Consider the following 250,581-nt stretch of genomic DNA (forward strand, 5'->3'; position numbering starts at 1 on the left):
GTCAGGTTCCAAATATCAATTGTAATAGGGGACTTTCTAGTCTGGAGCACAGACAGAGGTTTCTGTGGCCCGCAGCGAGACATTAGGATGGTGTGTTGTCTCTCTGATGCCAGGGTCAAGGATGTATTGGAAAGGGTGTAGAATATTCTGAAAGAGGAAAGTGACCAGCAGAAGGTTGTTCTACACATTGGCACCAATGATATAGGTAGGGAAAGGAATGAGGTTCTGCAGAGAGCATATAGGAAACTAAACAGGATGTTAAAAAGGAGGTCTTCAAGGGTGGTAATAGCTGGATTACTCCTAATGCCACATGCTAGTGAGAGTAAGAATAGGTGAATGAGGCAAATTAATGCATGTTTTTGTTTCCACATTTTTGCACCATTGGGATCTGTTCTTGGTACTAGTGACCAATATAAAAAGAATGGGTTGCACCTGAATTGGAAGGGGATTAATATCCTGGTAAGGAGACTTGCTAGTGCTATTTGGGAGGCTTTAAACTATTAGTGGATATTGGAACCTAAAGATATACAGAACCACCTCGATGATCCAAACGAGATGGGTGGGGTGTGTTTTGTTCGGATAACTGATTGTTTGCATAACCGATTGTCCAGATAACAGATAATGTTGTTACGTTCGGAAACCCAAGCTTGTTTTGTAGTGAGAAAAGATTTAAGTCTAAAGCTGTTACAGTAAGGTAAGGGGCGCAGGTTTCATCGTCAAAGCAGGCAAGGGCACACAAAGAACAATGATAAATTAAATTGCATTTACTATAAAGCAAGAGGCCTGACAGGCAAAGCAGAAGTACATAGGGCATGGCTGGGAACATGCGACTGGGAGTTCATAGCGATTACAGAGACATGGCTCAGGGGTGGACATGATTGGCAACTTAAAGTTCCAGAATATTGATGCCTTAGGAAGGTTAGGAAGGGGAGCAAGAAAGAAGGGGAGTGGCCTTTTTGGTTATTGTTGTACTTAGGGACGATATTCCTGGGAGAATGTCCAGTGAACTTATGTGGGTGGACCTGAGAAATAAGAAAGGCACAATCCCCTTATTGGGATTGTACTATAGGCCCTCAATGGTGTAGGATTGAGCAGAAATCCTCATTGTTATGGGGAAAATCACCAGCCTCGGAGTCAGAGTCGGGGTTCAATGACAGAGTTTATTGAACAGGAAAAACCGGAGCTCCGGGGAGAGAAAGACACCAACAGGACAGTAGTCAGCTATGAGTCTTCTCTCAACCTGGACACACATCAAGATGCTTTTATACATTTTGTAATATAATAGGTCAGTGGTGAGGTTACTGTCTCTGTAACATAGTTTGTTTATTGTAAACATTGCAGAATCATTGATACTTTCAGTGCAGTCATTGTCAGTTCCAGCGTAACCTTTGTTAATTTCAATGCGGTCGTTGTCAGTTTCAGCACAGACATTGTCAGTTTCAATGTCTGCGTGGAAATCCATTGCTGTAGTAATGGACACTAATCGCTCTTCCTGAGAAGAACGATTACTGCAGCCCTGACTATTAGCATTCTGTAGTGAGTCTGTATCAAGCTGTTAGCATTTCTATCAAAGCTGTTGGCTGGACCCAGTCACTTTGGTGGACAATGTACGTTACTCATGTGTATTCTCTCCCCCACCCACTTTAAACTAATCAACTAGGTTGTGAGTGCATTGTGCTGGCATTCTGATGGCCCCAGGCAGTGTCTGTGTTTGCTCTGCTGTAACTCTCCATATTGGGGTCCGGTGGCCATCTTGTATGTCAAGTGGCCAACTCATGGCTCAACGGCCATCTTGTGTGTCCATGTGCCTAGTGTCAGCCTGCCCTGTGACATCTCCCACTTCACTATCATCTAAATTACTGAACAATAGCCAGGACTTTTCTAAGATCTAAAATATTGGACAAAACTCGGGGCTCAGGCTGCAACAAACTCACACAGAGCCAGAATGGTTTCAGTGTAGAACTATTGCTCAGGCTGGAATTCCAAATTACACCTCCATTCTAAGAGAACCATCAACCCAACTTAACACTCAAGACTGAAACTATCTTTTACAGACGATAGGGCACCTACTACACATACTGGGCATTCAACTTCAATTGAAATACATTCAGACATCCTCTTAACCAATGGGACACCACTGACTTCAGGAGGAAACAGGAGAAACACCATGGGGAACACCATGGGGGCAGCATGGTGGCTCTGTAGTTAGCACTGCTGCCTCACAGCACCAGGGACCCAGGTTCGATTCCAGCCTCGGGTGACTGTCTGTGTGGCCTTTGTACATTCTCCCCATGTCTGTATGAGTTTCCTCCAGATGCTCTAGTTTCCTCCCACAGTCCAAAGATGTGCAGATTAGGTGAATTGGCCATGCTAAATTGTCCATAGTGTTCAGAGTTGTGTAGATTAGGCATATTAGTCAGGGGTAAAGGTAGAGTAATGGGGAATAGTTTGGGTGGGTTACTCTTTGGAGGGTCAAGTGTGGATTTGTTGTGCTGAAGGACCTGTTTCCACACTGTGGGGATTCTATGACAACATAGATTTGAGGTGAGATGATAGGTCGCACATTCTGTATAACTGCCAGCCTTCATCTGACCTGAGGGGAGAGCCTTTTCAACAGCTGCCCAAACAGCTTCCCCACAAGTTTAATAGAACATAGAACATTGCAGTGCAGTGAAGGCCCTTCAGCCCTCGATGTTGCACCGACTTGTGAAACCAACCTGAAGCGCATCTAACCTACACTATTCCATTTCATCCATGTGCCTATCCAATGACTGTTTCAATGCTCTTAATGTTGCAGGCAGGGCATTCAACACCCCTCCTACTCTCTGAGGAAAGAAACTACTTCTGATATCTGTCCTACATCTATCACCCTTCAATCAAAAGCTATGCACCCTCATGGTAGCCATCACCATCCGAGGTAAAAGGCTCTCACTATCCATCCAATCTAACCCTCTGATTATCCTATATCTTTCAATTAAGTCACCTCTCTACCTTCTTCTCTCTAACAAAATCAGCCTCAAGTCCCTCAGCCTTTCCTCATAAGACCTTCCATCCATATCAGGCAACATCCTAGTAAATCTCTTCTGCATCCTTATGCCTTCTGAATAACCCAATCAACCTCAGTGGTAACTTTCAGGGATCTGTATACAATGACACCAAGCTCTCTCTGCTCATCTACATTACCAAGAATGTTGCCATTAGCCCAGTACCCTGCATCCCTGTTACTCCTTCCAAAGTGAATCACCTCACACTTTTCTGCATTAAATTTCATTTGCCACTTCTCAGCTCAGCTCTGCAGCTTATCTATGTCCCTCTGTAAGCTACAATATTCTTCGTCACGATCCACAACTCCACCGACCTCAGTATCATCCGCAAAGTTATTAATCCACCCTTCTATACTCTCATCCAGGTTGTTCATTGAAATTACAAACAGCAGTGGCCCCAAAAGAGATCCTTGCAGGACACTAATAGTAACTGAACTCCAGGATGAAAATTTCCCATCAACTATCACCCTCTGTTTTCTTTCAGCTAGCCAATTTCTGATCCAAACCGCTAAATCACCCTCAATCCCGTGCCTCCATATTTTGTACTGTGGGTTTGTGAGGCACAACCTACCCTTCACAAAACCATGTTGACTATACCTAATCAACGTATTCCTTTCTAGACGATTATAAATCCTATCTCTTAAAACCTTTTCCAACACTTTACCCACAACCAAAGTAAGGCTCACTGGTCTATAATTCCCAGTCTATAATGACTCTACTCTGCTTCTTGAGCAAGGGAACAACATTTGCTATCCTTCAGTCTTCTGGCACTATTCCTGTCAACAATGACGACATAAAGATCAAAGCCAAAGACTAGGCAATCTCCTCCCTGGCTTCCCAGAGAATCCTAGGATAAATCCCATCTGGCCCAGGGGACTCATCTATTTTCACACTTTCCAGAATGGTTAACACTGCCTCCTCAATCCCATTTAGTCTTATAGTCTGTTTCTCAGTATTCTCCTCAACAACATTATCGTTTTCTGGTGTGAATACTGATGAAAAATATTCATTCAGTGTTTCCCCTATCTCCGCTGACTCCACACACAACTTCCCATTACTATTCTTGATTGGCCCTAATCTTACTGTACTCCATCTTTTATTCCTGATATACCTGAAGGCTCCTTGAACCTATCAGCCAATCTCTTCTCATGTCCCCTTCTGGCTCTTCTTAGCTCTCTCTGTTTAAGGCTTCTAGCCCTAACAAGCAGCTTCAGAACCAAGAACCACAGAGACCAAACAGAGAAGCTGGATCAGGAAGCCAAACCAAGGTCATAGAGTCACAGAGATGTACAGCACAGAAACAGAACCTGTGGTCCAATTCATCCATGCCAACCAGCTGTCCTAAATTAATCTAGTCTCATTTGCTAGCACCCGGCCCATATCCCTCCAAACCCTTCCTATTCATATACCCATCCAGATATCTCTTAAATGCTGTAATTGTACCAGCCTCCACCACTTCTTCTGGTATCTAATTCCATACACGTACCACCCTCTGTGTGAAAAAGTTGCCCATTGGTTACCTTTTAAATCATTTCCCTCGCACCCTAAACCTATGCCCTCTCGTTTTGGACTCCCCCTGCCCCAGGGAAAAGATCTTTTCTAGTTACCATTGAACTTAAGGACATCTGAGAGGGGGAAGCCAACCAAGCACTATACGAACAAAAGCTTCCAGACACTGGTCGAAACCAAGAAAACCGACAGCAAGAACATCAGTTACTGGGCAGAATTTAAAACTGTGCTTTCCCCAATGGGGAACTGAAACTTCCAAGACCCCAAAGTCCTGACCGAGCTAACAGGGAGAGGAAGATGGGTGGTGACAGGGCATGGGACCCCAAGGATAGGAACCTGATTAAAATTTCTTTAATTAAAACTGCCGTTTAGGTTCTAATAGTGTTTAATATGAGTTTAATTTAATAGAGTACTTAATTACTATCCACTATACTGTATATATTAATGTCACTGTTTAGTGTTTTTATTTCTATTTCTTGTATTATACTTATGTTTTTGTATTTAAATAAACACAGTGATTCCTTTGCCCTGAAACACCTGTCTCTTGCCTTTTTCATTTCTCATTCCCTAAATAAGTCCAGTGTCTAGAACCAGGGACCTGGGGTGATTCAAACCATCTAACAATCAATGAATTACTGAGTGCAAACCAGAACCCTACAATAGTCAGAGGGAAATTGAGAAGCAAATATGAAAGCAGATATCTGTCAGAATGATGTCAAAAATCACATGACACTGGGTTATAAAATTATCAAATAGACCTGTTGGACTATAATCCGATGGCGTGTGACTTCTAACTTTGTCCATCCCGCTCCAACACTGGAACCTCCGCATCATGTAATAATAATAGGATGGTTATGGTAGAGGATTTTAACTTTCCAAACATAGTCTGGGACTACCATTGTGTTAAGGGTTTAGATGGAGAGGAATTTGTTAAGTGTGTGCAAGAAAATGTTCTTTTTCAATATGTAGAGGTACCTACTCGAAAAGAAGCAAAACCTGAACCTCTGTTGAGAAATAAGGCAGGATATCTAGACTACTCAGACCCCTTGGCATCATGATAGCTCACAACCCCACCAAAGCACTAAAACAGCAGCTAATGAACTTATATAGACAACTATGTAGACAACAAACAAAACTAATGTCATTGACAAATACCTTGCAAGAACTGAAACAAACACTACATTGGACAAACAGGCAGAAAACTAGCCATCAGGAAACATGAACATCAACCAGCTCAAAAAGGTATGACCCACTCTCACTAGTATCTTTCCATACACATGAAGAAGGATACCACTTTGACTGGGACAACACATCCACCTAGGACAAACCAAACAGAGACATGCGCGAGAATTCCTAGAAGCATGGCATTCTAACCGGAACTCTATCAACAAACACATTGACTTGGATCCTATCTATCATTCTCTGAGAAAAACAACAGGACATGACATCACCACAAGAAATGACAGCACTAACCCAAGGAAACCTAAACACATAAATAAAAAGCGAGCCATACCACTGATAACGTTACCTAGCATGGTGACAAAACGTCTGAAACTAAACCTTTCAGCTCAGTGAGCAAATCTACATCCAGAATCTCAACCTGAGCTACATATCTTCTCAAAACCCACTAACAGGAAAGTCCTGATAGAATTTTATACATTTCTATGAGATCTCCCCTCATTTTTCTAAATAAATATAACTCTAACCAACTCAATCTATCCTCATACGCCAGTCTTGCTAGCCTAAGGATCAATTTGGTAAACCCTTGCTGCAATCCCTCTATAGCGAGAACATCCTTCCTCAGGTAAGGTGACCATGACGGTACACAATATTCCAGGTGTGGCCTCCCAATGCTCTGAATAAGAGCAGCAAGACATTTGTCCCTGTACTTGAATCCTTCTCTCTGAAGGCCAAAGTACCATTTGCCTTCTACATTGCTTGCTCTGTCTTCAGAGTTTGCTATAAAAGTGGATAATCTGACATTTATCCACATTATGCTGCATCTATCATACATTTGCCCTCTCATTCAGCATGTCCAACCCACACTGCAACATCCCACATCCTCCTCACAGCTCACCCTCCCAGCTATGTAAACTTTGAGACAGTATATTGAGTTCCTCATCTAAACCTTTAATATATATTGTGAATAGCTGGGGTCCTTGTACTGATCCCTGAAGTACCCAGCGAAAGTGAAGACTGCAGATGCTGGAGATCAGAATCTAGATTAGAGTGGTATGGAAAAGTACAGCAGGTCAGACAGCATCCGAGGAGCAGGAAAATTGACGTTTCGGGCAAAAGCCCTGATGAAGGGCTTTATGCCCGAAATATTGATCTTCCTGCTCTTCAGATGCTGCCTGACCTGCTGTGCTTTTCCAGCACTATTCTAATCTTGTCCCTGCAGTACCCACTAGTCACTGCCTGCCACTCGGAAAAAGACCTATTTATTCCTTTTCTCTGTCTCCCATATGGTAACCAACTTTCTATCCATCTCATTACATAATCCCTAGGCACACATGCCCTAACTTTACACATTAGTCTCTGATATGGAACTTTGACAAAAGTTTTCTGAAAATCCAAATAAACCTCAACCATTAACTCCTCCCAATTACCTGTACTAGTTACATCTGTGCTGTTGGACTTGAAAATCATACCTTTAAACCAGACTATTAATTATTAATCACTAAGGGTTATGACAGCAAGAATTGAAGTGGCGAATTGCATAAAATGTGCCAGGTTAAAAAACAACTTGCATATTGTAATCGTTCTGTTCGCCGAGCTGGAAGTTTTTGTTGCAAACGTTTCGTCCCCTGGCTAGGAGACATCATCAGTGCTGTGGAGCCTCCTGTGAAGCGCTTCTTTGATGTTTCTTCCGGCATTTATAGTGGTCTGTCCTTGCCGCTTCCGGGTGTCAGTTTCAGCTGTCCGCTGTAGTGATTGGTATATTGGGTCCAGGTCGATGTGTCTGTTGATGGAATTTGTGGATGAATGCCATGCCTCTAGGAATTCCCTGGCTGTTCTCTGTCTGGCTTGCCCTATGATAGTAGTGTTTTCCCAGTCAAATTCATGTTGCTTGTTGTCTGAGTGTGTGGCTACTAGGGATAGCTGGTCGTGTCGTTTCGTGGCTAGTTGGTGTTCATGTATGCAGATTGTTAGCTGTCTTCCTGTTTGTCCTATATAGTGTTTTGTGCAGTCCTTGCATGGTATTTTATAAACTACATTAGTTTTGCTCATGTTGGGTATTGGCTCCTTTGTTCTAGTAAGTTGTTGTCTGAGCGTGGCTGTTGGTTTGTGTGCCGTTATGAGTCCTAGGGGTCGCAGTAGTCTGGCTGTCAGTTCTGAAACGCTCCTGATGTATGGTAGTGTGGCTAGTCCTTTTGGTTGTGGCATGTCCTCGTTCCGTGGTCTATCTCTTAGGCATCTGTTGATAAAGTTGCGCGGGTATCCGTTTTTGGCGAATACCTTGTATAGGTGTTCCTCTTCCTCTTTTCGCAGTTCTGGTGTACTGCAGTGTGTTGTAGCTCTTTTGAATAGTGTCCTGATGCAGCTTTGTTTGTGTGTGTTGGGGTGGTTACTTTCATAGTTTAGGACTTGGTCTGTGTGTGTTGTTTTCCTGTGTACCCTTGTGGTGAATTCTCCGTTCGGTGTTCTCTGTACTATCACGTCTAGGAATGGGAGTTGGCTATCCTTTTCTACTTCTCTCGTGAATCGGATGCCTGTGAGTGTGGCGTTGAAGATCCGGTGTGTTTTTTCTATTTCCGTGTTTTTGATGATTACGAAAGTGTCATCGACATATCTGACCCAGAGTTTGGGTTGAATTTGTGGTAGGGCTGTTTGTTCTAATCTTTGCATAACTGCCTCTGCTATGAGTCCCGAGATTGGTGATCCCATGGGTGTTCCGTTGATTTGTTCGTATATCTGATTGTTGAATGTAAAGTGTGTAGTGAGGCATAAGTCCAGTAGTTTAAGTATGCCGTCTTTGTTGATAGGTTCCGCCTCCTGTTTTCTGTTATGTATGTCCAGTAGGTTGGCTATTGTTTCTCTGGCTAGGGTTTTGTCAATCGAAGTGAACAGTGCCGCAACAAAAACTTCCAGCTTGGCGAACAGAACCACTACAACAAGCACCCGAGCTACAAATCTTCGCACAAACTTTGAACAACTTGCATATTTTGGCTGACAGGTTACTGCAAGGCTATGATTGCGTGTGGGAACCTTTTTCTAATGTCATTAACACGGAACCACCTGGAAATCTTTCCAACTTATTTCATACAATGTAGATTGTCAAGAAAAGTATTACAAAATTGAGATTGAGCACATAGTCAAAGGGTCAGAATAGTATGAATATCAGGGACTTTAGCCCACTCATGGGACTTTTCACTATCGGTCTGGAATCACCATCACAAGACCTTTATGATGAGATAGAACTGTGGGTGCCATCATCACCCAAGTTCCCGATGGAGCAAAGGCAGTGTGAGACTGACTGGTTTATATATATCACGTAGTTTAAGTTAATATATTCACTTTTCAGGTCGCACTTGTCTCTAATATATACAAAGCAGCTTAAGCTAATAAATTGCTTTATATTAAAGTGCACATCTTTTTGTATTCATTTTGATCAGGCCTCGAAGACTCGATTAGTAACTCTTAGCCTAACAGTACACTTCATGCTATGAGCAGAATTTGAGCAAAATGCTTGAGAAGGAGAAGGATACTAAGACTGGAGAATCATTCCCTTAAGCCATATAATTAGTGCCATAGACCTAAACACTTAGAAACAGACCCATTCATCCGCACCAACCAGACATCCCAATTTGGCCAAGTCCCATTTGCCAGCACTTGGCCCATATCCCGCTAAACCCTTCCTATACACGTACCCATCCAGATATCTTTTAAATGGTGCAATTGGACCGGTCTCCACCACTTCCTCTGGCAGCTCATTTCACACACGCACACCCTCTGCATGAAAGAATTGCCCAATAGGTCCCTTTCAAATCTTTCCCCTCTCACCTTAAATTTATGATCTCCGGTTTTAAACTCCCCTCCCCTGTGAAAAAGACTTTGGGTCTTCACTCCGTCCAAGTCCCTCATGATTTTATAAACCTCAATAAGGTCACACCTCAGCCTCCGATGCTCCAGGGAAAATAATCCTAATCTATCCATCCTCTCCTTATAGCTCAAGTCCTCGCACCCCAGCAACATCCTTGTAAATCTTTTCTGAAACCTTTCAATTTTAGCGACACCTTTCCATTAGAAGGATGACCAGAATTCTATTGTCTTGCAATGATGGGTTAGGTGTGCTAGTGAACTGGTTGGCTGCGTTGGGGCCCCATGGCTTTGGAGGAAAATCCCACAGGCTACTGCATGTCTGAAGGAAATAGATTTCCCAAAACAAACCAACAATATCATTCAGCCAGTCAGCCTCTGTAGGTTGTCTCAGGAGGTATGAGAATTAATCATAGTATCCTTGTAACTATATGGAAAGCAGGTCATTCGACCCATCAAGTCCACATCCACTCTACCCCTGTAACCCTGCATTTCCCATGGCTAATCCACCTCACTTGCGCATCCCTGGATGCTATGCCCACTTTAGCATGGCCAATCTACTTAACTTGCACACCTTTGGACTGCAGGAGGAAACCAGAGCACCTGGCGGAAACCCATGCAGACACAGGGAGAGTGTGCAAACCTCATACAGACAGTTACCCAAGGTTGGAATTGAACCCAGGTCCTTAGCACTGTGAGGCAGCAGTGCTAACCACAGAGCTACCAGGCCAATCATTAAAGGAGGTGATTGGTACATTGATGGCTGCGCTGACCACAGCAGTGTGGAGGGACAGAGGGATCTTGGTGTTCAAGTACATAGAGCTCACAAAGTTGCCACCCAAATGGATAGGGCTGTTAAGAAAGCAGTTTTGGCTTTCATTAACAGGGGGATCGAGTTTAGGAGCCGTGAGGACTTGCTACAGCTCTACAAGTCCCTGGTGAGGCCACACTTGGAATATTGTGTCCAGTTCTGGCCACCCTACTATAGGATAGATACAGAGGCATTGGAGAGGATGCAAAGAAGGTTTACCAGGATGTTGCCTGGACTGGAGGGCTTGTCTGATGAAGAGAGGTTATGTAAGCTCGGACTTTTCTCTCTGGAGAGAAGGAGGAAGAGAGGTGGCCTGATCGAGGTGTACAGGATAATGAGAGAAAGGGATAGTGTCAATAGCCAGAGACTTTCCCCCAGGGCAGGATTGATTGGCATGAGGGGTCATTGTTTTAAGATATTAGGAGAAAGGTATGGAGGAGACGTCAGAGGAAGGTTCTTTACGCAGAGAGTTGTGAATGCATGGAATGTGTTGCCAGTGCTGGTGGTGGAAGCAGAGTCATTAGAGACATTTAAGTGACTGCTAGACATGCACATGGATAGCAGTGAGTTGAGGGATGTGTAGGTTAAGTTATTTTATTTTATATTAGGAATAATGCTCGGCACAACATCATGGGCCAAAGGGCATGTTCTGTGCTGAATGTTTCTATGTTCTAGGTTCCAGAAGGTTGTGCTGGCTGAGACAGCTCAGTGTGTTGGGGGGTGGGGGGAGTCCAGCAGAACTGCAGCTGACTGAGAGATACAGCGTGAGATAGAGATCTACAATGGACACTTTAATACTGGTGTTGAATGAATTCATTTAGCAAAACTGGTTCACGCTGTATCCAAGGGTGGTAGATAGTGAATTAGTTGTGTGAGACTATGGGGCTTAGTGACAACTTTTTGAATAATTGTAAATGAGCAAGGTATAGCAGATACAAATCGACTCTCTGACAGCGGTTACACTCAGGGAGGATTTGAACGGAAAAAGACAAGCAAATGTGACCAATAGTTCATATCAGAAACCAAACAATCAAAGTAATGTCATAACAGTGTAATACATCTGCTGGTTCTGGACTATAAATCATTGGATTTGAAACATTTTAAACATCTCACTCACTGCAAGAAAGAACATGTTTCACAAGTTGTCAGGGAGACAGAGAGAACAGGAAAGAGAGAGAGAGAGAGAGAGAAGCCATTTCCTTTGTTTGATTGTGGTAATAAATTTGTTCAGTCTCAACGTGAATTCTTTAATGTGTCTACAGTCTCTGAAATAACTGTCCACCTTTTGCGATCTGGTTCATTCATAATTTCCTTCATTGGTTGCAAAGCTGCTACTTCATATGGTTTGTGTGTTTTCGTCCCTGGAGCTTGAGATCAGAGGAGGCTTTAAGTTGATGTCCCTTGAAGGAACTATCAATGGTTGTGTTAAAAAAAAACCTACTATGGAGTGTTATGTGGAAGTAGTTTCTTAAGAACTTGGTAAAAAGTTACCTCTTGGACTTGATTGCAGTCATATGAAATCAGTTGAAGAAAGGCAATTAAGTTAAATGGCATAACTTATTTGTTCTTTCCTTAAAATGCTGTAGTGTGTGTGTTGTACTTAGTTCAAGGAAAGAGTCCTGGGCAAATAGTAAATTTCAAAATGTTTGTGACTGAATTATTGTGTTTGGAATTTCATTTTCTGGCCAGAATGAACTTCCAAATATTGTTGTAATATATGCGTGAATCTTTAATTCCCAATGATAAGATTTGCTCATCTTAATTGTTCATTAGTTGAGATTGAAGCTGATATTATTTACCCAACTGTTTGCGCTCTGTGTAGTAAGACAAAACCAATATGTAATGTCACCCAGGAGATGGAAAGGGTGGATGAAGGAGTAAGACACTAAGGTGCAGTTATTTAAGGTTAAGGAAACCCTCTGTGAAAATGACGTTCTATTCACTGTGTTCCTGGAGCACTTCATTGACTATGCCGACAACTCCCACCCTGCCCTTAAATTCACTTGGTCTATCTCGGACATCTCCCTCCCCTTCCTTGACCTCTCCATTTCCATCTCCAGCAACAGTTTACAAACTGACATTTACTACAAACCCACAGACTCCCATAACTATCTGGACTATACCTCCTCCCACCTCATATCCTGCAAAATCTCCATCCCATTTTCCCAATTCCTCTGTCTCCATCACATCTGCTTTCTCTGCCTCTGTCATCCAGACAGCTTTCCGCCACACCTTCCCCACTACACTGCTCTAAACCTCCCACCTCCAAACATAATAAACACAGGGGCCCCTTTGTCCTCACTTTCCACCCCACCATCTAACGTATCATCCTCAAACACGTTGGCTAACTCCAATTCGACCCCACCACCAAGAACATCTTCCCCTCCCTACTTCTCTCTGCTTTCTTCATCACTCCTTGGTTCACGCCATACTCCCCATCAACCCACCCACCCCACCTCCGCCCCCTCCGCCCCCCCCCCCATCTCCAGTATCTTCCCCTGCAATCGTAAAAGATGCATAACCTGCTGACACACTCCATCCCTCACCTCCATCCAGGGCCCCAAACAGTCTTTCCAGATTCGCCTGCCTCTCGTCCAACCAAATTTCCTGTAACTGGCTTTCTCTACATCTGGGAGGCCAAATTTAAACTTAGACAACGTTTCACCGAGCATCTCAGCCAGACTTGTAAGAGCCAGCCTGACCTCCCAGTCACCACCCATTTCAATTCCCCTTCCCATACCCTTTCTGACATGACCATCCTCTGCCTCCTCCATTGCCACAGCGAATCAGATCACAAATTGGAGGAACAGTGCCTTATTTTCTTCCTGGGCAGCCTACAGCCCGGGGGAACTCAACATTGAGTTCTCCAATTTCAAATAACCTTCCCATCCTTCCCCCTACTCCCTTTCCAGCTCCTCCCCCTTCTTTCCACCCCTCTGCTTGACCCCTCCTTCCAGCTGAAAATGTGTTGCTGGAAAAGCGCAGTAGGTCAGGCAGCATCCAAGGAACATGAAGGGCTTATGCCCGAAACGTCAGATTTCCTATTCCTTGGATGCTGCCTGACCTGCTGCGCTTTTCCAGCAACACATTTTCAGCTCTGATACTCCAGCATCTGCAGACCTCACTTTCTCCCCTCCTTCCAGCTACCAACCAGATCCATTCCTCCCACTGACCTACTGGTCATACCCACCACCTGTATTCACCTATCATTACCTCGCCACTCTGCCTCTCTCCTCACCTATAATTCTTCCCCCCACCGCCCCACCTCCCCTTTACCTGCAGTTCCCCCTACCCCCACCTGCATTCCTGAAGAAGGGTTACACCAGAAACATTAACTCCTCTACCTCCTGATGCTGCCTGGCTTGCTGTGTTCTGCTAGCCTCCTGCTTGTCATAAGTACTTCAACAGAGAGATGTTCTGAAGCATCGTAGATTGAAATCTTTAAAACCTCATTTCATTGGAAAGTTTTAAAACTGTTTTGTAAACTGCTAATAGAAAAGATGCTGTGGAAAAAATGTTTTCCAATATAGATATTGCGTTCTGGAAGACATCCAATTTGAACTCAGAATTTGGATTGAGAAAACTTTAAAGGAGATCTTTAAAGAAAAAATTAGAAGGTTTTTTTCAGGACAATAGACATTAGTTTGAGATTATCAAAGATTAGTTTCGACTATTTTTGCACTGGGTAGTACAACACAATGTCACCTGGTGGCTCGAGTCTTATCCCTTATAAGAACAGCAAAGTCAGACTTAATTCTTCTTGTTGACATTTTATGTCTTCTCATAGACCATTGTTTGACCATTGTGAAACCCTTGGGCTCGCCTCAGAATCACAGTGGATTTGTATTTTTCTTGTTTGTTGACCAGGTTTGAAGAACACTGTGAGGGAGCGAAAAGTCTGACTATGACAAAAGTTTTGAAACCAGTGAATCCTGAACTGAGTACAACCAAAGATAAAAGTGCCAACAAAAAACGCTGCAGAGAAGGAATTCAGAAACCTCCTCAGCAACTCAGCTACACACCAGCTTTGCATGAACTAGAGAAAACATCTGCTAAGAAAAACAAGGCTGCGGGTACAAATGGCATTTCAGTGAGACATTAAAGGGCAGAGGCAAAGAGCTCTTGCTGCAGCTACATGCCTGATCTGGAAGAAGGAGAGAATCTTGGTAGAGAATCCTGGGTGAGCTCCAAGGTACCACAGCCTGCCGACTCCTGTACTCAATGATCTGGCCAACGAAAACAAGCGTGCCAAACACATTTTTCACAACCCTGTCTATCTGTGACTGCAGCTACACCCTTAGGCCTCAAGGCCCTACCATTAACTAGAAAAGCCCTGTCCTGGTGTACTTTATCAAAATGCAACACCTTGAATTTATCTAAAGAAAACACCATCTACCAATCCTCGGCCCATTGGCCCATCTGATCAAGGTCTTGTTGTACTCTGAGATAATCTTCTTCACTGTCCACCACATCACCTATTTTGTTGTTATCTGTAAACATACTAACCATTCCTCCTATATTCACATACAAATCATGTATATAAATGATTAAAAGCAGTGGACTCAGCACTGATCCTTGTGGCACACCATTGGTCACAGACCTCCAGTCTGAAAATAAACCCTCTACTCCCACCTTGTCTCCTACTTTCCAGCCAATTTTCTGTCCCATTGGTTAGATCCCACTGAATTATTGCCCATTTGTGGCTTGCTAGGCTATTTGATAGAACTGTTATGACTCAAAGACATTCCTGGAGTCACATGTCAACCAAACCAGGTAAGGATGGCAGGTTTGTTTCCTTGAAGTGGGGTTTATAATCACAACCCAGTAGTAGCATTAGTCAGATCCCTATAAGATTTATAATTGACTTTTCATTTAATTAATTGGAGGAGTCTGGCCACATTATTACCCAGGTCAACACAATTAGTATGCTAGGGCCAGGCTGCTGTCATTAGTTTACTGTAGTTTCAATGCTGTACTAAATGTGTCTTCACCCTTTTGAGTATCAAAGCACCTTGCTCAAATTTCACTTCTGTTCAGTGATGTTAGTTTGTGAATTAATAATGCCTTTATTGGCTGAAAAGCAGTACCATTAGATCTAGAGAACGTTCAGTGAAATATAATTAGCTTTTCAATTGATTTGGTTAAACACTTATCAAAGTATTCAGTGCGGACATCCTGGTTAGAATTTTATACTTGACTGCCCAAAACCATTGCTCATTTCAATGGGAATCTTTATCGAGCGAATTCATGTACATTCATTGCCAGTTTTATGGACAAAGGGAGAGAATCAGACTGAACTTCCTTAGTCCCCTCACCCTCTATTATCGGCCTCCAATCCCACTAATTTCCCCAATACCATTTCTGTTTAATACTGATTTCTTTCAGTTCCTAACGGTTACCTAATCCTAACCCTAACCCTAACCCTAACCGTAACTTTGACCCTAACTCTATCTCTAACCTTAGCCATAGCCCTAGCGCTAACTCTAACACTAACGCTAACTCTAACACTAACCCTAATCCTAATTTTATCCCAATCCCTGAACCTAACTCTTATCCTGACATTAGACATAGCCCAAAGTCTAACCCTAGCCCAAACTCACTCTAACCAAAATCTAACCTCAACCCATACTCTAATTCAAACTATACTGCTTACCCAAACCTAACCCTAACCCTAGCCCTAACTCTGGTCCAAGCCATAACCTAACTTTCACACTAGCCACAACCCTAGCCCTTGGCCTAAACGTAGGCCCAGCCTTAACCCTGAACCCAAGCCTAGCCATAACCACAGCCCTAGCCCTAATCCACCCCAACCCTAATCCTAACCCTAGTTTGTAGCCCACACACTAACCCCAACTCTAACCCTAACATCACCATTAACCCAAGCCCTAACATTAATCCTACCACTAATACTAAGCCTATCCCTAACTCTAACCCAGCCTTAACCGGAGCCACAGCCATAGCTCTATGTGAAGCAGTGAAGCAACATAATAGCATGCAGCAATAGTGCAGGAGCCTGTTATCATTCAGCAGCAGTGCAGGACACATTGATGCACGGTAACAATGTTAGAATCCATGTTCACGCAGCAACAGCACATGAACCCATTCATGTGCAACAACAGTGCAAGGACCTGTTACTGTGCATCAGCAGAGCACGAACCCAATAAGATGTGGCTACAGCACCAGAATAACTTACCAAGCAACAGTAATACATGAATCTTTTACTAATGGTTACGCATTATTCAAATAACAATGTAGAAAACCCATGAATGTGCAGTAACAGTACTGGAGGATATGATTTTGTGGCCTAGGTGCAGGAACCCATTAATGTGCGGTACCAGTGCAAGAACCCATTAATGTGCACCAACACTGCTGGAACAATGCAGGAACATGTTACCTTGCAGTGACAATGCAGGAACAGATTAATGTGCAGCAACAGTGCAGGAATGTGTTACCATGCAGCAACAATGCAGGAACCCATTACTGTGCATTAAAAAGTGCAGTAACATTATTGTACAACAACAATGTAGGGACACATTACCAAACAGTAACAATGCAGGAAGTCATGAATGTGCAGCAACAGAACAGCAACCCATTAGCTTGCAGAAGAAGTTCAGGAACCCATTAATGTGCAGTAACGGTGCTGGAATATGTTACCAAGTACCAAGGTGCAAGAATACTTTACTGTGCAACTCCACTGCTGGAGCCCTTAATGTGCAGTAACAATGCAGAAAACCATCAGCATGTAGACATAGCCCAAAGTGCAGAAACCCATTACTGTGCAGCAACAGTGCAGGAATGTATTAGCATGTAGCAACAGGGCAGGAGCCCATTACTGTGCAGCAACAGTGCAGGAATGTATTAGCATGTAGCAACAGGGCAGGAGCCCATTACTGTGCAGCAACAGTGCAGGAATGTATTAGCATGTAGCAACAGTGCAGAAACCCATTACTGTGCAGCAACAGTGCAGGAATGTATTAGCATGTAGCAACAGGGCAGGAGCCCATTACTGTGCAGCAACAGTGCAGGAATGTATTAGCATGTAGCAACAGGGCAGGAGCCCATTACTGTGCAGCAACAGTGCAGGAATGTATTAGCATGTAGCAACAGGGCAGGAGCCCATTACTGTGCAGCAACAGTGCAGGAATGTATTAGCATGTAGCAACAGGGCAGGAGCCCATTACTGTGCAGCAACAGTGCAGGAATGTATTAGCATGTAGCAACAGGGCAGGAGCCCATTACTGTGCAGCAACAGTGCAGGAATGTATTAGCATGTAGCAACAGGGCAGGAGCCCATTACTGTGCAGCAACAGTGCAGGGACATACTGTGCAGCAGCAGTGCATGAACATATTACCATGCATTGACTGTGCAGAAACGCATTACCAAGCATTAGCATGCAGGAGCCATACATATGCAGTAATAGTGCTGGGGGATATTAATGTGTATCAACAGGGCAGAAATCCATTACCATATAGCAACAGTGCAAGAATCCATCACTGTGCAGGAGCATGTTATTGAGCAGCAACAATGCAGGAATACATTATTGGGTAGTAACAGAAAAGAAAGCCATTAATGTGTTGTAACAATACCGGATCCCATTGAATCACAGAACCATAAAATCATGGAATCATTTAGTACAGAAAATGTCCTTTGGCCAATCAGGTCTGCACCAACACATAAGAAACACCTGACCTTCAACCTAACCCCATTTATCAGCACTTGGTCCATAACCTTCAATGTTAGAGAACATTGAACATAGAACAGTACAGCACAGTATAGGCCATTCGGCCTACAACTTTGTGCTGAGCACTTATTTAAATCTAAGATCAACCTACACACTGCTCAATTTACTGCCATCCATATGCTTATCTAGCAGTCGCTTAAATGTCCCTAATGTCTCTGACTCTACTGCCACCACTGGCAGTGCATTCCACGCACCCACCACTCTCTGTGTACAGAACCTACCTCTAACATCTCCCCTAAACCTTCCGCCAATCTCCTTAAAATTATGGCCCCTCATGACAGTCATTTCTGCCTGGGGAAAAGTCTCTGGCTATCTATACTATCTATGCCTCTCAATACCATGTACACCTCTATCAAGCCATCACTCTTCCTTCTTCTCTCTGGTGTGAAAAGCCCAAGCTTACTCAACCTCTCTTCATAAGGCAAGCCCTCCAATCCAGGCAGCATCCTGGTAAATATCCTCTGCACTCTCTCTAAAGCATCTAAATCCTTCCTGTAATGAAGCAACCAGAACTGGACACAATATTCCAAGTGTAGTCTATCCAGGGTTTTATAGATCTGCAACAAAACCTCACAGCTCTTAAATTCAAGCTACATGTTAATGAAAGCCAAAACATCTTCTTATCAACCTTATCAACATGGGTGGCAACTCTGAGGGATCTATGGACGTGGACCCCAAGATCCTGCTGTTCCTCCTTGCCAAGAATCCTGTCTTTAACCCTCTATTCAGCATTCAAATTCGTCCTTCCAAAATGAATTATTTCGCATTTATCCAGATTGAACTCAATCTGCCACTTCTCAGCCCAGCTCTGCATCCTGTCAATGGTTTTTTGTAGCCTGCAACAGCCTTCGACATTATCTACAATGTCACCGACCTTTGTGTCATTGGCAAATGTACTAACCCACCCTTCCATTTCTTTATCCAAGTCATTTATAAAAACATTAAAGAACAGAGGCCCAAGAACAGATCCCTGCGGGATACCATGGGTCACAGACCTCCAGGCAGAATACTTTCCATCCACTACCACCCTCTCTCCTCTAAGTGCCAGCCAATCCTGTATCCAGACAGCCAATTTTCCCTGTATCCTATACCTCCTAACTTTCTGAATAGGCCTACTTGGGGAACCTTATCAAATGCCTTACTGAAATCCGTATACACCACATCCACTGCTCAACCTTTATCAATTTGTCTCATCACATCTTCAATAAGGCTTGTGAGGCATGACCTGCCCCTCATAAAGCCATGCTGGCCATCTTTAATCAAACTATGCTTTTCCAAATAGCCATGAGCCCTATTTCTCAGCATCCTTTCCATTACCTTGCCTACCACAAATGTAATTCTGACCGGTCTGTAATTCCCAGGGATTTCCCTATTCCTTTTCTTGATCAGAGGAAAACATTCGCTTCCCTCCAATCATCTGGTTCTAGTCACATGGAGAGTGAGGATGCCAAGATCTTCACCAGATGCAGAGCAATCTCATTCCTTGCTTCCTTGGATATATCTGGTCTGGCCCTGGGGACTTATCTTGATGTTTTATGATGTGCTAAGTGCTCATCCAGATACTTTTTAAAGGATGTGAGCCAGCCCACCACTACCATCCTCCCAGGCAGTGCGTTCCATCACCCTCTGGGTAAACATGTTTTTCCTTACATCCACCAAAAACCAACTGTCCTTCATCTTGAACCTATGCCCCCTCATGACTGACCCTTCAACTAAGGGGAGAAAGTGAGGTCTGCAGATGCTGGAGATCAGAGCTGAAAATGTGTTGCTGGAAAAGCACAGCAGGTCAGGCAGCATCCAAGGAACAGGAAATTCGATGTTTCGGGCATAAGCCCTTCATCAGGAATGGAGAGCAACACATTTTCAGCCCTTCAACTAAGGGGAACAGCTGCTCCTTAGCCAATCTGTCCATGCCCCTCAAAATCTTGTATAACTCAATCATATTGCCACTCAGTCTCCCCTGCTCTGATGAAAACAACATAACCTTATCCGGTGTCTCCTCATAACTTAATTTTTTCATCCCAGGCAGCATTCTGGTTAACCTCCTCTGCACCCCTTCCAGTGCAATGACATCCTTTTTGTAATGTGTTGACCAGAACTGCACACAGTACTCTAACTGTGGGGGGGTTTCACCGAAGTTCTAACAATTTCATCATGACTTCCCTGTTTTTGTAACCTATGCCTCAATTAATAAAGGAAATTGTCCCATATTCCCTTTTCACTGCCTTACTAACAAGCTCTTTCACCTTCAAAGCTCTATGGACAAACACCCCTTTATTCCACAGAACTCCCTCGTGTTATGAGTTCATTGAATACCTCTTTGTCAAATTCCTCCTTCCAAAGCGTATCACCTCACACTTTTCAGAATTAAACTCCATCTGTCACTTATCAGCCCATTTCATCATCCCATTTCTATCTTCTGGCAGCCCAAGATACTCAACATCACTGTTTACCACCTGACCAATCTTTGTGTCATCCACAACCTTACTCATCCACACAGACCTCAACACAGACATAAATACCTCTTACATAAATGAGGAATATAAAGAAATCCAGAACAGACCCATGCAGCACACCACTGGATTTGGGCTTCCAATCCCATGTAGGAACCCACTAATATACAGCAACAGTGCAGTAATGGTGCAGGAAACTGTTACTGTACACCAAGAGTTTGACATGTCAATAGTGCGAACTCCACAATACCAGTTCTTACAGCCACTCCACATATTTCTCTGAGAGGTCCAAGGAAGAGATCAAGTCAACAAGTTTGGAATGATTTCCGATGAGCTTAAACACTTCACCTGCAAAGAATGGAGCCAAAACGTAGGGCTACTGTGTAGAAAAGAAGAGGAGCAGCAAATGGTAGACAGGGCTAAGTGGTTCGATCTAAGCTCTGCAGGCCGACCACATGATGTTGTGAATGGCAGTGGATAAATAACAACCTGGAGGAGGAGACTCCACAAACATCCCTATCTGTAATGATAGAGGAACCCAGCACAAAGGACAAGGCTGAAGCAAAGGACAAAGCTAAAGCATTCTGAAACTATCTTTAGCCAGAAGTTCCAAATGGGTGATCCATCTCAGCCTCCTGCAAAGCTCTTCAGCAATCAAGGGTGCTAGCCTTTCGCCAGTTAATTTCCCTCCACAAGGAACAGCTAAGCCATTGGATACTATGAAAGCGAGGGACCTCCAAAAAAATCCCATGATTGTACTGAAGACTTGCACTCCAGAAGTAGCCAAACTATTCCAAGATAGCCACAACATTGGCATCTGTCCAGGAATATGGAAAATTGCTCAGGTACATCCTCTTTGTTTTATGTGCCTTCAGAATATGCATGTCACCTCACAATGGGTTTATTTGCTGCCAGCATCTTGTTTAAGTGTAGGGACCAACAGGGACAGCTTGATCTAGTGTGTTTGGAAAAAAACACCTTACTAGTCCAATGAGAAGAAGCTGTTATATTGAGGAAGAAGTAATTAATAGCATGTTATGTACAGGTCACATAGGTATAATAGACATTGTTATAGAGAATATGAGAAGGACCTAAGTGTTAGTTCTGTCTCTGTCAAGATCCTAAGCTGTTCTCTACATAAGTCCACACAACATTACCATCATGGGTGGTGCTGGAGATACGTCTCAGCATCACAGAAAGCAGGAAGTCCAGCCCAACCAGCCCGTCATACTACCCTTGATCATCAGCAAAGTGAGTAGCAACTACTATCAAGTGACAAACAAAACCTGGCTGTTCTGAGGAAGGATCACTGGACCCGAAATGTTAACTCTGATTTCTCTCTATCACAGATGCTGTCAGGTCTACTGGGCATTTCCAGCAAATGCAGTTTTTGTTTCTAATTTACAGCATCCGGAATTCTTACAGTTTTTAGTTACTATCAAGTGTTCACTAATAACTGTTCATTGGCAATCCTGATTTTATTATAGCATTAATCCATCTGTTGATGAATGCTTAATTATTTCCTGGTGATGTGATTTCACCCCCAGCAGGATATCTCTACTTGATATGGCAATGCTTATGTTATTTCTGCTAAGAAGCCTGTGAAACTAGACATCAATATTGAAAGTTTTAAAAGATCCAACAGATATCTACGATGGCTCAGTGCTGCCTCACAGCACCTGGTTTGATTCCAGCCTCGGATGACTGTCCATGTGGAGTTTGCGCATTCTCCCTTTGTCTGCATGGGTTTCCTTTGGGTGCTCCAGTTTCCTCCTACAATTCTAAGATGTGCAAGTTAGGTGTATTAGTCAGGGTGAATATAGAGTAATAGCATAAGGGAATGGGTCTGAGTGGATACTCTTCAGAGGGTGGGTGTGGACTTGGGTCAAATGGTCTGTTTCCACAGTTATGATCCTACGATATTTATAAGCTATTATGACAATTATTACATTCACAGTCACAGAAATGTCTGAGCTCATATTGAGCTATCACTTATGCAAGAAGAACATACTTGTAAAAGCAGGCCATCCTTCAAGTGATCCCAAATTAAGAATGAGTCTGAGACTCATACAATGACCCAGTGATGATATCACAAGCATGTCTGTTAATGGTGTACTCACCATAAGACATTACAAAACCTTACACTGCTGACTAAAGGGGGAATCTCAGCTGGGGAAGCAGAAATGTTTATCTACAAACAGTTTTCAGGGTCTTCACATCCAACAGTCAGGGGAAAGAGCAGTTTAATGACACTTTGAAAGCCTTCATGTTCGGCAATGCAACAGCACAATCTGTGCTACCCTGAAGCATGAGTCAAAACTAATTGCTCAACTCACTCTTTCTGAGTTTAATCATGTTACCATTTAGACATACGCAAAGTCAACCCTGAGGGTTGGCATTAAGAATTAACTCTACCCAATGACTGAAAATATTTTGAAACAAACAAAACATGTATTGAGTCATAGAATCCCTTCAGTGTGGAAACAGGCTATTCAGCCCATCAAGTCCATACCAACCAACTGAACAGCATCCCACCTAGCAAACCCAACCTATCCCTGAAACCTTGTATTTCCCATAGCTAATCCATCTGACCTGCACACTTTTGGACTGTGGGAGGAAACCTACACAGACATGGGGAGAACAAACTCCATACAGACCATTGCCTGAGAGTGGAATCGAACCCAGGTGCCTGGCACTGAGGTTGCAGTGCTAACCACTGTGTGCAAGAAAAGTTAAACTAAAAATCTTGGAAATATTCCCACTAGTCTGATTGATCAACATGCAATCATATTCCAGTGAATTATAAACAGATTGTAGTAAATTAAGAAAACACCAATAAGTCATTTTATGATCCTTAAGAAGTCATTATGACCTGAAATGCATAGTCTGAAGGAATGTTGAAGGACAATGAATATATATTTCATAGAATCCCTACAGTGTGGAAACAGGCCATTCAGCCCAACAAATCCACACCAACTTACTGAAGAGTAACCCACCCTGACATTTACCTCTGACTAATGCACCTAACCTACACATCCCTGAACATTATGGGCAACTTCTGATGGCCAGTTCACCCAATTGGCACATCTTTTGGATTGTAGGAAGAAACTAGAAGTCCCCGACAGAAATCTACACAGACCTGGGGTGAACATGTAAACTCCACACAGACAGTCACCTGAGGCTGGATTTGAACCCAGGTCCCTAGCATTATGCGGTAGCAGTGCTAACTGCTAAGCCACAGTACCAGCCAGCATATGGAGGGAGAAACTATAAAGTTATACAGAAAAAGCAACAGAGAGCGAATAATTAGTCAGTCTTTCCAAGAGTCAATGCAGTCAGACTTTACTCAATGGTCATTGTTTGAGTTGTATAATACTTTAGGATATAGAAAAAATAGAGACCATTATGTCTGTCATGTTGTGTTGGATCAATGAAAGACTGGCCATGCTTAGTCTCGCAACTTTGGTCCATAACTCTGTAACACAGTCAGCCTCAATTACTTATCCAACCCCTTTCAAATACTATTTATTAGATCAGCTCCCATCACTTGTTCAGTTCAAATATTCCAGATCCCAACTGCTCTCTTAATGAAAACTTTACCTCCCCTTCAGATAACCTATAGTTATTGACCAACTCATGACAAAGAATCATTTTTATTTTATGCATACTATTAAAGTTTTCCATTACTGTATCTTAAAATATCTATTCAGTCACCTCTTTAACTTTGTCTGTCCTGAGCAGAACAATCTTTATTTTCCCAATCATCCCTCTAACTGAAACTCCTCATTTTTGGCAACTTACCTAATATCACATTATCTGAAATCCTTTCTTTTTGAAGGCCTTTCTTTCTTTCCTCAGTGTGGTACCCACATTGTTCTGCAATTCTAGCATGACCTCTTTATGTTAATGTTCTATGTCTCTACTTATCAACTCAGGTGACATTTCTACCTTTCATATAAATGTAACAACCTGCCCTGTCATCTTTCAGGATTTGTGAATTTGAAGACACCAGGTTGCTGAGCACCATTGTGCCATTTCCAGTAAAATGTCTTCTCACATCAATCCACTCAAGCATTTGTTTAATTCATTTGTGGGATGTGGGCATTGCTGGGCTGGCCAGCATTTATAGTCCACATCTGGTTCCCCTTGAGAAGGTGGTGGTGAGCTGTCTTCTTGAATTGCTGCAGTCCACCTGCTGTGGATTGACCTGCAAAGCCATTAGTGAGGGAATTCCAGGATTTTGCCTCAGTGATTCTGAAGGAACGATGATATATTTCCAAGTCAGGATGGTGAGTGGCTTGGTGGAGAACTTGAAGATGTGGCTGTTTCCATATATCTGTTACCCTTGTCCTTTCAGCTGGAAGTGGTTATGTGTTTGGAGGATGCTGTCTGAGATCTTTGGTGAATTTCTGCAGTGCACCTTGTAGATGGCACTACTGAGCGTTGGTGGTGGAGGAAGTGGATGCTGGTGGATGTAGTGCCAATCAAGTGTACTGCTTTATCCTGGATTGTGTCAAGCTTCTTGTGTGTTGTTGGAGCTGCACTCATACTTTTCCACATTGAAGTCCATCTGCCATACTTTAAAAAGACTGTCCTGCCCATGTTCTGCTGAATTCTATCACTATCTGGATTACTTTCAAGGTCCATATCATCTACAGTTTTTATAAAATGCTGCTATCTATGTCTGAGTTAGGTCATTTCTTCAAATTGAAAAAAAAACAATGGAAGCTGACTCTTGGGGAACACCAACTATTTCCCAGTTTGAAAACCATCCATCATCCACCACTTGCAAATTCCTGTCACTAAGCTAATTCCATGTTTAACAGTAAATACCATGGGATGCCTGACAAAACCGCATTCTGGTCCACTATAAAATGTTCTTTCAGATCAATAGCGTTTAAAAAAATAATTGCCCAGCATTCCTTCCGTCCACATAGAATACAATGAAAACTGGCAGATGAGTTTCAATCACAGCTTTGAGTACATCTAGCTCATTGCTTGGATCATGTCCAACAGGTTAAAATCCTAAATATTGATGAATTCTAGTGACCAACACAAAAGACTATTGTTTCCATCTTAGCTTAACTTCAATCAGGGTAATCATTAATCCAAAGGACAGAGTCACCAAATCCTTGCCCACCTGGGTCATTCATAACTAAATCTGGCAAAACTATGAGAATCTTTGTTCTTTAAGACAATCCAATACATTTGAAGTGCTGCTCTAAATCATTAGAATGTCCAGTTCTGGGCACCTTGCTTTAAGATGGATGTTGAGGTCTTTAAGACGGTTTCAGAAGAGACATGTTAAGACATCAAGCTTGAATGACCTCTGTTAATGAGTAACCACAGAAACTGGGCACATTATTGGGAGACATGATTGCACTGGAGGGGGTGCAGAGGAGATTCACCAGGATATTGCCAGTTATAAAATTAGGCTGGGTTTGTTTTCCCTGGAGCAGATGAGGGTGAGGGGGAATCTGATTGAGGCACACAAAATTATGAGAGGTATAGATATGATGTGAAAATCCCTTCCCTATGGCATATGTATCTATGACCAGAGGGCATATGTTTAAGGTGAAGAGTAACAGTGGTTTAGATGGGATTTGGGGAAAAGGTTTTTACACCTAGCGGTTGGGAGAAATATGGAATGTGCTGCCTCAGAAGTTGGTGGAGGCAGGTACTTTCATTACATCTATGGAATATCTGGACAAGCACGTAAGATGTCAGGGTATTGTAGGCTACGAATCAAGCACAGGTAAATCGCATTAGTGTAGTCTCATAGAGTCAGAGAGATGTATAGCAGAGAAACAGACCCCTCAGTCCAACTTGTCCATGCTGACCAGATATTTTAAATTAATCCAGTCCCATCTGTCTGCATTTGGCCCATATTCCTTTAACCCTTTCTTAATTATATATCCTTCCAGATGCCTCTTACTTGTACCAGCCTCCACCATATCCTCTGGCAGTTCATTCTATGAATGCACCATCTTCTGTGTGAAAACGTTCGCCCTTATGTTCCTTTTAAATCTTTCCCCTCTCATCTTAACCCTAAGCACTCTAGTTTTAGACTCCCCTTCCCTAGTGAAAAGACCTTGACTATTCACCCTATCCGTGCCCCTCATGAATTTATACACGTCTATAAAGTCACCCCTCAGCCTCCAATGCTCTAGATAAAATAGCTCCAGCCTATTCAGCCTTCCCATATTGTTTGTACCTTCCAAACCTGGCAACATCCTTGCAAATCGTTTCTGAACTCATTCAAGCTTAATAACATCTTTCCTTTGGCAGGGAGACCAGAAATGAACACAATATTGGCCAATGTCCTGTACAGCCGCAACATGACCTCCCAACTCCTATACTCAATGCACTGGCCAGTAAAGGCAAGTGTACCAGATGCCTTCTTCACTACCCTATCTACCTGCAACTGCTCTTTCAAGTTTAGCTTGATGTTTGTTGATTGGCATAGACATGGTAGGCTGAAAGTTTCTATGCTGTACGACTCTATGACTTTAAAATAAAGAGGTGAAGTTATTAAATATAAATTAGAGCTATCAAGATTAAAACAGATTCTTATAGGATAAAAGAATACTCATGGGAAGAAAGCCTGAGTAAGTGTCCATAATATATCATTGGGGCCAGTTGTTTAAGTTCATGGTAGCTGGAGTGAGGAGATCAATGTTTAAAGTCAGAGACAACAGCTGTCATAGCTTCTATAGTGAGATAGATGGTATTGTGCAGATTAACTAACAGGACAAATAACTACAGATAAGTGAGAAGGTTCCATGCTCTTCACCTGTTCCATGATTTCAGATTATTCACAATGCCTGACTTTTCTTCTCCTGTATGCCTTTTTCTCTTTCTCCACCCTTCATCAAATCTCCCCTCCGAGTATGGTTTTTAAATGCATTTTCGGTGGTGTGCTTTTATTCTTTGTTCATTGAATGTATTATTTTTTTCCATTTTCACATTTGTTCATTGCTGGATAGGCCAGCATTTAATATCCATCTCTAATTGTCCTGGGAAAGGCAGTGGTAAGCTGCCTTCTTAAAAGCTGCAGTATTTCTTCAGAAGGATGTTCCAGAAACAATGAAAGAATTTTAATCTACTTTCAAATCGGGATGGTGTGTGACTTGGCAGGGCTGCAAGGTAGGTGATGGTTTTCCCAAGCAGCGTCTGCTATTGCCCTTCTAAATGGTAAAGGTTGCAGGTTTGGACCGTGCTGGTTAATGCAGATGGAACACAGTGCTGCCTCTATGTTTTAGTAGTGCAGGGAGAGAATGGTCAAGCTGTTGTTGTTGAGATGCCAGTCAAGTAAGCTGCTGTGTATTGGATTGTTTAACACAACAAGTGTTTTTGGAGCTGCGTTCATCCAGGCAAGTGAGAATATTTCATCACATTCCTGACCTGTGCCTTGCAGATGCTGAAAAAGTATTGGGAGACAGGAGGTGAGTTATCACAAAATTCCTAGCCTCTGACCTGCTCTTGTGACTGTTATATTTATGGTTAAAAATCACACAATACCAGGTTATAGTCCAACAGGTTTAATTGGAAGCACACTAGCTTTCGGAGCGACGCTCCTTCATCAGGTGATTGTGGAGGGCTCGATTGTAACATAGAATTTATAGCAAAAATTTACAGTGTGATGTAACTGAAGTTATACATTGAAAAATTGATTGTCTGTTAAGCCTTTCGTCTGTTAGAATACAGTGATAGAATATGGTTGCGTGGTTCAGTATCTGGTCAATGGTTATCACTATAATGCTGATTGTGTGCGATTTAGTGATGGCAATACCAGTGAGATTTAAGGCATGAAGGTTATTCTGTCTCTTTTAAAATTGGCACTTGTGTCATGAATTTTGCCACTTGGGTTTGATTTGATTTGTTTTTAATGCACAGGACATACTTGAACTACTTTCCATATTGTGAGGTAAATCATGGTGTTGTAGCTGTACTGGAACAGCTTGGCAAGAGGAAGGCAAATTTTGAAACACCATCTTCAGTGTATTGCCCACGTGTTGTCAGGGCCCACAGCCTTTGCAGTATCCTATGTCTTCACCTGTTCCTTGAGATCATGTGCAGTAATTCAAATTCACTGAAGACATATCCATGATGCTGTGGGAGGAGGCTGAAATAAATCATCCGCACAACACCTCTTGCTGAAGATGCTTGCAAATACTTCAGTCTTGACTTTTGCAATGAAATGCTAGTCTCCTCCATCATTGAGGAGGGGGATATTTTGGAACCTCCACCTTAAGGTTGCAGTTCAGTTCACCACCATTCAGAAGTGGATAAAGCAGGACAACAGAGTTTAGGTTTGATCCATTGGTTGTAGACTGGGGTAACCTCAACTAATTAGTGTTTCTGTTGTTTGGTATGCAAGTGGTCTTGTTGTTGTATCCTGGCTGATACATCATTTTTAGATAAATCTGATGCCGTGTCTGGTACCCCCTCCTGTAATCTTCATTACAGTGATTGATCTTCCACCTTGATGGTAGTGGTGAAATGGCCATGAGTTTAGGGATTACAATGAGGTTACAAAGTACAATTCTGCTGATGGCTCCAGTGCCTCATGGATGGCCAGTCATGAGTTACTAGGTCTGTTCGAAGTCTGCCTCATTCAACATGGTAGAGCATCAGGGCAGTTTCTCAATGTGCACACAGAAATTATCTCCACAAGGGCCTTGTAGTGGTCAAGGATCTGCAACAAGAGGGTTGGTGAGGCTGAGATCAAGAATATTGTTCCCTCTTGTTGGTTCGCTGGTTGCCAGTCTAGCAGCAATGTCTTTAGGACTCAATTGGCTCAGTCACTAGTGGTGCTGCTGAGCCACTCTTGTTGGTGGACATTGAAAACCCCCACCAGGAGCATATTCTGCACCTTGTCACTCTCAGTAATTCCTTCAAGTGTTGTTCAACATGGAGAAGTATTGAGTCATCAACAGAGGGTGTGTGCTAGTTGGCAGTATGATGAAAATTGCCTTGTCCATGTTTGATCTGATGCCACGGGACTTCAAGGGGTCCAGAGTTAATGCTGAGTACTCCTAGATCAAGTCCTTCCTTGACTATACGCCATGGTGCTGCCACCTTTGCTGGGTATATTGATCCAACAGGATTTACACAAGGATGGTGATGTCTGGGATATTGCCCTTACATCTTGCTATGTTGGGCTGCTGATTGACCATTATAGGAAAGAACAAGTCCAGATATTAGTAAGGAAGGTTTTTCAGGATCAGTGATTATTGCTGTTGATTTCGGTACCTAGGCCATGACAAGGTGTATGGTTTCATTCTTTTATTTGTAATGTTTTAGTGTAAAAGAGTGGCTTGCCATGCATTTTCAAAGGGCTAACACATATCCTATGCTATGTCTAAAGTCACATGTATGTCAGAACAGGCAAACTGCCTTCCCTAAAGAACATTAGTGAATTAGATAGATTTTTATGACAATCAGAGATGGTTACATGATCATCATTAAGCAAACTTATAATTTTTGATTTTATTGAATCCAAACTTCACCATCTGGTATGGTGGGATTCTAACCCATGTCCCCAAAACATTATTTTGAGGTTCTGTGAAAAGGGTTAGGATTAGGGTTAGACAATGACATTCCCACCACAATACTAACCCCCTCTGAACACTGACTGTTCTTAACCGGGTTTCTTCATATAGTTCAGAAGGCCAAAGCTGGTGTATGTTAACTTTGAGGAGGCAAAGGTTCCATTGAGCAAAGAAATCAATTGTACTGAGTCCCCTTAATGTTCTCCCTCCATTGTTTTCTGTTTTATTCCGAGACGAGAATTCTCACATCACCATTGTCTTTTGGCAAACATGTTTCCACCTCTGGATATGTTTTTTTTTCTGTATTCCATGTAGAGCTGGCTGCAGGGTGACCAGATAATTGCAGCAGTCTTTCAGCCTGTTTTTGAGTTTGGTTAGTGTCAGGTTCATTTTGTTTACAAAAATCTATAATGATGAATCTCCTCAGTTCAAGACACTCTCCTTTGTATCCTTCTCAGGGATCCTAGCTATCTTAAAAAGAGAATCAAGCTCAAAACAGTCCAATAGGGTGGGACCATGTTTAGACTTCTAGCAATTAAAACCTATTCTACAGGACTGGAATCCATGTAAACATCCAGACAGTTACATACAGCATTTCTAAGCCTCATTATACAATTTAAATAAGGTTCACATGTTGTATTCATAAAGACAAGCACAATTTGTCAAAGGTTTTGCTTTGCACTCATCAGGACATTTTGCAAGAGTGCAAATTCAAGGACAATACCAACATTTATCTTGTATGAGAGGACAGTGCTGATTGGTTGGCAATGGACTTTGATTGGTAGAGGTGTTTTCATGTGAATTGCATCAATTAATGCTGATTGACAGTTAACTGTCAGGCTTTGTTTGAACTTTAAACCAAGCAGATTGACTCAGATTGGTCAGGAAATGTCTTGATGTGGAGGTGTTGGCGTTGGACTGGGATGTTCAAAGTTACAGGTTATAGTCGCATTCGGAGCATAGCCCCTTCACCAGATGAAATGAGAGTGAAACACACATAACACAGAATTTATAGGCAGGGAGATCAAGGGAAGACAGATCAAAGATCATACAAATGGTGAGAGTGATGTGTTGTATAATAAGTCTCTGACCAAGGGTGTTAGATGGAGTGAGTCAAGTGTCAATAGCTGAATAACAACTAAGGGGATGCCCTACAATCTGATGAAATGAGACAGAGATAATTATATAAAAAAAATAAAAATAAGGTGGCGCCGGAGGCAAATCAAATGACTGGAATAGCATGGAACACAAACAGAAGCTGCTGGAAAAGCCCAGCAGGTCCAGCAACATCTGTGAAGAAAAATCAGAGGAACGGTCACCGGACCTGAAACGTCAACTCTGATGTCTTGACAGGTGCAAGATGAAATTCTTCACAGCCCCAGGGACCTGAGCTCGATCCCATCCCTCAGGCGACTGTCTGTGTAGAGTTTGCACATTCTCCCTGCATCTGCATGGGTTTCCTCTGGGTGCACTGGTTTCCTCACAGTCGAAAGATGTGCAGGTGGAGGTGGATTTGCCATGCTAAATTGCCCCGTAGTCTTCAGGGATATGCAGGTTAGGTGGGTTAGCCATGGGAAATGCAATGGAGATATGATAGGGAGACTGTGTCTGGATGTGATGGTCTTCAGACGGTTGGAGATTTCAGCTCTATTCAGAGGCAAATTATCACACACATAACTTTACCAGAAATTCAAGAGAACTATCAGATTCATACAGATCAGCAGAAGGTCACTATTCCCTCTACTTGCTCTTTATAAGAAAAGAATTTAATCCTCACCCTCCAATCTTCCAGCAATCACTATATTTTCAAATATCTATCCAATTCCCCTCTTAAAAATTTATATTGCATCTGCTCCCAACTTCAGTCAATGTGTTGTAGACCTTAACAGCACACTGCGTTACAAAATGGCGTGCTCCTCTTGTCCCTATTTTCATTACTGAGCCAGCAGTGGAAATGCAGGTGGTCCACTGTGGTTGCCGACAATGCCTGGTCCCATTTCTGGGATTGTTTTAATCATTGACCCACCAACATGCAGCATGACCAGATAATTGGCCAACAAATTGCAGTACAGACAGGTGTGAGGTGTTCTGTGTTCTTCAGAAAAATGAGGAGATCTCATTTGAATCAGAACATTGATGGGCCTCCGATTTCATAAAATTGATGGGAAAGTTTTCAGGTCTGGATTTCTGTGAATAGATTTGGGGAGAAACGACAGGGTTAAGACTTTTCAAGAGGAAGGGGAGGTTGGAGATTGCACCTGCAGATGAATTGACAATATCCATTGAAAGGGAATGCAATCTTTTTTTATATCAGTATTTTTACTGAGAAAAAGATTTTGAATTTTTTACAAAAATGTAAAGTTACTACAAAATAATATAACAAAGCTTGCAATATAACAACAATAACCATAAACAAACTATCACTCAACACCAAAAACAATCTAGAAGAAGAAAAACTCTACACAAACCACAAATTCAATAAATAACTAAATCAAAACAAAAAGACACTAAATTAAACTGAGTTGAACCAAGGCAAATTACATTAAATTACGTTAAGTTACAACACTTAGCGCAATCCCACCAAAGTTCCCCATCACTGGGAGCATTAGTTGGCATACCTGCATTCAGAATTCTTCCTCCCACAGGCCCTTGGGCTGCCAGACACAGCCCTCATGGCTACACAAAGGCTAACCAATATAGCCGATAAGTCCGGGTCGATGAGGTTCAAAAAGGGCTACCACGTCCTATAAAACAGTCCCGTTTTCCGGTGCACCATACCTGTAGGGAAGTCCAGGGAGATGTGCTCCATAACTAACCTACGCCACCCCACGAGTCCTGGGGTAATTTCCAACACCCAGCTCATCAGGATGTACTTCCTTGCACAAAATGAAAGAATACTAAACAATTTCTTCCCATGTGTGTCCAAAGAGGGGAGATTCGGCAAATCCAGGAGGAGGGACACCGGATCTACGTTGACCTCGGTTCCCAAGATCACTTCCAAAACACTCGCTATAGCACCCCAATATCTACGAAGCTTGTGGCATGACCACAAGCAGTGGGTAAGAGGGCCAACATCTGTTTTACATTTAGGACACACTGGAGATGCTCCTGTCTTAAATTTCGCAAGCTACTCCGGTGTCAAATAAACCCTGTGGAGTACCTTCAATTGCATAGCCTGCGTCCGATTGCAAATCAAAATCTTCCTTACATTCTCCCAAATATCCTCCCACTCCTCTGGTGAGATCTCCACCCCCAATTCCTCAGCCCAGATTCCACACAACCGCTCGATGTCCCGTGAGACACTACCTCTTTATAAATGTTAGAGGGTGCTGACCGAGAGAGTACCCGTGGACCGAAGCACTCTCCTCTCCGTATCCGACTTATAGGAACTAACTATCAACGTAGTCTTTTTCTGTATAAAGTTCCTAATCTGAAAGTAACGAAAGAGATCCCTCCTAGATAGCTCAGCTGCTCAAAAGACATCATGACCTTCCCGTCAAATAAGTTTCTCAAACAGGAAACTCCTCTGGTCTCCCAAAGCCTAAAGCCAGAATCCATTGATCCGGGCCCGGAGTTCTATCAATCCTCCTATGGGAATAAAAGACAGAAGTCTTTTGTAAATTGCCCTCACCTGGTCGCATCATTCTCCATGCTTTAACTGTATTAAGGACAATCGGATTTCTGCAATGGTCCATAAAGTCCTCATCTTGTCCATGAACAATAAATTAATGAGGAGACATTTTGCCTGGGAGGCCTTAATGACCAGCCAATTGACCGCGGGTCCTGCCAAGCCCAATCAGCCACGTAGGACAACAGGGAACTTAGTTGGCATTTCTTAATGTCTGGAAAATCCATACCCCCGCCCCCTGCGGAAGCTGCAACTTGGCGAGCTTCATAAGAGGCTGCCTGTGACACCAGCTAACAGAGCCAAGCCAACTGTTAAGCCTCTGTAGCACCTGCCTGGGAACATCAAAGGGAGCATTCACATGAGATATAATAAACGAGGAAGAACATTCATTCTGATCAGAGCTATTCTGCTCAACCAGAATATCGGAGGATCCCCCAGCGCTGAAGATCCTGTCTTACATTCTCCAGCAACTGCACAAAGTTAGCTTTATATAATTGATCGAAGGCCGAGGTGATAAAAATGCCTAAGTACAGGAAACCTCCCGGTGACCATCTGAAAGGGAATTGGATTCCACCCCCAAGATCGGGTGCTCTAATAATACCCCACACAGGCATGGCCTCCGATTTCATAAAACTGATTTTATATCCTGAGAAAAAAGCCAAATAATGTAATCACTTGTATTAAACGGGTACAGATACCGTTGGGTTAGTTAGAAAGAGAAGAACATCTTCCACGTGAAGGGGGATCTTATGCCTGCCTGATCCTACCTCCGGGGCAATTACACTGGGGTCCTTCCAGATGGCCTCTGCCAATGGCTCAGTCACCAATGTAAATAGCAACAGTGAAAGGGGGTAACCTTGTCATTTGCCTCTGCCAGTACTAAAATGATCACACCTTACACCATTAGTGAGAACCGTTGCTTGACAATAACTATATAACGCTGCCACGCACCTGGCAAAGACCCCTCTGAGGCCGAACCATTCCAGGACATAAAGAGGTACAGCCACTTCACCTGGTCAAACGCTCTCTCTGCATCCAGGGGGGCTACCAAGCCCAGAATCGAATCTTACTGGCATACCTGAACCATATTTAGCACTCTCCTAATATTAATAGAGGACCTTCGACCCCAAATAAAACCTGTCTGATCCTCCTTTACAATGACCGGTAAGACTCTTTCCAGCCTCAGCGCCAGCATTTTCAACAAAGTTTTAAAGTCCATGTTTTAATAACGATCTGGGCCGACATGAAGTGCAGGCCTCTGGGACTTTCCCTCTCTTGAGAATAAGAGGAATATTTGCTGCTCTCAGAGAGGATGGGAGGCAGTCCTGACTGTACCAATAATGGCTGAATGGAAGATTCTTCTGAATGAGTATAGCTACTCCTCAGCTTTTCGAATTAAAGGATGAAAAAAATCACCTGGCCGAACCCTCCCTGCTAGAACTTTAAGTGCTCCTTACCGGTTAGATGTGTTTCTTGAAGCAAGGCTATATTGGTCCTTTCCTTTCTAAGTCTTGAAAGTGTCTTTTTTCTCTTAATCAGCGAATGACTCCTGTTAATGTTCCAGGTGCATTTAAACCGACAGTTAGCTGTAGCGTTCCAAAGCAGCCCGTGATCCCCCGGGAGGAAGAACCCCATTTACAACATGCCAAGACAAAACAGGAAACAGTTCATGTAAACTTGAAAATGCAACTGCAAAACCTACCAAATCAAAACTTCTAACAACTACTTCTACCATTTCCTGATGAAGGGCTTTTACCCGAAATGTCGATTTTCCTTCTCCTCGGATGCTGCCTGACCTGCTGTGCTTTTCCTGCACCACTCTAATATAGACTCTGATTTCCAGCATCTGCAGTTCTCAGTTTTACCTACTTCCACAATTAACCAATATATAACATAACTCACAGAAGATTTTCCCCCTTGCCCACAGGAGGGCGTTGATACTACCCACTAACCCCTCCATGGCTCCTTCTAGCTGAAGACATGCCCCAAACCCAGACAAAACAAAGTATATAAAAGTCACACGCATCTTACAACAGGAAAATTAAAAGTGGGCTTTCAACCAATCCCATTGATACTTTGACCCTTGGCAGTCCTGGTTAAAATAAAATGAAATCTCACCCCCCCACCCCCCCACCCCGTACATAAAAAAAGAGAAACAAAAAGGGAATGAAAGAAAAACAAAGGGAGAGGAGAAAGAAGGGAGAGGAGAGAGAAGGAGAGGAAAAAGGAAAAAAGGGAGACCCCTACATATTAAAAAGACAAAACCAGGTAAACCAGGCAAACTACAGAAAAAAGCAAAGGAACACAATTGTCCCTATTATTTGAGCCAGCCAGTCAGTTTTAAGTTGTCCAGGAAGTCCTTTGCTTTTTCTGATGAGTCAAAATTAAACACAGACCCTCTGTGGCTGAAACATAATATTGCCGAATATCTTACAGAGTACTGAATATTCAAGTCCCTCAGCCTCCGTTTTACCTCATCAAAGGCCTCCCTCTTACGGATCTCAGCCGCAGAGAAATCTTGAAAGATCATAATTATTGATCCTTTATATATCAGAGCTTGAGGAGCCTTTCCCAGTCCTCTAACATCTTCCAGCACCATTTGCTTGTCTCAATAATGCTGGAGTTGCACTAGGACTAGGCTGGGGCACTGGTGCATTCCAGGCCTGCGCACTGTGATCTGGTGGGTCTGCTTGACCTGCACCTGGCCTGCTCCAACTTCCAGCTTCAAAAACTGCGGGAGCCATTGCTCCAAGGAAGTTAATCCTCTGGCCTCCCTCTTTCCGCTCCAGCAGCCCAATCAAGCAGACATTCTTCCGATGGCCTCGATTTTCAAGGCTTTCAACCTTTTCAACTATGGCCCATACCTGCCGATCCAGGGCCTAGACCCAGCCCTCCCCAGATTCTACCGCGGTGGGCCATCTGAGTCGCTGGATCTCCTGATCATGCTTCTGCAGTACGGCCAAGATCGGTTCCAGCCTGGGCCGGGTCTCCTCCATCGTTAAATCGATCTTCTTTCGAAGTTTCATGAACTCTGAGACCAGTTCTGTTCCACAGGAGTGTTTGTGAAGGCCGACGCTGCGGCCGCGGGCCTGTCTGGTACTGCAGTAGAGCGTCCTGCTTGTTGAAATCCTCGTGATCTTTTTCCCTTAGTCATTTTCATTTCTTTAAAAAAAGCACCAAAACTAACCAAAATAGCAGTTCTAGGGGTCTAAAACCAACGATTTACACCGTAATGGGTAGAAAGGGAGGGTGAATGCACCTCTTTGTTTGGCTTTCTGTGCACACCCTGGCAGGGCTGAGCTACTGGATCACTGCCATCTTGGATCTTCAGAAAGGGAATGCAATCTATTAATGTTCATTCAGATTGTAATCAGATAATGAAGCAAGCTATCCATCATAACACCATTCGATTTCAACATCAAACACTGTTCATAGTGTAAGAAATGGCTTAAGGGAAAAGGTTGGAGGGACCAGGTCTGGGACACAGTCTGAGGCTAGTCGTGACATGAAAACACGTTGGTCGTGTATGTCAGTGTTGGCTCTTCAGATGGGAACGAGATAAGATCAAGGCTCAGAGAGGGATACGTGCAGGTGAAAAATTTGATAATTTGATAAATGGCGGAGGAATCAGCACAGAAGCGCTTCACAGGAGGCTCCCAAGCACTGAAGATGTCACCTAGCAAGGGGACAAAACGTTTGCAACAAAAGCTCCCAGCTCGGCGAACAGAACCACAACAACGAGCACCCGAGCTACAAATCTTCTTACAAACTTTGAAATTTGAGGAGTGCTGCATTGGAGTAAAGTGTGTGTGTGACTGTTTGTGTATATGTGTCTGTGTGTATGTTTGCATGTGTGTTTTTGTGTGTATGTGTTTGTGTATGTGTGTGTGTGCCTGTGTGTGTGTGTGTGTGTGTGTCTGTGTGTTTGTGTGTGTGTGCCTGTGTGTGTGTGTCTGTGTGTTTGTGTGTGTATATATGTGTGTGTGCATGTGTCTGTGTGTATGTGTGTGTGCGTGTATGGGGCTGAGGGGGGTCAGGAGGTTTACCCTCAAAGATGGCAGCCACTCATCTTTTCTGCATTGGTGATGAGTCAAACTTTCTCCAATGTAGCTAGGAACTCCTTACCACTCATCCCATCCACAACTTCCAGTAACCCTCTCTACATGAGTCCTCATTGCGTCCAGCGTTATCCCAGAAATCCTGTGGGGCGGCACAATGGCTCAGTGGTTAGCACTGCTGCCTCACAGCACCAGGGATCCGGGTGACTGTGTGAAGTTTGCACGTTCTACCCGTGTCTGTGTGGGTTTCCTCCGGGTGCTCTGGTTTCCTCCCAGTGTCCAAGATGTGCAGGTCAGGTGAATTGGCCGTGCTAAATTGCCCATAGTGTTAGGTGTATTAGTCAGGGGTAAATACAGGGTAGGGGAATGGGTCTGGGTGGGTTAGGCTTCGGACGTTCAGTGTGGACTTGTTGGGCCGAAGGGCCTGTTTCTACACTGTAGATGATCTAATCCAAAATCCAGCTCAAATTCAGGGAGCGAGATATGGAATTGTAGGGTGTGTGGTGCTAATACTGAGTTTAAATACCAAAATTCCACAGCAAAACCCAATCATTCATCTTTCAAGTTCCCGACCCTCTGGCCGTCTCTCTGTAGCGAGATGCTGACATTGAGCCTTAATTACTCAAGTGCTACTGATGTCATTGAGAATGCTGCCACCATGTGGTGTGTTCTAGTTACTGCATGTGTTATGTTACCCATCACAAGATTCACCAAGTTGTCAAAGATCATAAACATGAACATTTAGGTTCCTTTGCAGTTCAATGTTTTCCAATCTCTCAACATTTAAGAAAAACTCCACACTTTCAATCTTCTTGCTAAAGTCAATGGCCTCATATATATGTGTGTGTGCAGGGTCATAATCTTATCAGACCATAGGGAGATGACTGGTGCTGATTTAACCTGAGGGTCACCACACCTCAGGCAATGGAGAGGTTGAGGAGAAGAGTCCTTCATAGTAACTTCAGCCAGTGTAGGAATTAAAAGCATGCTATTGGCATCACTCTGCTTCACAAACCAAACATCCAGCCAACTGAGCTAAACTAGAATCATAGAATCCCTAGAGTATAGAAACAAGCCCTTCAGCCCAACAAATCCACACCGACCCTCCAAACAGTTACCCACCCAGACCCATTCTCCTACCCTATTACTCTACATTTACCCTGACTAATGCACCTAACCTACACATCCCTGAACACTACAGACAATTTAGTATGGTCAATTCACCTAAACTGCACATCTTTAGACTGTGGAAGGAAACCAGAGCCCCTACAGTCGCAGGGAACCCGTGCAGTCGCAGGGAGAACATGCAAGCTCCACACAGACAGTCGCCCGAGGCTGGAATCAAATCCTGGTCCCAGGTGCTTTGAGGCAACAGTGCGAATCCCAATCAGCCATGTATTTGCGCATTCACTCAGTGCCGTGAATTACTCTCACAGCGCACATTTCAAACTCGTTCTGGGTCATCCGCAAACTTGGAAATAATTAGGGCTCGCGTCAAAGTGATTGATACAAATTATGAAAAGCTAGCCTGAGCCATATGGTATGTCACTGGTCACAGCCTGCCAAGGCCAGAGCTCCCATTTAGTCACCCTCTGTTTTCTGTCTATTAACTAGTCCTCAGTTCATATGATAGATTACCTCCTATCCCATGTGTCCAATTTTGTTTTCTGAACTCCTATGTGGGACCTAGTGAAACGTTTTCAGGAAATCAAATCCATCACATCCACTGGTTTCCCCTTTTATAAATGCTGCTAAAACTCTAAGAAGTTTGCCAGTCATAATTTCCTTACATAAATTCATGTTACCTCTACCCAATCAGATCATTATGCTTGAAGTGATCAGTTCTCACATCCTTTACGGCAAAGCCACTTATTTTCCCACCTGCTGTCACCAGGCCACCAGCTCATGAGTTCTCCCGTTTCGCTCTCGCAATTACAGTGAAGTTACCTTTGGGAGCCTCCAGTGTCCAGGCAACATGCTAGAATTGATAGTATTTTGAAAGATGATCACAAATGCAGCTTATCTTCATAGTCACCTCCTTCACCTCTTTGATGCAGATAGATTTGTTGTCTTTCAGTCTCATTAATTTCTCCAATATTACTTGTTTACTGACACTAATATTTTCAGTTCCTCATTCTCACTCGTTGACTATTTCTTTTGGCAGCTCTCTTGCGTATTCCTGTGTAAAAACAAACACAAAATACTTTGTTTCTCTGCCATTTCTTCATGCAGTTGTTTTTTTTTATTCATTCATGGGATGAGGGCATCACTAGCAAGGTCAGCATTTATTGCTGATCCCTAATTGCCAGGAGGGCAGTTTAGAATCAACCACATTGCTGTGACCAGGTAAGAATGGCAGTTTCCTTCCCTAAAGGACATTAACAAACCAGATGGGTTTACCCCAACAATCAAGCAATAGATTCATGGCCATCATTAGAGTCTTAATTCCAGATGTTTTTAAAATTGAATTCAATTTCCACTATCTGCTACGGTGGGATTCAAAGCCAGGTCCCCAGGACATTCAGGGGTCCCTGGATTAGCAACCCAGCAATCATACCATTAGACGATTACAATCCCCATGTGTACAGGTCATTCTTAGCATATGCCATTCAGTCAGCAACTTGATTCCTTAAACCTCAACTCTCTTCTCCTCTTCACAGTTCTGATGCTCATACAAGGGATGGCTACTTTACCCATCATGCCTTGTCGACGTTTGGCTGTTAGCCATATGCTTACAGCTTTTTTTTTCTGCACTGTAACATTTTTGAGGTTCTATATTTCCCAGTAACCCCAGAACATAATGAAAATGTAACATCAAACACACACACACACACATGAACAGGTAATACTTTTGAAATAAGGGGATTGTCTAAGACAGAGAGGAAAGTATAGGCATTACAACTCCAAATTTTTTGAATACTTGAGGTGTTAGATTTTTAAATTTACTGACTTATATTCTGCAGCAGTGGCAAAATTTTTAGATATTGAGTTCTCTATGAATGGCTATTGTCTCAACCAGACATCAACTTTAAGCTGAAGTCATATAAAGAACTCTGAAATAAGAAGGGGATGCTCACCTTGATGGGATTGTACTATGGACCCTTCAATTGTCAACAGGAAACTAAGGAAGATCTCAAATATGTGTAAAAATTATCGGGTTGTAATAATAGGGGATTTTAACTTTCCAAACATAGATTGCAATGGCTGTGGTGTTAAAGGCATGGATGTGGGTGAATTTGTTAAATGTGTTCAAGAAAATTTTCTTTATTAATATGTAGAGGTAGTTACTAAAGAAGGGGAAAAAAATCTTCATCTTTTCAAGGGAAATAAGGCAGGGCGAGTGACCAAAGTGCTAATGATGGAGCATTTCGGGACCAGTGATCATAATTCTGTTAGTTTTAAAATAGTTGTGGAAATGGATAGGCCTTGTATAAAAGTTGAAGTTCTTAATTACGGTAAGGCCAATTTTGATGACATGAGACAGGAACTTTCAAAAGTTGGTTGGAGTAGACTGTTCGCAGGTAAAGGGACAACTGGCAGGTGGGAGGCTTTAAAAAGTGAGATAATGAGAGTTCAGAGACAGTACGTTCCCATTAGAGTGAAGGGTAAGGTTGGTAGGATTAAGAACAATGGATGAATAAAGATATTGAGGCTCTGGTCAAGAAGAAGAAGAAGGCAGATATTGGTTATAGACAACTGGGATCAAGTGAATCTCTTGAAGAGTATTAGGAGTGTATGACATTCTTAAGAGTGTACTCAGGAAGGCAAAAAAGGTACATGAGATAGCCTTGGCAGAAAAGATTAAAGATAAGCCAAAGAAATTCTACAAGTGCCTTAAGAGCAAACGAGCAACTAGGGAGAGAATAGGGAGCCTCAAAAATCAGTAAGGTTGTCTATTTGTGGAACGACAGGAGATGGGAGGGATACTAAATGTTTTTTTTGTCATTATTTATTGTGGAGAAAGACTCAGGGCTCAGGAACTCAGGGAATTACAAATTGAGGCCTTAAAACCAGTCTACATTTCAGAACAGGAGGTGCTGGAGGTCTCAAAAAACATAAAGGTGGATAAAGGACAGTACGGTATCTCAGTGGTTAGCACTGCTGCCTCACAGCACCAGGGATCCAGGTTCAATTCCTGCCTCAAGTGACCATATATGTGGAGTTTGCACATTCTCCCTGTGTCTGCATGCTTTCCTCTGGGTGTAAAAAGTGAGGTCTGGAGATCAGAGCTGAAAATGTGTTGCTGGTTAAAGCACAGCAGGTCAGGCAGCATCCAAGGAACAGGAAATTTGACGTTTCGGGCCAGAGCCCTTCCTGATGAAGGGTTCTGGCCCGAAACGTCGAATTTCCTGTTCCTTGGATGCTGCCTGACCTGCTGTGCTTTAACCAGCAACACATTTTCCTCTGGGTGCTCTGGTTTCCTCCCACTGTCCAAAGATGTGCAGCTTAGGTGAATTTGTCATGCTAAATTGCCCATAATGTTAGGTGCATTAGTCAGGGGTTAGTATAGGGTAGGGGAATGGGTGGGTTACTCTTCAGAGGTTCGGTGTGAACTTGTTGGGCCAAATGGCCTGTTTCCACACTGTAGGGAATCTAATCATTTAAATCTCAGGGACCTGATTAAGTGTATCCTAGACATTGTGGAAAGCTAGGAAAGAAATTGTGGAGCCCCGACCAGAGATACTTGTATCATCTGCAGCTACAGGTTACGTCCTGGAAGACTGGAGGGTGGTTAATGTTGTGCCTTCATTTAGAAAAGGCCGCAGATGACACCTGGGAACTATAGACTGGTGAGTCTGACATCAGTAGTCGGTAGGTTGCTGGAAGGGTTCTGAGAGATTACATGCATCTGGAGAGATAAGGTCTGATTAAGGATATCAGCATGGCTTTGTACATTGGACAAACTTAATTGAGATTTTTGAGGATGAGACCAGAAAAATAGATAAGCGCAGAACAGTAGATGATGGTGTCCACGTGGAATTTAGTGAAGCCTTTGTCAAGGTTCCATATGTGTGACGATGCTGTCACTTTAAGAAGGTTATCTTGCCCTTGGTTTTTTTCGAAGAAAGATCATAAAAATTGAGGTGCCGAGAGGTCTGGTTCAACAATGGAAGAGGAGTGGCCAGTTATAGAGTCATAGAGCAGTACAGCATGGAAACAGACCCTTCGGTCCAACCGTCCATGCCGACCAGATATCCTAACCCAAACTAGTCCCACCTGCTAGCACCTGGCCCATATCCCTCCAAACCCTTCCTATTCATATACCCATCCAAATGCCTCTTAAATATTGCAATTGTACCAGCCTCCACCACATCCTCTGGCAGCTCATTCCATACACGAACCACCCTCTGCATGAAAAAGTTGCCTCTTAGGTCTCTTTTATATCTTTCCCCTCTCACCCTAAACCTATGCCCTCTAGTTCTGGACTCCCCGACCCTAGGGAAAAGACTTTGTCTATGTATCCTATCCATGCCCTTCATAACTTTGTAAACCTCTATAAGGTCACCCCTCAGCCTCCGATGCTCCAGGGAAACCAGCCCCAGCCTGTTCAGCCTCTCCCTGTAGCTCAGATCCTCCAACCCTGGCAACATTCTAGTAAATCTTTCCTGAACCTTTTCAAGTTTCACAACATCTTTCTGATAGGAAGGAGACCAGAATTGCACGCAATATTCTAACAGTGGCCTAACCAATGTCCTGTACAGCCACAACATGACCTCCCAACTCCTGTACTCAATACTCTGACCAACAAAGGAAAGCATACCAAACGCCTTCTTCACTATCCTATCTACCTGCGATTCCACTTTCAAGGAGCTAAGAACCTGCACTCCAAGGTCTCTTTGTTCAGCAACACTCCCTAGGACCATACCATAAAGAGTATATGTCCTGCTCAGGCTTACTTTCCCAAAATGCAACACCTCGCATTTATCTGAATTAAACTCCATCTGCCACTTCTCAGCCCATTGGCCCATTTGGTCCAGATCCTGTTGTTATCTGAGGTAACCCTCTTCACTGTTCACTATACCTCCAATTTTGATGTCATCTGCAAACTTACTAACTGTACCTCTTATGCTCGCATCCAAATCATTTATGCAAATGACAAAAAGTAGAGGGCCCAGCACCGATCCTTGTGGCATTCCACTGGTCACAGGCCTCCAGTCTGAAAAACAGCCCTCCAACACCACCCTCTGTCTTCTACCTTTGAGCCAGTTCTGTATCCAAATGGCTAGTTCTCCCTGTATTCCATGAGATCTAACCTTGCTAATCAGTCTCCCATGGGGAACCTTGTCGAACACCTTACTGAAGTCCATATAGATCACATCCACTGCTCTGCCCTCATCAATCTTCTTTGTTACTTCTTCAAAAAACACAATCATGTTTGTGAGACATGATTTCCCTCACAAAGCCATGTTGACTATCCCGAATCAGTCCTTGCCTTTCCAAATACATATTCATCCTGTCCCTCAGGATTCCCTCCAACAACTTGCCCACCACTGAGGTCAGGCCCACCGGTCTATAGCTCCCTGGCTTGTCTTTACCACCCTTCATAAACAGTGGCGCCATGTTTGCCAACCTCCAGTCTTCTGGCACCTCACCTGTGACTGTCGATGATACAAATATCTCAGCAAGAGGCCCAGCAATCACTTCTCTAACTTCCCACAGAGTTCTCGGGTTCTCCCAGTCAGGTTTTTTCTAGTTTGTTTTAGCTATAGCAGTCACAAAACGTGTGAGTCCAGCGGTGTTGCAAACTTTAATAAAAAATTCCTCTGACCTTCTTCTGGAATCTCTTTGGATTTTGTTCCTTCCTGCCTGTAGGATTCTGTGTTTGAACTTGCCTTTTTGCCAAGGGATGTGCTAACAGAATGTTAAATAGTTGGATGTTACAGAATGTTGGAACAGTTAAATAGTAGTAGTTACTGTATCTGGTTGGTTAAGTTTTCCAATAGTTCAGCTATTATAAATTTCACTTTTTTTTTGTTTGTGTTTCAACCGTAGCGTTTACATAAATTCTATTTTGGTTAAAGCCAAGTGGTGTGACCAGCTGCATCACTCTGGAATGACATGATGTCCACTCCAGTACTGTCTTTAAAATAAGAAAATGTAAGGGTCTAGGCTACCTTCTTTAAAATATTTTGAGTGGATCTGGCCTGGTCCATAGCACATGGTAGACTGCTTCGTGAAGTTAGATCACATGGGATTTTGGGACAGCTTGGCAACTGGATAAACAATTGGCTTGATGGTAGGAGAGAGGGGGTTATGGTACAAGGTTCCTTCTTGGACTGGAGGCCTCTGACCAATGGTGTTCCACAAGGATCGGTACTGGGTCCGCTGTTGTTTGTCACCTATATGAATAATTCGTATGAGAATTTTGGAGACGTGGTCAGTAAGTTTGCAGATAACAGGTGATAAAGTGAACAGTGAAGAAGGTTATCTAAGATTACAAAGGGATCGTGATTAGTTGGGGCAAGAGGCTGAAGCTCGGGAGATGGAGTTTAATTTTTGCCTTTTGGCAAGATGAACGAGGGCAGGAGTTACATTATTAAATGTAGGGGCCTTGTGAGTGTTGTTGAACATACAGACCTAGGTGTTGAGGTATATAATTCATTGGAAGTTGCATCACGGATAGACAGTGTGGTGAAGAGAGTGTTGGCATGCTGCCTTTCATTGCTCAGACCACTGAGTATAGGAGCTGGGATGCCATGTTGAGATTGTACAGACACTGGTGAGGGTGGAATGTGGTGGAGTCCCATACAATTGCAGCATTTATAGAATCATAGAATCATAGAGATGTACAACACAGAAACAGACCCTTCGTCCAACTCATCCATGCTGACCAGATATCCCAACCCAATCTAGTCCCACCTGCCAGCACCCGGCCCATATACTTCCAAACCCTTCCTATTCATATACCCATCCAAATGCCTTTTTAATGTTGCAATCATACTAGCCTCTACCACTTCCTTTGGCAGCTCATTCCATACACGTACCATCTTCTGCATGAAAACGTTCCTTCTTAGGTCTCTTTTATATCTTTCCCTTCTCACACTAAACCTATGCCCTCTAGTTCTAGACTCCCCCACACCTGGGAAGAGACTTTGCCTATTTATCCTATCCATGCCCCTCATGATTTTATAAACCTCTGTAAGGTCACCCCTCAGCCTCTGACGCTCCAGGGAAAACAGCCCCAGCCTGTTCAGGCTCTCCCTGTAGCTCAGATCCTCCATCCCTGGCAACATCCTTGTAAATCTTTTCTGAACCCTTTCAAATTTCACAACATCTTTCCGATAGGAAGGAGACCAGAACTGCATGCAATATTCCAACAGTGGCCTAATCAATGTCTTGTACAGCCACAACATGACTTCCCAACTCCTGTACTCAGTACTCTGACAAATAAAGGAAAGCATATCCTATCCACTTGTGATTCTATTTTCAAGGAGTTACGATCCTGCATTCCAAGGCCTCTTTGTTCAGCAACACTCCCTAGGACCTTATCATTAAGTGTATAAGTCCTGCTAAGATTTGCTTTCCCAAAATGCAGCACCTCGCATTTATCTGAATTAAACTCCATCTGCTACTTCTCAGCCCATTGGCCCAACTGATCAAGATCCCATTGTGATCTGAGGTAACCCTCTTCACTGTCCACTACACCTCCAATTTTGGTGTCATCTGCAAACCTACTAACTATACCTCTTATGTTCACATCCAAATCATTTATATAAATGACAAAATGTATAGGACCCAGCACCGATCCTTGTGGCACTCCACTGGTCACAGGCCTCCAGTCTGAAAAACAACCCTCTGTCTTCAACCTTTGGAGCCAGTTCTGTATCCAAATGGCTAGTTCTCCCTGTATTCCATAAGATCTAATCTTGCTAATCAGTCTCCCATGGGGAACCTTGTTGAATGCTTTACTGAAGTCCATATAGATCACATCCACTGCTCTGACCTCATCAATCCTCTTTATTAATTATTCAAAAAACACAATCAAGTTTGTGAGACATGATATCCCATGCACAAAGCCATGTTGACTATCCCTAATCAGTTCTTCCCTTTTCAAATACATGTACATCCTGTCTCTCAGGATTCCCTCCAACAATTTGCCCAACACTGACATTAGGCTCACTGGTCTATAGTTCTCTGGCTTGTCCTTACCACCCTTCTTAAACAGTGGCACCACGTTAGCCAGCCTCCAGTCTTCCAGCACCTCACCTGTGACTAACGATGATACAAATATCTCAGTAAGCAATCACTTCCCTCACTTCCCATAGAGTTCTAGGGTACACTTGATCAGGTCCTGGGGATTTACCGCCTTTTATGTGTTTCAAGACATCCAGCACTTCCTCCTCTGTAAAATGGACATTTTTCAAGATGACACTGTCTATTTTCCTATTTTCTATATCTTCCATGTCCTTTTCCACAGTAAATACTGATGCAAAGTACTCGTTTAGTCTTTCCCTCATCTCCTGTGGTTCCACACAAAGGACACCTTGTTGATCTTTGAAGGGCCTTATTCTCTCTCCAGTTACCCTTTTGTCCTATATATTTGTAAAAACCCTTTGGATTTGCCAAAGCTATCTCATGTCCCCTTTTTGCCCTCCTGATTTCCTTCTGAAGTTTACTCCTACTGCCTTTATACTCTTCTAAGGATTTACTCGATCTATCCTGTCTATACCTGACATATGCTTCTTTCTTTTTCTTAACCAAACCCTCAATTTCATTAGTCATCAGTTTTTGAAAGTTCTTGCCTAATACCGTCAAATTTAGGCTTCCTCCAATCTAGAACTTCAACTTTTATATCTGGTTTATCCTTTTTCATCACTATTCTAAAACGAATATAATTATGGTCGCTGGCCCCAAAGTGCTACCCCACTGACAACTCAGTCACCTGCCCTGCCTTATTTCCCAAGAGTAGGCCAAGGTTTGCACCTTCTCTAGTAGGTACATCCACATACTGAATCAGAAAATTTTCTTGTACACACTTGACAAATTCCTCTCCATCTAAACCCTTAACACTATGGCAAGTCCCAGTCTATGTTTAGAAAGTTAAAATCCCCTCCCATAATCACCCTATTATTCTTACAGGTAACTGAGATCTCCTCACATTTGTTTCTCAGTAAGGTGGCCATCCCTTACTTATTTCTCAGTTCAACCTAAGTAACTTCCCTGGATGTATTTCCGGGAATATCCTACTTTAGTACAGCTATAATGCTATCCCTTATCAAATGTGCACTTACTGCCTTTGCTGTTTGAATTCATGTGTCACTGGACATCGGAGTGTGTCTGGGAAAGTTAACAAACAATGAGATTCACAAATGATCTTGAAGAAATCTGTTTGGGAGAGGTCACAGCATAAAAATATTCACTTAACTGTTTCTAAGTGTGGCCTTGCATTAAGTCTGCAGTAATGAGTAGAGTGGATTCTTTCTTGATTATATGTTTTATTGAGATATGTCTCTTGAGTAAACTTAAAATATAAGCCATAAGTATTAAGTTAGTCTGGAGCAGTGTTTTGTAGAGGAACAAGACAGTGGTATTTTTTGGGTCTGTAGATTGAAAGAAGCAAAAATGGCCTTTAGTAGACGGATATGCTCTTCCTGTCGAATGTGGAAGTTTAGGGAGAATTTACGTGTTACTGAGGATTATATCTGCCATAAACACCATTGGTTGTGAATCCTATCAGATCGAGTGGGTCAGTTGGAGAGACAGTTAGAGGCAATGAGGAATTTACAAGAGCAAGGGGGTGTGATGGATGGCAGGTATAGGAAAGGGAAAAAGTTGCAGATACAGTCACAGGTGGGTTAACTCCAGGAAGGGTAAGAGAGGTAGGCAGGTAGTGCAGGAGTCTTCTGTGGATATCCCCATTTCAAACAAGTGTGCTGTTTTGGAAAATGCAGAGGGTGATGGATTCTCAGGGAATGTAGCACGAATAGCCAAGTTTCTGGTGTCGAGACTGGCTCTAATGCAATGAGGGGTATGTCGGCTTCCAAGAGATCAATTCTGATAGGGGACTCTCTAGTCCAAGGCACAGACAGACGTTTCTGTGGCCAGCAGTGAAAAATCAGAATGGTGAATTGCCTCCCTGGTGCCAGGATCAAGAATGTCTCAGAGAGGGTGCAGAATGTTCTCAAAGGGGAGAGGGGCCAGTAAGAGGTCATTGTACATATTGGAGCCAATGACATAGGAAGGGAAAAAGATGAGATTCTGAAGAGAGAATATAGCAAGTTAGGCCGGAATTTAAAAAGGAGATCCTCAAGAATAGTAATATCTGGATTACTCCCGGTGCTGCAAGCAAGTGAGGGCAGGAATAGGATAGAGCAGATGAATGCATGGCTGAGGAGCTGGTGTACGGGAGAAGGATTCACATTTTTGGATCATTGGAAGTTCTTCTGGGGTAGAAATGACCTGTACAAGAAGGATGGATTGTACCTGAATTGGCAGGGAGATTTGCTAGAGCTGCTCAGGAGGAAGATGGTGAGGAAAAAGATCAATCTGAGATTGGTACAGTTGAAAAAAGAAGTGAGTCAAACAGTCAGGACAGGCAGGGACAAAACAGAGAACAAGGTAGGACTGATAAATTAAACTGCATTTATTTCAATGCAAGAGGCCTAACAGGGAAGGCAGATGAATTCAGGGCATTGTTGGGAACATGGGACTGGGATATCATAGCAATTACAGAAACAGGGCTCAGGGATGGGCAGGACTGGCAGCTTAATGTTCCAGGAAACAAATTCTATAGGAAGGATAGAAAGGGAGGCAGAAGAGGAGGGGGGCATTTAAAAGGCATCTGGATGGGTATATGAATAGGAAGGGTTTTGAGGAATATGGGCCAAATGCTGGCAAATGTACTAGATTAGGTTAGGATATTTGGTCAGCATGGACAAGTTAGACCAAAAGGTCTTTTTCTGTGCTTTACATCTCTATGACTCTATGCCTATGACTCTCCTTATAGTGTTGTTAACTGTTCTGGTCGCCCTGCTAAAAGAAAGATATTATTAAATTGGAGAGGGTTCAGAAAAGATTTACAAGGATTTTACCAGGAATGGAAGGTTTGAGTTATAAGGAGAGGCTGAATAGGCTGGGATTTCTTACCCTGGAGCACAGGAGGTTGAGGGGTGACCTTATGGAGGCTTATAAAATCATGGGGGGCACAGATAGGGTGAATAGCAAAAGGTCTTTTCGCTGGGCTAGGGAGGGGAATTCAAAACTAGAGAGTATGTTTTTATGAGAGGAGAAAGATTTAAAAGGGACCTGAGAGATAACATTTCATGCTGAGTGTGATTCGCAGGTGGATGCAGTTACAGTTATAACCTTTAACAGACATTTGGACAGGTACTTGAATAGGAAAGGTTTAGGGGGATATGGGCCAAATGCAGGCAAATAGGACTAGTTCAGTTTAGGAAATCTGGTGAGCATGGATGATTTGCATCGAAGGCTCTATTTCGGTGCTGTGTGACCGGAAGGGAAAGATTTAAAAGGGAATTAAGGAACAATGTTTTTACTCAAAAGGTGTATGGAATGAGTTACCAGAGGGAGGGGTGGAGGCTGGTACAATTATAACATTTGAAAGGCATCTGGATGGGTATATGAATAGGAAGGGTTTAGACGGATATGGGTCAAATGCTAGCAAATGGGACTAGATTGATTTAGGATATCTGGTCGGCATGGATCCAAAGGGTCTGTTTCACTGCAAAACTCATCAGTTCACTGGATGATGTGCAGTCAGAACCTGCTGGAACTGCACCTGGACCTGGACCGCAAAAAATGGAGCAGAGGAACTTTAGCATGGTCCACTGTCGCATTAAGGCTACAAGCAGAGCAATAAGCTCCAAACTGTGTGGGGAACAACTTCTTACCAGAGCTCCAACACATGGCTATTGAGGGCACAATGATATATCATGGCTTACCCATTTTAACTAAATGCTATCTCAGCAGTTTCTATTGCTCATTGTGCAACATGAAAGGTACCAAAATCATCATTATACTTTTTTGCTGTAATTACATTTCTAGCAATATGCAACTGATCTCATATATTTCAGTGGTAAGGCAACTGCAGTGTTGCATAACATTTTGAAAAGAGGCCTAAGCCAATCTGCGACGGAGCAGAGTATTCAAGGAATGGTGAAGTTTCCTTGTGTCAACTTTGATAGCAGAGCTGTTACTGATGAAACCATTTCATTGTCAAAAGTTGAGGCAAAGACCTTGATTTGTGGTTTCATTAATATGTCTAGTCCTTTGATGTGAATTAGAACATAAATCCATTATTTTATTCAAATATACTTTGGGGACAATTGAGGGGTTTGAAATACAGAAACCAAACATAATTACTAGTCAATGCACACGCTGAATGATAATTAATCACATGTATAAATCATTATACTGTTTAATGAGAGTTGACATCCATCTGCAAGAGGTGAAATGTTTGGGAACTACGCTGAGATCTACTTTGGAGAGGAAAATCCAGCCAAGCGAAGCTGAGAGAGCAAGGGCAAGCAGTGGGCACACAAAAGGATCTTCCCTCATTATATAATTCTACAACTTTAATCTTTCCCCAGAACTCCAGGTAAGTATGAGTGAATATATCTCAATTAGGATTTGCTGGGTTAGATCATGACTGACCTATATCCTAACATCATCCATTCATTGTGCTCCTGTACTCTAAATACTCTGACCTAATGAAAATTGATCACTTTTTTTTGTGTCAATTGACCTCAATTCTGATTGACCGTATAAAGTTACAGATTTGTTTCATATTCTCTCATGGAATATAGGCCTCAATGGCTGAGCCAGCATTAATGCCCCATGAGAAGGTGGTGAGAATGGCTGCTTCAACCACTGCTGTCTTTGTGATATAGGAATACCCACAGCACTGTTAAGAAATTCTGGGATTTTGACCCAGCAACACTGAAGAAACGGTGAAATACTTCCAAGTCAGGACAGTGAGTGACTTGGAGGGGAAGTTGTAGCTGGTGAAGTTCCCCAACCTCTTGTCTTTTCAGGTGAAAGAGGTCATCAATTCAAAGGGTGCTGTTAAAGGAAGATTGGTGAGTTACTGCATTGCATCTTGTAGATGATAATGTTACTGGGCATTCAGTTGGAAATAGTGATGGGACGTCCATTAAGTGGGATGTTTGTCTGAATGGTGTCAAGTTTTCCAAGTGTTGGAACTGCACCCATCAGGCAAGTGGGGAATATTCCATCACAATCCTGACGTGTGCCTTATAAATGGTTGACAGGCTTTGAAGAGTTAAGAAATTAATTATTTGTTACAGAATTCCTAGCTTCTGACCCGTCTCTAAGTTCCAGAATGTATATGGATGCTCCAGTTCAGTTTCTGTTCAATGGTAACCTCCAAGATGTTGATAATGAGGAATTCAGCAACAGTAAAGCTCACGAACACCAAAGGATGATGGTTGAATTCTTTTGGAAATAGTCATTAACTAGCATTTGTCATGTGCAAATGTTACATTTCACTTCTCAGCCCACGCATGGATATTGCTCAGGTCATGCTACATTTGGGCATGGACTGTCTCAGTCTTGAGAATTGTGCAATTATCAGCAAACATCCCCCGTTCTGACCTTATGATGGAGGGAAGATTATTGCTGACACAGCTAAAGAGGGTTGGGCCTCAAACACTACCCTGAGGAAGTCCTGCAGAGATGACCTGGGGCTGTCTGACCTCCAACAACCACAACTGTCTTCCTATGTTCCAGGAATGACTCCAACCAGTCGAGAGTTTTCCATAATATCCATTGATTCCGGTTTTGCCAGGTTCCTTGATGCCTTGTCAAATATGCCCTTGATATCAAGGACTGTCACTTTCACCTTTCCTCTGGAATTCAGCTCTTTCATCCATGTTTAAGTCAAAGCTATGATGAGATCAGGAATGGAGTGGCCCTGCTAGAACCCAAACTGGGCATCACTAAGCGGGTGCTGCTTGATAGCACCATTGATGACACCTTCCATTCTTTTACTGAAGAGCAAGAGTAGACTAATGGATCAGTCAATGGCTGGATTTGTCCTGATTTTTGTGTACAGGACATACCTGGACAATGCGATTACGGCCTGTAGCCTTTGCAGTATCCAGTGTCTCCAACCATTTAACGACTGGCATTTGTGATGATGGGGACTAAATTTTACAGGACTACAGAGCTGGTTGTGAGATTGATTCTCTGTCAATCACTTGTCGCTACTGCTGATTAGTATGTAAGTAGTCCTACGTTGTAGCTTCACCACGTTGATACCCCATTTTCAGGAATGCCTGGTGCTGCTCCTGGCATGCCCTCCTGCACGCTCATTGAACCAGGGTTGATCCCATGGCCTGATGGTAATGGTAAAGTGGGGGATTTGCTGGGCCATGACATTACAGAATTGCTTTCATTCAAATTCTGACACTGAACGCCTTCAATGGATGAGGTTTGAGTTGCAAGATCTGTTTTAAACTGCATATGATGGAGGGCACCCTGTAAAGTGATGTTGCCTGAGTCCAATATCAGTCTAGTCCACAATTTCTATTCTAACTCTTGCATGTCAACTGAGTAACCTTTTAATCTTTGTACCTGAGGGAATACAACGTTGGCCCATAAAATCTGTCCCATACATTGACTTCATCAATTCTGGAATGGTTCTGGTGTCTTAGGCATTGCAGTTATTATGCCCTGAATTTTAGTGCCCAGAGTTTTGAATGGGATCCGACTCCAGCTGCCCATAGCTAAAAATTAACTTGCACTCAATTGTGATCTAGATCCTATGAGAGCAGAAGCTACAAAAATCAACCAGAGAGAATAAATGTGATTCATAGTATCTTTATTGATTCGCATTTAGCAAACACAGATAATGATTAACAAATGTACATCTTTTAAGTGCAAATCATCAAAGTTTCATTGTAAAAAGAGGAACAGATATTTTAGTTTAAATAAACATTTTCACCTACTCATATCCAACCTGAAATATTCCATTTTGTCAATAGTTCAATATCAAACTGTGTAGAAACCTTCTGAAGATGAGAAAGCATGACATTGTTAAGCCTGTTACACACAGAGACTTTGAAGTCTCACTGTAAGATGTAGACTTACAAATGCTTGAAGTATGAATCCAGCTGGTGTCTCAATCAAAGCACCATATGGAGGAGCTCCCTGCCCATGTGAAGAGCTCCTATCCAGTGCATAACGACATGTTTCAGCCTATTCCACCCTATTGCCCTTGCTCATATATTAAAAGTTTCAATGTACTGATGATGCTTTGGTACAAAACAATCAGCAACGTTTTTCTACCATATCTGGTTATAAGATAGTTAAGGAGGTCATAACACAACTGTTTGAAACAGTACTGGCCAACTGACTCTATCCTCTTCCCTTTTGTTTGTACCAACCTCCAGAGTTTTCTCAACATCTGCTTTCCTCACCCCTCTTCCCAAGTCTCCATAGTTCCAAGGAAGCCAGACAGTTCTGCCATCTCACCAGAGTACCTGCCCTTTCATTGCTGTCTCCAGAATGAAAAGACTAATTCAACTGCAAGTGACATCCCATTCTGCTCCATGATGTTGTAGAGACGTTCAACAATAGTTTACCTCATGTTAATTCTACAATTTAAATTTGTGTGCGTGTGCACATATAGTACATATGTATATCGATAGTTTGTCTAATTTTTGTGTAATAATATTTCCTTTGTTTGTTTAAACCTGTGGAATCTTCAGCCTTTATTCCATCAGGAAGCACCTGAGTTCTCAAACTTTGCACACTTAACCAAAAAATTCCTGTGAAGTAACCAAATTCTTACATAAATTTGACAGGCTTGCCCAGGATTGTAACATTATTTGGAGACTTAAGTAGGACTTAAAATTCACTGATAGACTTGAGTATTGGGAGTTGCTAAAGTTAAGACAAATAAGATTGTCATGGTAGCCTGCTTTACTCATTGAAAAACAGATTGGCTAAATTTACTGCTCAAGCTTACTCTCCCCAAAAAAATGATTTCACGCTAGCATTTATGCGACAATTAACTAATTTTTGAGAAGCACTGCTCGAAAAGCTGGAAATAGAATGGAAAGAGGGGACCAAAAAGGCTTACATAATTAAGGGAACGACACAGCATTTAAATTTGAAGATGTTTTATGTTGGTTAGTGACTAGTTGCAGATATAGCATTAAGAAAAGGATGAGCAGTATCTTGAGAGAAAGAAATTAGAGTTAAAACATACTGGAGCTTGAAGAAGAAAGGGAGAGGTATGAACTAGAAACATAAATAAAAAACCTTGAATTTGCAATCCTAAGGCAGAAGTGATGAAATAATAAGGAAAGAGAGAGCCTCAAAGGGAGAAGGAACTCAAAGCATGAACTGACTAAAGAGAAGCTCAGCTTATGAGGTGAAAGAGTGACAAATAGCTTAGATGAGGAAGACCTATTTAGATTCATAATTTAACCAAAAATTTTTAACTAGTGCCTACATTTACTAAAGAAGGTGCTAAGAAATATTTTACCTCCTCTTACAAGGCGACGACAACACTGAAGTGGCAAAGCATCCTATGAGATAAAGTTATGAATGTTTAATAGAGTCGCAGAGTCATACAGCACAGAAACAGACCCCTTGGTCCAACCAGTCCATGCCAAACATAATCCCAAACAAAACTAGTCCCACCTGCCTGCTCCTGGCCCATGTCCCTCCAAACCTTTTCTCAGATATTTCAGAAGTCCTCACATTATATGAAGTTTAAAAGGCAATACTTCACACTTATGAGTCTATTCCTTACGTCTGTGAATTAAAATATAGGACAATAAAGACACAAGTTGAATCCACTAGGGTAAAAGAAATATTATGGGATGAGTGTTTAATTCATTGCAATCAAGCAATCACTGGTTGGCAACCCATTCACTACCTCCAATGCTTTCATTCCCTTGCCCACTAATGCACAATGGCAGCAGTGTGGATCATCTGTGCTGCAGCAACTTACCAGCACTCAATGCATCTTCAAAACCTACGACCACCACCATCCAGGAAGAAATGGGCAAAGGATGCATGGGAACACCAACTGCAAGCTCCCAACACCATCCCCCTCCCTGAGTTACACATCATCCTGAATTGGAACGATATCTTTGGTCCTCTATTGTCATCATTGGATGACTTCCCATGAGCACTACAGATGTACATGCCTGTCATGTACTGCAGTGGTCCAAGAGGACTGCTCATTACTATCTTCTTAATACCAATTAGGGATAGGCAATAATTGCTGGCCTAGTCTGTAATGCCAACATGCAGGAACAAAGAGTTTTAAACAGTGAGAGAAATCAAGCGTATAGAAGAATTCTGGAACAGCAAGCATGTTCTATCAGGATGAGGGACAGTAATGTGAAGTCAAAGAGGCACAAGCTCTGGCAACTTGAGCAATATTTCCCAGGAACAGTGTGTCAGTAAGTTAGCTTATGAAATTCTCACGGGGAAGCTAGAGGAATAGGATAGATTGTGACTTTAACAAACAGACAGATGTTTGTTAGGTTTCGAAAAATGATTGTTTAGAATTTAAAAGTGACAAAGTATATCTTCGTTTCAGAAGACAAGGCATATAAAAGCAAATTGTTGCAAGTGAAATGATAAACCAATGGCAGTAATAGAAGCCTTTAAGGAGGCTTCAGAAGAGGTTGTATCACAATTGAAAATGGGTGTTATCACAGTGAGAATGGTTCAAGTGAAAAGCATTTCCTCAGAACCTACAAGAATGGGAAATACAAGAGCTTTCTTCCTTAAATATCACGAAAATGAGTCAGATTTTGGAAATAATGGGTAGTTTTAACAGTAGGAAATGGGATAAATGCGATTAAAGTACTTTAAAGTTTCTCTCACGCCCTCGAGACTGCTGTCGTTGCAATCTTTACAGCTACTGCTTCTCCAGCTAAGCTCACCGGCAGTTCTATTCTGATTCTATTAACCAAGTATTGTCTACTAAAGCCCAGCATTTTAATTAACAACTTAAGGCTGCTAACCTTTCAATCAATATGACCCCAGCCTTTTAAGTACACTAGACGTCAAACGCATTTAGGAAACCCCAAAGGTCAGTTTAAGGACAATATAGTAGATTTCATTATGGTGAGGAGGTGCCATGCTGGAGTGATTGATATAATTGAATAGCTTGCTAGGCCATTTCAGAGGGAAACCACATTGTTGTGGGTCTGGAGTCACATGTAGGCCAGACCAGGTGAGGATGGCAGATTTCCTTCCCTGAAGGACACCAGTGAATCAGATAGGTTTTCCAACAATTGACAATGATTTCATGGTCATCAGTAGATTTTGAATTCCAGACTATTTTTAATTGAATTCAAATTCCACCATCTGCCATGGCAGGATTCGAATTTGGATTCCTGGAATTTATCAGGGTCTCTGGATCAATGGGCTAGTGACAATACCACTAGGCCATTGCCGTCCCTTATCAGCTGATGGAGCAGTGCTCCAAAAGCTTGTGATGTCAAATAAACTCATTGGACTACAACTTAGTGTCATGTGACTTCAAGCTATATCATGATGAAGAAGGATGAAGTTTAAGAAAGTTCTCTGATTTCAATATACCTTTGTGTATTTGCTGGATAAAATTCATTACAGTGTGGAGCTGGGGATGCTGAAGGCTGTAGGTAGCGCAAGTACTTCTGTTGGCCAACTCCTCAGCAGAAAGCAAAATAGTACATCTTACAGAAAGTGCTCTAAAGAGCACTAAAGTACTTAGGGCAGAGAAACCATGAGGCAAACAAGTTGGAAGGCGAGACGATGGTGTTTAAAACTCCAATGACCTCCTTGAGGTGCACAATGGAAGTTTCGACCACAATGCCAAAACAAGACAATTCTTTCCATTATCTCACATTCTCATTACAGGAGCCCTCCTTCAAAAGATGGAGTGGATTAAAAAAGTACAATCCCAATCCTTGGCTTCATTAAAAATGTGACATCTTTATTAGGACAACAGAAATAACCTTCAAAGGTTCAGACTGGAGACAATTTTCTTCAATACACTGTTCAAAGAAATCTAGACCTGAATTATTTTTATGCTGTCTAAATTCCATTTTGGAAAAAAAAATGGATGTTCAGCTTCATTTTTATTTTAAAAAAAGAGAATCTCCAAATACATTGCAGAGGTAGAACATAATAGAGTAGGTTCCATTCAAAAATATTAAAATGCCTGCAATGCTGTACAAAGCTCTCGGCAAACATTACAATTGCCCATCTGGCGTTGTTATGCATGAGCAACTGGTGATTTTTCTTTAAAAAGAAGACCTGGAATGGATTCCTCCCACCAATAATGCTGGAGTAGCAGTTTTAAGTGAAAATTTGCATTAACACTTATAAAGTTCAACAATTTCTCAATGCTGAGAGCTCAGGTGAGATGCAACCATTATATGCCACCAGTGTAGGCTGCCTTGCAGTAGGAAACAACTTCAGAATTCCACCCTCATGCTAAAAATTGACTCTTGAAAGCAGATCCCCTACACCATGGGCCAAATCAAGACTAGGTAAACTGGGTCTAAATAATACAATGTGACACCGACAGACCCACAGTACAGTTTCCCAAGGCAATGATAAATAAATGCCAGGAAATTAGTAATTCAAATCTCTGGTGTGAATTTTCATGAGGCAGCTCAAATCTTGGTTCTGGAGGAGCAAGGATAATTCAAGATGGCCGCCATGGATGGAAGGACATGCCAGAGTGGAAAAAAGTAAGCTGGTGGATGTGGGAATATCACAAAAAGAATTGCTGTTGTTGACTCATATCTTTCTTCCCTGGAGCAATAAGACAGATTTCATAAATCAGAGGGAAAGGAACAAAATTATTTACAATGAGAGTCAACGTCCGTTGGTCTGGCAAAATAAAACATGGTGAAGGTTTTAGTTAAGTTTATGTGTTCCTTATCCAATTACAATCTACACAAGCTTTTAAAGTCAAGAAGTTTGAAGCAAGAATTATTTCTCTTGCATGTTTGACAAGACAGAGTTTGCATTTCTGGAATTAAATCTTGAAATATTAGCCAGTTAATCTTGTTTAACATTTGTAGTGGTGCCTGATGGTTGGCAGCCACGCCAGCGCAGAATAGAATCTCATGCATTAGTTATGATGATTTCAACAATGCTAGAGAATTTCCCGCACCAAGGGCAATGATTATTCCATCCGCATTCCTGCATAAACTAGAACAGGGTGTGACCATCCTCACTAAAATATCCAGTAGCCAAGGATACGCCACAACCAGTGATTAAAAGAGAATATAAACAAAAGTTGCCATTCATAAAACAATTATTCCAAAGCAGTGAGGTATTTAATTGCCCCAGCATCTAGCAGTCTCTTCAGAAATTGCTGTTCATGTGTGACATTGTGTTCAGAGTTCTGAAAAGTAAAGGAAAGTTATTTTAAAGCAAGGCCATAATACCCTTTCTTGAACAGGAATAAGTGACTAATCAACATACACCACACTTATCAAATCTCCTTCACCCCAATCACGTTGGGAAAGCATTTCTCGGCTGGTCCAGTGCACCACAAATGAAACTTTTTAAAGCCATCCTCAATCTATTTAAAAGTTCGCTCACGAGAATCACTGGCAGGCCAGCTTTTATTGCCTTCCCTAGTTACCATTGAGGAGATGGTGATAAGCTTCCTTCTTGAACTGCTGCAGCCCACATTACTGTTAGGGAGGGAATTCCAGGATTTCGACCCAGTGACAGTGAAGGAATAGCGAATGGAAATGGAGGATAGTGAGCAGCTTGGAGGGGAACGTGCATGGGTGTGGCATTCCCATGTATCTGCTGCCCTCGTCCTTCTGGATGGAAATGGTCATGGGTTTGGAAGCTGCTGCCCGAGGATCTTTGGTGAATATCTGCAGTCAATGCTTGTGGATGCAGCGGCAATCAAGCGGGCTGCTTTGTCCTGGATGGTGCCAAGCTTCTTGAATGTTAGTGAAGCTACATTCAACCAGGCGAACAGGGAGTATTCCATCACACTCTTCATTTGTGCCTTGTGGATGGTGGACAGACTTTGGAGAGTCAGGAGGGGAGTTACTTGCTGCAGTATTCCCAACCTCTGATTTTTGCTTGTGATCACTGTATTTATTTGGTGAGCCCAGTGGGCTTCTCATTAACAGTAACCCCAGGATATTGACAGTGGGGAATTCAGTGATGGTAACACCATTGAATGTCAAATGGTAGTGATTAGATTGCCTCTTATTAGAGATGGTCATTGCCAGGACCATCTGGAAATGGTCAGCTTCCCATTGCCACAGAAAGGGGTGACATTCAGGGACATTGTGCATTCTCCCAATGAAAGGGCAGACCCGTCCTAGTGCTACTGTCAGGTGTTTTGAATGCCTCAATAGGAAAGATCCAATTTTGTCTGTCAGTGTCCCCAAATAATTTCTGCTACGTTAAATCAAATCATGTACTAGGACCACCCCGGCAGTAAAGCACAGAGGAAAGCAGCAACCAGCACTGGGCATGGAGGTGTGAGCACAATGACACTGTTCAGTCCATTCTGTCGGTTTTCAAGAACAAATCAGTGTGTGTGTCTGTGTGTGTGTCTGTGTGTGTGTGTGTGTGTGTGTGTGTGTGTGTGTGTCTGTGTGTGTGTACATGCGCGGCAGGGTGTGGGGTGGGGGTAATGTAGTGACCAGAACTGTATGCAGTATTCCAAATGTGGCTGAGCCAAAGTGCTATACAATGTAACGTGACCTGCCAGCTCTTGTACTCAATACCCTGTCCGATGAAGGAAAGCATGCCATATGCCTTCTTGACAACTCTATCGACCTGCATTACCACCTTCAGGGTTCAATGGATCCGAACACCCAGATCTCTCTGTACATCAATGTTCCCCAGGACTTTTCCATTTACCATATACTTCGCTCTTGAATTGGATCTTCCAAAATGCATTGTTTCAGATTTGTCTGGATTGAACTCCACCTGCCATTTTTCTGCCCAACTCTCCAATCTTTCTATATTCTGACAGTCCCTTCACTATCTGCTATTCCACCAATCTTAGTGTCATTTGTAAACTTGCTAATCAGACCACCTGTACCTTCTTCCAGATCATTTATTTATATCACAAACAAGTGATCCCAACACGGATATTTATGGAACACCACTGGTCACAGTTTTCCATTTTGGGAAATTCTCTTCCACTACAACTCTGTCTCCTGCTGCCCAGCCAGTTCTCTATCCATCCAGCTAGTACACCCTGGAACCCATGAAACTTCACTTTCTCCATCATCCTACCATGGGGAACCTTATCAAACACCACACTGAAGTCCACATATATAACATCTATAGCACTTCCCTCGTCAATCAACTTTGTCACTTCCTCAAAATAATTCTATTAAGTTGGTAAGATATGACCTTTCCAGCACAAAACCATGCTGCCTATCACTGATAAGCCCATTTTCTTCCAAATGTAATTAGATCCTATCCCTCAGTATCTTCTTCAGCAGTTTCCCTACCACTGACATCAGACCCATCTGGATTATCTCTGCTACCCTTCTTAAACAAGGGGACAATATTAGCAATTCTCCAGTCATAGAGTCATAGAGATATATAGCAAGGAAACAGATCCTTCGGTCCAACCCGTACATGCCGACCAGATATCCCAACCCAATCTAGTCCTACCTGCCAGCACCCAGCCCATATCCCTCCAAACCCTTCCTATTCATATATCCAGCCAAATACCTCTTAAATGTTGCAATTGTACCAGCCTCCACCACATCCTCTGGCAGCTCATTCCATACACGTACCACCCTCTGCGTGAAAAAGTTGCCCCTGAGGTCTCTTTTATATCTTTCCCATCTCACCCTAAACCTATGCCCTCTAGTTCTGGACTCCCCCACCCCAGGGAAAAGACTTTGTCTATTTATCCTATCCATGCCCCTCATAATTTTGTAAACCTCTATAAGGTCACCCCATAGCCTCCGACACTCCAAGGAAACCAGCCCCAGCCTGTTCAGCCCTTCTCTATAGCTCAAAATCCTCTAATCTTGGCAACATCCTTGTAAATCTTTTCTGAACCCTTTTAAATTTCAGAACATTTTTCCGATAGGAAGGAGACCAGAAATGCATGCAATATTCCAACAGTGGCTTAACCAATGTCCTGTACAGCCACAACATGACCTCCCAACTCCTGTACTCAGTACTCTGACCAATAAAGGAAAGCATACTAAACGCCTTCTTCACTATCCTATCTACCTGTGACTCCACTTTCAAAGAGCTATGAACCTGCACTCCAAGGTCTCTTTGTTCAGCAACACTCCCTAGGACCTTACCATTAAGTGTATAAGTCCTGCTAAGATTTGCTCTCCCAAAATGCAGCACCTCATTTCTGTGTGTGTGCAGAAATAAATAAATTCCCAAAATAAATTATCTGAATTAAACTCCATCTGCCACTTCACAGCCCATTGGCCCATCTGGTCCACATCCTGTTGTAATCTGAGGTAACCCTCTTCGCTGTCCACTACACCTCCAATTTTGATGTCATCTGCAAACTTACTAACTGTACCTCTTATGCTTGCATCCAAGTCATAAACGTAAATGACAAAAATGTAGAGGGCCCAGCACCGATCCTTGTGGCACTCCACTGGTCACAGGCCTCTGGGTCCTCACCCGTGTTCAAGGATGCTGCAAAGATATCTGTTAAGGCCCCAGCTGTTTCCTCTCTCACTTTCCTCAGTATCCTGGGATAGATCCCATCCTGACCAGGGGACTTGCTCACCTTAATGCCTTTAGAATACTCAAAATCTCCTCCCTCCTTATGCTGACTTGACCTAGAGTGATCAAAGATCTATCCCTAACCTCAACATCCGTCATGTCCCTCTCCTCAGTGAATACTGATGTAAAGTACTCAATAAGAGTCTCATCCATTTTCCCTGACTCCAAACATAACTTCCCCTCCTTTGTCCTTGAGTGGGCCAACCCTTTCTCTAGTTTCCCTTTTGCTCTTTGTATATGAATAAAAGGATCTGAGATTTTCCTTAACCCTGTTTGCTGAAGATCTTTCATGACCTCTTTTAGCCCTCTTAATTCTTCATTTCAGATTGGTCCTACATTCCCGATATGCTTCCAAAGCTTCGTCTGTTTTCAGCCACCTAAACCTTATGTATGCTCCCTTTTATTCTCTTAGCTAGTCTCACAATTTCACCTGTCATTCATGGTTCCCTAATCTTGCCATTTCTATCCCTCATTTTCAGGGGGACATATCTGTCCTGCACTCTAATCAATATCTCTTTAAAAGCCTCCAACAAATCAAACAGCTGTTCCCAACCTACATTTCCCAGCTCCTGCTGAATTTTAGTATAGTTGGCCTTCCCCCAATTTAGCATTCTTCCTTTAGGACCGCTCTCATCTTTGCCCATGAGTATTCTAAAACTTACAGAATTGTGATCACAATTTCCAAAGTAATCCCCTACTGAAACGTCAACCACCTGGCCAGGCTCATTCCCCAACACCAGGTCCAGTAGGGCCCCTTCCCAAGTTGGACTATTTATATACTGCTCTAGAAAACCCTCCTGGATGCTCCTCACAAATTCTGCTCCATCTAAAACTCTAACACTAAGTGATCCCAGTCAATGTTAGGAAAATTAAAACCTCCTATCACCACCACCCTGTTGCTCCTACAAATTTCCATAGTCTGTCGACATATTTGTACCTCCATCTCACGCTTGCTGTTGGGAGGTCTGTACTAGAGACCCAACATTGTTACCTCACCCTTCCTATTTCTGAGCCCTGTCCACATTGCCTCATTGCTCGAGTCCTCCATCGTGCCCTCCTTCAGACAGCTGTGATATCCTCTCTGACCAGTAATGATACTCCTCCACCTCCTTTTACCTCCCTTTTTGACCCACCTGAAGCATCTACATCCTGGGATATTTAGGTGTCAATCATGCCCTTCCCCCAACCAAGTCTCAGTAATAGCAACATCTCTTTGAACAGGTGGCACTTCTGACAGTGCAGCATAACCCCAGTCCTGCACAAGCGGGACAGGATAGACTGTATGCTGAGGTCACTGGAGTAAAGTGTGAAGCCATTGACATACAGTAACAAGCTGGCCCCTTTACATTAAATGCTCAAGATGCTGAGTCAGCAAACCGCAATGGACCCCCCACCCATCCACCATCCTCCCTGCCCTGGCCCAAGCTAGGCATCCTCTTGTGAACTTCCTCACTGTTGCTGTTTAGTGAGGGCAAGGTTAATATTAAATAAATCTTAGCAAGAACTCACTGCAGTATCACCCTCAGAAATCTGACAGAAAGCTCCAGGCTATTTTCCAACTAGAGGTATGACAGGCGAGAGATAGCTCCTAGGCAGTCAGAAACCTCAGGGGAGAACTTAAATCCATCAGTACTTACAGCCATTTCTTTCATGGTAGTTTTGCCATAGTAATGAATAGGAGTGCTTTGTTTTGTTAGTGGATATCCAAAGCCAGCAATGTGCACCTCATCGCAATAGTTCAGGGCCACAGTGATGGCGAGAAGACCAGTGGTGGGGTGTACTGGTTTCTGTGGATATAGAAGGACACAATTCCATTATCAAGAGGATGATAGGGCAACCACTCTCCCAGCAGTATTCTCACTAGGTTCCAATTACCACAGGCACAAAAATTGCACTTTGCAATATATAGTTGCCATATTGAAAATGAGTCTTGGATCTGAGATAACTGATCTTGCTAAACTGACCGAAAGATTAGTGTGATACGGTGAATAATCCTTACTAATAAACAGCTAGATTTGCAGTCAGAATTCCGGAGTGCGGAGGTCTCTAAGCCCACGAAGAGTTATGATAGGCCAGGACCAGAGAAGTTTCCCTGACATGTGATGGAGCCGAAGAGCGCTGATCACAAATACAAGACAGCTGCCAACAAAACTGATGGTGAACTTGAGACAAATTTATTTACCCACAGGATGCAGGATGTGTTGCTGAGGGCAGTAACGTGCAGGCAATTCAGGGAAAAGGACAGGGATGTCTTGTTAAGCTGCATAAACTTGCCAATGATAGCATTTATTCATTGGAACATATTGTTTCTGCTCCTTGGCAACAATGTGCAAACGGTGGCAGATTTGAAATAGAGGCTGAAAGTCTCATCAAAGCCTTCACCTGCCTTTGCAGCTAGATTTCTGATCAATCCCAGTCTTTCCAAGATAGAGCCATAGATTTATTGTTTGATCTATCTTTACTACAGCAGCCTGATTGCGTAAACGAGGTTACAACCAATTAAAGAGGACAATTCTGAGCTTTATAACTATAAGCAGAGTAACGTGCTGATACTCAAGCCCCACTGCTCCACCCATTGCGCCATTACTATAAATGTGTTGGTTTATTTGTTAAAATAGTCACTTGTCTCTCTCCTGTACTCCTATCTACAATTTTAAAAAAAGCCATTAACCTAGCTTCTTTAATCAAAAAAGATCAAACCATGGCAGATGGTTTGTGTGCAGTGGGAACACCAGCATAGAGTAGCTGAAATGAATGGACTGCTTTCAAGGCTGAGAGTTCTATGTAATTCCATACAAACAATAATTTCTACAGTCACATCATCAGAGCTGGAGGTCTGTGGTTGTGCCACTATCTCTGGGCCAGAAGTCCCAGGTTCACGTCTCACACCAGGTCTTGTTGAGCAAAGAAAGAGCATTAACAGGTGGTAAGAGTCTTCTGGTCAGCCATCTTGCTAAGATAATGGCCAAACCATTGCAGTCCTTTGCCCATGTGTGGACTTGCAGAATTCCATCATCAAACCCTCGGAACATGGAAAGGAGAGGAGTCAGAGAGGCCAATACCTTGAGTGACCCTTAATCTGCTGAACAAAGAACTACTGCATTCTGGCTTCATGATAAATCTTGCGTCTTAGCCCTTACCTCACAAAACAACATGGACTCAGTCACCCAACATGATAGATACTCCACTAATATATCAGGTGATTATTTTCACTAAGGCCTGTGCAAACTGCTTTCAGCTGGATACAAAGGTGTTACCTTGAGGGGAAGCCAGTTTGCATCTAAAACTCAGGAATTAGTCAGATTGCCTTAAGTGGGCAGAAGAATATGGACCACACAGTGGAATGTAGCCCACTTACCACAGAAAAAATTCAAAAAATGCGAAGGCACTTCCTTTAAAAAATTGGTTCAGATAGTGGGGCAGGTGCATGTCCATTACAGTATCATTCAGCATGGAAACAGGCCCTTTGGCCCAACAAGCCCACACTGATCCTCCGAAGAGTAACTAACCCGGACCTATTCCCCAACCCTATATTTACCCCTGATTAATGGCCCTAACTGACACATCTCTGAACACTATGGGCAATTTAGCATGGCCAAATCACCTAACCTGCACAGCTTTGTAATTGTGGGAACAAACCGGAGCACCTGGAGGAAACCCACGCAGACATGGGGAGAATGTGTAAACTCCACACAGTTGCCTGAGGTTGGAATCGAACCTGGGTCCCTGGCGCTGTGAGGCAGCAGTGCCAAAACCTGAGCCACTGTGCTGCCCAAAAGTTTTGGTCACCGCATTAAAGGAAGGATGTGGAAGTTTTGGAAAGGGTGCAGAGGAGATTTACTAGGATGTTTCCTGGTATGGAGGGAAGGTCTTAGGAGGAAAGGCTGAGGGACTTTGAGGCTGTTTTCATTAGAGAGAAGAGAGTTGAGAGGTGACTTAATTGACACATAAGATAATCAGAGGATTCTATAGGGTGAGCAGTGAGAGCCTTTTTTTCTTGGATGGAGATGGCTAGCACGAGGGGACATAGCTTTAAATTGAGGAGTGATAGGTATAGGACAAATGTGAGAGGTAGTTCCTTTACTCAGAGAATAGTAGGGGTGTGGAACGCCCTGCCTGCAACAGTAGTAGACTCACCAACTTTAAGGGCACCAATAATAATCATTTGATATCCATATGGATGAAATTAGAATAATATAGGATATATACACTTCAGATTGGTTCCACAGTTCAGCACAACATGGAGGGCTGGTGGGCCTGTACTGCACTGAAATGTTCTATGTTAAAAATCTTACAACATTAAGAGATTCAAGGGCTGTTGACTGAAAACTTAGTAACCAGAAACAAAGCCAAAAGTGCACCTGAAGAGGGGGAGGAAAGCAAAGAGACATAGGAAATTCCAAAAATGACACAGAAGCACATAGAAGAAGCAGATTTCCACCCTACTGCCTCATTTCCAGGTGATGAAGGTGAAAAGGTCAATGTGCCTTGGTTCAACAATAACTAGTTGATCCACAGGGACTGTCTCTGTGCAAACTGTGTGTGTTAACCCAGGTCCTAGAAGCCAAAAGACATTTGAGTGTTTCATGAACAGCACTACAAACTCATCAAATGGGAATCAGTGAGCTTACCTGCTTAGACTTGGGAGGCAACTTCAGAGGGATGTTTAATAACTTGGTGGCAGCTTGATGGATGTAATAAGGATTAAGGATCCGGATATTCGAAGGATTTGCTTCCCAAATCAAGGGCGGAGACTTCCAGAATCCTTTCCGAAACTGGAACAAAAAGAAATAATGGAAGGTTTGGAGGGAGCAATAATCGTTTTCATGCAGAGTTTGAGGAGTTAACAAAGTGGAAGTCAGTGAGATATTGCAAGGTGCTTTTGAGTAGAGTCACAAGTGAAAAAATTTCCAAACCCCCAATCAGCATGGACAATCAGAGCTGTGTACTGAAACACAGCACCAAGATGTGGCCAGTCAGCCCTTCTAACCCATTCTACCATTAAGTTGGATCATGCCTAATCTATAATTTAACTCCATTTGCCTGCCTTGGATCCAAATTACAGGCAGTCAGAGTTATTGGGCAAGAACAAGCTGCTAACCCAACTCCTATGTCTGTGCTCTGTTTTGATTGCAAATTATTTTTATATTAGCTAGTTTTTTGACTTCTTCAATAACCACCTACTGTGGCACTCTCCACTTGTATTATTCTTCCAAAAATGGAAGAATTAACACTCATCCCTATTCCATTCTTCTCTCTCTTCCATGGTTTTGTGGAGGTTGGTTAACCAGCAGAAGATAGGATAAACCTTAAACACACAAAGTTGGTATGGAACTGAAACACAGTTTTCCCAAGTGTGGAATATGGGTCTGAAAGGGTTAATACCATTAACCTATTATAGTGCCATCAGCATCAGCCAGTAAGATGGTGGCATTGGGGCCTGTGGGCAGAACAGGTTGGGATTTTGAACGAGTGAGATCTAACATCTAGCTCTTTGCAAAGTCTCTGATATAATGTCCGTCATTTACAGTAGAACCTCAATTATCTGAATATCAATTATCCGAACTTCAGATGATCCAAACAAGATCACAAGGGCCCATAAAAATGGCATTAGGCAACTCAGTATTCAGTTATCAGTTAAATGGCATTATGGTGCGCATTGCTGGATAACAGAGAAATGTTCAATAACCGGCTTGTTCAAATTACTGCTTGTTTTGGTTATCGTGCAATTCTGGTCTCCTTCCTATTGGAAAGATGTTGTGAAACTTGAAAGGCTTCAGAAAAGATTTACAAGGATGTTGCCAGGGTTGGAGGATTTGAGCTACAGGGAGAGCCTGAACAGGCTGGGCTGTTTTCCCTGGAGTGTCGAAGGCTGAGGGGTGACCTTATAGAGGTTTACAAAATTATGAGGGGCAAGGATAGGATAAATAGACAAAGTCTTTTCCCTAGGGTGGGGGAGTCCAGAACTAGAGGGCATAGGTTTAGGGTGAGAGGGGAAAGATATGAAAGGGACCTAAGAGGCAACTTTTTCACTCAGTGTATGGAATGAGCTGCCAGAGGAAGTGTTACAATTGCAACATTTAAAAGTCATCTGGATGGGTATATGAGTAGGAATGGTTTGGAGGGATATGGGCCAGGTGCTGGTAGGTGGGACTAGATTGGGTTGGGATATCTGGTCGGCACGGACGAGTTGGACCAAAGGGTCTGTTTCCATGTTGTACATCTCTATGACTGTAATTATCGAACAAAATACTCCATGCCCATCTCGATCAGATAATTTAGGTTCTACTGTAGTGTACTGTTGCCAATATTATCTTATTAGTTACAAGGGACTCCTTTATATGCACCATGAAGTGTGTTACATTGATCACATTAAATCAAACAGGTCTGAGAGTTCTTAACAAAGGAAGATGGTAGCACCTTGATAATGGGCCAGCAGTTCAAAATGCAGTGGGCCGATATAATTGTGCACCATCTAATCCTCCAACTGTCCTCAAGCTAAGCTGGAACAATGACAGGAGAACAGGAGGAACAATGGCCCCTGTTAATTTTGTTGTTCATGCTCTGAACAAGCCCCAGGTGACTCTCCTGCAACGGAATGCAAAGAAGTCTAGGAATCTGACAGTTGTGTGAGGAATGCAAAGCAAACGGCAAATGGCTAACAGTGAAATTTTACAGAACTTCAATTCTTTTTTTGTTCGTGGGATATGGGCACTACTGCCAAGACATCCCTAAAAGCACTAGAAAAGCACCGAACTGCTGCAGTCCCATAATGCACCATGCTGTAAGAAGGGAATTCAAGGATTTAAGGAACAGCTCTGTCGTACACGGTTTGTAAAAGAAAACCTGAAGGTGGCTGTGTTATCATGCCTCTGCTCGTGTCTTAACCCTTACCTTGCAAAATAAACATGGCCTCAGTCACACATGATACATGTTCCATTAATACCTAATGCCACTGATGCCCCTAGTCTAAAGTATCAGTGGAGATTTCTTCTTCAGCTATTTGAGAATCATGATTTCCAACCTTGAGTGTTAAAAGCCAAGACAGCTAGTGAGTGGGATCATGGCAATGTCACTGGACCAGGATTCTGGTATATGCCCTGGACACATGGGTTCAAACCCCTATGCTGGATGGTGACAGCTGAATCCAATAAAAATCTGCCTTAAAACGTTCAGTAACCATGTAATAAAAACCCGCCTGGGGTGACGCAGTGGCTCAGTGGTTAGCACTGCTGCCTCACAGTGTCAGGGACCCAGGTTTGATTCCAGCCTCGGGTGATTGTCTATGTCTATGTGGGGTTTACATATTCTGCATGTTCTGCATGGGTTTCCTCCCACAGTCCAAAAACATGCAGACTAGGTGGATTGCCATGCTAAATTGCCCATTGTGTTCAGGGGTGTGTAATTTAGGTGCGTTAGTCAGGGGTAAATGTAGAGTAATAGGGTAAAGGAATGGGTCAGAGTGGGTTAGTCTTCGGAGGGTCAGTGTCGCACAAATGGTCTGTTTCCACATTATAGGAATTCTATGATTTGTGCCCTTTTCAGAAGGGTCTTTCATCAAGATACCATTTCCATTCTAATCACAAACCATTTGAATGACACAAGATCAGCGGAAATCCCACATTGACAACACTATCAGTTCCAATCTGCTCTAACAATAGACCACACTCAACTCTTTTCTCATCGTACACGATCTCCCTCAGCCACTGGGCATCCACCTGCTTGAAGGGTAAAAACACAAGCAGTGTGCTCGGGTTATTTTCGATATTTGGATCCTTGGCTGCTGACTCGGGATAAAAGAACCGCAGAGTGGTCTTGCTGCCGACATCCTTCTCGTAGCCTCGCACTGGAGCATCGTTTATTCTGTGGCAATAAACAAGGGGACACTTTAGGAGTCCACATCCTCCATGGCTGAACACCAGACTGCACTCTGTTATCAGAAGCACACATACATGGTCAGGTTTCTTCCCATAGCTCACCTTTAAAATACACTTAGCACCTCCCAGAAAGTCTGTCTCCATGCCAGTGTCCAGGGACCATCCGTAACTTCGCAAGAGTAATGCCCTCCCCTCCCACAGTCTGATGCTAAGCCTCCTCTTGTTCTGACTCTCAATGCTATCTGAAGCTTAAGAACCTGCTTATCATGCCTCCTTGCTGTTTAATCCTGCTTTTAGGGATCTAACACCATGTCTTACGTGTGTTAAGGTGTTGGCAATGCCAATATGAATTGGTAGCTAAATAGATGCAGGATGCATATTATTCTTCATCCAAGTGAGCTGCTGACTTTGACAGCACAAGTGCTAGCTCTGTTGGCATTCGCTCATCTCCTTTGGTTTCCAACGCAGCAACTTTGCTCTCCCCACACCCTCCAACCCAAGTTAAAACTGTATCCTTCTGTTTCAATACCTCAATTCCTTCATATCCCCCAAGCCCCATAACCCTTAACCCTGTGCACCCCTCTGGATCTGAAGCCAATATTAAATCACCTTTATTCCACCATTGGTTTACATTCTTCAACTACCTCTGGGCCTCAGCACTGGAATCCCTCTCTCTCTCTCATCCTTTAAGAACTTGAATATTGTGGAGCAAAGGCAGAATTTGCTGAAACCTTTCACCTTGCACTCAGCAGGATTATTTACAAGAATACCAACTCAAGGGGAAACCAACATTTCTACAGTTAGAGAGGGGAGTGCTGATTGGTTAGCAAGCAGACTTTGATTGGTAGAAGTTTTGCTATGGAGAATGCGTGAATTAATTGTCAATCGTCAATTGCCCCTGGCACTATGAGGCAGCAATGCTAGCCCCTGAGCCAGCAGCCACCCTTCCAGAAGACCTTGGAACATCTTACTTCATGAAAGATGTTATATAAATGCACGCTGTTATTGTTTGTTTTCAATTGAAGGAAAGACACTAGACTCCCTTCAGGGAAGGAACAGGAAGAAGGAATAGGACACTAAACAATTCAGGACTCATTCGCATCACAATTGGTGATCAACAAGTACTCACACAGAGTGAGAGAGAGAGAGAGAGAGAGAGCGAGAGAGAGCGAGGGTGGGGGGGGAACACATCCAGGAAAAGCAAACAATAATCACAGCCGCTGCACATCACTTACCGAATAACAATATCATACTCGTTGATGGTTTCTCCAAGTGAGCTGTTCCTCAGGGTGTACCCGTTGCCAACAATAACACACCTCTTACAAACCAAACTGGCAAAAGACAAGAGACCGTCAATGAACACGAGTCCAACAATGGCTGAACAAGTAAAAGCTTTGTGGAAGTTGATCAAACAAAGACAGCCATTCCACCCATCGTGTCATCGCGAATGCAAAAGAAAACTAATCCCAAAGTCCTGCTCGTTCCTTTTTGACCCTCTGCTTCAGTTTACCAACTTTGTCCTTTAAGAATTCAATGACTTAAATTTCAGCCATCTCCTGTGACATCAATAAAACAGCAAGACATGAAGCATCATCTGACTCTGACTCCGTTAATGTCTATTTGCTGCACCTGGCATTTACACCCAAGTCCGAGATCTCCTGCATCTCCTACTGCTCGGACTTGGATTGTCAGCTTCTTGCCGTCAGAGCTGAATACAGAGTCAGCTCCTGCTGAAACAGATCTTTGTTAATTGATACAGCAAACACTGGGCACGACTGACTCCAAGCACAAGGGGACTGCACTTCTGTGGGGAGACTGGGGAAGGGAAGACTGTTGTACTTGGAGCAGAAAAGACTAAGGGAGATTTTGAAGAGGTGTTAAGAGGCACAAAGCCTTTCGACAGAGAAAGTAAAGAGAAATGGCTTCCAATGACTGAAGAGTTAAGGGTCAGAAGGTATATATTTAAGGTAATTTAAAAAAAAACAAACAAGGATTTAATGATAGCTTTGAACTGTGAAGAATAAATAGAATATAGGATCAATAAAGTGGCTTCACAGAAATTTGGCTAAATTACTGAAGGAGGAAAAATATCACAGAGATACAAACTGTGAGAGAATGGAGACCTTTTGGTGCAGTGGTAGTGTCCCTGTCCGTAGGCCAGAAGGTGCAGGGTCGAGTCCAGCCTATCACAGAGGTGTGTCATCATGTCTGACTTGGTAATTTCTCTTTTAAAAACAAAGTGTGATTGGATGATTTGCTCTGTGAAAGAAATGGCACAGACTGACGGAGGTAATGGCTTCCTTCTGTGTTGCTCCATGAAATGTATACACAGTGAGACATAACAAACCACCCCCCATCAACTTCCGCACCCCACCCCCCAGTATGATGAAGTGCTTACCTGCTTATGTTTTCAGGCATATCATACTGTATTCTGGCCAATATCTTGTTAATAGATTGTTCTGGAAGGAAGGTGAAAGGTTCACAATGACACAACCATCTGCAGCAATTGGTTCACCTTTTTCCCCACTGTCTCCTCTCACCTGCACTAAGTTACACTGATTTCACTTTTAAACTATTTTGAAAACAGAACATTAAAGCAGATGTCGCAAATCTGTCCAATCCCCGCAGCTCAATTTGCAAGGTTTATGGGAAGCTGGTGCACAGGCCTTTTGGCCCATCAGTGATGGCCCCATATCAGTACTCTCTTTTGAACCCACATCTTGAACTCTTCCCCCACATAAACCCCAATAGTTACCCTCAAGTTTTGAGGCTAGGTGTTTAACAGACTTGGCTATAACAGACAAGAGAAAACTTACAAAATGACAGGAGACAACCCTCAGGAGGGACATGCACAGCTAACATCGCCAGGCTGAGAGGCTGACAGGGTGAGGGTTGGCGGTTCGGAGGGTTTTGGGCTGGGAGTGTGTGAGGGGACAAGGGAGAAGCTGTGGCAGAATCACAGCCCCTCCCTGGAAATGGTCTTCCAAAGGGGGGGGGAAATCCCTCCCACCTCCGCTCCTTCACTGTACTTGACCACTGCCAGCTTGCTGTCCTCTCCGTCTGCTACTGATCCTCTCCATCCCCCCCCAACTTACTCGCTTCGACCGCCAGCGAACTTTCCTGGCACCGACCTTCCACCCCTCCCGACCCCGGCTGCTGCTATTACAACTGTTTCCCTCCCACCCACTCCCTCCCCCAGTCCCACTGATTGCTCCAAGCCCCAGGCCATCTGGCTGGATCCCAAGCCACTGGTCAGTGCCTCAGTCCTGCAGCAGGCCCTCCGAGGTCTCACAGTGTGGCAAGCCCCTGTCTCTTACACACGGTGCGGTCTTTCAGACTGGCTGAAGATTTCCATCCCTTCATTCTGACGCCGGTGACCCTGTTAGGAAATGGTGTCCTGAATGCTCTGACACGAAGACCCTCATGTGGAGGGAGGGAGTCATGATAGCCAAGTGCGGAGATTTCTTTAACTCAGCGAGCTTGTCATCAGCAAAATGAAAGCTGGTCTCAGTAACAGTGCCATGAAACGACTATAAACTGTCATCAAATAAAACCCCTTTGCTTCACTAAAGTACTTCAGGAAAGGAAAGCCACCATCCCCACAGATCTGGCCTACACATAACTCCAGACCCATAGCAATGTAGTTGGCTCCTGACTGTCGCCTGAAATGGCCTCAGCAAAGCCACTCAGTCTAAGGGCAATTAAAAATACTCAGTAGTACCCACATCCTATCACAAAACAAAGGTCCATACAAACCACTGACATCATGCAAGCTGATAGTAGGAGGTGACCCATCTTCAGCAGGATCCAGGGTGACATTTCACTGATAGCAAGCTCAATCAGGGAGCTGGTAGCTCAGCAGTGCCACCATCAGAGGTGGCCATTGCTGCAATTGCAGTTATAGGGAGATGGCACATGGAGTGGAACCATAATGAGCCATGGAGTGGCTATAAAGGAGGGGGCTTGATTCCCACCACACAGGGCCCACAAAGAGACTCTCAGGTTTCACCTGGCAGGTGGACAGTGGACCCACCCAGCTTCCCCGCTCCATTTCAGACAAAATGCCCACTTGGAGGCGGCCATAACTTGGGATTTGAAGTGATTTAATTGGCCTCCCTCCCAGGACATGGCCCATAATCGAGCATTCCTACCACCAGCAAGATGGTACACAATAGAAAGACATTAGGGAAGACATCAGGAACTGCGCCATTTCACTAGCCTTCCCATATCTCAGCCCAACCCCGAGATTTACAAAAACCTTAAGCTGCACTGTATGAAGAGCTGGTGGAAGTGGATTCAATAACAGCTTCTGAGGGGAAAGGAAGACTTTCTCAAGGCTGTGAGCACACAACTGGGTAATGCAACTAAACTGGAAAGCTCTTCCAACAAGCCAAGTGAGGCATGATTTGCCAAACGGCCTCCTGTGTTGCTGCAACATTTCACGACAACAGAGAGGATCACTGATAAACTGAATTCACTGTCTGACTGATCATTATTGAACAATTGGCCATAACTTATCAGATAAAATGTCGCAAAATGGTTTCAAAAATCCCCACACACACTGGGCAGAGACAATGAGACATTTTGCTGAGAACAGTTTCTTTGTGGTTGGACAGAATCCAAACCATGAGTATGGTGGCCATGACTAGTAACCACAGCGTACCTGGTGCAGCAGGACAGTTTGATTATGTGTTACTTTAACAACAGGCCAATAACTCAAAGATACTGATAAATATTGTTCACTCCAGCATAACTCAGAAAAGACCTCAATCAAAGTCATGGTCTGAGGTATTAATAAACCTCAAGTAACTGCCAGATCCTGAGCTTAAGGCTGCCCAAGGAAACTACAACATAATTTCACCCTCCACCTAAAAATAATTGGACACCACACAGGAGGGATAGGAATTCCCCTAATCAACTTGTCGCTACATTATCTCAGACAGCTGCTGAATAAATAAAAGAACGTTTAAAAAAACGACAAAAAAAAAATAAAGTAAGCATGCAATGAATGGTAATCATAAAGCAGTGAAGGCTAAATTGCTTCAGTTCATGCTCCTCTCAAGGCTGGCCCACCAGCCTGGCCCGAAATCTGAAGATCAGTCACCAGGAAGGACCTTAAATGAGCCTGGGAGCAGGTCGTCACTTTCTATGTGTGAATAGAGTGAGCACTGCTTGTCAGCTGATTCCCACAGCCAGCAATAGTGTGGGTATTAAGCCCTCGAACATTTACAAACTGCTTCCAAGCATTCCTGCAGTTGTAGATAGGGAAGGAACTGGCTAAGGAAAGGTGGGGGAGGCCTTCACTATGGCCTCATTGTACACAATCATAGGGTTTGGTGAGATCTGGAAAGATAGAAGCTGACCCTCACTGCCTCATGAGGTCATGGCCATTCTGCAAAAGTGAAAGGGACAATGAGGCTCCACCCTCCTCTCCAAACTACCATCACCCTTACCTTCATCTACCCATCACATTTCCATCTAGCAGCCCCACTCCCCCTCTCATTTATTTCTCAGGCCCCTTGCCCCCCACCTCCCTGCTATTTCTGATGAAGAACTTATGCCCGAAAAGTCCACCCTCCTGCTCCTCAGATGCTACCTGACCAGCTGTGCTTTTCCAGCACCACACTTTTGGACTCTAACTCCAGCATCTGCAGTCCGTACTTGAAATATCAGTAGTTTGAAAGAAGCCTTCCAGCTCCTGCTCTCAACATTCAAAGGGATTTCTATCAATCCCTCCTTCTCCCTCGCTCTCCCCACTTATTTTGAAAATGAAGAAAACAAACAAAATAGAACAATCAAAAGGTGTCTCACCACTCCCTTTAACTCCATAAGGGAGTTCATTGACCGCAGGGTTTTTCTGAATCCACCATATATCATTTAAACTCAAGAATAACTGAGTGTTTCTGGTAAAACTGAAAGAGAAATGAAAGCAGCAAATTAAAACGGGCACATCAGCAATTAGAATATTTAGAAAGTGAAGCTCAATGGCAGGCAGAGAGATTAAGTTGATGACTTACTTGGCTATTACCCGCTTTGTGCATGCACTTGAATACCCAGTCTGGCAACTTGGTTTGGCTTCCACACTGTAACTAATCAGAGACACATTTCAAACACGGAAAGAAAATCTGTTTAAGAAGGGCGGTAAAGACAAGCCAGGGAACTATAGACCGGTGAGCGGTGTGCAACTTCTTGGAGGGAATCCTGAAGGACAGGATGTACACGTATTTGGAAAGGCAAGGACTGATTTGGGATAGTCAACATAGCTTTGTGCTTGGGAAATCATGTCTCAAAAACTTGATTAAGTTTTTTTGAAGAAGTAACAAAGAAGATTGATGAGGGCAAAGCAGTAGATGTGATCTATATGGACTTCAGTAAGGTGTTCAACAAGGTTCCCCATGGGAGACTGATGAGCAAGGTTAGATCTCATGGAATACAGGGGGAAATAGCCATTTGGATACAGAACTGGCTCAAAGGTAGAAGACAGAGGGTGGTGGTGGTGGGTTGTTTTTCAGACTGGAGGCCTGTGACCAGTGGAGTGCCACAAGGATCGGTGCTGGGCCCTCTACTTTTTGTCATTTACATAAATGATTTGGATGCGAGCATAAGAGGTACAGTTAGTAAGTTTGCAGATGACATCAAAATTGGAGGTGTAGTGGACAGCGAAGAAGGTTACCTCAGATTACAACAGGATCTGGACCAGATGGGCCAATGGGCTGAGAAGTGGCAGATGGAGTTAATTCAGATAAATGCGAGGTGCTGTATTTTGGGAAAGCAAATCTTAGCAAGACTTATACATTTAATGGTAAGGTCCTAGAAAATATTGCTGAACAAAGAGACCGTGGAGTGCAGGTTCATAGCTCCTTGAAAGTGGAGTCGCAGGTTGGTAGGATAGTGAAGAAGGCTTTCGTTTATTGGTCAGTGTATTGAGTACAGGAGTTGCGAGGTCATGTTGTACAGGACATTGGTTAGGCCACTGTTGGAATATTGCGTACAATTCTGCTCTCCTTGCTATTGGAAAGATGTTGTGAAACTTGAAAGGCTTCAGGAAAGATTTACAAGGATGTTGCCAGGGTTGGAGGATCGGAGCTACAGGGAGAGGCTGAACAGGCTGGAGCTGATTTCCCTGGAGCATCGGAGGTTGAGGGGTGACTTGATAGAGATTTACAAAATTATGAGGGGCAAGGATAGGATAAATAGACAAAGTCTTTTCCCTGGGGTGGTGGAGTCCAGAACTAGAGGGCATAGGTTTAGGGTGAGAGGGGAAAGATATGAAAGGGACCTAAGAGGCAACTTTTTCACTCAGTGTATGGAATGAGCTGCCAGAGGATTTGGTGGGGCCTGGTACAATTGCAGCTTTTAAAAGGTATTTGGATGGGTATATGAATAGGTAGGGTTTGGAAGGATATGGGCCAGGTGTTGGCAGGTAGGACTAGATTGGGTTGGGATATCTGGTTGGCATGGACGGGTTAGACTGAAGAGTCTGTTTCCATGCTGTACATTTCTATGATTCCATGACTCGAAAAGCAGGCAGCCAGAAGTGGTGACAACTAGATGGCATGGACTGGTTAACCTCTGAACTTTCAACTCTGGCCTTCAATGCAGCCCACTCTAATAGGAATTTACGAGAGTGCGTTTTTTTATGTTATAACAACACCAAAGTATTCTGTTTTAATTCCAGAATGTGCACTTTTTTTAAAACAAAGAACTGTTACAGGTCAAGAAAAACTGCAGTTGCAAATTGAGTGATGAGGCAAACTGCTGTCTGAAATGTGTGGAATGTTGTACCTATAAAGAACCAGGGAAAGTTCAAACAAGGAGAGACTTAACAAGAAGAGATAACAAAGGAGATGATTAACCCCCTCAGCAGAAACCACTTCTTGCAGACATGTCTGTTTTACCCTCCAGAGATATACAGAAAGAAAGGAGTTACAAACTGGCTGAAACATTGGTCTATGTGTTTTATTGCCACGCTAGTGTGTGGACAAGACTGTTGTGAGTACAACAGCTTTGAGAAACTACATTAAACACCCCTGCACTGCAGACAAAACAAAAGAGAAAGACTCTCTCCCACTTAGTGCCACAAGCCAGTTCAAAATAAAAATTCAATCAACTTACAGAACCAAGACTATCAAGTGGGACTCCCCTTCCCACTCCGTTAAGGACATGCAGGCCCTGGGCCTCCTTCCCCGCCAAACTCTAACCACCTGATGCCTGGATGAAGAACACTTCATCTTCTGCCTTGGGACCCTCCAATCACACGGGATCAGTGTCGATTTCATCAGTTTCCTCATTTCCCCTCCCCACCCCCTCCACCTTGTCTCAGATCCAACCTTCTAACTTGACACCACCCTCTTGAACTCTCCTACTTGTCCATCGTCATTCCTACCTATCGGCTCCACCCTCCTCTTCAAACTACCACCATCACCCTTACCTTCATCTACATTCCCCCCAGCCCCACCCCCTTCCATTTATTTCTCGGCCCCCTTGCCCCCCCCCCGCCCCCCACCCCCATTCCTGATGAAGGGCTTATGCCCGAAATGTCCACTCTCCTACTCCTACTGCTGCCTGATCTGCTGTGCTTTTCCAGCAGTACACTTTTCAACTCTGATCTCCAGCTTGTGCAGTCCTCACTTTCTCCTCCTTGCCGATGTCAACACTCTGATTATTCCAATAATGACCGTGTCACCTTTGTATCTGCTATTCACAAATAATTCAGAGACTGATCCTTTTTCTTTCAGTTTGACCTGTGTGGACTCCACTCTGGTTTCTGTGTTATGTTAATATTTAATTTTGTGTGTTTTTTTATAAACTTATTGACAGGATGTGGGCTTACTGGTTAAACCAGCGTTTACGGTCAACCTCCAGTTCTAGAGGGTTGTTAAGAGTCAACCACTTTATTGTAGGTCCCGTGTCACATGTAGGTCAGGTATTAGTCAGTCAGATTTCTTTTGTAACAACAATTGACATTAGTTTCATGATCATCATTAGATTAGTCTTTGCTTATAATTACAATTTTTTTGTATTGAATTGAAATGTCACCATCTGTTATGGTGGAATTGAAACCCATGTCCCCAAAGCATTAGCCTGGGTTCTGAATCCCTAGTACAGTGACTTTACCACCACGCCACCACCTCCCCTGATTACTCTTAACAACAGGAGAAAGTGAGGTCTGCAGATGCTGGAGATCAGAGCTGAAAATGTGTTGCTGGAAAAGCGCAGCAGGTCAGGCAGCATCCAAGGAACAGGAAATTTGATGTTTCGGGCATAAGCCCTTCATCCTGATGGAGAGCTTATGCCCGAAACGTCGAATTTCCTGTTCCTTGGATGCTGCCTGACCTGCTGCGCTTTTCCAGCAACACATTTTCTACTCTTAACAACAGTTTAGTAAACACTTTTAGTTAATTCAAGAAAGGCCAGTCAACTTAAAATAGAGGTTCACTTGAGTCTACAAGAAGATTATCTACAAAGGGAAGAGATTCTTTCTTAATTAACATTCTGAAGGGGGTGTACGGGAATAATGAAGGAAAGCTAGGTCATCCCATCTCACCTGGAGTTAAATGGAACTTGCCACCCAAGTTGATAGGGTTGTTAAGAAGGATTATGACGTGTTGACTTTCATTAGCAGGGGGATTGAGTTTAAGAGCTGCAAGGTTATGCTGCAGCTCTACAAAGTCCTGGCAAGACTACACTTGGAATATTGTTTTCAGATCAGGTTGATTCATTGTAGGAAAGATGTGGAAACATTAGAGAGGGTGCAGAGGAGATTTACCAGGATGCTGCCTGCACTGGAGGACATGTCTTATGAAGAAAAGTTGAGAGAGCTAGGGATTTTCTCATTGAAACAAAGAAGGAAGAGAGGTGACTTGATGAAAGTGTACAGATGATGAGGCATAGATAAAGTGAATAGTCAGAGACTTTTTCCCCAGGGCAGAAATGGCTGTCACGAGGAGGGTATAATGTTAAGGTGATTGGAGGAAGATTCAGGGGAGACAGAGAGTCATAGCGTCATAGAGATGTACAGCATGGAAACAGACCCTTCAGTCCAACCTGTCCATACCGACCAGATATCCTAATCCAATCTAGTCCCACCTGCTAGCACCAGGCCCAGATCCCTCCAAACCTTTCCTATTCATATACCCATCCAAATGCCTCATAAATGTTGCGATTGTACCAGCCTCCACCACTTCCTCTGGCAGCTCATTCCATACACATATACCCTCTGTATGAAAAAGTTGCCCCTTAGGTTTCTTTTATATCTTTCCCCTCTCACCCTAAACTATGGCCTCTAGTTCTGGACTCCCTGACCCCAGAGAAAAGACTTTGTCTATTTACCCTATCCATGCCCCTCATAATTTTGTAAACCTCTGTAAGGTCACCCTTCAGCCACCAACATTCCAGGGAAAACAGCCCCAGCTTGTTCGGCCTCTCCCTGTAGCTCAAATCCTCCAATCCTGGCAACATCTTTGTAAATCTTTCCTGAAGCCTTTCAAATTTCACAACATCTTTCCGATAAGAAAGGGACCAGAATTGTATGCAATATTCCAACAGTGGCCTGGAATATTCCCCCCATGTCCTGTACAGCCGCAACATAACCTCCCAACCCCTGATGTCAGAGGTAGGTTCTTTACTCAAAAGCGTGGCGGGTACATGGAATGCACTGCAAGCAGTAGTAGTAGAGTCAGATACATTTGAGACATTTAAGCGACTCTTGGATAAAGACATGGATGATTGTAAAACGTAGGGTATGTAGGCTAGTTTGATCTTAGAGTAGGTTGGCTCAAGGGCCTGTATTGTGCTGTACTGTTCTATGTTAATGATCTGGGGATCTTATCTGGACCCATAACAAACTTGGGAACTTAGTCTACAGTCTTGCTATAAAACCTGTATAAAATAATTTTGTACAGTCTCAACCCAAATTCAAATTCCACTCTCTGCACCACTGATATACAGTGTATACCAGATGATCTGGATCACCCAGGTGCCATCAATAACACTTCTCAAGCCCATGAAATGTACCACCTAGATGGATAAGGTCAGCAAACACATGGGAACACCATCAGTTGCCAGTTTCCCTCCAAGGCACGTGTCATAGAATCTGTAAAAGCAGGCCATTCAGCCCATACCACCTCCCTGAAAAGCACTGCACCCCGAAATATCTCCCTATCCCTGTAACCCTGCATTTCCCATGGCTAATCTGCCTAGCCTACACATGCCTGGACATTATGGGTAATTTAGCATGGCCAATCTACCTGACCTGCACATCTTTAGACTATGGGGGTGGGGGGGAACACCAGAGTACCCAAACGAAACCCACGCAGACACGGGGACAGTGTGCAAACTCCAGACAGACAATCGCCTGGGGCTGGAATTGAACCTGGGTCCCTGATACTGAGAGGCAGCAGTGCTAGCCATGGTGCCACCCTTCAACCTGACTTGAAAATATTTCGGGGCTGCCTGTCTCTGTGTCAGAATTCTCAATATGCTCCACTAGGAGTACTGTAGGCATCCCTGCACTGCAAGGAATGCTGTAGTTCAGAATACAGGGATAGAACAATCTTTAAGCGCACATTAAAGGAGTAAGTATCCTGTACTCCAGCAGTGAAACAGCAAAGGTCCTCTGAGCAGTCAGTGTCATAGCCATCTCACTTACAGTAGGTGGTGCTCTCGAGGCAGAAAAAAACTACAAGGTAGAGTAGAGAGAGATTTACTCAGATTCTAACCAGCTCAACATCAGCCCTGCGTTTGTTTGATGAGAAAACAGTTATCTCTCATCAGATTTTAAATATGTCAAACCAAGGGTACACAAGGTGATTATAAACCAACGGAAACAGTTCTCGCTCAGAAATGAGTAATTGGAATCACTGACCAGGGACACACCACCGGTAGAATCTCAGAAGGTGCAGAATGAGTGCCAAAGCTCAGTGTAGCTTCCACTGTGCATCATTCTATGTTACAGTTAGCAAACTGTGCCAGGAAAAAAAGCCAAACCAGCTGCAAAGGGCCAGTTTTCTTTAAAAAAAAGGGAAATTTTGTAACCGACAGTGTTACAAATCATATAGGAAATAGTGCGGTTCATTCAACAAATAACCAATGTCAAGCGCAGTAAAGTGGCAGATATAAGGAGGAAGAAAATATACAAAAGGATTCTACGGCATTCCTTCATATAAAAGGACCTTCAAGCAGACAAAGTAGGGACTGACATTTCAACACCTTCAACAAAAAGGCAAGGTGTGCGATTACAAAAATAGACCTTTTTCCAATGGGATTTCAAGAAATTTAACTGGAAGCAAGCGAGGAAACATAAACGAAAACGAGATGAGTAAAGCATGAACGGCAGGAAAATGTTTTAGGTTGCATGAAACCACCAATGTGTTAAGACAACAGGAACTGAACTCGCATCATGTTAGTTACAAAGGTGTGGTCATCAAAAAAGCAGAAATCTTCTGGTTACAGATAACACAGTACAAACTGCATGCAGAGGGATCACAGCATTAAATGAAGACCTTTATGCAAACAACAAAGATGTTCTTTACTGTCTTTTTTGGTCCAGTTGAGCCAGCTGCAATGGCAAAAAGGTCAGTTACCAAGGGTCAGTACTCAGCACAGACTGTTCTATCATACACTCTCCTGGTTACGAGCATCAGGTCCTGCCCAATCCTGGATACAGGGAGAAGTACTTTCTTAACCCTAGTCAGCTGAGCATGTGACTATTCCAAAAAAATCTAGCTTTAACACGATGCAGCCCCACTGACCCAATCACTTTGGTGCTAGATCTTCACAGAATTGCACTGCAAGGGAGCAAACCATTCAGCCTTTGTGTCTCAATCAGGCCTTTGAAAGAACCCTAGGCCTCTGCCCCTTTGCTGCACTGGCCTGTCATGCATTTCCTTCTCAGATTTGTACCCAATTCCTTTTCAGAGTTTCACTTTTGAATCTGCTTTCACAACCCTTTTTCCAATCTGAAGCATAACAACTCGCTGCTTCTAAGCGATGCTCTCATTCTCCCCACTGGTTTTACCTGTGAAGTCTGTGCCTAATCTTCCCATTAATTCTGCCTGACTGTGAATGGTCCATTTGTCACAGTCACCTTAGGATTGCCCGATGTAATCTTAAAGGGACCACTGCACATGAATGCTTTGTCGATTGTGTGGATGTGCACGTGCACAGCTTAGAGAGATGGCTGTCTGTATCCCTCCTGATGTTATTTCTCCAGCCAGTGAAACCAATGTGCACCATTTACTCCACCAAAACCCTTTGAAATTTCGAACACCTTAATTAAACTCCGCTGAATCTGCTCAGCTGCAAGGAAAATAATCCCAGCTAATCTCATTGATTGAGGAGCTCAACCCTCAGTGAGGTTGGGAGAAAAACAAAGACGGTCCAAGTCAGCCACTTACTGTAAATTTGCCTTCAGAGAAAGGTCAGAATGGATGAACATCACAAAACCCACTAACAGGAGCACGAGAAACACGAAAATGTGCAAGAACTTGGAACAATCTAGTGAAAAAAAGACACAAGGAGAAATTAATTTCTACCATTCTGTCCATATAATTGTAATTGTGTAAACAATGTAGTGAAACAACACACTCTGCTGCAATCAAAGCAGAGACTAGTTAACACAAGATTAAACAAAACATAGGCACAAATTACTGGAGATGTTTGAATTTGTACTGAAAACAACAAATGCTGGAGATCACAGCAGGTCAGGCAGCAGCCATGGAGAGAGAGCAAGTGAATGTTTCGAGCCTAGATGACTCTTTATCAGAGCTGACATGAAGTGTGGAGGGACAGCTTTTATGTTACAGTTTGGGATTGGGGGCAGGGAGGGTTGTGGTGGTGGTGTAGTGGGTCCAGGGTGCTGGTGTAGGGAAGATGTTAATAGTTTACACTATGTGATTGGAATGTGAGAATGGTGGAACAATGGTGTGTCTCCTGCCAGACTTGAGAGGACAGTAAGTTGGATGGGGGAGGGGAGGACATGATAACAAGCTAAAGGAAAGGTTCACAGTTTAAGAGCGTTGAACTCAGAATTAAGATCAAAAGGCCATAAAGTGCCGAGTCTGAAGATGAAATATTGTTCCTCTGATCTGCACTGTGATTCACTGGAACACTGCAGCATGCCGTGGACAGACATGTGGACATGCGAGCAGGACGCGGTGTTAAAATGACCAGCTACAGGAAGGTCAGGGTCCTGCTGCTGGTCAACATGGATGTCCAATCCCTCCACTGACCCGATGTGATCTCCAGCATTTGTTGGTTTCAATTAATACGAGACCAGGAATTAAAGATCAAATCCTTTTGTCGTTTTTAGACACTTTTCGTTAAAATTGCTGGGACTGGACTTTGCTGATCAAGTCCCTTGTTTTTTAAGGAGCGAGGAGAAGGATTTAAAAAGGACAAAGGGCAAGCTTTTTACCCAGAAACAAACCTTCCAGCTCAGCGTGTATGATTCTATGACTGTGACTCTATGCGGTGTAACTGGCTAGGCCAGCTTTTATGGCCCCATGCCTAACTGCCCAGAGGGCAGTTCGGAGTTAACCACATTGACGTGGATTTGGAGTCATAACTAAGACAGACTTGGTCAATAGCAGATTCCTTCCCTTAAGGCTATTCATGAAGACTGGAGACAACTGGCAGAAACTGACATGGTACAAATCACATTACGTGTGTGCACATGTGAGGGAGAGAGGGGAAAAAAAAGAGTGTGTGTGAGCGTCTGTGCGAGTACGTGTGTGTGTGTGTGTGTGTGTGTGTCAGAGAGAGAGAGAGAGAGAGAGAAAGTGCATGTGTATACATGTTGTGTAGGAGAAAGTGTGGTCTGCAGATGCTGGAGATCAGAGCTGAAAATGTTTCTGGGAAAGCGCAGCAGGTCGGGCAGCATCCAAGGAACAGGAGAGTCGATGTTTTGGGCATGAGGAAGGGCTGAAGAAGGGCTCATGCCCGAAATGTCGACACTCCTGCTCCTTGGATGCTGCCTGACCTGCTGCGCTTTCCCAGCAACACATTTTCAGCTCTGATCTCCAGCATCTGCAGTCCTCACTTTCTCCTATTTCTGAAGAAGGGCTCATGCCCGAAACGTCGACTCTCCTGCTCCTTTGATGCTGCCTGACCTTATACATGTTGTGTGACAGGACGTGCATGGGGATGTGTGTGCCTGTGTGCGTGGTACCTTTCTCGGGGTCATTATCAGTGCAATGGTTGGGGGCGGGGATGGCGAGTGGGGAAGAGGGGAGAGGAGCAGGGCTACTCACTGCTAGAAAAGCAGCCACATCTAATTAAGGGAGTGACGTGTCCAGTATGTTTTATACAGATTCTGGCATCTGCAGTGATTTGCTCCTACATTGAGTGAAATGACCACTTCAGGCAGCGGCCAAGTTGAATTGGGCACCCTCCCCTTGACCCATGTGTGTCAGGGACTGGGTCAGCTGCTTCCAGGTAGCCACCCAGTGGCAGAGCAGAGGACCATGGTACGAGGCAGATTGGCCAATGCACCCAGTCACTGCTAAGGCCACAAGTCCCCCTGTAAAGGGTGGCCCTCTCCTCAATGGTGAGCCACTGCTAAAGACATCATTAAATGTAAAAGTTTCAACTACTGGGCAGATCTTGCTCCCTGTCCTAAACTTCAGATTTTTACCTACTTTCCAACTGCAGGGCATCCTGCTGATCCTGGCACAGTAAGTCCACCCTCTGGACTTTTAGTGACCAACATGGGGAATATCACTGTCAAGTCACCACTTTCCCCACAGTGCAGGGGACCCTGCATGTCAGGGTCCTAACCAAAATCTCAAAATCAGACCCATTGTCTTCATTCTATGACGTCACGTTGAAGAGAGGACATTGCCAGAGGAAGCATTACCACATGTTTAGCCATGGTGTGGAAACAGCCAGCAACTGTTTCCAGTCTGCATCACAGAGTGCATGGGAATCCTTGAAGTTGACAGATACGTGGACCCAAGGTAGGTTCAAAGACTTTAGGGCTGTGTGTCACATTAATGTGTGCTAGACTGAACTTAAAGCAGAGATGCTGGAACATTCTCCAAGGTAGACTGGATAAGCTCAAAGAAGAGTAGAAAACTATTTGAGTTTACTCATTCCAAGCTTGGTACACCAACATTTTATTTAGTCGGTGCTATAGTCCTTTCTTAATTGTCCGTAGTGTTAGGTGAAGGGGTAAATGTAGGGGAAGGGTCTGGGTGGGTTACTCTTCAGAGAATCGGTGTGGACTTGTTGGGCCGAAGGGCCTGTTTCCACACTGCATCTAATCTAATCTCATTATAATTCAAATTGTGAATTATTAATACAACCTAGGTACTTTGGACCCAAACTTCATTTAATTATAATTCTAAGGAGAAAAGCCAACTACTTTGGTTGTAAGATTCAAAAGGCAGATTATTATTTAAATAGAGAGAGACTCCAAAAAGGTGCAGTGCAGAGGAATCTGGATGTTCTTATATAAGCAACGCAAAAAGTGAATATACAAGTGCACCAAAGGACAAATAGAATTCTGGCCTTCACTGCCTGGGAATTAGAGCTTAAACATGGGGAAGTCTTGCTACAATTGTACAGAGTGTTAGTGAGGCTGCATCTACAGTTTTCAGTCCCATATTTAAAATAATACATTGACTTTGGAGGCAGTTCAAAAGAGATTCTCTAGACAGCATCTGGAGATGAATATATTACTTATCAATAATTGCTTAATAGGCTATGCCTCTCTTGATGTGCATCTAGAAGAATGTGGGGTTATCTTATTGATATGTAAAAGAATTTAAGATGACTTGATAAAGTAAATGTTAAGAGAACATTTCCAGTAGTGGGTGAATCTCCAACTAGGGGACATAGTTACAAAATAAGGGGAAGCGTGTTTAACCGCGAGATGCAAAGGAATTTCTACCCTCAGGAGGGTAGTGAGTGCCCAGAAGTCTGTACCCAGAGACTTGTTGAGGATAGATTACTGAAAGTAGTTAAAGAGCACTCAGATGGATCTTTGACATAGTGAGGTATTGACGTCTGTGCTGAGCTGGCATGGAAGAGGAATTGAGGCCTGGGGCAGACCAGCCACAATCTTGTTGAATGGTGGGGCAGGCTTGAGGGGCTGAATGGCCTACATCTGTTCCTATTTTTTTGATAATCTAATGTAAACTACTTGGAATGTTGAAATTAGACCAGGGCCAATATAATGGGCAGTATTTCCCATCCTAACACAGGTTTATCCCAAATTATTTTGGTGGAACCTGGGACATGCAGATCCTGCATGGAGATGTCCCCTCCCCTAATCCTGGTTTTACTGGCACAGGATTGTGTCATAAATCAGAGGGGAACCCTAATTTGGAGCAGGGAACCTTTCAGTAGTCAAGTACAAATGTTGTTGACAGTTTCACTTACATTAATATAATAATATCTGGTAAATCAAATATTTAGTCATTTAATGATCAATTACAGGACTTTATTCCAGCATTATGAAAGTGGCAAAGTCTCATGATGCATTACAGTAACTATCCAATGGATAATGTGCTCTTCTACGGTTATCTTTGAATCAAACTGTCAGAAATGTCTCTGGAGCAAATGAGACTTGAACCCAGGCCTCCTTGCTCAGACTTGGAGACATTACCATTGAGCCATACGGGCCCTAAAGTGGCCTTTTACCTTAAACTGTAATTGGGTATTCAGATTTGGCTGCGATGGAATCATTTAATTGATTGATAGCTCAGACATCTACTTTCTGCTTTTACCTGCAAATAGATGCCTGCATCTATAAATAGATTACTGCCATCAGTGGATTTAACACATTGATCATCTTTGTAAACATAGCCATAAGAGTTGTTGTGGTGCTGTTCGCCGAGCTGGGAATTTGTGTTGCAGACGTTTCATCTAGGTGACATCCTCAGGGCTTGGGAGCCTCCTGTGAAGCGGCAGATTCAAACCACTACAAATGCTGGAGGAAACATCATAGAAGCACTTCACAGGAGGCTCCCAAGCACTGAGGATGTCACCTAGACAGGGGACGAAACGTCTGCAGCACAAATTCCCAGCTCGGCGAACAGAACCACAACAATGAGCACCCAAGCTACAAATCTTCTCCCAAACTTTGAATAGCCATAAGAGCTCAATGTATGAATGGTGGTTTGATTCCAAGCCCATTAATGGATTTAGTTCAACAGTCATTGTTAACACAAGAAGACAACTGTTTTATTATCCTAACAGTTTTATGATTAATATTGTCGGCTGCCTCTTACATATTCATGTTGTGTTAAGTATTTTTTGGAGGGATCTCTATTACTAGGCCTAACAAGTTTTACAGCTGTATCTTATCAGACTCACCACTTTAACTATTTAACCCGTCCTCATGGCAACCATCATGTCTAATTCTGGTGTTCACAGAACAATTCACCACTCAGTGGATATCCTGGAAGTCATGGGAGTTGGGGGCCCTGATATCTGCCTCAGACACAGCAGAAAGAGGAAAATTGGCACCCTGTATTTTTTGGGGAGGGACCTGGAGATCCTGGTGGATGGGGTGGTACAGAGATGGGACATCCCTCTACCTCTCCAAGACCAGCAGTAGAGGTCACTACCCCAGCCCAGGGAAGTCTGGCTTGAGGGTTGTCAACCAGAATAGAGCAGACTCGTGTATCTGGAGAAATGTCCTTGCCAATGACTTTCTCCACTATACCAGTATCTCTTCTCTGATACTTCATACCCACTCCCTCCCTGCTCCTGGACCCACCTTCCTTTCAGGCTTATTTCTTTCACTCTGACTGATGCCTACTGCCCCCCTCCATCACCTCACCCCGCCCCGCCCCACCTTTCACTCATCACCCACCTCAACCCCCAATATCCACTAACGCTGCATGCCCTCAGTGCCACCTACTTATCTGGGACATTTCCTCAACTACACCAGCATTAACAGCTGCTCCACCAACTTTCATCTCTCTTTATGCCTGCCTCTCATTTCAGATGGGAAACAACCCCTAGGAGGGCAAATGGACTCAAATGATCTGCAGGTTAAGTGAACTGGCTATGTTAAATTGCCCAAACTGTCCAGGGATGTGTAGATTAGGTGCATTAGTCAGGGATAAATGTAGAGTAATAGGGGGAGGGGAATGGGTCTGGGAGGGTTACTCTTTGAGGGGTCGATGTGACTTGTTGGGCCAAATGGCCGGATTCGACACTATGGGGATTCTACTACTCTACGGATGCTATGAAAATGGACAGTGGGCTGCCTGATGTTCAGGTCCTCATCCCTAATGTTTACAGCATCCTGACTCTGACCATCCCGATTGGCTGATGGACTGTTTCCAGGTAACCTTGGACTAGCATCGATGGCTGCCCTAAGAAAGAGTGCTGGCACCTCCTGGCCAGAGGTTATCCCCCTGACCTGAATGAGGCCCACCGACAGTCATAACAGTTTCCATACTGTGCGTCTGTTACAGTCAGGCAAGACTGAAGCTTCACATTTTTGGCTGAGACGGCGAGGACAGAAAGGGAAAGCAAGGCAGGACTGGGCAGCAAATGCTGAGTGCATCAGCTGGGATCACAGTGAGTGTGCCCCAAGTAGCAAAAAGCCCAGAGATGCAGCCCGTACTCTCTGAAGCTGGGTATGTCACCCAGAGAGCACAGGCTCCTTTCAGCAGCATTACGATGATGGGTTGCAGGTACCATCTGAGGTGCTGAACTGAATTGCAGAAGTTTCCTGTAAGTGGATTGGAGATGTATCAAAGGGACAGACAGAGGCTGATGGAGGTTGGATGCCAATGTCTAAATGTGGGGTACGTGTGGCTGGTGCCAGAGGAGTGTACCCGGAGATGTTGGTGCCCAGTGACCAACACTGAGGTCCTTCAGCGATGAGCTGAATTCGCTCGGTAAACGCTCAGATTTCCATCTCAAGTTTTCTGAATATCGAGCTTGTTTGGTGAGCTGGGAAGATGGAAAGCTATATATTATTGGGCCATCAGTAAGTGTTTAACAAATTTAAAACACTGCTGATTGGTAACCTGTCAGTGGCTAGCAAGAATCTTGCCTCGCATTTGTGATAGGCGCATAAGATGGAGCAGGAAGTTTCAAATATCAGATATTTTATCCAATTCTGCCATGCATCTCTTCAGAATCCACATTGCTCAGACCCCTATAAGATTGACATGTTTTTTGAATGAGGAATTGTTTATTCTGACAGTTAGATGATCATCTGGGTGGCATGGGGGCTCAGCGGTTAGAACCGCTGCTTCAAAGCGTCAGGGACCCGGGTTCGATTCCAGCCTCCAGCAACTGTCTGTGTGGAGTTTTCACATTCTCCCAGTGTCTGTGTGGGTTTCCTCCGGGTGCTCCGGTTTCCTTCTACTGTCCAAAGATGTGCACGTTAGGCTGGATTGACCATGCTAAAGTGCACATGGTGTCCAGGCATGTGCAGGCTAATGGAGTTGGTCATGGGAAATGCAGAGTTACAGGAATAGGGTAGGGAGGTTGGTCTGAGTGAGATGCTCGTCAGAGGGTCGGTGTGGACTTGATGGGCTGAATTGCCTGCTCGCACACTGTAGGGATTCTACAATCTGTGTTATTTTCAAATTTACAAATTCTACGCACAATACATACCTGGCATGGAAGGGAAAAGGGTGAAGGAGTTATGGGCAGGAGGGGTGGCTGCATGGGGACAGTGGGGATGAAGGGACATGGGAGTGTTGTGAGAATAGGGTTAAAGGGTAGGCGAGAGAGTTTAAGGGAACTCCCACCCATCTACAGAGTTGGACCCCAGTCAGGCCCAAGTCCTGATTTATTTGTTTAATTCATGGGATATGAGCATTACTGGCTGGGCCAGAATTTATTGTCCCATCTTTAAATGCCCAGAGACCATTTAAGAGTCAATCACATTGCTGTGTGCCTGGAGTCACCTGACCAGAATAGGTAAGGACAGCAGTTACCTTCCCCAGTGGGCAGCAGATGGTGGTTTCCCCCCCAACTGTCATAGTCATAATTAAACTCTTAGTCATAGTCTTAGAGATGTACAACATGGAAACAGACCATTCAGTCCAACCTGGACATGCTGACCAGATATCCCGACCCAATCTAGTCCCACCTGCCAGCATGTGGCCCATATCCCTCCAAACCCTTCCTATTCATATACCCATCCAAATGCCTCTTAAATGTTGCAATTGTACCAGCCTCCACCACATCCTCTGGCAGCTCATTCCATACACGTATCACCCTGTGTGCAAAAACGTTGCCCCTTAGGTTTCTTTTATATCTTTCCCCTCTCACCCTAGACCTATGCCCGCTAATTCTGGACTCCCCGACTCCAGGGAAAAGACTTTGTCTATTTATCCTGTCCATGCCTCTCATAATTTTGTAAACCTCTATCAGGTCACCCCTCAGCCTCCGACACTCCAGGGAAAACAGCCCCAGCTTGTTCAGCCTCTCCCTATAGCTTAAAATCCTCCAACCCTGGCAACGTCCTTGTTAATCCTTTCTGAACCCTTTCAAGTTTCATAACATCTTTGCGATAGGAAGGAGACCAGAATTGCACGCAACATTCCAACAATGGCCTAACCAATGTCCTGTACAGCCGCAACATGACCTCCCAACTCCTGTATTCAATACTCTGACCAATAAAGAAAAGCATACCGAATGCCTTCTTCACTATCCTATCTACCTGCGACGCTACTTTCAAGGTGCTAAGAATCTGTACTTCAAGCTCTCTTGTTCAGCAACACTCCCTAGGACCTTACCATTAAGTGTATAAATCCTGCTAAGATTTGCTTTCCCAAAATGCAGCACCTCACACTTATCTGAATTAAACTCCATCTGCCACTTCTCAGCCCATTGGCCCATCTGGTCCAGATCCTGTTGTAATCTGAGGTAACCCTCTTCGCTGTCCACTACACCTCCAATTTTGGTATCATCTGCAAACTTACTAACTGTACCTCTTATGTTCGCATCCAAATCATTTACGTAAATGACAAAAGGTAGAGGACCCAGCACCGATCCTTGTGGCACTCCACTGGTCACAGGCCTCCAGTCTGAAAAACAACCCTCCACCACCACCCTCTATCTCTATCGCCACCTTCTACCATTGAGCCAGTTCTAAATCTAACGTTTAAAACAAAAACTTAGAAATTTTACATACTCATGTTCCAACAGGATTCTTTAATTTTATAACTTGACTGAACTGGTTTGGTATTTTTAGTGTATGTGGAAGGCGCACAAAATAATAATTTTATGAGACAGCATTGTGCTGGAAATACAAAGAAAAGTAAGTGTGGGTTTTTGTACACGACAAAAAATAATTCTACTCATCGGGATCCTCACAGAGTTAGTGAGGATTACAAGCAACATGCTTCGTATTTTCTAGAATTTGTGTGCCTGCATTAATACTGATTTATAAATGTTCACATCCATCAAAATTCAAAACAGATTTTAAGATTCATTTGCCTATAACTGGGTGTGGCATTCTATGCGACTGTGACAACGGTAATACTATTCCACAGGGCAGCACGGTGGCTCAGTGGTTAGCAGTGCTGCCTCACAGTGCCAGGGACCCAAGTTCAATTTCTGCTTTGGGCAACTATTAGTGTGGATTTGCACATTCTCCCCGTGCCTGTGTGGGTTTCTTTAGGGTGATCCAGTTTTCTCCCACAGTCCAAAGATGCGCAGATCAGGTGAATTCAGGTGAATTGCCCAGGCTAAATTGCCCATAATGTTAGGTGCATTAGAAGTGGGTCTGGGTAAGTTGTTCTTCGGAGGGTTGGTGTGGACTTATTGGGCTGAAAGGCCTGTTTCCACACTGTAGGGAATCTAATCTAATTTTTCAGTTGCTTTTGTTCACTATCATCCTCCAACATCTTTAGCTTGATTCTACTCTTACATAATCATAACAAAATAATCACCTATGTTGTCTTCTTTTCATCCACCGTTAATTATGCTATGAGCAATAGGATCTATAGGTAGCTCCCCTACAATTTCTCATTTACATGCTGCCTCTTGATGACATAACTTAAAACATAACAGTTTTCACATTATAGTGATCTCGCGAAACTATAAATTATCACTAGTTTTCTGGCTCTTCCATTATCTAGGTGAACTGAAATTTCCTTGAATTAAATACTGGAAGGCCAAAGCTTCGGATCCCACTATAAATTCCATTCCACAATCAGCTGCTGTTCTGACAAATGTGCAAGCTCAGATCTGCATTTATTTTCATTATTTTCAAAATACTTCCATTCAGAGATTACTTTCTGCAATTCAAAACCTTTTAAACTACCATACGTTGTACATTTATTTAAATTTTTGACTAAGAGTTAACAAATAACAATAACTCTGAATTCTGAAGAAGGGTCAGAAACTTTGTTTTCTCTGCACAGGTGCTACCAGACCTGCTGAGTTTCTCTGCAATTTCTGTTTTGTGTATTCTATTTGGATGATCTTGTTCACATCTTGCATTTAAGACCATAAAACATAGAACCAGAAATTATCCATTCAGCCCATTCAGTCTGCTCTGCCATTCTATCATGACTGAGAAATTTCTCAACCCCATTCTCCCCGTATCCCTTGATACTCAAGAACCTATCTCCGTCTTAAATATACTTAATGACCTGGCCTCCACAGCCTTCTGGGGCAATGAATTCCAGAGATTCACCACTCCGTGAACTCCACTCATCTCCTAAAACTGGGATGCATTATTATGGTAATCCACATTGCCCCTAGGATGTGTGGAAAATGTATTGTTCCAACCCTAGTCAAGCCCCCTCCCTCACCTCTTCTTCCAGCACACTGATTAGAATATCACTAGGATTATCCGAATTAAAATGGAACTTTTTAGCCCGGGAATCACTTTTTGACAAGATGAAATTTCAATCCACTTTATTTAACAACTCACCTTTGCCTGAAAATTTATATTTGGCAGCACTTACACTGAAATACTGTTGTAGTGACTTTAACATTTTGATGGCAAATTATTATCTGCTGACAACTTAGAGTAAATGTGATGCTGGACTTCATTTTAAGTAATGAAAGCAGGCAATTGGTTGAAGTAACAGTGGGGCAGCATTTTTCAGACAGTGATTATACCTCCTTAGAATCAAGAAAATGACAAGGATGGGCCTGGAATCAAAGTTCTAAATCGGGGGACGGCCGATTGTGACTAGGTCAGGTATGATTGGGTCAAAGTGGACTGGGAGCTGATACTTTTAGATAGATCTGTGTCACAGCAGTGGGACACATTCAAGAAGAAAGTAGGAAGACCAGGATCAACATGTTTCAATAAAGACAAAATGTGAGACCAATAAATTCTGTGAACCCTTGATATCGAGGGATTGGATTAAGAGAAAAAGGGAGACTACGGCAGAAAACGAGGGCTCAAAGTAGCAGAAGGCCTAGAGGAGTACAGAACGTGCAAAAGGAAACTTAAAAGGCAAATTAGGTGAACAAAAAAATGACAAGAAAGAATAATGGCAAGTAAAATAAAGGACAATCCCAAGTTACTTTACAACTACTTTAAAATAAGGGAAAGAGGAAAGTTCGTTAAAGAACACAGTGGCAATTTATTTGTGGAGACAAAGGGTGAAGGTGGAGTTCTTCTTAACTTCAGGTATTTTATTGAATTCAAATTCCACTCTGGCATGACAGAATTCAAATTCTGGTCGCCAGATTATTACCTGGGTCTCTGTAATAACAGCTTAATGATCATACCACTAAGCCATGTCCTCCCTGAAGGATAATCAGCTTGGTTTCTTCTGTTTGCAGTGCATGTTGCCAAATACCTATGAGGACTAATTAATTCTGAACAAAACACATGGCCCACAAATGGAGGAGACAAAACGAGAAAAAAAGCAAGGAGGCCTAGAGAGAGATACTGTGAGTCAAAATAAAAAGTGATAAGCAATTAAGATCGAGTGTAGAAAACTGGGAGAAAAGGTTATGACAGCGTAGAGAGTCAATCGGTTGCATATTGCATATTTTTGAACAAATGGAAATTTGGCAAATAGCTTTATGTAAACTGCATGATACTGTTTCATATTATAAATGTCAAATAAAACACTAGATTGAATCACAGATGCAAGACATCTTGTTAGAATACACCTCAGTTTTCCCTCCATGGTGTGTATTCTGTGGGAGATACAGGCACTACTCAGAAGGATGCCCTGCAGCACTGATCCTAATATTTTTCAACTTTATATCCATTTTCTAAAATTATTTTCACCTTCACCTTGCCTGCAAAATCAGGTTTAAAAATCCTTACACCAATCATGTTGATCAGAGTGAAAGTCTTTTCTGTTGATCAGAGGGTCCCACTATAAACTGCACTACAGGATCTTCAATTCCAGCAGTCAATTGAGTTGGCACTGCCCATTCATTGTTTCTCTCTGCCAAAGGGGAAACTATTATACTTCTCCTGGAATAATATGTTGCAAATTGATTTAATTTGTAGCTCCCCTTGATTGGGTGTCAATCTTATATCCCTTTGACAATGCCAATTCTATGCCAATTAGCAGCAGGTGTTACAACCCTGTACCTTTCTCACTGCAAAGCCGAAGGTGGGGCTGGGGCTAATCTGACATGACCACATAGCCACCCCAGATGGTGATTGTTTTAGAAGATGGTGGCTGTGGTCAGACTAGCCCTGGCACAAACAGTGGTTGGGGTGTCATGACATGACTGAAGGCAAAGGTCATTGCTTCAGTCAAATTACAGCAGTTACAAGATAAAGAGGGAATTGGGGGGAGACAAAGACAGAGATAAAAGAAAGAGAGAGAGAGAGAGAGAGATAGTGTCAGAGATGGACAGAGACAAGAGTGGGAGACAGACGAGAGGGCAGGAGGCAGAGACGAGAAGGCAGGAGGCAGAGACGAGAAGGCAGGAGGCAGAGACAGAAGAGAGAGGGATAAGAGGAGAAAGAAGAGAGAGAGACAGAGAGAGAGACACAGAGATAGACAGTCAGAAACAGACAGAGACAAAGAGAGTGCATATGAGAGAGAGAGAGAGAGAGACACACAGACACAGAGAGAAAGAGGGAGAGAGAGAAAGCAAAGAAAGAAAGGGAGAGAGAAGACAGCAATTGCCCAATGCTAGCTCTGTCGAAATCCTTTCCTTCCTTTCTCTGGAAGACATCCTAGCCTCTCAAAATGCATTAACTGAGTAACAGTGGCACTACTGCAATTTCAGAATCCCCTCTCGCTGTGTATACAGGACCCAGCATACTGTCTGCAAATCACTGCACTGTGGGAACCCAGAGACCCTGCTCACAAAGGATCAAAAGCCTGTGATCTTGCCCTCAGCTCGCAGGACACTCCCCTTACCTGGTTTCCAGTTCATCTTTCTCACTCTGCAAGGTGCTCAGAGGATTCGCGAAGCCATCTTTTCACATCTCCTTCATGACAGATTGATCCCTGAAAGGTCAAAAGGATTTTTGCTTTTACATATCGAAAACTGATGCCTTACAACCAACCATTTAAAATATAAAGATCAAAGATGTTGCATTATATGAGTTATAGTCTAACAATATGCAGGAAGCTGTGTAGGACTGAGATGAGAAATTTCTTCACCCAGAGAGTGGTGAGCCTATGGAATTCAGCACCAAAGCAAAAGCAGTCAAAACCAAAACATTGGATGTTTTGAAGAAGGATTAAATACAATTCTTAGTGTTAAAGGGATCAACAAGTATCAAAGCAGGAACACAAGATTGAGTTGAAAGATCAGCCATGATTGTACTGAATGGTGGAACAAGCTCGAAGGGCCAAATGGCCTACTCTTGTTCCTATTTTCCATGTTCCTATAATGTTAGAGTTGATACTGAATTTACATTAATTACACCCAATCTGATGATGCCACACAATCTTTGAATGGAGACCCTCCATTTTCACTCATTGGCACTCACTTTTGGAGGGAACAGGTGCATTTTATACAGCTCACGAGAGTCCTTCACAATTATGCCTGAGTTGCCATCCAAAATGTACTTCTTGCTATAGACCATCTCATTAACTAAAACAAGTACCTCTTCTGTTTAGACTTACAGTGGTTTATCCTCTACCACTCATAAATCTGGTATATTCTAGATGTAGTATAGGCAAAGGATGTTTGGTGCCAGTGAACTACCTCAACCACTCCCAGTCCAGTAACCCATAATACCCGTGCTGACCTATACCATCAGATCACCATCATTTCATTTGATTTCTTGCAGCTAATTAATTGTCTCCAATTTCCTTGCAAGTTTTCTGTCCTTTTCTACAAGACTTTGATCAATTTCTCTTTAAAAGATGTAACAGGGCTGAATATTATGTGGTTTCTTTTGGCTGAGTCAGAGTTGTTTTGAGTTTTTTTTTAAGAAGATGAGCTACTGCAAGGCCTAGCGGATTTCTCGGACTGCCTTCCCAAATTCACCTCATTAATTACTTACCACTCCCCATGGCATCTCTCAGAACAGATTCCGCTCATCGTACCACACTCCAACCACAACAGCAACTCGCCACTTGGCAGATATCCTCACAAAGCATCGGTATCCCATCTTCAAACATCTGTTGGATAACTACTAGCACTCTGGAGCTGCCCTGATCAGATAAGGACAGACTCTGAATATGATGGAGAAGGGGAAGATTCTCCTGTAGGCTTCTGGGGGGTGGGGTGAAGCCAGAGAAAAGGCCTGGAAAAATGAGCAGAGGAGGCTGTCCCCCCAACCCTACCAATCTGGTCTGATGCAGGTCAGGGCCATCTCCAGGGTGCGGAGAACCAGCAAATAGTACAGAAAAAGTGTCAATGGCCTTCTCCACTCAGCCAAGCCAAAAGTACCACACTCTTTTTGCTGCCACCGCACTCGCATTCTCACTCTCTTCGTTATTGCGTCCACTTTCATTAGTCTGGGGATACGTTACAGTCAGTCTGTTGGCTGTGTAGCAGAAAGTGTGGGTGGGAGGATGGGCTAATGCGGCCTGGAGGCCATATAGGCACCAGCCAGAAAACTGGGCAGCAGCCACCAAGCCAATGCTTCATCAGAGCCTTCCATTCTCTCATCCTCTGAGGTCCAGGAGAGCACTTTCGGGCAGCTGGGTATTTCTCTGCAGATGTCGCTGGGAGGCTGGTGGAATCTGCAAGATACAAGAGAGCAAAGGCATCATGGCCAGTGGTTAGAAGTGGTTTGGACTCACGCAGAGTGACAGTAAGATTAATGGGAGAATGGCCCTGAGGTGCACAGTGCAATCTAACTCATTTGGCAGGACATGGAAGTTTCAACAATCTCACGGAAGGGGTCCCAATCCTCTCCTATGTGGACCAGGTTTCTCTCCTCATAGTGAAGACACAGATTTCAAGCACCACTGTCCCATGTGGGCTTTCCCTACCCAGGTATGGGCTGGCTTTTCCTGTAATGAGGGAAGGAGTCCAATGCGTGAGATGACAAGGGGGTGGCATGGCTGTTAGTGCTACTGCTTGTAGGGCTAGTGTGGTGAGATGTACCCAGAGACTAATGAAGCAGCACAGAGACCATGCATGGTTAGTGGAGTCCGAGGTTAGTGAGGGGACATGTCTCACCACACTATCCCCACAAGCAGTAGCACTGACAGACATGCCACCCCCGGTCAGCTCATGCATTGGCCTCCTTCCCATAAGAGTGGGACCACTTCTGTGGGATTGCTGAAACTTCCATGTGCTGACAAATGAATTAGATCGCACTGTGCACCTCAGGGCCATTCTCCCATTAATCTTACTATCACTCTGCGTGAGTCCAAACCACTTCTAACCACTGGCCATGATGCCTTTGCTCTCTTGTATCTTGCAGGTTCCACCAGCCTCCCAGCGACATCTGCAGAGAAACATCCAGCTCCCGAAACCTGGACCTCAGAGGATGAGAGAATGGAGGGCTCTGACGAGGCATTGGCTTGATGGCCGCTGCCCAGTTCTCTGGCTGGTGCCTGTATGGCCTCCAGGCCACATCAGCCCAACCTCCCACCCACACTTTCTGCTACACAGCCAACAGACGGACTGTGATGTATCCCCAAACTAATGAAAGCCAGATCAGACACCTGACTGTAGCTAATCCCCTGGCCTGGTTTCAGGGGCTGCTCTTGATTTATTGTGGGATGGGACTCCCTGACTGACCCCATGGACTTCTGTGATGATGACTCCCCGAAGTGACCTGGCTGCCTGCTTGCTGCGTTTGCAATGCGTTCGCCATCTAAGCTTTTGGTATGTGTTGTGCATGTGTGATAGGCACACCTCTGTACAGCGGTATGTGTCTCATAAACTACAGACTGCTTAGTGACAAAGTAAACTGCCAGTTTCTGTGACAGTGGTGGTCATGATGGCAACGGTGCAAAATGAGCAGACGTGAAGGAAGCAAGCAATTATTTCCGAGACACAGCTTAATCTGGTCTATGCCTGTCTCTATGTGCCCTGTGGCAGCCTTTCAATGCTAAGTGCTGGTGCAATGTTATTCCAGACTACACAGCCAGTGCACATGAGTGCCCAGATGGTTAAAGTGGGTTGGCAAACACCATGGATGAAGGATGCATGCGATCCATTGATGATACCCCAAGGTGCTGTTTGGTCGCAGGCAACAAGGAGACCCTTTGAAGCAAGCAGCAAATTAGCCACTTTGGTTTCCTTATCGAGTTTTCCCAGCTCCTAGCTTGTTTTGTGAATTTGGTAAACTGGGAAGCTGAATGTCAATGATGTGAGTTGCAATATTAACAAGGATTTAACAAGCGTTAATCCCATGCCACTGCCTAGTGAGAATCTCACCCTGCTGCCTGTGAAACGCATAAACAATGGAGCCAGATGACCTTAGTGTCAAGGTGGACCTCATCTGATGCTCCTACACTATGGTCATAGAATCATGGAGTCATACAGTACAGAAATAGACCCTCCATGCTGACCATAATTCGAAATGAAACTAGCCCCACCTGCCTGCGCTTGGCCCATATCCCTCCAAACATTTCTCATTCTTGTACTTAACCAAATGTTTTTTAAACACTAACTGTACCTGCATCCACCATCTTCTCTGGCAGTTCATTCCACACATGCACCACTCTGTGTAAAAAGGTTGAATCTCATGTGTCCTTTTTTAAATATTTCTCCTCTCACCTTAAATATATTCCCACAGTCTTGAAATCCCACACCGTAGGGAAAAGACATTTGCCATTCACCTTGTCTATACCCCTCATAAATTCCAATGATCCAGTGAAAAATGTTCCATCCACTCTCTCCCTATAACCCAAACCTTCCATTCTTGGTTATTTCTTGCTAAATCTTTCCCAAAATCTCTCCTGCCTATAGCACCACAACACATTACTCCAGTTCTATTACTCAAAGTTCTGAAGAATGAAGACAAGAGTGCTAAGTGCTTTTGTAACCATCCTGTCTACCTGAATGTGCTCAAGGATGCCTTCATAAGGACAGGGTACAATACTTAACTCATCAACTGCCAATTACGATGTGCCAAAGCGAAAAACCGTAATGACCTGCTCAGGAAACAGACACGGGCTGCAACCGGTAGGATACCATTAGTTGTCCAGTACTTCCCAGGAGCCAAGAAATGCACTATCGATGAGGATGAGCACCTCACCAAGACCTTCCCCACATCTCCACTTCTCACCTTGAAACAACGACCAAACCTCAAACACCCCATTGTTCACAGCAAACTGCCCAGCCTTCAGGGCAATATCGACCACAACACTGTACAACACTGTCACGGCAACTCCTGCAAGATGGGTCAGAGTATTGACACGTTTAACACCATTAACATTCATGACCACCAGGGTCACAGAAAGTAGCAGTTTGCTTTGTCACTAAGCAGTCTGTAACGTATGAGGCACATTTTTTTAGATTACTTACAGTGTGGAAACAGGCCCTTCGGCCCAACAAGTCCACACCGACCCGCCGAAGCGCAACCCACCCATACCCCTACATATACCCCTTACCTAACACTACGTGCAATTTAGCATGGCCAATTCACCTGACCCGCACATCTTTGGACTGTGGGAGGAAACCGGAGCACCCGGAGGAAACCCACGCAGACACGGGGAGAACGTGCAAACTCCACACAGTCAGTCGCCTGAGGCGGGAATTGAACCACTGTGCCACCATGTCTGCGTGGGTTTCCTCCGGGTGCTCCGGTTTCCTCCCACAGTCCAAAGATGTGCGGGTCAGGTGAATTGGCTATGCTAAATTGCCCGTAGTGTTAGGTAAGGGGTAAATGTAGGGGTATGGGTGGGTTGCGCTTCGGCGGGTCGGTGTGGACTTGTTGGGCCGAAGGGCCTGTTTCCACACTGTAAGTAATCTAATCAAATCTAAGACTGTTATTCAGTTTGCTCATCCTCCTGTGATATTCCAGTAGACTCCATGGGGAAGCCTGTGAGGATATGAAAACAACAACAAAGCTGGATGTTCTGTGCAATTAATCGATAAAATAAATGGAAATCTCATTAGGATATTCTATGCTTTATTACACATTGTTAATGGAAACCATTGAAAGTGAGTATTTTATTTCGAGTTTCTGCTTTAAATCATATTTAAAAATCTCAACACCAGGTCATAGTCCAGCAGGTTTATTTGAAAGTACTAGTTTTAAGAGCACTGCTCCTTCATCACACGTTAGTTAGTGGGGTAGGATTATAGGGCACAGAATTTACAGGAAAAGGACAAAGGATCATACAACTGATGCAATGTATTGTACAAACTTAGACCGCTGATAAGTCTTTCATCACTTCGAATGGGAATGCAGGTTTCAATTGATTCAATATGTAAATCCCAGCTGATATCTCAGCTCAGACAATGCATTAAAGGTGTGAGGTTAGAGTCTGTCTGTATCCCAACTTTGAGTCAAACTGGTTCCGTTTCCAAAGTAGGAACTTATAAAATATCCCATTGACTGCCTATAGATTTAAAAATCACACAGCACCAGGTTATAGTCCAATAGGTTTATTTGGAAGCACTAGCTTTAGGGCGGCACGGTGGCACAGTGGTTAGCACTGCTGCCTCACAGCGCCAGGGACCTGGGTTCAATTCCCGGCTAAGGTGACTGACTGTGTGGAGTTTGCACGTTCTCCCTGTGTCTGCGTGGGTTTCCTCCGGGTGCTCCGGTTTCCTCCCACAGTCCAAAGATGTGCGGGTCAGGTGAATTGGCCATGCTAAATTGCCCATAGTGTTAGGTAAGGGGTATATGTAGGGGTATGGGTGGGTTGTCGCTTCGGCGGGTCGGTGTGGACTTGTTGGGCCGAAGGGCCTGTTTCTACACTGTTAGTAATCTAATCTAATCTTTCGAGGCACTGCCTCTTCATCAGGTGGTTGTGGAACAGGACCAGAAGACAGAATTTATAGCGAAAGGGTTACAGTGTCATGGAGCTGTAATGATATATTAAACACATTTAGATGAAGTGTTTCATCTTGTAGAATGGGATATGCTAGTTTCAGTTCTTCAATATGTAAATCCTAGAACTCCTTTTACAATCTCAAGAGAGCTTAAGCTTTTCTAACAATAAGTGTCATCTTAGCTCAGACAATGCATTAAAGTTATGAGGTTAAAGTCTGTCTGTGTCCCAAAGTTGAGTTAGACTGGTTCTATTTCTAAACTGTCTTACAGAGTCTTACAAAGATTTATGCAGTTTTTGAGTAAAATAAAATATAATTCTGCACATACAAATTCTCTCGATAAACTTATGTGTGCGCGTGTAGGAGAGTGAGTGTGTGCATATGAAAGAGGGTGCGTGTAAGCTTGGTGACGTATGTGTGTGAATGTGATGGCATAAAGGCTGTGTGTGTGTGTGTGTGTGTGTGTGTGTGTGTGTGTGTGTGTGTGTGTGTGTGTGTGTGTGTGTGTGTGTGTGTGTGTGTGTGAGAGCCACTCTGCGTTGTTGCTTGTCCCAAAGTCTACCTTGGAGGATGGTCATCCGACTGTCCGAGGCTGAATATCCTGGACAGCTGAAGTGTTCTCCGACTGGGAGGGAACATTCCTGCTTGGCTGTGTTGCCAAGCGTATCCACACCCAATCGATAAGCGCTTCTTGGAAATTATTTGAATTGACCTTTATCCGCATTAAGTGATACAAACGAGCAAATTTATCTTTAATTAGCCAAACCTCACTCTAACTGTATCTCAAATGTGAACCATTAGGAGCTGTGATGCCAACAAGCACTGTATTTAAATGGGGCAAAGACAATAAATTTTAGATATTCCATGAGAGCCATATTCAAGTCAGATGCAGGAACAGTGGTGTTTGGTCAAATTGAAACAATTTTAAAACTGGTTAAAAAAAATCCAACTCATCAAAAATATCACATTGCATGAAAATAACACAAGATAAGTCTGTAATTTGGCAGCCAGCATTACCAGGAACAGAGGGGTAATCTCGGAGATTAGTTTTAGCCCGTTGTCAGTTTGCCAGTTCACTGACGTTTACATAGTGCCTTTCACATCAAACAGTCCTTTGAGTTTAGGAGTTGGGATGACATGCTGAGGATTTACAGGATATTGGTGAGACCTTTCCTAGAGTACGGTGTCCAGTTCTGGTCAGAAAGAGAGAAAGTGAGGACTGCAGATGCTGACAATCAGAGTCAAGCGTGTGTTGCTAGAAAAGCACAGCAGATCAGGCAGCATCTGAGGAGCAGAAGAATCAACATTTCAGACATAAGCCCTTCATCAGGCCCTTCAACAGTTTCCTCATTTCTCCTCCCTCCCCCCCCCCACCCCCCCCCCCCCCGTTATCCCAGTCCCAAGCCTCCAAGTCAGCACCACCCTCCTGACCTGTCCATCATTTTTCCCATCTGTCTGCTCCAACCAATCACCTTCTCCCTCACCTTCATCTACCCATCACTTTCTCAGTTACTTTTCCCCCCCAAGCCCACTCTCCTTTCATTTATCTCTCAGCAACGCCAACCCACAAGCCTCACATTCCAGATGAAGGGCTTATGCCCGAAACATCGATTCTCCTGCTCCTTGGATGCTGTCTGACCTGCTGTGCTTTTCCAGTACCACACTCTCAAGTCCAGTTCTGGTGACCCAGTTATAAGAAGGATATTGCCATGCTGGAGAGGCTTCAGAAGAGATTTACCAGGATGTTGCCAGGTGTGGAAGATTTGAGTTATAAAGGCTGGAGAGGCTGGGACGATATTGACTGGAGCACAGGAGATTGAGAGGTGACCTCTGAGAATTTTATAAAATCATGAGGGGTATAGATAAGGTTAATGGTACATGCCTTTTCCCTAGGGTGGGGGGATTTCAAAAATATCATAGAATCATAGAATCCCTAGAGTATGAAAACAAGCCCTTTGGCCCAACAAGTCCATACCAACCCTCCAAGGAATAACCAACCCAGACCCATTACCCTACATTTAACCCCTGACTAATGCACCCAACCTACACATCCTTGAACACTGTACAATTTAGCATGGCCAATTCACCGAACCTGCACATCTTTGCATTGTGGGAGGAAACCGGAGCAATCGGAGGAAACCCTGACACAGGAAAAACGTGCAAACTGCACACAGACAATTGCCTGAGGCTGGAATGGAACCCAGGTCCCTGGCGCTGTGAGGCAGCAGTGCTAACCACTGAGCCACCATGACACATATTTGAGGTGAGAGGAGAGAGATTTTTTTAAAAATAAGAGATTGAAGGACATATTTTTTACACAAGGATGATTCGCGTGTGGTATGAACTCCCAGAGAAAGTGGTTGATGTGGGTATTTGGAGACATTTGATTTAATACATTAATACGAAAGGTTTTAGAGGGATATGGACCAGGAGCAGGCAGGTGGGACTAGTTTAATTTGGGATTATTTTCAGCATGGACTGGTTAGGCCAAAGGGTCGGTTTCCGTGCTATATTACTGTGACTGGCAGCTTCACTAGTAAGGAAGTTGTTTTGAAGTGTGGCCACAGTTGTAATGTATAAAACACAACAGGCCATTTGTGCACACCAAGTTTCCACAAGAATCAACCTGACAATAACTGGCAAGATTTTCCTGTGATATTGATTGAGGGATAAATATAAAGAACATTAAGTACGAGTAGCAGGAGTAGGGTATTCAGCCCCTTGATCCTGCACTGCCCTTTAATATGAACATGGCTGATCTCATCTCAGCCTCAACTCCTTTCCTGCCCACTCTCTACAATCCTTTAACATGATACTAATTAAATATCTGTCCATCTCCTCTTCAAATTTACTCAATATTCCAGCATCCAATGCACTCTCAGGGTTGTGAATTGAGAGAAATAATTTCTCGTCTGTTTTGAATCTGCTATCTCTTACCCTGCAACTATGATCTAGCATTCTAAATTGCCCCACACTAGGAAACACCTTTTCTACATTGACTTTGTCCTTCCCCTTTAGCATCTTTTATCCCTCAAATGAGATATCTCCTCATTCTTCTGATCTCGAGTGGAATCAATCTAATGAACCTCCTCTGAACTGCTTCCAATACAACTACAGCCCTCTTCAACTGCACTCTCACTCATGCCTTTTACGGTTGCAGCAACGTTACTTTTATACTTTGTTCCTTTAGTAATAAATATCAAACATCTGTTTGCCTTTCTTATTACTTGCCATACGAACACACTAGCTTTCCATGATTCTTCCACGATCTGCAGAATATCCAGATCCTTCTTTACTGAAACAGTCTAAAGTTTCTCTCCCTTTAGATAATAATTCACCTTTCTATTCTGCCAGCCAAAATGGATAACCCCACACTTATCCATGTTAAACTTCATCTGCCAAATTTTGATTCATTTACTAAACCTACGATATTCAATTGTAAATTTCTTCTCTAGAATCATTGCGTAGAATCCCTATAGTGTGGAATCAGGTCCATCAGCCCAACAGGTCCACAACAACCCTCCGAAGAGTATCCCACCCAAACCCATTCCCCATTACTCTACATTTCCCCTGACTGATGCACCTAACCCACACATCCTGAAACACTACGGGCAATTTAGCATGGCCACTTCACCTAACCTGCACATCTTTGGATTGTGGGAGGAAACCAGAGCACCTGGAGGAAACCCACACATACACAGGGAGAATGTCTGTGTGGAGTTGCACAGTCGCCCAAGGCTAGAATCGAACCCGGGTCCCTGGTGCAGTGAGAAAGCAGTGCTAACCACTGAGCCACCGCTTCATTACAACTCACTTACCCATCTATTTTAGGGCTATTTGCAAATTTATCTATCATATTTTCTACCCCTGCATCCAAGTCATTAACATAAATAGTTATGGCTCATAGACTGAAACCTGTAGCACCCCTCTAGTTACATTTTGCCAACCAGGACAAGACCATTTATCCCAACTCTCTGCTTTCTGTTGGTTAGCCATGCTTCTATCCATGCTAAAATATCACAGCTAACCCCATGTGATCTTACCTCGTGTATTAATCTTTTGTTGGGACATTATCAAATACTTTGTAAAAATCTATCTATCTATCTATCTATACTACATCGACAGAATCCCCATCATCTATATTACTTGTTACATCTTCAAAAGAAGACTAGCAAATTCGTCAAACATGATCTTTGCTTCATTTTAACTTCCCAAATGTACTGCTATTACTTCCTCAATAATGGATTCTAACAATTTCCTAAAGACAGGTTAAACTAGCTAGCCTGGAGTTTCCTACTTTCTGCCTTTTCTCCCATCCACTGGAACTTTCCCCACAAGAAGCAAATTTTGGAATATTAAACCGTTGGATCCACTATCTCAGTTGCCATTTCCTTTAAGACCTTGAGATGTAGGCCATCGGGCTCGAGGGGCTCATTGGCCTTCAATCCCAACCGTTTGCTCAGTACATTTTTTTCCCAGTGATGGTGATTGTTCTAAATTCCTCCATTTCCATAACCTCTGCATTATCTGTTATGATTAGAATGGGATTAGTATCCTTCACTGTGAGGACTGAAACAAAATATTGATTTACAGACTCCACCATTCCCATGTCCCCCACTATTTATCGTAGGATCCCTACAGTGTGGAAACAGGTTATTTGGCCCAACAAGTCCACACTGATCCTCCGAAGACTACCTCAACCAGACCCATTCCCCTAACCTATTACCCCATTTCCCCTGACTAATGCAGCTAACCTACACATCCCCCAACACTATGGGCAATTTAGCAGGGCCAATCCACCTAACCTGCACATCTGTGTGTGCATATATACACAGAGGTAGAATCAGTCTGAACAGAAATAAGAAATAGCAAAGGAAAGAAGTGGGAGTCACCTATAGGACCCCAAACCTGCACAGGGGGTACTGTCACTAACTCTGAGCTAGGAGTTTTTTCAAGCTCCACAGGTGTGTAATAACATCTCTGAAATAGTTTGATTCAGAAAATATACATTAAATAAACTCTCCCTTGAGACTACCCTTGCCAATTTAATGAATACAGTCTGGGTACATATTAAAATCAATGATTACTGCTACACCTTTCCTACGAGCCACCAGTATTTACTGGTTTGTACTGTACCCCCTGTGCAGGTTTAGGGTCCAATAGCTTACTCACACTTCTTTTCCTTGCTTTTGTCTTATTTCTACTCAGACTGACTCAATGTCTTGATCTCCAGTGCTGATATTCTTTTCACTGCAGCACCAATCTCTTTGTTTACTGACAAACTATACTAAGGGCTTTTGCCCGAAACATCAATTTCGCTGCTCGTTGGATGCTGCCTGAACTGCTGTGCTCTTCCAGCACCACTAATCCAGAATCTGGTTTCCAGCATCTGCAGTCATTGTTTTTACCTACCTCCTTTCCCTACCTGCCAAAAATACTCATTACCTTGAGACATTCAATCTCTGAGCCTGATCTCCTAGGCAACCACACCCCAGTAATCGCCACCTAATCCTACTTATATACGTCATGGGATTGTTTGTGCCCATTTGAGGGGGCAGACGGGGCTTCAATTTACCGTCGCTTCTGACAGACACCACCTCCTGATGTGGGCTTGTCTTCAGCAGTGTTGACCTGATGGAGTAATACTCACTTTACCTCCTGTCGCATGGGAAACTGGGAGTGGGCGTCATGGAAATGAAGAATCCAAAAGACATTTAGTAAAACCAGTAAATACAAGGAATACATTTGATTTGATTTCTTCATTGTCATGGGCATTTTATCACAAAATATCGTGAGAAGCGTCATATAGTGTCACCACTCTGGCGCCATCTTAAAACACAGAAAAATAAAACCAAAATATAGAATATAAAGGCAGGAGAATAAACAAATAAAAGGAGAAGTGTTCAACGTTACAGCCCTTGTTAAGTGCTCGGCCACTGGCCTGGTGACCTTGCACGACTCCCCATTGCCACCATGAGAAGAAGAGTTGCCAACTCTGCGGCACCATCTTGCCCCCACCAACACACTCACCACGGTGGCACCATCTTACTTCCACCAACACACTCACCACGGTGGCACCATCTTGCCCCCACCAACACACTCACCACGGTGGCACCATCTTGCCCCCACCAACACACTCACCACGGTGGCACCATCTTACTTCCACCAACACACTCACCACGGTGGCACCATCTTACTTCCACCAACACACTCACCACGGTGGCACCATCTTACTTCCACCAACACACTCACCACGGTGGCACCATCTTGCCCCCACCAACACACTCACCACGGTGGCACCATCTTGCCCCCACCAACACACTCACCACGGTGGCACCATCTTGCCCCCACCAACACACTCACCACTGAGTCCTCACCGGACCTTGCCGATGCAGCAGCCGCCACCATTACTGCCCCCTGCTCTAACTTGATCCCATTGCCATCATAAGTCCATCCATTCCTCAGAGTTATAAATATCCGGGTTAATATTAACCTGTTAGATACCACCAAGGAGCATGCTTCTATTATAGTACCCTGCTTCAAGTGATCCGACAGAATGGTGTCTTGATGATATCGTGAGCATGTATCTTAAAGGTATATTGACATACTGGCAATGAGACATGACACGTTATCTCCAACACTGCAGCAGCAGCCTTGGTTTCAGCAGTCAAGGCCTTGATTGTGACTTGAACCTAGAACCTTATCATGCAGAAGTGAATGTGTTACAAACTGGGTCACAGCCAAGACGTGCAACAAATCAGCAAGACACCACACATCTTCCTTCAAAAGTAACACCACAAAATTACAGGAAAATGATCACCACTATAACCAAGCAAACCAATTAAACCTCCAATTAGCCCAGTAAGCAGGTTTGAACGGGGTAATTAGAATTTAACTTGGTGTCAGGAGCGGCACTGAAAGGGGAAAGAATGTAAGAGATTGCATCATCTTACTCACAATGAACAGTGACTCCACCACCTTTGTTGAAAATATTTTTCTCCTTGTCTGACACTGAATGCCAATTTACATCCATGCCTTGACCTATTCATGCCCTGACTAATCTACAAGGACACAACACATACAAATAACTATTAGGTAGAGTTATTGATCAGTGAATGATTAACAGAAGCCATAATGTGATCTTACAGTCAAGGAAAATATTAATAGATTGAAACTGCTACTTTTGAAAAATAGGTTACTGGCAAATGAAACATTGACCAGCTGCAGTTTTACACCCAGTCACTCGTACTTAGGAAGGGGAGAGTCAGGCCATCAGTTTTCGAATGGGGTGTGAGAGAGTGAGTGAGCAAGAGAGGGAGAGCACACTAGGGAGAGCAAGGGCAAGAGTGAGAGCATGCAAGATAGCACGAGAGACAGCTCGAAAGGGAGAGCAAGAGAGCGTGAGAAGTAGAGCGAGACAGTGTGAGGGGGAAAGTGAGAGCGTGAAAGCACGCAAGGGCTTCCAGTGCCAAGAACAGGAGGCTATGGCAGATGGATGCGTGGCTAAAGAATTGGTGCAAGAGTCAGGAATTCCAATTGTTAAATCATTGGTATCTTATCTGGGGTAGAGGTGACCTGTTCAAGAGAGACAGGTTGCACTTGAGCTTGAGGGGACCAATAGCTTAGCGGCAGGTTTGCTTATGTTGCAAGGGGAGGGTTTAAACAAGGTTGGCAGGGGAGTGGGATCCTCAACAGCAGGGAGGCAAGTGCAAGGCTGGAAGGAGATACAGTAACCAGAAATAGTAAGTTAAAGAGACAGGTCAGGCTGGAACATAACACGGAGCAAGGAATGTATGTTGGATTAAATTGCATTGAGGGAAGGCCAAAGTCCAAAGTTTGGGCATTCTCCCAGTGTCTGCACACATTTTCTCGAAGATTCCAGTTTCCTTCCACAGTCCATAGATGTGTAGGTTAGCTGAATTGGCCATGCTAAATTGCCCATAGTGATCAAGGATGTGTAGGTTAGGTGCATTAGTCAGGGGAAATGCAGAGTAATAGGATAAGGGTGTGGGTCTGGGTGAGATATTCTTCAGAGGGTTGGTGGGGACTTGTTGGGCCAAATAGCCTGTTTCCACACTATCGGGATTCTGTGATTCTAAGGCCGATGAAATCAAGGTGTGGAGAGGTACGTGGGACTGGAATGTTATAGCCAGTACAGAAACATGACTAAGGGAGGGACAGGACTGGCAACGTAATGTGCCAGGATTCAGGTGCTTCAGAGGATATGGAAGGAAGAGAGGGGGAGTTGCATTTTATTAAAGTGACTGTCAGTAACCAGAATTGGAATAACTGAGGGATCATCCAGTGAGGTTTTGTGGGTGGAGTTAAGAAATAAGATTCTGATAGTGACATTAATCGGGATTGTACTATAGTCCCCCAAATAGTCAACACGAATTAGAGGAACAAATATGCAGGGAGATTGGGGACTTGCAGGAGCAATAGGGTTGTCATAGTAGGAGATTTTAATATTCCTAACATAGACTGGGACCGCCAGAAGGTTAAGGGCTTAGACGGGGTGGAATTTGTTGAGTGCATTCAGGAAAGTTTCCTCAAGCAGTATAAAGAGGGTCCTACTCAGAAAGGGGCAAAGCTTGACCTACTCTTGGGAAAAAGGGCAGGACAGGTGATGAGCACTTTGGGAACAGTGACCAGAGTTCTAATAATTTTAAAATAGTTATGGAGAGGGACAAAACTGGTCCAAGGGTTCAAGTTCTGAATTGGACAGGAGCTTTCAGAGAATATTGCAGCAGCTTGTTTGTAGGTAAAGGGACGCCTTTAAAAGTGAGATAGCTAGAGTTTAAGGTCTTTATGTTCCTGTGAGGGTGAAGGGCAGCGTTGGCAGGAATAGGGAACCCTGGATGACAAAGACATATTGAGGTTTTTACAAGGAGAGAGACAGACAGATTTGGCTCAGGAACGGGCAGCTGGGATCAAGGGAATCCCTGCAGGTATACAGGGAATACAAGAGTTTACTGAAGAAGGAAATCAAGAGGGTGAAAAGGTGGCACAAGATAGCCTTGGCTGAGATGATTAGGGTGAATCCAAAGAGGATATCCAAGTATATTAAAGGAAGAATAACTAGAGAGAATTGACCCCCTCAATGACCAATGAAGACATGTCTAGAACAACAGGAGATGAGCAAGGTTCTCAATGAATATTTCTCCTGTGTTTACTGTGAAAAAAGACGAAGAATTGGGAACTTTGGGGAGTTAGTGGAGATATCTTGGGGAAAGTCCATATCACAGTAGAGAAAGTGTTGGATGTATTAGAATGTATGAAGGTGGATAAATATCCTAGTGGTGATCAGATCTATCCAAGAACACAGCAAGAGGCAAGAGAAGAAATTACGGCAGCCCTGAGTGATATTTTTACTTCATTGTTAGCCATGGGTGAGGTCTCAAAAGACTAGAGTATAGTGAATGTTGTGCCATTGTTCAAGAAGGGCTGCAAAGAAAAGCCTGGGAATGATAGACCAGAAAGCTGAACATCTGGGTGGGTAAGTTACTCAAGAAGATTCTGAGGGATACAATTGGAAAGACAGGGCTGGATTAAGAGCAGTCGTCATGGCTTTGTGAGTGGGAGATCATGCCTCACAAATTTGTTAGAGTTCTTTGATGAAGTTATCAGGAAGATTGATGAGAGCAGGGCAGTAGGTGTAGTCTATTTGGATTTCAGTATGGCCTTTGTTAAGGTTCCACACGTAGGCTGCTCTGTAAGGTGAGATCATACGGAATCCAGGGCAAGCTGGCAAATTGGATACAAAATTAGCTTGATGGTAGGAAGCAGAGGGTAATAGTGGAAGGATGCTTTTTCGACCGGAGGCCTGTGACTACTGGAGTGCCTCAGGGGTTGTCCCATTGCTGTTTGTTATTGATAACAATGATCTGGATGAGAATGTATAAGGCACGATTACCAAGTTTGCTGATGACACTAAAGTAGGCAGCATCGTAAACAGTGAAGAAGGCTATCAGAAATTACAGCAGGAGCTTGATCAGCTGGGGAAGTGGCTGAGAAATGGCAAATGGAGTTTAATAAAGGCAAGTGTGAGGTCTTGCATTTTGGAAAGTCAAATCAAGGTAAGAGTTTCATGGTCAATGGTGGAGCTTTAGGGAGTGTAGTGGAACAGAGGGATCTTGGAGTTCAAGTGCACGGTTCCCTGAAAGTGAAGTCACAGGTTGACAGGACAGTGAAGGAGGCTTTTGGTACACTGGCCTTCATCAGTTAGGGCATTGCGTATAGAAGTTGGGAAGTTATGATGTAGTTGTACAGGACGTAGGTGAGGCTGCACTTGGAGTAGTGTGTTCAGTTTTGGTGACCTTGCTATAGGAAGAATGTTATTAAACTGGAAAGAGTGCCGAAGAAATTTACAAGAATGTTGCCTGAACTCAATGGTCTGAGTTATAAGGAGTGGTTGGACCAGTTAGGACATTTTTCTTTAGAGCGTATGAGACTGAGGGGGACCTTTTAGAAGCATATAAGATCATGAGAGGCATGGATAGGGTGAATGCACTCAGTCCTTTTCTCAGGGGTGGGGAAATCGAAGATTAGAGGGCATCAGTTTACGGTGGGAGGGGAAAGAATAAAAAGGAATCTGAGGGGCAGCTTTGTTTTTTACACAGAGAGTGGTACGCATATGGAATATGCACGTGGTTGTGGTTGTGGAAGTGGAAGTGGATGTGGTTGAGGCAGGTACATTAACAACATTTAAAAGGCATTTGGACAAATACATGGATCGGAATGGTTTAGAAGGATATGGGCCAGTGCAGGGAAATGGGGTTAGCACGGACAGACATTGTGGTCAGCATGGACCAGCTCGGGCCAATGGGCCTGTCTCCGTGCAGTAGGATTTTCTGACTCTATGGCAAGCTGATTAAGGTATGGTCAGTTCTCTCAACCCTCTCCCTTTCTTTCCTGGGGTCTGGGAAGTTAGTGTTAAGAACGTGGGTTTGGTTGGGTCAGTTGGCTGGATAGTTGATCTGCAATGCAGCGATGCCACCAGTTGCAATCACCACGAAGGTCCAACTTTCTCAACCTTGTCCCTTGCCGAAGACGTGGTAAATCACCACCAGTTGTCCATCTGTAATGAGAGCCCAGTCTATAGATCGCTTGGATCATGGCAACCTCAGCTTCTTATTTGCAGCCGGAAGCTACTGCATTAATTAGACACTGGACCATTTTCTTACTTACCCCACACAACAGAAAAAAGCAAATTAAAATTGTGACATTTTATCAACAAGCTGATGTAAGTGTGTATATATAAAGTAATATGTCACATATTACTGTGATAGATTATAAGCAGTCTCCTTCATTTTTGGCCTACCTGAACAAACACATTGTCTTTCACCAGCCAGTAGTGAACAGATTTGTGTCAGAGGATCGTTCTCCCCAGATGCTTCTGTGAAACAGCAGCTTACATTTATATAATGCTTAACGTAGCAACACATCCCAAGAGGCTTCACTGAAACATACACAGAAAGCATCCAACACCAAAACACACAAAGAGACCAAATCAAAAAGCTTTGTGAAAGAATTAAGTTTTAAGGAACATCTTAAAGAGGAGAAGACGGAGGTTCAACAAGAGTAATTCTACAGGCTACCGTACTGCTAATTAAAAGCTATTGATGGAGTGGTAGAAATTAGTTGGAAGAACTCCTAGCCTCATTCCTGATGAAGGGCTCCGGCCCGAAATGTTGATTTTTCTGCTCCTCAGGTGCTGCCTGACCTACTGTGCTTTTCCAGTAATGCACTCTCAACTGGGAATTATCAAAGTCAATAATAGGACCATTGCAATTAGGAGTCTTGATAAAGTCCATGCAAACTGCCACATCCAATGCATGGTTCAAAATATCAGACAACAGCAAGAAGCTGGTGTAGGGTGAAGGTTAATCATCCACTTTATGATCAAATATCCATTCAAGAACTAAATAAATTATAAAAATTTTAACTGAATTCTCGAGCACCGCATTTGCTCAGAACTAAGTCAGGACAGCCACAAGCTTTTACCAGAATCAAAGTCCCACCAATGGAGAATTTCGGTCAATCGGAGGCTGGCAGCACTATGGAACAGCAGCACCACTGGGAAGGTAGGGGATGCCGCTGCTAAAGCTGATCCCAGGTCACCGGTGAGTATCAGCAAGATGGGGACTGAGGGAACAAGGGGTAGGAGGGTCAGCAGCAAGAGCAGGTGGGTGGCCTTTCTCAATGTCCAGTCCCTCGAACAGGCAATAAATGCGTTTGAAGAAAGGACTCTCCTCAGAGCCCACAAGCAGCCTGCGCAGGTTTTCTTGATATGTAGCGCACGTGGCCAAACCTTTGTTCAGAGACAGCCTGAGACCCTGAATTCAGCTTTAAATCAAGTGCTTTGTATTGCCTCACAGCTTTTTGGCAGCATGCCATTCAGAAACAGGCTCATGATATCTTCTTCATATCATGGATTCTGATCTGATGATGTAAAGGTTTCAGTCTCCATCTTACTGGGGCCACTTTCACTATGACACACTGAGGAAAGCATGCAACAGCTTATAATTAAAAAAAAGGTTAAAACCAGGAGCTATAATACACATCTTTTGAATGTTTCAGTACCACATTACTCATGTCTAGTCTCTGTGTTACAGGGGCGTACACAATGAACATCTCATCGGCACATACAAATATATAAATCATGAGCAGCTGTAAGCCAATCTGCCCTTGAACTACTCTGCCTTTCAATAAAATCATGACTAATCCGATTGTAACCTCAAATGCACATTCTCACTTACCCAGAGTACCTCGTAACCCTATGCTTGACAAGAATATATCCACCTCTGCCTTAAAACTATTCAAGGAATCTACTTGTATTGCCTTTCAGGAACAGAGCTCCAAAGATCCTCAGAGATAAGGAAATGCTAAATCGCTGTTTTACAGAAGTGACCTTAATTTTTAAACAGTGAGCCCTAATTCTAGATTGTCCCATAAGAGTAGCATCTAACTTGTCAAAGCCCCTCAGGATCCTACGTGCTTCATTAAGTTGCCTCTGATTCTTCTAAACTCCAGCAGATACAGGCCTAACTTGTCCAAGTTTTCCTCATATGACAGATATTAGTCTGTTAAACTTTCTCTAAATTACATTAGTTGTTAAATAAGGTACCCAAGTACGTTGCACAATATTCCACATGCAGTCTTACCAATGTCCTGTGTTTGTATTTAATTCCCTTGCAAGAAATGATAACATTTCATTCACTTTCCTAATTACTTGCGGTACCTGCATGCTAACCTTTTGCAGTACTGTTAGGGTTAGGGTTACTCTGCTTCATTTGTTTGACATAGCTCTTAGGGCTAAAAGGGATCAATAGGCTAAGAGGAAGAGGAGGAAACTGATACTGTCTTGCATGATATGTCACAATCATATTGAATGGGGAAGCAGGTTTGAAGGGCCAAATGGCCCACTCCTCTTCTTTTCTATGTTTCTATCTCAAACTCTTCAATCTCAAACTTCCTCACCAGATAGAAAAAAAATGCTTCTTTCCATCTTTCCTGCCAAAAATGGATCATGTCACATTCTCCTACGTTATGTTCCATTTTCTCCACCTTCTTCCACATACTAATATCTTTTTGTAACCTTATCATAAAGTCATAGAGTCATACAGCACAGAAACAGATTCAACCAGTCCACATCGGCCATGTTCCCAAACTAAACTAGTCCCACTAGCCTGCGCTTGGCCCATATCTGTCTAAGCCTTACCTATTCCCCCAAGTTTTGACCCCCCCCCCCCCCAAGGAAAAGATCCTTGTCATTCACCTTGTCTATGTCCCTCATGATTTGATAAAATTCAATAAGGTCACCCCTTAACCTCCTATACTCCAGTGGGAAAAGTCCCAAGTCTTTCCAGTCTATTTTTAGAACTCAAACCATCCACTCCCAGCAACATCCTTCACAACATACTTTCCTACCTGTCTTTGCGCTATCCTCAGATGTGGCTACCATACCTTCCATCTAGGTTATTTGTCTAAGTTGTGAACAGTTAAGTTCCCAGCACTGATCCATGTGCCATTGTTACACCTTCCTAATCAGAAAAAGCCCCAATTTAGAATTAATTAGGTTTTATAGTCACTTCTACTCAAGTACAGGGATACAGTAATTCACACAAACTCTCTGCTTCCTGTTAACCAGTTTATTATCTATCCATGTCAATATGCTACCCTCTATGCATTGAATACCCTGCAGAAGGTTAAAAAGTCCATCATTGCATCTACAGTGATTCATGAGGGCAGATCAGATTGAGAAGGACAATTAGAGATCACTAGAGCATTGGTGGAGTTCCCAGCCGTCAACTCACTAGAGTAGGAGGCAATTAAATTCTATTGAAGGAATGTGGGTGAACCTACTATTCCCAGATCGAGGATATCCTTTCACTCAGTCAATCTTCACAAGTATAGTTAACTTATTAATGGGACAATACCTCCTAGCACTATGACTAAGTGAGGATCCCAGTTAGTGGACTACTACGAAAAGTTCAGTCCCACGAGCCCTTCCCCACACACCCATCACCATCGCAGCCCCTCATCCCAGTATCCCCAATCTCATTGCATCACAAACAATTGAAGAAGTCAGATAACCAATTAATTCTGGTGTAAGAAGCAAACATATTTTACTTACAGTGCCAAGATTCTGTTCAGCAACAAATATCGCCAGAGTCTACAAATCACACCACTTCTTAAATCGAAATATGTTTCCTGAGATCAGTTGAGTATGATATCTAACTTAACTGCACTTCAAAAGGCACGTCCTCCTATGCATCAATAGTTACTGATTAATGTGGGACTGTTAATAGTTGATGAGGTTCTGGATTAGTGGTGCTGGAGAAGCACAGCAGTTCAGGCAGCATCCAACGAGCAGTAAAATCGACGTTTTGGGCAAAAGCCCTTCATCAGGAATAAAGGCAGAGAGCCTGAAGGGTGGAGAGATAAGCTAGAGGAGGGTGGGGGTGGGGAGAAAGCAGCATAGAGCACAATAGGTGAGTGGGGGAGGGGATGAAGGTGATAGGTCAGGGAGGAGGGTGGAGTGGATAGGTGGAAAAGAAGATAGGCAGGTAGGACAAGTCATGGGGACAGTGCTGAGCTGGAAGTTTGGAACTAGGGTGAGGCGGGGGAAGGGGAAATTAGGAAACTATTGAAGTCCACATTGATGCCCTGGGGTTGAAGTGTTCCGAGGCGGAAGATGAGGCGTTCTTCCTCCAGGCGTCTGGTGGTGAGGGAGCGGCGGTGAAGGAGGCCCAGGATCTCCGTGTCCTCGGCAGAGTGGGAGGGGGAGTTGAAATGTTGGGCCGCGGGGCAATGTGGTTGATTGGTACGGGTGTCCCGGAGATGTTCCCTAAAGCGCTCTGCTAGGAGGCGTCCGGTCACCCCAATGTAGAGGAGACCGCATCGGGAGCAACGCATACAATAAATGATATTGGTGAATGTGCAGGTAAAACTTTGATGGATGTGGAAGGCTCCTTTAGGGCCTTCGATGGAGGTGAGGGAGGTGGTGATCCCACTGTCATCATTCCTGGCCCCCAGAACCCTGAGGGGAACACTACCCCTGCTCATGACTCCACCCCCATTCCCCCCACCACCACACCCACTCCAGTTACCAGCTTTGCCCACCTCCAACACACTGCATCCACCTGGATACCTCGCATTGGCCTATTACCTGCCCTCGACCTCTTCATTTCCAACTGCCACCGGGACATTAACCGCCTCAATGGTCTACCTCCCTCCCCCACTCCAACTTCTCACCCTCACAATGCCCAGCCCTCCAATCCCGACCTCACCAACAAGCCAACAGATAAAGGGGACGCAGTGATCGTCTGGCACACTAACCTCTACACTGCTGAAGCCAAACACCAACTCGAGGACACCTCTTCCTACCGCCCCCTCGACCATGACCCCGCACCCCATCACCAAACCATCATCTCCCAGACCATACAGAACCTCATCACCTCAGGATATCTCCCACCCACAGCTTCCAACCTCATAGTCCGGGAACCCCGCACTGCCCGATTCTACCTCCTTCCCAAAATCCACAAGCCTGACCACCCTGGCCGACCCATTGTCTCAGCATGCTCCTGCCCCACTGAACTCATTTCTACCTACCTCGACACTGTCCTATCCCCCCTAGTCCAGGAACTCCCCACATACGTTCGAGACACCACCCACGCCCGCCACCTCCTCCAATATTTCCGTTTCCCCGGCCCCCAACGCCTCATCTCCACCATGGATATCCAATCCCTCTACAACTCCATCCACCATGACCAGGGTCTCCAAGCCTTCAGTTTTTTTCCTCTCCCAATGTCCCCAACAGTACCCTTCCACCAACACACTCATTTGTTTGGCTGAACTGGTCCTCACCCTTAACAATTTCTCCTTCGAATCCTCCCACTTCCTCCAGATCAAAGGGGTAGCCATGGGCACACGTATGAGCCCCAGCTATGCCTGTCTCTTTGTTGGCTTTGTAGAACAGTTGATCTTCCGTAATTACACTGGCACCACTCCCAATCTCTTCCTCCTTTACATTGATGACTGCATTGGCACCACCTCATATGCTCCCGCGGGGAGGTTGAGCAATTCATCAACTTCACCAACACATTCCACCCTGACCTTAAATTTATCTCGACCATCTCTGACACCTCCCTCCCCATCTCCATTAATGATGACCGACTTGACACTGACATTTTTTACAAACCCACCGACACCCACAGCTACCAGGATTACACCTCTTCCCACCCTACCTCTTGCAAAAATGCCATCCTGTATTCCCAATTCCTGCACCTCCACCGTATCTGCTCCCAGGAGAATCAGTTCTACCATAGAACACACCAGATGGCCTCCTTCTTTAGAGACCGCAATTTCCCTTCACACGTGGTTAAAGATGCCCTCCAATGCACCTCGTCCACATCCCGCACCTCCGCCCTCAGACCCCACCGCTCCAACTGTAACAAGGAAGATTGCCCCTGGTGCTCACCTTCCACCCTACCAACCTTCACATAAACCAAATCATCCGCCAACATTTTCGCCACCTCCAAAACAGACCCCACCTCTTTCCGCCTTCTGCAAAGACCGTTCCCTCCGTGACTACCTGGTCAGGTCCACGCCCCCCTCCAACCCACCCTCCAATCCTGGCACCTTCCCCTGACACCGCAGAAATTGCAAAATCTGCACCCACACCTCCTCCCTCACCTCCATCCAAGGCCCTAAAGGAGCCTTCCACATCCAAAGTTTTACCTGCACATCCACCAATATCATTTATTGTATCCGTTGCTCCCGATGCGGTCTCTTCTACATTGGGGAGACTGGATGCCTCCTAGCAGAGCGCTTTAGGGACACCTGCACCAATCAACCACACCACCCTGTGGCCCAACATTTCAACTCCCCCTTCCCATCTGCTGAGGACATGGAGGTCCTGGGCCTCCTTCACCGCCGCTCCCTCACCACCAGACGCCTGGAGGAAGAATGCCTCATCTTCCGCCTCGGAACACTTCAACCCCAGGGCATCAATGTGGACTTCAATAGTTTCCTCATTTCCCCTTCCCCCACCTCAGCACTGTCCCTATGACTTGTCCTACCTGCCTATCTTCTTTTTCACCTATCCACTCCACCCTCCTCCTTGACCTATCACCTTAATCCCTTCCCCCACTCACCTTTTGTACTCTATGCTACTTTCTCCCCACCGCCACCATCTTCTAGCTTATCTCTCCACCCTTCAGGCTCTCTGCCTTTATTCCTGATGAAGGGCTTTTGCCCAAAACGTTGATTTTACTGCTCCTCGGATGCTGCCTGAACTGCTGTGCTCTTCCAGCACCACTAATCCAGAATCTGGTTTCCAGCATCTGCAGTCATTGTTTTTACCTTTTAACTAGTTGACGAGGTCATACTGCTGCCTGGGTTTGGAGAAGGAGGTTGTAACCATCAGCATGGGGCTGTTGTGATTGGAAGATTTCATCGAACAGTTTGTTTATTCTTCAAGACCTTTAATGAAAGGGCCTTTTCTATCAGTGCTTGTCCTGTAATCTGTGAAATGAAGGAGAAATGAATTTCTCCGCATCATGGGGACTTTCAACAGTTGGCAGCTAATACAACATCTGGTGACCGAATACCACAAATCAACAATCTGCCTCGATCCAGTTCAGCAACGTGACCCCAATTCTCCACAATTCACCCTTAACACAACCAAAGAAGAAACTTGTGACAGGGCGACAATCAGACTCTGTGTGGCTGCTCAGGGCCGGAACGGATCTCGAAATTTGTCCTTGGGGCATCATGATCAGCACGAGTGGGACAGAAATGAAAAGGCAGTAAAGACACTCAAAATAAATCACTTTTGCCTGAAGTTAACAACATTCTGAGGTCTTATAGTCATCACCCTTAACTTTTTCCTTTGAATTGATGGGAATACAAGTAGTAATTGAAACACATCACTTGTCTCAAAGGTCAGTTAGGGTCTCTGATACTCTAGACAAACACGAGGAATGTACTAAGTGTTACAGCAAGATGAAGTGGCATTATTACAAAAGGCTAGAAAGTCACATTCGAGGCGTAGTTAGCACTTTTACAAATTTAAGAATAGGTTGAGTAACCGGAGATTAGGAGTAGAATTGTTGTGGAATGAGAGCTCGTGGCTTGAATATACCAGATCTTTTTATTTTGCCAACCATGATGGAAATGCAGGTATTCTGGGGAAAGATGTGGAACAAATTTTCCAGAAGGAGTAGATTTGGTAAAGGAATAGTGAGACTAAGAGTGGATCAATCACGGCAGTCTCTTTGATTGTTATTTATGTGGAAGTACGCACTCACGCAGACCCTCTCTCATACACGTTGTCTCTCAAAAACACACACTTACGCCCATGCGCACATCCCCTCATACCCCCTGGATGGGGAGGACGATGGACAAGTCAAGAGGGCGGTGCCGAGTAGGAGGCTTGGGACTAGGATAAGGGGAAATGAGGAAACTGGTAAAATCCACATTAATCCCGTCGGGGTTGAAGGGTCACAAGGCAAAAGATGAGGTGTTCTTCCTCCAGGCGTTGGGTGGTTAGGGTTTGGCAATGGAGGTGGCCCAGGCCCTGCATGTTCTTGGTGGAGTGGGAGGGGGAGTTGAAGTTCAGCCATGGGGCAGTGGGGTTGGTTGGTGCGGGTGTCCCAGAGATGTTCCCTGAAATGATCCGCAAGTTGGTGTTCTGTCTCCCCAGTATAGAGGAGACCATGTCGGATGTAATGGATACAGTAGAGGACATTTGTGGAGGTACAGGTAAATTTCTGTCAGATGTGGAAGGATCCTTTTGGACCTTGGATGGAGCTGAGGGGAAATGTGTGGGTGCAAGTTTTGCACTTCCCGCAGTGGCAGGGGAAGGTGCTGGCAGTGAGATGAGGGCTGGTGGGGGGGGGGGGGGGGGGGGCATATACTTAACAAGAGAGTCGCAGAGGGAAAGGCCTGGGAGTGGTGTGAGGGCTAGTGGGGGGGGGGGGGCATGGGTCTAACAAGGGAGTCACAGAGGGAATGACCTTCCCCTACCACTGCAGAAATGCAAAACCTGCACCCACATGTCCACCCTCACCTCCATCCAAAGCCCCAAAGGATCCTTCCATATCCGACAGAAATTTGCCTGTACTTCCACAAATGTCATCAATTGTATCTGTTGCAGTGTGGTTGCTTCTACCTGAGGGAGACAGGATGCCAACTTGCAGATCATTTCAGAGAACATCTCTGGGATACCCATACCGACCAACCCCACCACCTCACGGCTGAAAACTTCAACTTCCTCTCCCACTCCACCTTGCAGGTCCTGGGCCTCCTCCATTGCCAAATCCTAACCACCCGACGCCTGGAGGAAGAATGCCTCATCTTCTGCCATGGGACCCTGCAACCACATGGCATCAATATGGATTTCATCAGTTTCTTCACTTCCACTCCCCCCACATTATCTTAGTCCCAAGCCTCCAACTCAACACCACCCTCTTGACCTGTCCATCGTCTTTCCATCTCTACGCTCTACCCTCCTCTCTGACCGAACACCATCTTCCCCACCTTCATCTACCTATTGCATTCTCAGCTACCTTTCCCCCAGTTCCACTCCCCTCCCATTTATTTCTCAGCTCCCCCACCCCCCCAACCCCAACCCCGGCCCACAAGCTTCATTTTTGATGAAGAGCTTATGCCCAAAATGTCAATTCTCTGCTCCACGGATGCTGCCTGACCTGCTGTGCTTTGCCAGCACCACACTTGACTTTGATCTCTAGCATCTGCATCTCTAAATTTCTCTTTGAAACAGAACCAGTTTGACTCAAGATTGAAATACAGACTCTAACCTCACACCTTTAGTGCATTGCCTGAGCTGAGATGTCAGTTTATTTTATGAAATCTTAAGTTATCTCAGGAATGTGACTTAAAAGAAGTTCTGGGATTTACATATTAATGAATCAATACCTGCAACCCATTCTAAAAGATGAAAAGACTTAATAGCAACCTAGATTTGTTCAATATATCATACCAGTTGCTTGACACTATGATTTTGTGCTATAAATTCTGGGTCTTCTGTTCCTGCCCTACTAGTTACCTGAAGAAGGAGCAGCACTTTGAAAGCTAGTGTTTACAAATAAACCTGTTGGATTAAAACCTGGTATTGTGCGATTTTTATCTTTAATTGCTGGAAGAGATCCAAGAGCAGATAACAGAGACTCTGAGTGTGAATCCTTTCTCTGAATATACAACTTGTGCAGTGTAACCAAAAAGATATAACAGAAGCCCTTCAGCCCAGGGTAGAACAGTAGAATATGTTGGATGATTGGAGACCAGTTAGTCTAACACCAGTTAATGCATAAAGTTTCATTGGAAACCAATGTGAATTACACCTGAGAATCAAAGCAAATCATTTCTAGCCAAATGCATCACTTCTTGAATTGGTAACTGATTGGATAGTGTTGGCTGTTGGTACTGGCCAGACTAGACCCCTCAAGAATATATTAAAAGAATATCCTATAAATCACTATAAATGCCGGAGGAAAGATCACAGAAGCGCTTCACAGGAGGCTCCCAAGCACTGAGGATGTCACCCAGACAGGGGACGAAATGTCTGCAACACAAATTCCCAGCTCGGCGAACAGAACCACAACAAGGATATCCTAGATCCTAATATTTTCTTAAAGTAAATGTCAGGTGCTGTGTCTGAGATGCAATTTGATTGGTCATATTACTAATGTTAAGCAAAACATAATTTATTCAAACACTATTTTGATATACAACAAAAGAACGGACTTGGAATAACTCTATTGGAAAACTTAACAGAATAGTAGATACAGTAACTATTACTAACGGTTCCAGTAACATCCCCTAAACATCCCCTTGGCAAAAGGCAACTTCAGAAAACAGATTGTCTCACACGTAACCCAGCAGCCGAGGAAGACAAACCCCAGCTTTTGGTTGTAATTGAGAGATGGAACAATAGCTCCCACTTCTTCAAGACCCCAACTACTGCTGAAAACTAAAACTAAGGTTTCCTGATTCGGTGGGTGGGAGCTTAACCACACCCATTCAGGCTGCCTTTATTATTCCAGCTTAAAGAAAACAGTATCTTCTCATTGCTGCTCTTCACCTGTCCCCCAATCTCACTCTCTAAAAATAATGAGGATAAAACACACCAGATTTTGTCACATTTGTGCCACACGACATTTAACACATTTTCCCTAAGGATTTTTATTTAGGTATTACAAGAGGTTAATCATGAAAGAAAATGGAACAGTGTGGATAGAAGGCAAGCTGAAAAGACTGAGTTAGAATGGTTTTTGCTTCAACTCGGGAAGAGTTGGAATTGATGTACCCAATGGGAAAAATTGGATCTACTCTTACACCAGCTATATCTTGGAAATTTGGCTGCTTCAAATTCTCCCTACTGCATAAAATTGGCAGGGTTGACAAATAGTCAGGCAAATTACTAAAGAATTCAAGAAGATGTGGGTAGTTTGGATCATTAATCAAACAGGGAAGAGATGCGGTTTAATGTGGAGAAGCAGATGGTTATATAATCTAGGTTAAAAGATAAAGAAAAGGTTAAAAATCGCATAACACCAGATTATAGTCCAACAGGTTTATTTGGAAGTATAAACTTTTGGAGTGTTGCTCCTTCACCAGGTAGATAGTGGGGCAGGATCATAGGACACAGAATTTATAGCAAAAGATCATAGTGTTATACAATTGATGCGATATATTGAACCTAGATTGCTGTTAAGTCTTTCATCTTTTAAATTGCGTTGCAGGTTTTGATTCACTAATATGTAAATCCCAGAACTTCCTGCAAGTCACATTCCCGTGATAACTTAAGATTTTATAAAAATGACTGATATCGCACCTCAGACAATGCATCCAATGACGAGCTTATGGTTGAAACGTCGATTCGTCTGCTCTTTGGATGCTGCCTGACCTGCTGTACTTTTCCAGCATCACACTCTTCGACAATGCATTAAAGGTGTGAGGTTAGAGCCTGTGTGTATTCCAATCTTGAGTCAGACTGGTTCTATTTCCAAAGTAGGAATTTATAAAATGTCACATGGTCTGCTTTTGGAACAAAATAGAATACATCTGCAAATACAGTTCTGTAAATGCAAACATAACTTGGTGTTGTGTGAGTTTTTTTTAAACTTTGCACACCCCAGTCCAACACTGGCACCTCTACATCATTGCTAATGAAATGGGAAGGTAATGAACAATGTGAATGAACACACAGACAGTGTATCTAATTCCAATTACAAAAAAAAATTAAAATGCCCAACACCATACATTGTGGAGTTTATGAAAATGGGCACCAAATACAAAAGCAAAGAAAAATTTTATTACAACTTAAGTTAGGTCCTTACAGTAATATGTGCTATCTTAAAACTACATGGTGGGAACAGCAGAAACCCAGATGTACAGAGTTCGTGCTAAAGGCTTGAGATAGAATTGAGACAAATCTTTTCTAGGAAACCAGACAAACATTTTGAAAAACTGAACAAAAGATTTCAAACAACTAAATCATCCAGGTTTGAAATTGGAACTTTGAGTCATACTAAAGAAACAGCTATCAGGGAAATAGAAGGTCAACTTGAGTTTAAAAGCACATAGTAACCAGAGATAACAACCTACCAAGAATAAAACATCTACACAAGGTGCTAATGACAACACGTACAACTGGATAGTGTCATGCAGGCAGGGTAAGATATGCACTATTTCATGTGCCGATAGGAAGATAATACATTGAAATACTAGACGTGAGAAACAAAGCTCACTGACAAATAATTTTAGTCCAAATCAAACTCCGAAGCAGTCTTCAACACTTACACACATTTTCCACATAGATAACAGATTACAGTTAAATGGTATTGAATAACCACTCACTCAATTAAGCAACTGGAACAGTCCAGGTAACCACAGTAAAAGTACGTAAGTTACATTCAGGGGCTGCTTGAACCCTGTGTATGATAGAGTGAATAACTGTAACAAGCCTGAGTAAATATATATAAGCCCAAAACAATCCCTACTCAGAGTCTTGTGAGCTCAGCAAGGGCTGACTGGAGGTTTGACTCTCTCGTGAATGTTAAATAAACCATTTGAATTTGAAACTCAGCATTGATTACTTTTCTCGATCTCCACTACAAAAAAGTGAAGTCTATGCCAGCACAGGCCACATGACATCCTTCATCTACGTTTAAAGTAAAATTCAATCCTTTAAACCAGCCATTCTCAACAGGGGCCATATGGCCCCCTTAGGAGCCCTGGCACATGTGAAGGGGACCACAGACTGAAAACTGTGAAGAGGGGAGCCCCAAGGGTTTCTGGGGGCTCGGGAAACTGAACCGATGAAATACCCAAGCCTAACCTGGAGCCCGATATCATGAAACATGCAGAAAAGCACCAAGCTCAAAGACCACATTAGGCCTGATAAATGTTAAATTTCATAGCTTTTTTTAAAAAGTTTTGTCAACTATGTCGGAATAGACGATAGACAATAGCTGCAGGCGTAGGCCATTCAGCCCTTCGAGCCTGCACCGCCATTCAATATGATCATGGCTGATCATTCCTAATTTGTATCCTCATCCTGTGGAATGTTCAAGTTTTCTTGGCTTTCGATAATAAATGATTTTCTGTCTATCTGGTTGTGTTCCATCCTGTTCGAAAGGAGGCCCCTATAACCTGAGAAGAACTCCTGAGGGGGCGTGGCGAAAAAACAGTCGAGAATCACTGATTTATACTAAAGGATAGTGCTAAAACACAATTATCTTATGAACCTACAAATGTAACAGTGTTTCTACCTCTTAATAAAGTTTATTGACATTTGAATAACAAAGTGCTTGATTGCAATTATTGAGTCAAACAAAACATAACACCAAAGTTAGCTAAATCAACACAGAGAAGGAAGAGAACTTTTTCCATCTACATGTCAGCTAAATCAAAGAGTGTGAATCCGGAACTTGTGAATCAAATTTATAGGTACTTGGGTATGGCTTACGAAATTGAGGATTCGGACTCTCACAAGGCAGAATCATAGCATGATAGATCCAAGACAGTATTGACAATTGTCACGATACTTTGGCTTTAAAAGATGTGTTTTAGTTTGGTCTCTTTTAGGGGGAGAAACTGGGGGATGGGTATCGAGCAGTCTATGAGAAGATAAACAATGTGTGAGACCTTGGGTTTTTGTTCCCCCAAGTCCAAACATTAGAAACTCTGACACATCTCGGATTTGTAGCAAGCTTTTCAGCAGGTATTGCTGGAGTCTCAGCACTGAATCACTCCCTGCTGCTCCACACTCTCCGAATTGTCTTCTGATGTCCTTTTCTCCTGGAATGAAGAACTGCACCTGTTTCTGAATTTGCCTTTTTGCGAAGCAGTGTTTGTGGAATGTTAATGTATTGGAACAGTTTATTACGAACAGTTACTGTATCTATTATTCTGTTAATTCTATTTGAAAACTTAAGTTACTCCAAGTTCTTCTTTCTTTTGCTGTATTTTAACTACAGTGTCTGAATAGATAGTGATTTACTTAATGTCAAGTAGTTTGATAAATTATATTGAATTTGGAATACATTTACCTTTAAAATAAGAAAAAGTTAGGGACTAGATGACCTTCCTACAATATTTTGACAGGGTCTGGTCTGGTCCATAAAACAATCATGGAGTTAATGGACTGAGTTACAACAGGTGTGCTCCCAGAGGGAGTGGCAGGTATTGAGCAGTCTATGAGAAGGTAAACAATGTGTGAGACCTTGGGTATTTTTTTCCCAAGTTCGAACAATAGAAGTTCCGACAGATCTAAGATTTTTAGTTAGCTTTTCAGCAGTTGTTGTGGGGGTCTCAGCAGAGTTGGAAGGCATAGGGGTATTGCAATAATTTTCAAGTCTTGAAATGGAGCCAAAGAGGGTACGCAGTTGTACTAAGTAATGAAACAAAGATTGATGGACGAAGTGGTTTTGCTTCTTCAACAATTCAGTTGGTATAGGCAAACAACTCCAATGGCATGTGTGGGCTAGGGGGACCAGGCACAGAATTTACAAAACCTCTCTTTTTCCCTCTCTGAATGAATCAGGCAAAGATCTTCATGGAAACAGCCTGTTGCCAAGACAACAAAACAAGACAAACCAAATAGTTGTGAAAATAGCCTCAGTGCAAGGTACACAAAGAGGAATATAGGAATTACTGGATCAAAACAATCCATCTAGTTCCCTACTACCATCCTGGCAGTCACATTAAATCAGGAATAATGGGTTCGATAATGATTTGGATCAAACCATTGCATTACATTGGCTGAACCCAGAAACTGCCACGTGTTAGGACTTTAAACAGAAATGTATATCAAATAGTACAGGAAGCACCAGGCAGGGTAGAGGTTTCATGGTTTGTGGGGCTTAGGAAGTAAGAGCAGGCCATTTGGCCTTTTGAGCCAACTCAGTCATTCACCTAACTCATAGCTGATTTTCCGCCACAACACCATTTTCCCACACTATCCCTTCTTTTTTAGTTCATTTATTCATTATAGGAAATGGATATCACTGGCTGGGCAAAAATTTATTGCTCATCCCTGGTTGCCCTAAAGAAGGTGGTGTTAGCGTTCTCGGTGTAGGTAGACCCACAATGCTCTTAGGGAGGGAATTCCATGATTTTCTCTCAGTGACACAGAAGCAACGGCAAAATATTTCCAAATCTGGATGGCGAGTGACTAGAAGGGAAAGTTAGAGATGGTCGCGTTACCAATTATCCTTGGTCCTTGTCTTTCTAAAATGATAGTTGCCTTGCATTTGGAAGGTATCACCTAGGAAGCTTTGGCGAGTTGTTTTGTAGATGGTTTACAATGAGCTACTGAGTGTTGGTGGTAGAGACAGTGTTTGTGGACTTAGCGTCAAGAGTGTTGCTTTAGTCTGGTAAATGATAACCTTCAGAATGTTGATTGTGGGAGATTGGCTAATGGTAATGCAATGATAACAGTTAGGTTCTCTCTTGCTGGAGATAGTCATTACCTTGCATTTGTGTGGCACAAATGTGACTTGCAACTTGTCAGCCTAAGCCTGGATTGTCCAGGTCTTGCTGAATATGGGTAAGGACCGCTTCAGTCTCTTATAAGTCATGAAAGCGCTGAACATTGTGCATTAGTGAACATCCCCACTTCTGATTCTGACCTTAAAATGGCCTGCAGTGGACAAGTGTATAGAGCTGGGGCAGGTAGTGGGCAGCAACTTCAAGGTTTGCATTAGCCTTCTGGATGAAAAAAAATGTTTTTGCAATACCATCTACCTCTAATTTTAACGTTCTGACTGACTCATGTTGAAGAAAGCATTTTATCCTGTACTCTGAAGTTTATACATAATTGAACACGTTTCTATTTCCACAGAATTCCCTTTGAATTTAATTTCAGTACCATAGACTTCCCCACCTCTGCACTTCCTTCTTCAAGCAAAACAGTTTGTTGCACTGTTTAAATCACCTTCGTATCCCCATGACCTCTGTCCTTATCTTATTCTGTGCCAAATATACTCAATGCGATTTCAAAGATCAAAACTTCATTTTTCCAGCAGCCATTTTGCAAATTTCCCACTTTAAGAATAGCTTCACCAACTTTAATCCCCACATCCTCCTTCAATATTTACTGGTAATGAAGAATGACTGTTATCCTGTCAGCAAAGGTGGGGCGGAGCCACTGATTATTCTGGGGACCCCAATATGTAACACAGTACTCATAATTGATATAAAGTTTCCTGTTATGCTTCCTGGTAAAGGCTAGAGGTTAAATGCTGGCTAGTTAGAGTCAAAGCATATAATTTTTCAGTCGAGGTATATTTCCATTCATTCCATTCAGCTTTGAAGAAAAGTCCTACTGGAGTCAAAAAGTTAATTCTGTTTCGCTCTCCATTGATGCTGCCAGACCTGCTGAGTTTCTCCATTATTCTGTATTTGTTCCTGGAATACTGTGAACAGTTCTGGTTCCCCCAATCAAAGGAAAGGTATACTCCCATTGGAGGCAGTTGAGAAGACTATCTGGATTGATTCAGGTTAAGGTTAAGGTTATGGAGGGATCTTCTAAAGGTAAGAGGATGAGTAGGTTGGGCTTGAACTCACCTTATTGAAATACAAGTTACTAAAAGGGCTCGACGCAGTTGTTGGGGGGGTGGGGAGAGTGGAATGAGAGATGGTTGTTTCCTCTTGTGGAAGATTTTAGGTCTACAGAGCATAATCCCAGAGTAAAAAGCAGCCGATTTAAGACAGAAGCTAATGAATCTGTGGAAATCTTTTTGAACCACGGGGGGGCTGTAGCATCTGCCATGATTGAATGGCAGAGTGGACTCGGTGGGCCGAATGGCCTTACTTCCACTCCTATGTCTTATGGTCTTATTAACTATATACAAGTTAGGGATACAGATTTGTCATCAGTGAGGGAATCAAGGCTTATGGAGACAAGACAGGAAAATAAAGTTGAGGATTATCAGAACAGTCGAGATCTCATTGAATAGTGGAGCAGACTAGACTGGCCAAACTGCCTACTTCTGCTCCAACATCTTACAGTCTGTGGGTCTATGTCAGCTGGAAAATTATCTCCAATTCAAGATATAATGTTATCGGAGTCTAAATTCCACTAGTTACTGTTGTGAGACTTGAGCCCAGGTTCCCCAAAGCCTCAACCTGAGCATCCACATTACTAAGAGAAAGTGAGGTCTGCAGATGCTGGAGATCAGAGTTGAGGGCGTGTTGTTGGAAAAGCATAGCAGGTCAGGCAGCATCCGGGGAGCAGGAGAATCAATGTTTCGGGCCGGAGCCCTTCATCAGGAATGAGCCCTAACCCTAACCCTATCCATCCTCTCTCATGCTTGATGAAGGGCTCTGGCCCGAAACAAGATTCTCCTGCTCCTCGGATGCTGCCTGACAGGCTGTGTTCCTCCACATTACTAGTTCAGTAACATTCCCATTATGGCACCATCTCACCCTGTTAACATAAACCATGAACATCAGTGGTCACAGCTTTAATCATCGTGAAAGGTCATGTGCTAACGCGTATGACTCAGAATGGAGATTCATTACCCCTTATTTCCGTCTTGAAACCATCTTGCTATTCATTTGGTCTATTGCCAAGTGACATATGGTAGGGGTCAGTGCTTGGATCCTAGCTGCTCATGTTAAACATTGATGATGTGGATGAGGGGACCAAATGTAATGTCTCCAAATTTGCTGGCAACTCAAAGCTTGGTGGAAGGTTGAGGTGTGAGGTGGAGGATGATGAGATGTGTCAGTCTGATTTGGATAGGCAGAGTGAATGGGCAAATGCAGTACAATGTGGAGAAATGTGAGGTTATCCACTTTGGTAGCAGAAACAGAACTTGGATTAATATCTGAATGGTAACAGATGGGATAAGGGGGAAGATTAAGTGAGACCTGGATGCCCTTGTACAGCAGTTGCTGAAAGTAAGCATATAGGTGCCACAGGTAGTAAAGAAAGCAAATGGAATATTAGCCTTCATAGCAAGAGGATTTAAGTCCAGGAGCAGGGGTGTCTTACTGTAATTGTACTGGGTCTTGGTGAGACACCTGGAGTAGAGTGAGCAGTTCCGGTCTTTTTATCTGTGGAAGGATATTCTTGCTAAGGAGGGAGTGCAGAGGTTTATGAGACTGATTCCTGAGATGGCAGGACTGACAACTGAAGAGCGACTGAATCAATTAGGATTGTATTCAGGGGTGACCATATAGAAACTCAAAATCACGATTCCTGATGAAGGGCTTATGCCCGAAACGTCGAATTTCCTATTCCTTGGATGCTGCCTGACCTGCTGTGCTTTAACCAGCAACACATTTTCAACTGTGATCTCCAGCACCTGCAGACCTCATTTTTTACCCTCAAAATCACGAGGGGCATGCATAGGGTGAATAGTCTTTTCCCCAGGGTGGGGAGGCCAAACCTAGAGAGCATAGGTTTAAGGTGAGAAGGGAAAAGGTTTAAAAGGGACCTGGGGGCAACTATTTTTACTTAGAGGGTGGTGCAAGTACGGAATGAGCTGCCAGAGGAAGAGGTGGGAGCTGGTACAATTTCAGAATTTAAATGCACCTGGACGGGTTGAGAGAGATATGGGCCAAATGCTAGCAAATGGGACATGATTAATTTAGGATATCTGGTCGGTAGGGACAGGTTGGGCTGAAGGGTCTGTTTCCATGCTGTATAATTCTATGACTATGTATTCATTGGAGTTTAGAAGAAATTAGGGAAATTCTCATGGAAACCTATAATATTCCAACAGGATTAGACAAACAAAATGCTGGAAGGATGTTCCCTATGACTAGGTAATCCAGAACCAGAGTTCACAGTCTAAGGATACACGGAAGGCCTTTTAGGACTGAGATGAGGAGAAATTTCTTCACCTAGCTAGTGGTGAGCTTATGGAAGTATTTGTGACCAAAAGTAGTTTAAGTCAAAACATTGAATGTTTTTAAGGAGTTAGATATCGTTCTTACGGCTAAAGGGATCAAAGGACAAAGGAAAAAACACGAACGGGAGACTGAGTTGGATGATCAGGCATGATCATATTGAATAGCAGACTGGTTTGAAGGGGTGAACAGCCTACTCCTACACATAGTTTCTAGGTTTTAAACTTGTGTAATAGTTAGAATAGCTGATCAGATGAGATTTAAGGAAAGAGGAAACTTTTCTTTAAATTGAACAAAAAGCATGCCAGTTCAGGCATAGGTTAAAAATTTCTTCCTTGTGGTTTAAAAAAAATGTCAAGCCTGCTGTCGAGAGAGATAAGGAAGGATGGGCGTAGTGTGTGGCTGAGATAAAAACCGTTGAACAAACAAGCCATTAAAAACTTCGAGGGAAACACAGATCAAACCATGTGTTATGCATAACATTAATTTATCTGCAAAGAGAAAACACTTCAGCAGCTGCAGAAAAGAATTGGAAGAGATTACATATTTTCATAAACAATTTAGTATATATTAGAGTTATTGAGTCATGGAGTCTGACAGCACGGAGACCAGCTCTTTGGCCCAAGCTGGTCCATGCTAACTTCATTTTCCTGCACTGGCCCATATCCTTCTTAACCTTTCATATCCATGTAGGAGTCCAAATGCCTTTTAAATATTATTCATGCACCCACCTCAACCGGCAGCTCATTCCAAATGCGTACCACCCTCTGTGAAAAAAAGTTCCTCTCAGGTTCTCTTTTATTCTTTCTCCTCTAACCTTAATCTGATGCCCTTCAGTCCTCGATTCCCCAACCCTGGGAAAATGACTGAGTGTATTCACCCTATTCGTGCCTCCCTCATGAGATTATACACTTCTAAAAAAAACCTCAGTCTCCTATATTCTAAAGAAAAGTCCTAGCTTGTCCAACCTCCCCCGAAAACTCAGACCATCGAGTCCTGATAACATATTTGTAATATTTTTCTGCATTCTTTCCAGTTTAATAACATCCTTCCTATAGCAAGTTGACCAAAACTGAACACGTGCAGGCTCACCAACATCCTGTATAACTGCAACATAACTTTTGAATTTCTATACTCAGTGCCCTGACTGATGAAGGCCAATGTGCCAAAAACCTTCTTCCCTGGCCTGTCTACCTGTGACTCCATTTTCAGATAACCATGAACCTAAAATCCAAGGTCTCTCTGTTCCACTACACTCCTTAAGGCCCGACCATTCATCAAGAAACTCCTACCTTGACTTGACTTTCCAAAAATTTATCTATATGAAGCTCCATTTGCCATTTCTCAGCCCACTTCCCCAGTTGGTCGAGATCCTGCTGCAATTTCTGATAACCTTCCATGATACCACCTACTAATATTAATAATTTAGTACATATTTAGTCATTTAATTAATAGATCAAGTAAAGAAATAAACAGGAAGGATACTTCTTTTGCCGCATAACATCAACTAATCTGAGGTCACAAAGGGACTAGAGAAATATAAACTTTTTTTTGCAATTGTCTCCAAAAAAGGCAATGTAGCATTTTCCCAGATGGCCACTCCTGATTCCCAGGTGCGATGGTTGTTTCTTCAAAGTTTGTGAGAAGATTTGTAGCTCGGGTGCTCGTTGTTGTGGTTCTCCCAGCTTGGCGAACAAAACCACAACGATGGTTATTTCTATCACTATGTGGTACTGGCTAAGGGTTGCCTGAGGTCGTTTGCTGCCACTGATCCTGGTTTAATTTGGGCCTATCAGGGGATACACCACTGTAGATTATCTGCAGGAGAGGCACTGTTGAAAAATGTGTTGCTGGAAAAGCGCAGCAGGTCAGGCAGCATCCAAGGTGCAGGAGAATCGACATTTCGGGCATGAGCCCTTCTTCAGGGATGAGGAAGGTGTGCCAAGCGGGCTAAGATAAAAGGTAGGGAGGAGGGACTTGGGGGAGGGGTGTTGGGAATGCGATAAGTGGAAGGAGGTTAAGGTGAGGCTGATAGGCGGGAGATGGGGTGGGGGCGGAGGGGTCGGGAAGACGATTGCAGGTCAAGGAGGCCTGGCTGACCTGCTGCGCTTTTCCAGCAACACATTTTTCAACAGTGCCTCTCCTGCAGATAATCTACAGTGGTGTATCCCCTGATATTAATTAGTAGAGGGTTGGGACTGAGATAAGGAGAGGCACTGTTCACAGATAACAAGGAGGCTTTTTTTGCATGATAGCAAGTAGTACAATGGCATTAATTAGGAGAATCTTGACGAGGGATACACCTGGTCCCTCCAAAAGCTTGACTATAACTCCCTTTCCGTTCCTATGTTGGTTGTGACTTGAGTAGAATGGGTGGACCTACATCCGTACATGGGTACGGATCTCTGTTGGAATCTTATACAAGAGAGAGCTTATGTACTTAATCCCCAACCCACTGAGAAATCCAGAGAATGGGCATTTTACTGGTGCGTAGAAAGTGAGGACCGCAGATTCTCTCTGATGCTCCAATCTCTGAATTTTTCAAAATCAAACATTAAGATAATGTAACAACAACTACTCTTACGTTAAAAAAGAAAACTCCTGCCTTAACACAGTGTAGAGACCCTTCTCAAATCATTTCACAGAAGCATGACCCAGCAACAATCGACAGGGAATTTGATAAGGACAGAGAAACAAAGAAGCAGACTTCAAGGAGTATCTAAAAGGAGGAAGGAAATTTAGAAAGACTTTAGTGAGAGAGTAAGAGTTTAGGGCCTTAGTAGCAAAGTCACAGCTTTGATGGGACAGTAATTACAGTAGAAGATATGAGAGAAGCCAGATACCAAAAGCAGAAATGAAATGTCTAGCTCATCAGGAATTGATACATAACTTTAAGATAAATCCTCTGTCACATTTCCTCCAACATAGCTCCTTCTCCTCACCGCTCAAAAAAAAAACAGGTTTCCACTTTCTCATCTCTCTCTTGGACTTGGTATGGTTTTTGTAACTGCTCTCGGAAACAGAAATCACTGGATTAGATTAGATTAGATTACTTACAGTGTGGAAACAGGCCCTTCGGCCCAACAAGTCCACACCGACCCGCCAAAGCGCGACCCACCCATACCCCTACATTTACCCCTTACCTAACACTACGGGCAATTTAGCATGGCCAATTCACCTGACCCGCACATCTTTGTGACTGTGGGAGGAAACCGGAGCACCCGGAGGAAACCCACGCAGACACGAGGAGAACGTGCAAACTCCACACAGTCAGTCCTGAGTCGGGAATTGAACCTGGGTCTCAGGCGCTGTGAGGCAGCAGTGATTCTTCTGCACTCTGCCACCTTAAGCCAATAACATGTCTCTGGAATTTCGTACTTGAAAGCGATTTCTCAGGGAAACCATTTATAATGCCACTTCCATAAACGGTGCTTCAACCACCAGCTCTGCCTCTGTATTCACACTTAATAATAAATGAATAAGCTGTTAATTAATGAGCCTAATTTTAGTCCATATTCACATATTCTCTTTGACTTTTAAGTTCACTGAAAGCTTATCCTGCGACAACAAACGCAAAGTGCTAGATAAACTCAGCAGGTTTGGTAGTTTCTGTGGAAGGGGAAACAGTGTCAACAGTGAATCCAGGATAACTCTTCTTCAGAGCATCCGAGGTTGTGATGAAGAGTCATGTCGGACTTGAAATGATATTGAACCATTAACCATTCTGTAATGAAATCATGGTCAATAAACACAGCCAGTCAGACAGTATCCAAGGGATGAGGTAAAAACAATGACTGCAGATGCTGGAAACCAGATTCTGGATTAGTGGTGCTGGAAGAGCACAGCAGATCAGGCAGCATCCAAGGAGCAGTAAAGTCGACGTTTTGGGCAAAAGCCCTTCATCAGGAATAAAGGCAGAGAGCCTGAAGCATGGAGAGATAAGCTCGAGGAGGGTGAAGGTGGGGAGAAAGTAGTATAGAGTACAATGGGTGAGTGGGGGAGGGGATGGAGGTATCCAAGGAATGCCGAGGCCAGGCTGGGAGGTCCTGTCTCACATGTCTCCATGTCAATTTTCTTTACACAGAATGTTCATGTGTGGAGTGAACTTCCAGAGGAAGTGGTGCATGCAGGTCCAACGACAACATTTGAAAAAAGCATTTTGAGAAGTACATAAACAATATTTGGAGGGATATAGGCCCAGTGCAGGCAGGTTGGACTAGCTTAGTTTGGGAATATGTTCAGCTTGGACTGAAAGGTCTATTTCTGTGCTGTATAACTCTATTACTGTATGTCACCAGTCTCTATTCAAAAATCAACTTTAAAGAGTGCAGACAGACAAAAACTGTGTCTATTATTACTATGGATATGCTTTTGTGGGTGGCACGGTGGCACAGTGGTTAGCACTGCTGCCTCACAGCACCAGAGACCCGGGTTCAATTCCCACCTCAGGCGACCGACTGTGTGGAGTCTCCCCGTGTCTGCGTGGATTTCCTCCGGGTGCTCCGGTTTCCTTCCACAGTCCAAATATGTGCGGCCCAGGTGAATTGGGCATGCTAAATTGCCCGTAGTGTTAGGTAAGGAGTAAATGTAGGGGGATGGGTGGGTTGCGCTTCAGCGGGTCAGTGTGAGCCATTTGGGCCGAAGGGCCTGTTTCCACACTAAGTAATCGAATCTAAAATATGGATTGGCAATGAATTCTTTGTTGAATGCATTAATTTGTGGCTTCTAACTCCACTTGCCATGGTCTTTATCATTTAGTTCCCTGTGTTATTATAGGCAAAGATTACACTTACAGTACATCAAATCCAGTTATCCAAAAGTTAGCTATGTGCTAGTGAGCCCATGCAAGGAGTGATTATGAAGGCAAATAGAATGTTGTCTAAAGTTTGGGAGAAGATTTGTAGCTCGGGTGCTCGTTGTTGTGGTTCTGTTCGCCGAGCTGGGAATTTGTGATGCAGACGTTTCGTCCCCTGTCTAAGTGAAAAAATTAAGCTGCAAATGAGACAATTGAAAGTAGAAGATAAAGAAAGGGAAAGAATGTTTGAAAGGTTGTAGCTAGAAGAAAAAGAAAGTGGAAGGCCCTAGCAGGAGAGAGGGAAAAAGAGAGAATTTGAACTTCAGAACGTGGCAATTAGACAGGAAAGGTGCTCGAAAGGAGGGGGCTGAAGGGAGACGATAGGTCTAGTGAGGATGAACAAATCCTGGTGGGGATCTATTTAAAACTGTCCAAGCATTTGATGAGAAGGATGTAGAAGCCTTTTTCATCTCATTTGAGTAAGTGGCTAAACAAATATAGCGGCCAGAGACCACGTGGGTTTTGTTGATCCTTCCGTGAAAGACTAAAGATTACTAAGTCATCTATATAGGCAGCACAATTAGTCAACCTTTCAAAGGTTTATGAACGAACTATTGAAAGTGTCTGCAGTACTGTCAAAGGTGGTGTCAAGAGAACATGAAGTAGTGAAAAAGGCTATTTCAAGTGCCTATGAATTGATACCAGAAGCATATTGACAACAGTTTGGAAATGTAAGTAACAGCCTTACAAAATGTTAATGCTTACATTACAAACAATGCAGAGACGATTGTGTATACTAATCACAATCCTTTGACATTTCTGGAAAGATTTAAGGTCAAGAATACCAGATTATTTCATTGGAGACAAGCCTTTAATTTATAGATTATACACGTTGCGGGTCATCAGACTTACTTTGGATGCTTTATCACTAATTTAAAAGAAAATGTTTATATAAGATAGAAACAGTAGTGTTCAATGTTGTATATAAATAGATTTAGAATAAAATGTGTAACTCTAGATTAATGATTTATGGATCTAGTAACATAATAGAATTAAAGTTGCAAAAGAAAAAAATGAATCATCTTTTCATAATGATGATTCTTTATTTTCTTAAGGGGTAAGTGTTGCGAAGTTGAGTAAAGAACAATTGTAGATTAGGAGGCAGGAAGTGAGAAGTTAAAATTGTAAAATGCTAGGGGGAGGGGAAGCATTGTGCGGTGCTTTTTCTGTGCTTAGAAATTTAAAACACAGGTACATAGAGCACCCAAAGTGAAATATTTGTATCAAAAGGCCAAACAGTCAGCAGCCCAAGCAACAGCTTTTACCATGACAACAGGTTTTTAAATTCAGCCAATCAATTTGAACCAGGCTCTTAGATACAAAAGAGTAAAAAAAGTGAGGTCTGCAGATGCTGGAGATCCGAGCTGAAAATGTATTGCTGGTTAAAGCACAGCAGGTCAGGCAGCATCCAAGGAACAGGAAATTCAACGTTTCGGGCCAGAGCCTGATGAAGGGCTCTGGCTCGAAACGTCGAATTTCCTGTTCCTTGGATGCTGCCTGACCTGCTGTGTCTTAGATACAAAATCCTATTAAATTTATAACTGATGGTTTTGACAACATAGGACCAATCCCATTGTAAAAGATATTGATATATGTCATCAAGGGTATAAAAGGGAGAGTTGGACACAGACCCCAGAGCAAGCTGCAATCTACTAGAGCTAACGGCCCTCAGCTCTCGAGAGAGAATCGCTGGCTCTCACTGCCTCACTAATGTCTCTGAGAAAGCACCATCTAAATAATGATGGTTCCAATGACAGAGAAGGCATTCCTAACAGAAGAAACAATGAGAAGGCATGGAACATTCCAAAAGGCACATAACTTGGCTGCAATTTCAAAAGACGCTTTTTATGAATGGGACTTCTATTTCATGGAACAGCATACCATTAGAATCTTGTTTTATTCAGGAGTAGTTAGTAGTTAGAAAAAAATTTATTCAGTTTGTTAATAGTTTTGTTAAGTTGCTCACTGTCAAAGTAAGATCAACAAATTGTTACTTCTTGATTTTAAAGTGATGTCAGTGGTTTATTTTATTTATCCACTAAAAGTTGATGAGAAGCAGGTCACAACTCTTTTCACACTCTTTTTATGGATAATAGGGCAAGGCACTCCTCTTTGGGTGTTTCAGTTTTAGTTAAGAGCGGAGGATCAAGTCCGCATTATAAAACTCACTCATCAAGTTATGAACTCACATTATGACAATGTACACTCAAGATCTCTTCCAAGGTGCACAAACTCAACATGTACATTTCTACTTCACCTACCGCCTCATCTCATGCTTTGACAAATCTTCGATTCTTCCCAACAGTTGTGAAAGATTACAATCCCCAGTTAAACCAACAACCCTCTGGATATTTCTTCCCTTTTTGTTTCCCTCTGATCGCATTCCCTTCTCTCCCAACCATCACTCTAATTTCACCACCAACTCTAACCTTCTCTTCTCCAACCCTGAATGATTAGTCCTCAGCAACTGTTTCAGTTTCGACTTCTGATGGCCTCTTCTTAATAATTTTCAGTTTGACATAACATTTGAGGGCAGCACGGTGGCACAGTGGTTAGCACTGCTGCCTCACAGCGCCTGAGACCCGGGTTCAATTCTCGACTCAGGCGACTGACTGTGTGGAGTTTGCACATTCTCCCCGTGTCTGCATGGGTTTCCTCCGGGTGCTCCGGTTTCCTCCCACAGTCCAAAGATGTGCGGGTCAGGTGAATTGGCCATGCTAAATTGCCCTTAGTGTTAGGTAAGGGGTAAATGTAGGGGTATGGGTGAGTTGCGCTTCGGCGGGTCGGTGTGGACTTGTTGGGCCGAAGGGCCTGCTTCCACACTGTAAGTAATCTAATCTAATAGAGCCCTTCCTCCAGCACATTTACCAACACAACCAGGCCTGTTGTTTGCAGCCAAGCATTTTCTGTTTTTAAAAATCACCAATCTGCATTTGCATTCCAGCAAGATCTCCATTTGCAATTTGTCTTCTTTTCAAACCCTCCTAATCTTCTTCCTCTCCAACTCCTGACAACGCTCCAAAATTGCTGCATTTTTCCAATTCTGTTTTTTGCTATCCCTCGTGACGTTCCACTCTGCAATAGGCAACTATACGTCCAGCTGCTAGGCCTCAAGCTCTGTAATTGATCACTGAGAACACGCAAATATCACACTCATCCTTTAACAGATGCTTCTAAAAACACCTCCTTTTGGTCAACCTTCTGCTCATCTGTCCTTTTGTAAAATTCTGTTGGAAAACCATTGCTGTGAGGTGACTTGGCTTCCTTCATGAAGGTATTATATCAGCGCAAGTCAACATTATTATTGTTGTTGTTGTTGTACTTGGCTGTAAAGCACTTTTAGGCCTTCCCAAGGCTGCGATATAAATGCAGGCCTTTATTCCTTGATACAGATGGGTTCAATTAGACCTGTTTCTAGAAAACAAAGGGAACACGTGATCTGGCACCAAGTCAAGTTGGTGGGATTCAACTGATCATAAAAGGGACAAACGGTTAACACGAACAATTACTTTCTGTTGAGATAATTTATACTTAGCAATCTCTCTGTCCCAATCAAAGCAAACAGTAAAGCTGTTAAGGCTCCTCTGTTCCATTTGAGCTATTCAATACCATGGAGTATTAACATTTGAAACGCAGGTGTGATCCATCAAAATAATTGAGGAAGAAAAATAAACAGCTTGAGGGAAGACCTAGAATCAGTCTGATAAAATAAAACCTTACAACACCCTGAAGTGGCATGAAGTTGGCACAATGTGATGGCAACACTTAATCATGTACAAAATATATTCAAAGATTTTTTTCTAATGGGCACATGGGTGTAGAAACTTGGCAGAACGCAATGTTACTCCAACAAATCATGCATAAAGAGAAAATTGAAACGCAGTTAGCGTAGAGACCAAAAAAGGAAAGCTGAAGGAAGAATGAAGGAGACTGAGCACACTTGGAGTGATGAGAGTGGTTGTCTTTTCATGTGTGGTTTTATGCCCACATCCGGTAGTTTGGGTTCATAGAAACAGAAGAATTAGGGGCAAGAGTAGGCCTTTAAATTCTTCCAAGTCTGGTCTGCCATTCAATACGATCATGGATGATCATCCCCGTTTCCTCTTTCTCCCCATACCCTTTAATTCCTTTTGCCCTAAGGACACTACCTAATCCCTTCACGAAAACATTCGATATCTTGGCCTCAATTACCTTCTGTGATAGTGAATTCCACAGGCTTACCACTTTCTCATTGAAAAATGTTTCTCCTCATCTCTGCTTTAAATGGCCTGTCTCATATCCTTAGACTGTCACTCCTGGTTCTGGACTCCCTGGTCATTGGGAACATCCTTCCTATGTTAACCTACTACCGTGTTCAAGGAGAAGACATGTCAAGAATGGTTTTCTTTGTGTCTCTGTTTATGATAGGTTAAGCCTGAATACTACAACACATGGTATTCAGAGTTATACCCAGGCCCTAACCTTACCGTCAGTTATTGATAGACCATTCTATAAACTCTACCATCTAAAGCTAGTTGGTCTAGTCCACATGCTTCGCCCTTTCAGTTTTTGCCCTTAATTCCACCCCCAATGTGCTATATATCCCCAGTAAGGAGCAGCTCTGTGATATCATCATAAAGTTTGTTTAGGCTCCTAAAGTTCTTACACAATGGATGGAAGATGTTTGGGACAATGAACACCGTTAGGGAACAGTGATGGGGAGGAAGCGGGCTAGTACACTTCTCTTCAGCTACTTATCCGAGTGCTTTGATTGAACCTGTCTCTGCCACAGTGTCAGGCACAGCATTCCAGAACCGAACCCCTCACTGTTAAAATGCTTTCCTCATCCTGCTATAGGGTCCATTGTGTCATTCAATTCACAAACCTTCAAGTAATGGGAGCAATTTCCCCCATCCTCACCAACCAAGCCTCTCGTGACTTGAATATCTCCATAGAATTTCCACTTAATGTTCTCGTCCTTGGAGAGAACAAGCTCAGTTTTCCCAATCTACCCACGTAACTAAAGTCTCTTATCCCTTATCTGATAAGTCCCTTCTGTATCCTTTTTAAAGCCTTCCCCTCCTTCCTGAATTCCAGTGCCACAATGGGGCACCACGCCCCAATCAAAGGCTGAAACAATATTGTAGAAAGGGTCATCATAACCAGCTCCAGCTCCAGCTCCAGTCCCACACCAGGTCCTAGCTCCCAGCCTTGCCGGATTTTCACCATCCCTCCAGATCTCCCCCTCTCTGAGGATGAAAGATCAGTCCTCAGCAGGGGCCTCACCTTCGTTCCCCTACGCCCTCGGATTAATGAGTTCAACACGCGGCGAGATATTGAACAATTCTTCCGCCGCCTTCGCCTCCGTGCCTACTTTCACAACCAAGACTCCCGCCCACCCTCTGACGACCCCTTCTCCCGCCTCCAACACACCCCATCCACCTGGACACCCCGTGCTGGCCTCCTACCCGCCCTCGACCTCTTTATAGCCAACTGCCGCCGTGACATCAACCGACTCAACCTGTCCACCCCTCTCACCCACTCCAACCTCTCACCCTCAGAACGTGCAGCCCTCCACTCCCTCCGCTCCAATCCCAACCTCACCATCAAACCCGCAGACAAGGGAGGCGCGGTGGTAGTTTGGCGCACTGACCTGTACACCGCTGAAGCCAAACGCCAGCTCGCGGACGCCTCCTCTTATCGCCCCCTTGACCACGACCCCACCTCCCACCACCAAACCATCATCTCCCAGACCATCCAGGACCTCATCACCTCAGGGGATCTCCCATCCACCGCCTCCAACCTCATAGTCCCACAACCCCGCACCGCCCGTTTCTACCTCCTGCCCAAAATCCACAAACCTGCCTGCCCCGGCCGACCCATTGTCTCAGCCTGCTCCTGCCCCACCGAACTCATCTCCCAATACCTCGACACGGTCCTGTCCCCTTTAGTCCAAGAACTCCCCACCTACGTTCGGGACACCACCCACGCCCTCCACCTCCTCCAGGATTTTCGCTTCCCCGGTCCCCAACGCCTTATTTTCACTATGGACATCCAGTCCCTGTACACCTCCATCCCCCATCACGAAGGACTCAAAGCCCTCCGCTTCTTCCTTTCCCGCCGCACTAACCAGTACCCTTCCACTGACACCCTCCTTCGACTGACTGAACTGGTCCTCACCCTGAATAACTTCTCTTTTCAATCCTCCCACTTCCTCCAAACTAAAGGAGTTGCCATGGGCACCCGCATGGGCCCCAGCTATGCCTGCCTCTTCGTAGGATATGTGGAACAGTCCATCTTCCGCAACTACACTGGCACCACCCCCCACCTTTTCCTCCGCTACATCGATGACTGTATCGGCGCTGCCTCGTGCTCCCACGAGGAGGTTGAACAGTTCATCAACTTTACTAACACCTTCCATCCCGACCTGAAATTCACCTGGACTGTCTCAGACTCCTCCCTCCCCTTCCTAGACCTTTCCATTTCTATCTCGGGCGACCGACTCAACACAGACATCTATTATAAACCGACTGACTCCCACAGCTACCTGGACTACACCTCCTCCCACCCTGCCCCCTGTAAAAACGCCATCCCATATTCCCAATTCCTTCGTCTCCGCCGCATCTGCTCCCAGGAGGACCAATTCCAACACCGCACAACCCAGATGGCCTCCTTCTTCAAGGACCGCAGATTCCCCCCAGACGTGATCGACGATGCCCTCCACCGCATCTCCTCCACTTCCCGCTCCTCCGCCCTTGAGCCCCGCTCCTCCAACCGCCACCAAGACAGAACCCCACTGGTTCTCACCTACCACCCCACCAACCTGCGCATACAACGTATTATCCGCTGCCATTTCCGCCACCTCCAAACGGACCCCACCACCAAGGATATATTTCCCTCCCCTCCCCTATCAGCGTTCCGCAAGGACCACTCCCTTCGTGACTCCCTTGTCAGATCCACACCCCCCACCAACCCAACCTCCACCCCCGGCACCTTCCCCTGCAACCGCAGGAAATGTAAAACTTGCGCCCACACCTCCACACTCACTTCCCTCCAAGGCCCCAAGGGATCCTTCCATATCCGCCACAAGTTCACCTGTACCTCCACACACATCATCTATTGCATCCGCTGCACCCGATGTGGCCTCCTCTATATTGGTGAGACAGGCCGCTTACTTGCGGAACGCTTCAGAGAACACCTCTGGGCCGCCCGAACCAACCAACCCAATCACCCCGTGGCTCAACACTTTAACTCCCCCTCCCACTCCACCGAGGACATGCAGGTCCTTGGACTCCTCCACCGGCAGAACACAACTACACGACGGCTGGAGGAGGAGCGCCTCATCTTCCGCCTGGGAACCCTCCAACCACAAGGTATGAATTCAGATTTCTCCAGCTTCCTCATTTCCCCTCCCCCCACCTTGTCTCAGTCGGTTCCCTCAACTCAGCACCGCCCTCCTAACCTGCAATCCTCTTCCTGACCTCTCCGCCCCCACCCCACTCCGGCCTATCACCCTCACCTTGACCTCCTTCCACCTATCCCACCTCCATCGCCCCTCCCCCTAGTCCCTCCTCCCTACCTTTTATCTCAGCCTGCTTGGCTCTCTCTCTCTTATTCCTGATGAAGGGCTTATGCTCGAAACGTCGAATTCTCTATTCCTGAGATGCTGCCTAACCTGCTGTGCTTTGACCAGCAACACATTTGCAGCATCATAACTCAGGATCCCATCAGCATTTTTAACCACTTTCTCAACCTGTCCTTCCTCTTTCCATGGTTTGTGCACAAATCTCACAAAATTCCTTTCTCTGTGCTTGCATTCCTTTTAGAATTGGGCCTTTTATTTTATATTTCCCCTCCTCATTCTTCTATCACAAACATGTCACTATTCATTTCTCTGGATTGGGAAGAGCGGGGACTGGATCAGGCTGGGGTGTGGAGGCTCACCCTCAGGGCCCAGGGAAGAACTGCAGGAAGGTGCGCGATTGGGGGTGAAAGCTGGACCAGTCCTGGGGTAGGGGAGGAGAAGCCCCTTAAATTCCTCCCCAACTGGCCCATTCCTACCCCACCTCTCCAATAGCATTACCACTCCACCCCACTTTGCCCTTCCATTGCTACATCTTCAACCCTCCCACCCAGCTTTTCTACCGCCAGACCCCATTTCAATGCTGTACCTGAACACTGTACACTTTGTGTGTGAAACAACATGGAAGGTCGGGAACCTTGCATTGCTACAGGCACTGCTACATTTTGTTTCAATCAATGAGGTTATACATGAGATGGAGATGGGTCAGGCAGCTCAGTTGGCTGGATGGCTGGTTTGCAATACAGAAGTCAACAGCATGGGTACAATTCCCACACCAGCTGAGGGCGCCATGAAAGTTCCACCTTCTCAGTCTCTGGCCTCACCTTAAATATGGTGACTGTCAGCTTAATCAAGCACCAGTCATCTCTAATGACAGAGCAGCCCCATGGTCCTCTGGGATTATAGCAAGCATCATTAGTACATGTTATGGCACACCGCCAGGGCAATTGAACCCAGGCTTTTGTAGTTCAAATATCTTTAATTATGTGCAGGCCATGAGAATGAACAATGGACTCACATGTGCTCCTATAAATAAACACAGACAGGTGTTGAGATAGGAAGGACATGCTTGTCTTGTGTAACTCAGTGAATCAATGCTAATAGAAGGGGCTATTGACTGGCTCCACATTTCCTCTTCAACTGACTATCAGGACTATTAGATGGCAAATGTTTGCCTTAAAACCTAAACACTGCAATCTAAAACAAGAAAAGAAACTACAATTGTCATAGTCATTGGGGAAAACAGTCGAATATCATTTGAGGGGTATGATTATCCTCTAATGTCCTCAGTATCTGCTGCAGAAAAAATTTATGGATAAGTGGACAAGGGCTATTTCCCAAAAGCCTGGGGTGTGGCTTCCTATAAAAAGGAAAATCAGGAATTGAACATATTTCCAATATTTGGTGATTACTAGATGGTCAACAAAGTGTACTGTAGTAGTGTCCCAACCTCCAATCCAGGAAATCTGAGTTCATGTCCCACTTAGAGTCATACTTGCTCCAGACATTGTCCGAACTGACTAATTAATTATAAATTAATGGATGCAAAGTATCACATATGGACAGGTTACTGGCTCTAAATCGTGTTCAATTCTCAGAAAGGTTCAAATGGATTAGATGCATGTCACTTTGAAAAGTTTATTCGGAAAACAGTAATTTTTTTTGAGCTTGATGGAATGTATGGGACATTCCGTGGTGACACAAAGAATAGACAATGATATCAAAATGGGCCAGCCACTAGATGTATAAGCCAATACAATGGAAAGGTTAACGGCAGACAGATTGAAGATGAAGGTATCTTTAGCAGGACTGCCGGTTACAGCAGAAGACAGAATTGAAACATCGATAACCAGCAAGCAAAGTCCAGAAATGGTCAAGGAGCAATAAGTGTTTCAGATCTGACTCAACATGCCATTAGTCAGTGAATTGTCCAAAGCAGCGAGACTGGAACAAGATGAAGATGGCAATGAATCTGATCAAATTATACTGGGCACAAGGAGTTTCAGTTCTGTGGTGAATGTTTTAATCACAGACTCCTTGAACTATGTATTATTAGATACTGCGTATACTTCATTACATCATATGAAACAGGAAGAGCAGGAGTACCTTATCAAGCTTGGACCACTATCAATAAGATCCTGACTGATCATTGTAACCTTCTCTCTACTTTCCTGCCTGCCCCCCCATAACACTCAACTCCCATGTCAATCAGCTCTGAATATATTCAATTATATACCCATCTTGTGCTGTTTGGAAGAGAATTCTAAATGCCAATGATCCTCAGAAGAAATTCTCTTTAGAGTCTTAAATGAGACACCTGTTATCTTTAAACTGTCCACTCAACTCCCATGAAAACAAGTTCCAGCACCAATCCTATAAACACAATCAGGAACAGTCATATAAACTTAAATGGATATCGGCTCAATCTGCCCAGCCTTTCCTTTTAAGTCAATTTCTTCATTCCAGGAATGAGTCAATTGAACTTCCTTTGAACTCTTCCCACAGGCAGTGCATACTTCCTTAGGTAAGGAGACCAAAACAGTACTGCGAAGTACGAGCTACCCGGCACAGCTAAAGCAAAACTTAGCTAATTTGCTGCTCCATTATTATAAATATTCCATTTCCCTGATGAATCAGTTGTGGTACTTCCATGTTAAACATTCATGATTCATCTAAAGAGATTGTCCAGATTCCGCTGCATTGGAGAAAGGCTGCAGACATTTAAATAATATTCTGCTTTCCTTTCTTCCTGTCAAAGGAGACAGCACTCCTATTTTATACTCCATATATAAAGTTTTGCCCATTCCGCATACCTATTCAAACCTCTTTAGACACTTTGCATTCCTTTTTGCATGCCGTGCCACTTAGTTCTCTGACTGAGCAAGTCTCAACAAATAATAATTTGCGGCTCAATAAAGTTAATAATCTCACAGCACCAGGTTATAGTCCAACAAGTTAATTTGGAAGCACTAGCTGTGGAGCAGGACCATAAGACACAGAATTTATAGCAAAAGATTACAGCGTCATGCAATAGCGCTCCGAAAGCTAGTGCTTCCAAATAATCCTGTTGGATTATAACCTGGTGTTGTGCGATTTTTAACTTTGTCCATCCCTGTCTAACACCAGCTCCTCCATATCATCACATCAATAAAGTGAAAACAATGCAATACAAATTATTTCCTAGTGAACTTTAACTTTGAAAAAGTTCTCATGTCACCATTGTGCTTTCATCAAGTCTTATATTAATGACAATGGAGTTGGGCAGAAAAGTTTTGACCCAAATGCACAGCCAGCCAGTTTGTCCCAGAGCTGACTTCTAGCCCATTATAGCTACACTGTCAGCAAGTATTGCCAATGAAAGAAAAAACATTGTTGAACTGCATATGCTTCCCATAGTCACCATTAGCCCTTCGAGTTTTATTTGCAATTGAGTGGGAAATAAATAACAGCGAGAGAGAGAAAGTGGGCCCATTTCCTGTCCTGCAGCTGATATATTTTACCCTCAGGCAGACAACATACTGATTTCCCTTTATCTAAAGTGCTTGTTACATCCTCAAAGAACTCTAATAAATTGGTCAAACACAATTTCCCTTTCACAAAATCATCTTGATGAAGCCTCATGATATTATGATCTACTAAATATCCTTTGGCTTCCTCCTCAATGATGAATTCAAATATTTCCCTAATGTCAGATCTTAATCCACATGGCCTACAATTTCATACTTTCTGACTCCCTCCTTCCTTGACCAGAGGTGTTACATTTGCAGTTTCTCTCATCCACTGCAACCATTCCAATTGCTAGACAATTTTGGAAGATTATGATCAATGCATTCACTATTGCTGCAAAATATTAAGAATTTTAAGATCCTCAGGAGCAGACCATGTGGTCTGGGGAGTTTCCAACCTTCAACTGCATATAAAATGGTGGGAGTCAGCCAATTTACGTAGTCCATGGAGATAATTATCAGTTGCTGAAAAAGCCTTCTCTGGAAAACGCTCAAATGGAACCTGACACCGAACACGATCATGCAATTCTTTTTTGATAGAGGATTATTCTGTGTACTGTTCCACCACCCCCACAGGCAAACCTGATCCAAGTGTTAGATAAGTGGTAATGACAATACAGGTCAGAAAGTAGACAGAACAGCAAAGTATTCTCTTTACATTACAAAGACAATTTGCTTGGCCAATGTCTAATATTTTTAAAAACCCCATTTAAGGAAGCAGGCATTGTCAATAAAGAGTTTATGACATTGAGTAAAGAGTTTACAAGGTTAAGATAAAGAGATTAGTGAGAAGCATGAAATCTGTAAAAAGTATCAAAGTCAATGGCAATGACATTTTGTCAGTTTTTTGTAGGCACATGAATTTAATGAGGTAGTTACACGGATCTAAAGACATGGGCTAAAGTTAGAAATATTTCAATCTAGATTTCGTGGACCTGGTGGCTACATTAGTCTTCCTGCAATAATCCACGACAAGGCCAAAAGGATTATCGGAGACAAAATCATGGAGAAATGGATAGGGATCTGACGTGGGAGACCCAGAAAAGTTTCTGACTGATCATGTACTGTAAACAAATCTCTCACACTTGATTTCCAAAATAAAAGTTATACCTATATGATACAAGATAGCTTTGTTGGGAATGAGTCTCAGATTTGCAGTTATAGAATCATAGTCAGAGAGATGTACAGCACAGAAACAGACCCTTCGGTCCAACCCGTCCATGCCAACCAGATATCCCAACCCAATCTAGTCCCACCTGCCATCACCCAGCCCATATCCCTCCAAATCCTTCCTAGTCATATACCCATCCAGATGCCTTTTAAATGTAGCAATTATACTCGCCTCCATCGCTTTCTCTGGCAGCTCATTCCATATATGCACCACCCCTTACGTCCCTTTTAAATCTTCCCCCCTCACCCTAAACCTTTGTCTTCTAGTTCTGGACTCCCACAACCCAGGACAAACACTGTCTATTTATCCTATCCATGCCCTTCATAATTTTGTAAACACCTATAAGGTCACCTCTCAGCCTCTGATGATAGGAAGGAGACCAGAATTGCACGCAACATTCCAACAGTGGCTTAACCAATGTCCTGTACAGCCTCAACATGACCTCCAAACTCCTGTACTCAGTACTCTGACCGATAAAGGAAAGAATACCAAACGCCTTCTTCACTATCTTATCTACCTGCAACTCCACTTTCAAGGAACTATGAACCTGCACTCCAAGGTCTCTTTGTTCAGCAACACTCCCTAGGACCTTACCACTAAGTGTATAAGTCCGGTTAAGATTTGCTTTCCCAAGATGCAGCACCTCGCATTTATCTGAATTAAACTCCACCTGCCACTTCTCAGCCCATTGGTCCATCTGAGGTAACCCTCTTTGCTGTCCACTTCACCTCCAATTTTGGTGTCATCTGCAAACTTACTAACTTTACCTCTTATGCTCACATCCAAATCATTCATTTTAGTGACAAAAAGTAGAGGGCCCAGCACCGATCCTTGTGGCGCTCCACTGGTCACAGGCCTCCAGTCTGAAAAACAACCCTTCACCACCATCCTCTGTCTTCTACCTTTGAGCCAGTTCTATATCCAATTGGTTAGTCCTCCCTGTATTCCATGAGATCTACCCTTGCTCAACAGTCTCCCATGGGGAACCTTGTCGAACGCCTTACTGAAATCCATATAGATCACATCTACCGCTCGGCCCTCATCAATCCTCTTTGTTACTTCCTCAAAAAACTCAATCCCGTTTGAGACACATTATTTTCCATGCACAAAGCCATGTTGACTATACCTAATCAGTCCTTGCCTTTCCAAATACATGTACATCCTGTCCCTCAGGATTCCCTCCAACAACTTGCCCTCCACCAGAGTCAGGCTCACTGATCTATAGGTCCCTGGCTTGTCCTTACCACCTTTCTGAATTAGTGGTACCATGTTAGCCAACCTCCAGTCTTCTGGCACCTCACCTGTGACTATCAATGATACAAATATCTCAGCAAGAGGCCCAGCAATCATTTCCCTAACTTTCCACAGAGTTCTGGGGTACACCTGATCAGGTCTTGGGGATTTATCCACTTTTACATGTTTCAAGATATCCAGCATTCCTCCTCTGTAATATGGACATTTTTCAAGATGTCGCCATCTATTTTCCTACATTCCATATCTTCCATGTCCTTTTCCACAGTAAATACTGTTGCAAAATACTTGTTTAGTATCTCCCCCATTTTCTGCACACAAAAAATCCTGACAAAAGTTAATTGATTAAACATTTTTTCAGCATTCCCTGACTACATTCTGCCAACTTCAAGCTTCCTTCCCCTTTAACACTTTGGTTAAAAGGCATGCTGAAGAGATCGTCAATACGCTGACTTCTAACAGTCCAACTATGCAGGGGGGGGGGGGGGGGGTGGCAGGGTGGAATTACACATCAGTTACAGCTGAAGCCTCAAGCAAATGACTGGCACAGAGTCTGACCCAGAACGCCAGCCTTCCCATTAAATGGCTCTTCTGCAAATCAACTTACTTCTCAATTCCCTTCAAAATAACATCCTGACAATTCATTCAGGTTCATTCACTGCAAAAAGGTGAAAGGTCAGCTAAGAACCAAGGAAGCGGATCAGTAGCTCAATGGTTAACACTGCTTCCTCACAGCGTCAGGCACCCGGGTTCAATTCTGCCCTCAGGTAATTATCTGAGAGCAGTTTGCACATTCTCCCTGTGTCTGCGTGGCTTTCTCCCCACAGTCCAGAGATGTGCAGATTAGATGGATTGGCCATGTTAAATTACCTGTAGTGTCCAGGGATGTAGGTTAGGTGGATTGGCTGTGGGAAATTGTTTACAGGGATGAACTACAGTGGGATGGGTCTGAGTGGGACGCATTTCAGATGGTCAGTGTGGACTCGATAGGCCAATTGGCCCTTTTCCACACTGCAGGGATCCTATGATTCCATCCCTAGTTGCAGATTAAAATTGGAACAGAGCTCCTGCAAGGCTGTTTTAAGACTCCGCAGAGCACTGCTCCCAGCCTCATTACAACATTACCAGCTGTTTACTGCTTTGGCTTTTCCATTTTCAGTTTCTTCTCCTCACCCGCCTCTCGACAAAATCGGTAACAATGCAGCCAAATCCTTCAACATGGCAGCAGGGAATCGATCAGCCATAATAATGTTCAATCGGTAACAATGCAGCCAAATCCTTCAACATGGCAGCAGGGAATCGATCAGCCATAATAATGTTCAATCGGTAACAATGCAGCCAAATCCTTCAACATGGCAGCAGGGAATCGATCAGCCATAATAATGTTCTATTTCATTAGAACAGAGATAAGGAGAAACTTCTTCAGCCAGAGAGGGGTGAATCAATGGAATTCAATGCCACAGAAGGTTGTGGAAGCCAGGTCATTGAGTATATTTAAGAAAGAGATAGATAGGATCTTGTTTGTGAAAGGGATCAAGGGTTATGAGGAGAAAGCGGGAGAATGGGGTTGACAAACTTATCAGCCATGATTGAATGGCAGAGCAGACTCGATGTACTGAATACCTAATTTCTGCTCCTATGCCTTATGGCCTTAATAACGGCTCCTGCTCTTCCAGAGACCCCAGCCCTGTTGCTTCTCCAATCATAGTTTCTGTCTCCGGAGCTGCAGCAAGAACAGGAGAGATAGTTTCAGTGACTGGAACAGTTCGAGCAGCCAGCACGAGACCGAATCTGTGATTACAGGAGCAGCTCCTCACCAGCTCGGTCTCGCCCCCCCTGAACATCTGCATTAATTTCCAAATTGTAAGGAGCATGTGCTTTCAAATGTTCAGCCCTGGTTGGTCTCTGGACTTGCCATAATGCAAGGCGATAATTCACAAGGGACGTGGGAGTTTTTTGGGAGGTTTTTTAAGGAAGAAATCCATCCCACGCCCTATTGTGTTTGCGCCCTGATGAATTCTAAACCTTGTAGGAGACACGCGCGCACCAAAGCCTCACCAATAAACATTGCCCACAGAAGCAAGTTAGTACTTGTAGCTTGCCACATCTTGCCGAACTGGTACTCTCACTCAAAATATGAGCAATCGTCTTTATTACGTGCCAAAATCCAACATCCCTGTCAACTCTGTCTGAACAAGTAATGAAGGTAATGGCACAATGATTACGTAAACAGTTGAGAAATCTAAAACCTCAGGGAACATTCTTCATTCCAAAGAAGTGTCACTGAACTCAACATGTTAACTCTATTTCACTCTCCACAGACCTACTGAGCTTCTCCAGCCCTTCCTAACTTTGTTTCAGATCTCCAGATTCTGCAATACTTTGCTTTTAAATGTACTGGAGGCACAGATGAGTCACACCATGGAAGACTGGGAAATCCCACTCCACACATTTCAGCCTCTGGGGAAGGAAAGCTGCCATATTTACCAAGTCCAAACAGGACTCCAGACCCACAGTAAAGTGGTTGGCTCTGAGCTTCTCTCTGAAGTGGCCCACAATTGCTCAGTTGTAAGAAACCACATCAAAATCTAAAGAAAATTGGAGGGATCATTTGGCATTGACCTAGGCATTATATAAGGACAGCAGCAATCCCAACACAGATCCTGTAAAATCCCCCTCACCGACATTTAACATCTTGTGCCAAAACTGAGAGAGCTAGCTCCATAGACTGGACCTGACGCTGTCATACGCACGCACGGAATTATACCTTTAGCATCTCAGTCAACACCATGCTGCTGGCCCCTTACACACACCTGTGTGTCTGCTCAAAAACAAACCCTGAGACAGATGGAGGGAACAAGGCGGGCAGAGCAAGGATAAAGGAAACTTTGGAAAACTCCCAGTCCCAGAGGAGAGACATTGAATCAATTGACCGAACGCTCAATTATCCAAATGATATAGTGCTGGTCCACCTCGTTCAGATAATCGAGGGGCCTCTGTACAAGACTACTGAATGAAACACAAACAAAAGAGAACAGAAAACAGAATACCTTAACCTATTGGAAAACCCAATAAGAGATTAAGAAACTGGTGAAGTTGATGTAGATGCCATGTTGGATTTGGCAGTGGAGGTAGCCCAGGACGTGGTGTCCTTGGCAGAAGGGGAGTTGAAGTGGTCGGCCACAGGGTGGCGGGGTTGTTTGGTGCGTTTGTCCCAGGAATGTTCCCTGCAATGTTCTGCTAATTGGTATCCTGCCTCCCCAATGTTGAGGAGACCACATCAAGAGCAATAGGCAAAGTAGTTGAGATGTTTGGATGTGCAGGAAAATCGCTGCCAGATGCAGAAGGATACTTTGGGACCTTGGATGGAGGTGAGGGGGGAGGTGTGAGTGCAGGTTTTACATCTCCTGCAATGGCAAGGGAAGGTGCCAGGAGTGGAGGTGGGTTGGTGGGTGGCATCAACCTAACAAGAGAATCACGGAGGGAACGGTCTCTACGGAATGCTGAACTGGTTAGGTAGGGAAATATATCTCTGGTGATGGGGTCTGACTGTGGAAATGGTATCCAGAGATTAGTTGGATGGAATGTGAGCACCGGGGGCTTCTATCCTTGTTGCAGTTGGAGGGGTGGGGGTCGATGGCGGAGGTGCGGAAAGTGGAGGAGATGCACTGGAGGCCATTGTTGGTCACACCGGGTGGGGGTGGGGGGAACTGCAGTCCTTGAAATAGGAGGCCACCTGGGATGTCCAAGAATGGATATGCTCTTCCCAGGAGCAGACACAGCAGAGGGAGAGGAATTGGGAATAAGGGATAGTATTTTTACAGGGGAGTGGGAGATGGGAGCAAGTGTATTCCAGGTAGCTGTAGGAGTCGGTGGGCTTGAAGTAGATGTTCGTGTTGAGTCAGTCACTGGAGATGGAGGTGGTGTGTTCCAGGAAGGGAAGGGAGGTGTCTGAGATGTCCAGGTGAACTTGAGGTCAGAGTGGAAGACGTTCATGAAGTTGATGAATTACTCAACCTCTATGTGAAAGCACGAGGTGGTGACGATACAGTCATCAATGCAGTGCAGGAAAATGTGGGGAATGGTGCCAGGGTAAGTGCAGAAGATGGACTGATCCACGTACCACAGGAAGAGGCAGGCATAGCTGGGGCCCATGTGGGTGCCCATGGCTACCCCTTTGCTCTGAAGGAAGTGGGAGGATTCGAAGGAGAAGTTGTTGAGGGTATGGATCAGTTCTGCTAATCGAATGGTGGAAGGGTACCGATTGAGTCGATGTGAGAGGAAGAAACTGAGGGCTTGGAGGCCTTTGTCATGGTGGATGGATGTGTACAGGGACTGGATGCCCATGATGAAAATGTGGTGTTGGGGGCTGGAGAAACGAAACTCATGGGGGAGGTGGATGGTGTGAACGGTATCCTGAATATATGTGGGGATTTCCTGGACCAAGGAGGACTAGACGCTGTCAAGGTATGAGGAGATCAGTTCAGTAGGGCAGGAGCAGGTGGAGATGATGGGTCATCTGGGGCAGTCAGATTTGTGGACCTTCGGTAAGAGGTAGAACCGGGTGGTGCAGGGTTCTGGGTCTATGAGGTGGGAGGCTGGATAGAGTATCCCCTGAGGTGATGAGATTGTAGATGGTCTGGGAGATGATGGTTTGATGATGGGAGGGGAGGTCATGGTCAAGGAGACCTCTATCAGGTCTTCCCTCAACATTCTCTCTCCAAAGAGAACAATCCCAACATCTTCAACCTATCCCTGTAACTGAAGTTTCTCATTCCTGGAACCATTCTGTAAACCATCTCTTTTGCAAGATTGAAAAGGCTCTTTCTCTAAAGGACATTAATGAACAGGTTGTGTTCTTACACAAATCCAAAAGCTTCAAGATTTCTTTTATTTTCGTGGGTGGCACGGTGGCACAGCAGTTAGCACTGCTGCCTCACAGCGCCAGAGACCCGGGTTCAATTCCCGCCTCAGGCGATTGTGCAAACTCCACACAGTCATTCTCCCCGTGTCTGCGTGGGTTTCCTCCGGGTGCTCCGGTTTCCTCCCACAGTCCAAAGATGTGAGGTGAGGTCAGGTGAATTGGCCAAGCTAAATTGCCCATAGTGTTAGGTAAAGGGGTAAATGTAGGGGAATGTGTGGGATGCGCTTCAGCGGGTCAATGTGGACTGTTGGGCCGAAGGGCCTGTTTCCACACTGTAAGTAATCTAATCTAATTTTTCTTAGCAAGAGAATTCAGATTCCCAACAGTCTGATCTGAAATCTCTGAATGACTAGTGCAGTAATGGAACCACCACACAACTGCATCTACCCTCAGTGAAATTATAATACAGCTCTTACTGCTTGCCATCAAAAACAAGCTTCAGACTATCACTTACCTAATTGCTGTCTGCAGCATCTGTTCACAATCTGTTGGGAAGAGATCAAGACTCTGTAGAGTTCACAGAAACAGATTAAAAAAAACACATTTTGAGAGACACCAAGTGTCATATTGTGTTCTGTCTTCACTTGCCAGTACAATAAAAGAACTGACATGAGCAAAAAAACATCAGAAAGAACATGTGAAATACAAAACGAAAACACTGATTGCTTCCAGGTGAATTTTATGGAGACATGACAGCACAGAAAGAGTTTGTTTGATCTTGTACAGCCATGCCGTTAGTCCACTCCAACCTGCTATCCCCTTGCCTTTGAAGTTTATCTCATTCAGATGGTCATCAAATTTCCTTCTCAGCCCAATGATCTTATCCTGATCCAGCACCCTCGTTGGTATGGAGTTCCACCTCACTCTCACTCAATGCATAAAAAAAAAGATGGGAAAGATATACTGACCAAGACATTACATCAATGTCCTTTAGTCATGGTGCCATCAACTAAAGAAGCAACTATACAGTTATACGCTTGGCTGGAGGATTAGGATGAGGAGCAATATGAGGTGAGCAATCTTAGAATCATAGCAAATAGAAGCAGGAGTAAGCCATTTCAGCACAACTTTGGCAGAGAGTAACATCTATTCAGACAAGTCTTGATGAACCTAACCCAACAGTCACTGCATCGGCGATCAGATCAGTTTTCCTTTGTGTGATTCCAAGGAAAAGTATGGGACCAGACAGCGTAGCAGGAGGTGCGCTCAGAACATGCACAGACAGACTGGCAAAGGTCTTCTCGGACATCTTCAACCAATACCTGCAGCAGGTCACTGTCCCTGCCTGTTTCAAGAGGACTAACATCATCCCTGTGCCTAAGAAGACTCATGCAGCATGTCTCAATGACTACCGCCCAGTGGCCCTAACTTCGGTGGTCATGAAGTGCTTTGAAAGACTGGCCATGGCCTTAATCAACTCCAGCCTCCCCACTACTCTTGACCCACTCCAATTTGCCTATCAGACCAACAGATCCACGTCAGATGCTATATCACTTGCCCGTCACTCCTCCCTAGAACATCTTGACACCAAGAACAGCTACGTAGGAAACCTACTCATTGACTACAGTTCAACCTTCAACACTATTATTCCCTCGAGACTGATTATTAAACTTAGTGATCTCGGACTAAGCCCCAGTTCTCTGCAACTGGATCCTCAGTTTCCTGACCCACAGGCCACAATCAGTGGAGATTGGGGACAATATTTCATCCCCACTAACACTCAACAGTGAAGCCCCCCAGGGGTGCGTACTCAGCCCCCTACTGTACTCACTGTATACCCATGGCTGTGTCGCCAAATACCAGACTAAAGCTATTTACAAGTTCGCTGGTGACACCACTACAGTCGGTTGAATCGCAGATGGTGACAAAACAGACTACAGACGGGATGTGCATGACCTGGAAAAATGGTGCACTGAGAACAACCTAACTGTCAATGCCGGCAAAACCAAGGAACTCATTATTGACTTTCAGCGGGATGTTACTCATGCCCCCCTACACATGAACAGCACAGAGTGGAGTGGAGTCTCAAGCTCCTGTGAGTGGACATCTTGGGCTCTTCATGTGGACACACTGGTTACAAAGGCCCAACAACGTCTCTTCTTCCTCAGGCAGCTGAGGAAATTTGGAATGACAGTGAATACCCTTGCCAACTTATATAGATGCGCCATCGAGAGCATTCTGTCTGGATGTATCACTACCTGGTATGGCAACTGTATCATTCAAGATCAGAGACGGTTACAGAGAGTGGTGTACTCGGCCCAGACAATCAGAAAGGCCAACCTACCATCTGCAGAATGCATCTACCAGGCCCGCTGTCAAGGAAAGTCTGCCAGCATTCTCAAAGATCCATCCCACCCTGGCAATGTTTTCCAACAACCTCTACCATCGGGCACCGAAGGCACAGAAGCCTGAACACATGCACCAGCCGGTTTTGAAACAGTTTCTACCCTACTCTTGTCAGAATACTGAATGGACTCACAAACTCTTAACATTTACCTGTACCTGTGTTTTTGTTTTTGCCACTGTTTACCTATTATTTACTATCTACGCTACTTAACTCTGTGATCCACCTGTATTGCTCGCAAGGCAAAGCGTTTCACTGTGCCTCTGTACACGAGACAATAAATTTAATTCAATTCATTTAATCTAAGCTTGCTCTGCCATTCAATATGATTCAACATTCTTTTTCCTCTTTCTATCCATATCCTTCAATCCCTTTAAACCTAAAAATTCAAAGCTTTAGCCTAAACCCCTTTCTGTGATAGAGAATTTCACAGGTTCACATCTCTCTGACTGAAGAAAGTTCTTTCCATTTCAGTTCTAAATGGCCTACCATCCTTGGACTGTAACCTGGGCCTCCCCAGTCATTGGGGACATTCTCCCTTGATTTACCCATTCAGTCCTGTTCGAAGTTTAAATATTTCTATAGGTCCCCCCCATTCTTTTAAACTCCAGTGAATATAGTCCTAACCGATCCAGTACCTCTTCTTACATTAGTTCCATCATTGCATTGGTACGTTTTCGTTAAGGATTGTTGATATAAAGTTTAATTTTACTATATCATATCACATCACTACAAAACAAAAAACAAATAAGAACTTCAGCTGAAGTTGAGCTCCACTGAACAAGAATAGTTACTTGCAAGAGATGTTAGTAGCATTCAGTGAGTGTTAATAGTGACTTCAGTTAGCTGGGATTGAGCTAAACAAGTCGGGGATCAAGAAAGTGTGTTTTTCTTGGGGAGGATGTGGGGGTGGTTGTAAAGAGGAGGTGCAAATGCTGTCAGTTACATTTTGTAAAGTTATGACATATACTTTCTTCATGCATTCCTATAAATGGGTCTTTACACTGCATGAGCTAACAAAACTCTGCAAGCACTATAGCTGGGAATTTCCTTTCAGTGTTAAATCCAGTGTAATGTCAGGCAATGTTGAAGATCTTAATAGGTGCATGGGAGAAGATGGTCACTGTTTCATAATAAGCTGCTGAGTGCTCTTCAGTGTAAGGATTTCTCATGAGCATGGCAGTCTTTGCCCTCTTCTTCCTGTAACATAGGTCAGGGCTAATTAACATTCAATTCCCTTCACAATCAGCCTTAGCACGACTTGGACATGCCAACGTTGGACTGGAATGTACAAAGTTAAAATCACACAACACCAAGTTATAGTCCAACAGGTTAATTTGGAAACACTAGATTTTAGAGCACTGCTCCTTCATCAGGTGGTTGCGGAGTATAAGATCATAAGACATAGAATTTAGAGCAAAAATTTACAGTGTGATGTAACTGAAATTATGTATTGCAAAAAACCTGGATTGTTTGTTAAGTCTCTCATCTGTTAGAATGAACATGTTGGTTTCAGTTCTTTCATATGTAAAATCGCAGAACTTTTTTAAAGTTACATTCCCCAGTGAACTTTAATAATGTGTCATGTCGGCCCAGATAATGCATTGAAGGTGTGAGGTGCCCTGTGTGAGGCTGTCTATGCCACAATGTTCAGACTAATCTAAAAAAAAAACGATTTACAGAATCTTATATGGATTCATGCAGTTTTTGAGCAAAATGAAATGTAATTCTGCTAGTATAAATTCACCCCACAAACTTATGTGTGTGTGGGGGTGTGCACGCACATGCGCACATGTAGGGGGGCAGAGAATGTTATGTGAGAGAGGGGTGTATGTGTGGAGTGTGAGTGTAAAGGGGTTTAAGTCTGTAAGAGGGTGCGTGTGAGAGTGTGGGTGTGTGAGTGTGTATGGGTCTGTAAGAGTGTCTGTGTGCGTGAGAGAGTACGCGTCAGTAAGAGAGTGCGCATCAGTGTGGATTGTTCAGTGACAGTGTTTGACAAGTCTGATAAACTCAGTGTGCATCTTTCTGGGAGTGTCTGTCTGAATTGCTAAGCCACAGTGTTTGACAAGCTCAATACTTGTTAATTGTTTTGAGTATATCATTTTTGGCTTGCTGATCATCATATTTCATTTAATTTAGAATCATTTGATCATTTGGTACATAAGTGACCCTTTGGCCCATCAGGTATGTACCACTGTCTTTACTGCCACAGGATCTTTTTGGAGCTCTGAGCACAACCCCTATCAACTAAAGTTTCATTATATGCATACAACACTTTACAATATTGTGGTTTACATCATTCAAATGCTCATGTCACATTTTGACATCAGGACAGCTTTAGATAAAATGCAGAGGGTGGTGGGTGCCTGGAACGCTTTGCTAGTGGAGGGGGGCATGATAGCGTTAATTAAGATGTATCTAGATAGATACATGAATGGACAAGGAGCAGAGGGATATAGATCCTTAGAAAATAGGTGACAGATTTAGATAGAGGATCTGGATCAGCACAGGCTTGGAGGGGAAAGGTCTGATTCTGAGTTGTAATTTTCTTTGCTCTTAAAACACATCAATGTGACAGCTTGCCTTCACAATAGGTTCTGAGCACAGCCAAACAATGTCACCTTCAGCTTCCTCCAAATATAATCATTGCCAAAGATTTAATCTGACTGTAGAATTTACAATTGCAAAACTATTAAAGATGTACCACCTGGGCAACTTGGATCAAAGTGTGGAGAAGGTAACGTTTCCCATGACAGGGTGACTGCGCAATTACAAATTGGTTTCCTTCCTAACCATGCCATTGGAAGAGGTAAAGGATGAGGATGGAGCTGGCCATTAATCAGCACACCTCAGTCTGGCAAGTGGATTTAAAGGTTATTGGCTGTTGTTCTCAGAAACCTCTCTCCAGATATTCAGCTGAAGGTAAACTCTGACTGTCTTAGTTTTAGAGTCATAGAGGTGTACCGCATGGAAACAGGCTGTTCATCTATGCTGCCCAGTTTTCACAACTAATCTCGTCCCACTTGCCTGTGTTTTGATCCATATCCCTCCATCCCTATCCTGTACCTGTCCAAATATTCATTAAATGACAAATTTGTTCTCGCCTCCACCACGACCTCTGGCAGCTCATTCCAGACAGTCACTGCCCTCTGTTTAGAAAAACGTGCTCATCTGAACCCTTTTGGATCTCCCCTTTGTCGCCTTAAACCGATGCCCTCTAGCTTTACACTCCCCTACCATGAGGAAAAGCTGTTGGTTATCTATGCCTCATGATCTTATAAATCTCTGTGAAGTCACTCCTCAGTCCCCTACACTCCAGGGAAATAAGTCCTAGCCTATATCTTTCCTTATAATTAGATTACCTACCGTGTGGAAACAGGCCCTTCGGCCCAACAAGTCCACACTGACCCGCCAAAGCACAACCCACCCATTCCCTTACATTTATCCCTTCATCTAACACTACGGGCAATTTAGCATGGCCAATTCGCCTGACCTGCACATCTTTGGACTGTGGGAAGAAACCGGAGCACCCGGAGGAAACCCACGCAGACACGGAGAGAATGTGCAAAATTCAAGTCTTCCGGTCCAGTCAGCATTCCAGTAAATCTTTTCTGCATTCTCATTTAATTATATCCTTTCTACAGGTGGTAAACAGTTTTAAGAAACAGTGTTACAAACATGCCAGTTCTTGGGTCAGTTCCTCATACTGGCCTCCTCCCTCCATAATTCAATCATGGATGACCCTTTGACCTTTTCTCCCACAATATCCTGCTTTCCGCAGTTCAAGTTCCCATGCACCAGCTGAAAATTCGTCACTCATCTCCAGTGCTCCTTTTCGCTCTTTCACACGGTTTACTCAACAAGATGGTAAATTTTTTTTTAAAGTTAATTGTAGCAGTTCAGACAATCATCCGAAGTTCCTATTTATAGTAATTATCAATAAGATGCATGATTTACATGTTTCTGAATCAGTTTTTCTTTCATGGTTTGCCTATTTTTCAGGTTTTACACAACTGTCTGAAAGAGGAAAAACCAAGCGGGGTGTTCGATGAAATCAGCTCCACGATCTCTTTCAATAGTTGCATCAAAAAAAAATAAATTTCACCATTAACTTGAAGAGTACCACAATATTGCACATCCACAGGATTTTTCAGTAGATGCCAGAGGTAGTGGTGGAGGGGAGTACAAATTTGTCAGTTAATAAATATTTGGACAGGTACCTGGATGGGATAGGGATGGAGGGATATGGATCAAAACACAGGCAAATGGGACAAGATTAATTGTAAAAACTGGGCAGCATAGACAAATTAGTCCGAAAGACCTGTTTCCATGCTGTACACCTCTATCACTCTCTCAATTGTCCTGCACAAATTATTAACACTTCAAAATTTCAACTCAAACTCTTGTTTTAAAGTGAAAAAAAAATTAATGGAAAATGGGAAGACACAAGGGCACATCATAATCCTTTGCTGTCACAAAACAGGTGTACATTGTAGCACATGCTGTCTTTTTTCTCTTCTGTGAAATGATTTGTGTAATGAAAAATTGCCAGCAACATTCTTTGAAGTTAGAAACTAAAAGTAGGAATTCAATTCTCCCATAGCACAGAAACAGACACTTTGGTCCAACTCGTCCACACCAACCAGCCATCCTAATGTGAACTAGTCCTATTTGCCAGCATTTGGTCTCTATCCCTCTGAACCCTTCTTATTCATATGCCCATCCAAATGCCTGTTAAATGCTGTCATTGTTCCAGCCTCCACCACTTCCTCTGGCAGCCCATTCCAAACACGCAACACCCTCTCTGTGAAAGAGCTGCCCCTTACGTCCCTTTTATATCTTTACAGTGTCACCCTGAACCTGTGCCCTCTAGTTCTGGACTTTCCCACCCAGGGAAAAGACAGTCTGTTTATCCTATCCATGCCCCTCATGATTTTATAGACCTCTATAAAAGGTCACCGCTCAGCCTCCGAAACTCCAGGGAAAATTCTCTAGCCTATTCAGCCTCTCCCTTCAACTCAAATCCTCCACTCCAGGCAACATTGTTGCAAATCTTTTTTGAATCTTTTCAAGTTTCACAACATCCTTCCAATAGTAGGGAGACCAGAGTTGAATGGAGTATTGCAAAAGTGGCCTCACCAATGTCCTGCCCAGCAACAACATGACACCCCAATTCCTATACTCAATGCTCTGACCAATAAAGGCAAGTGTGCCAAACACCTTTTTCACCACCCTGTTGAACTGCAGCTCCACCTTCAGGGAACTACAAGCCTGCATTCCCAGGGCTCTACCATTAAGTGTGTAAGTCTTGCCCTGATTTTTTTTAGATTAGATTACTTACAGTGTGGAAACAGGCCCTTCGGCCCAACAAGTCCACACCGATCCGCCAAAGCGCAACCCACCCATACCCCTACATATACCCCTTACCTAACACTACGGGCAATTTAGCATGGCCAATTCACCTGACCCGCACATCTTTGGACTGTAGGAGGAAACCGGAGCACCCGGAGGAAACCCACGCAGACACGGGGAGAACGTGCAAACTCCACACAGTCAGTCGCCTGAGGCGGGAATTGAACCCAGGTCCCTGGCACTGTGAGGCAGCAGTGCTAACCTTTGAGTTACCAAATACAACACCTCACATTTTTTTAAAAATAAAGTTTATCTGCCACTCCTCGGCCCATCAGCCCAGGAGTGGCAGATCAAGATCTTGTTGTACTCCGAGATAACCTACCTCATCGTCCACTACACCACCAATTTTGCAGCTGCAAACTAACTAACCAAACCTCCTGCCGAAAAAACAAATGCTGGAGATCACAGTGGGTCAGGCAGCATCCATGGACAGACAGCAAGCTAATGTTTCGAGTCTCGATGACTCTTCATCAGAGCTCTCAAAACGTTAGTTTGCTCTCACTCCATGGATGCTGCCTGACCCACTGTGATCTCCAGCATTATTTGGTTTCAGTTCAGATTTCAGTATCTGCAGTCATTTAACCACGTCTCCTTTCATCACATCCAAATCATTTGCATAAGCGACAAAAAGCAGTGGATTCAACACCAATCTTTGTGGCACATCACTGGTCACAGGCCTCCAGTTTGAAAAACATCTTTCTACAACTATCTTCTATATCCTCCCTTCGAGCCAAATTTATATCTAATTAGCTGGCTCCACCTGAATCCCATGTGAGCCAACTTTGCTAACCAGGCAAAAGTGAGGACTGCAGATGCTGGAGATCAGAGTCAAGATTAGAGTGATGCTGGAAAAGCACGGCGGGTCAGGCAGCATTTGAGGATCAGGAAAATTGACATTTCGGGCAAAAGCCCATCATCAGGAATAGGCAACTTTGCTAACCAGTCTACTATGTGGAACATTGTCGAACACCTTACCAAAGTCCACACAGACAATGTCTACTGTTCTACCTTCATCAATCTTCTTTGTCACTGCTTAAAAAACTTCAATTTAGTTAGTTAGACACCATGTCCCACACAGAGCCATGTTGACTATCCCTAATCAGTCCTAGTCTCTCCAAATGCAGGTAAATCCTGTCCCTCAGAATCCCTCAAATAACATACCAACATTAATGTCAGGCTCAGTGGTGTATAGGTCCTTGGCTTTTCCTTACAGCCTTTCTTAAATAAAGCTACCACATTAGCCACCCTCTGGTCTTTCAGCACCTCACTCATGGCTGTCAATGATACAGGTTCCTCAGCAAGGGGACTAGCAATCTCTTTCCTTGATTCATCTGATCAGATCTGACTACCTTTGTGTTTTAAGACCTCCAGCACCTATTTTTCTATAAAATGGACACTTCAAGACATCCCTACTTATTTCCCCAAGTTCTCTAGCTTCCCTGTCCTTCTCGATGGCAAATACTGACACAAAATGTTTGTTTAGTATCTCAATCATCCCCTTGGAGTCCACAGTTAGACAGTCTCATTGATCTTTATGGGGCCCTATTCTTTGTTTAGATATTCTTTAGCTTTTAATGTATTTGTAGAATCTCTTTAGATTTTTAGTAACCATATTTGCTAAAGCTATCTCATGACCCCTTTTGACTCTCCTGATTTCCCTCTTGAGTATACACCGGCTGCCCTTGCACTCCTCTAGGGATTCACTAGATTTGAGCTGTCTATACCTGACGTATGCCTCCTTCTTTTTCTTCACCAGAGCCTCAATCTCTCCAGTCATCCAGCAATCCCAACCATACCACCTCAACCTTCACACTAACAGGAACACACCGTCTCTGAATTCTCATCATCTCATTTTTGAAATGCTCCCACCTTTCCAACCTCCCCTTAACCGACAAACAGCACACTCCAATTAGCTTTTCAAAGTTCTGGCCTCGTACCATCAAAATTGGTCTTTCTCCAATTTCGAACTTTTACTTTAGATCCGGTCTATCCTTTTCCAGTCCAGGCAGCATCCTGGTAAATCTACTTTGCACACTCTTTAAAGCTTCCACATCCTTCCGACAATGAAGTGACCAGAACTGAACACAAAAAAAACTCCAAATAAAAGGAAGGTCTAAGCAGAACTGGGCCGCATTTGGTGATCACATTGGAGGGAGTGCAAAGGAGATTCACCAAGATGTTGCCTAGGATAGAGCATATCAGCAATGATGAGAGGCTGAATTAGCTTGGGTTAGTTTCTTTTGGAGCAGAGAAGGTTGAGGAGGGACCTGATAGAGATGTATACTATTATGAGGGCATTTCTTTCATCTATTTACCACCACCAGAGGGGCAGGGACAAGGTGAATTGAAAGCAGCTGTTCCCCAGGCTTGAAGAATTAATAACAGGAAAGCATAACCTGAAAGTGAAAGGCAGGAAGTTTAGCGCGGATTTGGGAAAACGGTGAGAGTCTGGAGCACTCTGCCTGGGAGTGTAGTTGAGGTGGTAAATCTCTCAGTCTTTAAAAAGTACTTAGATGAGAACTTGGTAGTGTCATAACATTCAAAGCAATGGAATAAGTGCAGGAATGTGGGAGTCGTGTAGGTAGTGGGATTTTTTTAGCCGTACAAACCCACTGATCCAAACGGCCTTTTCTGTCCTGCTGAGTCTTTGGACCTCCAGCAACAAGCTGCATTTCTTATTCTTGTAAAAAAAAAACTGTGAACAAGCACTCCAGGTTCATGCCTTGGGCTCTGAAATTCACACCAAAGGAGTCAATGATTTGGCTTTGGTTGGACATAACTTCAGAAATAAAAATATTTGTAAACGTCCTAATTCCTCTGCTATCGCCACAATTACACCCTCAATCCCACCTTTGCTATCTATCCTCCACTTCCCATTACAGTATTGGTTAAACATTATTCCTTTCTAATATATTCTTTCTTCCAATGTTTAGTCTTAACTGGAGTGCAGATCTCACAGCTGTTAGTTACCTCTGGACCTTAAAAGAATGAAAACTGTATACAGGTGCATTGAGTAATTTAACAATGACTGCTTCACTATGCTGCCATCATTTAACATCATCGACACAAATTTGAACAAGAACTTCTGGAGAGCAGGCATGTTTTTTTTTTAAATTTTACTTCAGTTTGTAAACATTGCACAGATGCAGCGTTTCAGACCAATCCCATTGGTGACTTAAAACATAGAACAGTACAGCAGAGAACAGGCCCTTTGGCCCTCAATGTTGTGCTGACCTTTTATCCTACTCTAAGATCAGACTAGCCTACATACCTTACATCTTACTATTGTCCATGCACCTATTCAAGAGTCACTTAAATGCTCCTAATGTATCTGAGTCTACTATCACCACAGGCAGTGCATCCCACACACTCACCACTCGCTGTGAAAAGAACCTACCTCTGACACCTCCCCTAAATTTTCCTCCAATCACCTTAAAATTATATCTCCTCATGATAACCATTTCTGCCATGGGAAAATGTTTCTGACAATCCACTCTATCCATGCTTCTCATCATCCTGTGCACCTCTAACAAGTCACCTTTCATTCTTCTTCACTCCAATGAGTTAAGCCGTACCTACCTCAACCTTTTTTCATAAGACAAGCCCTCCAGTCCAGGCAGCATCCTGGTAAATCTCCTCTGCAACCTCTTTAAAGCTTCCACATCCTTTCTATAATGAAGCAACCAGAACTGAACAAATAAATATTCTAGGTGTGGTCTAAACAGGGCTTTATAGAATTGGTTCTTCAAGTTAATCCCCCTGCTAATGAAAGCCAACACACTATGTGCCTTCTTAACAACCCTATCAACTTTAAGGGATCTATGGACGTGGACACCAAAATACGTCTGTTCCTCCACACTGCCAGAAATTCTGCCTCTAACCCTGTATTCAGTATTCAAATTCAACCTTCTGAAATGAATCACTTCATACTTTTCCAGGTTGAACTCCATCTGTCACTTATCAGCACAGTTCTGCATCCTGTCATTGTCAGTTGCAACTTAGAACAGCTCTCCACGCTATCCACCACTCCACCAAGCTTTGTCATCAGCAAACTTACTAACCCACCCTTTTACTTCCTCATCCAAGTTATTTATAACAATCACAAAGAGCAGAGTTCCTAGAGGTCTCTGCAGAACAATACTGGTTACTGTGCTCTGGACTGAAATACTTTCCATCTACTACCACTCTCTGTCATCTATGGGCCAGCCAATTCTGTTTCCAGACACCAAGGTTTCCCTGTATCCCATGCCTCCTTACTTTCTGAATGAGCCAACCATGGCTTTATCAAATGCCTTGCTAAATTCCATATACACCACATCCACTGCTCTACCTTCATCAATGTGTTTTGTCACATTCGCAAAGAATTCAATAAGGTTTGTGAGGCATGATCTGCCCCTCACAAAGCCATGCTGACTATCTCTAATCAAACTGTGGTTTTCCAAGTAATCAAAAATCCTGTTTCTCAGAATCCTTTCCAATAATTTGCCCACCACAGATGTAAGACTGACTGGTCTGTAATTCTCAGAGTTATCCCTATTCCCTTTCTTGAACAAGGGAAAACATTTGCCGTCCTCCAATCATCTGACACTACATTTATAATTACTTAATTATAAGCTTAATTACTTTTATTTTCACTTGAAAAAAAGAATTTGCATCAACTGTATCAAAATGCAGTGTAAACAAGACCATACACAGAATGCTAGGCCATTAACTTTGATATGGAACTGGATTGCTAACAATTTACAGAACCTTTTCATAACATCTTCTGACTCATTTGTTTGAGAAATATTTATAATTTTTAAAATATCTTTCAAAAAACCTGCTGATTTTTAGGATGGCCCTTGGACAGAGCACATAAGAACTGCTTTACAAAAACTCAATCTTCACATTTATCCCAATTCTGCCAGTGTCCAACACAATCTGCTTCATATAAAGGACAGTGCGAACTCAGGGCTTAATGTTCCAGTGTGTTATGCTCCCATTATATCCTTCATCTGTCTCCAATAAACAACGTGTGTAGAATTTCATCATTTCCTTGTTTTATAACCGACAAATAAATTTATTAACCATTAATTGATGAGAGAACTAATTGATAAGTGGAAAGAGGCTGTACACTGTAAATTTTGAGTGTTTACAGATGTAACATGTGGAAGGAAGTCTTAATGCAGCTGTAATTAAGGCCTTGGTGAGACCACACCCTGAGTACTATGTGCTGTTTTGGTCTCGATACTAAAGAAAAAGATAAATTTCACAAAGAGAGAGTGAAATGAATATCTATCAAAGCTGATTCTTGGGATGGCAAGTTGTTTATATGTGAGGAGAGATTGGGTCAACCAATCCTGTATTCAGAGAAGCTGAAGACAAGGAAATGACCTCAGTTAAATATATACAATTCTATCAGGGTGAAACTGACTGGATGGTTCCCCTGGATGGGGATTCTGAATCAAGGGATCATGGTGTCAGGATAGTCAATAGTCTGATTAACACCAAAATAAGAAAAACATTCCTTCAGAGTGTGGCAAACCGCTAAAGACTGGGGAGGTTGGGTCACTCATTCAGGAAAATTGCTTCTGAACCCTCTCCAACTTGATAACACCCTTCCTATAACAGGGAGACAAGAACTAGACATAGTACTCCAGAACACGCCTCACCAGCATCCTGTATAACCTCAATATAAACAAAACTACGCATCAACCTAACTACAATTTCTTCAAATAATTCAATTATTTACGTAGACCTCTCTTTTGGAATTCATGCTGACAGGTCTTTATTACATTTTCATTTTTAAATGTTTTCCTGTTGCACATTTGAATCTGAGTCCATTACCCAAATATTAGGCCAATAGTTTCTTGATAGACCTCCTATTCTTCTTTCTTCCTTGAAAATTTAAATTCCAAATCTTTACCTTCCTGATCTCAAAAACAATTCTCCCTTAACCTATTCATATTCCCTTTTGTCATCATCCCTACATTGTCTATGGGCATAAGTGTTTTGATTTCATCCTAATTTTTTCATGTATCCATAATTTGATGGTCGTGGCAAGTTTATTCTTGCATTGTAACCCAATAAATTTCTGCCAGTTTGGACAGTTGCATGTGTTTGTGGCTGCTGTTTCATTTCTTTATTGGCACATTTTCCAATTTATTTCCCCAGTTCAATTCCCATTCTCTGAAAAAAAAAGATTATTACGTTTCTCCAGTTTTTCTCTTTGACCTTGGTCTTACTTATAGCTGCCTTTAATCTTACTTTAAACCTCACTCAGTTTGAGCGAAAACAGTGAACACCACAAATTTGCCGAGATCACAGAGGTTTGCTTACCCCACCAAAATTGTTATAAACCAATGAGAAAATCTCAAAACTCTTTAATGACACCGAATATAATCCAGAGACCATACGCTTTTACGGGATCTGGGTATCAGTGGCAAGACCAGACTTTTTACCCTTCCCCAACTGTTCTAGAGGAGATGGGGAGTTACTTTCTTCAACCACTGCAGTCCTTGAGGTGCACAGACATCCCACAATGCTGATAGGAAGTTAGTTCCAGAATTTAATCCTGTGAAAGTAAAGGATGGCAATATAGTTCTAAGTCACAATGGTGTCCTATTCAGAGGAGGACTTGCAGATGGTGATGCTCTCATGCATCTGCTGCTCCTGACCTTCAGGTGATGGTTGTCTCAAGTAATTGTCTTTTGGGACCAATAGTCTCACTTTGATCATCAGAGCTGATTTGTCTTTCATCAAGCAAACGGTCAATGGTAACACAATGTGGGAGCAAATGACTGCACATGCTGGAATCTGTACTGAGAAACAACAAATGCTGGGCATCCCAACAGGTCAGACAGCATTCATGGAGAGACAGCAAACTAATGTTTCGAGCCTCAGATGACTCTTCATCATTTAGACTTGAAATGTTTGATTGCTCTCTCTCCAAGGATGCTGCCTGACTCACTGTGATCTCCAGCAACTGTTGTTGTCAATGGTAACAGACTAATTCTCATAGCTATGGAACGTATGGTCACGAGAACGTACTTGGTCCATCATTACTTTCAACAACTCCTTCGAATTTACAAATTTCTCATTCATACCAGGCAACTATGAACAATCAGGATCCAATACTATACCTTTTCTTTCCAATATGTTTATCAACAATCTTTCTCAGCGTCCCCACTCTTTAATTCCCTCTCTTTTACAAAAAAAAACAACATTCAGCTCTTCTAAACTGGTTTCTAATGGCCTGGCATCAGGCCTTAAGGTGAGCAAAGTTTTCTCTGAAACTTTGTGAAAACTTTTCTGTCTGCATGCAATGTATCAAATTGTCAAATAAAAGTAGAGTTAACTTTGGTACCTTCTCAAGCTGGGGGATTCATTATTTATTACCGTGGAACTTTAGGATTGTTACCAAAAGCTGATATAGATTATACTCTCTGACCACTTACAGCAAGGCCTTAGCATGAACAGCCTGTGTTAGTGTAGGTGATAATTTACAGTTTACTTAATCTGCCAACATTTTATGAGCAATTTTATCCCTTAAAGCATAGCTCCTTTCACATGTGATTTTTGCAGCTGAATTCAAAACTCACCCTTATACATCCACACAAAACTACAAGTTCAGTTTTAGCAAATGCCTTCTCCCCCATTAATGAGAAATGTTTCCAGTGGTCTAAGCCCAATCCCTCTTTCTTTTCCACTACATTATCCACAATTTATCTTTACTGGCACTGTCTTAATCTGGTTGCCAAAGTTACAAAATGAAATGATTTTTCTTCTATATTCCACACCTTTAAATCCATAACCACTACCTATTGAAATGCCTTGCTAAGGCAAAGTGACAACACAGTGTCCTTCAATATTTCCTACAAATCTCACATCCGTCACGTATTTCTTTCATAAGTTTACTATATTCTTCATCCCTTATTCCTGCATCCTTTACTAAAATTTTTAACCTTTTGGAGGACAGTTAAGCAAATTATCTATATAGTTTTAACAAACTTTACATTTTGACTTCTACATTTCAACCTGCATTTCTTTATTTACTTTGACTTTTTGAACTATTAAAAGGAACAAAACTATCCCAGCTACATAAAGAGCAAATTTGCAACTTTTCCAAACACAATTGCTTTGTCTTATTCATATCCAATTTCATCTGTGCTTATTTCCAGTTGAAGATCTACTTAATAACTAGGGTACTTCCCTGGATATTATACCCACGGTAATGAAATGATTGACTCGGGCTATTTCAAAAGAAATGACTATCTTTTCAAAGATTTCAATGTATTATCATACCAAAAACACTCTCCACATTCCTATTTTACAGAGTCCAGGTAACATTTCACCTCATCTATTCCATCCACTGTAGCTGTGTAACCACTAGCATATTGAAAGATTCTGCCAGAACTATGTTCATTCTTGGCCTGAAAACCATTGTGGCCAGTACAATGCCCTCTCTTTGATCTTCATCTCCATCCCCACATCCTCTAACACATCATTTAGAACAGTTCATGCTCTCACACTTGAATCACACCTGAAACATCAATTGAATACACCCTGAGCAGTTCTTGAGTTAATTCCTTCATTGTAAATCCCAAAATGTCTTTGCTTCTTAAAACTGTCAAAAGCATTTTGATCATGCATTTTTCAGAGAATCTCTGAACAGGGTGATTGGAAGAATATTGGTGCGTTTGGAAAGGGAACATATGGTGTGCATTGGTGCCTATAAACCTTGTAGTCAGAAATGGGCACGGTCAGAGGCGACGGCATGTGGCATTCACACTGAACAGTTAATCTGAAGATCCAGGTGATGCTGTGGGGACAGGGGACCATGATGGTGGTGGAATTTAAATTCAATAAAAATCTGGAATTAAGAGTCTAATAATGCCTCTGAATCCATTGCCGATGGTCAGAAAAAAACATCTGGCTCAATAATGTTTTTGAGAAGGAAACTGCCATCCTTACTTGGTCTGGCCTACATGTGACTCCAGACCCACAGCAATGTGGTCGACTCATAACTGCCCTCTGCACAATAAATGTTGGCCTAGCCAGTAATGCCCACATTCTGTTCGTGAATTTTGTAAAATCACTCGACTTAGTCTCTTCACTTGTTTCTCCAATATTTGCTTTTTTTTGGACAAATTTAAAAATCACACAACACCAGGTTACACTCCAATGGATATTTGAAAGCACTAGCTTTCAGAGCGCTACTCCTTCATCAGGTGGTTGTGGATTACAAGATCATAATACACAACATTTATCGCAAAATATTATAGTGTCATGCCACCGAAATGATATATTGAACAAACCTGGATTGTTAAGTCTTTCATCTTTTAGAATGGGTTACTGGTTTCGGTTCATTAATACGTAAATCCCAAAACTTTAGTGAAGTCACCTTCTCAAGATAGCTTAAGGTTTTATAACAAAAGGAGACATCTCAGCTCAGACAATGAATTAAAGGTGTGAGGTTAGAGTCTGTCTGTATCCCAATCTTGAGTCAGACTGGTTCTACTTCCAAAGTGGAATTTACAAAATATTACACGTATTGACTGCCTGTTGGCTTTCCATTCCTGACTGCCTGCCTCTCTTCCAAGGATATATCTATGCCTGGATATCCTTGGAGAGGGTATATTTGATGTCCACTCGTTCCCTCGCAATTACCAGAGATAGTGGGAACCGAGGGGCTGATGGGCAGTGTTACTAACTTCTTAACTGGGTGAATTGAAAAATTGGTGACAGTCATCAAAAGTTTTAAAAAGAAAGGCTTGTTTTCGGATTTTCTTTGGAAAGGGAGAAACTACAATATGCGTTGAACAATAAAATGCAATTAAGCAGTTGCAGAAAACAGACTGACTCCTGCTCTGGTAAATGGTTTACTAGCAATTTAATATTATGCATATACACAAACAATCCTGCAACTGCACGCTCTTCACAGTACTATCCTTTGCTTAACATTGTCTTTCCACATTCTCCCAATCAAAATGCATCACCTAATACTTCTGCACTGAACTTCATCTGCCACCCATCTGCACAAGCTATCAAGATGGAGAGGTCCACGAAGGGGAGGGAGGTGTCAGAGATGGTCCATCTCCATTAATGACGACCGATTTGACACTGACATTTTTTACAAACTCACCGACTCTCACAGCTACCTGGATTACACCTCTTCCCACCCTATCTCTTGCAAAAATACCATTCCGTATTCCCAATTCCTCCGCCTCCACCATATCTGCTCCCAGGAGGACCGGTTCCACCATAGAACACACCAGATGGCCTCCTTCTTTAGAGACTGCAATTTCCCTTCCCCCACGTGGTTAAAGATGCCCTCCAACGCATCTCAACCACATCCCCCACCCCTCCAACCGTAACAAGGACAGAACGCCCCTGGTGCTCACCTTTCACCCTGCAAACCTCCGCATAAACCAAGTCACACGCCGACATTTCCGCCACCTCCAAAAAGACCCTACCACCAGGGATACATTTCCCTCCCCACCCATTTCCGCCTTCCGCAAAGACCGTTTCCTCCGTGACTACCTGGTCAGGTCCATGCCCCCCTACGACTCACCCTCCCATCCTGGCACTTGCTCCTGCCACCGCAAAACTGTAAAACCTGTGCCCACACCTCCTCCCTCACCTCTATCCAAGGCCCTAAGGGAGCCTTCCACATCCATCAAAGTTTTACCTGCACATCCAATAATATAATTTATTGTATCTGTTGCTCCCGATGCGGTCTCCTCTACATTGGGGAGACTGGGCGCTTCCTAGCAGAGCGCTTTAGGGAACATTTCCGAGACAACCGCACCAATCAACCACACCGCCCATGTGGCCCAACATTTCAACTCCCCCTCCCACTCTGCCGAGGACATGGAGGTCCTGGGCCTCCTTCACCGCCGCTCCCTCACCACCAGACGCCTGGAGGAAGAACGCCTCATCTTCCGCCTCGGAACACTTCAACCCCAGGGCATCAATGTGGACTTCACCAGCTTCCTCATTTCCCCTTCCCCCCCACCTCATCCTAGTTTCAAACTTCCAGTTCAGCACTGTCCCCATGACTTGTCCGACCTGCCTAGCTCCTTTTCCACCTATCCACTCCACCCTCTCCTCCCTGACCTATCACCTTCCTCTCCTCCCCCACTCACCCATTGTACTCTATGCTGCTTCCTCCCCACCCCCACCCTCCTCTAGCTCATCTCTCCACGCTTCAGGCTCACTGCCTTTATTCCTGATGAAGGGCTTTTGCCCGAAACGTCGATTTCACTGCTCGTTGGATGCTGCCTGAACTGCTGCGCTCTTCCAGCACCACTAATCCAGAAACAGGTTTCCAGCATCTGCAGTCATTGTTTTTACCTATAAGGTGAGAGATCCCTACTTGCCTTACAGAATTGAGGCACGGGGGGGGCAACAGGTATACCAGCACCCACACAGCCAGGTACCCCAGCTGAACACTACGCTGGCATTTCAGGCCTTTTCCCCTAGGAGGCTGCCTGGAATGGAATAATCTCAGCCAGCCACTCTGTCTAGACACGAGTAACCTATAGAATGCCAGGGGAGAAACCAGAGGCTATGTTCATGTCTGGAACACACTGCTTGGAAATGAGGTGGAGGCAGGTTTAGCCGATGGCATTGGGTGATGATTTAGAGAAACAATGTGCAGGATTCCAAGGAAAAACCAGGAGATTGGCACCAAGTCAAAACGCTCAGGGAACCAGTGCAGACCTGATTATTTCTGTGTTGAGGGAGCCCATTCGACAATTCTGGTTGGATTCGCCACCCAGCCAGGACCTCTTAGCAAGCTGCAGTCCATTTAGCAGGTAAAACAACGCTCAGACACACTAGAGTATCTGGCCCTTAACGTTTAAAATAATGTTTCTCCTTCACCGTGGAACATGGTAAAACAAAATCTGCAAACCCCCTCCCCACTGAGGATGTCCTCTGGATCCTTTACACTACCGGCCCAGCTCAATGACTTTAACCTGTAGGGCAGTAGCTATTTAATTTGAATCTTTAAATGAACTAAAATGCATTCGCTAAAAGCAAACGGGGAAGCCGAGAGCTCATAAATGGATTGGTCTCGTTTATCGTTGAGAAGGGGGGTTTCCTCTGACGGCCTACACGAACACTGGAAAGTGATGCTGTGTGGGGAAGCGTTTAAACACATGAACACAAGCGGCCATGAATCAGCCCCTGAGCTCGGCCAGAAACTGTTCCGTTTCACTAACGGGCAGCTCTCAACTCGCAGAACACAACTAAATGCAGAGGATTTTGTTTTAAAATGTATTATTCGGCAGTAGTGAATAAACAAGATAGCGGGAAGGAGGGGGCGCTTGTCTGGAAATTCAACCGATTTCAGTGAAAACAGTGACTCACCCAGCTCTGAGTGTTAAGTGCAGACCCTGCGTTCTCTCAACTGGTTCCACTCCTCACTCGCGGCAACACATCGCCCCCACTCCGTCTCTCTCTCACACACATAGACTGCAATATCCCAGGAGACGGAGCTCAACAGCAAGGGCTAGATTTAACTCAGAGACCGAGGAGAAGTGAAGTCTGTGCTCTCACTCCGAGCCTGAATCCTCCCAGCTCTCCACAAGAGAATAATTTCTCCTCCCACCCACAGGACAGAGCAAGCTGCAATCAACCCGCCTTTGTTGTTTTTCTCCCCCCCCCTTCATTCACCCGCCCAGAGATATCAGGCATACTACACCAGAGAAGAGATCTTAATCTAAAATAGACCAACCACAATGCTTCTTTATTATAAATAATAGTTTTCACCATGTCTTAACCGTATACATGCAGCAGCCTTATATACATCTAATATATCCACCTAATACATCATATTGCACCCTCTAAATGTATTATACCCATCGCTAAATATATATCCCGTTATCACTACCTCTTTCCAGAGAATTACAATGAACGCCGTGAGGCCATTGACGGTTTGCTAATGGATGGCGGTATTCTAATGTGAGTCAGTTATACCACTAGATATCCTGAGGTTTTGTGGAATTGGTCAGGCTGCTTCCCAGGGTAGGGATTCTGAAAGAGACTGGAGATCAGAGGACATATATCCAAGTTAATGGGAGACTCACCAGCATGAGCCCAGAACTCCACAAACACCCGCCAGGGTATTTGTGACCCCAATGGGAACAGTCCACACAGAGAGCTCTGACTGGGGAGGGGACAGTCAGGTCATGGGAATCAACAAACAGTATCTAACAGATTTAGTACGCGAACTTGGGTCTCACAGATCCTGTTAGATGGTTTCTAATCGACTTATTCAGAGGCGTTATCACGCAGTTCTGAAGCAGGTGTGACTTCAACCTAAGGCCCGCGTCACAAGAACTCTCATCACAAATCCTGTTACTGCCTGTCCTAATTGTTTCGCCTGAACGCGTTAATCTGAACAAAGGACATTTACTCATGCCAGTTAAGGAGATGGATGTGAAACATTCAAATGAGGTACTTGTAGCTTGCTGAGTCAGAGTGAATGGGAGTATTGTGCTGAGTTCTGTTGTTTTCACCAGTAACAGTACCTACCTGCATTTATCAGTCTTTAACTAGTAGTTATCAGCAGCTCCCAGAGGAGCAGTAATTCACACCAGAGATAACTTTAAGCAAGCCCAGTACCTGTCACTGGTTGTGAATTATTGGTAGCTGGTAACCTGGAGCAAAGAGCTGCATATTTATCTCAGTCCAGCTACTCACTCACTCACACACTCTGGTCTCACACTCTCAATTAGTTTCAGTAGTCCAGAGCAGGGCTAGAGAAGAGCGGGGAGGGTTCTCTGATGGAGAGTGGAGCAGGAAGCCTGGCAAAGTTGGCGCTGAGCTAGAACATGCCACCTTCAGCCCTTCTTTCCTCACTGTACAGCTCTTGAAATCTCTCAGTTCACTCCACCATTGCTCCAAAACTCCACACCACTCTCCTCCACCCCTGTTTGGTTCTCCATAAGACCATGGGACCATAAGAAATAGAGGTAGGCCATGCATCCCCTCAGGCCTGCTCCACCATTATATGGCCTTCACACTTGATTCATTTTCTCTCCCTCCCAGCTCACACTCCCTCTCTCTCCCTTCTTCCTCCCTAGTCTATCCTCTGCCCACCCTGTCTCTCTGCTCATCCAATTACTCTCTCACCCCTCCCAAGTATCTCCAACCCTACTCCCCTGTCCCTTCTACCTTTGCCCTCTGACCTCAGTTCCATTGCCCATGTCCCTCTCTGCCACTTGTGAAAAGTATCTCTATCCCTCTTCCCCACCAGACTCCCTCTACTGCCTGCTCAGTTTCTTTCCCCCTCCCTCATATCTTTCTGGTGAGCAGTGACTCATTACCAAGAGTAGACTTTTGCAAGCTCCAAGCTTTTGTCTGTCATTGTCCTGTCCATTTTGTGCTGTCACTATAGGCTTCTCATATCTGTGGCTAACACTTTGCTTCTACCTAAAGCAGATGCCTCAAATTGCATGGCTACACACAGGGATTACATGGAAAGCAAGCCAAAAAGGATCTCCCAAAATGAACAGCTACATATGTGACAAGGGCCAATACTTAAACAAAGAACTATACGCATAAGGGGAGTGTAATTTGTATAGTATGCATAATTTGTGTCTTCAATAAATATTACTCTTCAACAATTAAATTGCACATTTTCATGTATTTTGGGTATCTACACTGCTAAAGTATAAACATTTTATAATGAATGGTTGGCATTTTGTTTCACTTCTATCAAATTCAAACTTGTGTAAGCGATCTACCATTGCAGTTTAAAATTCACATCAATGTTAAATGGCATATAAAGCTTAAAATTTGGGCAAACTATTAAGTTAGCGGATCGTAATGAGAGTATAAACCTGCCACCCAGTATGAGCTGTTGGTGCCAGTATATTGGGAAAGTTACCAGCAACAGCTGTGTCCCAACCAGCAGCAGTGAATTGGAATGCTGCTAGTAACCGCTACCCAGAACCAAGAAAGAATCTCAGTTTCTGGTAAACTACTATTTCTAATACTCTGTCGCTGTCATATTTTTCTGGGTAGTGTCTTAACTAGGTTAGAGGAGTCAGTCATGATCAAATTGAATGGTAAAGAAGGCTCAAATGATGAATGGCCTATTCCTGCTCTTGTTTTTTATATTTCTATGAAATGGAGAGCTGATCAAAAGAAAGCCAGTTCTTAATCATAGAGACTGTTGTTGCAGCAGGGATTTTTTCACTTGTTCATTAGACTTAAGCAATACAATCTGGACCAGAATTTATTGCCAATCCCTGATTGGATGGTGAGCTGCCACCTTGAACCACTGCAGTCCACATGCTGTAGGTAGACCCATAAAGCCCTTAGAGAGGGAATTCCAGGATATTGACTCAGCAGCACAGAGGAACCATGATATATTTCCAAATTAAGATGATGAGGTGGCTTGGAAGGGAACTTGCACATGGTGGTGTCCCCTTATATCCGGTGCCCTTATCCTTCCAAGTGGAAGTCGTCATGGGTGTGGAACGTGTTGTCTCAGGATCGTTGGTGAATTTCTGTATACACATTGTTGTTACTGAGCTTCAATGGTGGAGAGTGCTCATGGCGGTAGTATCAATCAAGCGAGCTGCTTTGGCTTGGATAGTGTCAAGTTTCTTGAGTATTGTTGGAGCTGCAACCATCCAGACAAGGGGAGGTTCCATCACACTGTACTTGTGTGTCATCTTGTGCATTTTAGATAGTGGACAGACTTTGGGGAATCAGGAAGTGAGGTACTGCCTGCAATATTCCTTGTCTCTAATCCGTTCTTGTAATCAGTATTCATATGGCAAATCCAGTTCAATTTCTGGTCAGTGGTAATCACCAAGATATTGATAGTAAAGGATTCAGTGATGGCAACATCAAGAGCAATTGTCAGATCATCTCTTACTAAGAATGGTCATTACCTGGCATTTGTGAATGTGAATATAACTTTAGATTAGATTACTTACAGTGTGGAAACAGGCCCTTTGGCCCAACAAGTCCACACCGACCCGCCGAAGCGGAACCCACCCATTCCCCTACATTTATCCCTTTACCTAACACTACGGGCAATTTAGCATGGCCAATTCACCTGACCTGCACATCTTTGGACTGTGGAAGGAAACCGGAGCACCCGGAGGAAACCCACGCAGACACGGGGAGAATGTGCAAACTCCACACAGTCAGTCGCCTGAGTCGGGAATTGAACCCAGGTCTCTGGCGCTGTGAGGCAGCAGTGCTAACCACTGTGCCGCAAACTGTGCCACCGTGCCGCCCACTGTGCCACCGTGCCGCCCAACTTGTCACTTTTCAATCCAACCAGACTTTGGGAGGAAGTTGAGAGCAGAAGACAAAGAGGGAGAGGCATTCTCGGTAAAATGCCGTTCTCACCAAGAATCTCCAGGAAGTGCTTTGCTTCCCCCTTACCTTTTCTGAGAGAAATATCTCAGTCTGACATGGTTACAATTCTGCAAGAAAATTTGATTATGATTCTTGAATGCACAACGGGAGGAGGATGAACATACTGGCACCACCACCAGCCACAAGGATTGTCGATGCTCTATACTTATGCCAACAAATCTTCCAGGTGCATGCCATTTCCCATTTTGCCCACCACATCCTGTCACGATGCTCACTGTGCACTAAGAGGGGGATTTCATTGTTTTTTAACTTTTGCCAAAAACATATCAGATGAATAGCCACGTGGAATAGCCAAGCTGCGATTATTACAGGGAATCCTCACATATATGCCTCAGTGAACCCCACCTATCAAAGGGAAAGTGTACCACAACCAATAAAGCTCCCACTTTATGGAGGTAAAGGCTCAGGAACAGTAAAGGTACAGTGATAAAGTTCCAAGTCAGTGTGGCTGGGAAGGAATCTTACGAGGCACAGGCCTCATATAAGTGGTGGTGACCAATAAAAGCACACAATGGGGCAAGATAACTTGAAAAAAATAAAGTCAGTTCAAAAGATAGAATTCCTGGAAAGATTAAAAGAAGGGAAATGAGTCACTTAGAGGAATAAGAACAAGCTGGAAGGTGATCTCTGTTACTGTTTTGTTCACCTCTGCAGTTAAAAAACCCTGGATGAACATACCTCACTTATTATGAACATTATGTGCTGGAGTGCATGATTCTTTGACCTCAGCATTGGTGAGTGATGCTGAAGTGTGTTCAGTAACAATAAATTCATTGACGAATTGCTAAGAAAGCGATTGAAGGAAGAGTGTCATTGAAGGGGTACAGCTTTGTCAAACTGAGGAATTAAGCACCTCCTCACTGACCTCAATCCAATTCCTATTAGCATAAATTCAACAGTTGCAATTCTCTGTGTATTTTTGTAACTTTAGTTTCGATTTAGGGGTGGTATGGTGGTTCAGTGGTTAGGGATCTGTTCAGTTCGACTCTTGATTGTGTAGAGTTTGCAATTCTCCCCGTGTTTGTGTGGGTTTCCTCCGGGTGCTCCGGTTTCCTCCCAAACACCAAAGATGTGCGGGTTAGGTGGATTGGCCATTCCAAATTGTCCATAGTGTCCAGGGAAATGCAAGATAGGTGGATTAGCCATGGGAAATGCAGGGTTACAGGAATGGAATGGGTCTGAGTGGGATGCTTTTCATAGGGGAGTTGTGAGCTCAATGGGCAGAATGGCTTATTTCCACACTGTAGGGATTCTATGATTTTGTAGTATAATGAGGTTCATATAACCTATGATGGTATGACTGATCACAGGACTCTAACATTATTAAGGGAGAACACACTATTCTATAATGAGAATAGTGAGAGAGAGGTCTAAGACACTACACTAGAACACTTTATTCGTAAACCTACTACATACAGATGTTAATAAGGGGGTATTACAGTACATCAGGAGTCAAAGAACCTTACTTTGGAGTAAGCAGCCTCAGGGACAATATATGTACAGACACACACAACTTGAGATACTCTAGCGTCCAGCTAGTAACGTTGGCTTAAAGCATAAAATAAAGCAACTTCAGTAATTAACCACTTCCAGGCTTGTGCCGAGAGAAGTTGCTTTGACTCTGAACCACACCTCAACCTTCTACCCTCCATAACATTGAACTCACCCAGCTTTCTGCTGCCCTGTCGTAGCTCACACCAGATTCAGCTGTCATGCCTGAGCTCATTGAATCTACATTTGCTCCTAAACACAGCACTCCTCAATTTAAAATTTTCATTCTTCTTTCCATATCCCTGCATCCTCTCAGCACTCAATCTCTATAATACCCAGGTAACACCATGATCTCTGAGCTGTCTATTTTTCTCCAATTCTGACCATCTGTGTATCCCATTTCAATTTCTCCACAATTGGTGTCCAGCTAACTGACATTCCCGTTCTAGAATTCCCTCCCTAAAACTCTCCACCACTCTCTCTTCTTTTAAGATGCTCCTTAAATCGTATACCTTTTGCATTTGGTCACTTTTTCTGTTATTTCCTTATGTGACTCTGGAAAGTTTTTGTATGATTGTCAATAATACTTGTCAAATTTTATTTGATATTCTGTAAATCAACTGAGAACATTTTACTATGTATTTGGAACTACAAGTTGTCACAGTCACTTCCTCATTCAGGACAAGTATGGGAGGGGAGGGCGTTGACAGAAGATATGACTGTTGTCTTACTTGTTCTTACTATCTGGGTGGCACGGTGGCTCAATGGTTAGCACTGCTGTCTCACAGTGCCAAGGACCCGGGTTCAATTCCCACCTCGGGTAGCTGTCTGTGTGGAGTTTGCACATTCTCCCTGTGTCTGCGTGGGTTTGCTCTGGTTTCCGCCCGCAGTCCAAAGATATGCAGGTTAGGTGAATTGGCCATGCTAAATTGCCCCTAGTGTTAGGTGCATTAGTCAGGGGGGGAATGGGTCTGGGTGGGTTGCTCTTTGGAGAGTCAGTGGGGACTTGTTGGGCTGAAGGGCCTGTATCCATACTGTAGTGAATCTAATCTATCTCAAGATTAAATCTCCTTAACTTGGAACAGAAAAAAGAACTGAAATACTTGCAGGATATTGATGACTTTCTCAACTGGCAAATATGTTTCTCAATTTTAAAAAATCTATTGTTCCCATACCTGGATTGTGTCTTTGCCTCACAGAACAGGTTTAGTTGTTCCTACATGCGGAATGACTGAAAACTGACTGACAATTGTAGCCTCAAGGCAGACATATCTCATTACCATTGAACAAAAGAACATAGGACAGGATAAAAACGCAGCCAAAGTCAGGGAGAATTTAAACACTCAACAATTAACAAAGAAATATAAAAGAAAGGAGTGGTGCCAATTTATCCCTTGAATTATTCCACCATTCAATAAGATCATGGCTGATCATCGAGTTTAATGCTCTAATCCCACCCTCCACCCATATCCTCTAATTCCTTTAACCACAAGAGCAATATTTACGTCTTACTTATGTTGGGGATAATCTGCTATCGGGGTACCTACATTGGGGCTAGGGAGGGGAGCACCATTATTAAAGCAGACACTGTCAGGTACCAGCTAAAACACAGCCATGTAAAGTAAACCCAGCCACTGCAGGCCACATTCCTTGGGGATTAGAACATGTCCGTCAGTTTCAGATCATCCTGTTACAATCTCATTGTTAATAAAGGAAACCGGTAACTATCGGATAGTGTAAATCGCACCGATACTACACTTGATTGATAAAGTACTTGCTAATGCCTCCGCTGACGTCAAACTCATTCGGGTCCTATGTTAAATGATAATACCTGTATATTCAACTATGGAGAACTATTGTGAACGCCCAGACAGCCAGGCGCATAGCAATGAGGAAACCCTTCCAAACAATAAACTTTTAAATTACAAGATCGGAAACTGCTGAACCCAGGATGTCTACCCATTGTTCAGCACAGCAGGAGCTGGACAGGTATCTCGGGGCAGCCAATAGAGACACTAATCCCTTCACAGACAGGTGAACCAACCAATGAGAGAACCGAACGAGGGGAACCTGACCGGGAACTCGAGGAAGCGCGAAGTATAACTGCTCCAGGTCCGTAGAGGAAGACAGAACGCCTTCTCCAACGAATTGCATGCTCTCGAATTCGTTGTATAGCTTGCCAGTCTTGATTCTGTAATAAACGGTGTTTTTGCTCCAAACTCTAGCCGGTGTGATCTCTCCTTCCAAAGAACACGTGGAGACGAGGCCCTACGGGTCCGTCCCAACACTTACAACAGCACATGGACACAAGTGGTTCAAGAAGGCAGCTCATCACCAACTTCTCAAGGGCAACTAGGGATGGGCAATAAGTGATAGCTCTGGATCAGTGGTGCTGCAAGAGCACAGCAGTTCAGGCAGCATCTAACGAGCAGCGAAATCGACGTTTCGGGCAAAAGCCCTTCATCAGGAATAAAGGCAGTGAGCTGGAAGCATGGAGAGATAAGCTAGAGGGGGGTGGGGTGGGGAGAGAGTAGCACAGAGAATAATGGGTGAGTGGGGGAGGAGAGGAAGGTGATATGTCAGGGAGGAGAGGGTGGAGTGGATAGGTGGAAAAGAAGATAGGCAGGTTGGAACAGTCCGGACAAGTCATGGTGACAGTGCTGAGCTGGAAATTTGAAACTAGGATGAGGTGGGGGAAGGGGAAATGAGGAAGCTGTTGAAGTCCACATTGATGCCCTGGGGTTGAAGTGTTCCGAGGCGGAAGATGAGGCGTTCTTCCTTCAGGCGTCTGGTGGTGAGGGAGCGGCGGTGAAGGAGGCCCAGGACCTCCATGTCCTCGGCAGAGTGTGAGGTGGAGTTGAAATGTTGGGCCACGGGGCGGTGTGGTTGATTGGTGCGGGTATTTCGGAGATGTTCCCTAAAGCGCACTGCTAGGAGGCGCCCAGTCTCCCCAATGTAGAGGAGACTGCATCGGGAGCAACAGATACAATAAATGATATTAGTGGATGCGCAGGTAAAACTTTGATGGATGTGGAAGGCTCCTTTAGGGCCTTGGATAGAGGTGAGGGAGGAGGTATGGGCACAGGTTTTACAGTTCCTGCGGTGGCAGGGGAAAGTGCCAGGATGGGAGGGTGGGTCGTAGGGGGGCATGGACCTGACCAGGTAGTCACAGAGGGAACAGTCTTTGCGGAAGGTGGAAATGGGTGGGGAGGGAAATATATCCCTGGTGGTGGGGTCTTTTAGGAGGTGGCGGAAATGTCGGCAGATGATTTGGTTTATGGACTCACCTTCATCATCAGTCCTCAGCAAAGGGCTCCCCTTCATCCCCCTCCATCCACGCATCAATGAATTTAGTACACGCCGTGATGTCGAACAATTCTTCCGTCGCCTCCGCCTCCGAGCTTACTTTCACAATCAGGACTCCCGCCCACCTTCCGAGGACCCCTTCGCCCACCTCCAACACACTGCATCCACCTGGATGCCCCGCGCTGGCCTATTACCTGCCCTCGACCTCTTCATTTCCAACTGCCGCCGGGACATTAACCACCTCAACCGGTCTACCCTCCTCCCCCACTCTAACCTCTCACCCTCACAACGTGCAGCCCTCCAATCCCTCTGCTCCAATCCCAACCTCACCATTAAGCCAGCGGATAAAGGGGGTGCAGTGGTTGTCGGGCGCACTGACCTCTACACCGCTGAAGCTAAACGCCAACTCGAGGACACCTCTTCCTGCTGCCTCCTAGACCATGACCCCACCCCCCATCACCAAACCATCATCTCCCAGACCATACAGAACCTCATCACCTCAGGAGATCTCCCACCCACAGCTTCCAACCTCATAGTCCGGGAACCCCGCACTGCCCGGTTCTACCTCCTTCCCAAGATCCACAAGCCTGACCACCCTGGCCGACCCATTGTCTCAGCATGCTCCTGCCCCACTGAACTCATCTCTACCTGCCTCGACACTGTCCTATCCCCCCTAGTCCAGGAACTCCCCACATACGTTCGAGACACCACCCACGCCCTCCACCTCCTCCAAGACTTCCGTTTCCCTGGCCCACATCGCCTCATCTTCACCATGGATATCCAATCCCTCTACACCTCCATCCGCCATGACCAGGGCCTCCAAGCACTCCGTTTTTTCCTCTCCAACAGTACCCTTCCATTGACACTCACATTCGTTTGGCTGAACTGGTTCTCATCCTTAACAATTTCTCCTTTGAATCCTCCCACTTCCTCCAGACCAAAGGGGTAGCCATGGACACACGTATGGACCCCAGCTATGCCTGCTCTTTGTTGATCTTCCGTAATTACACCGGCACCACTCCCCACCTCTTCCTCCGCTACATTGATGACTGCATTGGTGCCACCTCGTGCTCCCGCGAGGAGGTTGAGCAATTCATCAACTTCACCAACACATTCCACCCTGACCTTCAATTTACCTGGACAATCTCTGACACCTCCCTCGCCTTCCTGGACCTCTCCATCTCCATTAATGACGACCAACTTGACACTGACATTTTTTACAAACCCACTGACTCCCACAGCTACCTGGATTACACCTCTTCCCACCCTATCTCTTGCAAAAATGCCATCCCGTATTCCCAATTCCTCTGCCTCTGCCATATCTGCTCCCAGGAGGACCAGTTCCACCATAGAACACACCAGATGACCTCCTTCTTTAGAGACCGCAATTTCCCTTCCCACGTGGTTAAAGCTGCCCTCCAACGCATCTCGTCCACATCCCACACCTCCGCCCTCAGACCCCACTGCTCCAACCATAACAAGGACAGAACGCCCCTGGTGCTCACCTTCCACCCTACAAACTTTCGCATAAACCATATCATCTGCCGACATTTCCGCCACCTCCTAAAAGACCCCACCACCAGGGATATATTTCCCTCCCCACCATTTTCCGCCTTCCACAAAGACTACCTCCGTGACTACCTGGTCAGGTCCATGACCCCCTACGACCCACCCTCCCATCCTGGCACTTTCCCCTGCCACCGCAGGAACTGTAAAACATGTGCCCATACCTCCTCCTTCACCTCTATCCAAGGCCCTAAAGGAGCCTTCCACATCCATCAAAGTTTTACCTGCACATCCACTAATATCATTTATTGTATCCGTTGCTCCCGATGCAGTCTCCTCTACACTGGGGATTCTGGGCGCCTCCTAGCAGAGCGCTTTAGGGAACATCTCCGAGATACCCGCACCAATCGACTAGACCACCCTGTGGCCCAACATTTCAACTCCACCTCCCACTCTGGCGAGGACATGGAGGTCCTGGGCCTCCTTCACCGCCGCTCCCTCACCACCAGACGCCTGGAGGAAGAACGCCTCATCTTCCGCCTCGGAACACTTCAACCCCAGGGCATCAATGTGGACTTCAACAGCTTCCTCATTTCCCCTTCCCCCACCTCATCCTAGTTTCAAACTTCCAGCTCAGCACTGTCCCCATGACTTGTCCGGACTGGTCCAACCTGCCTATCTTCTTTTCCACCTATCCACTCCACCCTCTCCTCCCTGACCTATCACCTTCCTCTCCTCCCCCACTCACCCTTTGTCCTCTCTGCTACTCTCTCCCCACCCCCACCCTCCTCTAGCTTATCTCTCCATGCTTCCAGCTCACTGCCTTTATTCCTGATGAAGGGCTTTTGCCCGAAACGTCGATTTCACTGCTCGTTGGATGCTGCCTGAACTGCTGTGCTCTTCCAGCACCACTAATCCAGAATCTGGTTTCCAGCATCTTCAGCCTTTTTGTTTACCCAATAAGTGCTAGCTCTGCCAGTGACACCCATGTCTCACAAGTGAAGAAAAAAATAAGGATGTAGCAACGCAATTCGAGAAAGGGCAGTTCTGCATTTAGTTTTCGGAAATATCCAGCGCAGGGGAATGAGCGGGAGAACATTGTAGTGATAAGAATCGGAATTCAATTCAGCTTAGCGTGGTTAGGGAGAAGGACAGAAATAGATCAAGAGGAAAATGATCAATTGGGAGGAAGTCTAATTTTATTGAGCAAATACAAGTTGGCAAAAAAAATGCATTGGAAACCATTATTTGAAGGTAAATCAGTATCAGAGCAATGGGAGGTATTCAAGGAGAGGACGGAAAAGATTCAGAGTCTAATGCATTTCCACAAACAAAAAGAGTGGAACTCCCAAACATAGCAATGGGAGTAGGCCATTCAGCCCATCAAGATTGTTCTGTTATTCAGTTAGGTCATGGCCATTGCACTTTCAAAATATATTGATACCCGTGATCTTTAGCCTCAATGGTTAAGATTTTTCAGCTGACTAGGGTAGGGAATTTCACCATGCACTCAAGAAAGAAATTCGTCTTCATCTCATGTTCCCTAGTTTTAGAGTTTAGACTTACCAGCTGAGAATACAGTCTATCTGCATCCACCCAGTCAGCCCTTTTAAGAATTTTCTAGGAGAAAGTGAGGTCTGCAGATACTGGAGTATCAGAGCTGAAAATGTGTTGGTGGAAAAGCACAGCAGGTCAGGCAGCATCCAAGGAACAGGAAATTCAACGTTTCGGGCATAAGCCCTTCATCAGGAAGGACTTATGCCCGAAACGTCGAATTTCCTGTTCCTTGGATGCTGCCTGACCTGCTGCGCTTTTCCACCAACACATTTTCAGCCCTGTAAGAATTTTGTAAGCTTCAACATGATCAGCTCTCATTCATTGTAGAGAATACAAGATCCGCATCTTCAATCTCTCCTCATAAATAATTCCTGAATCCAAAGGATTAATCTCGTGAACATCTGTTTTAACGCCTTGATTTGCAAGTATATTGTTCCATCAATAAAAAGTTTAAAAATGTGCACATTGCTCCAAGTGCAATCTCACCATGTTTCTATCCATAACAGCAGTAAGACATCTTCACTTCTGTACTCAAATCCCCTTGTGATAAAGGTCAACATACCATCTCCTATCCTTAATGGTTGGCTGCTGGCTTTCAGTAGCTGAAGGAAAACAAGGTCCCTTTGGACCCCAAAGATAGGGTTCCTTAGATGATAAGGAGAGTAAGGTAAGGCAAAAAGGAAGCTTTTGTTAGTTGCCAGTGACTCCAGAGACAGGCACAAATGCTTAGCTAGCAATGCCCACTTGCTGCAAGTAAATTTAAATAAAACCCTTAGAAAGCCTTGAGAAATGTTAAAAGTAATGGGGTGAAATTCAAAATGGAGCAGCATGGTGGCTCAGTGGTTAGCACTGCTGCCTCACAGCACCAGGGACCTGGGTTCGATTCCAGCCACTGTCGGTGTGGAGTTTGCACATTCTCCCCATGTCTGCATGGGCTTCCTCCAGGTGCTCCGGTTTCCTCCCACAGGTTAGGTGAGTTGGCCATGCTAAATTGCTCAGAGTGTTAGGTGCATTAGTTAGGGGGAATGGGTCTGGGTGGGTTTCTCTCTGGAGGGTCGGTGTGGATTAGTTGGGCTGAAGGACCTGTTTCCACTCTGTAGGGAATCTAATCTAATCAAAAAACAAGTCAAAGTGTTTGAGCAATGAAAACCCAAAGAATTTTTGAAAATATATTTCAAGGAAGAGAATAACAAAGCTGTTTCTTTTTTTCCCATCCCAGTTACTGGAAACTGTTGCCTTAAAACAGCAACCAAGCACTTTGAAGTTAGATCACCAGCTGCCCTATGCCTCCTGCAAAGGAGGGAGAGAACATGGAGAAAGGAAATTGAAGAACAGCAAGTCCTGTCAAGCCAAAAAGAACATCACATTAAATCCTGTGGTCTGGTGTGAGAAACAGTGTGTTGCTTCTCGTCCACCCATAAAGCCAGTGTTTATTTATTTGTTTGTCTGTCTATATGTTGCATTGGTGGGGGGTGGTGGGGAGGTGTTTAAAAAAGGGGAGATAAATTAGTATAGCATAGATCAATTTTTCAACACTATTTATTAGTGCTTAGAGTCTATTTGTAATAAAGAACAGTCATGGTAAAATAAAGGTGTCATAATCCCAGATGACTGCTGTCTCATGTGAGATAGAGAACGAGACAGAGAGCGCGAGACAGAGAGAAGTGGTAGCAGGTTTAATATGAGGTTCTCCACATCTCAGGGAAGGGGTGGGCTTGAGAAAGCAGGACAGTTACTGTGACTTCAACCAGTATAGGAATAAATCCCATGGTGTTAGTGTCACATTGTAAACAGCCAGGCAGCCAATTGAGCTAAATGACACCCTTGCTTGTTCAGTACAAGAACTTGGTCAGTGTTTTCTGTTAACTTGACTCTAACAGACACGTACATCAGGGACACCACATGCTTTGCTTTGCTTGGTGACCTTGGGAGTGGTGGATTTTGAGAATCAGTGCACTTTCCCATTTGTGTTGTAAAAATGCAGAGGTCCATCTGTCAGCACATAATGCTCTCAAGGCCTAAAGAAACAAGAAACGTCAAATCCTTTTGGTTCATTGGTTTGAAAGACAAACTAATTTTGTTGAATGTCTCTTCACCAGAATTTTCAATCAGCACCAAGATCTAGCTTGGCTATAATCCTTCCCCATTAGTTCCTACCCACTCACCTGGAGTCTCACTGCCTCAGTCCTTGAGACGGCTGGTGAGAATGAGGCTATTGTTATTAATTGTCATTCATTATTAATTATCATTACCTCAACCTCAGCTGAAGGACCACCAATTCAATGGAAGAGAAACCTCAGTCTACCTGAAACTTGCTGGTTTTCCACTGCAGTGATATCCATGACTGGGTGTTGCAGTTTGGGACATTCCAAGGACCATGACTCTTTGCTGAGCAATACAGAGGAACCTCGATTATCTAAACAAGTTGGGTGGGCACTATTTACTTCAGATAATTGATTATTCAGTTAATTGAGTCGATCTCCTTCCTCCACTCCTCATTCAGGAGACAAGGCAGCAGCACACCGCGTGCAAGACCCCACCATCCAGCATGCCTCCCGCCCCCACCTCACAGCCCCGTCCAACACCGCCCCTTACTCGCCCCACCTCACCACCCTGTCCGACACCACCCCTTACTCGCCCCACCTCACCACCCTGTCCGACACCACCACTTACCCGCCCCCACCTCACAACCCCGTCCAACACCGCCCCTTACCCACCCCCACCCTACAACCCCGTCCAACACCTCCCCTTACCCGCCCCCACCCTATAACCTCGTCCAACACAGCCTCTTACCCACCTCCACCTCACAACCCCGTCCAACACTGCCCATTACCCACCCCTACCTCACATCCCTGTCAAACACCATCCCTTACCTGCCCCCACCTCACAGCCCCGTCTAACACCACCCAATTAACCGCCCCCACCTCACAGCCCCGTCCAACACCACCCCCTTGCCCGCCCCCACCTCACAACCCTGTCCAACACGGCGGCACAGTGGTTAGCACTGCTGCCTCACAGCGCCTGAGACCCGGGTTCAATTCCCGACACAGGCGACTGACTGTGTGGAGTTTGCACGTTCTCCCCGTGTCTGCGTGGGTTTCCTCCGGGTGCTCCGGTTTCCTCCCACAGCCCAAAGATGTGCGGGTCAGGTGAATTGGCCGTGCTAAATTGCCCATAGTGTTAGGTAAGGGGTAAATGTAGGGGTATGGGTGGGTTGCGCTTCGGCGGGTCGATGTGGACTTGTTGGGCCGAAGGGCCTGTTTCCACACTGTAAGTAATCTAAAACCCTGTCCAACACCACCCCTTTCCCGCTCCCACCCTACACCAACCCTGTCCAACACCGCCCCTTACTCACTCCTACCTCTCAACCCCAACCAACACCGCCCCTTACCCGGTCCCACCCTTCAACCCCGTCCAACACCACCCCTTACCCACTCCCACCCTTCAACCCCATCCAACACCACCCCTTACCCACTCCCACCCTTCAACCCCATCCAACACCACCCCTTACCCACTCCCATCTCACAACCCCATCCAACACTGCCCCTTGCCCGCCTCCATAACACAACCCCATCTAACACTGCCCCTTACCCGCCCTCACCCCACATTTTTAATATTTACCATACACATCCCATGTCAAGCAGACAGCCTAAGAGGCTGTAAGTAGTTTCCAGCCTCTAGCTATACTATGGCTTAGATTGTACAATCAGACAAGGAACTGTGGATGCAGGTGATCCGAAATAAAAACAGACGTTACTGGGAGAAACTCAGCAGGCCTGGGCAGCACCTGTAGGAAGAACACCGCTTCCTGCCCAACCCAACCCCACCCCTGCCCGCCTCAAACCTCATCCAACACCACCAGCATGCCTGACCCCACCCCCGTCCAAACTGCCCCCCCAACCTGTCCCCACCCCCAAACCCATCCAACAGTGCCCCCTGCCACCTCCACCCCCCAATCCTGTCCAAACCACAACCCCACCCACCACCACCTTCCAACCGCCCCATCCACCCTGGAGGCAGCCAGACTGGACACCAACAAGACAGCTGCTACTGCTGCTGCTGTATTTTGGGAGGTAAGTCCCCAAATAGCACGCACACACATACCTATTTACTGCAGCATTTTGACAAGTTCCACCTTTGCCCTGTACAAGACAATGTTGGAGAGATTATCTGGGGAAGGGGGGGGCGGGTTCAGGGTACACGCCTGTGTAGAACTCCAGGGAAAATGTAGGGGAAGAGAGAGAGGGGAGGAGATCAGTCATTTGGAGACAGTGTCTGGGATACCATCGATGTTCACTTTTAATCACTGTAAACAAAAGAAGCGATCAGTGTTGGAAATATGACTTTGATGTAATGTTTCTGTCGGAACCTCAAGATCTCCTTTGGAGAATCCGATATTCGGAGAATTGATATCCGGATAATCGAGGTTCCTCTGTACACTGAAGCTTAGGGCAGCTGTTGCAAAGACACAATTGGGAATGATCACTATCTAAGGCCTAACATTCTGATGAAGAGTCACCATGCCAGAAATATAAACTCTTCTTTCTTCCTACAGGTGCTGCCAGACCTGCTGAGTTTCTCCCAGTAACGTCTGTTTTTATTTCGGATCACCTGCATCCACAGTTCCTTGTCTGATTGTATAATATAAGCCATAGTATAGCTAGAGGCTGGAAACTACTTACAGCCTCTTAGGCTGTCTGCTTGACATGGGATGTGTATGGTAAATATCAAAAATGTTATAAACGTATATATAAATGCACCTTGGGGTGAAACATGGCGAAGAGTTGAATTTTAAAGATCTTTTGATAATATTCAATGTTAAATATTTCAAAATATAGTTTCACTAATTTTACAAATAAAGTATGTTTTTGAAAATAATGTTATATTGGTGTCATAGTCATTTTCTGAGTAAATTAACACTTATTTTTAAAGCATACCTACTGGCCCTAAAAAAGATGCAGCTTAGTTTTAACACGTTCCTTGTTGGCTCACTTATGTCTACACTTAGTGAAATCTCATCATTGTGTTTAATTCCATCTGGAATATTAACTGGCTCCCACTAAGATTCCAGATAGATTGCCTTACACTCAGATTTTCATGCTCGTTCTGTGTTCATTTGGCTAATTTCAGGCAAAATAACATGTAAAAGCTAAAGGAAACTCCAGGGACTTCCATAGACATTCATCAGTGTTTGAAATCACACTGGATAAAACCCTAACAATTAACATTGTACTCACTACCAGATTTAATCTCTCAGATATAGCTGTATTGTCTGTTTAAAGTTCAGGTCGACCCCAATCACAGGAGATCCGCAGAGCTGTCCTCCTGATGGTATCAACAGACAAACCCAGAATGGGGTGGCTGGGGATTATCATAGAATTCCTACAGTGTGGAAACAGGCTATTCAGCCCATCAAGTGTACACCAACCTTTCAAAGAGCATCCCACCCATCCCATATTAGCCATCCACTGTTACACAATGAATGTTCTTAACCTTAACTGGCTTCACATAATGAATACTTTTCACCTTGTTAAACTGACCTTACATACTGAATGCGTCCAATATTGTTAAATGGCTCGACAAAATGAATGCTTTTCTATCTTATTAACCCATTATCCTTGCCTGCAGCACCCCATTGTTAACTGTTAAGTTCTTATCTGATCTGAGTCATGTTCAGCTGAACCTCTTGTTTCACAAAACTCAAAGCTTAACTCTTTCCCAACGCATTCTCAATAGGTTCAATTTCCACTGCAGAACCCTGATTGTCTAATCTCAGCCATCGCTCTGGCACATTACTAACAGCATACTGTCTTTTAGATGAGATATTAAACTGAGACCATGCTTGGCATCTCAGACAGAACATAATGACGATATAATGGAGAAGAGTAAGGACTTCTACCTTGGTGTCCTGGCTGATATTTATCAATGTATAGCTTTATTGTGTACTTATTTATACTTAGGAAAACAGACATTCTGATAATTGTCTCATTGCTGTTTGTAGAATCTTGCTGTACATTGATATCTAGCTTACAAGGTCAGCAGCATTTTATTGGCTATAAAATTATTCAGGATGTTTTGAAATCATTGTTGTATTTGGGAGTGAAGGGGTTAACACTGAAGACTGTTCTAGGTACTACCCACTGTGGTGATATGTGGGCAGAATTGTGGACAAAATCTTATAGGCTTGAAACCTAGCAAAATCTTTGTTGTATTAGGAACTAATGTCCACTTCTGTTGCAATCACATGCCTGAATTGGTAATTTAGTTTTGAAGTAGCCACCAATTCTTCTCCCTGGTGCTTGTCTAAGAGGCTGCACAGTAATCTGCACTGGAAGTGGTCTATGAATGAGGCTCTTGGTTTAGATAACAGGGTGAAGTTTATTACATGTCAGTAACTGTATTTAGGTTATATTAAATCTTAGGCATATTAACTGTTACTAACTAGAAGTAGAGAAGACATGTGTGTCTCCATAAGCAGACTGTACCAGATTCCAAATGATTTTCTACATTAATATGGGGTATATGATATATCTATATTTTAGTATCATTTGGTTTTGAGCTTTGTTTTGTATTTTGAACTATTGGCATATGCATTTTCTGTCTGTCCGAAGAGGTTTAATGATTACCTTGTAAGAATTTCTGTAGCCATGGTGATTTCTTCTAAAATAGTTTGAAAGAGATAGCTTGTAGTAACTAATGGTTTTTGTTTACATTGGAAAAGTTTATGAAGCAAACAAAGCTCACAGTATAGCACATTAGGCTTTCTGATGGAAGCTTCTAGAATTTTATGAAGTTTGGGGTGGAACATCCACAACTTGGAGAGAGACCTTTCAGTTTTGGCTTCAGTTTGGGGAGTTCTGCAGAAGTCTTAGCTGCAGATGGAGGTATAAAGCAGTTGTTTCTCAGAAAGAGAGAAGGTAGTTCAATTTTTTTTTTAAAAAAAGTAATAGTCCAAACTAGAAATGTTTGGGAAAAATGTTGAAGGGTTATTTCAAGGTGAGAAAGTTTAATTTTAGATGTATGATGGCGACAGGAAGAGGTTATCAGATTCTCCAGAATGGGAATTGAAGTCACATTTAAATTATCCATCTGGAGTTGATAGTGAAGTTGATTCTCTCTCCAAGTGTGAGGACTGCAAAGGCGTATTTTTGAGATTTTTGAAGAAGTGCTTTCAGAATCTGGACAGATGTGTTTTTGGAATTATTGGGATTATATTTTTACTACATGTTTCAAAATCTTTAAATGCACATTATAAGTATGTGAGGGGGACCCTGCAGCCTTCAGGACCCAATATCGAGGTCAATAATCTTAAGGCCTGAGCACCTTCTACCATGTCCTTTAGTCACTCCCATGCCCCATCACCATGAGTTGCTCTCAGTGCAGCCTACCCATTATCACCCATTAATGGTTCCCAGTGGCACCTTTTCTTTCTCTTTAACTCACCACTAACCATTCCTCTGTCTGCCCAATGTATGTTTTGTCTCTCTGGGCTCTATTGTACCTTTTGTTCACTCTCATCCCCTCTTTCCCCACATCCAGCTTCAGCATAAATAAACTGCCATCAGTTCTGATGAAGGGGCACAAGACCTGAAAAGTTAACTCTATTTTTCTCTTCACTGATGCCGCCAGACCTGCTAAGTTTCTTTCAGTAATTTCTGGTTTTGTGGTGCCACCTGGACAGCTCCAGTGGGCATATGTCATTATCACAGAGTTATAGAGTCACAGAGATGCACAGCATGGCAACAGACACTTCGGTCTAACTCATCCACGCTGACTGGACATTTCAGTCTGACCTAGTCCCATTTGCCAGCATTTGGCCCATATCCCTCTAAATCCTTGCTACTCATATACCCATCCAGATGCCTTTTAAGTATTGTAATTGTACCAGCCTCCACCACCTCCTCTGGCAGCTTGTTCCATACACATAGCACCCTCTATGTGCAAATGCCCCTTTCAAATCTTGCCCCACTCATCTTAAACCTATGCCCTCTAGTTTTGAATGTCCCTACTCTGTGAAAAAGATGTTGGCCATTCACCCTTTCCATGCCCCTCATGATTTCATAAACCTCAGCCACTGATGCTCCATGGAAGTTGGCCCCAGCCTATTCAGCCTCTCCCTATAGTTCAAAGTTCTGGCAACATGCTTGTAAATCCTTTCCAAACCCCTTCAAGCTTAACAATGTCTTTCCTATAGCAGGGAGACCAGAACTAAATGCAGTATTTCAAAAGTGGTCTAACCAATGTCCTGTACAACCCAACATGATATCCAAACTCCTGTCTCAATGCTATAACCAATGAAGGTAAGTGTACTAAACATATTCTTCACCACTGTTCCACCCGCAAATCCAATTTCAAGCAACCATGCAAATGCACCCCAGGTCTCTTTTTTGGCAACACTCCCGAGGGCCCTACCATTAACTGTGTAAGTCCTTATCAAAATGCAGCACATTGTATTTATCTAAATTAAACTTCGTCTGCCACTTCTTGGCCCATTGGCTCAGTTATGTTGCACTGTCATCCTTGTTCTCAGGATTTGATTGTTCAATCAGACTTTGCAGTGATTCATCCGAAGGTTCTTCAGAGCTGACAGAAATGGGCACTATTTCCGTTCGTCCTGTAAAACCAGTGACTTATTTTCTGTTGGCTTTATGAAACAATTCTCTTTCTCCATTACGGGTAATCTCAATCGATGCTTTTCTCTTTGGATGAAAAAGATTTCAGACACTTCTGTAGCTTCAGGTCAGTGTTTGTTTTTAATTCAGGCATTAATCTTTGGAAGGCCAAGGAAATCTTCTATTGATTGCCCTTTTTGATTTGTCAGTGGCTGTTTGTGAACCAGTTTTGCTCTTGAAACCAAGTGAGCTCTGTCTGCTACATTCAGACTTTTCATTGTCTCACACCCTTTATGTTGCAGTGTTATTTATATCTTAACTTTAGCACTGAGAGTTGTTCCACATGCACCATGTCATTTTATCAGTAGAGGCTATTAATCAGTTGCTTCACCATTGACCTTTGCTCCATCATGGGGATGCTCACCGATGATTGCACAATGTTCAGCACCACTCATGACTCCTCAGATACTGTTCAAATGCAACAAGATCTGTGCAATATCTGGGCTTGTGCTGACAAGTGGCAAATAATGTTTGTGCCAATGGGTGCCAGTCAATGGCCATCTTCAATCAAGATAATCTATCTGTCACTCCCTTGTCATTCAATGGCATTCCAATTGCTGAATTCTACACTTTTACATTGTGGGAGTTATCATTGACCAGAAACTGAGCTGTACTAGTCATATAAATACAGTGGCTACCAGAGCAAGCCAGAAGCTAGGAATTCTGTGGCAACTAATTCATAGAGTTATGGAGTTGTATGGCATGGAAACAGACCCTTTGGTCCAACAAATCCATGCCGACCAAATAGTCTAAATTACTTGAGTCCCTATGCCAAGATTTGGCTCATATCTTCCTAAACCCTTCCTATTCATGTACCCATCCAGATGCCTTTTAAATATTGTAATTATACCAGCCTCCACCACTTCCTCTGGCAGCTCATTCCTTACACAAATCACTCCTGCATGAAAAAGTTGCCCCTTAGTTTCCTGTTATATCTTTCCCCTCTCATTTCAGTTTTGCACTTTCATACGCAGGGAAAAAGAACTTGCCCCTCATGATTTTATGAACATCTATAAGGTTGATCCACTCATCTCCTATCTCCGCGAAGCCTGTCCATTTAAAGGTATGAACCAGGAATGTGAATGAGTATTCCCCACGTGCCTGGATGAGCTCAACACCATCCAAGGCAATGCAGCCTTTTCAACTGGCACCTCATCCACCACCTTAAACAATTATTTTTACATAGAATCCCTATGGTGTGGAATTTGGCCCAACAAGTCCACATCGACCCTCCATAGAGTATTCCAACCAGAACCATTCCCCTATCCTATTACTCTCCATTTCCCCTAACTAATGCACCAAACCCACACATCCCTGAACACTATGGACAATTTATCATGGCCAATTCACCTAACCTGCTCATCTTTGGATTGTGGGAGGAAACCAAAGCACCCGGAAGAAACTCAAGCAGATACGAGGAGAATGTACAAATTCCACACAGACAGTTGCCAAAGGTTGGAATTGAATCTGGGTCTCTGGCACTGTGAGGCAGCAGTGCCAACCACTGAGCCACTGTGTTGCCAGCATCCTCCATCACAGATGCATTGTGACAGCAGTTTGAACCACCTAAAAGATGCACTGCATTAATTCACCAAAGCTCCTTAGTTAGCACCTCTCAAACCAGTGGCCCCATCACCTGGAGGGACAAGGGCAGCAGAAACACGAGAACACCCCACCCCTGCAGGCAGCACCCCACCTCCCCAGCCCTGAATCACTCACTCGGAAATAGATCGCCGAACCTTCATTAATTCCGGGTCAACATCCGAACAGCACTGTGGGTTTGCTTTCAGCACAAGAACTGCAGCAGTTCAGGAAGGAAGCTCATCACCAGCTTTTGCAAGCAATGAGAAATAAATGCTGACCTAATCACCAAAGCCTACATCCTATAATAAATGAAAAAACTATCAGACATTTATAACTGTTAATTTCCATACGAATCATAAGTGTCATAAGAAAATGAGCTTTGCTGAATAGTCACATGTAGTCAATACTTTGGTCCCTATAAACTTAGCGTACATTTAATAAACTCAATTTGAATGTGATTAAGTTATCAATTGCTTTATTCAACTATCTTTCCTGACAATGTAAAACGTAGTGCTGGTGTGCAGTTTTTGTGTGCATGTCTTTGTTGTCATGGAGACAGAAATAAATTCCATCATTTTACATAAATAACCTGGTGTGACTGGGCAGCAACCACATTCAGTTGCACATAGGACTGTGAGCAGTCTGAATCAGTCAGGGATGTTGTGAAGCAGGAGAGCGGAGCAGATTGAGATTTAGGACATAGATAAGGACAAGAATTTTCCAGTCTATCATCTACTCAGACCTAAAGAGGAGCCAGTTGGAGCAACAGTGCAAGTGGGCTGGGACTGAATGATAGCTGTGGAGCTTCCCAATAATAGTCTGATGACACCAGAGCGGGTAAATGACCCCAGTGAGGAGCTGGATAGCTACCTCAGCCCAGCGAGGGTCCAGCAGTTTATGATCACCATGGGGATGCAGACAGCTACCCCAGAGACAGGACAGTCAAATGGACAATGGTAACCCCATAAACTGGGGGTTTAAGAAGGTTCCTTTGCTATCGTATAACAGGGGGCCCACTCAGTAGGTGGGTTCCACTGAAGCCTCAGCTAAACACTAAAAGACTGGATGGTTAATAAACTGAAATGTAAACACGATAACTGTAAATTCAATTAATTCAATCTGTTCTCTGTAATGTTAAGACATGCAATGTGTGTATATATATATATATATATGAACGACAAGACCAATTGTACAGATGCCAAAGATTTATTTCTATGAATAAAGTATATTTGAAATTAAAAAAAGACCTAGACTGCACTCAGTTGGAGCAGGGGAAGAATAGGTCCAGTAGAGAAGGATAATGTGAATATATAGAAGAGAATGGCATGGTGGCTTAGTGGTCAGCAGTGCTGCCCCACAGTGCTAGGGACCCAGGATCAATTCTAGTCTCGGGCAACTGTCTGTGTGCAGTTTACACCTGCGTGCGTCTATCTGTCCTCTGGGTGCTCTGTTTCCTACCATAGTCCAAAGGTTAGATGCTAAATTGCCATAGTGTCCAGGGATGTGCAGGCGAGGTGGATTAGCCATGGGAAATACAGGGTTACAGGAAAAAGGTAGGAGGATGAGTCTTGGTGGGATGTTCTTCAGAGTGATGGTGTGAACTCAATGGGCTGAATAGCCTGCTTCCACACTGTAGGGATTCTATGAACTGCAATCTATTTGAGCAAATTGCCATTGAGAGGGAGGAGATTTTAATGGGTGGCTTGTGGGGGAGGTGGTAGTGGGCTTGCAAATAGGAAAGGTCCTCAGGCCACATTAGATGTAGCCCAGGCTGCTGTGGGAGATAAGGTAGGAGACTACAGAAATCCTGACCTGTATTTTCAAACCCTGTCTGGACACAGAGGACTGGAGGATGATTGATGCGATAACATTTGTGTGCTTAAAAATGTGTTGCTGGAAAAGCGCAGCAGGTCAGGCAGCATCAAAGGAACAGGAGAATCGACGTTTCTGGCATAAGCTCTTCTTCAGGAATCAGCATCTAAGCTACCAGCATCTGCAGTCCTCACTTTCTCCCCGCGATAACATTGTGTGACAAGGTTGGTAGATCTAATCTTGGGAACTATAGACATCGCGTGTGGGGAAATAATTGGAAACATTCTGAGGAACAGAAGTGATCTCTTAATGGAGAGGTATGAATTAATGGAGGATAGTCAGCATGGCTTTGTCAGGGGAGACCATGTCTGACAGTTTGAGTTTTTTGACAGATGAGTGTATGTGAAAACAAAGGTAATACAGTTGATGTAATCCACTTGGACTTTACTAAGTCTCTTGACAAAATCTTGCATGAGAGACTGAAAAATTGGATCCAAGATTTGTTTCATGTCCACAGGCAAAGGATGCTGGTTGAAGGTTGTTTTAGCAGCTAAAAGTTCATGTCCAGTGGATTACACAGGCTTCAGTGCTGGACCTCTTGCAGTTTTGTGTGTGCATTAATGATCTTGAGATGAGTATAGGGATTTTGATCAGTAAGTTTACAGATGATACAAAACTGGACAATGTGGTAAGTAGTGAGGAGGAAGACCACAGAGTATAGGACAGTGAAGATGGGCAGATCACATCTGCTGAACTGTCAAATGGAATTCAATCCTGAAAATTGTGAAGTGATGTCTTTTAGGAAGACAAACAAGACTGGCAACACATAACAAATGATAGGACCCTCGGAAGTACAAAGGACCAGGGGGACATGTCCACAGATCCTTGAAGGCAATCGGGCAGGTAGATACGGTGTTAAGAAGGTAAATGGGAACATTGTTTTTATTAGTCAAGCCATTGAAAAGAAGAACAAAAGGAGATTACAAAGGAACTGTATAAAAAATTATTCAAACTACAACTGGAGTTCTGTGCCTAGTATGGGTCACCACACTATCGGAAGGATGTGATTGCACAAGAAATTATGTAAAGGAGGTTAAGACCATAAAACCATAAGACAAAGGAGCAGAAATCAGGCTATTCAGCCAATAAAGTCTGCTCCACTATTCAGTCATGACTGATAAGTTTCTAAACCCCATTCTCCCTCTTTCTTCCTTGATCCCCTTGAAAATCAGTAACCTATCCATCTCCTTCTTCAATATATTTAATGATCTAGCCTCCACAGCCTTCTGTGGCAATAAATTCCATAGATTCACCACACTCTGGCTGAAGAAGTTTCTCCTTCCCTTTATTCTAAACAGTCTTCCCTTTCATTTAAGGCTGTACCCTTGGGTCGTAGTCTCTCCTACCAATGGAATCAACTCCCCAACATCCACTCTATCCAGGCCATTCAATATTCTGTAAGTTGCAATTAGATCCCCGCACCACCATCCTTCTAAACTCCATCTGGTGTAGACAACAGAGTCCTCAAACATTCCATATATGTTAAGCTTTTCATTCCTGGGATCATTCTCGTGAATCTCCTCTGAACACGCTTCAGGGCCAGTACATCCTTCCTGAGATATGGGGCCCAAAACTGTGCACAATACTCCAAATGTGGTCTGACTAGAGCCTTACAGAGCCTCAGAGGTGCATCCCTGCTTTTATATTCAGGTCCTGTCAAAATAAATGGCAACATTACATTTGCCTTCCTAAATACTGACCCAACCTGCAAGTTTGCCTTGAGAGAATCCTGGACTAGACTCATCAGAATGCTGCCTGGGTTGAAATGATTCACCAATGAAGCACAACCATGTAGACTGGGATAGTTTGCCTTAGAGCAGAGAAGACTGAGGTGGACCTCATTGAGGGACATAAACAGCTAGAGGAATTATGAACCAGAAGGATAGGAGGTTTAGCATGAATTTATGGAATTTATTTTTGACTCAGAGGGTGGTGGGTACCTGTACCTCAATCCCTTTATGAAGTATATATCGATGGGCACTTCAAATGCCATTCTATACAAGACTATAAGCTAAGTGTTGCAAAATGGGACGAGAGCAGATAGTTGCTTGATGACTGGCAGGGACACGCTAGGCTGAAGGGCCTTTTTTTTGCTATAAAACTCTATGTCCATATAGTCCACAGCAATATGGCACCTCTCTGCCTGCACCCCAGCCTCTATCCTTGCTGCATAGGTGACAATGTATAAGTAGGTCACCCTATCCACCAACATGTGAACGGAATGATGACATGCCAAAACCCAAAGGACTAGCCACGCTACAAAACATCAAAAACATTTCTGAACTGACAGCCAGACTACTGAGACCACTAGGACCCATAACAGCACACAAACCAACAGCCACTCTCAGATAACAACTCACCAGAACGAAGGACCCGATACCCAGCATACGCAAAACCAACGTAGTGTACAAAATCCCATGCAACGACTGCACAAAACACTACATAGGACAAACAGGAAGACAGCTGACGATCTGCATCCATGAACACCAACTAGCCACAAAACGACATGACCAGCTATCCTTAGCAGCCACACACTCAGATGACAAGCAACATGAGTTCGACTGGGACAACACTACTATTATAGGACAAGCCAAACAGAGAACAGTCAGGGAATTTCTAGAGGCATGGCACTCATCCACAGATTCAATCAATAAGCACATCGACCTGGACCCAATATACCGACCACTGCAGTGGACAGCTGGAACTGACAACCGGAAGCGGCAGATACAAATCACTTTAAATGCCGGAGGAAACATCACAGAAGCGCTTCACAGGAGGCTCCCAAGCACTGAGGATGTCACCTAGACAGGGGATGGAATGTCTGCAACACAAATTCCCAGCTCGGCGAACAGAACCACAACAACATGTGAACTATCCATCCAACTGCCTCATACACTGATTATCACCAGCCAAAGCCTCATTACAAACTAAAAGCCCAGTAATCCCAATATCTAGTCCAGCATTTGTACAGTAACAGCTCCATTTGGCAGTCCAGTTATGAACAACATCAGTTTAAGAGAATAGCAAGAAGGATCAGTTACATCTATAGACAGTTTAGTATTAAATGGGAATGCATTGACAGGAACTGACGGTATGAACTGGCCTATACTCAAAGAACTCAAAAAGGTTATCAATTAATCTAAATGATACCCCACATACCACTCAGGAATTGCTCGTCACCTAAAAGAAAAGTTTGGTTTTGGACAGAATGTTGGCAGTTATATGAGCAAGGTAGTTCTTAATTTATTTCCAAAAATCTGATTATTATTGTATTTCACATCCAATTTCTGATTTACAATTTCAATTCTAAATTTTATCAAGTCTTAAACAGGATTATAGAAACTTTCTCTTGAGAACACCTGAAGAAGTTGCTTGTGAAAACTTGCTTTGTTCTGTACCTGGGCTGAGCTGACTCAGAGCATATAAATACTGGCATCTCAGAGTGACTGAGCACTGAATGCAAACTTGAACAGGGTGCTGGGAAATTGTTAAGTAAGCAAGTTAGTGGAAGTGGTGCTCCTTTGTTCTGTGCAACATTTTCAGCCTGTAGGAAATTGGTCTGAGCTTTATAATGGGGGAAGAAGCGAGCTGTTTTGTGAGTATCCATTATGGGGTTACCGTATGTTCTATACCTAAGCTTTAAACAGTACAGGAACTTGTGGTAAGGTTAAAACAAAAGTGCATGGAAAGGAAACAAAAGTTTTGAATAAAGTAAGTAAATAATTAAAACACATTAAAGCTGGCAGGATTGGTAAAGCATTGAAATTGTGCAATGTAAGAATAGAATATAGGACACAGCTGCACTTTGAATAGTTTTAGGCTCGGAGGTTTTGAGCTGAAGGTTGGATTACAGATATTGCTGCACATCAGAAAGGGGGAGCATTCTACGGGTTCTTTGCTCCAGGAAGTAAACACGGTCTTAGGATAGGGTCTTCTAATTCGGTCACTGGTCAGGGACAGAAGAGTGCAACTGCAGGTGAGGTGGGTAAGCAACTCCACAAGGCAGGAGTGCAGGAATTCTGCCTCTGCAATCAGCCAACAGATCCCAAACTCTTCCATCTTATTTCAATGAGAGTGAGGCTGGACAACATGGATAGGGACCTGAGTATTGAAGTGTATGTGATATTGAGGACGTATAGTTTATTATGAAAAGGTGAAGAGGTGGCTCTGTTAATTAATGACAGTATGAGCGCAATACAGCATGACGACTTAATTCAGAAACTGGAGTTGGATGTGGCTTGGTTAAAGATGAGAATAATAAGGACAAGAAGTCATTGTGGGAGTGGTATACAGGCCCCTTAACAGTAATCATGTGATAACATAGAACACAACTCAAGAACTGATGGGAGCTTGTGAAGGTGGCATTGTCATAAGCATGGGAGATTTTACCCTACATTTTGATGAAAAAAATGGATGGGCAAAGGGAGTCTGGATGAGGAGTGCATAGAATGTTTCTGGGATAGTTTTTATTAGAACAATACATTCTGGACCTAACCAAAGGGCAAGCTATTACCAGATTTGGTTTTGTCTACCAAGATAGGATGAATTATTGACCTTATAGTGAAACTGCCCCTTGAGAGCAACAAACATAATGCGATTGAATTTTGCATTCAGTTTAAGGGACAGAAATGTCACTCCAAGGCTAGCATTTTCAATTTAAATAAGTGCAATTACAATGATATGAAAGCAGAACTGGCTGAAGTGAACAAGAAAAATTAGGTTGAAGAACCAACCAATAGAGGTGCCATGGCAGAACATCTAAAGGATATTTCAGAATATGCAAAAGAGATACATTCTCAAGAAGAATGAAAAGCCTAATGGAGTTCCCCTCCCTTCAGCTCTGGTTCCCTAATAAAGATGGGATCAAATGTATAATTCTGCAAAGATAGGTGAGATAAAGGCATTGGAAAAAATATTAAAAATCAACGAATGACTAAAATATTAGTAAGGAGGCAAAGATTGCAGTATGATAGAAACATATTTAAGAATATAAAAACATTAGCTGATCATAGTGAAAATGATTATCAATATTCAACTTTCATCGTTGACTTTAATACCTGAGACTTTCATGGACTAAAGCTGGCTTGAAGGAAAACAGTGCTGCCCTAAAATGGAGCTGACAAGCTCAGACAACCCAATTTGAATATACAAAACCAGTTGTCTCACAATTATCAGTCAAGAGCCACTGAAACTCAGAGGGGCATCAAGAAATTTATTTTTCTGATTCTACTTACATTTTGTGACAACGGCTGGAGATGAAAGGTTACCTCTGACTATGCAGCTTGAAATGAAATAATGACACATGCCCCAGAATCTTCAAAGACATGGTGTCTCACTATCAGCCTTTGAACAAAAAGAGAAGGAAAGAAATTTTAACATGGAGTCAGGAGTAGGCCATTCAGTCCCTTGAGCGTGCTCTACCATTCATGGCTGATCTGTGGCCTCATGGAGGTTTGGAACTCCCTTCCTCAAATGGTAGTCGATGCTAATTCAATTGTTAAATTTAAATTTGAGCTAGAGCTTACTAAGCAAGTGGCCTTGGGCCGATATCCCTTGATACACTTGCTTAATAAAGATTGATCTACCTCAAATTTACATTCAACAATTGAGTTAGCATCGATGCCATTTGAGGAATACAGTTCCAAACCTCCGCTACTCTAACATCCCTCTCAAGTGGCCTGGACTGAATTCTTGGTTTATGTTCCCTGGTTCTAGAATCTTCAACCAGTGGAAACAGTTTATCATTACTACATTGGCAACATTGACTGACACCTGCAAGGATATGGTGTCTCAATCTCAAAAGACATTAGTTTAATCTTTATAGTAATTTTTGTACTATTTATTGGCTATTAATCCATGGAAAAAGCTATAAACCTGTGCAGTGTCATTCAATTCCTATTAAATAGTATTAAGGTTTTTGACAAATAGCTCTTTATATCATAGGTTTAGATTATTAATTAAAGTGAAATAATACACACATTTTTAAGGAGTGGATATTGCTTTAGAGTTTTAAATAGGATTCACAAAAGTTATTTCCTTGCTGATGGATAATTTAATGCAAAAATACGTAATTTCTTAAAGTTCTCATATCTGCTAAAATAGTTAGCTTTGTTAGTAATTTAATAAATTAATTAGCTATTTTGACATGGTGTTACTGGCCAATATTTCCAAAGATTCTTCTGAAGAATATTATTAAATTTGAGATGGTTCAGAAAAGATTTACAAGGATGTTGCTGGGACTGGTGGATTTGAATTATAATTTAATTTGATTTAAGTTATTTGTTGTCACATGTACCTAAGTACAGTGAAAAGCTTTGTTTACGAGCAGTGCCAGCAGATTACAGGGTGAAAAAAAGCTTAGATGAAAGCATACAGGCTACGCACAGGGCATATGCTAGGGAAGATCAACATTCACAAGATCAACATTATTTACAGTTCGAGACCCAATTCATCAGTCTAATAATGGCCAGGGAGAAGCTGTTCCTGAACCTGCTGGTGCATGTTCAAGCTTCTGTATCTCCTGCCTGAGGGAAGAGGTTGTAGGAGAACACTGCCAGGGTGGGATGGGCCTTTGAAAATATTGGCAGCCTTTCTGTAGAGAGCCATATAAATGGAGCGCATGGATGGAAGGTTGGCTTTTGTGATGGTCTGGGCTGTGCACGCCACCTTCTGTAGTTTCTTACAGTCCTGGGCAGAGCAGTTGGTGTACCAGGCAGTTATGCACCCAGACAGTATGCTTTCAATGGTGCATCTGTAAAGGTTGGAGAGGGTCTTTCGGACATGTCAAATTCCCTGAGTCACCTGAGGGAGTAGAAGCGTTGTTGTGCTTTCTGGACCATCGCATCCACGTGGGAAGTCCAGGACAGGTTGCCAGTTATCGTCACTCTGAGAATCTTGATGCTCTCCACTATCTCAATCTCCGCTCTGTTGATGTAGATGCGACATGTTCTCCTCCTTCCTTTCTGAAGTCAATGATCAGTTCTTTAGTTTTGCTGATGTTGAGAGAGAGGTTGTTCTCATAGCACCACATCACCAAGCCCACCATCTCTCTTCTGTATTTTGACTCATCGTTGGATGAGTCCTACCACAGTAGTGTTGTCAGCAAGCTTATAGATGGCATTTGTTCAGAATTTGGTGACACAGTCTTGGATGTACAGGGAGCACAGTAGGGGGCTGAGGACACATCCTTGCGGGGCTCCAGTGTTGCATATTATTGTGGAGGAGGTGCAGTTGTCTATCTTTACTGATTGCACTCTGTGGGTCAGGAAGCTGAGGATCCAGTTGCAGAGGGTGGAGCTGGGACCAAGTTCACAGAGTTTTGAATTCAGTCTGGAAGGATAATGATGTTGAAGGCGGAGCTATAGTTGATGAGCAGGAATCTGACATAGATGTCCTTGGTGTTCAGATGTTCCAGGGATGAGTGCAGGGCTCAGGATAGGGCACCCAGTGTTGACCTGTTATGTCGATAGACAAATTATAGGGAATTGAGGCAGGCTGGGAGATTGGGATTGATGTGGGCCATGACCAGCCTTTCGAAGCACCTCATGATTATTGAGGTCAAAACCACTCGATGATAGTCATTAGGCACGTTGCATCTGTTTTCTTAGGGACTGGGATGATGGTGGTCTTCTTGAAGCAGGTGGGGATTTCAGCCTGCAGCAAGGAGAGGTTGAAGATATTGGTGAATACCTCATCCAGTTTGTCCACACAGGATCTGTGAGCTTGGCCGGGGACACTGTCTGGGTCCAGTGTTTTCCTTGGGTTGACTCCCATGAAAACCGATCTGACATCTGCAATGGTGACAGTGGGCACAGTGGGCTCTGAGGCTGTCGGGTTAGGTGACACCATGCCACTGGCATTCTGCTCGAACCGAGTACAGAAAGCATTGAGCACAATGGGGAGTGATGTGTCTGTGTCCACTATGTTGCTCTGGTTCATTATAAGGGAGGCTGGATTGGCTGGATTATTTTTCCCTGGAGTGTAGGGAGTTGAGGAATTTATAAAATCATGAGGGGCATAGATAAGGTGAACAGCAAAGGTCTTTTCCCTGAGGTGTAACCTTTTCACATAGAGGGTGGTTTGTATGTGGAAGAAGTAACAGATGTAGGTACAGTTATAACATTTAAAAGATATTAGGACATGTAGTTAGGAAAGGCTTAAGAGGGATACAGGTCAAACGCTGGCAAATGGGATTAGTTTAGTTTGGTGGACATGAAGGGTTTGCTTCCACGTTGTATGTGTTGACAGTGTTGGTGATAAGACAATTTGGAGAAACCACTGGTAATAGAGAAATCAAGGTTACCTCAAATATTGTCAATTTTGAGGAAGACAGTTAAACAGTGGGGACTCATGTTTAACGTCCACAACTCAGACTCGAAAGGAAACGGAAACCATAACTGCCTTTCCTCTTTCTGTCGGTACCAGATACCCTTCCTCCCCCACCTTGCATACTCATTAATTGTGTATTTGTGAGCTTGCTTTTCCATTTTTTTCCTCAGTCTGGGGAAGAGTAATAAACCACCACTCTCTTCCTCTCAAGAATATTTTAGAATTGTCCCTTGTTCAATTTTATTGGGTTAACTATGTTGACTTGAATTGGGAAATCTGTGTGTAAGAAAAGAAGAAACATTAAAAAAAAATTTAAAAATGGGGAACCGCAACCCCTCCTCCCCTGCTCGTAGTAGAAGCTCAGGTTGTGACAAACTCATTGATTAACTTAAGAATTGAGAAAGGAAACTAACTGAACCCTCAAAAACTGTTAAAAATAAAACTACCAAAATATTATCTGTGTCCCTAGTGTTGAAGGGAATAGAACGTCTACTTATGACGTTCATGCTTTCATTGAATTAGATGAAATAACTGATAAAAAGCTGAATGGTTTGTCCTTCTGTCATGATTCCGGCTGATGGTAATAATAGACAAGGCAGGGTGAAACCTGACTTGGCAGACCATTGGTTTTACTTTTTGCAATTTGGTTCCTGTGGTGGTCAGTACTTAACAAAGCTGACAATGTACTTTTAGGAAAGGATCTTATCTTTCAAACAAAGAAAAATGGAAGATTAAGACACAAAGCTATATCTAAAAACCTGAAAAGGTCTTATCATAAACAGCAAAAAGAAAGATTCAACTTATTGTCCCAGTAATATCCTTTACAGACACTCAGCCCCAGCAAAGTGTCACTCATATGTTCAATTCTAATTTCTTAGTGAACCAAAGGGCTTGTAAATATTTCCTTTTGGTGACTTTCAGCACATCCACCAGGAGTGATTATCTCTGTATCGTCCTGATCACATTCTCAGCTACCTTCCCCCCAACCTCACCTACCCCCCACCCATTCATCTCTCAGCCCCCCAGCCCACAAGCCTCATTCCTGATGAAGAGTTCATGCCCAAAATGTCAAATCTCCTGCTCCTCGGATGCTGCCTGACCAGCACCAGACTCTCAGCTCTAATTCCCAGCATCTGCTGTCCTCACTTTCTCCCCCTTTACAGAACTGACAGCCAAACTCTCAAAACATAATAAAACATTACAAACCTGCATCACACTTTGAAGCATGAAATGAGACAGCTAAGTATTTAGAAATGGAATTCTTCATGAAATTGTAAAATGGGTGGCAAAACTCATTCATATGATGAGGGTATCACTGGCTAGGCCAGCATTTTATTGCCCAGTTAAGAGTATGCACTAAAGGGCATGAGTGAGCCATATGTCTTTCCCCAAAAATCGGCAAAGGTTTCATGGTCATCAATAGACCCTTAATTCCAAGGTTTTATTGAATTCAAATTCTACCATCTGCTACATCAGGATTTGAACGCTGGTCCCATGAACAATACCTGTTGTTAATAGGTCCAGCAATATTACCACTAGACCACCACCTCCCCCTAGGGTTGAAGAAAACGAAGCAGATAAATTGTAACGGGATCAATAGTGATTAGAATTAACATTCCAAACAGGGAAAAGGTGAAAAAGAATCCAGGAATAAAAAGGAGGCAGTGAGAGGCAGGAGAAGGAAAAAGTCAGAGTGAGACAGGAAATGGAAAGAGAGAATAAAAAAAGAAGGAAAATTGAAATGTAGGCAGCTCGGGCTGAGAGGGGAAACTCACAGCAACTCTGGTGAGGGGACCACCTTCAACCTTGACTTAACGGCTGAGGTAGTCAAGTTTATCAACATGACCCTTAGGCTCAACAGGGAAAAGCTGGTCAGCTTCCTTACCCCTTTGGAAAGATTATTACAGCTGTTAAAGCAGCGAGTCGACCGTGAGACACTGCTGTTACAGAGCTGGCTGGCAGGGAAAGCTCATGAAGTTTACTGTCTCTTACGTGAGGAGACTGCCACTAACTATGAGGCAGAAAAAAGGACTATTTTGACTTAATGCAAGAGGAAAATAGGCAGAAATTCCTACCCTCAAGAGAGGCCTGAACAGACATTCCTAGAATATGAACATTTTAAGCAGATCATTTTTGACCAATTGGTGCAGGCACTTAAAATTGAAGCAAGCTATGAAAATTTTGCAACGTAATTCTCATTGAGGAGTTAAGAACTCCATACCATTTCATATTCAGATTCAGGTTGGGAGGGGGAGGGGGTCGGTTAGCTCAGTTGGCTGAATGGCTGCTCACGATGCAGAGTGATGCCAACAACGTAGGCTTAATTCTTGCACTAACTGAGGTTATCATAAAGGACTCTCCTTCTCAACCTCCCCCCCTCACCCGAGGCATAGTAACCTTCATGAGAGAGCAGCCTTATGGTCTGGTAGGACTATGGCAACTTGACTTTATTTTTCAATTCAAGGAACAGAGGCTGGCAGAGTCCAAGCAAGCAGAAGTTCCTGCTTTTGTGGACCAGACCAGACCCCCCTCAAAACATTTCAACAAAGTAGTCCACACCCTAACTTTGCCCATTGTTTTAAGCAGGTACAATGTGGATATTCCAGGAGGGATGCAGTTGGTCAAACCACTTAGTTTTAAACAAAACTTCATTTATTTACAAGATTACCGAATGAAACACAAACAAAAGAGAACAGAATACCAAATAACTTAACCTATCTGAAAACCCAACAAATCATCCCAACTTAATGATGCTGTTCTAGATACTTGCAACAATTCCCATAAACACCCCCTTGGCACAAAAATTAAAATCAAACACAGTGTCTTACAGGAGAGATGTCAGAGGGAGAGGACCAGCCTGGAACTACTTCTTTTGGTCCACCAAATCACACTAACCACGAAAACTCAAACCAGACCAGAGCAAAGCTGAGCTCAGAGAACTGGCCACACCCCTTTCATTGTACGAGTGTTTGCTTTAACCTGAACACCTTTTGCCTGAGGCAGTATCTGTTAGCTATAATCAAATTGGCCCTAAAACCCTTCAATCCCAGCCTTTTTGGAGTTTAATTCTTTTACGACTTCTCTGAAAAAAAAGCCAAGGACAGCATAACCTTGTTAAAGGAGCAGCATTGTCGCACTGCTGTTACCAAGGAGCTAACACATAGACCTATAAACTCAGGGAAGCTGAGACTGATACAGAGAGAAATAAGGGTAGTACAAAGGCCCAGGGACCAATTGGAGAAAAAAAAGGGAGAACAGATAGGGAAGACGGGAGAGACAAAAATGAAAGAAACTATTGGGACACAGGTGAGAAACTGTCCAGGATATTTTTGGGCGGCACGGTGGCACAGTGGTTAGCACTGCTGCCTCACAGCGCCTGAGACCCGGGTGACTGACTGTGTGGAGTTTGCACGTTCTCCCCGTGTCTGCGTGGGTTTCCTCCGGGTGCTCCAGTTTCCTCCCACAATCCAAAGATATGCGGGTCAGGTGAATTGGCCATGCTAAATTGCCCGTAGTGTTAGGTAAGGGGTAAATGTAGGGGTATGGGTGGGTTGCGCTTCGGCAGGTCGGTGTGGACTTGTTGGGCCGAAGGGCCTGTTTCCACACTGTAAATAATCTAATCTAAGAAATTAGGACACCTAAAGAGAAGGTATTGCCCCCATACCTTTAAAGTTTTAAGTGTCATCAACTCAGGCGAAATAGAAATACAGTCAGGAGTTTGTATTAAATTAACAATGATATCTAAATGCTCTAACCTTGAGAGAAAAATCAGCATTCTCTGAGAAACCGGATACCCACTAACCTTGTTATTATGGAAATTCAAAGACTTTTCCGTCTGGAAACAAACTAAATTCAAGCACGTGGGTGAGAGTGTAAGGAGCCACTGCTCGCTTTATTTATAGAGTGAACTTGTCACAGGTCGAGAAACAGTGAAGGTCATCCCAAGCTTGCCAATTCCATGCATCGATATTTATAGGGAATTAATTGGCTGGTAGCAAACTGAAGCTTGCAAAGAGAAAAGGATGCTCCGGAGAGGCTTCAGAAAACCATGGACTGAAGGAAATTCAGACCCACTGAAGAGAGCAGCAAAACATATTACGGTTGAAGAAGTTAAACAAAAGTCACTTGAATTAAATCAGCAGGAATAGAGGGGAGGTGATGCCCTTGTGTATTACTGCTGGGCCACTAATCTGGAGAACCAGATAATATTCTGGGGACCCAGGTTTGAATCCTGTGAAATTTGAATTCAATAAATATTAGATTAGATTACTTTCAGTGTGGAAACAGGCTCTTCTGCCCAACAAGTCCACATCGACACACCAAAGCGCAACCCACCCATACCCCTAACCTAACACTACAGGCAATTTAGCACGGCCAATTCACCTGACCCACACATCTTTGGACTGTGGGAGGAAACTGGAGCACCCGGAGGAAACCCACGCAGACACGGGGAGAATGTGCAAACTCCACCCAGTCAGTCGCCTGAAATGGGAATTGAACCCAGGTCTCTAGCACTGTGAGGCAGCAGTGCTAACCACGATGCCACCGTGCTGCCCACAATCTGGAATTACGAATCGAATGATGACCATGAATCCATTGCAGATTGTCAGGAAGAACCCATCTGGTTCACTAACGTCCTTTAGGGAAGGAAACTGCCATCCTTACCTGGTCTGGCCTACATGTGACTCCAGACTCACAGCAATGCAGTTGATGCATAACTGCCCTCTGGGCAATTAGGGACGAGCAGTAAGTGCTGCCCTAGCCAGTGACGCCCTCATTCTGTGAATGAATAAAGGAAGAAAAAAGGAAGTGACACAGAGGCCTGGAACTGAGAGAGATGTTCTGAGGCTATACAGGGGTCAATAAAACCGGTAAAGATTTGAGGTAGCCTAGGAATGGTAACTCAATTTAAAAAGAACTAAAGTCAAGCCAGAAGTGTCACAAAGGGTCAAGCCAGAAATGGAATGAGGCAAAAGGAGCAAGAGGCTAGAAAGAACCAGGGAAGCTGATGGGTTAGAGCTTGCAACCTGGTTAACATTACAAGAGGATTGCTCAAATAGTCCGGGAGGGGAAGAGAAGGTGAAGCCTCATTTAGCAGAAGAGTCATAGGGGAGGGGTCAGCAAACGCTTTCTGTAGTGATTGTAAGGAGGTCAGGGTTTAAATTAGAGAGGTGCTGGAAAAGCAGATCAGGTCAGGCAGTATCCGAGGAGCAGGAAAATCGATGATTTCTCAACCAGTCAAATCAGGTCAATTCCAATTTAAATACAGGGCAAAAGTCTAGAGACCCCATAGGAATTCCTAATGAATGACCTTTGCCCGAAATGTCGATTTTCCTGCTCTTTAGATGTTGCCTGATCTGCTGTGCTTTTCCAGTACCACACTAATGTAAACTCTGGTTTCCAGCATCTGCAGTCCTCATGTTTGCCTCATTGTAAGGAGGTCAGTCAGGTGGACCTCATATAATATGAGTTCCCTGATTGGGGCTGGTAACCTGTTCCAATTAGACAGCCCTGGTTGACAGATAGAAATAGGAGTGTCAGAGATTCTGTTCACTCTCAGAGCAGATTCTGAAGGAGTTGGATCTGTGTCAAGGACTCTCTGCGTATAAATAAAAGGTGACTTGGTGATGGAATACAGTAGGAAAATAGCACAGTTAAGTGAAAACCTATTCCCAGAAAAAAAGGAAGGCAACACACTCCATTGCAGACATCAACTGATGGAGACCACCGAGAGCACACTAATGAGCTAAACACAGAATCACACACAGGAAAATCCAAGGGACAGAAGCAGGTCTCAAACCTCAACCAGTCAAATCACATCGATTCCAATGAGATGCTGGGCAAAGGTCTAGAGACCCCATAGGAGGCTAACCTCAGATTACCACCCACCAAGCTCCAAGAAACTACTTTTGCAAAAGTGCCCGAAACTCGTAAGTAGATTATAAAATTGGGCAGTGAAGGATTAAGGAAATATAGCACAGCTAACAAATCTGACTGCCAGAACCAACGAAGGTTAGGCCAAAGAGAAAGAACGTAGAAAGTATGTGTTTTTACCCCAGGCCATTGATTGCTCTTTCATATTGAATGTATAACAGAACAATCACCAGAAACAAAGTGGAGGAATATTGCTCTGTCTGTTCTTCATTGTAAGGAGATGGTGTTGCGATCATGGTGAAAATTGACAATCAATATTCAGCTGGCATTATTGATGATAATCCCTGACTTTCATGTGCTGAAAATGTTTTGAAAATAACGCTGTTGACGTAAAGTGGCTGCTGTGATCACCAGCAGCCTTGGAATTATCATTTTAATCAGGAGGCGCTGAAATTCAGTGAAGCATCAAGAAATTTACATTTCTTGTTTTATTCACCACCCGCCACAATAATGCACACAATTGTAGATGAGAGGGTGCCCATGACAATTCAGTTTGAAATTAAACAATAATAGTCTGCAAAGGAATGGAACTTCAACATCAGTTTTTGCAAAACCCATCACCAACTGATGACAGCATGGATACAGAAAGCTCTTCTCTCTCTCTCTCTCTCTCTCTCTCTCTCTCTTTCTATCTCTGATTTCAGAAACCAACACATGTGAAAAAGCAGATGTGAAGGTTGACTGTCCCTCCTGAGATATCAAGGATATTTGCAACTTTTACCAATTCTGAGGAAACAGGGCAGAAGCTAAACCATCCAAACTCAGGTTTCCCTTTAAAAACGCAACAAGAGTTGAGTAAAAACTCAGTATTGAGTACAGGAGTTGGGAGGTCATGTTGCGGCTGTACAGGACATCGGTTAGGCCACTTTTGGAATATTGCATGCAATTCTGGTCACCTTCCTATCGGAAGGATGTTGTGAAACTTGAAAGAGTTCAGAAAAGATTTACAAGAATGTTGCCAGCGTTGGAGGATTTGAGCTACTGGGAGAGGCTGAACAGGCTGGGGCTGTTTTCACTGGAGCATCGGAGGCTGAGGGGTGACCTTGTAGAAGCTTATAAAATCATAAGGAGTATGAATAGAGTAAATAGACAAAGTATTTTCCTTGGAATGGGGGAGTCCAGAACTAGAGGGCAGAGGTTTGGTGTGAGAGGGGAAAGATATAAAAGAGACCGAAGGGGCAACTTTTTCACGTTGAGGGTGGTACGTGTGTAGAATGAGCTGCCAGAAGAAATGATGGTGGCTGGTATAATTGCAACATTTAAGAGGCATTTGGATATGTATATGAATAGGAAGGGTTTGGAGGGACATGGGCTGGGTGCTGGCAGGTGGGACTAAATTGGATTGGGATATCTGGTCAGCATGGACGAGTTGAACCGAAGGGTCTGTTTCCGTGCTGTACATCCCTGTGACTCTATGAACTCCAAAAAACGGTAAACTGAAATGACCTTTATTTTCCTGTCTTTACCGGATACCTCTCCTTTGTTCCTTGTAATTTTTTTGCCTGTATGTGCTTGTATGCATGGGTTTTACTGAATGTTTCCTATTGTTTCAAGGTGATAGACTATAAAACTTTAATCTCAGTCACTCCAGAAATTCTTGGAATTGATTGACCTTCAACTTAATCTGATTAACATGGTTTATTTTAACTGTGATATCCATGTTCTGAAAAAGAAAGACAAACATATTGGTTGTAAATGAGGGATAGGGAATTAAAAGAGGGAACCATGACTCTCCTCACCTGGTCATATTAATAGATAGCATGAGTCTCTAAAGCTATTTCTTTTAAAACTCCCCACAGTGTGAAAGCAGATCATTCAGCCTGAGTCCATACCAACCCTCTGAAGAGCACCCATCCAAAGCTGCCCTATTCCTGTAAGCCTCCATTTCCCCTGGCTAATCTACCAGCTGCATATCCCTGGACACTGGCAATTTAAGATGGCCAATCCACCTAATCAGCACATCTTTGGTCTGTGGGAGGAAACCCACGTTGACACAGGGAGAGCGTGAAAATTCCACACACAGTTACCAAGTCTGGAATTGAACCTATGTCCCTGACACTGTGAGGCAGCAGCGCTAACCGCTGAGCCACTCTACTGGTGCTGTTCCTATAGAAAGTGAGTCTTGGGAATTAATAAGGAAAACTAAGTAGATGGCAGATACATGACCATTTTGCATCACTCTTCACTGAAGAGGAAATGGGAGGAAGGAAGGAAATGGCAATCTCCAGGGAAGTGGTATTGAACAAATTGTTGAAACAATAGGCTGTCAAGTCCTAAGGTCCTGATGGATTTTATCTCAATGTCTTAAAAGAAGTGGTTTATGAAATTGTTACTGCAATGGTTTAATGTTCTAAAATTAGGAGAAGATTCCTTCTGATTGGAATATAATGAATGTAACTCCTTTCTTCAAAAAAGGGAGGGAGACAGGGAACCATCTGTCATAGAGACGATATTAAAAATAACTATTAAAGATGTTGTGGTCAGACACTTTGAAAATTTTGGGGTAGTCATGAAGTTTTTTGAAAGGGAAATTGTGTTTGCTCAACTTGTGGCTCTACTGTGACAAAATAACATATCCTGCAGATAAAGGGGGCCAGTAACTGTACTGTACTTTAATTTCCAGAAGGCATTTAATAAGAAACACATCAAAGGATAATGTAGAAAATAAAACTCTTGGTATCGGGGGTAAAGATTATCTGGCTGACAGGAAACAGAGAACAGGCTTGGCATGATGTAAACCGTGGTGTGCCTCGGAGTCAGTGGTGGGACCTCAATATTTTACAATTCTTAAGGTCTGGGAGCTCAATTTGCTGAAGACGCAAAGATAGGTAGGACAGTAAGAGGCTGCAAAAGGATATATATAGGCTGGGTGAGCAGGGCAAAGATCTGACAAATTTAATATAATGTGGGAAAATGTCAAATTATCCATCTTGAAGAATCATATAATCTAAATAGTGAGCACTTAAAATGCTCTGGCATGCGAAGTACATGAATCATAAAAGGTTAGCATGCAAATTCCAAAAGCTATTAGCATGCTGTTGTACTTAGAATCACAGAATCATAGAATCATAGAATCCCTACAGTGTGGAAACAGTGTGGGGCCTGTTTCCACACTGCAGGGATTCTACGATTCTCTATGACACACAAGAAAGGGGAGGCAGGAACATTTAAATCTAGATAAAGTAACCTCACTTTGCTATTTGTTGAGTAGGTATCCACTTTGGTAAGATAAATAGGTGTACAGAGTATTTCTTAAGGTAGAGGTGCAGAGGGACCCAGGTGTTCTTGTCAATAAGTCACTGAAGGCAAACATACGGGTGCAGCAAGCTTTTAGGAAGGTGAAAGGAATGTTAGCCTTTATTGCAAGAGATTTTGAATATAGGAAGAATGAAGTTTTGCCTTAATTGTACAAGAGTTTGGGTTGGATCACACTTGGAGGATCGTGCAGTTTTAGTCTCCTTCTCATGGGAATGATAATATTGGCATAGAGGGAGTGCTGCAATAGTTCAGCAGACTTGTTTCTCACACTGTGTAAGGAAGTGATAATGTGCAAACTGGCCCTGTATTTGCTAGTACTTAAATAATAAGCGATGATCTTATTGAAAACTACAAAATACTTAAAGGGATAGACAGGGCAGATGTAGATACGCTGCTTCACCTGGGATGGGATATCTCGAACCAGGAGGCACAGTTCAGGAATAAGAGGGATGCCAGTTTGGTCTGGTATAAGTGGAAATTATTTTACTCAGAGGGTTGTGAAATTTGGAATTCTCTATCACAGCAGCTTGTGGAAGCTCATTCTTTGATTATGTTTAGATAGAGATAATGGCAGAAGGGTTTTGGGAATGGAGTCATTAAAAAATATTGAAGTGTTCAATCAACCATGATCATATTGAATGGGGGTACAGACTTGACAGGCAGGAATGGCCTATTCCTGTTGCTATGGTTTCTGGTTTAGTACGGGTTCAAGTGCAATAATTATATTTTTAAACAGCAATTTTCTTCCCTGCAGCTTCTATCTTTATGGAAATCCTTGTTTTACAAGTTGATCTTTCTTTTGTCCTCCATTGTGGAGTCTTTCCTTCCCTCTATCTTTGTCTTGCTCTGACTTTCTCCCTCTGTCTTGTTATGGGCCAAACCAGACACCCACAAAATATTCAGAAGATAGTCCAGGTTCTAGCTTTTTTTATTTTAAAGGTAAATATCAGGTATATCATTCCAGGTGCAATTCAATTGACCCAATCACTGGTTTAAAGCAAAACATGCTTTATTCATCCACTATAGTTAAAACACAATAAAAGAAAGAAAGAATTAACTCGATTGGAAAACTTAATAGAATAATAGATAGAGGAACTATTATGAATTAAATGTTCCAAAATAATAACATCCCATAAACACACCCTTGGCAAAAGACAAATTCAGAGAACAGATTGTCTCACATGTAACTCCTATAGCAGAAAGCAAACCCTTAGCTTTTAGCTGTAACCGAGAGAGGGGAAAATAGCATTCACTTCTTCAAGACACCAAACAGCAACTGCTGAAAACTAACATTAACAATTCTAGTTCTGTGAGAGCTTGACCACACCCATTCAAGCTGCTTCTATTGTTCCAACTTTAAAAATACTCCAAGGTCTCAGAAGCTGTTTACTCTCATGGCTCTGTTAGACTGCTCATCACCTTTGTGTTAAAACCAGGACAAAGACCACCTCTTAAAAGCACATATTTGTGCTCTTCCTGTAGCTATACTGCTGTGTTCTCTGTATTTCTTCCTAAGTCTCTTGCATGCTTGTGTCACCAGGGAAATACTATAGTGAAAGTGTCCTGTTGTTAATATAGTCATTTTCTCCCCAGTGCTGATTGTATCCAAATACAAACTACAACACACGACAATTTCACCAATTTCTACCCGATATCAGTCCTTGTAGCAATAATAATCCAGTTTGGTAAAATAGGAATACATTCCTTTCTGGGAATAATGATTGTATTACAGAACAAAAAATTTCTTTGTTCATGCCTGAAATATAATATGCAATGTACATTAACAAGCTATCGATAGGATAGCTAAGGACGTCACAGGATGTGATATCAGGTCACATTACACTCACTGTATAGGGTACTTACTCCAAAATAGTCGTGCAGGGAGAGATCTGCACTCTGCATATTATTCATGTACACCAATGAACAGTTCTGGTTACTAAGAGCTAGCCAATTGCAGCCAGCCTGTAACTCACTTACAACACAGTTAGTACTCCATGATTTATGATAAATAAAATTAAAGCAACATTAAAATGTCAGTAACAAGATTACATTTTTATAGTTTTAGAGATTAAGATTGTGGTTTGAATACATCAAATTGAACAGAACATTAGCTGGTTTACCATATATCACTAGCCTCAATGAGGCTTAAATAAAGCAGCTATTTTTGCATCATTACATGTATAAAATGTGCCTGGGGATTATTGGCACAGTTCAATTCTCAAACAGTTATAGAAATTGGAACGCATTCGAACATCCAACTGAAATTATTTTGGTACTTGTGAGATTGTGCTGAACTTGCTTAATGCTTATTGCAGCTCAATAAGGCTGCCAGATGGCACTTTATTTGGAGTCCATAAGACCATAAGACATAAGAGTGGAAGTAAGGCCATTCAGCCCATCGGGTCCACTCCACCATTCGATTATGGCTGATTGAATCATTTCAACGCACTCTCCCCGTAGCCCTAAATTCCATACGAGATCAAGAATTTATCAATCTTTGCCTTGAAGACATTTAACGTCCTGGCCTCCACTGTTCTCTGTGGCAGTGAATTCCACAGGCTCATCTGAGGTAAGGAAATGTCTCCTCATTTCCATTCTAAATAGACCCCCTTTAATTCCACGTCTGTGCCCGCGGGTCCTAGTATCCCCACCACCCTTTCTAAGCCATGCATTATCTTGTAAGTTTCTATCAGGTCTCCCCTCAACCATCTAAACTCTAATGAATACAATCCCAGGATCCTCAGCCATCCCCTGTATGTTAGGCCTACCATTCCAGCGATCATCCGTGTGAATCTCCGCTGGACACGCCCAGTGCCAGTATGTCCTTCCTGAGATGTGGGAATCCAAAACTGGACACAGTATTCTAAATAAGGCCTAACTAGAGCTTTATAAAGTCTCAGTAGTACATCACTGCTTTTATATTCCAACCCTCTTGAGATAAATGACAACATTATATTTGCTTTCTTAACCACAGAATCAACCTGCAAGTCAACCTTTAGAGAATCCTGGACTACCACTCCCAGATCCCTTTGTAATTTGGCTTTATAAATTTTCTCACCGTTTAGGAAATAGTCCATGCTAGAATTCTTTTTTCCAAAGTGCAAGACCACGCATTTGCTCACGTTGAATTTCATCAGCCATTTCTTGGACCACTCTCCTAAACTGTCTAGATCTTTCTGCAGCCTCCCCACATCCTCAGAACTACCTGCCTGTCCACCTATCTTTGTATCATCGGCAAACTTCACCAAAGTGTGCTCAGTCCCCTCATCCAGATGATTAATAGATAAAATGAACAGCTGCAGCCCCACACTGAACTCTGCGGGATACCACTTAGCACTAGCTGCCATTCCAAAAAAGAACCACTTATCCCAAATCTCAGTCTACTGTTGTGGTTCTGTTCGCCAAGCTGGGAATTTGTGTTGCAGACGTTTCATCCCCTGTCTAGGTGACATCCTCAGTGCTTGGGAGGCTCCTGTGAAACGCTTCCGTGATCTTTTCTCCGGCATTTATCGTGATTTGTATCTGCCGCTTCCGGTTGTCAGTTCCAGCTGTCCGCTGCAGTGGTCGGTATATTGGGTCCAGGTCGATGTGCTTATTGATTGAATCTGTGGATGAGTGCCATGCCTCTAGGAATTCCCTGGCTGTTCTCTGTTTGGCTTGTCCTATAATAGTAGTGTTGTCCCAGTCAAACTCATGTTGCTTGTCATCTGCGTGTGTGGCTACTAAGGATAGCTGGTCATGTCGTTTCGTGACTAGTTGGTGTTCATGGATGCAGATCGTTAGCTGTCTTCCTGTTTGTCCTATGTAGTGTTTTGTGCAGTCCTTGTATGGGATTTTGTACACTACATTGGTTTTGCTCATGCTGGGTATCGGGTCCTTCGTCCTGGTGAGTTGTTGTCTGAGAGTGGCTGTTAGTTTGTGTGCTGTTATGAGTCCTCGTGGTCGCAGTAGTCTGGCTGTCAGTTCGGAAATGCTCTTGATGTATGGTAACGTGGCTAGTCCTTTGGGTTGTGGCATGTCCTCATTCCGTAGTCTTTCCCTTAGGCATCTGTTGATGAAATTGCGGGGTTATCCGTTTTTGGCAAATACATTGTATAGGTGTTCTTCATCCTCTTTTTACTGTTCTGGTGTACTGCAGTGTGTTGTGGCCCTTTTGAAGAGTGTCTTGATGCAACTTCTTTTGTGTGTGTTGGGGTGGTTGCTTTCATAGTTCAGGGCTTGTTCTGTGTGTGTGGCTTTCCTGTATACCTTTGTGGTGAAATCTCCGTTCGGTGTTCTCTGTACCATCATGTCTAGGAATGGGAGTTGGTTGTCCTTTTCTTCCTCTCTTGTGAATCGGATTCCTGTGAGTGTGGTGTTGATGATCCGGTATGCGTTCTCTATTTTTGTGTTTTTAATGATTACAAAGGTGTTATCCACATATCTGACCCAGAGATTGGGTTGAATTTGTGGTAAGACTGTTTGTTCTAGTCTTTGCATTACCGCTTCTGCTATGAGTCCAGAGATGGATGAGCCCATGGGTGTGCCGTTGATTTGTTCATATATTTGGTTGTTGAATGTGAAGTGTGTTGTGAGGCACAGGTCCAGTAGTTCGAGTATGCCGTCCTTGTTGATAGGTTCACCGTCTTGTTGTCTGTTCTGTATGTCCAGTAGGTTGGCTATTGTTTCTCTGGCTAGGGTTTCTCCAGCCACGAAACGACACAACCAGCTATCCTTAGTAGCCACACACGCAGATGACAAGCAACATGAAGTCAACTGGGACAACACTACTATTATAGGACAAGCCAAACAGAGAACAGCCAGGGAATTCCTAGAGGCATGGCACTCATCCACAGATTCAATCAATAAGCACATCGACCTGGACCCAATATTCCGGCCACTGCAGCGGACAGCTGGAACTGACAACCAGGAAGCGGCAGATACAAATCACTATAAATGCCGGAGAAAAGATCACAGAAGCACTTCACAGGAGCCTCCCAAGCACTGAGGATGTCACCTAGACAGGGGACGAAACGTCTGCAACACAAATTCCCAGCTCGGCGAAGAGAACCACAACAACGAGCACCCGAGCTACAAATCTTCTCACAAACTTTGAATCTCTGCCTTCTGTCAGACAGCTAATCCTCAATCCACACCAGTAGCTCACCTCGAACACCATGGACCCTCACCTTACTCAGCAGCCTCTCATGAGGCACCTTATCAAAGGCCTTTTGAAAATCTTGGTAGATAACACCCACTTGTTTTCCCTAGTCTAACCTATTTGTTACCTCTTCAAAGGAGTCTAATAGGTTTGTCAGGCATGACTTCCCTTACTAAATCCATGCTGACTTGTTATAATCTGACCAGCATGTCCAAGAATTTAGAAATCTCATCCTTAATGATGGATTCTAGCATTTCATCTACAACTGAGATTAGGCTAATCGGCCTACAATTTTCTACCATTTGTCTAGATCAGTCGTCAGGAGAAAGGTTAGAGACATGAGGGATTTGTGATGTTATGCAGTTGGCAGACATTAAAAACAGTGCTATGTTGGCAATGAAGTCCAGTTTAATTTGTAAGCAAAGATTTTGGCATATGAAGTAATCAGCCAGAAACAAATTTATTTTTCCAATGTGCTCAAATGTTTGCTGTGCCTTTTGAATGTACAAAATAAAATTCCTGCTTCTGAATCCAGCCAAAAATTTAGGACCATTTGAAGAAATAGCTATGTTTCAATACAAAATAAAGCTAGAATAAATATTAAGTGTGAAACAAGAGACAATAGACTTGAAGATACAATCCTGTAACATTTATAACAAGGATAAATAGGCAGGAAATGGGCACGGTAGGTTAATTGACATTGCTGCCTAAGAAAATTAACCCCAGGCAAGGTTTTCTCTTGGGAAACATTTTTTTCTTTTCGTTTGCTAGCTCAGTTCCTGCAGTAATTGCAAATCTGCATTAAATTTGGGATTTTATTTAGCTTATGTGACTGGTTCAAACACTGTGTGTTCATGAGGATCTGTGACAGAGCAGCAGCCCCTTAAAATATAACCACAGCATGCTATTAAGACACTTGTGTTGTTATTGTGAAGTCAAATTCCAGACTGAAAATTGGTTTGATATATCACAATTTGTTATCTTGTTGATTTTAACAACGTGATCTTTCATTGAAAAATAAAGATACAATATTTTACCAATAAAACAGAAATACATCATACAAAAGAAATGCTGATAAAATTGAATGAACCAAACTATTTGCATATAACACAAATTTAAAAGTCTGAAAACATATGGTAAAATACAATTCAGTTTTTCCCAACAGAAGCCTTTTATAGTAATCAAAGACCAGAGAGAATTACCCATCTCTATCACAACTATAAGATTTAACTTAGAAGATGCTTCCATTCCTGGGTGTTTAAGTGTCTGATGGCCTCTTCTTGAGACATCATAGAACTCAACTTAAATTTTCTGAGCTTCAAATCACCCCTTCAGGGTTTTAAACAAACAACTCTGGTCTGGAACTTGCAAACTAAACTCCTTACACTGCGTTTACCCATTTCTTAACAGTTTTAAAACAGCTCCTTCTTCAGGAAAAAAAATTTCAAACATCTAGTTTCAAGCAGGAATTTTGCAAAGCAAAAAATAAATCTTCAAGGCCTTTCCTAACTATGGGTGGTTCCCCTAAGCTAAAAAGAAAACTCTGGATCTTTCTAATGGAAGCCTAATTTATTACACTGTTTGCTTTGTTCACTCATAAACTCTCTCCCAATGAAAACAAAACTCATTAACCTCCAAAGACTATCTCCCACTTTATCTTTTTAAAGAAATCATCATGTCTACAGCATTACTTATAAATTAATTATTAACTCCATAGTAAACACTGATGCAAAAGTGTTCATTTAGTATCTCCCCCATCTCCTACGGTTCCACACAAAGGCCGCCTTGCTGATCTTTGAGGGGCCCTATTCTGTCCGAGTTATCCTTTTGTCCTTAATGTATTTGTAAAATCCCTTTGGATTCTCCTTAAATTGATTTGCCAAAGTTATCTCATGTCCCCTTTTTGCCCTCCTTATTTCCCTCTTAGGTATACTCCTACTGTCTTTATACTCTTCTAAGGATTCATTCGGTCTATCTTGTCTGCACCTGACAAATACTTCATGCCATGGGCAGCACAGTGGCTTAGTGGTTAGCACTGCTGTCTCATAGTACCAGGGACCCGGGTTCAATTCCTGCCTTCAGCAACTCTCTGTGTGAAGTTTGCACATTCTCCCATGTCAGTGTGGGTTCTTCTGGGTGCTCCAGTTTCCTCCCACAGTCCAAAGATGTGCAGGTCAGGTGAATTGGCCGTGCTAAATTGTCCATAGTGTTAGGTGCATTAGTCAGGGGTGAATGTAGGGGAATGGGTCTGGGTGGGTTGCTCTTTGGACGGCCAGTGTGGAATTGTTGGGCTGAAGGGCCTGTTTCCATACTGTAGTGAATCTAATCAACTTCCTTCTTTTTCTTAACCAAACCGTCAATTTCTTTAGTCATCCAGCATTCCCTGTACCTACCAGCCTTTCTTTTCACTCTGACAGGAATATACTTTCTCTGGATTCTCATTATATTATTTCTGAAGGTTTCCCATTTTCCAGCCGTCCCTTTACCTGCAAACAACTGCTCCCAGTCAGCTTTTGAAAGTTCTTGCCTAATACCGTCACAATTCGCCTTTCTCCAATTTAGAACTTCAACTTTTAGATCTGGTCTACCCTCTTCCATCACTATTTTAAAACCAGTAGAATTATGGCCACTGGCCCCAAAGTGCTTCCCCACTGACACCTCAGTTACCTGCCCTGCCTTATTTCCCAAGACTAGGTCAAGTTTTGCACCTTCTCTAGTAGGTATATTCACATATTGAATCAGAAACTTTTTTGTATACACTTAACAAATTCCTCTCCATCTAAACCCTTAACATGATGGCAGTCCCAATCTATGTTTGGAAAGTTAAAATCCCCTTCCATAACCACCCTATTTTTCTTACAGATAATTGACATCTCCTTACAAAAATGTTTCTCAATTTCCCTTTGACTATTGGGGGTCTATCATACAATCCCAAAAAGGTGATCATCCCTTTTTTATTTCTCAATTCCACCCAAATGACTTCCCAGGATGTATTTCCAGGAATATCCTACCTCAGTACAGCTGTAATGTTATCTCTTATCAAAAATGCCACTCCCCCTCCTCTCTTGCCTCCCTTTCTGTCCTTCCTGTAGCACTTGTATCCTGGAACATTAAGCTGCCAGTCCTGCCCATCCCTGAGCCATGCTTCTGTAATTGCTGTGATATCCCAGTCCCATGTTCCTAACCATCCCCTGAGCTCATCTGCCTTCCCTGTTAGGCCTCTTGCATTGAAGTAAATGCAGTTAATTTATCAGTGCTACCTTGTTCTCTGCGTTGTCCCTGCCTACCCTGACTGTTTGACTTGCTTCTTCTACCAACTGTACCAGTTTCAGATTAATCTCTTTCCTCACTATCTCCCTGGCACCCACCCCCACGCATTACTAGTTTAAATCCTCCCAAGCAGCTCTAGCAAATTTCCCTGCTAGTATATTAGTCCCCTGCCAATTCAGATGCAATCCATCCTTCTTGAACGGGTCGCTTCTACCCCAAAAGAAATTCCAATGATCCAAAAATGTGAATCCTTCTCGTGTACACTAGCTCCTCAGTCAAGCATTCATCCTCCTATTCCTACCCTCACTAGCTCACAGCACTGGGAGTAATCCAGATATTGCTACTCTTGAGGACCTCCTTTTTAAATTCCTGCCTAACTCTCTGTAATCTCCCTTCAGAATCTCAACCTTTTCCCTTCCAATGCCATTGGTTCCAATGTACACAATGACCTCCTGCTGGCCCCTCTCCCCTTTGAGAATATTCTGCACCCTCTCTGAGACATCCTTGATCCTGGCAACAGGGAAACAACACACCATTCTGCTTTTTCTCTGCTGGCCACAGAAATGTTTGACTGTGCCTCGGACTAGAGAGTCCCCTAACACAAGTGATCGCTTGGAAGTCAACGTACTTCTCATTGCATTTGAGCCAGTCTCAATACCAGAAACTTGGCTGTTCATGCTATGTTCCCTTGAGAATCATCACCCCATATATTTTCCAAAACAGCATACCTGTTTGAAATGGGGATAGCCACAGAAGACTCCTGCACTAACTGCCTACCTCTCTTACCTTTCCTGGAGTTAACCCATCTATGTGACTGTATCTGAGACTTTTCTCTCTTCCTATAACTGCCATCTATCACATCCCCTTGCTCTTGTAAATTCCTCATTGTCTCTAACTGTCTCTCCAACTGACCCATTCAATCTGATAGGATTCACAACCAATGGCATTTATTGCAGATATAAACCTCAGTAACATGTAAACGCTTCCTAAACTCCCACATCCAACAAGAAGAGCATATCACTCTACAAAAAGCAATTTTTGCTTCTTTCAATCTACAGACCCAGGAAATAGCACCGTCTTATTCCTCTACAAACACTGCTCCAGGCTACCTTAATACTAATGGCTTATATTTTTAAGTTTGATCAAGAGATATATCTCAATAAAACATGTAATCAAGAAAGAACCCACTCTATTCACTACTGCAGACTTACTGTAAGGCCATACTTAAAAATATTCACATCTGTTTCTGTGGAAAAAGACATGGAAGATATGGAATGTAGGTAAATAGATGGTTACACCTTGAAACATGTCCATATTACAGAGGAGAAATTGCTGGGTGTCTTGAAACACATAAAATTGGATAAATCTCCAATACCTGATCAGGTGTACCCACAGAGCTCTGTGGGAAGCTCGGGAAGTGATTGTTGGGCCTCTTGCTGAAATATTCATGTCATTGATAGTCACAGGTGAGGTGTCGGAAGACTGGAGTTTGCTAAAATGTTGCCAATGTTTAAGAAGGATGGTAAGGACAAGCCAGGGGACTATAGACCAGTCAGCCTGACGTTGGTGGTGGGCAAGTTATTGGAGGGGATCCTGAGGGACAGGATGTACATGTATTTGGAAAGGCAAGGACTGATTAGGGATAGTCAACATGGCTTTGTGCATGGGAAATCATGTCTCATAAACTTGATTGAGGTTTTTGAAGAAGTAACAAAAAGGATTGATGAGGGCAGATGGGTGGACATGATCTATATGGACTTCAGCAAGGCATCTGACAAAGTTCCCCATGGGAGACTAGTTAGTAAGGTTAGATCTTATGGAATACAGGGAGAACTAGCCACTTGGATACAGAACTGGCTCAAAGGTAGAAGACAGAGGGTGGTGTGGAGGGTTGTTTTTCAGACTGGAGGCCTGTGACCGTGGAGTGCCACAAGGATCAGTGCTGGGTCCACTATTTTTCATAATTCATATAAATGGTTTGGATGTGAGTATAAGAGGTATAGTTAGTAAGTTTGAAAATGACACCAAAATTGGAGGTGCAGTGGACAGCAAAGAAATTTACTTCAGATTACAATGGGATCTTGATCAGATGGGCCAATGGGCTGATAAGTGGCAGATGGAGTTTAATTCAGATAAATGCAAGGTGTTGCATTTTGGGAAAGCAAATCTTATCACCTTATACACTAAATAGTCAGGTCCTAGGGAGTGTTGCTAAATAAGGAGACCTTGGAGTGCAGGTTCATAGCTCCTTGAAAGTGAACTCTCAGTTAGATAGGATAGTGAAGAAGGCATTTGGTATGCTTTCCTTTGTTGGTCAGAGTAGATTAGATTAGACTTACAGTGTGGAAACAGGCCCTTCGGCCCAACAAGTCCACACCAACCCACCGAAGCGCAACCCACCCATACCCCTACATTTACCCCTTACCTAACACTACGGGCAATTTAGCTTGGCCAATTCACCTGACCCGCACATCTTTGGACTGTGGGAGGAAACCGGAGCACCCAGAGGAAACCCACGCAGACACGGGGAGAACGTGCAAACTCCACACAGTCAGTCGCCTGAGTCGGGAATTGAACCCGGGTCTACAGGCGCTGTGAGGCAGCAGTGCTAACCACTGTGCCACCGTGCCGCCCACAGGAGTTGGGAGGTCATGTTGTGGCTGTACAGGACATTGGTTAGGCCACTGTTGGAATATTGCGTGCAATTCTGGTTGAAACTTGACAGGGTTCAGAAAGGATTTACAAGGATGTTGCCAGAGTTAAGGATTTGAGCTACAGAGAGAGGCTGAATAGGCTGGGGCTGTTTTCCCTGGAGCAGCAGAGGCTGAGGTGTAACCGTTTAGAGGTTTATGAAATCATGAGGGACATAGATAGGATAGATAAACAAATTCTCTTCCCTGGAGTGGGGGAGTCCAGAACTAGAGGGCATAGGTTTATGGTGAGAGGGGAAAGATATAAAAGAGAACTAAGGGCAACTTTTTCAAGCAGAGGGTGGTACGTGTATGGACTGAGCTGCCAGAGGATCTGGTGGAGTCTGGTACAATTGCAACATTTAAGAGGCATTTGGATGGGTATATGAATAGGAAGTGTTTGGAGGGATATGAGCTGGGTGCTGGCAGGTGGGACTAGATTGGGTTGGATTATCTGGTCAGCATGGATGGGTTGCACTGAAGGGTCTGTTTCCGTGCTGTACATCTCAATGACTCCATGACTCTATAACTCCCTTCAGTAACACACAAACTATGCCACTTGTTCAAAATGCAAACTCCAAAATGTATTGCATTAAGCTATACATAAATCACACACCTCACATCACAATGCTCATCCAAAAGAGATGGAAACTGTGCTGGAGGACCTGCAGCTGCTCGTAACTGCACCACAATTATTTTCCACTCTCAACAGTTGTCTGAAACTATCGAAACAGGAACAGTTGCTTTGTGGGTTTCTGACCAGATTTCATTTTTTTCTCAAGCTGATGAATTGTAAGTACCTTTCTTCAAACTGTACCACTCTAGATAACTGGCTCATTTGCCCAATTTGGTTGAACCAAACCTAAGGAAAAGTCAATACTGCAGCAACTGGAGATGAATAACTAGGAAAAGAGTAGGGCCCATTACAGCAGACAGGGTAATCTGTGTAGACCCAAAATATGTGAACACAGTCCTCAATTAATAGTTTGTTTCGGTATCCTCATTGGAAAATAACAGTGGAGGTACAGGCATCAGGGTGGAGGATTGTGAAATATTAAAATGAAATTAACATATTAGGAGATATTAGCAGATTTAGCAGCCTTATAAGTGGATAAGTCTGCAGGCTGGATTGAGATGCAGCCCAGGCTCTTGAGAGAGGCAAAGGAGATAATATTAGGCTCTAAATCCTCTCTGGCCAGAGGTGACGTACCAGAAGACTGGAGGACTACTAACATTGCTCCATTATTATAAAGGGAGGAAAAGAGAGACGTAGAAATTACGCATCAGTCAATCTAATCTTTGTGATAAGTTATTAGAAGGAACTCTGAGGGACAGTTGGAGTGACACAGATTAATCATGGTAGTCAGTATGGACTTGTCAAGAGAAGATAATAAATCCAATTTTTGGGAGGGTGATCAGGAATGTTGATGAGCATTATACATTTACTTTCTATGGTGTATTAGCATTCATTAGCAGAGGGATTGAATTCAAGAGTCGTGAGGTGATGTTGCAGCTGTACAGGACCTTGATAAAGGTCACATTTGGAGTACTGTGTGCAGTTCTGGTCGCCTCATTTTAGGAAAGATGTGGAAGCTTTGGAGAGGGTGCAGAGGGGATTTACCAGGATGTTGCCTGGAATGGAGAATAGGTCATACGAGGATAGGTTGAGAGTGCTCGGCCTTTTCTCATTGGAATGGAGAAGGATGAGGGGTGACTTGATAGAGGTTTATAAGATGATCAGGGGAATAGATAGAGTAGACAGTCAGAAACTTTTTCCCCGGGTACAACAGAGTGTAACAAGGGGACGTAAATTTAAGGTGAAGGGTGGAAGATATAGGGGGGAATGTCAGGGGTAGGTTTTTTACCCAGAGAGTGGTGGGGGCATGGAATGCACTGCCTGTGGGAGTGGCAGAGTCAGAATCATTGATGACCTTTAAGCGGCAATTGGATAGGTACATGGATAGGTGCTTAAGCTAGGACAAATGTTCGGCAAAACATCATGGGCCGAAGGGCCTGTTCTGTGCTGTATTGTTCTATGTTCTATGTTCTATGGGTGGGCCTAAAACACTACTTTGAGAAACTCTTGCAGTTCTGGGACTGAGACTACTGACTTCTGCCTTCACCACCCTTACTGGAAGTGAGTTCCAGATTCCCATCAGCCTCTGAGTGAAAAGAAAAGCCTCCTGCACCTTACCTTAAATGTTTGCCCCCTCCAAGGGGAAAGTTTCTTTCTGTCTCCTCTATGTATGCCCCACCTAATTTTATACATCTCAATGATATCCCCACTCAATCTCCTCTGCTGTAAGGAAAACAATACAAGTCTATCCAATCTCTCTTCATAGCTAAAACTCTCCAGCCCAGGCAACATCTGGTAAATCTCCTTTGCATCCTCTTCACTGCTATCACATCCCTCCTGTAATGTGGATTCCAGAACCACACACAATATTCTAGCTGTGGCCTAACCAGTATAATTTCTGCACTTGTAAACTCTAGCCTTGATTGTTCAACAAGTGTTGGCCAACTACAGAAACAGACCTAACAGTAAGTGTTTTGGGTTAATTATGGCCCATAATCTCCTATTATGAATAAACAGGATACAATTCAACCATCCCTCATGACTTAACCAACTTTAAGGAAGCTACTTCCCTTTTCTTGAAACTGATTTCATATAATATTCTAAACTTCTCTTTAATTAAAAAGTCTGTATCTCTTTAGTGAAGACAGAAGCAAAATACTAATTAAGAACCTTGTCTGTATTTTCTGCATTTCATGCATAATTACCATGTCTACCTCTGACAGGCTCAATGTTTGCCTTAGTCATCCTCTAGTTCAATTTAGTGATGTCAGAAAGTCAACTGAGTCGTCATCATCCTCAAATCAAGGGATAGCCAATGCTTCCCTGATCATAGAATAGAATCATAGAATCCCTACAGTATGGAAGCAGGCCATTCAGATCATCAAGTCCACACCAACCCTCTGAAGAGCATCCCTCCCTTAACCTATCCCCATAACTCTGCATTTCCCAAGGCCAATCCACCTAACTTGCACATGATTGGGCTGTGGGAGGAAACTGGAGCACTTTGAGAAAACCCACACAAACACAAGAATGGCATGCAAATTCCACACAGACAGTCACCCAAGGCTAGAATCAAACCCAGGTCCCTGGCGCTGTGAGGCAGCAGTGCGAACCACTGAGCCACCATGCCCCATGGTGCATCACTGAGACTTTTACTTCATCCCCAATACTGGGCTGCTCTTCCTCTTAAATATCATGTGACTTTCTACTTATAGAATCTAAATGCTTTTCAATGCATGTCATTGACATGGACTGTCTCAAGGCACTCGACAAAGTTCCTCTTTAGAAATGGCTATCTAAAGTTGAGGGAATAATCGGGACCTAGTTTAAGAATTGATTAAACAGCAGGAAATAGAAAGTTGGGTTAAAAGGCAGGTTGTCTAATTGGTAGACAGTGAAGAGTGATTATCTGCAAAGGATAATCCTGGAGCCTCAGCTAATCACTATATTTGTTAATGAGTTGGATGATGGGAAAGAAATTGCTAATATCACAAAAATGGACAGTATTGCAAGTGCTCTGAAGTAAATGTCTTCCTACAAAGAGATGGCTTGAATGAATGGCAAACCATTGCAAAGTGATTTCAATGTTGGAAAAAAGGAGGCCATCCAGTTAGGTTCGAAAAGGGATAGATCAAGGCACTTTCTAAATGACAAAAACCTGGAGACATTGGAGGTTTGGGGATCCAGATACAGAGATCATTAGAGGATCCTGAACAGATGCAGAAAATAATCAAAGGCTCACGAATGCTGTGCTTTCTGTCGACAGCAGTAGAGTTCAAAAGGTTGGAAATCATGTTCCAGTGACACAAAATCCTGGTTAGACCACACCTGGAAACATTGAGAGTAGTTTTGGGCACTGTACCTTCATGAGGATATTTTGGCCTTGAAGGGAGTGCAGTGTAGTTTGGGAATGATTGATGGATCCTAAGGGTTTAACTAAAAGGACAGGTGAAACAAATAAGGGTAATTTCCCTGGAATTTAGAAGATTGGGGTGATTTGAACCTGTTCAGAGAAACAGGTAGGGTCACTGGAGTGAAACTATTTCTGCTTGGGGAGTTGAGGATCAGGGATATGGTCCATATATTTGAGTCAGGAGTAAAATTTGGAAAGGCTTATTCAAAGATAGGGTGCTAGAAGTTTGGGACTTTTCTCCAAATTGCAGTTGATCTCAGATTAATTTTAAATTGAAAGATTTTTGTTAACCAAATATCACAGGGGAAGGAAGCAAAGGGAAGTGTAGTTATGTTATAGACCTGATCTCAGTGAATGGCAGAACAAACTACAGGACAAAATGGCTTCTTCACAGTCCTACATCCCAGTTGGCCAGTTCTTTCAAGAGAGAGCATGAGGTCCAGATTAGAACAAGAACATACAACAATATATCCGGTGCAAGATGGCAGCAGAGTAACAGAGTTGTGTGCAGGCTCTTGCCTAGGGCCTATCCACTCCCGTCTGCTTTCCTTCTTTGTTTTACTTCTGCTTTTCCACTTTTGTTTTGTTTTTTCCCCTTATCCTTTTGGTCTTCTTTTTCTTCTTTTCTGTGGTGGGATGGCGGCAGTGAGAGTGGGCCACATGTGGAATGGCAGACATGGCTTATCCCGGTGATTAGCGGCAGTGAGGACGTTGTCCCGGTGATCAGAGGCCGGTGGCAGACGAGTGTGTTCTCCTGTGACTCGGGGCCAGCGGCAGCATTGGCAAAGCTTGTCCAGCGATCAGGCATGGCAGCGCTGATAGCAATGGACTCTTCAAGATGGCACCACCGAAGCAGGACTCATGGCCTGGCAACAGAGACAGGGAGTCTTCGTTACAGGGGGCAAGTGTGGGTTCAGCAATGTGGGCCCAGTGATGAAGGGATAGCACCTAAATTGGGGTGACTCCTACCTTGGTGGGTCTGGAGCAGGTGGCAGCGAGGTATTGGAGGTCTACCTTGAGGCGAGGTGCTGGCATGGACTGGGCCAGAAAGACCAATATTCTGAACATTCCTAAATTTTTCACATTTATTCCTAAGACATATAAAACCGGACTACAGGTAGTTCTTCTATTACACAATGGTTGTGTTCTTGTGTAGACTTGCATTATAGAAAAATTGTGCTTTCAAAACAGTGTTTCAAGGGTTGCTGATGTAATCATGTTATAGTCAGTACATGTTTTAAAAGTTCGCGCTTTAGAAGCAGTGTCCCCAATTCGTCAATCGGCTTACAGTGAATTCGTGTTAATGAAACATGCGATTTAGCAGAACAACCTGAATTTATTTCTTTAATTTTCTAATTTTTTCGTTTTCTAAGAATCCGTACTTAAGTATCTGTGCCTAGGAGTACATTTGTACTTAAGATGGCGCCATAATGTGGTGACTGCAAACTTTTCACTGTACTCAATTGAGTACATGTGACAATAAAGCAAATTAAATTCAATTCAATTCAATAATATATTGTTGACTGAAAGCCACACTCTCCCTCAAAGCATAAACAAACTGAGAAAGCTGACAAAAATATTTTTTCCTGGTTGCTATTCATTGTGAAGGTGACAGTAAGTGAAAATAGCAAGTAGAATAAACAAGGGAGAACCTGTGAATGTGGTGTGTTTGGATTTTCAGAAGGCTTTGGATAAGGATCCTCACAACCAGTTAGTGGGAAAAATTAAAGCAATGGGATAGGGTGTCCGATAATGACATGGATAAGAATTAGTTCACAGACACAAAACAGAGAGTGGGAATAAATAGGCTTTTTTCCAAGTGGCAGGTAGTGACTAATGGGGTATGGTGAGGGTCAATACTTGGGCCCCAGCTCTTAACAACATATAAAAATGAGCTGGATGAGGGAATCAAATACAAAATTTACCAATTCGACCCACACTTGGAGCATTGGGTGAAACTGTGGCTCACTGGTTAACTTTGCTGCCTCATAACACCAGGGACCCGGTTTCAATTCCACCCATGGCTGATTGTCTACGTGGAATTTTTACATTCTCCCTGTGTCAGCATGGGTTTTCTCCAGGTACTCCAGTTTCCTTCTATAGTCCAAAGATATGCAGGTTAGTTGGATTGGCCATGACAAATTGCCCACAGTGTCCAGGGATATCTGGAGCTAGGTGAGTTATCCACGGGAAATGCAGGGTTACAGGAATAGGGTAAGAAAATGAGTCTGGGTGGGAATGTTCTTTGGTGGGTCGGTGTGGACTTGATGGGCTAAATAGCCTGTTTCCATACTGTAGGGACTCTATGAAATTTGCTGATGGCAGACCAAGATTGTGAGTTGTAAGAAGGATGCAAGTAGGCTTCATGATGATTTAATGAGGAGGCAATTAGATGGCAGGCACATTACAATGTGACTAAATGTCACTTCAGTGGGATAAACAGCAAAAAAAACATTATTTAAATGTCAACATATTGGAAAATGTGAATGTACAAAGGGATCTCGGTGTCCTTCTACACCAGTCAATGAAAGTAAACAGGGGCCAGATGTAGAAAGCAATTAGGAAGGTAAATGATATATATTAGCTTTCATTGCAAGAGGATTTGCCCGATTGCCAAAGGATTTGAGATCAGAGGTAGGGAGGTCTCAGTGCAGTTATTCAGGACCCTGGAGAGGATCTTGGTAGGTTTGATCTACCTACAGAAGGAGGGATACACCGACTGTAGCAGGAATGCAGCAGAGGTTCACTAGACCGACACCAGGGATAGCAAGATGTCGCATGAGAAGAGGTTGGTTTGATTGGGCTTGTATTCACTGGAAGGATGAGATGGAATTGGATTGAAATGCATAAAACTCTAATAAGGCTGGATAGACAAGATGTTTCACTTGCTTGGCAACCAGAGAACACAGTCTCAAAGTATGAGATAGACCATTTAGGACTGAGATAAGAAAATATTTCATCATTCAAAGGGCAGTGAGCCTGTGAAGTCTTCTACTACAAGAAGCCTGTTGTGGTCAAGTCACTGAATATACTCAGGAAAGATTTAGATAAATGTTTTAATTTTAAAGGCATTGAAGGGTGTGGGTAGACTGCACCTTAAAAATAGGATACTGAAGGCAGAGCAGGGTTGAAAGGCCAAATGGCTTATTCCTATTTGTAGTTTCTGGCCAGTAATTCATGTGGATTATATCATTTCTGTGATTCAGTCTATAAAAATGTAATTTAAGTTCTGGATTTCAATAACTACTGTGCATCAGAAAGAAACATGCCTTTCTTTTTTTAGATCATTGCTAAACTCTCATTTCACAGACAGTTAAAAGCTCGTATTCTGTACACTTCCTGTTTTGAAAACACCAAGCAACTATGTGCTTACTTTGTTCCTGTACCAGCCATCCTCACAGAGCGCCTGCTGCTTTGATAATGAAAAAATAGAAATTGTGAACTGCAGCCATATTCTTCGAAGTCTAACTTACGGTTTTTTAAAAATCCACACTAAATGATATCCCGGATAAAATTTTGTTACAACTACACAATAAACAGTAACACTGGAACCCAAATCTTCCAATATAGGGAGAGGAGAGTGACTCAGCTGAACTCCCTAATGTACTTCTGAGGAATAAGTTAATTAGAAATAGGGATAGGAATAGACTATTCAGTCCCTCCACCATTCAATGGGATCATATCTGATCTGGCATTCCCCGTGTCCATTTCCCACTCTTTCCCAGCAATGCTTGATTCCTCTCCTGATCAAAAATCTACATTGGCCTTAAATTTACTCCTCCTCAACAACTCTCTGTGACAAGGAGTTCCATAGACTCACAACCCTCTGAGAGAAGAAATTCTCCTCATCTCAGTCTTAAATTTATACTCCTTTATTCTGATAGTATTCTGGTCCTAGTCTCTCCTATGAGGGGAAACATCCTCTCAGCATTGACTTTGCCAAGCTCCTTAAGAACCTGATATGTTTCATTGAGATCACCCCTCATTCGTTTAAACTCCAGTAAGTAGAGTCCTAACCTTTGCACAATCTCTCCACAATCTCTCCACATCAGGGATCATCCTAGTGAACCTTCTCTTACCTACACAATCCCACTGACTGAAAATGCATTGCAGTTACACAGGAAGTTTAAGCTTGTGATTGCTATTTTTCCACTGGCCAGATTTCTGCATTGTTCTGTATTACAGCATGTAAACAGTGTAAAGACTTGAGCTCCATGTTTTGGTTTCTACACCAATTTTCAAAGCTTTTCAGAGCTGGTGGAAATGTTACCTTGGAGCAGAATCCTAAATGCGCCCGCTGTCAAAGCATTGCCATCAAGACCACCACTCCCCCACTGTCCAATCCAGATTCAGTTCAGCACACTGCAAACAATGTTCACTCCCCCACTCTGCATCTTCGACCAGCACCCCCTCTCCAAATCTCCTCCACCTCCCCAATTCAATAACTCACCTTCCAGAATCCCTGGCTCTTGTCAGAAGAGTCAATGTATTGGGGGGTTTGGGAGATGCGATTGTTGGGGGGATGGGAGGGTGTGGTGTTGACCATTATTGTGGGTGAGGGAGGTGAACATTGTCAAGCATGAGGGGGTGAGCATAGTTGGAGGTGGGGAGGTACGATGGGATGAGAATTGCATGATTTGAAAAAGGGGGTGATCGATGTCAGGGCTGAGGGGTGGAGTTGAGCATTTTCTCTCATCGAGGCTGGTGACTCAATGAAATTCTTTACTAGAGGGCTGTTGAGGCAGTGTCATTAAAGATGTTCAAGACTGAAACAGATAGATTTTTATTCAGTAACGGAGTCAAGGGTTATGGAATAAAGGAAGGAAAAAGGAGTTCAGGATAATCAGCTCAGCCCTCATTATACAGCAGATTTGACTCGAGGGGTCCTATAGAAACTTGGAATCACTACAGTGCAGAGGCAGGTCATTGAATCCACACTGACCCTCCAAACAGCATCCCACCCTGACCCACTCCCCTACCCTAACACTGTAACCCTGCATTTCCCAAGGCCAATCCAACTAACCTGCACTCCTTTGGACTATGAGAGGAAACTGGAACATTCGAAGGAAACCCACGCAGACACGAGGAGAATGTAAAAGCTCCACACAGATAGTTGCCGAGTCTAAAATTGAAGCCTGGTCCCTGGCACTGTGAGGCAGCAGTGCTAACCACTGAGCCACCATGTTGCCCCTAGTATCGTACAATTTTATGATCTTGTGGGGCACAGAGAGATTGTGCAATGTTCAGGTTGAACGCTCTATAACAATGTAAATCAATGAGCTGCACTGAAGGGGCCTATCTAGTATTTCTGATGGCCAAAGATATCATACTCTCACTACTCAGCCTCCTGACTCAATCCTTGTTGGAGCAAAATGGGAAGGTGCAAAGACTCTAGTGTAATCTGGGTGTCCTAATTCAGGATTCTCTTCAGGTTAACATACAAGTTAGAGTCATAGAATCCTTATAGTGCAGAAACAGGTCATTCAGCCCAACAAGTCCACACTGACCCTCTGAAGAGTAACCCACCCAGACACATTCCCCTACCCTACACTTACCCCTGACTAATGTACCTAACCTACACAACCCTGAACACTTTGGGCAATTTAGCACAGCTAATTCACCTTACCTGCACATGTTTAGACTGTGGGAGGACACCCAGGCAGACACAGGGAGAATGTGAAAACTCCAGACAGACAGTTGCCCATGGCTGGAATCGAATCTGGGTCCCTGACACTATGAGACAGTAGTGCTAACCACTGAGCCACCATGCCACCCAAAATCCTCTTGGCAGTTAGGAAGGCAAATACAATGTTAGCATTTCATTTCAAGAGGACTAGAATACAAGAGCAGAGGTGTACTGCTGAGGCTGTATAAGGCACTGGTCAGATGGCATTTGGAATATGGTGATCAGTTTTGGGTCCCGTACCTAAGGAAAGATATGCTGGCCTTGAATGGTATCCAGAGGAGGTTCACAAGAATGATCCTGGGAATAAAGAGCTTGCCATATGAGCAGTGGTTGAGGACTTTGGGTCCGGGCTCAATGGAGTTTAGAAGGACGTGGGGTGAGGGATCTGATTGAAACTTACAAAATACTGGATAGAGTGAACAAATGACATCAGGAAGAAAAGGAGGGACGTTCTACAGAGGGACTTCAGAGAACTCGGAAGTCTGAAAAGCAGAACTTCCAGTGTGGTTATCTCCAGTTTGCTTCCAGTTCCTCGGGCTGGTGAGGACAAGAACAGGGAGATAATGGACTTGAACGTGTGGCTGAGCTACTGGTGCAGGAAGCAAGGATTTAAGTTCTTGGATCACTGCGGTATGTTTTGCAGTCAGGATAAATTATACAAGAGGGATGGGTTTCACCTTAATAGGTGGGGGACCAGCATTCTGGCAGGCAGGTTTGTGGAGAATATGCTTCCACTAGTAGGAGAGATGTGAAGTTGAAGGAATAACCTCTGAGTGAAGGAACAACCCCCTGGAACTGAGATGAGGAGGAATTGCTTTAAACACAGGGTGGTGAATTCATGGAACTCATTGTGACAGAGGGCTGTGGAGGCCAAGTCATTGAATGTATTTAAGACTGAAATAGATAGACTCTTGATTAGCAAAGGGATCAAGGGTTATGGGGAGAAGGCAGGAGAATGAGATTGAGAAACACATCAGCCATGACTGAATGGCAGAGCAAACTGGATGAGCTGAATGGCTCCTATGTCTCATGGTCTGATGGACAGTGAAGGCTGAGTACTTGAATAGTTTTAAGGTGGAGTTAGATAGCTCTGTGACTATCAAGAAAAATAAGGATTTTCAAGGATAGACAGGAAAGGGCTGGTCAGATCAGTCATGATCTTATCAAGAGGGTGGAGTGTGTTTATTAATGAGGTGTCCGCTTCCTGCCTCTGGTTCCTTTGTTCACATTTCAAGCTGCTGAGTTAGTTTTTGATAAAACCGAGTGGTTTGTTGAGAATCATGAAGAGCTGGTGTGGGGCTGGAATCACACATCAACAAGAGACAGCAGGTTTCCTCACTTGAAGCACATCTGTCATGGCATGTTAACTGACAGTGTTAGGAATTTTGAAAAGCTGTACATTTTAAAAGATTATTGCGTGTAAGGGACTGATAGCTTTTATGTCCCTTGTTAGAGTGCATCATCGGTCAGCTCAGGTGCTGTCAGATCACATGTAGCTGGAACCTGAAAGAAAAAGATATAAAACCCCATGAAACCTACCTTGCACAGTGTAAATAACAAATAAAAAAGAATAAATCAAAGCAATGTGCAAGGGTATGGGGAAAAGCAGGAAAATGGTATTGGTTCATAATGTTGGTTGGAGACTTGGTGCAGACACAATGGGGGGGGGGTGAATGACCTCTTTCTGTGCAATAACAATCTGTAAAAATGTTTAGTTGTTTATAACAGTACAGTTTCCAAATCCCTTCTCTCTATTGAATACACGCAGCCCCCAGTCTTGGTAATAACACAGGTGTCTGTGGATAGTTTAATCGTGCCACCATTGTCGAGAGAGACAGGAAAGCTGAAAAGCGGTGAGCTCAGTCCAGTGCCTGGGAGATGCCTGGAGCAGCAAGAGGCACAACAAGAGTCCCCCAGAGGTTGAGGGAGACAGAGATAGCCTTACTCTTTCTCCATATCAGCCATGATCGAATGGCAGAACAGACTCAATGAGTCAAATGGCCTAATTCTGCTCCTACATCTTATGGTTATATGAAAGGGCTTACAGTTTACATTAAAAACATCAAAATTTTCCACAACAGTAAACCTGCTTCTCTCACATCATTCTGTGATTTGCCGACCTATCCACTCATCCATCTCCTTCGGACTGTTGGGAGCTCTGTAGTATAACCCCAGCAAGATCATCACACCTTTTTTTATTTCTAAGCTCTACCCAGATGGCCCCATTTGCAAACCCTTCTAGGATGTTCTCCCTCATTATTGCAGTGATGGTTTCCTTCATTAATTATGCAGCACCCTCACATCTTTTACATTCCCCCCCGGCACTGTGTCTGAAACATCTATACCCTGGAACGTTGAGCTGCCAGTCCTATCCTGCCTTCAACCATGTCTCAATGATTCCAGCAGCACCATATTCCCACCTGCTGATCAGTGTTCTAAACCTATCTGACTTATCAGTCAAGCTCCTTGCAATAAAATAGATACAGTAAAAAATCTTCGAGTAAAAAATGAGGTCTGCAGATGCTGGAGATCACAGCTGCAAATGTGTTGCTGGTCAAGAACACAACTACACGACGGCTGGAGGAGGAGCGCCTCATCTTCCGCCTGGGAACCCTCCAACCACAAGGTATGAATTCAGATTTCTCCAGCTTCCTCATTTCCCCTCCCCCCACCTTGTCTCAGTCGGTTCCCTCAACTCAGCACCGCCCTCCTAACCTGCAATCCTCTTCCTGACCTCTCCGCCCCCACCCCACTCCGGCCTATCACCCTCACCTTGACCTCCTTCCACCTATCCCACCTCCATCGCCCCTCCCCCTAGTCCCTCCTCCCTACCTTTTATCTCAGCCTGCTTGGCTCTCTCTCTCTTATTCCTGATGAAGGGCTTATGCTCGAAACGTCGAATTCTCTATTCCTGAGATGCTGCCTAACCTGCTGTGCTTTGACCAGCAACACATTTGCAGCGATAAAATAGATACAATCTAATTCTCTAGTCCTCTCATTTGCCTTATTCTGCCTACATTGTCTCTGTCTACTGGAATGTTCGAGCATTCCTTCTATATCTGATTGGACCTTGCTCCCAATGTTATATCTACCCTATGCCCCAAACCCCTACCAATTTATTTTAAACCTCCCCAGCAGCTCAAGCAAACCTCCCAGTAAAGGTATGGACCCATTCCAGCCCCAGTACAACTTGTCCAGCTTGTAGAGGTCTCGCCTACCTCAGAAACTCTCCCAATGATCCAAAAATCTAAAGCCCTCCCTCCTACACCATGCTTTTAGCCACACGTTCATCTGACCTATCTTCCTGTTCCTGTACTCAGTAGCGCATGGCACTGAAATCAAAGAATCCCCTACCATGTGGAAAGAGGCCATTTGGCTTGTTGAGTCCCTCAATAGAGCATCCCACACAGACTCAGCCCACTACTGTATGTCCGCAATCCCACATTTCACATGTGCACGTAACCTGCACATTAACCTTACTGGAGAAAACTGGACCATCCAGAGGAAACCCGCACAGACACAAGGAGAATGTGGAGGCTTCCCACAGACAGTCGTCTGAGGCTGGAATTGAAGCAGGGTACCTCGTGCCTTGAGGCAGCAGTGTTAACTATTGTGTCACCATTCCACTCTAAGTAAGTAAGTAATCTGGAGATTAAAACCTTGGTTATCTTCCTCTTTAATTTACTCCCTAACCATCTGCGTTCCTGCTGCGGGACTTCATTCCTTTTTTTTAACTCATGTAGTTGGCACCAACATGTATCATGACTGCCAGCTGTTCACCCTCCCTGCTCAGAATACCCTGCAGCTGCTCTGCAACACCCCTGACCCTGGTTACCAAGGAGGCAACATCCCATTCGAGAGTCTTGCTTGCTGTCACCATTCCCCTTACAGTTGAGACCCCTATCACCAAAGCTCTCCCAGCCTTACTACTCCCTTCCTGTGCAGCAGAGACAGCCATGTTATCACAAACTTGGCTGTTGCTGCTTTTCCCTGAGAGGCCATTCCCCCCAACAGCCATCCAATACAGTCTATCCCTTTGAGAGGGGAATGGCCACAGAGGACTCCTGTACTTCCAACTCACACATTCCAGTCTTCCTGGTGAGTTCTTAGGACTGAAGGGATCAAAGCGTAAAGGGACAAAGTGGGAGCAGGAAACTGAGTTGGATGATCAGCCATGATCATATTGAATGGTGGGACAGGCTCGAAGGGCTGAATGGCCTACTCCTGCTCCTATTTTCTCTATTTATTTCCTGGCCTGGTGCACTGCTGGAGGCAGTGAGCAATCGCAGTGCAGTCCTCTTCTCCAGTAACAGACCGAAAACACAAGTCGTCAGAACAAAGGTGTAACTGGAATCAGTTTTAGGGCTCATTGCACAGGAAGTGCTCTCAGAAGTGAATCTGGTCAATAAAGGTGAGTATAACTGCAGAATCTCCAAACTCTGTGCCACCCTCACTCTACCCTCCAAGATTGCTTCATCACATCGCAGACTTTTCAAGCATACCAATCCTTGTACAAACCTGTTTTCATTCATTCACAGAATGAGGGTGTCGCTGGCTAGGCCAGCATTTATTACACATCCCTAATTGCCCAGAGAGCAGTTAAGAGTCAACCACATTGCTGTGGGTCTGGAATCACATGTAGACCAGACTAGGTAATAATGGCAGTTTCATTCCGTGAAAGACATGAGTAAACCAGATGGGTTTTTCACTTGTAGTCATCTTTTAGACTCTCCTGCCATTGTGAGATTCAAGCTGAAAATGTGTTGCTGGGAAAACGCAGCAGGTCAGGCAGCATCCAAGGAGCAGGAGAGTCGACGTTTCGGGCATGAGCCCTTCTTCAGCCCTTCCTCATGCCCGAAACGTCGTTTCTCCTGCTCCTTGGATTCTGCCTGACCTGCTGCGCTTTTCCAGCAACACATGTCCAGCTCTGATCTCCAGCATCTGCAGTCCTCACTTTCTCCTATTGTGGGATTCAAACCCAGGTTCCCAGAACATTACCTGGTCTTTGGATTAACAGTCCAGTGATAAGACCACAAGGCTGTCACCTCCACCATGTATGCCTTCACCTTTATCCCCATGGAAATCAATGACAGTTGCACCCATCACTTGCGCGACATCCATCATTGCCAGAACATTCATTGAGGGGCTGGTCTTTTTCCCGAGAGGAGGAGAAGCCAGCCCAGGAAACCGAGGAACTCAGAGTCAGTGATATATAGAGGACCCAGCTGGTTAACTGTAGCTGGTGGAAGAGTTTGTTTTTTTTTGGGGACTGTGAATTCTTTGGTGTCACATGGAGACAGGCTGGTTAAGAAGGTATTTAGTATGTTTGTCTTCATTGTTCAGACCTTCGAATACAGGCGTTGGGACGTCATGTGGAGGTTGTACAGGACATTGGAGAGGCCTCTTCTGGAGTGCTGTGTCTGGTCCAGGTTGCTGTGTTCTAGGAAGGATATTATTAAACTGGAGATGCTTCAGAAAAGCTTTACTTGGATGTTGCTGAAAGTGGAAGATTAGAGTTATAAGGAGAGGCTGGATAGGCTGGGACCTTTTTCAGTGGAGGGTAGGAGGTTGAGGAGTGATCTTATAGACATTTATAAAATCATGAGGGGCACAGTTAAGGTGAATGAGAAAGGTCTTTGCCCTGTGGTGGGGGGGAGGGGTTCAATACTGGGCATATTTTTAAGATGAGAGGTGAAAAATTTAAAAAGGAAGAGAGGCAATGTTTTTACACAGAGAGTGGTTCATGTTGGAATGAACTGCTGGAGGAAAGGGTGGATGTGAGGTATAGTTACAATGTTTAAAAAACATTTACATAAGTACATGAATAGGAAAGGTTTGGAGGGATATGGGCCAAGTGCAGATAGATGGGACTAGTTTAGTTTGGAATTATGGTCAGTGTGGACTGGTTGGACCAAAGGGTCTGTTTCTGTGCTGTATGACTCTATGAAATAGAATGGGGCAGCACTGTGGCCCAGTGGTTAGCACTGTTGCCTCACAGTCCCAGGGACCTGGGTTCGATTCCTGCCTCAGGTGACTGTGTGGAGTTTTCACATTCTCCCTGTGTCTGTTTGGATTTCCTCCCACAGCCCAAAGATGTGCAGGTTAAGTGAATTGGCCATGCTAAATTTGCTCAGGGGCAAATATAGGGTGGGTTACTCTTCGGAGGGTTGGTGTGGACTTGTTGGGCTGAAGGGCCTGTTTCCACACTGTAGGGAATCTAATAATAATAAAAGTTGATCTTTTATAATCCATACGCGAGGAGAGTTTTGCAACTTATATATGCTGCATACAATGTTCCTTTCTGAAGTGGTAAGAAGGAAAATTAGAGACTGAATACTAATGAGAATCATTTGAGATTCTGCCTGACAACTGTACTCTGATTGGTTGAGTTGTACAGTGTGAAAAAAAAGCTAAGTGTCAAGGGCAGCAATGAAGAAGGAATATCCAGAGCCTGGGCCCAGGATTTTCTGTTGTTGTGGTTCTGCTCGCTGAGCTGGAAGTTTTTGCTGCAAACGTTTCGTTCCCTGGCTAGGGAACATCATCAGTGCTGTTGGAGCCTCCTGTGAAGCGCTGCTTTGATGTTTCTTCCGGTATTTGTATTGGTTTGTTCTTGCCGCTTCCGGGTGTCAGTTTCAGCTGCAGTGGTTTGTATGTGGGGTCCAGGTCAATGTGTCCAGGATTTTCTACCTCTCCCTCTCTCTAGCTATCTCTCTCTCTCTCTCTCTCTCTCTCTCTCCATTTGGGAAAAAGAGAAACCTAAGAAAGCTTTAAAGAAACAATCAACACAAGAAAGACCTGACCAACCTCGAAATTGAAGAACATCCATCACCACAATAAACACCATGTCATCATCACTAAAACCAAAAGATGTACAAGAAAATACTTTCCCTCATGTGGTTCAGACTTCTAACCTTCAGAATTTTGTTTGCACATTTGTCTCCATTCTCTCTTCACCCACAGCATCTGTGTTAAACTCTTTGTCTTTGACCACCTTAATCATGATTGAGTTTATGTGCATTTTGGGGGGGGGGGGGGGGGGGGGGCAGTGAGGTGGGTTTAGTTTAAATTATATAAATTAGGAGTTTTTTTCTTCTCACTGGTCTTGTTAAATTTCAGTGTCATAGAGTCATAGGGGCATAGAGATGTACAGCACGGAAACACACAACTTGTCCATGCTGACCAGAAAGCCCAACCCAATCTAGTCCCACCTGCCAACACCAAGCCCATAATACTAGTCTTATTTCTCTGTCCTGATTCAATTCTTTTTACCCTGCGTCTCCAATGGGTTTGAGAGCTCAGCTGTTCCCTTCTCTGTTTCTACCACCTCACCAGCTCTCCCCAAACCAGCTGTTCATCCCGCTACCCAAGAGCAGGCCAATCTAAGGTGGGCATCTTCACCTGGAGCCCAGTACTTTCCAAAAGGGTATAAATGTATCCTTATACACAAGAACTATCAACAAACCCTACAGTGGTATTAAAGCAACTCTGAGTATAGAATATTTCTTGTTGTTAAGATATTTGATTTTTAACGATCTCCATGGATTTCCATCCCGTTTCCTTGGTTTGGTGTTAGTATTGAGTTTCAGGAGGCCTACTATGTCATTATGGACCAGGCCAGACCACTCAAAACATTCTTAAGTAGGCAATCCAGACCATAACTTTGCAATTTGTTTTCGGTAAGTGTACAGTGAAAATTCCCCGGTGTAAGTTAGCGAGGTTGATTACCATGTTTTAAAACAGACAAAGATTTATTCACAAAATTACACAATGAAACACAAAGCACAGAATAAAGAACCCCTGCAGATCTATCCAAACTAGACTTAGTTATGCTGTTCCAAATATACACAACAGTCCCAATAAGCAAACCTCCTCAAAAACAGTAAAAAAATGCAACACATGTTTACAGGCTGAAGTTAGAAGGGCAGGAGAGAGAGAGAGCTTGTTTCCACACAGCTCACTGTTGAACTCTGAACTAATTCTGAAATGTACTGCTCAGCTAGAGCGCTGACCACCCCCTTTCATTACAAAGGAACCTCGATTATCCGAATATCAAGTATCCAAATTTTGGATTATTTGAAGAAGATTTCAAGGTCCCGATAGAAACATTACATCAAAGACGTGTTTCCAACACTGGTTGCCTCTTTTGTTTACAATGATTAAAATGAACACGGTTCACTGAAATTTTGCTGAAAACAGTCCTGGACATCGATGGGATTCCAGGCACCATCTCCAAATGATTGACTGCCCTCTCTCTCTCTCTCTGTCCCCACCACCCCCAATACTTTCCCCTGGAGTTCTACACAGGGGTGTACCCTGAACCCCCTTCCCCAGATAATCTCTCCAACATTGTCAAAGGTGAAAATTGTCAAAACGTTGCAGTAAAAAGTTGTGTGTGTGTGTGTGTGTGTGTGTGTGTGTGTGTGGCTGCTTGCACGTATGCGTGTATGTTTGTGTGTGTGTGTGTGTGTGCGCGTGGCATTTTCAGACTCACACCCAACCCCCCCCCAACCCCCCAAAAAAAGGCAGCAGCAGTCTTACTGATGGTGTCCAGTCCGGCTGCTCTGGAGGGGGGGATGGACAGGGTGTGGTGGGGTGGCCTGGTCGGATGGGGGCGGTGGGACACAGTGGGGGGGGGGGGAGTGGATGGGGGTGGTTGGGGCGGACAGGAGGGCTGTGTGGCCAGGTTAGACAGGGATTAAGGATGCAGACAGGGTGGGGGGTGGGGGAGGAAGGGGGAGGTGTGGCAGACTGTAGATAGGGGCACAGGGTGGGGGAGCGGATGGTGGGTGTGGGCAACCGGGACCACATTTGGATGGGATTGGTGGAGCGCGCACGGGGTGGGGGGGGTTCGCGTGCAGGGTGCTGCACCCTGATCTCCTGAATGGGGAGCTCGTTGTGCTCCCAAGTGCTCACCGTGTCAATCCCATTAAGCTAATTGGGTGGGGGGGTGGGGGAGGAGCTACAGCAAAGCTGCAGATCCCTTACACACGTGTGTGTGTCTGCTCAGAAACAAACCCTGAGACAGAGAGGGGGAGCAAGGTAGGCAGAGTGAGGAGAAAGGAAACTTCCGAAAACTCCGAGCCCCAGAGGAGAGGCATTGAATCAATCCACCGAATAATCAATTATCCAAACGAAATAGTGCCCGCTCATCTTGATCGGATAATCGAGGTTCCTCTTTATACAGGTCACTTCTAAAACATGACCACTTTGGCCTGAAGTCTCATCTGTTTACAATATAAACAAAAAACCTCTCAAAATCCTTTTCATCTCTGTACAAACCAGTCTAATCAGAGCTCAGCCCGTTTACAACTCCTCTGAAAAAATTCAAGGAAGCAGTATCCTTGAGAAAAGGAACAGCTTTTAGAAAAAAAGGGACCAGCTTTGTGACAATGTTTAAATGCTGGTTAATCTGATATTGCAATTCACTAATGCAAACTGGAGGTGGAGAATCACTGGGTGGGAATGGTATACAGTCTTTGTTCAAGTTTTAATTCCAGTGGTTAGCACTGCTGCCTCACACTACCAGGGATGTGAGTTCAATTCCAGACTCGGGTGACTGAGGTGTCAGTGGGGGAGCACTTTGGGGCCAGTGACCATAATTCTGTTAGGTTTTAAAATAGTGATGGAAAAGGATAGACTAAACCTAAAAGTTAAAGTTCTAAATTGGCGGAAGACCAATTTTGATGGTGTTAGGCAAAAACTTTCAAAAGTTGATCGGGGGCAAATGTTCACAGGTAACAGGACAGCTGGAGAATGGGAAGCCTTCAAAAATGAGATAACAAGAGTCCAGGGACAGTATATTCCTGTTAGGGTGAAGGGCAAGGCTGGTAGGTGTTGGGAATGCTGGATGACTGGAGAAATTCAGAGTAAGAAGCCTGTGTTAGGAACAGCCATCAGCGTTACAAAACTGGGTAAACTCTCCTGCTTAATGTAAACCAGCAACACAGAAACGATTTATCCCATGCATCAATCTGTGAAAATTCGACAGTCATACTGTCACAGGGATGTACAGCAAGGAAACAGACCCTTCGATCCAACCTGTCCATGCCAACCAGATATCCCAACCCAATCTAGTCCCACCTGCCAGCACCCGGCACATATCCCTCCAAACCCTTCCTATTCATATACCTATCTGAATGCCTCTTAAATGTTGCAATTGTACCAGCCTCCACCACATCCTCTGGCAGCTCATTCCTTACACGTACCACCCTCTGCGTGAAAAAGTTGGCCCTTAGGTTCCTTTTATATCTTTCCCCTCTCACCCTTAACCAATGCCCTCTAGTTCTGGATTCCCCAACCCCAGGGAAAAGACTTTGCCTATTTATCCTATCCATGCCCTCATGATTTTACAAACCTCTATAAGGTCACACCTCAGCCTCCAACACTCCAGGGAAAACAGCCCTAGCCTGTTCAGCCTCTCCCTGTAGCTCAAATCCTCCAACATCCTTGTATGTCTTTTCTGAACCCTTTTAAGTTTCACAACATCTTTCCGATAGGAAGGAGACCAGAATTGCACGCAATATTCCAACAGTGGCCTAACCAATGTCCTGTACAGTCGCAACATGACCTCCGAACACCTGTACTCAATATTCTGACCAATAAAGGAAAGCATACGAAATGCCTTCTTCACTATCCTATCTACCTGCGACTCTACTTTCAAGGAGCTATGAACCTGCACTCTATTTTTTGATCTATTAGTCACTTACTTATTTATTGTTTTTTTTGCACAGTGTTGGGACTTGTTTTGTATTAAAGTGTAGGTTAGTAGTTAGTAGTGGTGGTATTGTAATTTGTGTTTTTTCTCTCTTTCTTATACTGGTATTTGTTATTGGTTGTATTTTCAATAACTTTACATTTTTGTAAAGTCAAATTTATTTTTTTGCTATAAATATATTTAAAAACAAACTCAACCTGTGTTGGCTTTCTCTTATTAGCCCAAATGAAAATTAATTTTGACCTTGACAATGGTCTCCAATTTTCCAGACATTATTATAAAACTAATTGGCCTGTAGTTATCCCTGTTTTGTGACAGGGAGCAGTATTTTCAATCTTCTTGGACTTTGGTCTAATTTCCAAATCCTAGGAATATTGAATGACCAGTGCTTCTTGAATCTCTGCAATCATGCTTTGCTCAGCAATATCTGATTGATCCTTTCTGGGCAGAGTGACCTGTTAGCGAATATATTTGCAGAGCCTGCCTATAATATCCGATTAAATATCTCCATTCCCTTCACTCCGTCATGAACACAACTCTCTTTTGTGGAACAGGTACAATATCTTTACACAGTTCTGCAGCCATGCCCTCTGACCGCAACAACAACATTTCCTGTTTTAGTCTCTACAGGGCAACTTCAGCCAATTGAATGTTCAGATAACACAGTTTACCCTGTGTTATTGGGACCTTGAGATCTTGTTTGAATAGAATCCGAAATTTGGATAATCAATGTTCGGATCATCGCGGTTGCACTGTAATTGGCCGCACCATTCTCTTCCTGTTTACATGGTTAGAAATGGTTTTTCAGTTTATATCTTCCTTTGGGGTCATGATATTTGCATGTCATTTGGTATCCAGTTTCACTGCAAGCATGTCACTAAAATGCAATTTGCTATTACAGGTGGTCGGACATTGGGAAACATGTCAATGTGTGTGTGTGTGTGTGTGTGTGTGTGTGTGTGTGGTGTGTGTGTGTGTGTGTGTGTGTGTGTGTTATGTAGGGTAAAGGCTTAACACTTGCATTTGAGCAAATTGTTAGGCTCCACGATAGTGGAAAAATGGTCCAGAGGAGAGGATCAATGATCCAGATCTCATGCTTAGCCATAATGGACTTCGCATGTTGTAAATAAAGAATTACTTTGTAATGTGCGCTCAGATACTACCCACATCTCTTTCACAAAGTAGGCATCTTAAACATCCTCAGATATTTGAAGGGAGACAGTGGGAGTTCTCCTTGGTTCCTGCCCTATGTGTCTCTCTCAAACAACATGACTAAACTGACCATCTGGTTGTTCACCTCACTGCTCTTTGAGGGATCCCTGCTGTGTAAGTACTGGTTGTCACATTTCCTACATTCCAACTGGGGCTGCTCTTCAAATAACCTCAAAGCACTCCGAGGCCTTGTTGAAATAAAAGTTCATTTCTTCTTTTTATGTGGCTGGCCTCATTCATAGATGTCTGTCACGCTGCACTGTACTGTTATGCAGCTGGCCTTGTGTTCGCTTTAGCATTCCTGTTAAAAGGCCAAGACATTTTCCATTTGAAAACAGCAATGGTATTGTACTGACCAGCTCTAAC

At 43.6% G+C, this 250,581-nt stretch overlaps 1 protein-coding gene across 3 annotated transcripts; it reads right to left on the minus strand.

The window, feature by feature from the left end:
• Positions 1 to 53,666: 53,666 nt before the first annotated feature.
• st3gal4 (ST3 beta-galactoside alpha-2,3-sialyltransferase 4) lies at positions 53,667 to 176,235 on the minus strand. Of its 3 annotated transcripts, XM_060846657.1 has the most exons (13): positions 175,972 to 176,235; positions 120,570 to 120,731; positions 103,722 to 103,988; positions 96,704 to 96,793; positions 83,819 to 83,918; positions 76,439 to 76,510; positions 76,233 to 76,333; positions 72,820 to 72,880; positions 71,657 to 71,752; positions 70,218 to 70,407; positions 67,176 to 67,319; positions 64,182 to 64,331; positions 53,667 to 59,191 (listed from the first exon to the last, which is right to left on the minus strand). In XM_060846657.1, exons 4-13 carry the CDS (start codon positions 96,717 to 96,719, stop codon positions 59,102 to 59,104), a joined length of 1,020 nt encoding a protein of 339 aa, XP_060702640.1. In that variant the 5' UTR covers positions 96,720 to 96,793; positions 103,722 to 103,988; positions 120,570 to 120,731; positions 175,972 to 176,235; the 3' UTR covers positions 53,667 to 59,101. The 3 variants fall into 3 exon arrangements, with proteins under 3 accessions (XP_060702640.1, XP_060702639.1, XP_060702638.1); XM_060846656.1 differs by lacking the exon at positions 103,722 to 103,988; XM_060846655.1 differs by lacking the exons at positions 103,722 to 103,988; positions 120,570 to 120,731 and having other exon boundaries at positions 175,972 to 176,234.
• Positions 176,236 to 250,581: the final 74,346 nt, after the last annotated feature.

Source organism: Hemiscyllium ocellatum, chromosome 29 (genome assembly GCF_020745735.1).
Source record: "Hemiscyllium ocellatum isolate sHemOce1 chromosome 29, sHemOce1.pat.X.cur, whole genome shotgun sequence".
Lineage (NCBI taxonomy): Eukaryota > Metazoa > Chordata > Chondrichthyes > Orectolobiformes > Hemiscylliidae > Hemiscyllium > Hemiscyllium ocellatum.

Bases quoted from the DNA above. Each gene is read 5' to 3' on its own strand.
- st3gal4 (XM_060846656.1), bottom strand. The intron at 76,511-83,818 runs GTAAGTGGCTGA...GTCTCTGATTAG, and splicing joins TCTCTGAAGGCAAATTTACA to TTACAGTGTGGAAGCCAAAC. The intron at 59,192-64,181 runs GTAAGTACTGAT...TTTACTTTTCAG, and splicing joins CTACCATGAAAGAAATGGCT to AACTCTGAACACAATGTCAC.